This window comes from Tursiops truncatus, chromosome X, assembly GCF_011762595.2.
Source record: "Tursiops truncatus isolate mTurTru1 chromosome X, mTurTru1.mat.Y, whole genome shotgun sequence".
Lineage (NCBI taxonomy): Eukaryota > Metazoa > Chordata > Mammalia > Artiodactyla > Delphinidae > Tursiops > Tursiops truncatus.
Window position 1 is genome coordinate 115,858,108 of NC_047055.1, and position 288,358 is coordinate 116,146,465.

Genomic DNA, 288,358 nt, shown 5'->3' on the forward strand with positions numbered 1-288,358 from the left:
TATTAACATTGCATTAACCCATGAAAAGTGGAGGCACAGAGGGGCTCAGATTGTTGCTAGTAGTTGCTCAGCTATTCAGGAGTGGAATATAATATGAGCCAAAGAGGGAGGGTTTATTTCTAGCAGGAATGGTGAGAGAAAGCTTTTATGGAGGAGGGAGATGTCTGCTATGCAAAAAATGGCAAAGAGCTGGGACATACTTCACTACTTCCTCTTTCTGTGGCGATCGTCAACTCCACTAATCAGTCACGGCACCTTTTCCCATTATGCTTGGACATGGTTTCAGAAACCTTCTCAGCATATACTCCAGGCAGCCACCAGCAACCAGTTGGAGTTTGTACTTGAGAGAAACCGTATTTTCCACTTACAGCAAGCATTTGTTACTGTTTTTGATCGCCCAGCGTCCATCTCATCTGTCTGGTATCATTTGGATTTCTTTTGGGGGAGTTAGGTTTTTGCATAGTGTAGTCTTGGTGGGAGAGCAATTCTAAATGCCAACAAATTTTTACAGAAGCCAAGAGGACCTGGCAGGATAAAAGTATATCACCTAAGGGACTTCCCTGGTGGTGCAGGGGTTAAGAATCTGCCTGCCAATGCAGGGGACACGGGTTCGATCCCTGGTCCAGGAAGATCCCACATGCCACGGAGCAACTAAGCCTGTGCTCCACAACTACTGAGCCTGCGCTCTGGAGCCCGCGAGCCACAACTACCGAAGCCCGTGAGCCTAGAGCCCGTGCTCTGCAGCAAGAGAAGCCACTGCAATGAGAAACCTGCGTACCACAACAAAGAGTAGCTCCCGCTCACCGCAATTAGAGAAAGCCCACGCACAGCAACGAGGACCCAACCCAGCCAAAATAAAAAGTACATCACCTAAGCTTGGCCAACTGGAAGTTCTCTTCTGGGACTTTAACTCAGGGGCAGGAAGGAATGGTGTGCTAAACAGACTTTGTCTGATCTAAGACTGTGGCTGGGGTTTCTGCTTCCTAATCCTCTGGGATTCTTTTGGTTCTTGTCCATTCCCAAGACCCATCATTTCTGTAAGCATCTATAGTCCTCCAGTAAGTTGCCTTATGTTCAAGTCAGCCAGACTTGGTTTCTGTTCCTTGCAAGTATGGAATCCTGATGGATAATACCATCCTGGATGGTTCATTGTCACTGCTGACCGTGGGTAACTCTGTGGTATCATCACCTGAAATTATCAAAAACAAAACAAAACTCTCTTCTCTGGAAGCACCCTGTCCATTTGAGTTGAATTCACACTGTCAATTTGAGTCTTATACCCTTAAGATAATTGCTGGGACAATCTCAGCTTGGAGAGTTAACCTGTACTTTCCAGCTTTTTCCATTTTCATGCTTTTATTTTTATGCCTCTACTTACAGACCCAGGCTTTGAAACTCACTGTGCTTATTAATTCACTCAGGTAGGCTGAGCTATCCTTTTCCAAACCATCAACGTTATCAATATAAATGAATCTTTCCTAAATGTCCCATTATTGGTTTCAGGATGCAAGTACCCTACAGGAACAAGCTGTCCCTTTGATTGGGAAGTTCATCTGGGCATTCTCGTCAGGAGGCTTCCATACTGCTCTGCCTCAGTTATGGAGAACTGAGTTTCCTTTTTCCTACGAGTGCATATTGATGTCTATTCCTCTACTTCAGGTTTATTCCTTTTTATCTCCTTTTTCTTCTCCTGGCCCTCAGTATCCTAGGGACTCAATGCTCAAAGTGTGGTGCACGGGTCAGAAGCATTGGCATCACTTGGGAAAGGCAGAATCTCGGGCCTCACCCCAGACCTGCTCATTCAGAATCTACAGTTGAACAAAGTTCCCAGGTAACTTATAGGCACATTGAATTTGAGGAGCACTGCTCTAAAGGAGCACCTCAGTGGCTTGGCAGATACTGCGTTCCAGCCGACTTACATTCCAACCTGTGTATTCTAAGCTCTGCATCAACTATTCCAGCCTTATGGTCTAACTCTGGAGACTGGAAAGCTAAGAACTCATATGTCCAGCCTCCTTTCCAGCTAATATTGGACCCATGCGTTAGTCTTGACCAAATGAGGTATATGCAGAATCTGCTGTGCTGTTTCGCCTCCTCCTTCCCGCTTGGAACACCTCTGATGCTAAGAGGTGTCAGCCCTGTTGCTAAGAATGGGAGAGACTGAAGGAGCCTGTTTTCTCCTGCCATCTATGAGCTGCTGAACCAGCCCTGGCTACCTACTCCCAGACTTCTTGGAGCCTGAAATAAACACATCCCTATTTGGGTGAACTATAATCAACGGCTTCCCAGACATGGCTAACTAAAACACTGGCTTCCCCAGCTTGTCTGGTTAAGCACCAAACATGTTTAAATTTTGATTTCTTAACTCAGATACACAGGGCTGGCTTTCAACCTTGAGGCTCCAAGCCATTTCCAAGGAAACAGTGGAATTTAGTGGTGAGACACAAACCTGTGTAGTTGTACAGGCTCCCGTGCTCGGGAGCGCTTTATGTTTGGTTTAATGCTCTGCTGTTGGGATCTTGAAATTCTTAATTTTTGAACAAGGGGCCCATTTTCATTTTCACTGGGCCCTACAAATGATATAGCTGATCTGGGTAACAAACTGATACCAATCAGGTTCCAATTTATCTTATGAACTGAGCTGGGAGAGAATTAATTTAGTAGCAGAACTTAGATTTCTTAGTCTTTGGCTCAACATTACCCAAGTTATAGTTGGATTGTAGAAACCTTTTTTTTTTTAAACTAACAATGTTTCAAAAGTTACCTCACTCTCAAACCTTAGATAAAAGCATAGAAAGGGTATGAATTTACCAGAAATTTGAGATTCAAGGAAAAACTTTATTCTGAGATTGTTGCTGCTGAGGCTAAATATGCTTAATATAAAATATAAATATATTACATATGTAAATACAGAAGTATTTTGGTAAATATATATAAAAATAAATATATTCATAACAGCTCCAAGGACTTGGAGTCAAAGTTCCTCACCCACGACAAAGGAAGCGGAACTCTTTGAAGCCCCGATGACAGTGCTGAGGAACATGACGCAGGTGCTGGGAGAGGAGGGTGTTAGAGAGGACCAACGCCATCCCAGCCAGAGAGCATCTTGACACCTGACGACAGCAGGAAGGCCTGATGCCAGAAAAAACATCAGCGTAACATGAATTCCCGTAGGTATTTGTGGCTCTGCTGCCGAATTGATTTTACAGTACTGACAACAGAAATTGAACAAGGGGCTCATTTATAGACTAATTGGGCTTTATAGACCAATTTCCAATGTCCGCACCTCTGAAATCCTCCATCCTGCACCCAGTTTCTAGATGGATACTATAGCAATTTGTTGGACTAATCAGGACCTTGGGTCTTGATGGACATGTTCACATCCACTGAAATACAGTATGCACGATGTTGTGTTGGTTTTTCAGAGCCTAGGCAATGGCAGGCTTTGCCAAAGTAACTCTTTCAAAAAATTTTTGAGTTAAGGGGTTACCCTAAAGAGGGAGGAGAGAACAATGAGATTAAAAGTAAAATGAGGGGGGCTTCCCTGGTGGCGCAGTGGTTGAGAGTCCGCCTGCCGATGCAGGGGACGTGGGTTCGTGCCCCGGTCCGGGAAGATCCCACATGCCGCGGAGCGGCTGGGCCCGTGAGCCATGGCCACTGAGCCTGCGCGTCCGGAGCCTGTGCTCCGCAAGGGGAGAGGCCACAACAGTGAGAGGCCCGCGTACCGCCAAAAAAAAAAAAAAAAAAAGTAAAATGAGGGGATTACATGCTTTAATATTTGAAAGGAAGGATATGATTTTTGTCAATTAGTCAAGCACTCTTGCTCTGAGCCAGGTTCTGTATGCTGAGTGGTGGAGGGAAGCACATCACCCGAAGTCTCCCGGGTACCTTGGCTTCAGGCTGCTGGGTGTGGGTGCCTGATGTGCAGGGGAGATGGATGATTCCCGTGGATGGGTCAAGGATGATTCTAGTTGAAGTGCTAAAGCAGATCCCTAAGAAAAGGAAAAAAAAGATTCCTGCATGGAGGAAAGGCCCTCCAGACTGGCTAGGGGAGTTGATGTGTGTGTGAGAGGAGATAAGAGGATACAAAATAGGAATCCCCTTCTCTCCTCACCAGAGAAGGTAAGACAGCTGCAGCAGTGATGGATACAGATGCAGGGGTGGTGGGAAAGCTCACCGACCAGGGTTAGCAGAGGGGACTGAGGCTGGTGGGCAGACTTGGGGATTCCTCTGAGCTGTGTGGCAGGTGGGCTTTGATGCTGATGTGATCCAGTTAGGAGGAATTGGGGATTAAACAGAAAAGGATGTTGCTCCAGAAGCCAAGTAGCAGAGGGTGGACAAGAGCCACACAGAAATCACTTCGCCTTGGATGCGCAGGGGAAAGGTAGGCGGTACGGGGAACTGTCATCCGGTGACAAGGAGTGGACTTGAAAGGTTTAGACCTCTGAGCAAAGGGACATAGTGGTTGGTACTTATCCACTTGTGTCCAGACTTTGGCCCAAATGTTTTTAAAAATTAATTTACTTCTGTATATGTTTTATTATAATGTAGTTTGACTCACAAGAAATTGCAAAAATAGTACAGAGTTTCCATGTACCGTTCGCCCAGTTTCCGCTTATGATAGCATCTTTTAAAAAAACTTTTCTTCCTGTGATAACATCTTTTTTAAAATTGAAGTATAGTTGATTTACAGTGTTGTGTTAGTTTCATGTGTGCAGCAAAGTGATTCAGTTATATATGTATTGGGTTGGCCAAAAAGTTTGTTCGGTTTTAAGTAAAAATAAAAGACACATTAAACAAAAATTTTTTTTGTTTATTTTTTGGCTGCGTTGGGTCTTCGTTACTGCATGCGGTCTTTCTCTAGTTGCGGTGAGCGGGGGCTACTCTTCCTTGCGGTGCGCAGGCTTCTCATTGCGGTGGCTTCTCTTGTTGCGGAGCAAGGGCTCTAGGTGCACGGGCTTCAGTAGATGCAGCACGTGGGCTCAGTAGTTGTGTGTGGGCTTAGTCGTGGCTCGCAGACTATAGAGCGCAGGCTCAGTAGTTGTGGCGCACGGGCTTAGTTGCTCCGCAGCATGTGGGATCTTCCTGGACCATGGCTCGAACCCATGTCCCCTGCATTGGCAGGCGGATTCTTAACCACTGTGCCACCAGGGAAGTCCCAAAAGACACATTTTTCATTTTCACCAAGAACTTTTTTGGGTAGCATATTCATTAACACACATAGGTATTCTTTTTCAGATTCTTTTCTCATATAGGTTATTACAAAATTTTGCGTACAGTTCCCTGTGCTATACAGTAGGTCCTTGTTATTTATGTATTTTATATATAGTAGGGTGTATATGTTAATCTTAAACTCCTAATTTATCCCCCTTCCCCGCTATCCCCTTTGGTAACCATAAGTTTGTTTTCTATGTCTGTGAGTCTGTTTCTGTTTTGGAAAGAAGTTCATTTGTATCATATTTTAGATTCCACATATAAGTGATATCATATGGTATTTGTCTTTCTCTGTCTGACTTCATTTAGTATGATAATCTCACAAGAAACTGCAAAAATAGTACAGAGTTTCCATGTACCATTCAGCCAGTTTTCCCTTACGATGTCATCATGGGAAGAAAAGTCTTTTTAAAAGATGTTATCGTGCATAACCACAGTACATGTCTTCGTCCTTTCAGCCTGCTATAACAAAGGACCGTAGACTGCGTGGCCTAGAAACAACAGAAATTTATTTCTCATAGTTCTGGGGGATGGAAGTCTGAGATCAGGTGCCAGCCTGCTCAGGTTTGGTGAAGGCCCTCCTGCAGGTTTCAGCTGCTTTGTTAGCTTCCTTGATGTCTTCTTGCTTATCCATCCGTCTATCCATCCATCTGCTGCCAGAATAAGTGTCCTAAAACACCGCATATATTATGCTCTTCCTCTGCTCAAAAAGCTGTAATAGCTTTCTGTTTTTTCAACAAATAAGTCAAGACTACCAGTGTTAGGGTAGGTGATCTCTGCAAGGGTACATTTGATCTAAAGGGCAAATTCAAGCAAGCAGTCTCTAAAAGGACACGCTCACCTTAACTGATAGCCTCTTGAAACTCTGTGCCACGTTCAACTCAGTATTTTGTTTTCTTAATTTGGGTTCCCCAGCAAGTAGACCTGCAGACAAGGATTGAGTGCTAGGAGTTAATGTGCAAGGCGGTCCCAGGAAACACCGGTAGGAGCATGGGGAAGGTAAGGAATTCATTGCAGGGTATGGTATCAAGACATTAAATTAAGGGCAATTTGAGCTTAATCCCAGTCTGGGGAATTCTGGTGGACAGTGTAGATTATGGAAGTTGGAGTCATCCCACCCAAGGGGTGAGAGGGCTGGAGTCTTGCCCACCAACTCATGTCAGCCAGTGGTTGAAGGCTGCTCCTGTATCTGTAGCCTGCTCTGTACTTTGAGCCTAAGCATGGGCAGCACAAGCTTTGGCAGCCAGAGAAAGTCCCCTGACAAAATGTTGCAGGCATTCACAGTTGGAAGTTGAGGCTATGTGCACTGAAAAGTAAGAGCCAAGGGGCTGTGGGCACAGCACCAACGGCACTTATTACGTGTAAGTTCCTTTATCCCACATGCCCTGGGCAGTGACTATGGGGAAGACTCCAGGAATTCAAAGATGTTTGTGATCATTTCTTTGTCCTACCTCATACCCTGGACAGGAAGATGGCAATAGAGTGTGGCCATGGCTGGAGTTGATGTATACACTGTTAAGAGAACAAAGGAAAGTAGAATCAACTCTGCTTGGGATCATTAAGGACCATCTCAATAAAGGAAGAGACATACGCACTGGTTCTTAATGAGATCCAGATAAGTAAGATTTTGCCAGGATGCCAGGGGAATAGTGGGGAAGGTAGGGGAGGCATTCTAGGTGGAGGGAATAAAACATGACAAAATTAGATGGAGAGTAATGACCTGTTCCAGAAAGAATGGCTATTCGTTAATAATTAGAGCCTAGAAAGCATGGCAGCAGCAGGGTGTGATGGGAATTAATGTTGAAAGATATGTTGGAACCAGGTTATAAAAGCCTTCTTTTCCATGCCTTTGGTATTGCAACTTCAGAATCACATTGTTTTTGCAAACAGATTTCCAAGAAAAAATTTAAGGAATTCCAATTTCCAGTGACAGGCAAGAGTGATTTCCTTTTATAAAAGAGAAATGACTATACATTAAACTTTATTTTATTTATTTATTATTTATTTATTTTTGGCTGCGTTGGGTCCTCATTGCTGCGTGTGGTCTTTCTTTAGTTGAGATGAGCGGGGGCTACTCGTTGTTGCGGTGTGCGGGCTTCTCATTGCAGTGGCTTCTCTTGTTGCGGAGCAGGGACTCTAGGCGTGCGGGCTTCAGTAGTTGTGGCACGCAGGCTCAGTAGTTGTGACTTGTGGGCTCTAGAGCACAGGCTCAGTAGTTGTGGCGCACGGGCTTAGTTGCTCCACGGCACGTGGGATCTTCCTGGACCAGGGCTCGAACCCATGTCCCCTGCATTGGCAGGTGGATTCTTAACCACTGCGCCACCACGGAAGGCCGCACATTAAACTTTAAAATATTATTAGACTTAGAGTCTATGTTTAGCCTTATATAGAGAAACATACATTTTTTTCCTTAAAAGAATTTTCTTGTTTAGAATAGAATTTTTACCTGATAGCTTATCTTACCTAAGCAAATAGCAGGAATGTCTTTCTGTCCTAGTTAGTATGACATATTTGGTACCATTGCCTTTAAAATATTGCAGCTCAAACTCCAGCTAGGATAATTTCCATGTTAACACTGATTTTTAATTCAGGATTTAAATTCCTTAATCTTATTTATTAGTGTACTGTACCAAAGGTCATCAACTGTCTTTCTGAGATCCAGATAAATTGCCTCTGGTGGCACTGCTAGCATCTGTTATCCTTTTCTACCACTATAAAAAGCAATGTGATTTTTTTTTAAAGATTTATCCCTTAAACATATCTGTTAACAGCCACTTCATTTGCTACACTCTTCAACTTACATTCATCTCATTCTTTAGTAAAAGTAAACAGAAGTGGTGTGTGGTTTATAGAAAGGCAGCCACAAAGAAACCTCTTTATTCATGACGGTTCATCCGTTTTAAGGTGTTATTCAACACGGATAAGTCATCAGCAGCGGAGACTCAGCTGCCTAAGGAAGGACTACTTTGTTTTTCCAACCACTTGCCCGTTTTAGAATTGATGCCAGGCTCCATTTAGACCATTCTTCAATCTTCATGTGAAATGCAGTGGTTTAGATTATTCTGATCAATGTCAGTAACGAGACGATTATATTTTTAGTCAAAAGATGGTATTTTTGAACAACGTCTCCTTTGCTGCTGCTGCAGCACCTCTTAGTTGTGCTTATCTGGAGGAATATATTATGGCCTCAGGAAGGAGCTTCCAAAAACTGAGGAGGGATATTGCATTTCTTGGCTCTATACTTAAGGAAACCAAGTACATTCTTCTCTCCCTTTCCCCCAAGGATGTCTTAGTTAGAAATAAATGTGATTCATTTTTGGTAAAAGTGGGACTGGAAGATGGCCTTGGGTGTAACAACGTCAAAGCACGTGATAAATGAAGAACACAAAGCCAGAGAAAAATACATTTAGGAAGCCATTTTGGACTTGATTGGTTAAAAACTGACAAGTTCTTCCCCTAGTGATTTGTTTTGAACCATGAGGGAAATATAAAAAGCAAGAGGGAGAAAGTTACTTAGCCAAACCCAGAAGGGAATTCGCTAAATTTGTGTGTTGGGTAAAGGTCCTTCCCCAAATGCCTGAGATTTTGTTAGCACATTCTGTCATGTAGCTTGAGGCTTTGCTCAGCAGTGCATCTGGGAAAGCATGACACTGTGACAGGCCAATACTTTCAAAGGGGAAGTCCTTTTTTTTTTTTTTTTGGCTGCGTTGAGTCTTCGTTGCTGTGTGCAGGCTTTCTCTAGTTGTGGCGAGCAGGGGCTACTTTTCACTGCGATGCGCGGGCTTCTCATTGTGGTGGCTTGTCTTGTTGCGGAGCATGGGCTCCAGGCATGCGGGCTTCAGTAGTTGTGACACGCGGGCTCAGTAGTTGTGGCGAGTGGGCTCTAGAGTGCAGGCCCATTAGTTTTGGTGCACGGGCTTAGTTGCTCCACCCATGTGGGATCTTCCCCACCCCGTGCCCCCTGCATCGGCAGGCAGATTCTTAACCACTGTACCACCAGGGAAGTCCCTGGGGAGGTGCTTTTAAAATGCAGGCACCCAGTGTGCAAATGATGGGGCAGGAGCTCTGCCCCTTGTTTGGAAATGTTTAAGCCTGTGCCCCTTTGCTGCTCTGATCCATGCAGAGATTAACAGAGGGGTTTTGAAAGGCAGCTTGTTGCCCCCTGAACCCATTCTCCTCTTCTCCCAGGTGGTAGAATCTACACTCCGAGATCCCCTTGGAATTAGGTGTGTCCATGGGACCAAGTTCTCCTCAGTGCCATTTGAAAATGTGCAGCTTCCAGTTCCTTTGCTCGGTCCCTCTTCGTGCTAGCCACAGTGCCAGACTTACCCGCAGCCTGGCCTTGACCATGGAGATGAGAACTATGCCCTGGGGGTCTTGGAGTCACATATTGAGGGACCCACAAGTCCTGAAGGACTTCATTCCCAGGAACATTGGAGTCCTGGGATAATGAAAGGAGGACAAGGACCAATTCCATGGGAGGATTAGGACCCTCACGCAACCAGTGGGCTGCATAGGACCCACATAATAATTGAATCCTGTCTCCAGGGTGTGAGTCCTTTATGGAGGCTTAGTGAGTGCTCGAGAATCTTCTAAAGCAGCCTACCATTAAGCTTCTTCACAGTGCATAACAGTGGGGCTGGAGGAACCCTGTAGGGGCTGTGATAAGCCACCTGATGCTGCAAATGGTGATTCAACTCATCTCCCATCTTTGGGCGCTCTTGGCATCTCATGATCTTCAGCATATGAAGAATCTGGACTATTTTAGATATATTGGGCCTTGGGGTCATCCACCATGTCCATAATCAGTAGATAAGCAGGCAAATATTCAGATGTACATAAATATTAAATTTCAACTAGTTGAGAAGGGAAAAAAGTTGATGGAAGTAATCACCAGGTAACTCTATTCTAGAAGAAGTACGGACTGAAGAGCAGTAGCCTTGCTTGAGACAGGATGGGACACATGAACATGCGTCCTGATTCTGGAACACCTGTGTTCTTCCAAAGTGCAGGATATTCCTCTAATCTCATTGATGCTGTCATAGGCCAAATCTTTCTCTTTTTCACCTTACTTGCAATTACAAGGATGGTTAGAGTAAAAGATCGGATCATAACACACATTTTTGAGACAATTCCATTTTTTAATTTTAAAATATTTTTGATTGGAATTGCATTATATGTAAATCATTTTAGGAAGAATTGACAATGACATTCTGTCAGTGACAGCCAGGAGTATGGCACAATTCTATACATTTAACTCCGTCTTTATATGTCTTAATAAAATTTTATATTTTTTATAACTTTTATTTATTTTTAATATATTTATTTATTTATTTTTGGCTGTGTTGGGTCTTTGTTGCTGCGCACAGGCTTTCTCTAGTTGCAGCAAGCGGGGGGCTATTCTTCGTTGCTGTACGTGGGCTTCTCATTGTGGTGGCTTCTCCTGTTGCGGAGCACGGGCTCTAGGTGCGTGGGCTTCAGTAGTTGTGTCTCGCAGGCTCTAGAGCACAGGCTCAGTAGTTGTGGTGCACGGGCTTAGTTGCTCTGCAGCATGTGGTATCTTCCTGGACCAAGGTTTGAATCCGTGTCCCCTGCATTGGCAGGTGGATTCTTAACCACTGTGCCACCAGGGAAGTCCCAGATTTCATAGTTTTTAATCACTGGGGTTCTGCATATTAAATAAATGGGTAGTTCATGTTTTTGTTGCTCTTGTGGGTATGATCTGTTTTTCAAGTATTTATTCTATTTGGCTACTTTGAGGAAGGAAAACTATTAATTTCTGTATATTTACCTTGTGTGTAGCTACTTTACTGAATTTTCTTATCAATGTAAATAATTCTAAGTGGGCTTTATTTTTTATATTTTTTATTGAAGTATAGTTGATTTACAATGTTGTGTTAATTTCCGCTGTATATCAAAGTGATTCAGTTATATATACATTCTTTTTTTAATATTCTTTTCCATTATGGTTTATCATAGGATATGAATACAGTTCTCTATACTCTACAGTAGGACCTTGTTGTTTATCCATTCCATATACAATAGCTTACATCTCCTAACCCCAACCTCCCACTCCACCCCACCCTCCCTTGGCAACCAGAAGTCTGTCCTCTATGTCGTTGAGTCTGTTTCTGTTTCATAGATAGGTTCATTTGTGTCATATTTTAGATTCTACATATAAGTGATATCATATGGTATTTGTCTTTCTCTTTCTGACTTACTTCCCTTAGTATGATAATCTCTAGGTGCATCCATGTTGCTGCAAATGGTATTCTTTCTTTCTTTTTTATGTCTGAGTAGTATTCCATTGTACATAGGTACCATATCTTCTTTATCCATTCCTCTGTCGATGGACATTTAGGTTGCTTCCATGTCTTGGCTAGTATAAATAGTGCTGCTATGAACATAGGGGTGCATGTGTCTTTCTGGATTAGAGTTTTGTCTGGATGTATGCCCAGGAGTGGGATTGCTGGATCATATGGTAGCTCTAGTTTTAGTTTTCTGAGGAACCTCCATACTATTTTCCATAGTGGCTGTACCAATTTACATTCCCTTCAACAGTATAGGAGGGTTCCCTTTTCTCCACATCCTCTACAGCATTTGTTATTTGTAGCGTTTTTAATGATGGCCATTCTGACCAGTGTGAGGTGGTACCTCACTGTAATTCTGATTTGCATTTCCCTATAATTAGCAATGTTGAGCATCTTTTCATGTGCCTATTGGCCACTTGTATTTCTCCTTTGGAGAAATGTCTTTTATGGTCTTCTGACCATTTTCCTATTGGGTTGTTTGTTTTTTTGTTGTTAAGTTGCATGAACTGTTCATATGTTTTGAAAATTAAGCCCTTATCGGGCACATTGTTTGCAAATATTTTCTCCCATTCTGTAGGTTGTCTTTTTTTTTTTATGGTTTACTTTGCTGTGCAAAAGCTTGTAAATTTGATTAGGTCCCATTTGTTTATTTTTGTTTTTATTTCTATTGCGTTGGGAGACTGACCTAAGAAAACATTGCTATGATTTATGTCAGAGAATGTTTTGCCTATGATCTCTTCTAGGAGTTTTATAGTGTCATGTTGTATGTTTAAGTCTTTAAGCCATTTTGAGTTTATTTTTGTGTATGGTGAGAGGGTGTGTTCTAACTTCATTGATTTACATGTGGCTGTCCAGCTTTCCCAGCAACACTTGCTGAAGAAACTGTCATCTCTCCATTGTATATTCTTGCCTCCTCTGTTGAAGATTAATTGACTGTAGGTGTGTGGGTTTACTTCTGGGCTCTCTATTCTGTTCCATTGATCCATATGTCTGTTTTTGTGCCAATACCATGCTGTTTTGATTACTGTAGCTTTGTAGTATTGTCTCAAGTCTGGGAGGGTTATGTCTCCTGCTTTGTTCTTTTCTTCAGGAGTCCTTTGGCAAATCTGGGTCTCTTATTGTTCCATATAAATTTTAGGATTATGTGTTCTAGTTCTGTGAAAAATGTCATGGGTAATTTGATAGGGATTGCATGAAATCTGTAGATTGCTTTGGGTAGTATTGACATTTTAGCAATATTAATTCTTCCAATCCAAGAGCATGGGATATCTTTCCATTTCTTTGAATCATCTTCAATTTCCTTTATTAATGTTTTATAGTTCTCAGAGTATAAGTCTTTCACGTCCTTGGTCAGGTTTATTCCTAAGTATTTTATTTTGGGGGGTGTGATTTTGAAAGGTATTTTTTTTTACATTCCCTTTCTGATATTTCATTTTTAGTGTAAAGAAATGCAACAGATTTCTGTATGTTAATCTTGTATCCTGCTACGTTGCTGAATTCGTTGATCAGTTCTAGTAGTTCTTGTGTGGAGTCCTTAGGGTTTTCTATATATAGAATCATGTCATCTGCATATAATGACAATTTTACCTCTTCCCTTCCAATTTGGATACCTTTTATTTGCTTTTCTTGTCTGATTACTGTGGCTAGGACTTCCAATCTATGTTGAACAGAAGAGGTGAGAGTGGGCATCCTTGTCTTGTTGCAGCTTTTAGTGGGAAGGCTTTCAGCTTTTCACCATTGAGTATTACATTGGCTGTGGATTTGTCACATATAGCTTTTATTATGTTGGGATATGTTCCCTCTATACCCACTTTGATAAGCGTTTTTATCATGAATGGATGTTGAATTTTGTCAAATGCTTTTTCTGCATCTATTGTGATGATCATGTGGTTTTTGTCTTTTGTTTATGTGGTGTTATCACATTGATTTGTGTATGTAGAACTATCCTCGTTAATTGGGGATGAATTCCACTTGGTGGTGGTATATGATCTTTTTAATGTGTTGTTGGATTTGGTTTGCTACTGTTTTGTTGAGAATTTTTGAAAATTCTATATTCATCAAAGATACTGGTCTGTAATTTGTTTTGGTGGTATCTTTGTCTGGCTTTGGTATTAGGGTGATGGTGGCTTCATAGAATGTCTTTGGGAGTGTTCCCTCCTCAAGTTTTTGGAAAAGTTTGAGAAGGATCAGTATAAGTATTTCTTTATATGTTTGGTAGAATTCACCTGTGAAGCCATCTGGTCGTGGACTTTTGTTTGTAGGGAGTTTTTCTTTTTTTTTTTTTTAAATTACAGATTCTCTCTCACCTCTAGTGATGAGTCAGTTCAAATTATCTATTTCTTCTTGATTCAGTTTTGGTGGGCTGTATTTGTCTAGAAAGTTGTCCATTTCTTCTAGGTTGTTGAATTTGTTGGCATATAATTGTTCATAGTAATCCCTTATGGTTTTTTGTATTCTGTGGTATCAGTTGTTGTGTCTCCTTTTTCATTTTATATTTTGTTTATTTGGGTTCTCTCTCTTTTCTTGGTGAGCCTTGCCAGAGGTTTGTCAGTCTTGTTTATCCTTTCAAAGAACCAACTCTTGGTTTTATTGATTTTTTCTATTTTTTCAGTCTCTGTTTTATTTATTTCCTCCCTGATCTTTATTATTTCCTTCCTTCTGCTGACTTTAGGTTTTGTTTGTTCTTCTTTCTCTAATTCTTTTAAGTTGTAAGTTATGTTGTTTTATTTGAGATTTTTCTTGTTTTTTTGAAGAAGGCCTGTATCACTATGAACTTCCTTCTAAGAACTGCTTTTACTGCATCCCATAGATTTTGTTATGGTTGTGTTTTCATTGTCATTTGTCTCAAGGTATTTTCAAATTTCCTCTTTGATTTCATCATTGACCCATTGGTTTTTTAATAGCATATTATTTAGTCTCCATGTAATCTCTTTTTTTGTTCCTTCATTTCTTTTTCTGTGGTTGATGTCTAGTGTCATGCTGTTGTGGTCAGAAAAGACGCTTGAGATAATTCTATACTCTTAAATTTGTTGAGGCTTGTTTTGTGCCCTAGTATGTGGTCAGTCCTAGAGAATGTTCCATGTACACTTGAAAAGAATGTGTATTCTGGTTTTTAATTTTTTTTGGATGTAATGTCCTGGAAATATCAATTAAGTCTTACTGTTTGATTGTATCATTTAGGATCTCTGTTTCCTTATTGATCTTCTGTCTAGAAGATCTGTCCATTGATGTGAGTGGGGTGTTAAATTCTCCTACTATTATTGTATTCTTATCAGTTTCTCCCTTTATGTCTGTTAGTATTTGTTTTATGTATTTGGGTGCTCCTATATTAGGTGCATATATGTTGATGACTGTAAAATCCTCTTCTTGTGTTGATCCTTTTATCGTCATATAGTGTCCTTTTTTATCTTTGTTTATGACCTTTGTTTCAAAGTCTATTTTGTCTGATAGGAGTATTGCGACCCCCGCTTTCTTTTCATTTCTGTTTCCATGAAATATCTTCTTCTATCCCCTCACTTTCAATCTATGTGTGTCCTTTGCCCTAAAGTGGGTCTCTTGTAGGCAGCATATTATAGGCTCTTGTTTTTTATCCAATCCACCACTCTGTGTCTTTTGATTGGAGCATTTAGTCCATTGACATTTAAGGTAATTATTGATAGATATGTATTTATTGCCATTTTAACCTTGTTTCCCCCTGGATTTTATATTTCTTCTTTGTCCCTTTTTCTTTTTCCTTTTGTGGTGTGATGATTTTATTTTATATTATATTTATGTTCTCTTCTTGTTGGTTTTTGTGAATCTATTCTATGTTTTTGATTTGTGGTTACCCTGTTTTTCAAGTATGTTAACCCCATCCTATATCTACTTCCCTTCAACTGGTAGTCATTTATGCTCAAACACATTCTAGGAAATGAAAAAACAAACAACAACAACTACGTTTTCTTATGCTTCTCCCCCACATTTTATGATTTTGATGTCCTCTTTTACATCTTCACGTTCATCCTTTTGCTGTTCATGGTGGTTATCATCACTTTCACAGAAATTTTTTGATTTTTTAAAATCTGGGTACTGGCTTATTTAGGTGATGTGCTTTCCAATTGTGATTCTCTCTTTCCTATATATTCTTACTTCTTTTCTATTTAGAGAAGACCTTTCAACATTTCGTTTAGGATAGGCTTAGTATTGCTGTATTCTTTTAGTTTTTCACTTGTCTGAGAAATTCTTTCTCTCTCCTTCTATTCTAAATGATAATCTTGCTGGGTAGAGTATCCTAGGTTGCAGATTTTTCCCTTTCAGGACTTTGAATGTCTCTTGCCACTCCCTTCTGGCCTGCAACATTTCTGTAGAGAAATCAACTGATAGCTTTATATGGGGGTTCCCTTGTAATTAGCTCTTTTTTTTCTTGCTGCTTTTAGCATCCTCTCTTTAACTTTTGCCATTTTTATTGTAATATGTCTTTGCGTAGGTCTGTTTGGGTTTACCTTGTTTGGGATGCTCTGTGCTCCCTGCACCTGGATGTCTGTTTCCTTATTTAGGTTTGGAAAGTTTTCAGCTGTAATTTCTTCAAATACATTTTCGATCCCCTTTTCTCTTTCTTCCCCTTCTGGAATCCCTATTATGCATAGGTTGACATGCTTTATATTATCCCATACGTCTCTTATGTTTTATTTCTTTTTCATTTGGCTTTCTATCTGCTGTCCTGATTGGCTGATTTCCATTATTCTATCTTCCAGGTCACTTATTTGTTCTTCTGCATTATTTATTTTGTTTTGGGTTTTTTTGGCCACGCCACACAGCTGTGGGGGTCTTAGTTCCCTGACCAGGGATTGAACCCATGCCCTTGGCAGTGAAGTTGCGGGGTCCTCACCACTGGACCACCAGGGAATTCTCCCTTCTTCTGCATTATTTATTCTGCTATTCATTGCCTTTAGTTCACTTTTTGTCTCAGCAGATGAGTTTTCTGATTTTTCTTGGTTCCTCTTTATAGTTTCTAGTTCCTTTTTATGGTACTCTGAATTACTGTCAATAGCCTTTCTTAATTCCTTCAATATTTTCATTATCTCCTTTTAATTTTTTATTTTATTTTATTTTTGCGGTACACAGGCCTCTCACTGTTGTGGCCTCTTCGTTGCGGAGCACAGGCTCCGGACGCGCAGGCTCAGCAGCCATGGCTCACAGGCCCAACTGCTCTGCGGCATGTGGGATCTTCCCAGACCGGGGCACAAACCCGTGTCCCCTGCATTGGCAGGTGGACTCTCAACCACTGTGCCACCAGGGAAGCCCTCATTATCTCCTTTTTGAAATTGGTGTCTATTAGACTGAAGAGGTATGTTTCATTGTTTGTTCTTTCAGGGGAATTCTCTTGGTCTTTTAACTGGGAGTGATTCCTCTGCTTCTTCATTTTACTTCTATTTCTCTTATTCTGTGAGTTTAGGAGACACAGTTATCTACTGGGGTCTTGGAGGGCTATTTATATGTGGGAGTGTCCCTGTGTAGCTTGTGTGAGTTTAATATTTTTGGTGCATGGGCTCTTTTTAGTATGGATGCCTGTTGCCTCTTTCCTCAGTGTGTGCTGGCTGTTATCCCCTTGATATGGGGTGTGCAGATGCAGCGACTGGTGCCCAGTCATGAGGTTCTTGGTGGTGTGTTGGCTCACGCGTACCCCTGAAGCACATGATGGGAATAGAGGCAGCTTGAGACTGCTCCTGAAGATGAGGGGGTGGTGGTGGTGGTGGCTTACAACCACTCCTGGAGCTCGTGTAAGTGGTGTCCTGTTGACTGAGAGCTCACACAGGGAAAAAGGGTGTAATGGCAGGTCCCACCCCTCTCTGCATGCATTGCCCCCACAATGGCACCTGGCCTCTAAGGCGGCCCAGGCTTCCTCCACGTAAACCCTCAGGTTCGGCTGCACCAGACTCCAGCCCCTTCTGTCTGTTTCTGTGCAGCCCACCCATTCCTCTCCCCAGGTCTGATCTCCGAAGCCCGAGCTTCCACACCCAGCCCCTGCTTGCACTGGCGGATACACGTCTCAGGCTGGGGAGTGCAGAGCGGTGGCACTCACAGTCTCTGCAGGTCTCTCTCCATCCTAGCTGCTGCAAACCGGTTGCTGCACTCTTCTCTGAGGCTCCAAAGCTCCCCCTCTGTCCCAGCTGATCTCTCCTCCGGTGATGGGACTTCCTGGGGTGCAGGAAACTTTCCTCTTTCACAGCTCCCTCCCAGGGGTGTATGTACTGTCCCGATTCCTTTCTCACTTTTTTTCTCTCTTTTTTCTTCTGTCCTACCTGGTTACGTGGAGATTTTCTTGCCCTTTCAGAAGTCTGAGGTCTTCTTCCAGCATTCAGTAGATATTCTGTGAGAATCATTCCACATGTAGATGTATTTTGATGTATTTGTGGGAGAAGGTGAGCTTCATGTCCTACGACTGCCATCTTGATTGCTCCTCTAAGTGGATTTTATTTTGTTTTGTATGTTTTCTTGATATTCTGTTTGATTTCTCATTGTTAGTGTACAGAAATACAATTTATTTTTGAGTGTTGATTTTGCCTCCTGCAACTTTGTTTATTAGTTGTAACAGTTCTTTTGGTAGAGTCTATACAATTTTATATATTTCAGATCATGTCATCTGCAGACAGAGACAGTTTTACTTCTTCCTTTCCTGTTTGGATGCCTTCCATTTCTTTTTCTTGTCTAATGGCTCTGGCTAGGACTTTAAGTACTATGTTGCATAAAAGTGGAGAGAGTGGGCATCCTAGTCTTGTTCCTGATCTTAGAAGAAAAGCTTTCAGCTTTTCACCATTCAGTATGATGTTAACTGTGGGCTTGTCATATATGACCTTTATTATGTTGAGGTACAATTCATTCTGTACCTAATTTATTGAGAATTTTTATTATGAAAGGATGTTGAATTTTGCCAAATGATTTTTCTGCATCTACTGAGACAATAATAAGATTTTTTCCCTTCATTTTGTTAATGTGGTGTATCACATTTATTGATTTGTGTATGTTGAACCATTCTTGCATCCCACGGATAAATCCCACTTGATCATGGTATATGATCCTTTGAATGTACTGTTGAGTTTGGTTTGCTAATATTTTGTTGAGGATCTTTTCATCTGTGTTCATCAGAGATATTGGTCTGTAATTTTCTCTTCTTGTAATGTCACATGAGTCCTTATTAAGAGGGATTCTGGAGGAGTCAGAGTGAGAGCAGGAGGCAGTGTGATAATGGAAGCAGAGATTGGGTGATGCATTTTGAAGATTCAGGAAGAGGCCAGAAGCCAAGGAATACTGACGTCCACTAGAAGGCTGGATGAAGAAAAGGAATGGATTCTCCCTGGAGCCTCCAGAAGGAATCGGCCCCGTGGCACCTTGACGTTAGCCCAGTGAAACTTATTTTGAACTTCTTGCCTCCAGAACTGTAAGAGAATAAGTTTGTGTGTTTTTTTTAACTTTATTTATTTATCTACATATATTTATATTTATTTATTTTTGGCTGTGTTGGGTCCTTGTTGCTGCGCACGGGCTTCCTCCAGTTGTGGCGAGTGGGGGCTACTCCTCATTGTGGTTCACGGGCCTCATTGAGGTGTCCTCTCTCTGTTGGGGAGCCATGGGTTCTAGGCATGCGGGCCTCAGTAGCTGTGGCACACGGACTCAGTAGTTGTGGCTCGTGGGCTCTAGAGCGCAGGTGCAGTTGTGGTGCATGGGCCCAGCTGCTCCATGGCTTGTGTGATCCTCCTGGACCAGGGCTCAATCCCACGTCCCCTGCCCTGGCAGGCGGATTCCCAACCACTGCGCCACCAGGGAAGTCCAAGTTTGTGTTTTTTTAAGCCATCACATTTGTTACAACAGCAATAGAAAACTAATACACTTCCTTGCTCCCCTACAGATTTTTACCTCTTACAAAACTACTTGCATTCAAACTGTCCTCTCAAGGTGTGCTTCTGGGGGAACCCAAACTATTAACACTCACCATCTTTGCTCTACTCACCATCCCCTTCTTACCACCCCAGGCCAAGTCCACATTGTCTTTTCCTGGAAAGTTGCTGGAGTCTCTACCAGCAACTATTGAAATATTAAACCCACTACCAAATATTACACCCACTACCAATATTAAACTCATGCAGCCATATTTATTGATTTAATTAGAGGTTATGCTTTCAGTATTCTCTTCATTTGCTTATTTCTCTATACCTATACTATTTTACTTGCTATGACAGTGTGACAGGAGATATTTGTTGACATGAAATTGTCACTCCTGGAAGTTCAAAGTGATTTGGCATTCATTAATTTCATTTGAATAACACTTTTATTTTCTTCACAATGATTTTGAAGATTTTTTTGTGCCTTTTTAAAATTTTTATTTATAAGTTGGAGTATAATTGCTTTACAATGTTGTGTTAGTTTCTGCTGTACAATGAAGTGAATCAGCTGTATGTATACATACATCCCCTCCCTCTTGGACCTCCCTCCCATCCCCACCCCCCATCCCGCCCATCCAGGTCGTCACAGAGCACCGAGCTGAGCTCCCTGTGCTATACAGCAGGTTCCCACTGGTTAGCTATTTTACACATGGTAGTGTGTTTATGTCAAACCCAATCTCCCAATTCATCCCACCCTCCCCTTCCCTCGCTGTGTCCACACATCCATTGATTTTGAAGATTTTTAAGGCACTTACTCATCAAGCATATATATTATTACTGTATTAAGGCAGGGAAGTAAATATCTATTATATTTGGAAATTAGTTACAGAGATAGAATCAATTATAGCTGGGTTGAGTGGAAAGGGAATAATAATGGGTATAAAGTAGCAATATAGTTGGAAGGGCTGAGGAGAGGTAGACTGCCAGAACCCACTTTGAAAGCAAACCGCAGAACTGAGTCTCCAGGGGCACTGCTCCTCCTGCCATAAACCGAAAGGTGTTTTTTGAGTGGACCACTACCACTAAAGTGCTGATGTGGGAGCCACTGCCTCTGCTGTGATAGGGAAGCCACTTCTGCTAAGTCAGGAAACTACAGCCTCAGCTGCTGGCATTGGAACCAGGCCACCTCAGTTATGATCTGCATCCACAAGAATGAATTCCTTGCACCTGGCCTCTGTTGCTACAGCACTTGGTTCCAAATCCAAGCATTGGATGCATGCATCTGTTATGCAGAATCTGAATCTCATCCACAATTTTAGTTGTAAGAGATCTGGAAAATAGACCTTGTGGCTTTCAAGTCTCTGTGAGCCAGGAAGGCCCAGAATGGAATTGGAGCAGAATGGAGCAAGCCAGTGCACAAAACCCAGTACCACCATGTGCTAGCAACAATATTGGAACCATAAAAAGGAAAAAATGTTTTGGTTAATGTTCCCTGGAATAGAAAACTGCATTAGGTACAGCAGCCTATTCCTGTTCATTGTGATTAGTAGTCTATTATTACTATACTTGTTCTGTAGCAATATTGGTTCTCCTTTGCTTATGCCAATATTTTGGTAAGCTTTAGTGAGCCCATGTTTAAAATAACTGCCTCAGGTCACAGATTGCAAGTTCTCTCTTTTATTTTTCCATGTGTCAGCCGCAGTGTTTGAGAGCCTAGGGGCACTGGATAATAGTTACTGGCTGATGATCTTGAGCCTTCATTCCATAACCAAAGGGGAAAGTTCTTGAATTCATGTAGAAATTATTTTGTTGAATTAGATCCTGGGGCTAAAAACTTTTGAATTCTGCCCTAACCACATAACCACAGTAATTTTTCTGGGCTGTTGCTATGCTGTGATGTTTTGAACATCCAGCATCCACGCTCAGAGGAAAGGAGAAGGAAGTGGTGTGCTGTGCAAAGACTTACGCGTGAAGTCCTGTTTGAATGAAGCTGAGGAACTTTGATGGGGGCGGTCACAATTCTTCCTTCTTTCTTGTTTCATAGTGTTTAATTTGCTAAGACTTCTAGTTCCATCGGACGCTATAATAGGGGAAAAGCCACACCAACTGCTCTTCAATTGACAGTTGTTTTGCTCCCCACGGAAAACACTGGAAGCCATCTGATAAATTTAGCTTTGTGAAAATAGCATTTTAAAGGCAGATGATCGTTGGCTGTTATAATTTTACTCCTGGATTTTCATGCATGCCTCTTCAAAGATTTTTGGATTGTAAAGAGAAACCAAAACATAACTTTAGGAAGATGGTTTATCCATCAAAGGTTGTGAAAATAAATGCTCAAATATGAATTGTGATACTGGGCTCTTTGAAAGAGCTCTGAGAGCAAGATGCTTCTTTTCAGAGAGCATCATCAAAGTTTGTGTATTGCAGTCATTTGAATAATGATAGGGGATCTTGGCAAACCAGCAGCAAAATATAAAATGACAAACATCTGGGAAGTTGGCAGCTGTGAGTTGGAAGGCTATCTCGTGGTGTCACAGGTGTGCAAAGTAAATGCTCGGGGATCAGGTGGAAGCAGTTATTGTAGGTAGTAGGACTAGAGGCTGCAACATGAGAGATTGAGGTTTTCTGTCTTTATTTGTTCCCCAAACAGATGACCAGGAAACTAGCCATTAATTTATGCACGTATTGCATATTGTACACATCTTTCTAGAAATATTTTGCATTTTTATCAAACAAATCCAACACTGAGCGTTCTTTTAAAATAAATTTTTTTTTATTGTAGTTGATTTATAATGTTGGGTTAGTTTCTGGTGTACAGCAAAGTGATTCGGCTATATACTTTTCTTTTCTAATATGGTTTATTACAGGATATTGAATATAGTTCCCTGTGCTATACAGTAGGACGTTGTTTATTTTATATATAGTAGTGTATATCTGCTAATCCAAAACTCCTAATTTATCTCTTCCTCACCCCTTTCCCCTTTGGTAACCATAACTTTGTTTTCTATGTCTGTGAGTCTGTTTCTGTTTCGTAGATAAGTTCATTTGTGTCTTTTTTTTAATTTTTATTTTTTTGGCTGCGCTGCGCGGCATGCAGGATCTTAGTTCCCCAACCAGAGATCAAACCTGTGACCCCTGCAGTGGAATTGCATAGTCCTAACCACTGCACTGCCAGGGAATTCCCTCTTCTTTTTTTAAATATTGGCTATATTCCTTATAGCTTATTTTATTATTATTATTGTTATTATTGTTTTACTTTTTGGCCGCACCACACGGCATGTGGGAGGCATGCAGGATCTTAGTTCCCTGACCAGGGATCAAACCCATGCCCCGTGCAGTGGAACTGTGGAGTCTTAACCACTGGACTGCCAGGGAAGTCCCTGTGTCATATTTTAGATTCCACATATAAGTGATATCATATAACATTTGTCTTTGTCTGACTTACTTCACTTAGTATAATCTCTAGGTCCATCCAGGACTTACTTCACTTAGTATAATCTCTAGGTCCATCCATGTTGCTGCAAATGGCATTTTTTCATTCTTATTTATGGCTGAGTAGTATTCCATTGTATATATTTACCGCATCTTCTTTATCCATTCATCTGTCAATGGACATTTAGGTTGCTTCCACATCTTGGCTATTGTAAATAGTGCCGCTATGAACATTGAGGTGCACGTATCTTTTAAAATTAGTTTTCTCTGGATATATGCCCAGGAGCGGGATTGCTGGATCATATGGCAACTCTATTTTTAGCTTTGTAAGGAACCTCCATACTGTTTTCCATAGGGGCTGCACCGATTTATTTTCCCACCAACAGTATGGGGGGGGTTCCCTTTTCCCCACACCCTTTACAGTATTTGTTATTTGTCGACTTTTTAATGATGGCCGTTGTGAGTGGTGTGTGGTGATACCTCATTGTAGTTTTGATTTGCATTTCTCTAATAATTAGCAATGCTGAGCATCTTTTCGTGTGCTATTGGCTATTCACATGTCTTCTTTGGAGAAATATCTTTAGGTCTTCTGCCCATTTTTTGATTGGGTTGCCTGTTATTGAGTTGTATGAGCTGTTTGTATATTTTTGAAATTAAGCCCTTATCGGTTGCATCGTGTGCAAATATTTTCTCCCATTCTGTAAGTTGTCATTTCGTTTTGTTTACGGTTTCCTTTGCTTTCCAAAAGCTTATGTTTGATTAGGTCCCATTTCTTTATTTTGCTTTTATTTTTATTGCCTTGGGAGACTGACCTAAGAAAACATTGCTACAATTTATGTCAGACAATGTTTTGCCTATGCTCTCTTCTAGGAGTTTTATGGTGTCATGTCTTTAAGCCATTTTGAGTTTATTTTTGTGTATGGTGTGAGGGAGTGTTTTAACTTCCATTGATTTACATGAGGCTGTCCAGCTTTCCCAACATCACTTGCTGAAGAGACTCTGTTCTCCATTGTATATTCTTGCCTCCTTTGTCAAAGATTGACTGTAGGCATATAGGTTTATTTCTGGGCTGTCTATTCTGTTCCATTTATCCATATGTCTGTTTTTGTGCCAATACTGTGCTGTTTTGATTACTGTAGCTTTGTAGTATTGTTTGAAGTCTGGGAGGGTTATGCCTCCTGCTTTGTTCTTTTTCTTCAGGATTCCTTTGGCAATTCTGGGTCTTTTATGGTTCCATATGAATTTTAGGATTCTTTGTTCTAGTTCTGTGAAAAATGTCATGGGTAATTTGATAGGGATCGGATTAAATCTGTACAGTAAGTCCCCTATATACGAACCTTCAAGTTGCGAACTTTCAAAGATGCGAATGTACGTTCACACGTCCAATCTCATAAGTTAGTTCATGTGTCTGGAGTACATTGTCACGTGTGTGCATCCTCTACAAGTGGTTGTGCTTTTGTGTACTTTACAGTACTGTATAGAGCACAGTAGTACAGTATCTTTATTTCAGGCCCAGGATGTCTGGAAGAAAGCATGAAAGCAGTGATGATGTAGCTGGTACTGCTAAGAAGTGCCAGCTGTTGTACTGTACTACTGTACTTTTCAAGCTACTGTACTGTAAGATTAAAAATGTTTTATTTTTTGTTTTTTATGTATCATTTGTGTGAAAAGTATTATAAACCTATTACAGTACAGTACTATATAGCCAATTGTGTTAGTTGGGTACCTAGGCTTTGTTGGACTTATGAACAAATTAGACTTATGAATGTGCTCTTGGAATGGAACTCGTTCATATGTAGGGGACTAACTGTAGATTGCTTTGGGCAGTATGGCCATTTTAACAACTTTCTTCCAATCTAAGAGTGTGGGATATCTTTCCATTTCTTTATATCATCTTCAATTTCCTTTATCAATGTTTTTTTTTTTTCTTTTTTTTTTTTTGCGGTACGTGGGCCTCTCACTGTTGTGGCCTCTCCCGTTGCGGAGCCCAGGCTCCGGACGTGCAGGCCCAGCCGCTCCGCGGCATGTGGGATCTTCCTGGATCGGGGCACGAACCCGTGTACCCTGCATCGGCAGGCGGACTCTCAACCACTGCGCCACCAGGGAAGCCCTATCAATGTTTTATAGTTCTCAATATATAAGTCTTTTACCTCCTTGGTCAGGTTTATCCCTAAGTATTTTATTTTTCTGATGTGATTTTAAAAGGGATTTTTTTTTTCTTTTTTTTTTTACTTTCCCTTTCTGATACTTCAATGTTAGTGTAAAGAAATGCCACTGGGGCTTCCCTGGTGGTGCAGTGGTTGAGAGTCCGCCTGCCAATGCAGGGGACATGGGTTCGTGCCCCGGTCCGGGAAGATCCCACATGCTGCGGAGTGGCTGGGCCCGTGAGCCATGGCTGCTGAGCCTTTGCGTCCAGAGCCTGTGCTCCATAATGGGAGAGGCCATGGCAGTGAGAGGCCTGTGTACTGCAAAAAAAAAAAAAAAAAAAAAAAAATGCAAGTGATTTCTGTATGTTAATCTTGTATCCTGCTACCTTGCTGAATTTGTTGATTAGTTCTAGTAGCTTTTGTGTGGAGTCCTCAGAGTTTTCTGTATATAGTATCATGTCATCAGTGTATAATGACAATTTTACCTCTTCCTTTCCAATTTGGATACCTTTTATTTCTTGTCTGATTGCTGTGGCTAGAACTACCATTACTATGTTGAAAGGAAGTGGTGAAAGTGGGGATCCTTGTCTTGTTTCAGATTTTATCAGGAAGGTTTTCAGCTTTTCACTATCGAGTTTTATGTTGGCTGTGGGTCTCATAAATAGCTTTTATTATGTTGAGATATGTTCCCTCTATACCTACTTTGGTGAGAGTTTTTATCATGAATGGATGTTGAATTTTGTCAGATGCTTTTTCTGCATCTATTGAGATGATCGTGTGGTTCTTGTCTTTTCTTTAGTTGATGTGGTATATCACATTGATTTGTGTATGTTGAACCATCCTTGTGACCCTGGGAGGAATCCAACTTGGTCATGATCTTTTTTATGTGTTGTTGGATTCGGTTTGCTAATATTTTGTTGAGAATATTTGTATTTATATTCATCAAAGATATTGGCCTGTAATTTTCTTTTTTGGTAGCCACACTTGGCATTCTTAATGCTGTGTTGGATTCTTCCTTTCCCTTGGATTTATTGGGCCTCAAGTAAATTAATGAATATTTTAATAAAACCAATATTATTTGTCAAATAAAATGATCATGTTAAAAAGCCTCTACCATGGATTTAAAACTTTGCTGTAATTATAAATTCTCCACATTTAAATCAGCCTTCATTTTAATTAAGTTTTCTTTTTTCCTTAGATCAGTGTTTCTCAAAAGTATGGTCACCAGACTAACAGCATCAGATTCACATGGGAACTTGTTAGAAATGCAGATTCTCAGGCCTGGCCAAGACCCATGGAATCAGAACTCTGGTGGTGGAGTCTAGCAGTCTGTGTTTAAACAAGCCATTCAGGAGAGCCAGATGTGAGAACCACTGCTAGTCTAGGGTCAGAGACATTAGACAGTAGGCTCTGGTCATCTCAACTCAAACCTCTAATGAAATTGTGTTTCTTTCCATTTCAGAGGGTAACCTTCTGTGCAGGTAATTTAGATTGGAAGACAGTACTACTGGAACTATATGTTGCTGAGGTCATCCCCATCAGAGCTGGGAAAATTCCCTTCAGGTGATTAACCACAATGTAGGACTAGGAGGAAATGATCTCTTGCTCATTTATACCTAGTTCTTTATTACTTGACAATAATTATATTATTTTTTAATTTATGTATTTTTGAAAAATTTTTAAAGATTCAGAAATGATTACAGATTATGTGACAGATAGTAGCCACTTTGAACCAATAAACATTAACATTTATTAATTAAATATTAACATATTTTCTTCTAGTGTTACTTTTTACCACTTGAAATTGAAATGTTCTGTTATCTCTGTCCCAAACCTATTCTCCTTCCTGTCTTTACCTCCCTTCCTTCCCAGAAGCAACCTCCACCATGGATTTGGCACTATCTACTGTATGTGTTTTCATCACATACATATGTATTCACAAGTGATATTAGTACTGTTTTTGGTAGTTTTTCCTACATTGACATCAACGGTGTTACATGAGGCACATAATATAAACTTGCACATCACCTTCTTCTGCCCTGAACCAGGTGACCATGAAATGAAAAATTGTTTTTTCCTTCAGTTTATGGATGGATAGGTGTTCATTGGGACTAAATTATAGTATCTGCTTATGGGAAGGTATTACAGGTTGAATTGTGCCCGCCCCCCCCCCCCCAAGATATGTTGAAGTTCTAATCCCCCATTACCTCAGAATGTGACCTTATTTGGAAATAGGGTAATTGCAGATAAAGCAGTTAGGTAAAGATAAGGTCATACTGGACTAGGGTGGGTACTTAATCCAGTATGGCTGGTGTCCTTACAAGAAGAGGAGACACAGACAAGAGACACACTGCATGAGACAAGAGGCAGAGACTAGAGTGATGGGTCTATAAGCCCAGGAATGTGGAGGGTTGCTGGCAACCACCAGAGGCTAGAAGAGGCAAGGAAGGACCGTTTCCTAGAGCCCTCAGAAGGAGGATGACCCTGCTGACATCTTGATTTTGGAATTCTAGACTCCAGAATTGTGAGAGAATAAATGTCTGTTGTTTGAAGCCACCCAATTTGTGGTACTATGTTGCAGCAGCCCTAGGAAACTAATACAAATGGAAATGAAGAGTCAGTTTAGCTCAACTCAATATGCCGTAGAGAGCGCCCATAACATGTGAGTAAACTGATTATTTCAGAAATGTTGGGGAATTAGTCTAGTTAACTGAATTTTCTGGTTTGGGCATTAACCAGCTTACTCTGTATTTAATTTCTACCAACAGTATTACATGTTTAAACATCTGGGTTGTTCAGTTATAAAGAAACTAAAAAAGCCACATGGCCACCAAATTCACTGTAGATCCTATAATATTACCATGTTCTAATAAAGAAATTAAAGTACTGGGAAAAACTTGTAGATGAAACAGTTATATTTAACTGAACCAAATTCCAAGATTAAGAAGACAATGTGATATAATTAAAACTAAAGCTATATTGCCCTTAATTTACTCCTTCTTTGATAATGCATAAAGCACTTTTAATGTTGCAAATATATGCTCATTATCAAACTAGTTATGGTTGTTACTCCAGTATTGTAGAACAACTCAGTTTATTCATTTCTTCTTCCTCTCTTACCACCTCTGCTGCCGCCGCCACCACCATCAGCTCCACTGCCTCCAGCACCTCCTCCTTCTCCACCAGCACCTCCTCCACAATTGCTCCAGCACCACCACCACCACTTCATGCTTCAGGCAGCCTTTGTGTTGCTGGGTTGACTGAGAGTTACTCATCAAACGTCTCCTGGAAACAAGACTTGAGGAAAAAAGACAGATGACTCAGTCTATGTATGTAGCAAGGTGGGGGACATAAAAACTTATATGGACATCCTTAATATAAGGCAAAACAGGAAAACAGAGATTCTAAAGATGCAAAAATAAACTGTTACATTAGTCCAGATCTGGATGACTACTTTTAGCCATGGATGTCTTCAGCCATGATGATAATGAATTTGGGGTAGATCTTCTATTAGGTAAGTCATTAACTAGCCAATCATTAAAAAACACTCCAGTCATAAAATCATTTTGAGTGATTTCTACCGACCAGGTTTTAGAGCTTTTACCTGAAGAAACAGTGTCTCATTCTTTTGGTTTTCCCATGTGTAGGATAGGCATGGATGATATTTAGATACTCAGTAAGTATTTGATGATTTAATTCCTATTGTGATTCTGACACTAGAAGCTACAAATATACTTATTTTTTTGTTAATTATTTTTTTTGGAAAAGGTAATACAAATTTGGCCATACCTACCAAACTTGCAGATTGATTGCTTTATTTATGTATTTATGTTGAAGTATAGTTGCTGTACAACATTTTATAAGTTACGGGTGTATAACAGCGATTCATAATTTTTAAAGGTTATACTCCATTTAGTTAATATAAAATATTGGCTGTATTCCCTGTGCTGTACCATACATCCTAATAGCTTATTTCATACATCATAATTCGTACCAGATGTATTTCTTCTCTGCCCCAGTAATTCCACCTCTTAACATTGCTCCTGAAGATACATATGTACATAAAAGAAAGGCCGTGTGTAGAAGGTTACTCATGGCAGCGTTGCTCACAACCTAGAATCCAGCACTAGGACACTAGGTTGTGAGGAACGCCTGTTATATTGGAACACAGCCATGCCCAATCATTTACATATGGTCAAAGGCTGTTTCTGTGCCACAGGGAGGAGTTCAGTGGTTCTGACAGAGACTATATGGCCCACAAAAACCTAAAATAGTTACTATGTGACGCTTAAAAAAGAAAAAGCTTATGGACCTCAGCTCTAAGTGCTTCAGTTTAACAAAATCTTACCTATGCTTTTATAGTACATGCAAATACAAGTACAAAACAGTTAGAGTACAAAATAGTTAAAAAGGAAACCCAAACGATGAGCTTCACTCTTGAGAATGCACAGGAGGGATGGTGTTCTTTTTCAGTTTGACAATCCTTACCCTCAAGAGAAAAAAAGTGGAAGGCAAGATTGCTTCATCTTTAATTTATGTGACAAAGATTCGTTGGGTGTATACTCAGGGGAAGGTACTCCAGGGACTGCAGGATGCAGAGACAAAGAAAGCACGATCCTTCTTCTTCGGGGCTCACAGTCTAGCAAGGGACTCAGACATGTTAAGCAATTAGATGCAAAATGATGAATGCTGTAAGAAAGAGAAGAAAAAAGTGCCGTGAGAGCATGAACAGCCACAGAAGATGTGTGAATCTGCCCAAGGCCTTTTAAAAAAATCATGAGAGGGGCTTTTTACAAAAGGGTGTCAAGGTGAAATAAAAATTGCCAATGAGACAGGTTTTACTCTTTCTGAGCAAAAGAGGGTAGTGAAAGAGTATCTGTCTAAACCCTAAACAAAATGTTTAAGCCCAAGAGCATTACTGTATCCTTTTTGTTTTTCAGGGCCCTAACTTCATGCAGCTAGATTTGTTGTTTGAATTCTGACCTGTTCAAGCTTTTACAGTGGATCATTTGATGCTTCATGAAAGTAAAATCTGCATCTTATTGTTGTAGGCATTTTTCACAAGAGCAAAATTTATTTTCCTCGTTTGGTTTCCCATAGGTTTAGCATGTAAGAGAAGCGTATCAGTCTGTCAGTGTGTTTCAAAAAGAAGAGAGATGAGAAACCACGGGCTTCACTTCCCATGTGCTGAATTTTCTTTTTCACTTTAGATTAGGTCACACAGCTTGTTTTGGACACTGTTCTACCCAAGGTGACCTTAGTATTGCTCAGATATGGAACAAAAGGCAAAGTTGTATGACAGAAGTTGATCCATAAACTTCAGGTTCACATTGTTTCCTTGATCACCTCCTTTTGCTTCTGCAGACCAACTCTCCACCCTTTCTACTCTCCTTTCTGGACCCAAAGGCTGACCTGCATGGATTCCATCAGTATGCTTCCTGGCCTCTGGCTTCTGGCTGGGTTCAGCCAACGAGAAGACATGGCTGACAGCAGGAAGGGAAGAGAGTGAAGTTCTAGGTATTTGTTTCCCCACTTTGTCCTGTAGGATCATCATAAGCTGCATCCCTCTGCTGCAGGAAGGACTGGGGCCAATTTCACTCAACTCTCACTGTGTACAGGTTCCAGTAACTGCTTCCTGTTGGCTCTTCTGTGCCCTGTTGTTACTGGCCTTGGGGTACTTCATTGTGCCTGGTGATTTTCCCCATCGCCTCCCACACGTTTGTTAGCAATTTCTTTATGAAACTCTCCTCACATTAGCCCAGCTGACTGTGCTGTGCCAGGGATTTGAGGGATGCAGTATATATTCCTGTAAGGTTTCACAAATCAAAAGTTTTATTCGGTTCCACGGTACTGATTTCCACCACTCTGTCTTCCAGCACACTGATCCGTTCTTCTGCCTCATTTATTCTGCTATTGATTCCTTCTAGTGTAATTTTCATTTCAGTTATTGTATTCTTTAGTTCTGTTTGGTTGTTCTTTACATTTCCTACTCTTTGTTAAAAACTAAACTTCTCAGTCTCTGCATCCATTCTTTTCCCGAGTTCTTGGATCATCTTTATGATCATTATTCTGAATTCTTTCTTTCTTGAAGTGGAGATTTCCTATCTCTACTTCACTTAGTAGTTCTTCTGGGGTTTTATCTTGTTCCTTTACGGGGAACATATTCCATTGCCATCTCATTTTGTTTAAATTTCTATTTGTATTTTTATGAATGTGGTAGGTTAGTTACACTTCTTGACCTTGCAGATGTAGCCCTCTGTGTCCCAGCAGTACATGCCCCTCTTGTCACCCAAGGGCCAGCTGGTCCAGGGTAGGTTCTGACATGTGTTGGCAGACTAAGTTCCACAGGCTGTAGGACTGTTCTGTTCTTGTGTCTGCCCCCTGGTGGGTGAGGCTGGGTCTTTGCCCTCTGGTGGGCAGGTCCATGTCAAGAGGTGGCTGGGGGCAGCTTCTCTGCTGATGGGTGGGGCTGTGTTCCTCACCTGTTGGGTTTTTGGCCTGAGGTGTGCCAGCACTGCAGCCTACATGCTGTTGGGTAGGGCCAGGTTTTGGTGCTAATGACCCAGGCAAGATGTCCACCTCCAGCAAGAGTTCATATAGATGAACACTCACTGGGTATCTCTGCCACCAGCATCCATGTCTCCAGGGCGAGCCACAGCCACCCCTTGCTTCCCCAGGAAACCCTATGAGACCAGCAGGTAGGTCTGGCCCAGGCTCCTCTGAAGTCACTGCTTTTGCCCTGGGTCCCAGTGTGCGTGAGACCTTGTGTACGCCCTCCAAGAGTAGAGTCTGTTTCCCCAGTCCTGTGCAGCTCCTGCACTCAAGCCTTGCTGGCCTTCAAAGCCAAGTGCTCTGGGGGTTCCTACTCCCAAGGCCAGACCCCTGTGCTGGGGAGCCTGATGTGGGGCCCAGAGCTTTTACTCCTGTGGGAGAACATATAAAACATAATTGTTCTCCAGTTTGTGGGTCACCCACCCGGCTAATATGGGATTTAATTATATTGCAAGTGTGCCCCTCTTACCATCTCACTGTGGTTTCTTCTTTAGGTCTTTGGATATAGAATATCTTTCTTTGGTAGGTTCCAGTCTTTTTTTTTATCAGTGGCTCTTCAACAGTTCGTTGTGACTTTGGTGTGCTCATGAGAGGAGGTTACTTCAAGGTCCTTCTAGTCCACATCTTGTCTCCAATCCAGTTCAGTTTTTGTGAGTCAGAAATCCAGATATGGCTTAGCTGAATGCCTCTGATTCAGATTCTTTCATGAATGAGGTTGCAGTGGAGTTGTCTGTCTGCTGAGGCTGCATTCACCTTGAAACTCAAATGGAAAAGACAGAGCAGTGGAAATCACTGTCGCAGAACAGAATAAAGAAGAATGAATGAAAAGAAATGAGGACAGTCTCAGAGACCTCTGGGACAACATTAAATTCACCAACGTTTTGCATTATAGGGGTCCCACAAGGAGAAGAGAGAGAGAAAGGGCCTGAGAGAAAATTTGAAGAGATAATATTGAAAACTTCCCTAGCATGGGAAAGGAAACAGCCACCCAAGTCCAGGGAGCTCAGAGAGTCCCATACAGGACTGACCCAAGGAGGAACACACGGATTCACACAGTAATGAAATTGACAAAAATTAATTACAGGTAAAGAAAATATTAAAAGCAACAAGGGAAAAGCACCAAATAGCATACAAGGGAATCCACATAAGGCCATCAACTGATTTTTCAGCAGAAACTCTGCAGGCAAGAAGGAAGTAGCATGATATATTTAAAGTAATGAAAGGGAAAAACCTACAACCAAGAATACTCTACCCAGAAAGGCTCTTGTTCAGATGCTATGGCGGAATCAAAAGCTTTACAGACAAGCAAAAGCTAAAAGAATTCAGCACCGACAAAGCAGCTTCACAACAAATGGAAGTTTTACAACACGTTCCTAGGAACTTCTCTAGGAAGAAAAAGGCCACAACTAGAAACAAAATTATGAAATGGGAAAGCTCACCAGAAAAGGCAAACATGCAGTAAAGGTAGGAAATCATCCACATAAATATGCTATCAAAACCAGCAACTGTGAGAAGAGGAGAGTACAGATACAGGATATTGGAAATGCATTTGAAATTAAGAGACCAGCAATTTAAAACAATCTTCTTAATATATATAGACTGCTATATCAAAACGTCATGACAACTGCAAACAAAAAATCTACAATAGATAAACACACACATACACAAAGGCAATCCAGACACAGTACTAAAGATAGTCATCAAAGCACGAGAGAACAAAAGAGGAAGGGAAAAACAAAAACCTACAAAAACAAATCCAAAATCCAAAACAATTCACAAGATGGCCATAAGAACATACACCTCAGTAATTACCTTAAATGTAAATGGACTCAATGCCCCAACCAAAAGACACAAACTGGCTGAATGGATACAAACACAAGACCCATATATAAGCTGTCTACAAGAGACCCACTTCTGATCTAAGGACACATACAGACTGAAAGTAAGGGGGTGGAAAAATGTATTCCATGTAAATGGAAATCAAAAGAAAGCTGGAGTAGCAAAACTCATATCAGACAAAATAGACTTTAAAATAAAGACTGTTACAAGAGACAAAGAAAGAAGATATAATGATTGTAAATATATATGCACACAGCACCTCAATACATAAGGCAAATGTTAACAGATATAAAAGGAGAAATGGACAGTAACACAATGATAGTGGAGGATTTTAACACCTCACTTACATCAATGGACAGATTATCCAGACAGAATATCAATAAGGAAACACAGGTCTTAAATGACACATTAGACTAGATGGACTTTATTGATATTTATCGAACATTCCATCTGAAAGCAGCAGAATACACATTCTTCTCAAGTGCACATGGAAAATTCTCCAGGATAGTTCACATGCTGGGCCACAAAGCAACCCCCGGTAAATTTAAGAAAACTGAAATCATATCAAGCATCTTCTCTGACCACAGCACTATGAGATTAGAAATCAACTATAAGAAAAAAAACTGTAAAAAACAAACACATGGAGGCTAAACAATATGTTTACTAAACAACCAGTGGATTACTAAACAACCAGTGGATCACTGTGGAAACCAAAAAGGAAATAAAAAAATACCTAAAGACAAATGAAAACAAAAACATGATGATTCAAAACCTATGGGGTGCATCAAAAGCAGTTCTAAGAGCGAAGTTTACTGCAATACAAGCTCTCCTCAGGAAACAAGAAAAATATCAACCTAATGTTACACTTAAAGTAGCTATAAAAAGAAGAACAAAGCAAACCCCAAATTAGAAGTAATCATAAAAATCAGAGCAGAAATAAATGAACTAGAGACTAAAATAACAATAGAAAAGATAAATGAAACTAAAAGCTGGTTCAGATAAACAAAATTGATAAAGTTTTAGCCAGACTCATCAAGAAAAAAAGGGAGAGGGCCCAAATCAAAATTAGAAATGAAAAAGGAGAAGTTACAACCAACTTAAGAGACTACCACAAGCAACTACATACCATTAAACAGACAACATAGAAGAAATTGTACCTTTCTGAGAATTTGTCCACCTTCTAAGACTGAACCAGGAAGAAATAGAAAATATGAACAGACCAATTACAAGTACTGAAAATGAACCTGTAATTAAAAAACTCCCAACAAGCCAGATGGCTTCACAGGCGAATCCTACCAAACATTTAGAGAGGAGTTAACACCTATCCTTCTGAGACTATTTCAAAAAATTGCAGAGAGAGGAAGGAACACCCCTGAACTCATTCTATGAGGCCACTATCACCCAGATACCAAAACCAAAGATACCACCCAAAAAAATTTACAAGGCAATATCACTGATAAACATAGACACAAAAATCCTCAACAAAATACTAGCAATCTATGGGCTTCCCTGGTGGCCCAGTGGTTGGGGGTCCACCTGCCGATGCAGAGGACATGGGTTCTTGCCCTGGTCCAGGAAGATCTCACATGCCGTGGAGCGGCTGGGCCCGTAAGCCATGGCCGCTGAGCCTGCGCGTCCAGAGCCTGTGCTCCGCAACCGGAGAGGCCACAACAGTGAGAGGCCCGTGTACCACAAAAAATAATAATAATAAAACAATACTAGCAATCTAAATCCAACAATACATTAAAAGCATCGTACACCATGATCAAGTGGGAATTATCCCAGGGATGCAAGGATTTTTCAATATCCATAAATCAGTGTGATACACAAATTAACAAGCTGAAGAACAAAAACCTTATGATCATCTCAATAGATGCAGAACAATTTTTTGATAAAATTCAACATCCACTTATGAGAACTCTCCAGAAAGTGGGCATAGAGGAAACATACCTCAACATATAATAAAGGCTGTAATTGACAAACCTACAGCTAATGTCATACTCAATGGTGAAAAGCTGAAAGCATTTCCTCTAAGATCAGGAACAAGACAAGGAATGCCCACTGTCACCACTTTTATTCAACATAGTTTTGGAACTTCTAGCCATGGGAATCAGAGCAGCAAAAGAAATAAAAGGAAGACAAACTGGAAAAGAAGAAGTCACAATGTCACTCTTTGCAGATGACATGATTCTATACTTAGAGAATCCTAAAGATGCCACCATAAAACTAGTAGAGCTAATCCATGGATTTGGAAACATTGCAGGACAAAAAATGAACGCACAGACATCCCTTGCATTCCTATACATTAATGAAGAAAAAAAGAAAGAGAAATTAAGGAAGGACTCCCATTTACCCCTGCAAGTAAAGGAGTAAAATACCTAGGAATAAACCTACCTAGGGCGACAGAAAACCTGTATACAGAAAAGTATAAGACACTGATGAATGAAACTGAGGATCATACAAACAGATGAAGAGATATACCATGTTCTTGGATTGGAAGAATCAATATTGTGAAAATGACTATACTACCCAAAGCAATCAACATATTCAGTGCAATCCCTCTCAAATTACCAATGGCATTTTTTACAGAACTAGAACAAAAAATCTTAAAATTTGTATGGAGACACAAAAATCCCCGAGTAGCCAAAGCAGTTTGATGGAAAAAAAAAGGAGCTGGAGGAATCAGGCTCTGTGACTTCACACTGTACTACAAAGCTACAGTAATCAAGACAGCATGGGACTGGCACAAAAACAGAAATACAGACCAATGCAACAGGATAGAAAGCCCAGAGATAAAGCCACACACCTATGGTCAACTAATCTATGACAAAGGAGGCAAGGATACACAATGGAGAAAAAACAGTCTCTTCAATACGTGGTGCTGGGGAAACTGGACAGAGACATGTAAAACAATAAAATTAGAACACTCCCAAACACCGTACACAAAAATAAAGTCAAAATGGAACAGAGACCTAAACTTAAGGCTGGACACTATAAAACTCGTAGAGGAAAACATAAGAAGAACATCGTTGGACATAAAACACAAGAAGATCTTTTGTAATCCTCCTGCTAGAGTCATGGAAATGAAAACAGAAATATACAAGTGGGACCTAAGAAAACTTAAAAGATTTTGCTAAGCACAGGAAACTACGAAAACACAACCCTCAGAATGGGAAAAATATTTACATACAAATCAGCGGTCTGAGGATCAATCTCAAAAATATGTAAACAGCTCATGCTGCTTGGTATTAAAAAAACCAACAACCCAATCTAAAAATGGGCAGAAGTCCTAAACAGACTATTCTCCACAGAAGACATACAGGTGGCCAACAAGCAGATAAAAACCTGCTCAACATCACTAATTATTAGAGAGATGCACATCAAAACTACACTGAGGTATCACCTCACACCATTTAGAACGGGCATCATCAGAAAATCAACAAAAAACAACTGCTGGACACGGTGTGGAGAAAAGAGAACGCTCTTGCACTGTTGGTGGGAGTGCAAATTGATAGAGCCACTAGGGAGAAGAGTAAGGAGATTGCTTAAAAAACTAAAAATAGAAATACCATATGACCCAGCGATCCCACTACAGAGCATAAACCCAGAGAAGAGCATAATTCTAAAAGACACATGCACCCCAATGTTCATTGCAGCACTATTTACAATAGCCAGGTCATGGAAACAACCTAAATGGCCACCCAAAGACAAATGGATAAAGAAGATGTGGTACCTATATACCATGGAATGTTATACAGCCATGAAAAGGAACTATGTTGGTTCATTTGTACAGGCGTGGATAGATCTAGACACTGTCATACAGAGCGAAGTCGGTCAGAAAGAGAAAAACAGATATCGTATATAAATGCACATGTATGCAACCTAGAAAAATGGTACAGCTGAACCAGTGTGCAGGATAGAATTGATACACAGATGTGGAGAAGCAATGTATGGCCACCAAGGGGGGAAAGTGGAGGGGTTGGTGGTGGTTGTGTGATGAATTCGGAGATTGGGATTGACATATATACAGTAATATGTATAAGATGGATAACTAATAAGAACCTGCTGTATAAACAAATGAAGTAACATTCAAAAGCTCAAAAGACAATAAGATAAAAGGAAGAAGTTGTGTTCATTTGAACTGATCATTTACTATGTAGACAACAAACTCTGAAGGTAGTTGGGACTGTCAATAAAAAGGTAGAAAAAAAAGAAATAACTGAAATAGCAACAAAGAAAACAATATCGAAGATCAAAAAAACAAAAAGCTGGTTCTTTGAGAAGATAAACCATATCGATAAATCTTGAGCCAGACTCATCAAGATAAAGAGGGAGAGGACTGAAATCAATAAAATTAGAAAGGTAAAAGAAGTTACAACAGACAACACAGAAATACAAAACGTTGTAAGAGACTACTGCAATCAACTCTATGCTAATAAAATGGACAATCTGGAAGAAATGGACAAATTCTTAGGAAGGTACAACCTTCCAAGACTGAAGCAGGAAAAAATAGAAAATATGAACAGACCCAGTACGAGTAATGAACTTCAAACTCCGATTACAAATCGTCCAACAAACAAAAGCCCAGGACCAGATGGCTTCACAGGTTACTTCTATCCAACATGTAGAAAAGAACTAACACCCACCCTTCTCAAACTCTTCCAAACTATTGGCATAGAAGGAACACTCTGAAACTCTTTCTATGAGGCCACCGTCACCCTGTTACAAAAACCAGACAAAGACAGTAGGAAAAAAAGTTACACCCCGATATCACTGATGAACTTAGATGCAAAGCGGCTCAACAAAATAGTAGCCAACAGAATCCAATACCACATTAAAAGTATCATACCTCATGATCAAGTGGGATTTATCCCAGGGATGCAAGGATTCTTCAATACACGCAAATCAATGTGATTCCCCCTATTGACAAATTGAAGAGGAAAAACCATATGATCAAGTCAATCGATGCAGAAAAGCTTGTGACAAATGTCAACACACATTTGTGATATAAAGCCTCCAGGACGTGGGCTTAGAGGGAACCTCACTCAACTTAACCAAGGACGTATACAACAAACCCGCAGCAAACATTTTCAGTGGTGAAGAACTGAAAGCATGTCCTCTAAGATCAGGAACAAGACAAGGATGACCACTCTCACCACTATTATTCAACATAGTTTTGGAACTTCTAGCCACGGGAATCAGAGCAGCAAAAGAAAGAAAACGAAGACAAATTGGAAAAGAAGTAAAACTGTCACTGTTTGCAGATTACATGATACTATACATAGAAAATCCTAAAGATGCTACCAGAAAACTACTAGACCTCATCAATGAATTTGGTAAAGTTGCAGGATACAAAATTAATACACACAAATCCCTTGCATTTCCATACACTAACAATGAAAGATCAGAAAGAAACAATCCCATTTACCATCCCATCAAAAAGAATAAAATACCTAGGAATAAACCTATTTAAGAAGACAAAAGACCTGTACTTCAAAAACTATAAGACGCTGATAAAAGAAATTGAAGATGACACAAACAGATGGAAAGATATACTGTGTTCTTGGACAGGAAGAATCAGTATTGTAAAAAGACCATACTACCCAAGGCAATCTAGGGATTGCATTGCATCTATATCAAATTACCAATGGCATTTTTCACAGAACTAGAACAAAAAATTTTCAAATTTGTATAGAAACATAAAAGACCCTAAACAGCTAAAGCAATCTTGAGAAAGAAAAATGGAGCTGGAGAGATCAGGCTCCCTGACTTCAGACTGTACTACAAAGAGCTACAGTTATCCTAACAGTAACGCATCAATACTTGCACAAAAACAGATATACAAATCAACAAAACAGGATAGAAAGTGCAGAAATAAACCCACATACTTATGGTCAATTAATTTACAACAAAGGAGGCAATAATATACAGTGGAGAAGACAGTCTCTTCAATAAGTGGTGCTGAGAAAACTGGACAGCTACATGCAAAAGAATGAAATTAGAACATTCTCTAACATCATATTCAAAACTAAAAGACCTAAATGTAAGATCAGTTACTATAAAGTTCCTTCAGGAAAACATAGTTGGAACACTCTTTGATGTAAATCTCAGCAACATCTTTTTGGGTTCGTCTCCTAGAGTAATGGAAATAAAAACAAAAATAAACAAATGGGATCCAATTAAACTTAAAAGCTTTTGCACAGTAAAGGAAACCATAAACAAAACAAAAAGACAACCTATGGATCAGGAGAAAATATTTGCAAACAATGCAACAGACAAGGGCTTAATTTACAAAATACACAAACAGTGCATATAGCTCAATATAAAAAAAAATCAAAAAATGGGCATAAGTTCTAAATAGACATTTTTCCAAAGAAGATATACAGATAGCCAAGAGGCACATGAAAAGATGCTCAACATTGCTAATTATTAGAGAAATGCAAATCAAAACTATAAGGAGGTTATCACCTCACACCAGTCAGAATGGCCATCATCGAAATGTGTAATAAATGCTAGAGTGGGTGTAGAGAAAAAGGAACCCTCCTACACTTGGTGGGAATGTAAATTGGTATAGCCACTATGGAGAACAGCATGAAAGTTCCTTCAAAAACTAAAAACAGAGTTGCCATAAGATCCTGCAATCCCACTCCTGGGCCTACATCCAGAGAAAACTATAACTCAAAAAGACATGCACCCCAATATTCATAGCAGAACTATACAATAGTGAAGGAGTGGTGGAGTGGTGTATATATACAATGGAATATTACTCAGCCATAAAAAAGAATGAAATAATGCCATTTGCAGCAACATGGTTGGACCCAGAGAGTGTCATACTAAGTGAAGTAAGTCAGACAAATATCATATGATATCACTTATATGTGGAATCTAAAATATGATACAAATGAACTTACAAAACAGAAATAGACCCACAGACATGGAATACAAACTTATGGTTACCAAATGGGATGGGGGTGAGGGATAAATTAGGATTTTGGGATCAACAGATACATACTACTATATATAAAATAAATAACCAATAAGGACCTAGTGTATAGCACAGGAACTATACTCAATATTCTGTAATAACCTATAAGGGAAAAGAATCTGAAAAAGAATAGATATCTATGTATAGCTGAATCACTGTGCCTGTATACCTGAAACTAACAACACTGTAAATCAACTACATTTCAAAAGATAAAAATCTTAAATGCATAAAGTAACTTACTGTTAAGAGGACACTGAGGTGGATCATTTTTATAGAGGGAAGAATTTCTCTGTAAATCCAAATGGGCATCCCTTAATTAATTTTTTTTTTTTTTTTTTTTTTTTTTTTTTTTTGGTACGCGGGCCTCTCACTGTTGTGGCCTCTCCCGTTGCGGAGCACAGGCTCCGGACGCGCAGGCCCAGTGGCCGTGGCTCACAGGCCCAGCCGCTCTGCCGCATGTGGGATCTTCCTGGACCCGGGTACGAACCCGTGTCCCCTGCATCGGCAGGCGGACTCTCAACCACTGCGCCACCAGGGAAGCCCCCTTAATTAATTTTTAAACAAATCTAGATGTGTATACATCATGTTTATATGGAGTGATTCTTTTTCTTTTTAATGCAGTTTCAATTTGTGGATTTTCAGATCCCTTTCAAAATACATTTTATTCCTCTTCCTCATGACAGTCCCCCAAATATTTGAGGATATTTACTATTTTGTCCGTCTGAGGTTCCTCTTCATTATGGTGGGCCACTCCCCTCCCACTCAAATATTCCTTATAGATTTAAATTTAAAATTTGTTCATCATTCTAATTTATCTAATTTATCTCCTCTGAATACACTTTGTTGGAAGCATCCAGATTGCCTGACTCAGATGCAGTCTACCGGAAAATTATAAGCAAAAATAATAATTTTAACTACATTCAGTAGCACCCATGGAACACTAAAGTATAATCAAATTCCTATAAGGTACTGGAGGAGCTATGTTGAAGAAACATGAGTCTGACTGTGAACTGAGGGCTGCCAGCTGTGGTCTGACTAGGGCAGAAAGACTTCAATCTGACCATCACTGCCCTCATTCTACATGGTACCCTTGTAGAACTGCATCCATTTCCCCAGCCTCCCTTCCCCCTCCCCACAGTTTTAGCTCACTGAGTTATATTCATCTTCCCATCAACCTAAAACCTTCAAGTCTTTTCTGTATTTGTGCAGCCATTAGGTTTTTCTTTTGACAGAAGGTCATTCTGTGACATTTACCCCTGCTCCCCTGCTTATATACTAGGCAATCTCACCTTGAACCTTGTGAAGACTAAGAAACCATAACAAAGAAAGAGACCCTCCATACAATGGCTTATATATCATGTAACAGCTATGAAGTGAGCAATCCAAGTCATCAGAGGAGCTTTGCTCCACATGGTCATCCAGGGACTCAGGCCCTCTCCATCTTGTAGTTCAGCTACTGTCCCAGGGCACTGTCTTCATTGGCATCCTTGATGCTGGGGCTGGGCCACTGTCAAGTCTATTCCAGTTCCATCCGGTGGGAAAAGGAAGGAGAATATATAAGCGACACCCCAACATCTTAAGACAGACCTGGAAGTAGCGCTCATCATGTGTGCCAAGATTTCATAAGTGAAAACTCACTCATGACCAAACCTAACTGCAAGGGAAGCTGGGAAATATAGCCTAGTTGAGCAATCATGTGCCCAGCCACAACTCCATTCCTGTGTAAGATGGGGAGGACAAATCTTGGTGGTCAACTAGCAGTTTACACTACTAATCTCATCTTAGATACTTTCTATCATTTGTTCATTCACTCATTCATTCATTTTCTCATTCATAAAACTTTCATTGAGAACTTACTGTCAGGAACTAAGCTGCATGTTAGAGGAATTCAAAAGCTAAGGAGACAGGTACCACACAATGAAACAACTGAAAATCTAGTTTGTTGAAACTTCTTTGGATTAGCATTATGCCACCCAATGTATCACTTAACATATCCAGCTTCCTGTAATTCCTATGTATACCAGCAATTTTCTCTTTCAAATCTGTGATCAGTACGTTAAATGGTCAGAGGTGAGAATAAAGCCTTTTGGCAGCCACTGAGAACTTTCCCCTATGTTGACTTGACCCAGCAGTGAGATGCTATGAGGTAAGGATATTTAAGCATTAAAAATGTACCCAACTCTCATTCAGCCTGTCCCCAAGTATATCTTGACAGACTTTGTCAATGACCTTGCTAGTCTTCAGATTCTCTCTGGCTACCACATTCTTTGGTCTACCATTCAGATGTTCCCATTACAAATGAGATTCAAATGACCAGATGTTACTGGTCCTGAGAGAATCTTTCCCCCCTCATGAGTTCCACATCCACCTTTCAGTCTTCATAAATAGTCCTTTCAATAAGATAGTCTATAATTTTGTTTTACAAATTGCTCATTAGCCTATAGCTACAGAATTCTTTGCCCTTTTAAAAATTAAGCCTACTTGATCTGTTCATGCTTTTAGTATCTCTCACATACCTCATGATTCTTCAAAGTTATTAAATATAATGTCATCATTCTTCAAAGTTATTAAATATAATGTCACATCCCAGTTTTTTCCGGAGTCCTGGGATGTAACTGGTTCAAGCCAAAGAACTTAAAAAGACTTATTACCCTCTTAAGTCTTCTGACCCATCTTTGTCTCCAATTCACTCTTCACTGTTTGATTTATACCGTCCAATCCAAAGATCATTCTTCTTAATAGAGAAGAATAGAAAATGGCTTCGGGTTGAGTACGGTTGCTTTCTCTATCATCTATTAACATTACATTATCTGCCCCAAGTAAACATATTTTTTCCATCTTAACTTGTCTTTTTTCTACTACACATTTTAAAAGTGGGAGCTCCTGTCTTCTTGGTGCTGCCTTAGCTAAGCTCACTATATTTGACGCTGCCTCCCTTAAGCTTTGGGATCTGCTGGGTCCTCTCCAGCCTATCTACTCTCCCAAATCAAAGATATCAACCTCTTACCCTCTCTCCCTCATATCCCCACTCAATAATTTATCCTCTTTTTCTCCCATTTTGGAGTGGTGTAATCTCTTGGGTTCATATTTTGCCAGTGTCTCCTGGTTCCTTGCCCTCTTCCCTGGCCAGATCTTTGAGAATTAGGGTTAAACTACGCATGGTAAGTGTATGTGTGTGTGTGAGATAGAGTCTGTGTGATGAACCTCTCACACTTACTTGCTTAGTTATTTCTCATTTGACACTGAAATATCCATGAAAGAGAGATGCTGTCTTGTTCACCACTGTATCCCCAGCATCTAGCACAGTGCTTGATGTTAACATGCCCATAAAAGGTTATTGAATAAATGACCTCTTTCTCATGTAAAGGCCTTGTGAGCAGCATTTTCTTGAATCAAGCTCTCAGATGACTCATGGTCAAACTAAGGAAGAAATAAGCAGTGTGTTTCCATGACTTACTAAAAAGCTAGTGCCCACAGAAGATGGACTCTTTTTCTCCAATAGAATAGATAAAATAGTAGACATAAAAGGAAGACGAGGTATGTTGGTCTTCAGCAATCCCCTAGAATTTCATTTCTCCTTCAGCCAATAGCATCCCTTTATACCTACTGATCTCATGGATTTTTCCTTCTGTTAACTAAAACAGACATTGTGGAAAAATATTTATCAAGTGCTTGATATTTGTCAGTCCCTGTGATAAGACTCTCACTTGCATTTCTTCATGTATCCATGACAACATTTCCATGAAATAGGTGTGATTATTCCCATTTTCCAGATGAGAAAGTGAGGCACAGGAGGTTATTAGTGTCAGTGTCAGTTTCTGGCTCATGGTTAAGTGCTCAATAAGTAGTAGCTACTTTTATTGTTATCATTGTTTTTTTTTTTTTTTTTTTAATTGTGGAAGTGTCCTGCACGAGGTATGGAGAAAGTGCTTTTGTAGTTCAGAGAATATGGTGATGAACTGCCATGTGCAGTCACTGTGCTAGAGATTGGGGAGGGGGTCTGAAAAAGTGAGCAAGACGTCTTCATTCTCAGAGAATTAATGTGTCTGTGTGTCTGTTTGAGATGAAGTAAGGCAAAATGTCCTAAAAATGATCATAAGGGGCACTAAGGAAGCACAGAGGAAGATTACCACCAGCCCTGTGAAGGAGGTAACATTCGAAATAAACTTGCAAGGAGAGTTAGGATCTCCTACGCAGGCAAAGGCAGGGAGGTGGAAGAGTACAGGGCACAACTGGGGAATGATGGACTGTCTGGTGGCTGTGCTTTCCTGTTCCTTCCATCCTTTGATCCTAGTTTTAAGCTCTGGTCCCTCCCAGCTTTTGGTCTGTTAATATAACCTCCCCCCACCCAACTTCCCCAACACATACCATCTAGGGCCCTCTTCACTTATTCTCCAGTTGCTGTCATTTTGGCCCATTTGCCTTAATCCAAACTCTCAGTTCTGTAATCTTATTTTACAGAACAAATCCTGCCTGTGGTCATTTGGACTCTGTTTGTTCTTAGCAATAATGACAACATGGTGGCTGCTTTTTCCCTGGATCTTGGCTCATCCCTGTCCTCTGTTCATTAGGAACCCCTCTCTGATTCTAGTTCTTATTTACTTAACCCTTTCTCTCCTTCCTTGGCCCACTTCTCATGTCCTCCTCCCCACACATACAGTCTATTTAGATGGACACAGGGGAGCAAAAGAGAATAGACCAGTATTACCTCTATTTTTGATTTTGAAATGATCCAAAGACAGTTCTCCCACTCCCCCTATTTTCCAAGCCAAAGATCTTCAGTCATCAGATTCCCCCTCACATGATTTGCATCTACATTGTAATCAGCTTCTGGATGACCCTAGTTTCTCTCCACCCTCTACCCTGCAAACCTGAAGCTTCCAATTATAGGGAGAATTAAAATCCCCATGTATGAGTCACTTAAGTAACTACCAGAAAAAAAAAAACCAACCTAAAAATTAATGGAATTTTGAGAAGGCCGAAATCAATATTTCAAATACGGCAGGGAATGTATCCTAACCATCTTCATCTTTGGATGCCTGTTTATTGGCACGGTGACTTGAAATTTTGGGAATCATATTAAAGAAGTTATTTCTTAGTCAGGAAACCCTTGAGTCATTACCAGGGGATTATGGGAGGTATCATGAATATTTACTGAGCTTAACATATTGCTTTAATGGAAATCTTTGGTTACTTCATTTGGTTTTCAGACTCTCTTTCTCCTGCTTTTAGTCATTGCAAGTTACTTTCTGCAGGAACCAATTTCTAGATCTCAGTAGTGCATCGCAAGAGTATGGAATTTTTTGTCTTGCACTTTCCATCATTTTTCCTTAGGAGGAAACACTGTTGCTGCTCCTTCCATATCCCCTTGACATTCACACTTGGCCTCAGTCTTGGTCCAGCAGCAGAGCAAGCAGGAAGCTCCAGAGAGTTAATGTTCCTAGAACAGCCCTCACCCAACTATAGACTTCCTCACTTCTTAGTTGGGGCAAGTGAGGCATACTGAGGCATACTCTGCACTATTTTACAGAATTCAGAGGGGTTAGCTCCAGGTGCCCAAAGTGGTACTGGCTTGATAACACACTTTATTTACTTCCTCCCTTTCTCTTTGTCACTTATCCATTCCACTACTGGTATTTCCTCGGCTCATCTCCCTAATAAACTCTTTATGCTTGAATCCTTGATTGGGGTCTGCTTCTGGGGGACAACCCAAACTAAGACAACATTTTATATAGATTTTCCACATCTCACAAAGATAGAATATTATGTGTGGGTTTAGTTCATTCCTTCCTTGGTGCTTTACACATATTTAAAAGCGTAGTGGCAATGTTATCTATACTAAACCTCTTTTGTTTTATTAATCTGTAGAAATTAGAAATGAATAATGTTACCCCAAAATTATAATTATCAAAGTATTTAGTTGATATAACAATAAATTCCCCCAAACTAGGGCTTTAGGGCACACTCAAAATTAAACATGGTGCATGTCCCTCAAGGGACTTTCAGGCCAACTAGGTTGGGACATCTGCCAGCAATAAAAGCATTGCTCTTAACCCAGAGCCATTTGGTAGGATAGCACAGCAATTTAACAATCGAGTAAAATATTGGGGGAATGTTTTCCCATTCTAGTTCATCATGCATCGTTTTGAGAGCTTCCTTCCAAACAGCTGAATACACATGTTCCATCCCCCTTGATCATGATCTCAATTTCAAAAACCAATGTATTTTTGATTGAAATAAAGATCAATTGAATAGATTGAAAATAAATTGAAATAAAGATCAGTGTAAAGGAAAAGCTAGTCCATTTTATGATGAGTTCCCACAGTTGAAAGAGAAGATCAGGTTAAGCCATCAGAATAATCAAAATTCTAAAAGATTGTAAAGGAAAACTTTAGACCATTTAAACTTAACACACGGGGCATTTTGTTTTGAGCAGAAAGCAAACAAACAAGGCTTAGGACTTGTAAACGAATAAACAACTTTCATTGTAGGCATGGACCAGGAAGTAACTGTTTGGCAGTACGTTTTTTAGAAACCAACTTCGGGACTGACAGCTGCATTATTCAGTATGAAAACAATTTTCGCGGGGAGCAAACACTCATCCTTTTTCCCGCATTTGAAAACCTCTTCCTTAGTGAAACAGCTCATTTACATTTCCCTAGAGAAAAGCCTGCTATGAAAACTTCGAGTCAGGCTTGCATTTCACAATTCTTAAAAACATGCCCAAATGATGAAGAAGATTAATCACCCTCGTTCAGTGAATACCAAGACAATGGTGAGGCCAAGAAGAAAGCTGGAGGGGGACCCCAGGGAAATCAAAGGCACATTGACGCTTACATCATATGCCCTTCCCCATCTCATTTTACAGCGTTGCCTTTCCCTACCACCTCCTGCTCCCCTAGACATCCCCCAAAGCTTTCCAGCCCAAATACAGATCCATAAGCAGCAGGAGTAACATGAAAGACCCAAACCTCACCCTTAGAAATGCAAGACTTTCAGTTCCCTGTTCATGTCATGAGAAAGGTAGTTATCAAGCCTCCTATACAAAGGGTTGAACCTGAAAGAACTGAGTCCCCTGGGATCTCTGAGGGAAAGGATGGAGCTAATGTGTGTGGCAAACAAATATTCATGAGGGGTATTTGGGCAGGTTGATGGTCAAAGCTAATTGCAGCTAACTAATAGGGGTAGGAAGATGCTCAGGACTGCCAAGTTCTTGAGCAGGTGGATTAACACTCAAAAGAGAAAACATAAGCAAAGTGGAGGCATCTATGATCAAAACTGTCAAGACTGATGCCAAGGCCACACACCAAAAGTTCCTCCAAATGGATCAAAGATCTAAATTGTTTTTTTAAAAAATGAACAATTGAAGAAAACAATGGTGAATTCCTTTATAATCGGGGAGTGATGAAAGCCTTTCTAATTATGACTCAAAACCCAAAAGCCAAAAAAGAAGAGATTAGTTTTTGTATTAAATTGCTTTTAAAAAGAAAATTTTTGCCTGGCTAAAACTACAATAAGAAAAGGCATAAGAGATGGCAGAGGAGAAGGACTTGAGCTCACCTCCTCTCATGAAAACACCAGAATCACAACTAACTGCTGAACAACCATCAACAAAAAAGACTCAAAACTACCAAAACAAAAAAAAAGATATTCTATATCCGAAGATATAGAATATTCTATATCCAAAGAAAAAGATATTCTATATCCAAAGAAAAAGCAGCAGCCACAACGAGACGGTAGGAAGGGCACTGTTGCAATACAATGAAATCCCATACCCTCCAGGTGGGTGACCCACAGACTGGAAAATAATTATATCGCAGAGGATCTCTCACAGGAGTGACAGTTCTGAGCCCCACGTCAGGCTCCCCAGCCTGGGGATCTGGCAATGAGAGGAGGAGCCCCCAGCGCATTTGGCTTTGAAGGCCAGTGGGGCTTTAGTGCAGGATCTGCACAGGACTGCTGGAAACAGAGACACCGCTTGGAGGGTGCACACAAGGTTTCATCTGCACTGGGGCCCATGGCAAAGCAGTCACTCCACAGGAGCCAGGGCCAGACCTACCTGTGGGTCTTGGAGGGTCTCCTGGGGAAGAGGGAGTCAGCTGTGGCTCCCTGTGGGGGCAAGGACACTGGTGGATGGCCCAAGGAAGACCCCCTGGCGTGAGCTCTCCTGGAGGTTACCGTATTGGCACCGAGACTTGGCCCCCCCAACAGCCTGTAGGCTCCAGTGCTGTGACGCCTTAGGCAAAACAACCAACAGGGTGGGAACACAGCCCCACCCATCAGCAGACAGGCTGTCTAAAGTCGTCCTGAGCCAAGAGCTGCCTATAAACACACCTCTGGACATGGCCCTGCCCACCAGAGGGACAAGACCTAGCTCCATCCACCAGTTGGCAGGTACCAGTCCCTCCCGCCAGGAAGCCTGCACAAGCCCCTGGACCAACCTCACCCACCAGGGGGCAGACACCAGAACCAAGAAAAATCACAATCCTGCAGCCTGCGGAAGAGAGGCCACAAACACAGAAAGTTCGACAAAATCATACGGCAGAGAAATGTGTTCCAGGTAAAGGAACAAGATAAAACCCCAGAAAAACATGTAAGTGAAGTGGAGATAGACAATCCACCTGTGAAAGAATTCAGAGTAATGATGGTAAAGATGATTTAAGATCTCAGAAATAGAATTGAGGCACAGACCAAAAGGACACAAGAAATGTTTAGTAAAGAACTAGAAGCTTTAAAGAACAAACAGAGGGCTTCCCTGGTGGTGCAGTGGTTGAGAGTCCACCTGCCGATGCAGGGGACACAGGTTCGTGCCCCGGTCCGGGAGGATCCCACATGCCGTGGAGCGGCTGGGCCCATGAGCCATGGCCACTGGGCCTGTGCATCCAGAGGCTGTACTCCACAATGGGAGAGGCCACAGCAGTGAGAGGCCCACGTACCGCCAAAAAAAAAAAAGAAAAAGTACAAACAGAGATGAACAATACATTAACTGAAATGAAAATACACTAGAAGGAATCAATAGCAGAATGAATGAGGCATAAGAATGAATAAGTAAGCTGGATGACATATTGGTGGCAATCACTGCCATGGAACAGAATGAAGAAAAAAGAATGAGAAGAAAAGAGGACAGTCTCAGAGACCTCTGGGACAACATTAAACACAAGAACATTCACATTATAGGGGTCTCAGAAGGAGAAGAGAGAAAAGGCCTCAGAAAATATTTGAAGAGAGAATAGCCAAAAACTTTGCTAACATGAGAAAGAAAACACTCAAGTAGAGGAAGCGCAGAGAGTCCCATAGAGGATAAACCCAAAGAGGAACACACAGAGACACATATCAATCAAACTGACAAAAATTAAAGACAAAGAGAAAATATCAAAAGCAGCAAGGGAAAAGCAACAAATAACAAAGGAATCACCATAAGGTTATCAGCTGATTTTTCAGCAGAAACTCTGCAGGCCAGAAGGAAGTGGCATGATATACTGAAAGTAATAAAAGGGAAAAACCTACAACCAAGAATACTCTACACAGCAAGGCTTTTGTTCAGATTTGATGGAGAAATCAAAAGCTTTACAGACAAGCAAAAGCTAAAACAATTCAGCACCAACAAACCAGCTTTACAATAAATGCAAAAGGAACTTCTCTAGATGAAAAAGAAAAGGCCACAATTAGAAACAAGAAAATTACAAACAGGAAAGCTCAGCAGAAAAGGCAAACATACAGTAAAGGTAGGAAATGACCCACACAAATATGATATCAAAACCAGCAACTTTGAGAAGAGGAGAGTACAAATGTAGATTATTGGAAATGCATTGGAAATTAAGAGACCAGCAATTTAAAACAATCTTGTGTATATATACACTGCTATATCAAAACCTCATGACAACTGCAAACCAAAAATCTACAGTAGATATAGACATGCACACACACACACACACGTGATCCAAACACAATACTAAAGATAGTTCATCAAATCATGAGAGGAGAGAACAAAAGAGGAAGGGAACAACAAAGACCTACAAAACCAAATCCAAGGGGGGACCTTGAAGATGGCGGAAGAGTAAGACGCAGAGATTACCTTCCTCCCCACAGATACACCAGAAATACATCTACACGTGAAACAACTCCTACAGAACACCTACTGAACGCTGGCAGAAGACCTCAGACCTCCCAAAAGGTTCCACCAGGAAATCCACATCTGTCCACCTAAAAATCTCCAAATAAATATAATCACTCAGTAAAAAAAAAAAAAAAAAAAAAAAAAAAAACCAAAACAATTCACAAGATGGCAATAAGAACATACATCTCAGTAATTACCTTAAATGTAAATGGATTCAGTGCTCCAACCAAAAGACACAAACTGGCTGAATAGATACAAACACAAGACCCATACATATGCTGTCTACAACAGACCCACTTCTGATCTACGGACACATACAGACTGAAAGTGAGGGGGTGGAAAAATGTATTCCATGTAAATGGAAATCAAAAGAAAGCTGGAGTAGCAAAACTCATATCAGACAAAATAGACTTTAAAATAAAGACTGTTACAAGAGACAAAGAAAGAAGATATAACGATTGTAAATATATATGCACCCAACATAGGAGCACCTCAATACATAAGGCAAATGTTAACAGATATAAAAGGAGAAATGGACAGTAACACAATGATAGTGGAGGATTTTAACACCTCACTTACATCAATGGACAGATTATCCAGACAGAATATCAATAAGGAAACACAGGCCTTAAATGACACATTAGACTAGATGAACTTTATTGATATTTATCGAACATTCCATCTGAAAGCAGCAGAATACACATTCTTCTCAAGTGCACGTGGAAAATTCTCCAGGATAGTTCACATGCTGGGCCACAAAGCAACCCTCGGTAAATTTAAGAAAACTGAAATCATATCAAGCATCTTCTCCAACCACAGCACTATGAGATTAGAAATCAAGTATAAGAAAAAAAACTGTAAAAAACACAAACACGTGGAGGCTAAACAATACATTACTAAACAACCAATGGATCACTGAAGGAATCAAAGAGGAAATAAAAAAAATATCTAGACACAAATGAAAAAAAACCACACTGATCCAAAATCTAAGAGACGCAGCAAAAGTGGTTCTAAGAGGGAAGTGTATAGCAATACAATCTTACTTCAGGCAACAAGATAAATCTCAAATAAACATCCTAACTTACACATACAGCACGTTTAGAAATTAGAACAAAGCAAACCCAAAGGTAGTAGAAGGAAAGAAATCATAAAGCTCAAAGCAGAAATCAATTAAATAGAGATGAAGAAAACAACAGAAAAGATCAATGAAACTAAAAGCTGGTTCTTTGAAAAGATAAAACTGATAAACCTTTCACCAGACTCATCGAGGAAACAAGGGAGAGGGCTCAAATTAATAAAATTAGAAATGAAAAAGGAGAAGGTACAACTGACACCACAAAAATACAAAGGATCATAAGAGACTACTACAACTATATGCCAATAAAATGGACAATCTAGAAGAAATGGACAAATTCTTAGAAAGGTACAATCTCCCAAGATTGAACCAGGAAGAAATAGAAAATATGAACAGACCAATCACAAGGACTGAAATTGAAACTATGATTAAAAAACTCCCAACAAACAAAAGTTCAGGACAGATGGCTTCACAGGCAAATTCTACCAAACATTTAGAGAAGAGTTAACACCTGTCCTTCTAAAACTATTCCAAAAAATTGCAGAGGAAAGAACAGTTTCAAATTCATTCTATGAGGCCACTATCACCCTGATACCAAAACCAGACAAAGATGCCACACACACACAAACAAAAATTATAGACCAATATCACTGATGACCATAGACACAAAATTCCTCAACAAAATACTAGCAAACCTAATCCAACAATACATTAAAAGGATTGTATAACACAACACTGTAAAGCAATTATACTCTAATAAAGATGCTAAATTAAAAAAAGGATTATACACCACGATCAAGTGGGATTTATCCCAGGGATGCAAGGATTCTTCAATATACGTAAATCAATCAGTGTGATATACCACATCAACAAACTGAAGAATAAAAACCATATGATCATCTCAATAGATGGAGAAATAGTTTTTGATAAAATTCAACATCCATTTATGATAACTCTCCAGAAAGTGGGAATAGAGGAAAGCTACCTCAGTATAATAAAGGCCATATATGACAAACTAACAGCTAACATCATACTCAGTGGTGAAAAGCTGAAAGCATTTCCTGTAAGATCAGGAACAAGACAAGAGTACCCACTCTTGCCACTTTTATTCAACATAGTTTTGGAACTCATAGCCACAGCAGTCAAAGAAAAATAAATAAAAGGAATCCAAATTGGAAAGGAAGAAGTAAAACTGTTACTGTTTGCAAATAACATGATACTATACAAAGAAAATCCTAAAGATGTTACCAGAAAACTACTAGAGCTCATCAATGAATTTGGTAAAGTTGCAGCATACAAAATTAATACACAGAAATCTCTTGCATTCCTACACACTAAGAACAAAAGATCAGAAAGAGAAATTAAAGAAACAATCCCATTTACCACTGCATCAAAAAGAATAAAATACCTTTGAATAAAGAGGCAAAAAACCTATACTCAGAAAACTGTAAGATACTGATGAAAGAAATCAAAGATAACACAAACAGATGGAGAGATATACCATGTTCTTGGATTGGAAGAATCAGTATTGTCAAAATGACTATACTACCCAAAGCAATCTACAGATTCAATGCAATCCCTATCAAATTACCAATAGCATTTTTCACAGAATTAGAACAAAAAATTTTACAATTTGTATGGAAACACAAAAGACCCCAAATAGTCAAAGCAATCTTGAGAAAGGAAAATGGAGCTGGAGGAAATCAGGCTCCCTAACTTCAGACTATACTACAAAGCTACAGTCATCAAAACAGTATGGTACTGGCAGAAAAACAGAAATATAAATCAATGGAACAGGACAGAAAGCCCACTAATAAACCCACACACCTATGGTCACCTAATCTGTAATAAAGGAGGCAAGAATATACAATGGAGAAAAGACAGTCTCTTCAATAAATGGTGCTGGGAAAACTGGACAGCTTCATGTAAAAGAATGAATGTAGAACACCATACACAAAAATAAACTCAAAATGGATTAAAGATATAAATGTAAGGCCAGAGACTATAAAACTCTTAGAGGAGAACGTAGGAAGAACACTCTCTGACATAAATCGCAGCAAGATCTTTTTTGATCCACCTCCCAGACTAATGAAAATAAAAACAAAAATAAACACATGGGACCTAGTGAAACTTAAAAGCTTTTGAACAGTAAAGGAAACCATTAACAAAACAAAAAGACAATCCACAGAATGGGAGAACATATCTGCAAATGAAGCAACCAACAAGGGATTAATCCCCCAAATATACAAACAGCTCTTACAGCTTAATATCAAAAAAAGAAACAACCCAATCAAAAAATGGGCAGAAGATCTAAATAGACATTTATCTGAATATGACATACAGATGGCCAAGAGGAACATGTAAAGATGCTCAATATCCCTAATTATTAGAGAAATGCAAATTGAAACTACAATGAGGTATCACCTCACACCAGTCAGAATGACCATTGTGAAAAAATCTACAAACAATAAATGCTGGAGAGGGTGTGGAGAAAAGGGAACCCTCCTATACTGTTGGTGGGAATGTAAATTGGTACAGCCACTGTGGAGAACAGTATGGAGGTTCCTTAAAAAACTAAAAATAGAGCTACCATATGATCCAGCAATCCCACTCCTGGGCATATATCAGGAGAAAACCATAATTCAAAAGGATACATGCACCCCAATATTCATTGCACCACTATTTACAACAGCCAAGACATGGAAGCAACCTACGTGTCCATCGACAGAGGAATGGATAAGGAAGATGTGGTACATCTATACAATGGAATATTACTCAGCCATAAAAAATAAAGAAGTAATGCAGTTTGTATCAACATGGATGGACCTAGAGATCATCATACTAAGTGAAGTCAGAGAAAGACAAATTTCATATGATATCACTTATATGTGGAATCTTAAACAAAATGATATAAATTAACTTATTTACAAATCAGAAACAGACTCACAGGCATTGAAAACTAATTTATGGTTACCAAAGGGGAAGGCTGGGGGAAGGGATAAATTGGGAGATTGGGATTGGCATATACACACTACTATATATAAAATAGATGATCAACAAGGACCTACTGTATAGCACAGGGAACTCTACTCAATATTCCGTAATAACCTATATGGGAAAAGAGTGAAAAAGAATGGATATATGTATACATATAAGTGAATCACTTTGCTGTACACCTGAAACTAACACAACATTGTAAATCAAATATAAAATAAAAAACTAAAAAAAGCATAAGAGAAATGACAAACTAAGAAAAGCTTTTGTAACTTATGTCACAAAATAAAGGTTAATATGTATCCTAAAACCTATATGAAAAAGACCAAAAGCAAAATAGAAAAATGAGCAATATAGCAAAAGAGATGTAAATAGGGCTTTACACATCTAAAAAGATGGCCAAGCTCACCAATAACAGCAGAAATACAGATTAAAATACACTGAGTGACCATTTCTATTTCAAAGTTTGACAGCACACTCTGTAGGCAAGGCTACAGAAACAGGCACTCATAAAACATTGCTGGTGGGAAAGCAAACTATAACTTCCACAAAAGGGAGTTTCATAATGTCTAATGAAATTACAGATGCATTTATTCTTGACCCAGGAACCCCTCTTCTATGAATCTATCTTCAAGATATTCCTGCACATTTATGAAATGACAGATGACAAGGTTACTGATTGCAGTATTATTAGAATAGCAAAATATTGGAAACAACCCAAACGTGCATGATATAGGACTAGTGAAAATAAACTTTGTCATGTTCATACCATGGACTTCTATGTCGCCATAAACGTACTGAGAAAGACACTGGTATGGTGTGGTCTCTAGGCTATTTTGTTCAGTGACAAAGCACAAGATGCTGAACTGTGTATGCAGTAAGGTGCAGTAAGGTGCATCTTGTGCAATAAAGGGGTGGGAGATGAGACTACATCTACATATTTGCTTCTATTTGCAGAGAGAAATGCTGGAAGAATAAACAAACAGCGTATTAAAATGGTTGCCTCTAGGGTGTGGGAGGTGGGAGGGATGAGAATGGAGGGAGGAAGCAAGATTTATTGAGTTGACCTTTTTACATACTTTATACTCTGTAACACATCAATGTTTTACATATTCAAAAAAAAATTAATTCAGAATGTCAACAAATGCCTAACTTGAAAATAAATGGAAATCCATGCTCTAACTCAGTATCAAATTGATAACATGGCCGCATGGAGAAGAAACATGTTTCAAGCGACTTTAGAGCACAGAATTTGGACTGTGCCTTCTCAGTGTACACTCCCTATAATGTTGAAAGGCAAGGACAGCACCAAGAGAGTGAACTGTTATTATCAGGATGAGAATATTTTATGAGAGGCAGGGTCCTGCTCACATTTGTGGGGCCTGAGGCAAGAAGACAAAGAATGTCTACACACCGTATATCTAAATGATTAAAAGGTGTCAGTCAAGCTAACAAACTTAAATATGTTCCTTCCCACTACCTTGACAGATACACCTTGTCATGACTGGAAGGCCAGGTTGGAATGTAGCCTTCTTGGACTCCAGGCTCCACACCACATTGCGGCAGCATAGATGCTTGCCCCCTTTCCCCTCCTTCTTTAGGGTCTGTCCCTCACCAAGAGAGGACCCCACGCACACATGTGGATACCCCAGGCCACACATTAAAGCACCACCCACCCCTTCCCAACAAAGAGCAATTCTTTGGCCATCCTTCGAGCCTGGCACAGTACACACTAGCTGGGGAATCTTAGGGAAGATGCTTGCTCAGGCCCTAGAAGTAGGCTTGAGGCCTTTTGGGTAGGAAATTCCAAGAGCTGGGTTCTCCAAAGTATGGTCTAGAACTGGTCTGGTCCCCAACCGCCAGGCCACAGACCAGTACTGGTCCGCAGCCTATTAGGAACCGGGCCGCACAGCAGGAGGTGAGCAGGAGGTGAGCAGCAGGTGAGCGAGCGAAGCTTCATCTGCTGCTCCCCATCGCTCACGTTACCGCCTCAACCATCCCCCCATCCCCCATCGCTTGCATTACAACCTATGAAACCGGTCCCTGTTGCCAAAAAGGCTGGGGACTGCTGGTCTAGAAAGGGGAAGAATAGTGAGCACATCTGCCTGACCCCTGTGAGTCGGCTTGCCCGGATCTACATTGACATTGAGGAAGAATAGAGCAAGATGATTTATTATAGTATGAATTTTTACTTATTCTCTCCTTATTACCCATTTCCTTTATTTCCAACAAGACCTAGTATTTCCTTGCTTCAGAAAACTTTTTCAGGGCAGAAAATTTCAAATTGCTCATGTGAGGGAAGGCGGTAGGGCTGGGGAGAAGTGGTTTTGAGAACAGCAAGGGCCTGGGGGGGAGGGATTTGTTTTGAACTGGAAAATGGTTGGAAATTATACACCCTGTAGGAGGCGGGGGTCTCAGGAAGAAAAGGAGATAGACGTGTCCCCAGGTCACCATCTTGAACCCTCTGGTGATAATTCTCAAGACTTAGAAGGCTGATGGAATATGGTTTTGGATTTGGAACATTTGATAACAGAACCCACATTAATAAGTAGCAGCTTGGAGGCTTGGTTCTAAAGAGGAAAAATGTACAAGCCTGTGATAAGGTTTAGGCTTTCGATGTGCCAAAATTTTGTTTATTTTAATTAGTATTACTTATGAAATTTGATCATCAGCTCACCATATAGGCAGTGCTAATACGACACACATATGACTTGGTAAATACAAGAGAAGATTCTCTATTTTTCACTGAAAGTTATCTCCAATGTAGATGGTCTTACCTACTAAACAAATGACTCTTGTTTTCCTTGGCGTTATCCCGTCCTTCCCAGGTTTTACTTGAGGGTTAATGTCTAGTAAAGTAGGCATATAAACGTATGTCTGGTTACATAATAGCTTAGAGTAGTGCTATTCAGAGTGTGGTCTGAAAGCAAGCTGTGGGTTGATGCTGGCCCACAAACTGCAATTTAACGCTCCCAGCAAGTAAGTAGAGAAATTGGGAGCAAGAGCCAGAAGAAGCACTCAGAAAGCTACAACGTGGATGAACCTTGAAAATATGCTAAATGACATAAGACAGACACAAAAGGACAAATATTGTATAATTCCACTCATATGAGGCACTTAGAACAGGCAAATTCATACAGACAGAAAGTAGAATGGTGCTTACCTGACAGAGGGATGAATGGGGAGTTAGTGTTATGGGTAAATAGTTTCCATTTGGGAAGATGAAAAAGTTCTGGAAATGGATAGTGATGATGGTTGTCCAATATTGTGAATGTACTTAATGCCAGTGAATTGTACACTTAAAAATGGGTAAAATGATAAATGTTATGTTATGTATATTTTACAATAAAAAGTATTTTACAGAATAATTTTATATTTATTGGAACTAGTAAAAGAAAAATCAGGTCTTATATCTTGCATGTGTAGGTTTTTTCCCTATTTCCCTTTATTCTAGAGATTCATTTCTATTGAATTCGTATAAAAGGATTCGGGGAATTCCCTAGTGGTGCAGCGGTTAAGAATCTGCCTGCCAGTGCAGGGGGCACGGGTTCGAGCCCTGGTCCGGGAAGATCCCACATGCCATGGAGCAACTAAACCCATGCGCCACAACTACTGAGCCAGCGTGCCACAACTACTGAAGTCTGCATGCCTAGAAACCATGCTCCACAACAAGAAAAGCCACCACAATGAGAAGCCAGCACACCACAACGAAGAGTAGTCTGCGCTCGCTGCAACTAGAGAAAGCCTGTGTGCAGCAACAAAGACCCAACGCAGCCAAAAATAAATAAATTAATTAATTTTTAAAAAAGGATTGGTCGGCTTCCCTGGTGGCGCAGTGGTTGAGAGTCCGCCTGCCAATGAAGGGGACATGGCTTCATGCCCCGGTCTGGGAAGATCCCACATGCCGCGGAAAGGCTGGGCCCATGAGCCATGGCCGCTGAGCCTGCACGTCCGGAGCCTGTGCTCCGCAGCAGGAGAGGCCACACCAGTGAGAGGCCTGCGTACCGCAAAAAAAAAAAAAAAAAAAAAAAAGGATTGGTCCAAGAGATTAAACTTAAAACAAAAACAAAACCAACCTGGTGCTTCGGGAAAGATACTTTGAGACACACTGTGCAATGGAATGCATTGTGTCTCCCCAAATTCACATGGTGAAGCCCTAACCCACCGTATGGCTATATTTGGATAAGAAAGTCACTAAGGTTAAACCAGGTCATAAGGGTGGTGCCCTGATCCAGTAGGATTAGCATTCAGAGAGCTGGCTCTCTCTCTCTCCCTGCCACATGAAGACACAGTAAGAAGGTAGCCATCTACAAGCCAGAAAGAGGGCTCTCACCAGGAACTGAATTGATTGGCACCTTGATCTTGGACTTCCCAGCCTCTAGAACTGAACTCCCAACAAGCAGAAGTCCAGGACCAGATGGCTTCACAGGCGAATTCTATCAAACATTTTGAGAAGAGTTAACACCTATCCTTCTAAAACTTTTCCAAAAAATTGCACATGAAGGAATACTCCCAAGTTCATTCTATGAGGCCACCATCACCCTGATACCAAAACCAGACAAAGATACCATAAAAGAGAGAAAACTACAGGCCAATATCACTGATGAACATAGACACAAAAATCCTCAAAAAAATACTAGCGGGACTTCCCTGGTGGTCCAGCGATTAAGACTCCACGTTCCCAATGCAGGGGGCCTGGGTTCGATCCCTGGTCAGGGAACTAGATCCCGCATGCCACAACAAAAAGATACTGCATGCCACAACTAAAGATCCCACATGCCGCAACTAAAGATCCCACATGTGGCAATGAAGATCCTGCAAGCTGCAACTAAGACCCAGAGCAGCCAAATTAAAAAAAATACTAGCAATCCAAATCCAACAATACATTAAAAGGATCATACATCATGATCAAGTGGGATTTATCCCAGGGGTTCAAGAAGTTTTCAATATCCGCAAATCAATCAGTATGATACGCCACATCAACAAATTGAAGAATAAAAACCATATGATCATCTCAATAGATGCAGAAAAAACTTTTGACAGAATTCAACATCAATTTATGATAAAAACTCTCCAGAAAGTGGGAATAGAGGGAACCTATCTCAACATAATAAAGGCCATATATTACAAGCCTACAGCTAACTTCATACTCAATAGTGAAAAGCTGAAAGCATTTCTTCTAAGATCAGGAAGAAGACAAGGGTGTCTACTCTCGCCACTTTTATTCAACATAGTTTTGGAAGTCCTAGCCATGGCAATCAGAGAAGAAAAAAAAAATAAAAGAAATCCAAATTGGAAAAGAAGTAAAACCATCAGTTTGCAGATGACATGATACTATACATAGAAAATCCTAAAGATGCTATGAGAAAACTACCAGAGCTCATCAATGAACTTGGTAAAGTTGCAGGATACAAAATTAATAGATAGAAATCTGTTGAACTTCTATACACTAACAATGAAAGATCAGAAAGAGAAATTAAAGAAAGAATTCCATTTACCATCGCATCAAAAAAATAAAATACCTAGGAATAAACCTACCTAAGGAGACAAAAGACCTGTACTCCAAAAACAATAAGATGCTGATAAAAGAAATTGAAGATGATACAGATGGAAAGATATACTGTGTTCCTGGATTAGAAGAATATTGTCAAAATGATTATACTACCCAAGACAATCTACAGATTCAGTGCAATCTCTATCAAATTACCAATGGCATTTTTCACAGAACTAGAACAAAAAAGTCTTAAAATTTGTATGGAAACACAAAAGATCCCAAACAGCCAAAGCAATCTTGAGAAAGAAAAATGGAGCTGGAGGAATCAGGCTCCCTGACTTCAGAATATACTACAAAGCTACACTCATCAAAACAGTATGGTACTGGCAGAAAAACAGAACTATAGATCAATGGAACATAATAGAAAGCCCAGTAATAAACCCACACACCTATGGCCAATCTATGACAAAGGAGGCAGGACTATACAATGGAGGAAAGACAGTCTCTTCAATAAATGGTGCTGGGAAAACTGGACAGCTACATGTAAAAACAAAAATGAAGAGCTTCCCTGGTGGCGCAGTGGTTAATAATCCACCTGCCAATGCAGGGGACATGAGTTCGAGCCCTGGTCCGGGAAGATCCCACATGCTGCAGAGCAACTAAGCCTGTGTGCCACAACTACTGAGCCCATGCTCTAGAGCCCACATGCCACAACTACTGAAGCATGCTCACCTACAGCCCATGCTCTACAACAAGAGAACCCATGGCGATGAGAAGTCCTCACACTGCAAAACAGTAGACCCCGCTCGCTGCAACTAGAAAAAGCCTGCGTGCAGCAACGAAGACCCAACACAGCCAAAAATTTAAAAAAATTAAAAAATAATAAAATTAACATGAAATTAGAACATTCTTTAACACCATACACAAAAATAAACTCAAAATGAATTAAAGGCCTAAATGTAAGATTGGATACTAGAAAACTCTTAGAGGAAAACAAAACATAGGCAGAACACTCTCTGACATAAATTTCAGCAATATCTTTTTCAAGCTGTCTCCTAGAGTAATGGAAATAAAACCAAAAATAAATAACTGGGACCTAATTAAACTCAAAAGCCTTGCACAGCAAAGGAAATCATAGACAAAATGAAAAGACAACCCATACAATGGGAGAAAATATTCACAAACGATGCAACTGACAAGGGATTAGTCTCCAAAATGTACCAACAGCTAGTGCAGCTCAATATCAAAAAAACAAAAACAACTCAATCAAATAATGGGCAGAAGACCTAAATAGGCATTTCTCCAAAGAAGATATACAGATGGCCAAGAGGCACATGTAAAGATGCTCAAGGTCGCTAATTATTAGAGAAATGCAAATCAAAACTACAATGAGGTATCACCTCACACCAGTCAGAATGGCCATCATCATAAAATCTACAAACAATAAATGCTGGAGAGGGTGTGGAGAAAAGGGAACCGTCCTGTACTGTTGGTGGGAGTGTAGATTGGTACAGCCACTATGGAGAACAGTATGGAGGTTCCTTAAAAAACTAAAAACAGAGCTACCATATGATCCAGCAATTCCACTCCAGGGCATATATCCAGCGAAAACCATAATTTGAAAAGAGACATGCACCGCAGTGTTCACGGCACTGCTGTTTACAGTAGCCAAGACATGGAAGCAACCTAAATGTCCACTGACAGATGAATGGGTAAGGAAGATGTGGTACATATTATACAATGGAATATTACTCAGCCATTAAAAAGAATGAAATAATGGCATTTGCAGCAACATGGATGGACCTGGAGAATAATCATACTACGTGAAGTAAGCCAGACAGAGAAAGACAAGTATCATATGATATAGCTTATATGTGGAATGTACACAAAAATGATACAAATGAACTTATTTACAAAACAGAAACAGCCTCACAGACTTAGAGAACGAACTATGGTTACCAGGGGAGAAGGGTTGGGGGAGGGATAGATTGGGAGTTTGGGAGTGACTTGTACACACTGCTATGTTTAAAACAGATAACCAACAAGTACCTACTGTATAGCACAGGGAACTCTGCTCAATATTCTGTAATAACCTAAATGGGAAAAGAATTTGAAAAAGAATAGACACATGTATATGTAAATAAATAACAAAAATAAAAAATAAATAATATTTTAAAATAAAAAATAATGAAAATTAAAAATTTTATTTTATATATATATATATATATATATATATATATATATATATATAAAAATTCTTAAAACTCGATAATAAGAAAACAGACAATCTAAGTAAAAAATGGGCCAAAGACCTGAACAGGCACTCACCAAATTAGATATAGAGATGGCAAGTAAGTATATGAAAAGATGCTCAACATCATATGTCATTAGGGAAGTGCAAATTAAAACAATTGCTACACATCTGTTGGAAGCACTAAAACCCAAAACACTAACACCACCAAATGCTGACAAGGATGTGGAGCAACAAGAACTCTCATTCATTGTTGGTGGGAATGCAAATGGTATAGTCACTTTGGAAGACAGTTTGGCAGTTTCTTTCAAAACTCAACATAATCTTACCATACAACCCAGCAATTGCACTTCTTTGTATTTACCCAAAGGAGTTGAAAACTTATGTCCACAGAAAAATATGCACATGGATGTTTACAGCAGCTTTATTCATAATTGCCAAAATCTGGATACAACCAAGATGTTCTTCAGTAAGTGAATGATAAATAAACTGGTACATTCAGACAATAGGATATTATTCAGCAGTAAAAGGAAATGAGCTATCAAGCTATGAAAAGATATGGAGGAACCTTAAACACATATTACTAAATGAAAGAAGCCAGTCTGAAGATGCTACAACTGTGTGATTTCAACTGTACGACATTCTGGAAAGGTAAAACTAAGGAGACAGTAAAAAGATCAGCCAGGGGTTACTGGGGAGAGAAAATGAATAGGTAGAGCATAGAGGATTTTTAGGGCAGTGAAACTACTTTGTTTGATACTATAATGGTTGATACATGTAATTTTACATTTGCCCAAACCCATAGAATGTACATCAAGAGAGAACCCTCAATAAACTATAGACTTCGGGTGAAAAAAAAAAAGGAATTTCTGTTCTTTAAGTCGCCCAGTTTGTGGTACTTTGTTATGGCAGCCCAAGTTGACTAATACACACTAGCCAAGAGGATCAGTGTGAAGTCCCTGCTGCCAGCCTGTGGTCTGCCTTCAACTCAAGGAAGCCATGTTGGAGGCTGAGTGTGGGAGGATAAAAGGGCAGCTCAGTTCTGTGCGCCTGAAAAAGAAGTGTCTCTGAACTGTTTTGATAACATCCTGGGTCTTAACTTCAGCTTTCAGGGGGAGAAATATACTAGGATAAATTGAGAATATTCACAATGTTTTACATAGGGAGAAGTGTGCTGTTGAATAATAATGTCAATGTTAACTAGAAGATGTTAACAAATCCTAGTCTTTTAGAAGCCTTTTGACCCTCATTTGAACCAGTGTTCACAGAGGTTGAAACAGTGAGCTTTTATTTAGGCTGAATGGAAAGCAAAATTATTATTGAAAATCTGGCTGCAATTCTAAGATAAGATACCGCTAATCTATCACAATGAAAAAAGAGAAGAACCGCTTCTATTTTGATCAAAAGACAGAGGGCACTAAGAAGCAATTTAATCTAACTCCATACTTTGTGCATTTGATGTAAAACTGAATGTGAAAGTTTCTTCTTTTGGAGTCATTTTGTAGTGACACATTCAAGCTGTACAGAAGTGAGACCCAGGGAAATAAAAATGTGCAGTCTTTTGTCTGTGAGGGTGTCCTCAGAGTGTGCTTCCTGAATAGGGCCAGGGTTTGGAGTTCTGTAGATCCGTTTCTCCTTCTAGTCTGACCCTCCCTGTGGCCTGTCACAAGCATTCATAAGATACTCTCTAGGATCGGGGTAGAGTCTGCAGACAGGAGATAGAGCATTCATTTTACCGCTGAATAGCATTCCATTGTATGTGTGTATATATTAAGATTTATGTATCCAATCTACTATTGATGGATGTGTGGACTGATTTATTTATTGTTATTGCAAACATGATTCTATTTAGATGATCATAAATGTTTCCTAGTACACATATAAAAGAGTGTTCCAGAAATAGAATAAATTGCTGGTGGTACATTATGTGCATATTTACTTTTAGTAGCATTATCTTCTATAGAGGATGGTCGAGTGACTACTGCTGAGCTTTGGATTAGTTTTAAATTTATAGATTGATTTGGAAGAAAATTGAGATCTGAACAATACTGAGACTTCCATATGCCATACATTGTGTATGTTCTACTTGTACTTTAAATTTCTGGTAAAACAAACAAGTCCAGTCTATTTTCCTTCAACTGTGGCAAAGATGTTCATGTTATATGAGTCTATCTGATTCTGAGGGCCAACAAAGCACCAATGCTGGACTTCCTCTTCCACTCTCTACCATAAGTCATTGTGTTGGCAGCTTAGAACTAAGAAAGGATCAGAGTTAAGGATTTATACCTACACTGCATGCTGGCTTAGATTTCCTTTCAACAGACTTTCGAGATTCAGTTAAAATAACTTTGACTGTCAAAAAGAAGTCCCTTAGCACTAACCTTACCCAGAAATATTCATTATGTCCCTTATGTAAAATAAAGCTATAAAATACCCACGGTCAGTGAAGCAGGTGGTAAGAGATGTGCAGTGTCTGCACGGATATGTTTTTCGTGTTTTAAGATGCAGAGCACAGGAACTTGGATAGAATTTGATCAAACATCTAAACAAATTTTATAAGTCATCTACCACGGGGAACATATTGATCTCCCACTCAGTAGCACAGGTTACCTTCAACCTTTAAGATACCAATTAATTTTTTTTGTTTCCCAAGAGAAGTGCCTGATTGAATAATGCTGAAGTGTCAATAGGAGCACAGCTCAGCAATCATTCATTTATGTTATTGCCTTTATCTCCTCTTACTAACATTGGCACAACAGCTGCTGATTTACTTTCTGCCCTTGTTCTTTACCTAAATCCAACAAGCCTAAGTCTCTAACTTTGCTCCAAGTAGAAACTGTTCAAGGACAGTGACATCAGCAAGATGGTAGAAGAGATTTCAGCCACCATCCCTCCACAGAACATCAATTTTGACAACCACCCGTGGATGGAGTCCTAGAAGGAGAAGAGAGAGAAAGGGGCAGAAGGCTTACTTAAATAAATACTGGCTGAAAATGTCCCATATCTGGGAAGAGATATAGACATCCAGGTACATAACGCTCATAGGTCCCCAATCAGATTCAATCCAAGGAGAACTTCACTAAGACATATTATGATAAAACTGTCAAAAATCAAAGACAGAATTTTGAAAGCAGCAAGAGAAAAGAAACTCATTACCTACAAAGGAACATCCATAGGAGTATCAGCAGATTTCTCAGTAGAAACCTTGAAGGTTAGGAGAGAGTACGATGATATATTTAAGGTGCTGAAAGAAAACAACTGCCAACCAAGAATACTTTACCTGGCAAAGCTGTCCTTCAGAAATGAATGATAGATAAAGACTTTTCCAGATAAACAAAAGCTGAGGGACTTAATCACCACAAATCTGCCTTACAAGAGATGCTAAAGGGAGTCCAGGTTGAAATGACTGAAATTCAGTTGTTATCAGCTTAAGATAGACTATTATAACTATAAGATGTTTTACATAAGCTTCATGGTAACCACAAAACAAAAAACTATAGTACATACACAAAAGATAAAGAGAAAGGAATCAAAGCATACCACTACAGGAAATCATTAATTCACAAAATAAGACAACAAGAGAGAAAGAAAGGAACAAAGGAACTACGAAATAGCCAGAAAACAATTAACAAGATGGCAATAGTAGAGGGCAGACAGCAGAAGCAAGAAGAACTACAGTCCTGCAGCCTGTGGAACAAAAACCACATTCACAGAAAGATAGACAAGCCAAAAAGGCAGAGGGCTATGTACCAGATGAAGGAACAAGATAAAGCCCCAGAAAAACTAAATGAAATGGAAATAGGCAACCTTCCAGAAAAAGAATTCAGAATAATGATAGTGAAGATGATCCAGGAAAAAGAATGGAGGCAAACATCGAGAAGATGCAAGAAAAGTTTAACAAAGACCTAGAAGAATTAAAGAACAAACAAACAAACAAAGATAAACAATACAGTAACTGAAATGAAAACTACACTAGAAGGAATCAAAGCAGAATAACTGAGGCAGAAGAACGGATAAGTGACGTGGAAGACAGAATGGTGGAATTCACTGCTGTGGAACAGAATAAAGAAAAAAGAATGAAAAGAAATGAAGACAGCCTAAGAGACCTCTGGGACAACATCAAACGCAACAACATTCGCATTATAGGGGTCCCAGAAGGGGAAGGGAGAGAGAAAGGACCCGAGAAAATATTTGAAGAGATTATAGTCGAAAACTTCACTAATATGGGAAAGGAAATAGCCACTCAAGTCCAGGAAGCAGGGAGTCCAATACAGGATAAACCCAAGGAGAAACACACCGAGACACATAGTAATCAAACTGACAAAAATTAAAGATGAAGAAAAATTATTGAAAGCAGCAAGGGAAAAACGACAAATAACATACAAGGGAACTTTCATAAGGTTAACAGCTGATTTCTCAGCAGAAACTCTACAAGCCAGAGGGGAGTGGCATGATATACTTAAAGTGATGAAAGGGAAGAACCTACAACCAAGATTACTCTACCCGGCAAGGATCGCATTCACATTCGATGGAGAAATCAAAAGCTTTAGAGACAAGCAAAAGCTAAGAGAATTCAGCTCCACCAAACGAGCTCTACAACAAATGCTAAAGGAACTTCTCTAAGTGGGAAACACAAGAGAAGAAAAGGACCTACAAAAACAAACCTAAAACAATTAAGAAAATGGTTATAGGAACATACATATCCATAATTACCTTAAACGTGAATGGATTAAAGGCTCCAACCAAAAGACACAGGCTTGCTGAATGGATACAAAAACAAGACCCATCTATATGCTGTCTACAAGAGACCCACTTCAGACCTAGGGACACATACAGACTGAAAGTGAGGGGATGGAAAAAGATATTCCATGCAAATGGAAATCAAAAGAAAGCTGGAGTAGCACTACTCATATCACATAAAATAGACTTTAAAATAAAGAATGTTACAAGAGACAAGGACGGACACTACATAATGATCAAGGCATCAATCCAAGAAGAAGATATAACAATTATAAATATATATGCACCCAACATAGGAGCACCTCAATACATAAGGCAACTGTTAACAGCTATAAAAGAGGAAATTGACAGTAACACAATAATACTGGGGGACTTTAACACTTCACTTACACCAATGGACAGGTCATCCAAAATGAAAATAAACAAGGAAACAGAAGCTTTAAATGACACAGTAGACCAGATAGATTTAATTGCTATTTATAGGACATTCCATCCAAAAATAGCAGATTTCACTTTCTTCTCAAGTGGGCATGGAACATTCTCCAGGATAGATCACATCTTGGGTCACAAATTAAGCCTCAGTAAATTTAAGAAAACTTAAATCATATCAAGCATCTTCTCTGACCACAACACTATGAGATTAGAAATGAATTACAGGGAAAAAAACGTAAAAAACACAAACACATGGAGGCTAAATAAGACGTTACTAAATAACCAAGAGATCACTGAAGAAATCAAAGAGGAAATCAAAAAATACCTGGAGACAAATGACAATGAAAACACGACGATCCAAAACCTATGGGATGCAGCAAAAGCAGTTCTAAGAGGGACGTTTATAGCTATACAAGCCTACCTCAAGAAACAAGAAACATCTCAAATAAACAATTGAACCTTACACCTAAAGGAACTAGAGAAAGAAGAACAAACAAAACCCAAAGTTAGCAGAAGAAAAGAAATCATAAAGTTCAGAGCAGAAATAAATAGAAAAAAAGAAAACAACAGCAAACATAAATAAAACTAAACCTGGTTCTTTGAGAAGATAAAATTGATAAACCATTAGCCAGACTCATCAAGAAAAAAAGGGGGAAGACTCAAATAAATAAAATTAGAAATGAAAAAGGAGAAGTTACAGCAGAAAACGCAGAAATACAAAGCATCCTAAGAGACTACTACAAGCAACTCTATGCCAATAAAATGGACAACCTGGAAGAAATGGACAAATTCTTAGAAAGGGATAACCTTCCAAGACTGAACCAGAAAGAAATAGAAAATATGAACAGACCAATCACAAGTAATGAAATTGAAACTATGGTTAAAAATCTTCCAACAAACAGAAGTCCAGGACCAGATGGCTTCACAGGTGAATTCTCTCAAACATTTAGAGAAGAGCTAACACCCATCCTTCTTAAACTCTTCCAAAAAATTGCAGAGGAAGGAACACTCCCAAACTCATCCTATGAGGCCACCATCACCCCAATACCAAAACCAGACAAAGATACTACAATAAAAGAAAATTACAGACCACTATCACTGATGAATATGGATGCAAAAATCCACAAAATACTACCAAACAGAATCCAGCAACACATTAAAAGGATCATACACCATGATCAAGTGGGATTTATCCCACGGATGCAAGGATTCTTCAACAGACGCAAATCAATCAATGTGATACACCATATTAGCAAACTGAAGAATAAAAACCATATGATCATCTCAATAGATGGAGAAAAAGCTTTTGACAAAATTCAACACCCATTTATGATAAAAATGCTCCAGAAAGTGGGCATAGAGGGAACCTACCGCAACATAATAAAGGCCATATACGACAAACCCACAGCAAACATCATTCTCAATGGTGAAAAACTGAAAGCATTTCCTCTAAGATCAGGAACAAGACAAGGATGTCCACTCTCACCATTATTATTCAACATAGTTTTGGAAGTCCTAGCCACGGCAATCACAGAAAAAAAGAAATAAAAGGAATACAAATTGGAAAAGAAGAAGTAAAACTGTCACTGTTTGCAGATGACATGATACTATACATAGAGAATCCTAAAGATGCCACCAGAAGACTACTAGAGCTAATCAATGAATTTGGTAAAGTTGCAGGATACAAAATTAATGCACAGAAATCTCTTTCATTCGTATACACTAATGATGAAAAATATGAAAGAGAAATTTAGAAAACACTCCCATTTACCACTGCAACAAAAAGAATAAAATACCTAGGAATAAACCTACCTAGGGAGACAAAAGACTTGTATGTAGAAAACTATAAGACACTAATGAAAGAAATTAAAGATGATAGCAACATATGGAGAGATATACCATGTTCTTGGATTGGAAGAATCAATATTGTGAAAATGACCATATTACTCAAAGCAATCTACAGACTCAGTGCAATCCCTATCAAATTACCAATGGCGTTTTTTACGGAACTAAAACAAAAAACCTTAAAATTTGTATGGAGACACAAAAGACCCCGAATAGCCAAAACAGTCTTGAGGGAAAAAAAACGGAGCTGGAGGAATCAGACTCCCTGACTTCAGACTATACTACAAAGCTACAGTAATCAAGACAATATGGTACTGGCACAAAAACAGAAACATAGATCAATGAAACATGATAGAAAGCCCAGAGATAAACCCACGCACCTATGGTCAACTAATCTATGACAAAGGAGGCAAGGATATATAATGGAGAAAAGACAGTCTCTTCAATAAGAGGTGCTGGGAAAACTGGACCGCTACATGTAAAAGAATGAAATTAGAACACTCCCTAACACCATACACAAAAATAAACTCAAAATGGATTAGAGACCTAAATGTAAGACCGGACACTATAAAACTCTTAGAGGAAAACATAGGAAGAACACTCTTTGACATAAATCACAGCAAGATCTTTTTTGATCCACCTCCTACAGTAATGGAAATAAAAACAAAAATAAACAAATGGGACCTAATGAAACTTCCAAGCTTTTGCACAGCAAAGGAAACCATAAACAAGACAAAAAGACAACCCTCAGAGTGGGAGAAAATATTCACAAACGATGCAGTGGACAAAGGATTAATCTCCAAAATATATAAACAGCTCATGCCGCTCAATATTAAAAAGACAAACAACCCAATCCAAAAAAGGGCAGAAGACCTAAATAGACATTTCTCCAAAGAAGACATACAGATGGCCAAGAAGCACATGAAAAGCTGCTCAACATCACTAATTATAAGAAAAATGCAAATCAAAACTACAATGAGGTATCACCTCACACCAGTTAGAATGGGCATCATCAGAAAATCTACTAACAACAAATGCTGGAGAGGGTATGGAGAAAAGGGAACCCTCTTGCACTGTTGGTGGGAATGTAAATTGATATAGCCACTATGGAGAACAGTATGGAGTTTCCTTAAAAATCTAAAAATAGAATTACCATATGATCCAGCAATCCCACTACTGGGCATATACCCAGAGTAAACCATAATTCAAAAAGACACATGCACCCCAATGTTCACTGCAGCACTATTTATAATAGCCAGGTCATGAAAGCAACCTAAATGCCCATCAACAGACGAATGGATAAAGAAGATGTGTATATTTCATATATACAATGGAATATTACTCAGCCATAAAAAGGAACAAAATTGGGTCATTTGTTGAGACGTGGATGGATCTAGAGACTGTCACACAGAGTGAAGTAAGTCAGAAAGAGAAAAACAAGTATCATATATTAACGCATATATATGGAACCTAGAAAAATAGTACAGATGAACCGGTTTGTAGGGCAGAAGTTGAGACACAGATGTAGAGAACAAACATATGGACACCAAGCGGGGAAAGCTGTGGGGGGGTGGGGATGGTGGTGTGATGAATTGGGCGATTGGGATTGACATGTATACACTGATGTGTATAAAATTGATGACTAGTAAGAACCTGCTGTATAAAAAAATAAATAAAATTCAAAAATTCAAAAAAAAAAAAGAACCTAGAGGCAGGACAGGAATAAAGACGCAGATGTAGAGAATGGACTTGAGGACACGGGCAAGGGAAAGGGTAAGCTGGGACGAAGTGAGAGAGTGGCATATACATATATACACTCCCAAATGTAAAACAGATTGCTAGTGGGAAGCAGCCGCATAGCACAGGGAGATCAGCTCGGTGCTTTGTGTCCACCTAGAGGCGTGGGATAGGGAGGGTGGGAGGGAGATGCAAGAGGGAGGGGATATGGGGATATATGTATATGTATAGTTGATTCACTTTGTTATAAAGCAGAAACTAGCACACCATTGTAAAGCAATTATACTCCAATAACGATGTGAAAAAAATAAAATTGTTGAAATGTAAAAAAAAAAAGATGGCAATAGTAAGTTCTTACCTGTCAATAATTATTTTGACTGTAAATGGATTAAGTTCTCCAATCCAAAGATAGAGTGGCTGAATGGATAAAGGAAACAAGACCCAACTATATGCTGCCTACTAGATAATTCAGCTTTAAGGACACACATAGGCTGAAAATAAAGGGATGTATAAAGATATTCACTACAAAGGGTAACCAAAAGAGAGCAGGGGTAACTATACTCATGTAAGACAAAATAGACTTTAAGTCAAAACTTGCAACAGCGGACAAATAACGTCGTTATGTAATGATAAAGGGATAAATTCATCAGGAATATATAACAATTGTAAATATATACACGTCCAACATGGAAGCACCTAAATATATTAAGCAAATACTAACATATCTGAAGGGAGGGATAGACAGCAATGCAATAGTATTAGGGGACTTTGATACTTCATTTTCAACAAACGGTAGATCATCCAGACAGAAAATCAATAAGGAAATGGTGGATTTGAACTATGCTTTAGAACTATGTGAGGTGATGGATATGTTACTTAGCTTGACTATAGTAATCATTTCACAATGTATATGTATAGGCAATTTTTATTTGTCAATATCACCTCAATAAAACTGGGGGGAAGAAAAGAAAAGAAATTGTTCAAGTAGCAAAGATTCAAACCATGCTTCACAGTGGGGTGGATTTTTAATCTGGAGCTATTTTCTCATAAATAAGAACAAGGCTTTTGTATAACAGAGAGGAAAGGAGCTATTTGATCGATTGGACTAAAAGTTGTGAAACTACAGAGAAAGCATGAAATGCATAAAGGACCAAATATATTTGAGACTCTCTATGTGCCTGCAATTGTGCTAGGTGCTGGCGATACGCAAGTGAATGAGACAGACATGACCTTCTCATTGTCACAAAGCTTACAGCTCCCAGGAAGATAGACAATGAACAAATGTGAGGAAGGCTGAAAGGGAACATGGGGGCACTTTACTGTAGACCTCACAGGAAGTCAGTTTCTTCTAGCTTTGGGCAGCCCAATTGCCACCTACATCTCTCCCATTAGTAAATGTTTAACTTTGAGTTACAGTAGGTAACTCATTGGGCTATCAGAAGCAAGTCACTTAAGTTCTCCCAGCCTCAGCCTTCTCCTCTCTAAAATAATACAAGGGAAAATACTTTTTGATCTATGAAACATCTATGCTAATGTTAGATGATATTATTTCTTCTGTCAGAGTTATAACACATTGAAGATCAAGGGGTGTATGTTTCTCTCAGTGTGAAGTTTTGACATGAAAGCTATCTGTTACGGGGTAGGAAGAAATTCTGAACCTTTGGGTGTATGAATGTAGCTTGAAGTATCTCACCTCTGGCTTTACTATAGGATAATTAGGGGAGCCTTTTAAAAACAAAAAAAGTTCTGATACCCAGGTACAGAACCTATAGAGCTGGGTCCCAGGCAATAATATTTTTCAAAATATATCTGATTCCTGCCAGAGTTGAAAAATCTGTGCCATTTATTAATAGAGTCCCTCATCTGTGACCCAGGGGTTTCACATCTTCTGCCAGCATCCAGGAAACCGTGGCTGGCTCAACTGTCAGTCTGCAGTCACGGTGAAATGTCAGACCCTGAACAGTTCTTGACAAGATGCTAAAGGGGAGGCTTTTGTTTATTCCTGGTGTTTCCTTTCAGTAGCTAGAGCCCCTTTAAAATGATACTCTGGTCTCTCTCTCCGCCTTTATTGGATACACCCCAAGGGAGGTGGAGAAGGTCATCTGACCGGCACATTGGAGGATGGGGCCTGCCCATGGTCCAGCTCCGTCCCTGTTTCTCTCTTGGGGGCGTGTTTTGCGTGGGGAGGGGAATTCTGTCTCCTGCAGTGTCTTATTTTCCCCATCATGCCTACAATAGGTGGAAAAATATATCTACTTCTTGAGTTCATTTAGCCCCTACAACAAACTACCTGTTTCACACTGGCCTCTGTCTATAACAAAGGTGACATTTGGGCTTCTAATTATTCTTTCTTTATTACTCACAGCACAGCAAGCAGAATGGGCTTCGGGTTTGTGTTGGTTCCCCTTGCCCTCCCAGTCCCATGGAGGCAACATAGAACAGAACAGCCTAAGTGGATACTGTGTATGCAGTGGGTTTGTGTCACAGCTGAAAACCACCAAGTTTGAAAACCTCCATTTTTAAAATAATGGGCTGCAAGCAAACTTGCCTGGCCTTTGCCCCAGAGACATTATCTTTATTATGCTAGTTAAGAAACGAATCCACCATCTCCTCTGGAGTTAAATACTATTTCTGTTTTCCAAGGCTGTTGAGTATACAATTGTCCTTGAAAAGACAGCATGGAATAAAGGCTGTCATGGGTTTCTGCACACGAGACATGTGGAAATGTTAGAGAGCCCTGGAGAATTATCTCCCCAAACATCCGTGGATGGTTATATTCATCCTGATTTAAAACTAACCCTGCGAGGTAAAACTTGAGGTAAGTCTATGACCGTTACGGTAGCTTTTAAAATAAATGTGATTTTACACACATTGGATAAGCTCAGTGTCTGGCAGCCTCTAGCCCAAGATATATATCTTATAACTGTCAAAGGTCGAGTTGCCTGGGAAGCAGACTCTAACATAGAGCTTAGGGTGCAGGATGCTTTTTAAGGGGTGCCCTTGGGATCACTGCCTGTGGAAGGAAAGGGAAGAAAAGGGAAGGAAGCAGAATTGCACAAGGGGGAAGCTGAACTGCCATGCAGAACCAACCAGAGCCTTGGCTGACCCAACCAGGAGCTCTAGAGCCAAAATGACCCTTCAGAGTTGTCCCCAGTTGTGTTAAGGTGGCCAGACCCTTCTACTCATGTGTGGATGTGTTACTGGCTGTGTGCTGTCCTGCAGAGGACATGACCTTGGGAGAGGGCACTCTCTGTAACCAAGGCAATTCTTGAAGGGGCTGACAGCCGAAAGGGCTGCTGGCCTCCAGAGGCTGGGGCAAGGTCTTCTTTGAAGGGGAATCGGGGCTGCACATCCCAGTGTCCGCCATGATAGCAAAGGCTGGAAAACAGCACTGGGCTCACCGATTAATAGCAGTCATTTCTCTAAAAAAGGACCTTTTCTAAATTTCTGGACAGTTGGGTAGGCATTCCATTACACAGCTATGAATGCCTTGTTAGTCTGCCTAAATCCGGAAGAAAACCAATGAGCTGTGTGGCAGATGATGGCACAGGGCACTGTTGTGCCCAGAGGCCTCTGCTTTGCTGCTTAGAGCCTGGGTGGATGGTAGGACTGTGCCTAACATCGGAGGGCTCATCATCTCACGGATTTTAGATGCCATACCTAATTTAATCTAGAACAGTGACCAAACCGCTGGCTAATACTGAAGGCAACCATTGCTCAGGCTAGAATTGGGGCATTCAGTTTTCCTTTTGATAGTTCCTGCCTCTTAAAGTGAAAAACTATCTGGAGTGATGATGGTGGGAGTTGTTCCCTGGCAATCCACATGATTATTATTTTTATCCCATTTAGCCTCCCCATTCTTCCCATGGATTTATAGCACTGTTTTTTGCATGTCTGGGTGGTTGATGTGCAACCAGTATATATTGAGTGTATGAATTAGAATGAGTCTCTCATTTTGTCTTCATGCAGGAAGACTCTGCTCTGGCTCCACTGTCAGCATTAAGTATGTCTATGTAAGTAGAAAGCAGTTCAGCAAAGAGAGTTTCCAATGATTCTAAATAATGCCCAGGGAGTTTTTTATTTTTGGACTAATATTATTAGGCATTTAACATGTAGCTGTGCATCAGTTACTTTCATGTTGTATCTCAACTCTTTACAACAGTTCTGCAAAGTAAATAACACTGCTGTCATTTTCCAAATGAGGTTGTTACCTGTCTGTGGTCACGTTACTTGAGTAGGGATGGTATATTCTAATTGAAAACTGAGGTATATACAAAATACAACTTTCGTTTTCTTACTGACAGCTTTATTTCTATCATGAGCTTCATATCTATTTGGTGGTGGAAAATGTTAGCTACTTTGGAGGTCCTCCCTTTTCTCACTGATGTTGTGTCTTATTCTAGTGGGGTAAGGGGATTACATGGTGGTCAAGATGCTGGTAGGGAAAGGGAATGTGATCCCCCATGTTACCATCTATCCCTGCTGGCATCTGCTGAGATATGCTCTTGTCCCCTTGGTCTTCAGTCATTGGTCCATATAGGCTGCTGCACACACGATGCCCCATCTCTACTTCAGTGCCTTTCCAGGGGCCCCAGCTCTCAATGCCATGTTTAAACTGCTCTTGATTGCAAAGAGAACATTCTATTGCTCTTGCAGCATCTGCCCAGACATCCCATACCATCCCTTTTTTTTTTTTTTAAAAAACTCTGAAAAAAAAAAAAAAAAAAAAAAAACTCTGGGGTCTTGCCACTTTACATGGTTCTACCTGGGAGAGCAGGGCAGAGGTACATTTGCTCTCAGATTCCCCAAGGCTATCTTGTGGTTTCTGTCCTTCCCTTTCGTCAAACTGTCCCTCAAGAAAAGGCAGGCACAGGACTTAGATAGGGACTTTCCCCCCTTCCAGAGAACACATCTATCCCTAGTACTTAAGCTGTATTTGCTTCCCCACTGATTCTTTTTTTAGTCATGTCCCAAGGAATCTTTCATTAAAAAATTTTTTGTTGAGATATAATTTACATACACTAAAGTGCACATATCATAAGTATACAGTTCAATAAGATTTGGCCAGTGTTTACAATTGTGTAACTCACACCTGTATTAAGATATAGAACATTTCAATCACCCCTGGAGAGTTCCCTCATGCCCCTTTCCAAGCAATCCCCACCCTAATCACTTTCCTGATTTTTAGGATGTATTAGTTTTAGCCTCATTTGGAATAACACATCAACGGAATCATACAGTATATACTCTTGTGTCTGGCCTTTTTTTCACTCAATATCAGGTCTTTGAGATCTCAGGAGTATTTTTAATTTCACCCTTAAATCATCATGCTTTATCTATTCCTTGAGATCCTTCAAAGCCTAGGACTCTGTAGCCACAAAGGCTGAACTTTTGAAATTCAAAAGCTTTTTCTATGCTCTTTTGCTGTATCATATCTTCGCTTTAACAAAAATTCATCTATTTAAGCAGGGAAAGGTCAAGAAGTACCAGAAAATGTAGAGGGAATCTGCCAATAGCTCCAAGCATTACCCCATCACAGAATCAAGAGCAGAGCCAGGATTTCAATCCAGGGCTCTCTGACCCTGCAACATCCGCTCTTAACAACTATCCCTCAAGTTTTCCTGGAAGATTTAAAGAATTGGTTGCTGAGAAGAAGGAAAATGGAGGGTTATTTTGAAATATGAGTTGCTGTTTACTAGAGACAAGTAGCCAAAAAAGAAAAAAAAGCATTCCAGAGTAAAGCCTTAGGCAGATGAGCTAGCATTGGTGCAACTCAATGAGCACTAAATAAAGAAATTTAAGAATCAGTAGTAAAGATTCTCACAGGTGAGATCAAGCCTTCTGAAAAGTATCCTTGATTAAAAAGAAACAGCTGAATTTAGAAGAAGCATGGCAGAATGAAATAAGCACCTTTCCCTGCTAAGTGCCTTTCCCTCGTGGTTTGTAGGATTAGTTGAGTTGGACTCTGCCACTAACTAGCTGTGTAGCTTTGGGTAATTCTCATCACTTTTCTGAGGCTCAGTCCCTGCGGTGGTAAAATGAGAGGATTACAGTAAATGGTCACTATGCTTCCTTCTAACTCAAAATCACAATAAATCAACATTTGTAGTGCTCAGTAAATGAGCAAAACAGTGCTTGTATAATCCAAATTTCCTTGTCAAAGATGCAAGATGTACTGAGTCAACCACACAGAGGGTTATAGTTGTGTTTTCTGTTTCCATAAGGAATGGCATATTCTATTCACTCTTTGGATCCACCATATAAGCATGAAACAAAAAGAAATGAAAATGGCTTCAACATGTTTTTATGTGTTTATTAGGTAGTACTAGCTATGGAGTCAAAGAACTGGAGCTATGGTCCTCTTGTCTGGAAGCACAAAAATGTGACTTTTAAAATAAATTCAAATTTGGTGACAGAAAAAGAAAAAGGTGGTTTGCAGTGTCTTGGAATGGTTCAATTCTTCCAAAGCACATGGGTGTAACCTAGAGTTTATATAAATGAGAATATCATGGCTTTCAGAGCTGTAATACTAAGAAGTCAATTTGTACCCAGAACTTCTGCACTGTATTTTAGAACATTTCACATATACCATATTATCATATTACAATAAATCTTAAAAGGTAAGGTTGGGGTCTTATTGTCCCCAGTGAAGATAAGTAACTCACGCAAGGTCAGAAACTAATTAGTGGAAAGTTTCAGCTATTACACATGGGCGTTTACTTGGATGTCATTTCAGGATTCATTTTTATGTGCCTTACTGCTTCTGTTAAGCTTACAATTTTTGTCTGTTTTGTTTGTCCAATTGTAAGATTTTGTTTGACAGAACTGTTTGTTCTACTGCTAATTTGTTTTAAACTGTCACAGTTTAAAAATCTTCCATAAAAAGAATTACGGTGAAGGTACAGAAATGGTTCTGCTTTATGGAGTCTCAGTGAAACAATGGCTGGAGTGCCAGGCAAGGGCTTCTGCACACGGCCCGTTGGGCTGAGGTGCTCTGGTCTGAAGGAGCGGAGACAAGGCCCTTGTACCCTACAAGCAAGTGAAACTAGACTAAGCACAAAGGAAAAGAAAAAAAAGGGGGAACACTTCCCAAGAGTGACCGCGATTGCAGAGTAGAGAGACCTTGGGCTCACCTCCTCTCACGAGCACACCAAAACTGTTGCCCAAGCTGTTCCAGGTCTTTGCTCAAAACCTGCCAACCCCCTCCCCCCACCTTTAGCAGGAGTTAACATAAATCTAAGTTGAAGTGTCCAGAGATAAGAAAGGAAACTACAAACAAACAAACAACCAAAAACCAGATGGAACCAGCTGGGACTAAGATGGCAGGGAACCTGACCTCCAACAGACCCTGAGTCTCATTATACACTGATTTTACTACATTAGCATATTAAATAACACACCTACCAGCAGTCATGACCAAATATTAAGGACCAAAAAAGGATAAAAAGGAGGTGGCACCCCACTCCCTCGGAAAAAGCCCTGCCCCTTTTCCTGTAAGATAATGCATGTGCCTCCCATCATTAGCCTCACTCCTCCTCCCTTTGTCTTCACTCTTTAAAATCAAGTCCCTCTCACCAGGTGGGTGAGAAGTTGATCCTCCGGTCTTTGACCACTGAATGAAGTGCTGGGTTGATCTCAGCTTCAGTTTCATTATCTGCCTACTCGAACCCGAACAAGAAAAAGAGCCCTCCCCCGCCGAGGCAGGGTCCATAGGACTCAATTCGGAAACAAAAATCACAACTATCTGGAGAACCATCATCGATGAAAAAGACTGGAACCTACCAAAAAAGATCTTCTACAACTGAAGACATAATGAAGGAAGGGCAGACTTGAGATATAATCAAATCCCATACCCACCACCCCCATGGGCGACCCACAAACTGGAGAATAATGGTCGTGTAGAGGTTCTCCCACAGGAGAGTTCTGAGCCCCCCATCAGGCTCCCCAGCCCAGGGGTCCTGCACCAGGAAGATGAGCCCTGTAAGAATCTGGCTTATTAGGCCAGCAGGGCTTAACTGCAGGAGTCCCATAGGACTGGGGGAAATAGAGACTTCACTTTTAAAGGGTCACACAAAATCTCACATGCTCTGGGACCCTGGGCAAAAGCAGTAATTTGATAGGAGCCTGGGCCAGACCTACCTGCTGATCTTGAAGAGTCTCCCAAAGAGGTGGGGGTGTGTGTAGCTGTGGCTCACCCCGGGTACGTGGACACAGGCAGCAGCTATATTTGGAAGCAACAATCTACAGACGCCAGTGCTGGGATGCCTCAGGCCAAACAACTAGCTGCGCGGGGACACAGCCCTACCAATCAGAGGACAAGCTGCCTAAAGGCTAAAGAGCCCACAGCTGCCCCTGGACACGCCCCTAGACACGGCCAAGCCCACCAGAGGGCCAGGACCCAGCTCTGCCCACTAGTGGGCAAACACTGGCCCCTCCCTCCAGGAAGCCTGCACAAACCTCTAGACCAGCCTCACCCACCAGGGAGCAGGCATCAGAAGCAAGAAAACTACATCCCCCAGTGCAGGCCAGACCCTACCCTGGGACCAGCTGGGCTCTGGCCCTGCCCACTAGCAGGCCAACGCAACTTATGGGAGACCACAGACCACATACCCAACTCTGTCAGGAACCAGCACCCGCCTTCCCCCCCCCACCCCGGCAACGATCTGACAGCGGGATCCCTGCAGCCAGACTGGGACCCAGCTCTGCCTGCCAGTAGTCCGGCACTAACCCCGGGACCTCGCTTCAGCTGCCAGGTGTTGGGCAACAGCCCTGGAGTCTTCGGGATCCTGACTCCACCCACCAGTGAGCCAGCACTAGCTCAGGGCCCCCTGGGGTTCTGCAATCAGCCATCTTTAACCACCTCCACTAAACAGCAGCCAGCGGCATCCACACGAGGCAGGGCCTGGCAACCAACAGGACTAGGGGCCGACCAGGCCCACCAGACCACCCACATAGTCAGCCCACCACAACAGAAGGACCCACGCAGCCCTCTTAGGGAGAACCCCTAGAGCATATAGCTTGGGTGACGACAGGGGGGTGATGATAGGGGAGCGAACGGCGGGGACTCATAGGACACCTTCTACAGTCGGCCACTTCTCCAAAGTCAAGAAACATAACTAAGCTACCACATACATAAAAATACCAATAGCAACTCAGACAAAATGAGGCTGCATAGGAACATGTTCCAGACGAATGAATAAGCTAAAAACCCGGGCTTCCCTGGTGGCGCAGTGGTTGAGAGTCCGCCTGCCGATGCAGGGGACACGGGTTCGTGCCCCGGTCCGGAAAGATCCCACATGCCGCGGAGCGGCTGGGCCCGTGAGCCATGGCCGTTGAGCCTGCGCGTCCGGAGCCTGTGCTCCGCAGCGGGAGAGGCCGCAGCGGTGAGAGGCTTGCGTACCGCAAAACAAACAAACAAACAAAAAGGTAAAACCCCAGAAGAACTAAATGAAGTGGAGATGGGCATTCCACCTGAAAAAGAGTTGAGAGTAATGATCGTAAAGACGATCAAAGAACTCGGGAGGAGAAACGATGCACAGAAAAAAATGGCTGAATCAATTTTTCCTGAAAGCCTACCCTTGGCATCCTGAAGGAGAACACGAGTAATAGACGGCAATGGTTACAAGTTAATGATTCCCTGAGATTCTACAGGGATGAAGGAAGGGCATGTACTGAGATAGTCTTCGAAGTTTCCGTATTTTCATCATTACTTTACCTGTTCTATGCATTCTCAGGATGTTCTTCAATTGTGAAGTGTTTTTTCTCCAGACAGAGATCTCCAAAAGTCAGTGAGGCACACAGCATGCGGGAATCTTCATCAGAAAGAACTCTCTACCAGCGTCCTTTAGTCTGACACTCCAGGCAGCTAGGAGCAGACAGACCTTAGCTCAAGGCAATCTCTTCCCAGCAAATTTCAATCCTCAGCTTTCAAAATAAAGGTCAAGTCAGGGGCACCTGACACAATTCCCTCCTCCCCTTAACGTGAGCCCACAGGTGAGACTTCTCTGAAATAAGATCCAAACCTGAACAGAGCAACTCATCTAAAATGGTTCGCAGTAATAAAATAGCACCCAAGAGCCTTATGGAAACATCTGAAGTTCCAGAACACACCTTATTCTAGGTCTGTGTGGCTAACTTCGGGGAAGACTGCACTAGTTATTGAGATAACGTGGGACCAACTGTTTTGCATTTGGGAGTGCAGGCTTCCTAAAGAGACTGATCAGCAGAATAATTGGGGGTTCTTGTCCAGAAACTTTAAGGCTTTCCAACTTCAGGATTGTTCTTATTATGCCTCCCCAAGGTGGGGACCAAACTACTTCTCAGCATCAAACAGGTGTATGACAAGTCAGTCAATCCAGAAGAGAGAAAAAGTCTACAGCCATACCACCCTGAATGCGCCTGATCTCCTCAGAAGAGAGAAAAAATCATGGATTGATATGGTCAGGGAGAATGCTTTCCAGTCTACTTCAAAACCAATATATCTAAAGGATTTTATGAGACAAAAAGTTTTCTGTAAAATATTATTTGGTGGGTCTTGTTTGTTATAATCTTGGTATAGTACAGAATAAATGCTTTCACTATGATCTGCCTGGGGAAATAGTGAATGGAGAGTGAGAAGGAATGTTAATATTTATTAGCCATTTGGTATCATGGAAAAAGCACTGAACTTAGAAGAGCTGGGCTTGTTACAAGTTAATTGTGAGACCTTGGATAATAAGTCACTTAGCCCAGTGGAGCTCAAACTTTAGTGATTCTTAAAAGAATCACATGGAAAGCTTGTTAAAACACATTCCTGGATCCTAGGGGGATTCTGATTCACTAGGCCTGGGGTGAGTCTGCATTTCTAATAAGCTCCCAGGTGATACTCATGCTGCTGGTCTAGGGGCCACATTTTGAGGAGCAAGGAAGTTTCTGACTAGATTCTCCTTATTTTCAAAAGAAGTCTACTGTGTTAGAGGATTACTCACGTCTCTTCTAGCTCCATAAAATTCTCTGAGGTTTGATTTTGTTCAAATTGCCCTGCTGAAAGTGTCTGCAATTTTTCTTTCTAATGGAGATGGCTAATGGTAGGACATAAATTAAATCACCGAGGGAGCAGCTGTCTTAGGGAAAATTTGTTGCTATAAAGGTATTAGCCATTAGCAACAGGTGCCTACTTAAATATTTTACATTCAATTTTATGTTTGAGTCTCCTAAGAGAAATGAAAAAATTCCTCTGGAAGGCTTAAGTTTGAGTCTTAACTCTGCCACTCAGTAGCCCCGTGACTCTAAGCTTTCTTAGTTTCCTCATTTGTAAAATGGCGAAACCAATTGCAAGTCCTTCGTATATTCACTGATTTCTGAGAATAAATCCATAAATATCAGTTGGGAAACTCTGACACTGCACATGTTTCTTGTTCCTGCTTTAAGACACACCTGGGAAAAATGGTAAAGCAACAGGCACCATTTGTTCTCAGCACCTTCTCACTTCCCTTCTGTGTCCAGTTCCCACATTCTGCCACTCCTTTTCTTATCCTTCAAATGTCCTTTGTGCTCTTTTGATCACTTAAAAAAAAAAACCCTTTATTAAGTATGATTGACATACAAAAAGCTGTAGATATTTAATATATACAACTTGATGAGTCTGGAGATATGTATACACTCATGAAACCATCATCACAATCTATGCCATAAACATATCCTCCTGTCCTCATTATTCATTACTATTTTTTTGTGATAAGAACACATGAGATTTACCCTCTTAGTACATTTTTAAGTATACCATACAGTACTGTTAGCTATGGGCACTGTGCTGTACAGTACATCTCTAGGATTTATTCATCTTGTGTAACCATAACTTGGAGCTCTTTCACTAATACCTCCCTTTTCCCCCTTCCCTTCAGCTCCTGACAATTGCCATTTTGCTTTCTGCTTCTATGAGTTTGATTAGCTTCCTCATAGCAGTGGTATCGTGTAGCATTTTTCCTTTTATGTCTAGCTAATTTCACTTAGCATAAAGTCCTCCAAGTTCATTCATGTTGCAGCAAATGGCAGAATTTCCTTCTCTTTTAAAGCTGAATAATAGTCCATTGTCTGTATATAGCATATTTTTAAGCCCATTCATCCATCAGTGGACATTTAGGTTGTTTCCACATCTTGGCTATTGTGAATAATGCTATAATGAACACAGGAGTGCAGATATCTCTTTGGCATAGTGACTTTACTTCCTTTAGATAAATACCAGAAGTGGGACTGCTGGATCATATGGTAGCTCTATTTTCAATTTTTTGAGGAAACTCCATACTGTTTTTCATAGTGGCTGTACCAATTTACATTTCCAACAACATTGTACAAGGGTTCCCTTTTCTGCACACCCTCACCACACTTGTTATATATAATAATTTTGATAATAGCCATCCTAAACAGGTGGGAGGTGATATCTCATTGTGGTTTTGATTTGTATTTTCCTGATGATTAGTGATGTTGAGCACTTTTTCATATACCTGGCCGTTTGTATGTCTTTAAATAAATGTCTATTCAGTTTCTTTCCTCATTTTTAAATTGAATTTTTTTTAAAAATTATTTTTATTTATTTATTTTTGGCTGTGTTGGGTCTTTGTTGCTGCACGTGGGCTTTCTTTAGTTGTGGTGAGCGGGGGCTACTCTTCACTGCGGTGTGTGGGCTTCTCATTGCAGTCGCTTCCCTTGTTGCGGAGCACGGGCTGTAGGTGCTTGGGCTTCAGTAGTTGTGGCTCGCAGGCTCTACAGTGCAGGCTCAGTAGTTGTGGCACATGGGCTTAGTTGCTCTGCAGCATGTGGGATCTTCCTGGACCAGGGCTCGAACCCGTGTCCCCTGCATTGGCAGGCAGATTCTTAACCACTGTGCCACCAGGGAAGTCCCTGAGTATTTTTTATTAAAAAAATTTTTTTGCTATTGAGTTGTAGGCATTCTTTATATATTTTGAAAACTAACCATTCTTCAGATATATGGTTTGCAAAAGTTTTTCCCATTCTGTAGGTTGCCTTTTCATTTTGGTGTTGGTTTTTTGCTGTGCAGAAGCTGTTTAGTTTGACACAATCTCATTTCTTTATTTTTGCTTTTGTTACCTGTGCTTTTAGGTATCTGAGATATTGTGATTTAGGAGAAATATACATTCATTCAGATGACCAAAATATATTTCTCGTATATATTTGGTCTTCATCCACAGCTCACAGCTTCCACAACCCTTGAAATTTCTTAAATGATGAGAGCAACAAAGGTCTTTTGTTATGTTAGTGAGGTGGGGACTGGTTGGAGCCAACCATGTGATTAGAGGGTTGGAACTCTCAGTACCACCCCCTTGACCCTGGGGGTGGGGAGAGGGACTGGAGGTTGAATCAATCGACAATGGCTAATGATTTAATCAATCATGGTTATGTAATGAAGCCTCCATAAAAACCAAAAAAAGGATGAGGCTCTGAGAGGTTCCATTTTGGTGAACACGTGGAGGTGTTGGAGGAGTGGCACCTGGAGAGGACATGGAAGTTCCATGCTCATCCCTGCATACCTTGCTCTATACATCTCTTCCATCTGGCTGTTCTGCAGTTATATCCTTTTGTAATAAAATGGTGATCTAGTAAGTAAAATGTTCCTCTGAGTTTTATGAGTCACTCTAGCAAATTAGTTGAATCTGAGGAGGGGTCATGGAAGCCTGTGATTTATAGCCAGTTGGTTAGTAGTGCAACCTGGACTTGCCATTGGCATCCTGAGTTGGAGGGGGTCATTGAAACCTCTAATCTATAGCCAGTTGGTCAGAAGTACAGAAGTGAGTGAATGCAGAAACAAAGGAAAAGTAGTCAAGCAATGAAAGTAACAATAGTTCAATGGTAAAACAGAGCTCTAGTTCTTCCTCAAGGAATATACATATATCATTGAGTTGTTCTGCAGAAATTAAGACCTGCCTCCCCAGGTGGCAGATGGTGACTACATGCTGACCACAAGCACGCAAACCCCAAACTAGTTAGAACCAGAAGGTTGTTACCTCACCACCAACCAATAAGAAGAAAGTCCATGAGCTGCAACCTGCACCCTAAATGTTGCCTTAAAAAACCCTTCCCTAGAGGGGCAAGGTAGGGGTAGGGGATTAAGAAGTACAAACTACTATGTATAAAATAAGCTACAAGGATATATTGTAGAACACAAGGAATATAGCCAATATTTTATAACAACTATAAATGGAGTCAAACCCTTAAAAATTGTGAACCACTATGTTGTACACCTGAAACTTATATAATATTGTAAATCAACTATATCTTAAAAATAAACACATACATACATACAAACCCTTCCCTAGAAGCCATCGGGAAGTTTCGGTATTTTGAGCACCAGCTGCCTGTTCTCCTTCTTGGCACCCTGCAATAAATGCTGTACTTTCCCTCACCACAACCTGGTGTCATTAGATTGGCTTTGCTGCGTGGTGGGCGAGCAGACCCAAGTGCAGTTCAGTAACACCACCTAGGTGAAGATGGATAAAATTAAAACATTTAGCAGGTTCTTTGTAGTTGCTGAGCAATGAGAGAAGTGCTTTTCTTAGAATCAGCCATAATTCAAAATGGAGCAATTACATAATGTGTTTTCAAGAAAATGGTGCTATATAGGTGATCTTGTCATTACCAGACTTTATGACTCACATTATATAAACATGGGAAACAACAGTGAGCAAAGGGGCAAATGTGAATTTAGAAGAAGGTGTTTTTGCTTTCATAATTAGGCCCTTTCCTCCTGATGGAATTTAATGCAAGTAGATCTCTCTGATTGAAAAAAATGCAGACCCATTGCTCCTCTGTCATTCATTCAGTGATGACTCAAAGTAATCCTTGACAACTTGATTTTTCAAAATAAGTGGTGACCATAGAACTGCAGTCCGTGGGCCTTTTCGTGTATTTCATTTTATAAGTTTCAATTAGAAGAAGAATCCAGAGACAGTGATTTTTTATTTATTTATTTTTTGCGGTATGCGGGCCTCTCACTGCTGTGGCCTCTCCCGCCGCAGAGCACAGGCTCCGGATACGCAGGCCCAGCAGCCATGGCTCACGGGCCCAGCCGCTCCGCGGCATGCGGGATCTTCCTGGACCAGGGCATGAACCCACGTCCCCTGCATCAGCAGGCGGACTCTCAACCACTGCGCCACCAGGGAAGCCCAGAGACAGTGATTTTTAAGATTCAGGAACAATCACATCTTTACCTACGTGCTTTATAATCTTGTTGTGAATTATTCTTTTCTTCAGTGATGTGACATTCTTCTTCTTATTATTATTTTAGTACTTATCGATACTTCCAAGAGTTATTACAGAACTTATGGAAACTTCTTTTTACTTCCTTCCATAGAAAAGGATAAAGTGAAGAGACTAGGGAGCCAGATATATTTTTTATTTCTCTTTTATTCTTGGAATTGTATCATATGAAGGTAGTTGACTGTACTGAACTCAAAAAAAAAATTAAATATAATTTCTGCCAACTGTGTACAGGATAGAGTTATGGAATTTGGGGGAGCTTCACAGAAATATAGACAGTATGTCCTCTGGTCTAAGCTATTTATAATGACTGTTAGATCAGAAATCCATAAAACAGGATACTAAAATACCAATTTTTCCTCTTGAAAAAATATGCTTTACTCGTTTAATTTTAAAATAGCTTTGTGAGGTAGGGTTATTATGATTTCCATTTTATAGATGAGAAGCTGAGGCCAAGAGAGGTTTAGCTAGGTAATGGCAGAGCAGGGATTCATACCCAGGCAGTGTTCTCTATTGTCCAAGCTTTTAACCACTCCGCAGCACTGCCTCCCTAAAAAAGGCAAAATCTAAAACAATGACAACAACAAACAGAGAAGACAATAACTGACAAGTAATCAATATCTTGTCCTGGGATGGGCTGGGAATCAGAACAATCTCAACTGAATCTCGCATCCTTTAGAATGTTAATGCAAGGAGAAACAAAAACATCATCTAGTACAATTCTCTGACTACCGGGTGAGAAGCTCAACTTGAAAGCAAATTTGGAGTATTAACTTCTACAAGTAAATGGACGTGTATAGTATTAGATTGAGACTGCTTGTATTTCCCGAGAGCAACCTGAAAATTCATGGAGTTATTTTCACACAGGGGCATATTTAAGGGGTGAATAAAGTGTTTCTCAATTTCGGCACTACTGACATTCTGACCAAGTCACTCTTTGTTGTGGGCACTGTCCTGTGCACTGTGTGATCATTAGCAGCATCCTGGTCTCTGCCCACTGGATGTCTGTAGCACCCCCTCCAGTTGTGAACCAAAAATGTCTCCAGACATTATCAACTGTTCTCTGGGGGGCAAAATTCACTCTGCTGAGAACTACTGGGCTAATGGGAGACAAAACTAATTGCCTCAGGATTATATGCTTGGCTTGTTACACCCGTTAAAATGGCCTGTAAAAGCCCTCTCTTCTCTGCCTCCTTGGCTCCTGCTAAGATGCTCAGCCCCTCTCTTTTAAGGCTCTTTTCATCTCTTTGTTTTTCCCACTCCCAGGCACCCTACCACCTCCTGCTAGGGGAGTGCACAGAAACTCAGATTTTCTCTTACTTTATTATGCAGAATAATTCAACTCTCTGTCTCTTAGGAGTCCAGGAAGTGGGGTGTGTGTGTGTGTGTGTGTGTGTGTGTGTGTGTGTGTGTGTGTGTGTGTGATGTGGGGATATGGGATGTGAGGGTTCTCTTTAATTCAAAGTAACTCATCAAAATTATCTTCTCCAAACAAAGAGCCTTATCTAATGGAAAGCAATCATGCCAATCCTCAAGCAGGAGCCACTGCAAATGTTAGAAGTTTTAACTAGGAAATGCTCCCTAAAGGGGAGCTGAATTTGTCATCCCAAAATATGCCACTTTGGCATGAGGATTACGTTGAACTAAAGGCAATAAAAACCCAGCAGGTTCAGGAAAAGCTCTGTACCTCCCCCTCAACTGCCTAAATTTACATTGGAAAGGGGACCTGGGTCTGGGGATACAAGGGAAGGAAGGCCATTCACAGGCAGGCAGAGATGTTTGAAAAACAAACGTTGCCTTGTTAAGCAGGCAAGTTTCTTAGTAAAAAGGTAACTTTTGGGCTTATACCTCCCGAAAGCTTAGGATGTTACAGAAGTCTCAACTACCTGACTGCCGTTTCGGTCTCCTATTTTTATGGGGCTCGCATAGGTACAAAAAAACATTTTTTTCTCTCCTGTTAATCTGTCTGATACCAATTTAATGATTAGATCAGCCAAAGAACCTAGAAGGGAAGAAGGCCCCTACATCCTCCAGTACTCTTTTTCTCCCCCCTACATATGGGGATTATGGACAATGGGAGGGTAAATTCCAGAGCTGAGGTCCAATGTTCTGTTTTTAGAGGAGCTGTCTATAAATGCTGTATTTAATCAATTAAAACTTTCAACTCTTACTGATAAAATATGTATATCAATCAGACATGAAGGGATGCAAACTTTCCAAAGTACAAATAAATGGATTAAAAGTAGTCAAATAAAATACTAAATATACTATTTTATGCTGATATACAGTATACAGTTTTTTATGATCCTACCTTATTTTGATTTCTGCCAATAAGAAGAAAAAGAAGAAGATCTTACAAGTATGTGGCATTAAAAATGACAAGCTTGGGCTTCCCTGGTAGCGCAGTGGTTGAGAGTCCGCCTGCCGATGCAGGGGACATGGGTTCGTGCCCCGGTCCGGGAAGATCCCACATGCCGTGGAGGGGCTGGGGCCGTGAGCCATGGCCGCTGAGCCTGCGTGTCCGGAGCCTGTGCTCCGCAACGGGAGAGGTCACAGCAGTGAGGGACCCGCGTACCGCAAAAAAAAAAAAAAAAAGCTTTTTTTTTTTGGTCACGCCGTGCGGCATGCAGGATCTTAGTTCCCTGATCAAGGATTGAACCCGTGTCCCCTGCATTGGGAGTATGGAGTCTTAACAACTGGACCGCCAGGGAAGTCCCAAAAAATGACAAGCATTTTTGAGGAAGGCTTTTTTTTCTTAACCATTTTTTCGAGAAATTATTGAGAGATGTTGATTCTAGCTGCCCTCTTTGTTTCATTAGAAATTTCTCTATCAGTAGCGTAAGCATTGTAGGAAAAATATCTTGGGTCTAAAAACCAGGAAAACATTGTTTCTTAAGCTTCCGTCTAAATAATATTAGTCATTTCGTCTCACATTCTGATGAGTCACACTTGCCTTTAAAATGTACAAACTATCCTCTGTATTTTTCATCCTTTAATTCTTCTTTTCATCCTTTAAGGTAGAACCTAAAAGAAATGGCTTTCAAATTCCAGGCTGGTATACTGTGCTGAACTTTACTTTGAATATCTTTAATAAAAAGTCTTTCCATTTTAATCACACAACCTGTCCCTTTTAACAGTGGATTTCAACCATCAAAAGAATGCTGTTTATTTTTTTCCTGCCTACCCGTTTTAAGGGATTTTTTTGGTAGCTGAATTGAATGGTTAGCCATAAGGCAAAAAACTCATTGCTGTGTGTCTATGTAAATATCTATGCGTGTGTGTATATGTGTGTGTGTTGTTATTTTGTAACTAGTCAGCTTCCTTTTTACTTTGCCAGTTGAAGTGCAAACAAGAGTGTAATAATTGGGCTTATACCTCCCAAGAAGTCTAATCGATCCCTTTATCCCCACTCCCAAATTCATCAGAGATAAAATTTAAAATTTCTATCCATCAAAAGACATCTTAAATAAAGTGTAAAAGACAAAATTGAAATTGGTTAGATAACTGCCACACATATAATGGATAAAGGATTAGTATCCAGTATATATGAAGAGCTTTTACAAATCAATTTTAAAAAGACAAATGACCCAGTGGAAAAATTGGTTAATAATGCAAATGGTATTTTGCAAAAAAGAAACATGTATGGTCAATAAACATATAAAGAGATGTTCAACCTCATTAATAATCAGACAGATGAAAATCCAGGCTAGTTTTCATTACTTTGAACTTTATATATCACAAATATATGTGATAAAATGACATAACTACACACACATTTATGACAAGAAAAAGATAAACACAGTATTTCAAATTATGTTTATTTGGAGAGGAGGCTGAATTATGGAACTGGGGAAGGATCCATAGTTAGATGTAAGTAATGTTTCAGGTATTTGATTTGTTGGTGGGTTTACTGTACTCATTATGTTGTTTAAAAAAAAAATAGATGATAGCCAGCTACATAGGTAGATAGAAAGCTATATTTGGACTGAAAATGTTGGTGAATTATAAGCCAAGGATAATGATTCCAATTCTGTGCGACTGTGGTCCTTAAAAAAGTGACTTGGGGTGGGTAGTAAAACCTTTATTAAAGAAATTTCAAAAGCTTGAAGTGGTAGAAGGGTTGCAGCTACAGGAATTTATATTAGTCAGGATGGGGAAGGCTATGCTACAATAACAAATAAACCCCAAATCTCAGTGATCTACTACAACAAAGGATTATTCCTCCCTTACACAATATGCCCATTGTACATCTATACTCAGGGGCCCAAGTTGGTGGAGGCTCCACCATCTTATACCTGTACTATATAAAATACTCTGACTCCTTGATTGTCCCAATAAGGGGAGAAAGTGCTAGAAAGTCTCAAACGTGCAATTGAATGTTTCAGTTTGATAGTGACCCATTTGATTTATGCTCCCGGCCCATAATTACAGTTAGTCTTACAACCTTGACTAACTGTACCCAGAGGGAGAGAAGAACTAAATTTATGTAAGTACTAGAAGTCTTTACTACAGAGTTGTTTTCAGTAGAGACACAATGGCAATGCTTTCATGTTTTTTTTTTTTGGCCGCGTCGGGTCTTTGTTGCTGCGTGCGGGCTTTCTCTAGTTGCAGCAAGCAGGAGTTACTCTTCATTGAGGTACATGGGCTTCTCTTTGTGGTGGCTTTTCTTGTTGAGAAGCACATGCTCTAGGCACACGGGCTTCAGTAGTTGCAGAATGCAAGCTCAGTAGTTGTGGCACATGGGCCCTAGAGCGCACAGGCTTCAGTAGTTGCAGCGTGTGGGCTCAGAAGTTGCAGTGTCTGGGCTCTAGGGTGCCTGGGCTTCAGTAGTTATGGTGCACGGGCTCAGTAGTTGTAGCTCTCAGGCTCTAGAGCACAGGCTCAGTAGTTGTGGCACATGGGCTTAGCTGCTCCATGGCATGTGGGATCTTCCAGGACCAGGGATCGAACTCGTGTCCCCTGCATTGGCAGGTGGATTCTCAACCACTGCATGACCAGGGAAGTCCCTGCTTTCGTGTCTTGATGACCAAGTATGGCAGACTGCAGTAGGGAGCATGTTCTCTACTACTGTATAGAATGGCTTCCATGCATTGAGGGCCCCTGGGAACCTAGCTTAGCTGTGCGTTCTGGAAAGTTTTAAACTTTGGATGTTTATGCAACATACCTCCACGGATTCCCAGGAAACTTGGGCTAGGCATTGAAATCAAGACGATGGAGGTCGTACATTGGCCTCTTGAAGCAAGAATCAGAGAGAATTGAGGATTATTATTTATGTGCACACATTCGCATCACAAGCAAGTAAAACTCATGCAAACACCTGTTACGTTCAGAACAGTGCACTAAGTGTTCTTTCCTTTGGCTCAGGTTTCTCTCATTTTGTCCATGGAACAAATGTAAAATCAGAGCTACCTTTGAAGTCAGCAGAGTATATGTGCAGTCCTTGAAACTTTTAGAGGGCTAATTTGAAGGGATGCTGGGAATTCAGTGTGAAATCGGGACTCCTTTATTTTGTTCATTTTCTTTTTTTCAAGAATCCTCTGACATTTTAGCAATTGTGACACACTTTCCTTTAAGCATTCTTAGAGTTGGACATAACTTATAAGTGTATTTTGGCACCAGGCTGCCACCATCAAAACCTCCTGTGAGAAATATTTATTTGGCTGCTCTCTGGGTATACTGCTGTAAAAGTCTTATTCATCAGTTCTCTCCCGGCCTCTTTGGCAACTGGCTCCTGGGCAGAGTATAAGCTATGCTCACATGCGAGCCAACTCAGAACATATATGCGGAATTTTAAAAAATGATACAAATGAACTTATTTACAAAACAGAAACAGACTCACATACATAGAAAACAAAGTTATGTTTACCAAAGGGGAAAGGCGGGGAGGGATAAATTAGGAGTTTGGGATTAACAGATACACACTACTATATAAAAAATAGATAAACAACAAGGACCTACTGTATAGCACAGGGAACTATATTCAATATCTTATGATAGCCTATAATGGAAAAGAATCTGAAAAAGAGTACATATATGTTATATATATATATATATATCTGAGTCACTTTGCTGTACACCTTAAATATTGTAAATCAACCATGCTACAATTAAAAAAAAACATAGTACAATAGATTCCTCAGTATTGATGACCTCATGGGAATCTTAACCCCCTAGAGTCATCCCAATATAGGCCAGTCCCTCTTTCTGTCTCCCTTCCTGCAGACTCTGGCATTCCTTTTTATTGCTGCCACATCATATTCTACATTGAGAAAAAGTCTGTAGGGTGAGATGCTGTTTCCCAGATCTCTTCCAGGAAAACATGATAACGTAGCTACCTCCTAAAGTATATATAGCAAATCATTTCGGGAAAAGAGACCGTGGATAAAGAAACTAGGAAATATTGGGAAGTTTCAAGAATTGATGTTATATCAGTCAGTTTTCATTCAGAGAAGCAGAACCAGTAAGAGATTTTATATACATATATACACACATATACGTATATGTATGTGTGTGTGTGTGTGTGTTATATATATATATTATATATATATTTAAGAGATTTATTACAGAGGTTTGACTTGATACAATCATAGGAGCTAATAAAGCAGTCCCCATAAGGCTGCTGTTTTTACCTCTGATGCCGAAGCTTGAAGTCTGCAGGGCAAGCATTCAGGAATGGATGTAAGTTTAGGGAGATCACAAGCAAGCTGGAACTCCACGAGGACAGATTAAAAGCATGAGGTGGAATCCCACAAGGACAGACGGAAACCCGTGTCAATTCTGGTTGCCCCTGACCTTGGTGGTGTGGGTATCCTGCAGAAGCGAGGGCCCTTCTCAATGGAGCTAAACACACACACCTGGCCCAGAAGTCAGAGGTGCTGAAAGAGGATCTAGGGGAAGGGGAGCGGCTGCAGCCAATGAAGTGAGTTAGCTGGTGTGTGAGCTAAAGGATGGCTAGTGCCTCTCTTCTGTCCTCCAACTCTCCCCAAGAGTTTCTCTCATGGCCCACCTTAACCAGAAACACGCAGGGAAGGGAACTCTGGAAATGTAGTTCAGCCTAGCCAGGCTGATGTATTACAATGCCACCACAAATGTATTCCCATATGAAAACTCTGGCTTTATTGCTGAAAGGCACCAGTAGTAACCATGCCCTGGGGGGCTCTCTTCAATTCTCCCTGGAAGATCTCAGAAAACATACTTGAGCTTCTGGATCACCTAGGCTTTTTCCTTTGTAAGACTGTACTCTTGAGCCTGAAAGGATGGTTACAACTGCACAACAGGGTGTTCTGCTTAGTGCTGGTGACTCACTTCTAGGTGACCCCCTACGCACATAAGCAAGAACACCTTTAGTTCTGATTAGTTCAACTAACATCCATCGAGCTCGATTGTGTGCCAGGCACTGTGCTGGCTGCCATGGGAGAAGATGAGGAACCAGGGCCTGAGGAACTTACTGTCTAGTGGGGGCGATACTCATATAAATAGAAACAGTCCTGCAATGGGGTCAATGCTCAGGTAAAGGAATGAAGGGTGTACAATGGAGGTGTGGAGAAGGGGCACTCCAGGGCTTGAGATGTGGGTTTTAAAGGATGACTAGGAGTTATCTAGGCAATGCAAAGTGCAAACTGCATAGCAGGCCAAGAGATACTGTAGGGGAGTGAACTCTACCACCCCATAATGTGTCTCTTTGGCATGAGGATTATTTTAGGCTGGTTATCTTTAAGAAACAGAAGACTCAGGAAGTTTTTCTTTTTACCTCCCCCGAACTGCCTAAAAAATTTAGACAGACGGGAGAGAGGGCCAGGTCTAGGAAGAGAGCTACCAGTAGAGATAACTACAAAGAGTATGGGCTAGGTGTGGTGAGCTGGGGTGGGGGGAACTCAATATTATAAGAGCATAAAGTGGGGAACAGGGAGTGGTAGAACATAAAGCCACGTCATGGGAACTGCATCTGCTATACTAAGGAGTGTGAACTTTACTCTTTGGAGTGTGAATGAAAAACATTGCCTGCCATATCAGTAAACAAAGGATGTTGCAGCCATCAAGCCATCTCATTACAGCAGCCCAGGTGGTGAGCCCTGAGGAAACTCAGGATAGAAACATAATGCCCGCCATCAAATCATCAGACAGTGTGGCCACACCCCCATGCCCCCCACCCCTGACAGTGCACCCTGAGGAAACTCGGGAGGGGAAAGCACAGGATCCTGGCCCCAGATAGCTGAGGTGCTATCAAAGGAAGGATTTCAGTCAGCCCAGACTCTTGCATCTTCCCATGCATAGAAAAGCCCTAAATTCCTTAACGTGAGATATCCGGTTTTCTTTAATTAACAGTAATCTTTTGATGTTCCGACTACCTGGTCTTTGTTGTAAAAACTCCTATATATCCTGGCTCCCCACCTTGCCTCTTCGGAGCAGTCTTTCAGAGTTATCTGAGATGCTGTCTTCCGGGCTTAAGTCCTCAGTTTTGTCCGCCGAATAGAACATAACTCTCAACTTCTAGGTTGTGAATTTTTTTCAGTCGACAGGAGACACTAAAGGGTTATACCTATATCAGTTAGTGATAAGTTCAACAGAAAATCCTACTATAATAGCTTAAACAGAAAAGAAGTTTATTGGTTTTCTGTAACAAAAAGTGTGGAGGTGGGAAACTTTTGTTTGGTATGGCAGCAAAACCATGTTTCCACGATTTGGGCTCTTTTCTATTTCCCTGCTCTGAAATCCCGAGTGTCATTTTCATTGTCTGAAGGCTTACCTGCATCCTCTTTCTCTTGCTGCACCATACTTTCACCTTGAAGTAAAAGCCTTATGTGGCTGCTCTGTGGAGCCTGGTGAGTCCTTTCAAGTATCTGAAGTTGGGGAATATTTGCACAATCTGAAGTCGTTCGCATGGCTCAGAAAGCCTTCATGATCCGGCCACCTGCTACCTCTCTGACTCCATCTCCTTCTACTTCATCTCCCTTTCTCATTCTGCTCTGGTCACCTCAGCACCCTTATTGTACTGAAACATACCCAGCATGCTCCAAACTCATGTCATGGCATTTTCTGTTTCGTCTATCTAGAACTCTCTCCCTTAGATATCTATGGGGCTTCACTCTACCCTTCTGGAAAATCAGAAAGACCTTTCCAGACTGCACCTTCTAAAATGTAACCTTGCTCTGTTGCTTTTGGTTTCTTTGCTTTTTTCCCTGTTTCCCCAGACTAGAATATAAGCTGCACAAGAGATTTTGCTTGCACCTAGAGCAGTGCCTGGCACATAATAGATGCTCAGTAAATGACTGTCAAGGGATAACCAAATACATCAAGAGGAACGTGCAGGTTCAGCTGGGGAAAGAGGGGCAAACAGCCTTTTTGTTACCTGGTAAAGACATGAAGAAAAAAGCAGGCTGTCAGGAGCTACCAGAGCTGGGTGAAAAGGAAAGGTGGCATGAGCCAGGAAGGGGAGGAGATGGTTCAAAACTATGAGGTACTGAACATCCCCCCAGGAGAAAGCCCAGATAAATAAACAAAACTTTATGTTGAAGGTAAACTGAGAGGTTGAATCAACTCATAATTGGGATTTTCTTGGATTTATCAAACACCTCAGTGTATCTTTAATTAGTCTGAAATGTTGCTAATGATGTGTATATGTGTGTGTTCCATTGGTTTTTCTTAGATCAAACATTAGATTTAATTATGGACTTGGTCTTTTTTTTTTAATTTTTAATTTTTTCTTTTTTGCGGTACGCGGGCCTCTCACTGTTGTGGCCTCTCCCATTGCGGAGCACAGGCTCCGGACGCGCAGGCTCAGCGGCCATGGCTCACGGGCCTAGCCGCTCCGCGGCATGTGGGATCTTCCCGGACCAGGACACGAACCCGTGTCCCCTGCATCGGCAGGCGGACTCTCAACCACTGCGCCACCAGGGAAGCCCTTCTTTAAAAATTTTTTATTTTTAAAATTTATTTTACTTTATTTTTTATTTTTGACCGCATTGGGTCTTCATTGCTGTGCGTGGGCTTTCTCTAGTTGTGGCAAGCCGGGGCTACTCTTCGTTGCAGTGCGCGGGCTTCTCATTGCAGTGGCTTCTCTTGTCGCGGAGCACGGGCTCTAGACGCGCGGGCTTCAGCAGCTGTGGCACGCAGGCTCAGTAGTTGTGGCACACGGGCTTAGCTGCTCTGCGGCATGTGGGATCTTTCCAGACCAGGGATCGAACCTGTGTCCCCTGCATTGGCAAGTGGATATTTTTTTAAAATTAATTAATTAATTTTTGGCTACGTTGGATTTTCATTGCTGCGCACAGGCTTTCTCTAGTTGCGGTGAGTGGGGGCTACTCTTCATTGCGGTGCGCGGGCTTCTCATTGCAGTGGCTTCTTTTGTTGTGGAGCACAGGCTCTAGGCATGCGAGCTTCAGTAGTTGTAGCTTGTGGGCTCCAGAGCGCAGGTTCAGTAGTTGTGATGTACGGGCTTAGTTGCTCCGTGGCATGTGGGATCTTCCCAGACCAGGGCTCAAACCTGTTTCCCCTGCTTTGGCAGGCAGATTCTTAACCACTGCACAACCAGGGAAGTCCCTGCAAGCGGATTCTTAAGCACTGCGCTACCAAGGAAGCCTTGGTCTTTCCTTTAAAATAACCCCTATTCATGTAGCCTGAAAATTGATTTTGTAATGGAAGTCTGTGCTGAAAACATGGATGGAGAAACTTAGGTGAACACAGATTGCTGTGTTTCCTGTTATTCACAATGGGGCCCTTTCTCATGTTATGCTAGGAGGGAAGTGTGTGTGTACTTAAGCTCATGGCGAGAAAAAACAGAGAGGAGGAGTATGTTGAGAATTAAGAGAATAAAATATATAAAAGCAGATAAAATCTACAACTTTATAAAAAGGAGGGTTTTTCCCCGCTATAAAATATCAGATATATTTCAACAGGACAGAATCCATGCAAGATTGTAAGCTTACTTCCGTTTTCCCAGAGCTCTTAAGGTGAGCTGATAAGGTCAGACAGGGAATCAAGGAGTTAATAAAATAATTTCCACCAAATGTTAGGCATCTCTTGGGATGTTTTGTTCTGTTGATGTTTTGTTCTGTTTTGCTTGGGAAGAAATATTTTTGTTTTGCTTTGCTTGCTCATTTACACATATGTCTTTAAATTGATAACATATGCACATGACGGAAAATTCAAAATGTACAAAATAGTGGAATGAAAAAGCAGACTCCTCCTTACCACAATCCCCCACTGCCACATACACAGTTCTCTCTGGAGACAACTCTCATTACCCCATATACATGCATTGCTGAACCTTGCTTTTTTCAATTAATTTATTTGGAGATAATTCTACATCAGAACATATAAAGAATTGTGTCTTTTTTTTTATTAAGGATTGCATAGTGTGATTATGAAGTTTTTTTATAAATTTATTTTTATTTTTTGGCTGCATTGGGTCTTTGTTGCTGTGCACGGGCTTTTCTCTGGTTGCGGTGAGCGGGGGTTACTCTTCGTTGCGGTACATGGGCTTCTTATTGTGGTGGCTTCTCGTTGTGGAGCACGAGCTCTAGGCACACGGGCTTCAGTAGTTGTGGCATGTGGGTTTCAGCAGTTGTGGCTGGCGGGCTCTAGAGCGCAGGCTCAGTAGTTGGGGTGCACGGGCTTAGCTGCTTCACGGTATGTGGGATCTTCCCTGACCCAGGGCTCGAACCTGTATCCCCTGCATTGGCAGGCGGATACTTAACCACTGCGCCACCAGGGAAGCCCGATTATGAATTTTAATAGGAAAGTTTTTTCTTTCCTCACCTCAGAAAGAAATCCATGCTTAGCTTAATGAAGAAGGAACCACCAATAGGAGGAATTAAGGTCTCACAGGGAAAGATGTTTATGTGAATCTCTTGGGAGCCTTCCATACTCCTTCTAGAAATAGGGTTGCCAGATAAAATACAGGACACACAATGAAATTTGAATTTCAGATAAACAATGAATATTTTTTAGTACAAGTATGTGCCATGCAATATTTGGGAAATATATAAAAAATTATTTATCTGAAATTCAGTGGGTTATACTTATACTAAGCAATGATTCATTATTTATCTGAAATTTAAATTTCACTGGGCATCATATATATATATATATATTTTTTTAAAATTTATTTATTTATCCATTCTTGGCTGCATTGGGTCTTCGCTGCTGCGTGTGGGCTTTCTCTGGTTGCAGTGAGTGGGGGCTATTCTTCACTGCGGTGCGCGGTCCTCCCATTGTGGTGGCCTCTCCCACTGAGGATCACGGGTTCCAGGCGCGTGGGCCCCAGCAGTTGTGGCATGCGGGCTCAGCAGCTGCGGCCCACAGACTCCAGAGCACAGGCTCAGCAGTTGTGGTGCACAGGCCCAGTTGCTCTGCGGCATGTGGGATCCTCCTGGACCAGGGCTCGAACCCGTGTCCCCTGCATTGGCAGGTGGACTCTCAAGCACTGCGCCATCAGGGAAGCCCATGGGCATCGTATGTTTTAATTTGCTAAATCTAGCAAACCTATCTAGAAAGCACTCATCTATGCATTTGTGAATAGAGCTGATTTTAACTTGAAACTCCACAATGATAAATTGGTGTCTGTTAGAGCAGAAAAATATTGCTTATTAAATATCATGGTTACATAGACAACCTCAAACTTCAGGCTTCAATATTTCTTTTAATTGCGTCTCATAATCTGCAAGAAACACAATGCTTTCCTCAAGTGTTTGACATAACACTTTGAACTAAGACGGTTTAGCACATTGTCTTCAGTATTAAAAAACTGTAATGTAGTTAAGGTGTATCTCAAATATTATAATCATACACTTGAACCTTGAGCTAAATTAAATTTCAGGGGAATTTTACTTGTATTGCTAACATGACATTTTTTCAAAATGCAGCACTGCTGTCAAAAAAATTAAATCAGATTGCAATTAAGCCAAGTTAAATGTCTTATTGAAAATTAAACATACACCTTATAAAATTCATACTTTGCTTTCTTAAGAAGTCTTTCGGGGAACTAAAAATCAGTGTATTGTGATTCAGAATGGACCACACTTAATTTGTTTTCCTCAGACACAAATAGATGCACGATCTTCCCTAGTGTCACCCGTTCTGGCTTCTCACTTTATTGATGCTTCTGAGTTTTCTCCCAAGGCATCCTCTACACTAGTCCACTGTCCCTTCTCACTGAAACCCAATAACACCCCAGTGATTTCCATCCAACTTGGAAGCAGTGACTGTTCTGCAGCCCAGAAAGTACCTTGTGAAATGAATCTGGAGCTTACAGGTATATGCTTGCCCTTGGTTCGTGTGCTGCTGATGGGAATTTATTCCTCTTCATCTTAATAGATACAGGTTCCCAAGGATCTTGGCAGCTATCGTCGAACTTTGGAAAGCACCACATTTTGAAGAAAAGTAGCCTTTAAAGATTTTTTTTTTTTTTTTTTTTTTTTTGCGGTACGCGGGCCTCTCACTGTTGTGGCCTCTCCCGTTGCGGAGCACAGGCTCCGGACGCGCAGGCTCAGCGGCCATGGCTCACGGGCCCAGCCGCTCCGCGGCATGTGGGATCTTCGCGGACCAGGGCATGAACCCTTGTCCCCTGCATCAGCAGGCGGACTCTCAACCACTGCGCCACCAGGGAAGCCCTAAAGATTTTTTATTTATGGTTTTAAACAAAAGTAGTGTGCACCACTTGGCCAGTGACAAAGGGACTTGGCCAGTGACAAAGGGAGGAATGCCCCTGTTCTCTCCATGTCAATGTTTCCTTTTAGCATTAAAAGTAGAGGAGTGAATTAATGGCGAGCATGCTTAAGTATTGGGGGGAAATGTAGTGGTGTCTGCAATTTCCTCTGAAATGAATTGAAAAAGAAAATAAGATGGATCAATGGATGGACAGGTCTGTACTAAAGCAAACAGAGCATAATATTAATGGTAGAATCTAGGTGGTGGGTATACAGTTCTTCACTGTAATATTCTTTCAACTTTTTTGTATGTTTGAAATTTTTCATAATAAAATGTTAAGGAAAGAATTCAAGGAGTGTGAGCTAAAACACTAGAGAGACAGGTACACTTGGATGTGTACTTGTACTACAGGGGAGGAAAAATCATTTCCCTCTTCCCTTCTAGGTTCTTGACTGAAACCCCTCTAAAATAAAATATGGATGAATAGGAGGAAAACAAACAGAAATTTAATAACACGGACACCTTCTGTGTACATGGGAGAGAGCCAGGAAAACTGAGTAACTCCCTGAAATGGCCCAAGCCACCACCTTCAATACTCTCTCCAGCTAAAGACAAAAGAAGACTTGGGGAACGTGTGGGTTATGGGAGGTGACCAGGAAAAGCACACTAAACAAAGGTGAAGTTGTTATGTGGATTTAAGTCCATACCTTCTCCATTGAGAAGAGTTTCTAGAGGTTTAGTCATCCTCTTCCTGGTACAGAGAGGGAGACATCCTTAGAAATGGAGATTTCCCTTATAAATATGAATGTCTCTTACAAAAAGGGTAACTTCTACTCGGTTTTCAGCGCTTTTCCTATGTCTGTTGTTTCCTAAAAAAATCAGCCTAATAATCGTTATGCCAAAGAGGCATATTTTGAGGAGACAAACTCTGCTCCCCTTCAACACAGAGCCACCTTGGGCCAGCTCCTCTACTTCTTTGTGCCTTGCTTCTTCATCTGTAAAAGCCTACTGCATAGGCTCACAGATTTCAGGAGATAATCTCCACAAAACACTCACCACAGTGCCCAGTTCATGATGTTCAGTAAATATTAGCTGCGATGATGATGATGATGATGATGATGATGATGATGATGACGGGAAGGCTGATCTATGAGATGCATCAAAGCCTAAAAGGAAGATGAAAATGCATCAGGGAAGGCTTTACAAATAAGGAGACTTGACTTGCTCTCGAAAGATGTGCTAGAAATGCATTAATGGAGAGAGGTTCAGCATAAGCAGTAAATGAAAAAACAAGGCAATGAAAATACAAGAATGAAGGACAGAACACAGAAGCAAGATGTGCACGGATTCATGGAGGAGGCTGGCCTGGCTAGTGTTTTGGAAAGTAGGACTAGACTCCATTAACTCATTTGAAACTAAAAGTGTTCTGTCATATTCCTTGTAACATTAGACTCAAAGCCTCAAACTAGCTAAGAAGAAAAAAAAGGCCCCAAATGTAACTGGGAAACCGCCTTGGTTTTTGAAGCCAAGATATGGGACTTGAATGAGTTCTTCCTTTGTCACTAGTCCTAAGATAAGAAGAAAGAAAATAAAAATTAAGATAACAGAAGAAGAGACATATACCGGGTGGAAATCAGTTTCATGATATACAACCAGTCTGAGTACCCAGATTTCCCCATATTTTTATAAGCTCCCCTTAAAAAATTGTTACTTTCATTTCTCTGTACCCTGTTCACCAGCATGTTCCCTCCCCCTCCAACTTTTAGTTACTAGGTTCTAAAACAAGGCGTCCCTTCTTGTCTAGGTCAGAAGGCCCTTTCCTTCTGCAGAGAAGAGTTTTTTGGTTTTTTTTTTCAAATCTCTGTGATGTCTTGAAATCAACTGGAAGTGGGAAGGGCTGATGGAGATGCCCTTGAGTGCATGACTAATTGGCAGAGAAGCCAAGTAATGCCTTGAAGCTCCATCCTCCCTCTTCCCCGAATAGCTGCCGGCTGGGAATGGCAGGAAATGGCATTGCTGGTCGTGCTGCACCAACTCCATGCTGCCTAGTTAACCATTCACCATTTAAATCACAATAAACAATTTGGAAATGTAATTTCCATTTGAGGCTAATCCTCTAGAATCCAAATATTGTAATAGATTCTGAAAACAAGATTCCTTTGCTATTAAAAAAATATACAAATTGACTTTCTTGGAACCTTTGGCAACTCAGCATACCTGACTAGATTACTGTATTTGCTGGCCTGTTATTACAATGGGAGACTCATCGGCGTTTCTTTTGTGGCCTCTCTAGCAAGGTGCTTATTTACCTTGTAAATATGGAGAACATGACTCTCCTGGGTCTTTGAATACTCAGTTTTATAATGAAGTGCAAAGCTTTATTATTTTTTTTCTTTGAGGGTTGGTAAACATAACCTTGGGCTTCTTACACAATAGGCCTAAGCAAAAAGAAAAGTATAAATAAATAAATGCTTTCTTCTAGCATATTTAGAGGGCTGTTCTGTATATATGTACATATTTTTTTGGCCTGGATTAACACTAAGATCTAGATAGATCCAGAGAAGGAACAAAGGTTACTATTGTTCCAGAAAATTGAAAAAGAGCTTGGTGCTATAGTCAAAATCCTTTCCAGCAACTGTATCTTTCAAAAAGTCTACACTGCATTACTAAACAGAGGATAAATGGTGGGAACTTACTACATTTTTCCAAGACCATACTGGGACTGAACGGCCCATAGTGATTTGACTCACTAAGGGGCAGTCTTAGGTTCTAAGGGGGAGCAAAATATGCCACCCCCAAACATCCCTCTTTGACATAAGGATTATCTTGAGCTGGTTATATTTAAGAAAAAGCAGACATAGGAAAAGCTCTGAAAACTGATGCTCTCATGTGATTTCTTTTGTGTTATGATTCCTACTCATCCTGTGTGAAACAGAATTTAAGCTACATTAAGCTATGCTAAGTAGTTCAAAATGGAGTCATAGTGGCCAATGTAAACTTTCATATTAGTTGTTTTGAAACGTCCACTGTAGGACTGTGGGTGTCTTTGATAAACTAAGAGTGGCAACTTTAGATGAGAAATTTATTTGGCAACGTACATCACTGGAACAGAGGGAGCAACTGAAAGAGCCAAGACTCCCTCCCCTGGGGTAACTGTTACTCCTTAAAAAGAAACCACTGAGCCCAGTGACTTGAAGGCTCTTCGCTGGAGGACCTGACTCCACACCTGTGACAGTGTTTCAGATGGACACTGCTGGAGGCCCTGTGGGAGCAGAGGGCGACTTCCCACGCTGTTGCCAGATGCCTTCTTCCCAGACTTCTCCTTGGAATTGTTCGTTACCCACTTTTCTACTTTCCCTACTTTCACTAACCTGTGCTGTGTGCTGACTGTGTGCAATAAACCGCGTGATTTGTGAATTCAATATTGGCCACATTTTGTATATCTCCAATGCTGTAATTCTTCCCTGGCCTTACCGCTGGGCCCTGCGACACACAACTGAGTAGAAGTTACCCTTCTGTTGTGGATACTTACATTTATGAGGGAAACCTCCATTTATAACAGTGTCTCCCTCTCCATACCTGTTGGGCTGCACCCCACAGGCCTGCAAGGCCTGTGCTTGCCCAGCTTCAAGACCAAAGAAAGGGCCCGGAGTCAGAGACAGCAACATCAATGGTTTAATGGATGGGGGAGCTTACACGTTTGAAGCAAGGTCCCGGAGCGACACCCCACTGTGTGCGGTGGCTGGATGGCGGGCAGGACGCGGTGGCAGGCTTCCTCCCGGGGCAGGGGGAGGTTACCAGTTATAGGGGGAAATCACGTCAGGTGGGCTCATCAGTTTCCAGGGAAACCAGCAGAGGGGCACACTCCTCACGGCCCCTTTGATAAGCTATTAGGTGGAGATGTTTGACCTAAAGATTAGAATAATTACTAGCTGGGGCCAGGCAAGTACATAGGAAGGTCAGTCATGTGAGTGGGGTGTAGGTGAAGCAGGCACTGGTGCAGCAAAGGATGTACAGAGAACAAGAGAACAGCCATCTTGAGCAGCCTGACCATACAGTCATGACTAAATCTGATTTAGTCATGAGTTTCTAGAGATTTAGTCACGACTAAATCTCTCGAAACTCTTATCAATGGAGAAGGTTCTGCTCTATGTGCAACCCAGGCCAAGACACTTGGCAGGGGCCCCTGGTGACCTAAACTTTGGGAGTCCTCATTTGGCATTTCTTTCCAAAGCATTACATGTCCTTACTGGCTTGTCTTGCTTTGTCCATTTTAGAGCTAACTGGGGTTATGTAATTCAATATATTTTTCTATATTGAAAATAAGGAGAGCTAGTTTAAGCATAAGGTAATCACCAAAAGACAAACTTGAACATTTTTTCAGTAAACTCTATAGCCGAGCTGGAAGAAATGAACTAATTGTGATTTGTACACAGGCATAAAGCCCCTGATTTGCATACACACATGAGTATGTAATTATACACATACATACATGGCTGTGAATTCAAAGGGTAACATGTATCACAATGTTAGAATATAGTCACTGCAGGCAGTCAAAGGATAATAAAGTAGCGTGAAGAACCAGAAACCAGAGAGACAGGTAAATAAAAAATGCATTCATATTCATTTTAAAGAGGCTACTTGTGTGAATGGGGATAATATATTGAGAGAAGCTTAATTAACTAAGGCTTTGAAGTAGCAGAGATATTTAATGAACGTTTTGGCATACTCAGAGTTGATTGAGGAAACCTCCTCTCCTGAAAATTCCTTGGGAAATCATAGTGTATCCTTAACTATAAATGAAATACCAATGAAAAGAATCATGTAGTGATAGAGATTCTCAGTGCAGTTTATTGAGTAACACCCATGTGGGAGCTCTGGAAGAACTATGATCTCTTTTTGACAAAACATATATTTTGTCATTTCCAAAAAACTCTGAAAATGGGGGTTCTTGCCCTCAGTCTACTTCAACCTTAATGGAAGAGATGAGATGGGTAAATAGTCAACCAAAATAATGCAGCAATGATTACATTTAATTTGAAATCATTTACGTTAATTACAAAAGTGGGTTTGAGACAGTAACTAAGAAAAAAACTGGTTAGATGATAAGAGTGTTGGTAAATTCCTATGTGAATGATACTGAGCTTGAGTAACATTAGGGGAAAGATTCCTGGAAAACAAAGTAGATGTGATGTGTTTTTGAATTTTATATCTTCTTACATAGATTGGTAAATAAGAGCAAGACCTTTTGTTTTCTTAACAACCAGAGGAAAAAAACAGAACTACATGCCCAATAATATTGGGTCCTTTCATGAAGACCCAATAGTCATCATTGTTTAAATATTTCTCCCAGTTTGAAATCCTATAGTGGTTCTGCATTACATTCAGGATGAAATGTGGATATCTGGCATGACATACAATGCCATGGGTGATGGGACCCTGCCTATCCTTCCTTCATTTCCTCCCTTAACATTTAATGTTCCCCAAGGGCACCATGTTGTCGCACTAGTTTATCTCACTTGCTTTGACATGGCTTGTCCTCCTGCCTGGAATCTTTTGTGCTCTTTCTTCTCTTCATGAACTCTTTTTCATCTTTCAAGAGTCATCTCACCCTTTAGATTTTGATGATTTTGGTTTTGAATTTTCTACTGAACTGTATATTTTTCTTTCGATCCTTTTTTTAAAATGAATTATTTTTCATTTCCAAGGGGTTGGATGCTTTTGATTTATTTGTTTTTTTTTTGTTTTTTGTTTTTGTTTTTTTTTTGCGATACGTGGGCCTCTCACTGTTGTGGCCTCTCCCGTTACGGAGCACAGGCTCCGGACGCGCAGGCTCAGCGGCCATGACTCACGGGCCCAGCCACTCCGCGGCATGTGGGATCTTCGCGGACCGGGGCACAAACCCGTGTCCCCTGCATCAGCAGGCGGACTCTCAACCACTGTGCCACCAGGGAAGCCCCTTTTGATTTATTTGAACTTACACTATTGATTTCTGGTTGTCAAACTTATATTCAGACAAAGATGACCTTCTTGTGATTAGTCTTGTTATTTCTTTTTAATTTTGAAACTGCCTACATAATGAGAATACCTTAAAAAGAACTGTCATAAATTATGCACTTACTAAAGTTGTAATTTAGAGCAATATTCTCAAGCCCAAAAATCTTCGAGTCATTCCTGACTCTTCTTTTTTTCCCTTGTACCCTGCATAACTGAAACCTCTGGAATCCTGTTGTTTTGACTTTCAAGATATATCCAGAATTCAACTACTTCTGTCACCTCTACCTGTGTCTAATCCTACATCACGCCTTACCTAGATCCTGTGGTAGCCTCCCAACCAGGCTTTCTGTTCTCGGTGTTGCCCCCTGCATAAAGTCAGTCTCTTCCTCAAGCACTATCTGTGAATTAGTTAGATGGTAAGCCATCCCTGGACCCCACGTCTCCCATCTCATACACCATCAAAGCCCAAGCCCTTAAAACTCCTCTCCCCCAAACCCCCTTCAGTGGCACCCCTTCCCACTCTGTCAGCTCTCGTGGCCCCTGAAACACTAGAGATGGGCTCCTGCCCAATTCTCTTGGTCTGGAAGGATTTCCCTGATATCCTTAAGAATAGCTCCTTCACCTCCTTCAGGTCTTTGCTCAAATGCTACCTTCTCACTAAAGACTTTTCTGACCTCTTTTTAATGCAGATGCAGTCCCTCAAACACACACCAAACTGCTCTCTCAACCCTTTTCTGTCTTATTTTTCTCCATTTTTCTTATCACTGTCTTACATGCAAAATATAGTACTTATTCATTTGCTTATTGCTGGTTGTCCCACCTTGGAACATATGCCCCATCCGGGCAGAGGATTCTGTCCCTTCTGGTCACTGCTGTATCTCCTGCCATGAGAATAGTGCCTGGTATGTCAGAGGTACTCAAAAATACTTGTTGAATAATGGAGTGAAAAACAAACACATGAAAGAATAAATAACTCCAGCGACATGACGACACTTCCACAATACAAAGTTAATTCAAAAATTGGGCTTTAAAATTTTATTTTTTAAAAAATATTATTTCGAAATTTGTAGTATAAGCCCAATTTTGTTTACTGCATATGCATGGAAAAAGGCTAGAAGGAAAAAAGTTAATAGTCATTATCTCAAAGTGGGGCATTCTTTTGAGTATTTTCAGAATTTCCTACAATGAGTAACCTCACAGTCAAGAAAAAAAATCAAATCCTATTTAAAGGGCTTCCCTGGTGGTGCAGTGGTTGAGAGTCCGCCTGCCGATGCAGGGGACACGGGTTCGTGCCCCAGTCCGGGAAGATCCCACATGCCGCAGAGCGGCTGGGCCCGTGAGCCATGGCCGCTGAGCCTGCAGGTCTGGAGCCTGTGCTCCGCAACGGAAGAGGCCACAACAGTGAGAGGCCCACATACCGCAAAAAAAAAAAAAAAAAATGCTATTTAAAAAAAATTGATGATAGCAAAAAGTAGCTGCCAAACAATTTCTTCTTACCTTCATGATACCGAATGATGGACTGGGCTGTCTTAACAGCCCTGTCTCTTCTCCATTCCTCCCTCCTTCACTCTGTCCAGTAGTTTGGCCAAAAAACTCCAATCATTGGTCATTTTGATGCTACAGAGTCCATGTACTAAGGGAGTCATTTGTCTAGTTTTGAGAGAATCCTGTTGAAAAAACAGTTTGAATGATTCTTTTGAAGGTCAGTTTTACTCCCACTGTATATTATGAATTTACATTCGTTTTTAGGCTGTAAAACAGTATTAGATGCCTACTTGGCTCATTCTTGAGAAATTTAGTGCAAATTTGGAGGTTGGTTCTTAGAATTACAATATTTTGTAGGAGAGGAAAGATAATTTTTCCTCTACTCTTCCAGGTTCTTGGCTGAGAGCCCCTGTAATAAAAGACAGGTTAATAGGAGAAAAACAAACAGAAGTTTAATAACATGTATACCTCTTGTATACGGGGGAGAGACCCAGGAAGACTAACTCCCCGAAATGGCCCAAGCCACCACCTTAAATACTATTTCCAGCTAAAGACAAAAGAAGACTTTGTGGGGGTGGGGGCAGTTGTGGGAGGTGACCAGGAGAAGCACAGTAAACAAGGATAGGGTTGTCTTCAAATTTAATTCCCTGCCTTCTCCATTGAGAAGAGTTTCTAGAGATTTAGAACCATCCTTCTCTTCCTGGTACAGAGAGGGAGACACCCTTATAAATGGAGATTTTTCTTATAACTGTAAATGTAAATGTCTCTTCAAAAAGGGTAACTTCTACTACTCATTTTTCAGAGCTTTTCCTAAGTCTGCTGTTTCTTAAAAAAATAACCAGCTCAAAATAATCCTTATGCCAAAGAGGCATATCTTGGAGTAGCAAATCCTTCTCTACTTCAATTATTTTCTTTTGCATTTGTATTCTCCTAACGTGGACTAAATGTACACATGCAAGAAATGTGGATATGTTAGGTGCTCAACACGGGACATAACCTTTTTCTCTTTCTACCTGATTCTTTTCCTCGAGTAACAGAAAAAGACAAACAAGCAAACCAAAAACAAAAAGAGAAACCTGGCATTTGGCCTTTTTATTAAAAAAAAAAAATCCCATAAATCACTTTGATTGGCAGGTTCTTTGTTTTTGTTTCGTTTTTGTTTTTGTGTGTGCTGTTGTTGATATAGCATAGGCTGTCAGTTAGGAAGACCTTTAATTTTAGATCACTGATTCTCAACTGTGGATTATTTGGCCCCTAAGGGACATTAGGCAACCTCTGGAGATATTTTTGACTTTGATAACTAGGGGCCAGGATTGCTATTGGCGTCTAGTGAGTAGAGATATCTAAACATCCTACAGAGCTCAGGCCAGCACCTACAACAAAGAATTATCTGGCCCCAAATATCAGTAGTGCCAACGTTGAAAAACTTACAATCTAGAGAATGGATTAAAGCAAACACAGAAAGCATTGGCCACTCAAGACATGTCCTATTCTTTTTTTAAATAAATGTATTTATTTATTTATTTTTGGCTGCGTTGGCTCTTTGTTGCTGCGCGTGGGCTTTCTACAGTTGTGGCGTGTGGGCTTCTCATTGCAGTGGCTTCTCTTGCTGTGGAGCACGGGCTCTAGGCGTGCGGGCTTCAGTAGTTGTGGCACGCAGGCTCAGTAGTTGTGGCTTGCAGGCTCTAGAGCACAGGCTCAGTAGCTGTGACGCACGGGCTTAGTTGCTCTGCGGCATGTGGGATCTTCGCGGACCAGGGATTGAACCCGTGTCCCCTGCATTGGCAGGCGGATTCTTAACTACTGTGCCACCAGGAAAGTCCCGAGATGTCCTATTCTTTAAGCCATTTTCTGAGCCAGCAATCTCGTCCTTGTTTTAGCTTGTTTACTTTCTTGCTTAGTGGTTTAAAGTTTTTGATCACCTCCCAGCTGGGTGTTATAGCTTTGGTACAAAGAGGAAACTCTCAGCTCTAACCCCTGGGCTCAGTTCCATCCAGCAAGAGAAGCTGAATAAACACTTTGTTAACCGAGGGGTTCAGTTTGGCTGGTGGAATTACTTATCACGCTGCAATATCATCTCACACATGGATAACTCTTGAGCGTCTGAGCTGTACTGTGTGTTTGGGTAGGAGAGTATGGGGAGAAAGGAATAGGGAAAGTTATCCCTTCTTTATCTCTCCACTGACTTTTCCTCTACTCTTCCAGGGCTCACTGTATCATAACACCTTAGCAAAAAAAAAAAAGGAAAAATAAGTACCATCCCCAAAGCATATTAACTCATAGAAAGAGATACTTTGCAGCCAAGCATCAATCGTCTAAATATTCTTGCTAATAGGACAGGCACACTACAAAACTCCTAGACGCACAGTTTACACTGCAGTTTACGCAAATGGCATCCTATTCTATATATATATATTCCTAGAATTCAAGCTTAGGATGCTCTTCCCTCTGCTTGGAACACTCCTCTACCCCATCCTCACCCATCACCCCACCAGGTGCTGGGCTAACTTTCCCTGAGAAGTCTTCCTTGATTCTTTATCATTGGGTTGGGAACCTCTCCTGTGGTTCCAAAGCATCCTGGAGGAAAACTTTTGGTAGTGCCATTGACACTAATTTGTAATTAGTTTCTTTCCTTTCTGAATTCCAAATAGATTCCAAGTTTCCTGAGAGCAGGGGCATCAAGTATCATTCACTGCTGTCTGCCCAGCTCTAGCCTGGTGTTGGAAGCATATGAGTCACTCAATAAATATTTGTTGTTTGATGACTTAAATAATGGATTGGCCAGCTATCCAAACCTATTTTTATACTTAATGCTGAATTGCCAACTGAAAATGGAGCTCCTTAATTCTGTTTTCCTTATCAAGTGGATATTTGAGAAATGTATCAGATGAACAGGGGTGTAGAAAGATGTCTTTTAGTTTGCCTTGTATCAGTAGGACACGGTCCTCAAGCCTGCTTTATTCAAAACAACACATGCTTAAATTGAATCACTCTCTTGATCTTGAACCTACAAATAAATGGCAACTGTGCTCAAGTTATGTGTATAACAATATGAGCATGTATTTGAATTTTTTGTTAACCCTAGAGCTCATATCAAGAGATACTTCAGGGCTTCCCTGGTGGTGCAATGGTTAAGAATCCGCCTGCCAATGCAGGGGACATGGGTTCGAGCCCTGATCCGGGAAGAGCCCACATGCAGTGGAGCAACTAAGTCCATGCACCACAACTACTGAGCCTGCGCTCTAGAGCCCATGAGCCACAACTACTGAGCCCGCATGCCACAACTACTGAAGTCCACGTGCCTAGAGCCCATGCTCCACAACACGAGAAGCCACTGCAACGAGAAACCCGCGTACTGCTTCAAAGAGTAGCTCCCGCTCGCCACAACTAGAGAAAGCCCGTGCGCAGCAACGAAGACCCAACACAGCCAAAAATAAATAAATAAATAAATAAATTTATAAAAAAGAAAAAAGAGAGACACTTGAAGTCTCTTATGAATAGAAAACATGTTAATAAGAGTATACTTACTAAAATTTTCTCTTTCCATTTTATCAAGTATATACCTGAATTATGACCAATTTAATCTCTTGTGGTAAGTAAATGAATCATTTTGGCTGTGACAGAGCACTAATAGTTTTACCATCTTGGCTAATTTTTGGTATTCTGGCTTCTTAATTGTATAATAAAATCATCATTGCACTGCGACTCAACCATTTAAATTGAAAAAAATTAAACCAACGTTCTTAGGGTAATGCTGTTTAAAAATGAAAGATGGCTTGACATTAATTAAAGGAAAAAATCTGACTTTAAGGAACCAAGAGAGAAAAAGAAATTCTTTTAAAATTCAATTCGTTACTCTCAGAAACAAAATGGATTTCCTTTTAATGTGTTGGAATAAAAATGGAGTTTTTTCTAAAATCGTGACAAGTTTTATCTATGGGTATGAAATTTCAAATAGAAAGAGTGATAGCAAGAGAAAGGTCTTTAACCAGTAATGTGGAGATAAATGATTTCCTAAGGCTATGGGGACATAGAAAATGAATCATTTTTGAACATGCTTAGGTTTGAAACTCAGGAAGCCTGAGGACAGTAGTTCCCAGAATTTTTGTCATAGAGGGTATTTTTTAATAGTAAAAATTTCATGGATTCTTTAATACTTATATTTCTAATGCTTGTTGCTTAAATAAACCACAATAAAAAAGTTAGGATGATGTCAAAAATTACTTGAAAATCATGTGTATTTAATTAATAACAAAGCACCTTTAATGCATTTGAAAAACAGTGGTTTAAAAATGTTTTGAGATATTATTTAGCCATTCTACATAAAATGTTTCATGTGCACATGGGTTCACGGGCCCGCTGCAATAATTCCTAACTCTTGGGGTCTGTGATTGCAGACTGGGAACCACAGTTGGGAGTTATAAAAAGTTATCGCACTTTGATGAAAATCGCTTCTACTGTGCTTGACAGGACACTTTTGTCATCTCTCAAGTCTTCCTTTCCATTGCACAATATATGAGATTGTTTACGATCACCTTTAACTTCTTCTCTAGTGTTTCAGAAGTTTTAGTTGTTCACTTTCATTGAACTTTAAATGAGGTATGTAAATGTCCATATGCGTGATCCACTGAAGACACATCTTGGCTAGACTGCAGACTCCCTGGCATGGTTAGAGAGTCCATAGGCAGGAATAACTTACCTCAGGTTTTTAAACTCATCACGCTGCATTGTAATTGTTTCTTGAGTCACTGAATTTAAGATGCCTTTAATTGTGGGAAATTATTTCATATAACACCAAAAAGAAAAAAATGTTGCCAATTAAACTCTGATATGATGCTTTCAATATTATTTAGTTTTTAATTTTAAGCTTATTGAAAGAGCTGTTTTATACTTATTGAGACATGGGGTTTAATCATATATTATTATTTTGCATTCATAAAATGAAAAATATACATGAAATAAATTGGTCAAGATATTCCTAAAACCTTTTCCCATTCAGGGTCTAAATTTTCTAAATCATTTGCTATTCAGAAGCATTGATGTTCACCTTTCCCCACATAGTATTGTCCCAGCAACAGCTTTGATGCTATACTACCCAAAGCAATCCACAGATTTAACGCAATCCCTATCAAATTACCCAGGACATTTTTCACAGAACTAGAACAAATAATCCCAGTTTATACAGAACCATAAAAGACCCAGAAATGCCAAACCAATCCTGAGGAAAAAGAACAAAGCTGAAGGCACAACCCTCCCAGACTTCACACAATACTACAAAGCTACAGTAATCAAAACAGCACGGTATTGGCACAAAAACAGACTTATGGATCAATGGAACAGAACAGAGAGAATAGAGAGCCCAGAAATAAACCCACACACCTACAGTCAATTAATCTTCAACAAAGGAAGCAAGAATATACAATGGAGAAGACAGTCTCTTTAGCAAGTGGTATTGGGAAAGTTGGACAGCTGCATGTAAATCAACAAAGTTAAAACACACCCTCATGCCATACACAAAAATAAACTCAAAATGGCTTAAAGACTTAAATATAAGACATGACACCTAAAACTCCTAGAAGAGAACATACGCAGAACAGCATTGTTGCTGAAGCATTTCTTTAAAGTGTGCTCTACCAGTTATCTCTGAATTTTCTCCCAAGCCCCTGACATCCATTCTGCTACCAAAAGGTGCTAATAAACCATTTTCAGAAAACTAGGATTCATCTTCCTTCCTCATATTGTCCTTAAAAATGGTTTGTGGACTGAAATGTCAAGGGATTGCTGTGGCCAGTCATACCCCTAGGAATAAACTAAATTCCATAATCACAGGCAATGTGGCAGACAACTTCTAAAATGGCTCCCAGAACACCTCCTGGTATTCACACCCTTGTATAGTCTCCTCCCACTGAGTATGGGCTGGACCTAGTGACTTGCTTCTCATGAACAGAATTCAGCAAAGCGTTGGGATGACACTTGTGAAATTAGGTTACAAAAGACCAACTTCTTTCTGGCTATCTGACTCTGTCTCTCCCTCTCTCCCTCTTGCTTTCTCACTCTAGTAAAGCCATCTGTCATGTCATGGGCTGCCCAATCTGGAGACCACTAGGCAAGGAACCAAGGGAAGTCTCTGGCCAATGGCTCATGAGGAACCAAGACCTCACTTGAATAGCCCATGGGAAACTAAATCCAGTCAACAATCACCTGAGTCAGCTTGAAAGCAGATCCACCCCCTGTTGAGCCTTAAGACAGTTATAGCCCCAGAAGATACCTTGATTGCAGCTTCTGAGAGTTCTGGAGTCAGAGGACTCAGCTGAGCCATGCCTGATCTCCTGATCTACAAAATATTTCATGTAATAAACACTGCTGTTTTCAGCCACTAAGTTTTGGGGTAATTTGTTATGCAGATAACTAAGATGCATATGCAGGCAATACATCATGAATACACAATGGCAACCACATCATGAATGTCACCTGGCTGATAGGAGTTATAAATTGCTGTTGACTGAAAGATGCATTTCGATTTTAGAGATGATAAATGTGAGTAAATAATCAACATTTTAGAATAAATGGAGAAGTAGTTTACTTGTTTGTCTTCACCATTAGCATGACAAGTATTTCAGTGAAAGAACTGTGTTTTATTCAGCTCTGGGCATCCATGGTGCTTAACATGTAAGAAATATTTTATAGATGTTTGCTGAACTGAATTATCCAGATAATTTTACAATTGGACAAAAAGGCCTAGTTTGAGGGAAATCTTGAGAAAAAGAATTTGCTCATTACCAGGGCTTGGAGAGGTATGACTCACACCCAAAATGCTTCTTTAAAAAAATTCAGTCTATGTTCTTTTTAATTTAGCAATGCCACTTATTTCATTTGTTCTTGTAGTACTGACGTTTTACAATCCTTTTGGATGCTGAGGATAAAAATGGAGGTTGGACTTTAATAATAATATTTCTTATTTAAGAATTACATGATATCTTTTCATAATTTTATAAGAGCATATAGAAGATTGTTGGCAAAGCAGCATTATCTATCTGAATTTTTTTAAGGGAAAGGAAAAATAATCATCTTTTAACTCATAGACTGAGCAGATTAAATTCCATACTCAGAAAATCAGATTGTTCATACTAATCCAAGACAACACTACACCTGATTTCTATGTGTAGACAGAACTGACATTTTATTGTGTGGCAAAATATCATCTAGTAAATAAAAGAGTAGTTTATAAACTTAGAGCCTTGGGTTGACTCATTTATGGACAAACACAGATGGTGTGCTTTTCGTTCCACTATGTGATAATCACATACATGCTTATTTCTCTCTTTAAATCCTAGGCTCTCAGGGAGCCAGGGACCATGTAATACCAATCATTACAATGGCAACAAGAAGCATTTTTGAGCATTTAAGATGTGTCAGTCACTGTGTTAATCCCTTTACATATGTGACTTCATTTATTTCTTAAAACCATCCCAGGAGGCAAGTGATACTTTTAGTTTTACAGATGAGATAGATAAGTGAGGCTTAGAGAGGTAAGATAACTTGCCAATATTATTCAGTTACCAAGTGATAGACTCAGGATTTGAACTCAGGGCCATATTTCCAAAGTCCATCCTGTCAGCCACTGAGCTTTACTGGCCCTTCTCTTAGTTCCCATTGTATTCTCCAGCACTGAGTGAATCGCCCTACACATAGGGTATGCACAATAGATACTTGCAGAATCAAAGTCATTAACACGTATCTCCTGGGTTCCCACCATGTACCTACTAGCTGTTGAATTAGCTAATTGTCTAAGTGGAAAAGTTTTTAAAAAGATTTTAAGATGGAAGTATTAGTGCTTAACTTACATCCTACATACAGCTAGCTCACACAGGGAAGTAAACAAGACCATTCAAAATTTGATAAGTGTATATGAGAAATAAAATATGCTTATGGCTATTTTGCTATAGTACCTTGAAATTACCAGGCCAACTGTGAATTTCTTTTTCTTAAATATGTTTTCCCCTTGTTTTTCAAATGAGCTAATCTAAGTTGTATTGCCATTTCTAGTTTTGGTTTTGAGATACAGGTTTACTATTGAATTACCCAAAGGGAATTATAGCAACGAAATTCATCTGAGAATATTATCAACGAACTGATAGCCCATTTCTATGGTGGATGGTTATCATTATGCAATATTTTCAGATCTTGATTATAAGACTTTGTGACAAATGATCCTTTGGGGGCCTTATTATCCAATTTAATTAGAGATGAATTGGATAATTCATCTATTTCTATTTAAAATTTTTAATAAAAGTAGAGAGTAAAATTCACGAGTGATATTTTTCTTTGTAAAATAAATAGCTTTGTTGAATTACTTGGAAATGTTGCTCAAAAGGAAGTAGAAACTGAAACTATGTGGTAATATTCTTTCTATTTCTCAAAAAAGTTGTACTAAATAAAGAGGACCCCCAGCTTTTTTGCAAGACAAGTTCTGGAGTTTCTTTTGATACAGGGATCCCAGGGGACCCTTTTACGATCCAGAGGGAGGAGACAAAGGGCAGTGATCCTGTGGTAGTAGAAAAGATCGACTTTCACTAGAAAGAAGACAATAATATTAATTCTTCCACTTTGTTCTTCTCTCTCATTGTTTCCTTCTTCCAGGATTGGAGGGATGCGAGTAGGGGTGAAGAAAGGGACACTGGGCTCAATTACAAGAGACTAGATTTTCCTGAACCAGACATCTGAAGACTGAAGGCTGTTTTCTTCCTTCCATCTTTCTGTTATTCTATTCATTGTCATTCATTTATTGAAACAATATTCACTGAATACCAAACTTGTGCCAGATACTGCGATAGGAGAACTGGATATAGTTTTGAGCAATACAAAACATGTGCCACCATGAGCTAATTATTTCTTGAAATACTTCTATGGGATAACTTGGCTTGCAAAGTGTCTCTTACTTGATGAAGTATGTGCCTTGAAGGAGCTCACATTCTGTGAAAAAACTAGAAAGCAGAAAATAAAACAAATAAAGATCGTTCCAATTTTCAATTATTTGTATGTAGAAAACAAACAGAGTAGTATATCAAGAATAACCATGTGGTGTGGCAGGAGCCAACTATTATAGAGTGAAGAAAGTCAGGGAAACTTCTCTGTGGTCAGGTTTGAGCTAAGACTTGAACAATGAGAACACCCTAACCATGTAGAAGTCTAGGAAGAAGTATTCTAGGAAAAGAGAGCGCACAGTGCAAGTACCTTGAATGGGGAACAGATTGACATGTTTGAGGCTAATGTGTCTGGAACGATTCTGCAGAGCAATTGTGAAATGAGACGAGGTTGGAGTGGAGGCAGGAGTAAGACCACGGAGGCCATGTTAGGGAAGGAGCTCAGACTCTAAGTGCTCTGGGGAGTCACTGTAGAATGTGATCGAAGGAGGTGATTTGACCTGGTGTACATTTTTGAAGAAGCCTCTCACTATTCTGTGAATACAGTGTTGGAAGGGGGCCAGGGAGGAAGAGGGCAGGCCACTCAGGAGACTACTGCAGTAGTCCAGGTGGCAGACAACAGCATGGTCATATTATAGAGGTAGAACCAATAGGAAATGCCAGTGGATTAGATGTCTGTGTCTTGAGCATCTGGGTGGATGGTGGGGCCATTAACTGAAACGGGAAAGACCAGGAGGGAGACAGAGTGAAGGAGAAAGCCATTGGTTCTATTTTGAATGTGTTAAGTTTGAAATGCTTTTCAGTTTATTCATTGTGAAGATATCTGGTGGGCATCTCGAATAGGAGTTAGGATTTGAAGGTGAGACTCTGGGACTGGACACATATTTTGGGAGGCATTGGCTTATAGATGGTATATAAAGCCAGGGTTCTGGATGAGCCTAACTAGGAAAAAAGTAGAAGAAGTAACAAAACCTAAGACTGAATGAACCATGAGATATTCAGTATTTAGGTTAGAGGAGGAACTAGCAAAGGACACGGAGAAGGGGAAGCCAGTAAAGTAGGAGGAAAACCAGAAGAGTGTGTGCCACGGACGTCAAGAGAAAATTATGGATCAATAACTTAAAAACGGCACCCTACCAAAAATGTCTAAAAGCACTGCAGAGAAATAGTTTCCCATCACCTAGTGGTCACCACTGGGGCTCTGAGCAAAATGCCAGATTTGTTCCTTAGTCTCCACCTCCTCCCATCTCCCTTTGAACTCTACCCTCAGATTCAAAGTGGCTGCATGGGGCTGCAAAGCAGGTTGCAAAATTTCTTCTTCCTTTTACCCAAGCTCAAGCTCCTGTTTGGTGGAGACTATTTTAGCTGGGTGTGGGTCCAATGAAAGCACCATGGTGTGAATGGCCAATAGGTTCAAATTTCTTAAACGGTATTTCCAATCCTGTAAAATAGGACCTTAGAAAGCTAAGAACATTGCTGAAACAGGCCAATGTGAGCTAGCACTACAGTGTTCAAGCCAAAAATACTGAATATCTTTGCATGTGTATTTATTTTACCAAACTATAAAATTTTCTATTAATTTTATACTTCTTTGTATATTTTGCAAGAAGGAAATCTGAATCTTAATTTTACTTATGTGTTCAAGGAATAGGTTCTGTTTAACTAAATTAATTGAAGGTTATTTAATTATCTTTTGTATGTCTTTTTTTAAAATTAAATTAATTTTTTTTAATACAGCAGGTCCTTATTAGTCATCAGTTTTATACACATCAGTGTATACATGTCAATCCCAATCGCCCAATTCATCACACCACCACCACCACCACCCCACTACTTTCCCCCCTTGGTGTCCACACATTTGTTTTCTACATCTGTGCCTCAATTTCTGCCCTGCAAACCGGTTCATCTGTACCATTATTCTAGTTTCCACATACATGCGTTAATATACGATACTTGTTTTTCTCTTTCTGACTTACTTCACTCTGTGTAACAGTCTCTAGATCCATCCACATCTCAACAAATGACCCAATTTTGTTCCTTTTTATGGCTGATATTCCATTATATATGTGGAATATACACATCTTCTTTACCCATTCGTCTGTCGATGGGCTTAGGTTGCTTCCATGACCTGGCTATTATAAATAGTGCTGCAATGAACATTGGGGTGCATGTGTCTTTTTGAATTATGGTTTTCTCTGGGTATATGCCTAGTAGTGGGATTGCTGGATCATATGGTAATTCTATTTTTAGTTTTTTAAGGAACCTCCATACTGTTCTCCATAGTGGCTGTATCAATTTACATTCCCACCAACAGTGCAAGAGGGTTCCCTTTTCTCCACACCCGCTCCAGCATTTGTTGTTTGTAGATTTTCTGATGATGCCCATTCTAACTGGTGTGAGGTGATACCTCATTGTAGTTGTGATTTGCATTTCTCTAATAATTAGTGATGTTGAACAGCTTTTCATGTGCCTGTTGGTCATCTGTATGTCTTCTTTGGAGAAATGTCTATTTAGGTCTTCTGCCCATTTTTTGATTGGGTTGTTTGTTTTTTTAATATTGAGCGGCATGAGCTGTTTATATATTTTGGAGATTAATCCTTTGTCTGTTGCATCGTTTCTGAATATTTTCTCCCATTCTGAGGGTTGTCTTTTCGTCTTGTTAATGGTTTCCTTTGCTGTGCAAAACTTCGAAGTTTCATTAGGCCCCATTTGTTTATTTTTGTTTTTATTTCCATTACTCTAGGAGGTGGATCAAAACAGATCTTGCTGTGATTTATGTCAAAGGGTGTTCTTCCTATGTTTTCCTCTAAGAGTTTTATAGTGTACGGTCTTACATTTAGGTCTCTAATCCATTTTGAGTTTATTTTTGTGTATGGTGTTACGGAGTGTTCTAATTTCATTCTTTTACATGTAGCTGTCCAGTTTTCCCAGCACCGCTTATTGAAGAGACTGTCTTTTCTCCATTGTATATCCTTGCCTCCTTTGTCATAGATTAGTTGACCATAGGTGCGTGGGTTTATCTCTGGGCTTTCTATAGTGTTTCATTGATCTATGTTTCTGTTTTGTGCCAGTACCATATTGTCTTGATTACTGTAGCTTTGTAGTATAGTCTGAAGTCAGGGAGTCTGATTCCTCCAGCTCCATTTTTTTCACTCAAGACTGCTTTGGCTATTCGGGGTCTTTTGTGTCTCCATACAAATTTTAAGATTTTTTGTTCTAGTTCTGTAAAAAATGCCATTGGTAATTTGAGAGGGATTGCATTGAATCTGTAGATTGCTTTGGGTAGTATGGTCATTTTCACAATGTTGATTCTTCCAATCCAAGAACGTGGTATATCTCTCCTTCTGTTTGCGTCATCTTTAATTTCTTTCATCAGTGTCTTATAGTTTTCTGCATACAGGTCTTTTGTCTCCCTGGGTAGTTTTATTCCTAGGTATTTTATTCTTTTTGTTGCAATGGTAAATGGGAGTGTTTCTTAATTTCTCTTTCATATTTTTCATCACTAGTGTATCAAATGCGAGAGATTTCTGTGCATTAATTTTGTATCCTGCAACTTTACCACATTCATTGATTAGCTCTAGTAGTTTTCTGGTGGCATCTTTAGGATTCTCTATGTATAGTATCATGTCATCTACAAACAGTGACAGTTTTACTTCTTCTTTTCCAATTTGGATTCCTTTAATTTCTTTCTTCTCTGATTGCCGTGGCTAGGACTTCCAAAACTATATTGAGTAATAGTGGGGAGAGTGGACATCCTTGTCTTGTTCCTGATCTTAGAGGAAATGCTTTCAGTTTTTCACCATTGAGAATGATGTTTGTTGTGGGTTTGTCATATATGGCCTTTATTATGTTGAGGTAGGTTCCCTCTATGCCCACTTTCTGGAGGGTTTTTATCATAAATCGGTGTTGAATTTTGTCAAAAGCTTCTTCTCCATCTATTGAGATGATCATATGGTTTTTATTCTTCGATTTGTTAATATGGTTTATCACATTGAGTGATTTACGTATATTGAAGAATCCTTGCATCTCTGGGATAAATCCCACTTGATCACGGTGTATGATCCTTTTAATGTGTTGTTGGATTCTGTTTGCTAGTATTTTGTTGAGGATTTTTGCATCTATATTCATCAGTGATATTGGTCTATAATTTTCTTTCTCTGTAGTATCTTTGTCTGGTTTTGGCATCAGGGTGAAGGTGGCCTCATAGGATGAGTTTGGGAGTGTTCCTTCCTCTGCAATTTTTTGGAAGAGTTTAAGAAGGATGGATGTTAGCTCCTCTCTAAATGTTTGATAGAATTCACCTGTGAAGCCATCTGGTCTTGGGCTTCTGTTTGTTGGAAGATTTTTCATCACAGTTTCAACTTCATTACTTGTGATTGGTCTGTTCCTATTTTCTGTTTCTTCCTGGTTCAGTCTTGGAAGGTTATCCCTTTCTAAGATTTTGTCCATTTCTTCCAGGTTGTCCATTTTATTGGCATAGAGTTGCCTGTAGTAGTCTCTTAGGATGCTTTGTATTTCTGCGTTGTCTGCTGTAACTTCTCCTTTTTCATTTCTAATTTTATTGATTTGAGTCTTCTCCCTTTTTTTCTTGATGAGCCTGGCTAATGGTTTATCAATTTTGTTTATCTTCTCAAAGAATCAGTTTTTAGTTTTATTGATCTTTGCTATTATTGTCTTTGTTTCTATTTCATTTATTTCTGCTCTGATCTTTATGATTTCTTCCCTTCTGCTAACTTTGGGTTTTGTTTGTTCTTCTTTCTCTAGTTCCTTTAGGTGTAAGGTTAGATTGTTTATTTGAGATGTTTCTTGTTTCTTGAGGTAGCCTTGTATAGCTATAAACTTCCCTCTTAGAACTGCTTTTGCTGCATCCCATAGGTTTTGGATCATCGTGTTTTCATTGTCATTTGTCTCTATGTATTTTTTGATTTCCTCTTTGATTTCTTCAGTGATCTTTTGGTTATTTAGTAACGTCTTGTTTAGCCTCCATGTGTCTGTGTTTTCTACGTTTTTTTCCCCTGTAATTCACTTCTAATCTCATAGCGTTGTGGTCAGAAAAGATGCTTGATATGATTTCAATTTTCCTAAATTTACTGTGGCTTGATTGGTGACCCAAGATGTGATCTATCCTGGAGAATGTTCCGTGTGCACTTGAGAAGAAAGTGTAATCTGCTGTTTTTGGATGGAATGTCCTATAAATATCAATTAAATCTACCTGGTCTGTTGTGTCATTTAAAGCTTCTGTTTCCTTATTTATTTTCACTTTGGATGATCTGTCCATTGGTGTAAGTGAGGTGTTTAAGTCCCCCACTATTACTGTGTTACTGTCGATATCCTCTTTTATAGCTGTTAGCAGTAGCCTTATGTATTGAGGTGCTCCTATGTTGGGTGCATATATATTTATAATTGTTACATCTTCTTCTTGGATTGATTCCTTGATCATTATGTAGTGCCCTTCCTTGTCTCTTGTAACATTCTTTCTTTCTTTCTTTTTATTTATTTATTTATTTTTGGCTGCATTGTGTCTTCGGTGCTGCGCTCGGGCTCTCTCTAATTTTGGCAGGCAGGGGCTACAGTTCATTGCGGTGCCTGCGGGCTTCTCATTGCGGTGGCTTCTCTTGTTGCAGAGCACGGGTTCTAGGCGCATGGGCTTCAGTAGTTGTGGCATGTGGGCTCAGTAGTTGTGGCTCGTGGGCTCTAGAGCACAGGGTCAGTAGTTGTGGCACGTGGGCTTAGTTGCTCCACGGCATGTGGGATCTTCCTGGACCAGGGCTTGAACCCATGTCCCCTGCATTGGCAGGCGGATTCTTAAGCACTGAGCCACGAGGGAAGCCCCACATTCTTTATTTTAAAGTCCATTTTACGTGATATGAGTATTGCTACTCCAGCTTTCTTTTGATTTCCATTTGCATGGAATATCTTTTTCCATCCCCTCACTTTCAGTCTGAATGTGTCCCTAGGTCTGAAGTGGGTCTCTTGTAGACAGCATATAGATGGGTCTTGTTTTTGTATCCATTCAGCAAGCCTGTGTCTTTTGGTTGGAGCATTTAATCCATTCACGTTTAAGGTAATTATGGATATGTATGTTCCTATGACCATTTTCTTAATTGTTTTGGGTTTGTTTTTGTAGGTCCTTTTCTTCTCTTGTGTTTCCCACTTAGAGAAGTTGCTTTAGCATTTGTTGTAGAGCTGGTTTGGTGGAGCTGAATTCTCTTAGCTTTTGCTTGTCTCTAAAGCTTTTGATTTCTCAGTTGAATCTGAATGAGATCCTTGCTGGGTAGAGTAATCTTCGTTGTAGGTTCTTCCTTTTCATCACTTTAAGTATATCATGCCACTCCCTTCTAGCTTGTAGAGTTTCTGCTGAGAAATCAGCTGTTAACCTTATGGGAGTTCCCTTGTATGTTATTTGTTGTTTTTCCCTTGTTGCTTTCAACAATTTTTCTTCATCTTTAATTTTTGTCAGTTTGATTACTATGTGTCTCGGTGTGTTTCTCCTTGGGTTTATCCTGCCTGGGACTCTCTGTGCTTCCTGGACTTGGGTGGCTATTTCCTTTCCCATGTTAGGGATGTTTTCGACTATAATCTCTTCAAATATTTTCTCGGGTCCTTTCTCTCTCTCTTCTCCTTTTGGACCCCTATAATGTGAATGTTGTTGCGTTTAATGTTGTCCCAGAGGTCTCTTAGGCTGTCTTCATTTCTTTTCATTCTTTTTTCTTTATTCTGTTCTGTGGCAGTGAATTCCACCATTCTGTCTTCCAGGTCACTTATCCATTCTTCTGCCTCAGTTATTCTGCTATTGATTCCTTCTAGTGTAGTTTTCATTTCAGGTATTGTATTCATCTCTGTTTGTTTGTTCTTTAATTCTTCTAGGTCTTTTTTAAACATTTGTTGCATCTTCTCGATCTTTGCCTCCATTCTTTTTCCGAGGTCCTGGATCATCTTCACTATCATTATTCTGAATTCTTTTTCTGGAAGGGTGCCTATCTCCACTTCATTTAGTTGTTTTCCTGGGGCTTTATTTTTTTCCTTCATCTGGTACATAGCCCTCTGCCTTTTCATCTTGTCTATCTTTCTGTGAATGTGTCATCTTTTCTATTTCATTTAAGCAAAAGGAGAGATGTATTTTCCCCTCACAACTGTGATAATCCAGTAAGCTTTCTTTGTGTTTTAAAAATAATATTTAAATTCTCACGTTAGAACATTTCCTTCATTCCTTCACTGTTATGAAACTATGAGGCCAAAGTACCAATAATACTTTACATATATATATATATATATTTATTTATTTATTTATTTTAAAGATCTCACCTTTCCTTACAGTCCCTGATAGTACTACCTTAATTGTTCTACAAATTGTTCAACAAAAAAGAGTCTTTGTTTTGACATTTTATTTCTTAAAAATCATCTGTGGAATACAGTAGAAGGACGTAAATTCACCAAAGGAAGAGATGACAGGATAATGAAAAATAAGAGGAAGCAGAACGATGCCGTTCCATTCATTGCTACATACATTGCTTGCAAAACTCCTCATCCTTCTCTCCATCAGGTATAAAATAAGCATCAGACCAAATAAAATAAAACATGTAAAGGGCCACGATAGATCATTTTTTCATAGTATTCCATTGGCTGGATGGCTACTGACTTGTGCTGAGCAAAACGACTCATTCAGTTTTCAAACTGCAGTAATGTCTTATTTAACTAGAATCAATGAGCCAGTATTCTCATCCTATCCAGTTTCACTCTATATCGAGGAGAAAAAGTCAAAGATTAAAAGAAAACACTCGACAAGTTCACATGGAAGAGTTCAAGTTCTACTTTAGAACTATTAATTTCCGTGTCTTTTTTAAAAGAAAATAACAGAGCTACGTGAAAATTTAAAGCCCTTTACTTGTTCAAAAGCATTAATTTTACTATGCTTTTCAGAATCTATTACCAGGAACCAGGTTGGCTGAAGCAAACAATTCTAGGTAATACATCATAGAAATCCTGTTCTCACCTTTAGTTTTTGATCCTGAACTTTCTCTTAAAATCCACAATAACTTTAAGCAATAGCTTTGTTCCAGAAGACAAAGTGGCTCTTGAGTATTTGCAGATTTGGGGGGGAGTCACAAAAATAATGGCAATTGGAATTCCACAAGGGCTGCATGAGGATTACTAACTGCAGATTAAGGTATTTCTTTACTGGTTAATTCAATTCAGCATTTAACGGTAATTGTTTTTCGTGATAGGACAATTTCTTCCTTCAGGGAAAAGTTACTTTCTCTTTAGGTGTCCCATTCAAAAAGCTTTGATTTTTTAAAAATAGTCATAATGCATTTGTTAGTTTTGGAAGCTGCCTCAGCATCTTTAGGCTATAATTATTAAAACACTTGTCAAAACCAAGAGGTTGATTATCTTGAAACAGTAGATATGGCACAAAGCTAGATTTCTGAGCTTTATCTTGCTCTAGTAAAATGCATGGCATATTTAAAATTTTATGAAAATAGAGTGGTATATAAAATATTCAGTTATACTCATTTAAAACCTTTTTATTGATTATTTGCCACATGCAGGAAAAACTGTGCTAGGTATCATGGTGGGGGGTGGCGGGGGGAGAAACACAAAGGTAGGTGATAAAGAAGTCTTCCTCTTACAAAGAATTTAACATTATCAGTGGAATTGAGACTCTAGTCTAGTTCTGCAAACTGTCATCCAGATAACCCTCACCTTGCACCTGGCTTTTAAGCTTATAGCCCTTCTTGAAATGTTCAGAGAAAGATGCCTAGCCAAGTCTCTCATAGTTGCCCTGTCTGCCAGGGAGAGGTGAGCTCATCTTTAGGTCATCAGGAACATACTGCGCTGTGTAGTGCTTGGCATATAGTATGCATTCAACAGATATTTTTGGATGAATGAATGCTGCAAAAACTAAGTGACTTAAAGTGGCTTCTAACTAATCCTGAGTAGGGCAAGAGAGAAATCCAAATGTCTTCCTATCTTTTACACACACTCTGAAGACAGGAATAAAAGTGTTTGCAGCCCTGCTGGCAAGTTTGTTCCTGGTGTGACAGGAAATAGAATCATGGTGAGTCTGGGCAGGTGATGCCCCAGCGGCCTCAGAGGGAGGTGCCATCATTGTGCCCCAGTGGAGTGATAATGGAGCAAAATAATCCCCATGTCCTAAACAATGGGCCACAAGCAGCCGATCTGCTGATGAGAAAAATTCAGGACAGAGGAACTTCAGGATCAGATTTTTCCCATTTTCATCTCCTTGGTGATATTTAAGAACCTTCGGTCTTAAAAATGTGCTTTGGAGGAAACCCCTGAATTGACTGAGATTAGATTTGTGTCACTCCCACTGAAAGGGGAGTGGAAAAGAAACCAGATTCCTAGAGACAATGAACAGCTATTCTAGGTAAAATTAAGATAATAGCTCTAATGACGAAACTCTTGAATGGGAACTAGAAATAATAGGCATGCATCTGAATATAGCCTCTTAATATCAGCTCTCTTTACTAGAGAGATCAATGCAGACAAAATGAGACATTAACATATTATTGCATACTGCCTAAGGTTGATTAAATTGGGGCTTGAAATTGCAGAAAATGAAGTTGAAAATAGAGGTGGGCCATGTTGAAGGATCTCTAAAGAGGGATGGTGTTCTTTTCTACTGCTCAGAGAGGGATGGTGTTGTTTCCTACTGCCTACATTCAGGGAGATTTTATTCATTTTACCTTGGCGATCATCAGAAGTGAGTAATTTATATTAAATAAGCATTATTCTCAAGCAGGGAGAGTGCGGATTACTTAGTGGATTAAAGGAAATAGTTTACATTTATTCAAGGTAACCCCAGATGTCCCTACTGAAGTTCAAAATGTTTTCTCTCACAGCTTTAAAATATGCAGGAGAAGCCGACTAGCTGTGAGCACCCTCTGTCCCGTGGGCCAGTCAGTCTGACCTGGAGGGTCAGACACGCTAGAGAGGAGTCAGGGGAAAAAGCATCTCTAATATGCCCATCACTCTGTTCACAACATTCAGGTTGTCTACCTCTGAAGAATCAGTTATATTGGCTCCCAAGCTTGTTTATGCCACTTAACTTGTTTTCCTAATTCTTTGATTCAACTAAAATATTACATGAACGAAAGGAGTTAGTGTAAAAAGAACATTGTTGTTATGAAAACTTAAATCCCTTTGGAAAAACTCAATAAATGCAAATTGCTTTAAAAATTGCTGCCAAATTAGACATGGATGGAAAAAAAGTAAAAGATGGAGTTAGTGGAGCAAAACAATTTCACAGTGTGCCTTACTGAGTTTGCATCCCTGGAGTCTAAGTTCTCACTTAAGGAAAAAAACCCACCACTGGAAATAATAGGCTATGCATTATGGGAGTAGATTATTCAATTATTCAAGTTTTTTAAGTGAAAATTTCAATATGTTGGGTACAAATGTGAAGAAGTTTTCACTTTGGAGTTACTGCCACCAACTGTGCTCTGGCCACTCCTTTGGGAGTCTCGTTTTTATAGTAAAACTTCTTAATCACTTTTGGTCCTTAAAACTATCTCATTCCAGTTTTTAAAGCAGTCTTGTTACAACTTCAATTTTTTATCTGTTTTAAAGCTTTCCTCTTTATTCTCTGTGGCTCTCCAATTTCCCTGCCTTTCTCCCCATTTACCCCTCTGGTGAGAGGATGGGGAAAAGGGAGAGGAAAAATAGACATTGTCTCTTTCCCCAGCAAGATGTGCTTCTCAGCTAGGTTGGTCATCATTACTGATGTAACTAAGTCTTTAAAGGCTGAACATGGACAGATGGATGAGGGTCTCAACAGATCTTGCTAAGTAGGGTCTCAAACCAAAACAGCTCCTTTGGGGACAGCCAAAATCCATCTTCCACGTACACGGGGAATTCCAAGAGGGTGGCCCTTATCATTACTCCTTAATGCTCCTTCCCCCACCTGGGTATCAGCAGGGCAGGTCAGTAAACTGAGCAGATGTCCAACCCGGGAATGTGAGGTCAGCCTTCTTTCCTGAAAATGTTCCCCAATTATTCGGGATATTGCCTCCCCTCACAGGGAGAAGAGGGGAGTCACCTCTCTTCCTGAGCACTACTCTTCCCCCAAAGTTAACCTCTCTCCTCTTTCCAGCCTTCTATTTGCATGGAGCAGGGTCTAGCAAGGAGTGGATAGAAGCTAGCTCTACTGGCTCTTTTCCACAGTCCTGAGGCAAATGGTCAGCTAGAGTCATGGCCACTTTTGTAAACTGAAGGTGTGGCCCACTTAATCCCTTTTGCTTTCAGCTATGGGACTTAATTTTCAAGATTTAGAAAAAAAGCTGGAGAAAATCCCGCTCAACACCTAACACCGGGAATTCCCTGGTGGTCCAATGGTTAGGGTTCTGCTTCCACTGCAGGGGGCACGGGTTCAGTTCCTGGTCGGGGAACTGATGTCACACACCGTGTGGCATGGCCAAAAAAAAAAAAATTATAAAAAACAAAAAATTTATTTAAAAAAACAAACAAACACCTAATACCGTCTCTTGACATCAGTAGGACAACTTGGAATTCCAATCAGACCTACACTGGAGGAAGAAGCCATGACCCCTACAGCAAAGGATTGGCAAGTGAATGTCAAGTTTATGATATGTACATTTTATGATTCCTAACATTGAGTTGTTCAGTTTACAGATCTGTTCCGATCACTTTATAAGAGGATTTCGGTAATGTAAACACCCAAATGTGGGATATCTTCAAAGCTATCCAGTTTCTCCTCAAATATCCTCTCCTCTCTTTCATTATAAACAGTTAATCATCTGCAACATCCTGGATATAAAACAAACAAACGGCACTCCTCTTTTGCTTCTTGAGGTTCTGAGGTTGCCATTCAACTTGCTACTGTCATCTTTTTAAAAAAATATTTATTTATGTGTTTATTTTATTTGGCTGCACCGGGTCTTAGTTGTGGCATGCATGATCTTCATTGCGGCATGCAGACTCTTAGCTGCAGCATGCATGGAGGATCTAGTTCCCTGACCAGGGATCGAACCTGGGCCCCCTGCATTGGGAGAGAGGACTCTGACCCACCAGGGAAGTCCCGCTACTGTCATCTTTTAAAAACAACTATTCCTGAACAACCTTCTTAGAATCTGCCTTTGTGTAATTTGCCTCAACATAGTTACTGCATTTCTTTTTTTTTCTTTTTTTTTTTTACATCTTTATTGGAGTATAATTGCTTTACAATGGTGTTAGTTTCTGCTTTACAACAAAATGAATCAGTTATATATATACATATGTTCCCGTATCTCTTCCCTCTTGTGTGTCCCTCCCTCCCATCCTCCCTATCCCACCCCTCCAGGCCGTCACAAAGCACCGAGCTGATCTCCCTGTGCTATGCAGCTGCTTCCCACTAGCTATCTAGTTACTTCATTTCTTAGCACCTGTCCTGTAAAACTGTCAATACAGGGGCTTCCCTGGTGGCGCAGTGGTTAAGAATCCACCTGCCAATGCAGGGGACACGGGTTCGAGCCGTGATCCGGGAAGATCCCACATGCCGCGGAACAACTAAGCCCGTGCGCCACAACTACTGAGCCTGCACTCTAGAGCCTGCGAGCCACAACTACTGAGCCCATGAGCCACAACTACTGAAGCCCGCGCACCTAGAGCCCGAGCTCCGCAACAAGAGAAGCCACTGCAATGAGAAGCCCACGCACTGCAATGAAGGGTAGCCCCCGCTCGCTGCAACTAGAGAAAGCCTGCGCAAAGCAACGAAGACCCAACCCAGCCAAAAATAAATAAATAAAATAAATAAATTTATTTAAAAAATAAAACAGTCAATACAAAAACGTTTTTTAAACTGTGGAAGATTCTGGAACAGAGATGATAAATAGTTTCTCATGCCAATCTTGCCCATTCTTTCAAAATGCTCTAACCTGTTACCGTCACTGTCTGTGTTGTGTCAAATAAAACAGATCCCTTTCAGTGCAAAAGATCCCTTTCAATACAAATCACCAGTCAAGTGGTTTTCTGATTTTTCATCAAGTGCTAAACTTACTTGAAAAATGCACTTACAAGTATAGGTACGTGATATATTAACAAGCGAGAACCTTCAAGCTTGGTTTTGCTTTCAAGACAACTGGTATCACAGCAATGCAACAAAATCTCTCTGAGAAAAAACTGTCCTTGAATAAATCTTCTACTGTATTTTTTCTTTATCTGGTCCTATGTTTTAGCCTCTTTTCACATACACACTTGCCTAAACGTTTAAAGACTCCCTTCATCCTTATTGATCTAGTAACAGTAAATCATATGCTAACTCAGTTACTATAACTAGAATAGCCATTATAACTGACCTATTGATTCCAGCCTCTCTTAAATGTTATTAATCACTGTTTGTTCATCTTGTGTTATCTCACATACTGCAGTAGCCCTGCTTAACACAGCTGATAACTGCAAAGCCGCATTGCATAATTCTGACCTGTGCTTTTGAAATCTTAATTTCTATTTTCAAAATTATTCTTAAGCCAAGAGTATGTATTTTTTAATTTAGAAAGTTTTGTTTCCAAACACTTTGGTGAAATCCTAAAGGTCACCGTGCCCATCAGTACTCAATAATAGTGTCTCTTAAAATGTGATCTACAAGCACCTGCATCAGAATCATCTGGAAGGCTTCCTTACAGTCTAGGCTTCTGAACAAAAATCTTGGAGGATGAGGATCTGCATAAATGTTCTTTTAAGCCACCAAGTTGGTGGTAAGTTCTTATAGTAGCTATAGGAAACTAATACAATCTCCAACATGGGATCCAGATTTGGTCTTAAAAAATTACTGAGGGCTTCCCTGGTGGCGCAGTGGTTGAGAGTCCGCCTGCCGATGCAGGGGACGCGGGTTCGTGCCCCGGTCGGGGAAGATCCCACATGCCGTGGAGCGGCTGGGCCCGTGAGCCATGCCCGCTGAGCCTGCGCGTCTGGAGCCTGTGCTCCGCAACGGGAGAGGCCACAACAGTGAGAGGCCCGCGTACCGCAAAAAAAAAAAAAAAAATCCTTGAAAGTGAGAGTTTGGATCATGCCAGGGCTCCATCCAAAGATGTTTTTGTTTTCAGGCACGTCCCTCGGTCTTCCTATGTGATGTGCCCTCACTCACACTCTGTAGCTGATGGGATACCCTACTACTTTGGCTGCCTTCTTGCCAGTTCTCTGCTAGAAATTTCCAGAAGCTGTACACACCTCACCCTGAAACTTGATCCTCAACAACTGTGAGATGTGGCATGGTCTGTCACCTTGGCATCTAACATGCTTGGTCGGTACCCATTTGGCATTGTAAATTGGCTTACAGTCTTGGCTATCCTTTCTGAATATGATTCCCTAGTACCTCTGCCTCCCTTAACCTCATGAGTTGCTAATACCTTGTTTTCATCTGTGTGATTAGTCCCTAGGATTCTTCACTGGATATCATGGTAGGGAAGCGCATGGAAATCAAACAGTTCCCTTCCTCTGGACATCTAAACTGCTCATCTAAGAATGACACTTACTTTTCACTTTCCCTAAACAACCTTTTCTTTTATTACATTCTCCCTTAATTGCATTTCTGTTATTAACTTTGCCCCAAGTGCATCTAACTATTGACTTTCATTTCTTATTCATCTTGGGCAGCTCCTGGGCTGTATTGTTAATTTGCACTTCCACATAGTTCTAGAGATTGTCATTTCCAATTTCATGTGATTTTTCTTATAGCTGTAGAACTTCATGTTCCAGGTCTGTAAGATATTTAGTGAAATCTGTAAAGCTGGTAGCAGAGAACAAGGTGGCCTGTGCTTCTTTGTCAATTAACACTTTCATGTTCTGGTCTTCTGAAAAAGCCTTCCATTATTTAAATAAAAATTTGTGAAGAGATTTTTGTGGCTTCAGTGATACTGAAAACACAAGGACTTTTAAATAGCACTGTTTTCACCAATTAATTCTTGTTTATTGTCACAGATAAGTAGATAATTGGTAGTTTTGTTTGTTTTTTGTGTTTTGCAGTACGCGGGCCTCTCACTGTTGTGGCCTCTCGCGTTGCGGAGCACAGGCTCCGGACGCGCAGGCTCAGCGGCCATGGTTCACGGGCCCAGCCGCTCCGCGGTACGTGGGATCCTCCCGGACCGGGGCACGAACCCGGGGCACAAACCCTGCATCGGCAGGCGGACTCTCAACCACTGCGCCACCACGGAAGCCCGATAATTGGTAGTTTTGATACTTAAATTACTCAAAGAATCCGTCATTAAATTGATGGCATTGTTTTCGTCAATTTAATGCACGCCGCATGGTTTCTGTTGCTGCTTGCATGTCTAACTTAGTGGAAAGACTATTTGGCTAAGATACACTCTTGGAAAAATGGATTCACAAGGCTGTTTCTTTGAGAAGCCACTACTATCTCTTTTCTCACTCTTAGCTGATTGTTTTGCCTTCTAATTCATTGTAAGATGGAAGGAACTGAGTGTTCTGGTAAGATAAAGGATGGAAAGTGTCCATTGGATTTGGTAATGAGGAGGTCCCCAGTCACTTTATATAACACAGTTTGGTAGAGACAGAAGCCAGACTGCTGTGGGTTGAGACATGAATGGAAAGTGAGGAAGTGGAACTAGCAGTGGGAAAGATGAAAAGCATAGGTGAGAGACTGGATGGTAAATATCCCGTCAGCCAAAAAGTTTGTTCGGGTTTTGCCGTAAGATGAACTTTTTGGCCAACCCAATACAAGGGACAAATGTTCAAAGAGGGATTTCAAGAAGAGAGAGCCTCTAGGATGTTAACTGGCTGGGGAGAAAGAGCCAGCAGCAAGACAAAGCCTTTCAAGAGAAGGTATGACTGAGGGAGTAGGACCCTGGGGTAAAGGAGGAGATGGAGGGCATGTGGATGGCGGCCAAAGTGGAAGGGCTGGTTGGTTGGTAATAAGAGGAGGGGAGCAGCACTTTCTGAGCCTGGAGGACAGAAGTTAAGTGTGGGCATGTCTGAAGATGTGCTCGTGGGGAGGCTGGGCTGAAAGTTGAAGGAAATCATGCCTGAGGGCCTCAACCACTCTCCACCAAGGAAGAAGCTTTGTCATCTGCTGAAAGTGTGGGGCTTATGGATTGAATAATGGCTTGAGGAGCATGGTGGCAATTTTTGATGTTCACTGAGAAGATGTGAGAGGAATACGAGAAAGAACAAGAGAAATGATCAAGGGATGGTATTGTGGCCCTGAGACTGAATCCTTGAGTAGGCAGTAGCGTCCAGCTTTGTGGTTGTATGGTTTCTACCAACAGTGTTCAACCTCTGGGTATATAAGCAGAAGGTACAAATTGTGGCCTTAACCCAGAGGCTTTAAAAAAAATCTGTATGAAAATAATCATAGGATGGGGATATGAGGGAATTTGAAGTACTGGTCCAAGTTGGGTAGGGAAGGTAGGGAGGCCAGGAGTGGGACGACAGACTGGGAGATAATGGAAGGACAAAGAACATCCCCATCTGAGGCTCACAACAATCCTTCAGATAAACAGTTTAATCAGCCTAACTTTGAAGATGAGGAACCTGAGGCTCTGAGATGTGAGGTGACATGTTTGGTGAGGTACTTAGAGAAGTAACCGAGATGAGCCACACCTTTCCTTCTCCACTGTCTCTAACCCTTCCAGACCCCACAGTCCCAGCTCTGTTCCTCTTTCTGAACTCCAGCGTGTGTAAGGGAATATCTTTGCATACTTATATTTAACTCAAATAACCTTTGGCCTCGCCAATCTGTGCCCACACAAATGAAGTCACAGCAATGGAAATTTTATTTGCTCATTGCTTCCACCTTTGTAATACAGCACTTCTCTTTCAGGCAAAGCCTCCCTGTTCCAAGTATATTTTGGAATTCCCAGGGGTGTGTCACAAGTCCACTCCCATTGGGTCCTCTGCTGCATTGCTGGGTGACAGTCGAGGCCAGTGCCCGTAAGAGCCCTCATGGGACCAAGCAGTGGTCCGTGACTTAGAAAGTTCCTTACAGATAAGAAAACTGAGGCACAAAGACATTAGTCACTTATCTATGATAACAAAACTACACAGTAGCAGAGCTGAAATTCACACTCAGGAAGTCTGATCACACTGCAATCTTTTTCAGGTTTTTGGTGCCAATGTTATACTTTCTTCATAAAAACCATCTGGAAAATGTTGTGTTTCTAAGCTTTGGATTAGTACAAACATCACTGGAATAGTCTGTTCTTCCAAGGTTTTGTAGAATTCCCCTGTGAAAGTAATTGACACCTTGTGTTGGTCTACGAAAATCAATCAGTTTAAGCTTCCTCTCTCTTCTGAAGGCAGTTTTTGGTAAATTAAATTTTTGTATAATATTAGTCTTTTTTTTTTATTTTTGGTTTCCGATTTTATTTGCAAGGTATTTGGCAAAGCCATCTCTTAATTTCTTTCTTTTTCCCTAATCCTTTGTCACTGTGGCTATTTTATTTATTTATTTTTGGCTGTGTTGGGTCTTCGTTGCTGTGTGTGGGCTTTCTCTAGTTGCGGCAAATAGGGGCTACTCTTTGTTGCAGTGTGCAGGCTTCTCATTGCGGTGGCTTCTCTTGTTGCGGAGCACGGGCTCTAGGCGCACGGGCTTCAATAGTTGTGGCACACAGGCTCAGTAGTTGTGGTGCACGGGCTTAGTTGCTCTGCGGCATGTGGGATCTTCCTGAACCAGGGATTGAACCCATGTCCCCTGCACTGGCAGGCAGATTCTCAACTGCTGTGCCACCAGCAAAGTCCCTCTGTGGCTATTTCTAATTTGTCATTTCTTATTTTGTGGATTTGTGATTTCTTCCCAATTTTTCTTAATTAGGTTAGCTTGTTATTTACCCATTTAATTCTACTTTTTAACACAAACATTTTTTGGTGATTTATTTATTAATAATACTGGTTTTATTTTGGTTCTGACTATTTTCAAATTTTTCTTTATTAATTCCGTCATTTCTTTAGTTGGATACTTAATTAAACTTTATTATTTTTATATAATTATTTATGAATTTTTCTCTGAGCACTGATTTAGCTCTAGCCTATAGGTACTGATATGTAGTGTGTTCTTTATCACTTTTTTGCTAGTTAATTCTTTAAAATTTATTTTTATGAGTTTTTTAAAAATTTCTAAGTGAAAGGCCTTAAAATTTTTTTAAATTTTTAAATTAACTTCAAGTTTTATTGCAATATGTTCAGAAAATATTTCCTGTACCAATTCTGTCTTTCAGAAGATATTGAATTTTTCTGGTGACATCATATGTAGTCAGTTTCTCTTGGATACTCAAAAGAAGAATAAATTCTCTATTTTCAGTGTGTACAATTGAATATATTTCCATATGTAGCATATTATATAGTTTGGGTCTTCTGTAACATTTGGTGCTACTGCATGAATGTTCATGTTCCTCCAAAATTCATATACTGAAACCCTAACCCCCAATGTGATGGTATTAGAAGGTGGGACCTTTGCTAGGTGATTAGGCTATGAGGTTGAATCCCTCATTAACGGGATTAGTGCCCTTGCAAATGAGAACCCAGTGAGCTCCCTCTGCTCTCCATCACGTGAGGATAAAACAAGAAGTCTGCAGTCTGCAACCTGGAAAAAGATTCTCATTAGAATCCAACCATGCTGGTACTCTTATCTTGAACTTCCAGCCTCCAGAACTGTGAAAAATAAATTTCTTTTGTTTATAAGCCTCCCAGTCTATGGTATTTTTGTTATAGCAGCCTGATCTAAGACAGTTGGTTTTGGTTTTGGTCATCTTGCTCTGTCTTGGGTTATCTTAAATAGAGCATAGGGTTGTCACCCAATCTGAGGATCTGTCTGTTTTTAATGTGAGTTAAGCCCAGTTACATGTATTTATATGACGGATACATTTGTTCTTGGTTTTCCTATTTTGGTGTTATATTGATCGACATAACTTTTACATCATTTTCTTTGCTTTCTATCATAGTTCTTTTGATATTTAGCAAGGTCAGTATTTTTGTTTTCTTGGTTATATTTGTTATTATAACTTTAAATAATATTCTTTAAAAATATATATTATTATGGCTACCAAGAAAGAGCAACAATAAAACTGTTTTGCATCTCCTTCCCCTCATATCCCTCTTCTCAATATTGATATTTTTAATTCTTCCTCTGCCACTATAAAGCATGTTTCTGAGAAAGTATCATGTGGGGAAGTGAGTAAAATGTGATTCAAAACCACTAAACAATTAATAGATTAAAATATATGATCACCTTTTGCGTGCCAAGCAAATGATGCTGCTGGTGATATCCATAAATGAACAGGCTCAGGTCTTCACCCTCAGGAAACTCACGAGGCAGATCACCAGGTGGATAACTGAGAACTGGATAAAGATACCTGTTAATTATACTCCTCAGTAAGAATTCCACATTTCTTATCATTTTAGTGTCTTTACTTGAATATTTCAAGACATTCTGGGAAATAATCTGCCTAGTGACTTAAATGCCTGACATAAGGAGCTCTGTTAGGACATTTTCATAACAGGGCACTATTACCATAATCAGTGAACTGCTGTTGAAATTTATCTGAGACAAAAGCATACTAATTCTTATTTTTCTCTGGCCCAATCCTTTTTGGATTGAATTGGGCCAGCTAGTTGGAAAAAAAGCTGATATTCAAACACTTCTATAAGGCAATAGATTATTTTTTTATTGGAAAGATGGCTTTGTTTTAGACCCTTCTGCTGTATTTTATAACATACTTAATGGCTATTTATCTTAGGGAAAGTCATGTTAGTGAATGTTTTACAGATATGAAATTCACTGTAGTGACAGCCTTGACAGATGGGTTCGGAGTGACACTCTTTACATTGGTAGCTTGTAGTAGAACTACGTAGCCCGGGCTGAGAGTTAAAATGCTCAAGATCTTCCTAGTCCTCAGTCTAGAATTTACTAGTTGTAATCTTGGGTGACCACTCCTCTGCATCTGTAAAACGGGGACAATATTCCAACTTTAGTATATGTGGTGCTGAAGCGAGCACGGGGACAATATTCCAATGACCACTGTGGGGATTGAATGAAATCAGTATGTGGAAGTCTTTGTAACCTGAAAAACCTTACACGTGAGATGGGATGAGGGGTGTATTAGTTACTGATTGCTGTATAACAAATTCTCCTCTCCCCACTCAAAACATAGCAGCTTCAAACAACAAACATTTATCTCACAGTTTTTGAAGGTCAGGAACTTGAGGGCAGCTTAGCTGGGTGGTGCTGACACAAGGCTGCAGACAAGGAGGCAGCTAAGGACATAGTCATCTCAAGCCTCAACTGGGGGGGAAATCTGCTTTCAAGCTCACTCACATGACTGTTGGCAGGATTCAGATTGTTGCTGACTGTTAGACAGAGGCATCTATCTATTCCATGCCGTGTAGGCCTCTCCATAGGGCAGATCAAAACACAGCAACTGGTTTCCCTCAGAGGGAGTAGGTGAGAGGGCAAGAGAAGGTACCTAAGATGAGAGCCCAGTCTCTTTGTAACCTAACCTAATATCATCTTAAAATTATAATAAAACTGTTGCTAACCTTGCAGAGCCCCTAAGATCTGTCTTAAAGTGTCACGTTGTTCTAGACTATGAAGGAGCTAATGAGGGACAAAACTTAGAAAGTAAATTTTATTTGCCCTGAAAAAAAGTTATAACGTGTTAAAATCTTGACAAAGTGTACTTAATTTTAATGGCTGTATTTCCTTGGCTTATTGCTTACTGCCTTTGCCTACAACATGAAGGGTTTTTTTTTTCCTAGATAGCAGAGATTGTGTGTGACCAGAATAATTTCCTGCACTTTATGTTGACTTTATTTACTCAACTATTTAAGGAAAAAAGAGAATAAAGGTTTCTTGTTCTTTACTTATGAAAGAACTAAGATTCTTTACAATTGTGTTACTTTCTTTTTTATTTTAAAATATTTATTGCCACTTTGATTAAATATAGAACCAGATGTTGTTTCCCAGGTACCCATAATCCTACCTTGATCAAGTGTCCCAGGCTCTTGTGGCAACTTCTTTGACTTTTGCCTTCTCCAAATCAGATCCTTAATACAAAAAAAGATAAACAAAACTTTCAGAATATATTTTACACCTAAAACTATCTTTGTGATTTCTTGGAGGGCTTCTGGAAAAATCACAAAGGTTTGTTCTCTTACCTTCCAAAAAGAGAGATGCTGGAAATATTAGGTTTCTTTATTAGTTACCATTGGTGAGTTACATGGGAAGAGTAGTCAAATAAGAAGAGATACTCAACCTTCCCTAGGTTAAATGTGCTTAAGTAAATGTCATGAATGTAAGTATTTTTAGAAATTGAATGCTTTGGGGGATTTCCCTGGCGGTCCAATTGTTAAGACTCCGTGTCCAATTGTTAAGACTCCGTGCTTCCACTGCAGGGGGTATGGGTTCGATCCCTGGTCAGGAACTAATTTCCCACATGGCACGAGGCACAGCCAAAAAAAAAATAAAGTCAACTAGACCACAGCCTTGTTTCTTTAGTTTGAATCTAGCATCTTCTAGGACAGTGGATTTCAACTGGGGATATATATCAGATTTACCCATGGGATTTTATAAAAATATAGATATCAAAAAACTGTTCCAGACTCACTGAATCTCTTTAACTTGATATTCTTGGTATATTCTTAGTATATGCTTACAATAGTCTTAGTATATTATATACATTGTGTTTCAGGATTATTGTGTTTCAGGATTATTACATATCTCAAGATTTCTTTCCTTCTGAATAATTATGTTCATCCATTTTTTGGTGTTCATCCATTTGTACACATCAAATGTAACATTCATTAACTTTGTTGAAAATAGGCATAATCATTATGCTTAAAGACATTTGTATACATTTTTAGAATGAAATGTAAAGTTATTATCTTTGCTTTTCATGGTCTGGAAATAATCTAATTTCCTAGTCAGTTGCATTATGCTTATTATGAATTCTCATCAGACCTTTCACATATGAAAATTTTCAGTAAACATTAGTCTTCAGTGACAGTCTTTTTGCTCTGCAGATAGTTTTTATTTTACTCGAATTTCTTGCTTGAAAACTCTGCTGTAAGCTACAGGTCATGTTTGAGTCTACAACAAAAAAGGACCATCTCAGAGCCTTGTGAAAAAGGACTATAACAGGTAATTCAAATTACTGACACTTTGAAAAGAAAGACTGTCAGGTACAGGCTTCTGATGGCATTGCTTAGATAACTTTAAGATCATACCAGTGCACTGGATCAGGATTTCCAGAACTCTTTTTAGTCAAGAAGCAGATGGTCTCATGACACTATTGACCCAAGATCCATCAGAACAAGAACTAATTACACCAGAGTGAATGAACTGATGAGAAAATTTTTATTGTGGTTACTTGTTTGAAATAAAGTTGATATTTATAAATATTTTCCCCTTAAGATTATATAAGAAAGACCTTTCCCTTTCTACTTAAGCTGTCTGTAACGTATAACATTTCTGACAGTTTTATTGGGATGTAATTCACACACCACACAATTCATTCATTTAAAGTATACAATTCAATGGTTTTTAGTATATTCACACAGTGAACTTTGCCACCACCACAGTCAATTTTAGAACACGTATCATCCTAAAAATAAACCCCGCACCCCTTAGCAGTCACTCACTGTCCATTACCCCCATCACTCCAGCCTCTAGAAACCACTCATCTACTTTCTGGCCCTATGGATTGGCCTATTCTGCACATTTCATACAAATTGAATCATATGTGTGGTCTGCCGTGACTGGCTTCTTTCACTTAGCACACGCTTTCAAGGTTCACGCATGCAGTAGCACCTATCAGCACTTCATTCTTTTTGATTGCTGAATAACATTTCATTGTATAGGTTTGCCACATTTTTTTTTTTTTTTTTTTTTTTTTTTTTGCGGTACGCGGGCCTCTTACTGTTGTGGCCTCTCCCGTTGCGGAGCACAGGCTCCGGAAGCGCAGGCTCAGCGGCCATGGCTCACGGGCCCAGCCGCTCTGCGGCATGTGGGATCTTCCCGGACTGGGGCACGAACCTGTGTTCCCTGCATCGGCAGGCGGACTCTCAACCACTGCACCACCAGGGAAGCCCTGCCACATTTTATTCTTTCACCAGTTGATGGATGTTTTTGTAACCCATAACATTTAAAATAATACTTGATTCTAACTGATACCTTTCCTTTCTCTGCCACTGCCCCCAAATCCCAAAACTTCAACTAAGTTTCCTTATTTTTTATGGCATAGTTTCATTAAGAACCTGTTCTCCTTATTACTAGAATTAATTGGAAGACACAATTAGATGACCAAGATATTCTCTGGAGTATCATACTTGAGAATTATGCTCATTGAATCAGGTATGGCCAGACACTTTTATGGAACTCAAATTGATTTTATTTCCGGAACTAATACCTACAAAACCCTCCCAGGAAAATGCTCACAGTACTTAGAGCGTCCAGCCTTACATGAGATCAAGAACGTTACTTCCTGCAGGCCAGGGCACTTGGTACATTTGGGGGACCTTGAGGAGAATTTATAGATAGTGCAAGTGAAATCTGATACAGAGTTTCTTCAGCTTGGTTTCCTAGCTTCAAGGTAGCAAATAATAGAGGCTTTTAAAAGTCCAATCTGAGTTTCCTTATGAAAACTTCCAGCAAAGTTAACTTAGGAAGGCCTATATAGTAAATTAATACTTGTGATATCTGTGTAAATAGTCAGGCCAAACCTTCTGAGACGAGCCTTATTTTGTGACCATGAATAACCATTCTTAGAGATTAGTCTGATCTCTAGGAGGCAGAGAGAGAGAGAGTATAAGGAAAAGTGTAAGACTTTGGAATGCGCAAAAGAAATTATTGAGTATCCTTTCAATGGAATGCTGGAGTCTCAGGATTCTCTCATCCTACCAGTGCATAGGCCTTTGCCTTTGACAAGGCTAAGACTCTGAAGAGATAGAAATTAACTAGCAGAAAACTTATGACAACATAAATAATTCTTGTCCACAGAAGTACAAACTAGCTCTGTGCAGTGGAATGCAATTTATTATTGTCCAATGATTAGACCAGTTTTTGCAAATTCATTTCAACGTTCCTTTACTGTATAGAATTTTGTGGTTCTTTGCCTTCTTTGTAACGTCTTTTCCAGTTCTCTGTCAATTAATGAGTTCAATAAAAAATATGTGCCACTTTTTCATTTTCCATTTGTATGAGAGTCATGATTTTGCTTTTTTTGAACATTATCCTTTAACATCCTTAATAAACCAAATCATCCCTGCCCCAGCTTTGTAAATGAGCAGCCTGAACTGCAGGGTGGGGCTGGCTGAGCTAAAGGTAAAGAGCAGCTATGCAGCAAGGGATGAGCTGGAGTGGCCCTCAGTGCTGGTGGCTCGCGGTTCTCTTTTGATTATTTCTAAGAATGGGATAGAGGCAGGGAATACATGAAAGAACCCTTTAGTGAAACAGTTTATAGTAGGAGAAGGGAACTACAAAGTAAACACACACACACACACACACACACAAGAAAGTAAATACAATAGAAAGACTGCCAGGACATCTGGGTTCAAGACTCAACTCTGGGGACTTCCCTGGTGGTCCAGTGGTGAAGACTCCACACTCCCAATGCAGGGGGCCTGGGTTCGATCCCTGGCCAGGGAACTAGATCCTGCATGCTGCAACTAATAGCCCACATGCCGCAACTAAAAGATCCTGCATGTGGCAACTAAAGATCGCACACGTGGCAACAAAGATCCCACATACTGCAACTAAGACCCAGCATAGCCAAAATAAATAAATAAATATTAAAAAAAAAAAAAAGACTCAACTCTGACACTCATTAACTGTGTGACCTAGGGTAACTTTCTTAACCTCTCTAGTTTCCTCAAATAATAATACTATCTCCTACGGTTGTTATGAGGGTTACAATGAAATGAAACTGTCATATAAGGTGATCAGCACAGTGGCCTGCAAGGAGTATGTACAAAATAAATGTCGACTGCTGTCAGAAGAAGGAGGCTGGCTTAGATCAGTGTTACTCAAACTTCAATGTGCTTGCTCTTGCGAAGCTTGCTTAAAAGGCATTCCTAAACCCCTCCCCCAAGGATTCTCCTTAGGAGGTCTGAATGGAGTACAGAAAGTAGCTTTGTAACAGGCACCCAGGTGATTCTGATGCAACTGAATTTGAAGATTTTGCATTGAGAAGGACTCCACTAGAGGATTTAAAATGTGTCTTTAAGTATGAGCATCGCTGTGTGTTCCTTCCACATTAAATCCTCTTAACAGGACTATCAGATTAAATACTTCCCTAAGTGGTAATAGAACCTTCATTATTGAGATCCTGAGAGAAAGGGTAGAAAATTTTAGGAAAAAAAAATGGGTGGATCACTTTGTAAAGCTGTATCAAGGAGGATAATTGTAAATAGCATTGGATAAAAGGCACATAATTTTAAACAGTGGCCTTGAATTGACTATTTAGTGATTGTATCATTTGAAACAGGAAAGAAATCTGAAAGCAGAGACCCCAATCCCAGAGTATTCAACACCTACAAGCTGAGCACGCAAAGTGTGGTCCCTGGACCTGCAGCATCAGCACCACCTGGGAGCTCATTAGCAACGCATAATCTGAAGCCCACGTAGATCTGCTGAATCAGAATCCTCATTTTAACAAGATAGTTAGGTGACGCACATGCAGTTTAAAGGTTGAGAAGTCGTGATATAGAACACAGGCCAAGCTACATAAATTAGCCAGGCAACAATTAATTATTAATCATGTAATGCGTATTAATTAATGGTTCCCAGTTGATGGGTGCTGGGACACATTAAAATCACCTGGAGAATTTCAAAATGCAGACCAACTCCAGAGACTGAATTTCAAGTGGGGCCCAGAAAAAAATTTTATTTTGAAGGAGACCCCCGGGTAATTAGGGTTCACAGCCAGGTTGGGGAGCTACTGCAGAGTATAAGAAATGGGAGTTCAGGAAAAGGATGGAAAGCAGAAGAGTAGGTCTTGAACTGACCCTTAAAATAGGGTTCAAGTTTTGCAGAATGAGGAGCGTGCGTGCGTGCGTGCGTGCGTGTGTGTGTGTGTGTGGAAAAAAGACTAAGACAATGTTATTGTAACTTTCTTCTAGGGAGAGAATGGAAAACACAAAGTGAAGGAAATATTGTTCTCTGGGGAGTTTTAGCAGGATTTTAAAACAATAACGTTTCTCTGTTAGAAAGGGTGACATGATGCTGCACATATCTTGGGAGCCAATGTCACATTTGATTAACATTTAGAAGCAATTTGAATGGATAGAATATTATTCTTCTCAATTCCCACATGGGGTTAATATGTACATTCTTTTTCTCACATAAAAGACAGTTTTAAAATCTTGTTCTACTTTGAGTAGAAATGATCTAAGCTTGGATTCATTTCAAGAAAATGGAAAATATTTCTATTGGCACGACAGTCTGACTTCACTGGATTCATTAAACATCAGATGAGATAATGGATATGATTGTAATTTGAAATGTGGGACACGCTATATAAATGTCAGGTCATGGTCTGGATCCCTTCTGCCGCTCCCAGTCCTGCCTTCTGCACTCTAACTCTGCACAAACTTGCTATTCCCCATGGCTCTTCCTGACTCCTGATCAGATCAGATGTCCTCCCTCCAAAGCGTTCTTGATTTCTTTTTCTCTTTTGGTCAGCCTTATACCTTGACTATATGTCCAATGTTGCACTTCATAATCTTGTGTTATAAGTTATTTGTTTATCTGTAGGCTTACTCTATTAGACTTAAGCTCTTTGAGACAAGTGACTTTTTAAATTCATATCTGAATATCTAGTGCTGAAGTTTCATTTCTCATATGTTGGCATAAACTCCTAACAGACGCCATCTCTTGTGGATAACAACCATAAATTCTGGACAAATTACAAAAATCAACTAGATGAAAGCTCTGCATAAGAAAGCAAGATAGGCAGATTTTGCAAGGACATTCAAATTTGGAAGGAATGACTGACACATTGCGAGTTCCCAATTTTTGCAGATGGCAAAATGACAGGCTGTAATCACAGTGTGGTGCTGTCTTTACCTGCTTTCTTTCTGACCTGGGCAACCAAAGGACAGAATTCAGGGAGGCCATGGCTGTTGGAAAGTCCAGGAAGGCCTAGAAAAAAGAAAGCCAGAGTAGGTAAACTTCAAATTCTACATTTAAACCCCACTCACAATCTGACTCTGCATCACACGCATGGTGAAGACCCAAGCTTGCAGCTGAGGCTAAAGAAGCTGAACTGAGATATGAACTGCTATGATGCTACAGATTACATTCTCCCCCAGTGTTCTATATTCTCCTTTCATAGCTCTTATTTTCCCAGGAATTTCTTAATATCTTCCTTCCCCAATAAGCTCCATTAAGCAGGTTCCAAATGGCACGTTGGATTATTGTTTCTAATCCCTTGGTAACTCCCTGTAATAGAATTACACACCCATGCCTGTGGCCACGCAACCTTGCAGTAGCTCCCACTGAAGTAAGTGGAGACCATATCCCTGCCTCATTAACTTGCGTTTGGCCGTATGATTTGATTTGACCAATGAAATGTGGACAGAAATGATAACGTACCAGTTCTGAACTGAAGCATTAAAAAGCACAGTATGTCAGTCTGGATCCAATCAGGAAAAATAATGATTTGAATAGGGAAAGTTTAGTATAATGAATTATTAAACCATGATAGACATCATAGACATAATGGGAACTCTAAATGATACCCCAGGGATAAGAAAGAGTACCTCAAGGAAGGACAAACTTGGAATAAGGCTGCTTCCCAAGGAGAGGTTTAGATCTCAGTGGAGAGGGTATGGCTGCAGCCCTTTGGATGGTGGAGATGTTTGCTGGGTTGCCCTGGCCAGAGCTGGGCCACAATCACCAGGTATCAGGAAACAACTCTCTGGGGCACAGGTGAGCTGAGAGTGATGGGCAGGAGCACAGAGTGAGTCAGCGTATCTGGAGCCCACTCACTAGCAAGGTGGTACAAAGCCAGTGATACGTGGTGTCTGTGTTGAGAAGGCTGAAGGAAACACCCTCAGGGGTACAAGTGAGCCAAGGCTCACAAGTGGGTATGCAGAGAGAGCTGGGGCACCACTGCCAGCATGAGGCCTAGAGTATACGAGTGTCCACATTAGGAGAGTCATGCCATGTAGGTCCCTGTGCCAGGTTGTGTAATCACTGAGTGATGGTGCACTCTGAGCACAGAGCTGGGACAGAGCCCTACTAGATGTTTCTACACACATGTACTATGCAAGAAAAAGTAAAAGCACACTGGATGCAGGAAAAGAAGCCCCCTTCCTCCTGAAAGTCTCCCTCCACTGACAAAGCTTACTGTACAGGACAAATGACGAAAGAGTCTGGTCTACTACTGCAAAGCAGGTACTGAAGGGTGAAGTTGGAGTTGAGAGCAATAAATCAGTAATTGGCTCTTTGAGTTGCTACCCTCCATGAGAAGAGCACGGCCCAGAGAGTCATTGCTTTCTCAGACTGAATCCTACAATGTGGAGCAGACAGGAGCACTGTGTGGAGTCCGGCCTACCTGAGCCGTGATCACTGAAATGACAGCCAACTTTGAAACCCACGAGTATAAAACAAGTGTTCATTGTGGCAAGCTGTTGAGATTTTTGAAGCGATTTATTATATTAAAAAAATTACTAACACATCTTGTTTTCTTCCATGTCCCTTGTGTCTGTGCCTAGATTATAAGGGGAGCTCGATATATACTTTTAAATGATTGTTATTCAAACTTTGGGGCCATTTTCTGATCGTTCTGAAGGTTTAGCTCAGGTGTTGTCTAATGGGCTACAGACTGAGTCACCATTTTAGGTACATAGCAGAATAGAAATAACATCATGAAGAATCTTACTGGATTTTGAATCTGATCTCTAAAAGAAAAAAACCTAAACCCAGGATTGCTTTTCTTAGCTTTTGGAATCCATGTAGCTCCTTCAGTGTGAAGCTATTAGGCCATTAGGCCTGGCTTCCTCATCTAACTTGGTACCTTTTTGATGTAGCTTTGGGGGAACAAAGTAAAAACTAATCAGAAGAAGATTGTCTTGTATGTGAACTGGCTATAGCTCAAAGAGTGAATTTATGGGTGAAGAGAGAAAATATAATCAAAACATAGCCTCTGCTTGTAGGGCTGTAACTATCATAAGTTAATTTTATGTTCCAATCTTCTTCTCCTGTTTGGGGTCAGAGCACACATCACACCCTCATATATAACTGACTAACAGTGAAGAACTCTGTCCTTTCTTGCATTTATTGTTGTGTTGATATTACTTTCATTACACCACAAAGAACCATCAGCAGGCATTAACATTCTTTGGTCAACTGAAATTATTTTACAAATATTCTTTTATATTTATTTATTATTTTATAAATACTTTATAAATAGCTTTACTATAGAGATACGAATCCCTTTCAAGGATACCTGGTAGAAATTTGAGTATGGTATTTCTTTCTTTTTTTTTTTTTAATGGGACTTTTTTAAAAAAAATTATTTATTTTTGGCTGCGTTGGGTCTTCATTGCTGCATGTGGGCTTTCTCTAGTTGCCGCGAGCAGGGGCTACTCTTTGTTGCGGTGCACGGGCTTCTCATTGCAGTGGCTTCTCTTGTTGCGCAGCACAGGCTCTAGGCACGCAGGCTTCAGTAGTTGTGGCACATGGGCTCAGTAGTTGTGGCACGTGGGCTCTAGAGTGCAGGCTCAGTAGTTGTGGCACACGGGCTTAGCTGCTCTGCGGCATGTGGGCTCTTCCCGAACCAGGGCTCGAACCCATGTCCCCTGCACTGGCAGGCGGATTCTTAACCACTGCACCACCAGGGAAGTCCCAGAGCATGGTATTTCGAAAGTGATCACTGATTTCACCACAGCTGCTGGCCATCGCTATCAGAGGACTGAAGAGTTTGGCCAGGCTTCTCACAGTGCCCTTAGTAGTAGAGCTGCCCCCTAACTTGTAACTGGAGCTATGTTAGAAGATCTTATTATCATTTCTATGTCTGCCCTGAAACCTCACCCTCAAAGTCAGCTGCTCTGCATCTGCTATCACTTTGGACTTTGTACTGCTGCTGCTACTTCTTCTCCCAAGTCATCGCCATTCTGCCATACAGGGGGTTTTGAGTTAGTTTTTCAGTGGGTTTTATCTTTTTTTTTTTTTTTTAAGCACACTGTTAACCCTCCCTTCGACTAATACTATAGTTATTTATTTTCCTTCCAAGGACATTCATTAAAATGCTTTCACAGGGACTTCCCTGGTGGTGCAGTCCAAGGGACTGACCCTGGTGAGACTACTCACTGAGGGCACTTGTAGCTCATACCCTCATGCTTGTTAGGCAGCTGGACCATCCTCATGAGCAGGCAGAAGGATGAGGTGTGCTAGAAAATCTCTCCCAACAAAAACATCACCGCATACATATCCGTTTTGAGAAATTAATTCTTCTGGGTACTGAAAGCTTCATTCTCACTTTTGGAATTCCCTATTAAAATGCACATAATCCTAAAGAATCGTTTTGAGTCATTTCAGATGTTATTAAGTAATATTTCAAGGGTTTTCTCTGCAAGAAGGGTTCCCTTGATGTGCTTTTGTAATAAAGGAAGGGAACCAGGAGAAAACAGTTCTGAAGTGAGATGTTTCTCTTCAAATCAAGCCCCCTAAACCACACTTAGGACTGAGTTGGATTTAAATCCTTGCTGACAGAGGCAGCAGTTCTTAGCAAACACAAGCACATTGAATAGTTTTATCTAAATTATGCAAAATGTAGGTAGAATCCCTAGATTTTTCTCTTCATTCTCATTTTGCAATCATTAGAGACCCTACATAGAGGGAATGGTAAACACTGGAGCTGAGGCTTCAATGAAATAATCTAAACACATTCTTGATTTTATTTGCAATCTACATATTTCATCAATTCCGATGCACTCCCACCTCCCCATTTTAACATTTTTGCAGTTGAGGTGTTTCTAATGGTTGGTTGTATCTTACAAGTATTGGCAGCCAGGTAGGTGGTCATTGTCATGTTATTTATGGCACCAGCTCCATCACTGTGTTTATGTTGTTGTCATTTCAGTTGACTTATATACACTGTTATTACCACACATGTTAAATTTAACTGGCATTTAAAGTATCTTCCATAGATTATTCTATGATTTCGTATTGAGACATTAAGATACTGTGAATGCAGATTGACCAAGAAACAGCACCAGGGTGTAAGTTTGATATCAGGGAAACAAATAGCTGTCATTGAAAGAGTGATGACAATTTCACATTTTCTTTCAATGCAATGGCCATGTGCTTTATGGGATATAGGAAAGGAAGATAATCATAGGTAGATGAAATTCTGTTACGTTTTGTTATTCACATTTATGCAGAAAGCTTTACCTATATCTCCCAAGCAAGACTGTACCAACATCTGCATTTGCAGAATTTTCTTCCAAACTGGCAGCTTGAAAGAAAATGTCGAGGATAATAGTGAAGTATCATCTTAAGAAATGCTGTATTACTAAAGCTCTCAATGGCACGTAAGACAAGATCATATGTATTCTATGGTATAACACAGATATAAAAACAAAACATAGACATGGAAATGCTGTGTTGAAAATTAACTCAAAAGAGTTCAACAAAAGAGACATGCACCCCAATGTTCATAGCAGCACTATTTACAATAGCCAGGACATGGAAGCAACCTAAATGTCCATCGACAGAGGAATGGATAAAGAAGATGTGGCACATATATATACAATGGAATATTACTCAGCCATAAAAAAGAATGAAATAATACCACTTACAGCAACATGGATGGACCTAGAGATTATCATACTAAGGGAAGTAAGTCAGACAGAGAAAGACAAATATCATATGATATCACTCATGTGGAGTCTAAAAAAATGATACAAATGAACTCATTTACAAAACAGAAATAGACTCAAAGACATTGAAAACAAACTTATGGTTACCAAAGGGAAAGAGGGGGGAGGGAGGGATAAATTAGGAGTTTGGGATTAACAGATACACACTACTATATATAAAATAGATAAACAACAAGGATCTACTGTGTAGCACAGGGAATTATAATCAATATCTTGTAATAAACCATAATGGAAAAGACTATGAAAAAGTATATCCATGGGACTTCCCTGGTGGAGCAGTGGTTAAGAATCCGCCTGCCAATGCAGGGGACACGGGTTCAAGCCCTGGTCCAGGAAGATCCCACATGCCGTGGAGCAACTAAGCCCGTGTGCCACAACTACTGAGCCTGCACTCTGGAGTCCATGAGCCACAACTACTGAGCCCGTGTGCCACAACTACTGAAGCCCGCACGTCTAGAGCCCGTGCTCTGCAACAAGAGAAGCCACCACAGTGAGAAGCCCGCGCGCCACAACAAAGAGTAGCCCCCGCTCGCTGCAACTAGAGAAAGCCTGCGCACAGCAGCGAAGACCCAACGCAGCCAAAAAAAAAAACAGTATATGTATGTATAACTGAATCACTTTGCTGTATACCTGAAACTAACACAACATTGTAAATCAACTGTATTTCAATTAAAAAAAAAGTTTGGCAATAAATTTGAAAAATCCCTAGGAATTAAATCAGTTCATTTCGTTCATACGTCCCTTTTGATGTATGCAAAAGAGCAAAGCATTCTTAAAATCTATATTTAAAATCTAAGTCTAAAAATTTCTTTCAAAAATTATACAATAAAATTTCAAAGTAATTAGGAAGCACTATGTCATAACTTAATTTGAACCATTTTTTCTTTCTTAGTGTTAAATAAATAATGGTGCAACTTATAATTGATGAGATTTTGGATTCATTGGCAAAGCCTGGAAAACTGCAGGTCCTCTAACTGTCAAATACTTTGCACTATGTGCATTTATAGAATGCACCCAGTAAAGAGAAGAGAGCTGATGAAGAAGAAAGAAGAGGAGGAACAATAACTGTTACAAAATGTGTCTGGGGTAATTCTTAGGTAATAGCAGTATCTATCACGGAAGGAAGCTGTCCCTTGAGTCTATTTTCAAGTTACTTTGACATTTGCAACTCAAAACTGATCACTTTTTACCTGGTGTCTGAACTTCCTATGAAAAATTATCTTAGGCATGAACTTGAATTATCTTGATTTGCTGGATGGGATGATTACCTATGATGATTTTTTAATCATACCTGTGAAGACTCTATAGGAGGCCAAATATAGTTACGGAGTTAACCTTTTAATTGATTTGGTTGTTATTGAGCAGTAGGTAACAGATAAAGTGTGGAGGGCAAGGTCAAATTCACCTCAGTCATCACAATGCAGATGTGGCCCCCTCCCCCACGGATGGCTGCCAAGATCTGAAGATTTGTGTCCTCTTACATTACATCCTAGAGGTAGTGATGTAGCACCTATGTGATCATAAATGGGGAAGATAATGTACAGGCTTCTGGCACATAAATGACTGGTCAGTTAAGACTTTTCACCATAATGGCCTTTCTTTAGTTACACCACCATTCAGACAATTTCTTTCTTTTCTTTTCTTTTTCAGAATTATGATTTTTCAAAAACCAAAACACCAATAAATGAAAACTCCATTCGAAGTAAATTTTCAGCATTACAATTTCAGACAAAACTGTACCCACTGATTTTATTTGGCATTATAGTGTTTATAGTGAGAAAATGTCATTGAGAACAGATATGAATAAATCTTCATTTTATAATATATTACATACAAATTGCATAGTTTTACTTTCAAATTGTTTTTGTTATATAAAGTTGTTTTTGTTATTGAATTGACATATATTTCCATTTGTGAAATTGTGTTTGGGTATCTTGGATTGGGATGGAAGGCATTATAATTCTCATTAAAATTAAAAGAAGTGGGACTTCCCTGGTAGCACAGTGGTTAAGAATCCGCCTGCCAGTGCAGGGGACACGGGTTCCAGCCCTGGTCTGGGAAGATCCCACATGCCACGAAGCAACTAAGCCTGTACGCCACAACTACTGAGCCTGCACTCTAGAACTCACAAGCCACAACTACTAAGCCCGCGTGCCACAACTACTGAAGCCCGCGCACCTAGAGCCTGTGCTCTACAATAGGAGAAGCCACCGCAGTAAGAAACCCACGTACTGCAACGAAGAGTAGCCCCGGCTAGCCGCAACTAGAGAAAGCTCGCACAGCAACAAAGACCTAACACAGCCAAAAATAAAAAATTTAAAAATAAATAAATACTTTTTTAAAAAAATTAAAAGAATTAAAGATTTTAAAATTTTAATGGCTTTTCACTTAGCAGCAGGGATTTTCAGGGAATTAATTAATGAAGGAATAGATATACTTAAAAGTCCTGGATTTAAAGAAGAAATAACCTTGCTAATGAGTATATGATCCAAAGAGGTTTCCAGCTTCTTACAAGTTTTGAAGTTTCTTGAGATTCCATCAAGACAACCATTAAAGACCAGTTCCCCAGGCTTGGTCTTGCCTTGAAGCCCACTGCCTAATACCAAAAGGCTCAAGTGTGGAAGGAAGGGTGTGCCAGGTTCATTGGGACGCTCTTCTAGGCCATTTGTTTTCTCCTTTGCCACGTTTTACACCGAACTCAGCGGTCTGTCTTCTCATCTTTGTATCCCCACTACCTATCTTAGGGTCTTATACAGAGTCCACATTAAATAAGTGTTCACAGATTTTTTTAAATGCCAAATTTTCCTTAAGTTTTTAAATTATACTTTTTATGTGTAGAGTTAGTAACTCCCAAGTTTTCTGAAGAAGAAAACTGCCAGCATTTGACATGAGAATTTTAAATCTTCACCTTTAAAAAAATTATGTTCATATTGAAGGGGAGCAGAATATAACACCTTTAAATATGGCTCTTTGGTTTAAGGATTATCTTGAGCTGGATGTTTTTAAGAAATTGCAGACACAGGAGAAGCTCTAAAAACCAAGTGAAAGTTACTCTTTTGTGAGAGACATTTACATCTCCCCAGGAAGACATTTACATCTCCCCAGGAGTATGACTAAATCTCTAGAAACTTACCAATGGAGAAGGCACTGACTTAAGTCTGCATAACAACCATAACCTTGTTTACTGTGCTTTTCCTGGTCACCTTCCATAACTGCCGCTCTCCCCGCCCCCCAACATCTTTCTTTGGTCTTTAGCTGACAAAAGAAAGGTATTGAAGGTGGTGGTGGTTTGGGCCATTGCAGGAGTTACTCAGTTTCCCTGGGTCTCTCCCATGTAATACAGGAGGCATATATGTTATTAAAGTTCTGTTTGTTTTTTCTCGTTAATCTGTCTTTTATTACAGAAGGCCTCGGCCAAGAAGCTAGAAGGGTAGAAGGAAAATTATTTTTCCTCCCTATAATATAAACAAAGGGGAATTGAATTAGCTTTATTTGGTCATTTTTGCCTTCCTCCAGTCCCATGCCCCCTTCTAACTGGATGTAACTGGGCTCCTACAAAGTCAAGATTGAGAACTTCCAGAATAGAGGTATTCAAGGAAAAGAAAAGTTATCAATGACATAGGTTAAATCAAAACAGAAAGAAAATTAGTAGTGAAGACTCGGGAGCATATCTCTGAAGATAAATCTCCGTATTAGATCGGTGAATAGCACATTAACGCATTAGAATATTTGGAAGTTTGCCACCAAGAAAAGATCAATTTTCATAAAGCAAAAGGAGACAGATATCACAAGGGCACATGCATTTACAGGCATTAAGAGTTTCTGGTGCAGTACGCTGAGCAAGCTGAGGTTGGCGTGGGAAGTTTTGAGTAGACTGAGACAGCCGTGCAGCTTTGGTCTAACGCTTCATAATTTTTACATACCTGAGGTCACAACCAACTCTAAACTTGCTTAAAGATTTATTTATTCTATAAAATCTGGACCTTCCTATATTAACAATACCACAAAAGGGTAATATTGATATATTTGAAATGAGATCCCAAGAGCTAAGAGCTTTTTTTTTTTCATTTAAAAAAATTTTATTTTATTGAAGTATAGTTGATTTTCAATGTTGTGTTACTTTCTGGTGTACAGCAAAAGAGCTCTTTTTTCTTGTAAGTTTATTCTGTGAAATGTTTAAATACTTGGGATGTCAGTTGATTTTTCCTTGGCCCCAAGAACTCTAGTTCAGTGATTCTTAACGGGGGCGTGGTTTTGACCTTCAGGGGACACTTGGCAATGTGTGAAGACATTTTTGGTTATCTCAACTGTGGGAGTGAGGAGAGGGTTGCTACTGGCATCCAGTGAAAAGAGACCAGGGAATTTATCTTATTCATAGTTTGATCTCCTGGACCTTTGAATATTGCCTGATACATAGTAGATGCATAATAAGTATTTGTTGAATAAGCAAGGGAATAACTGAATGAATAGATGGATGAATAAAGAATGATACAATTATTCTCCCTGAGCAATTTTCATTCAGTTAATTTATACTGTGGTGCTGTTAGCTATCAAAGTCTCTGCAAATGCAATTCAAATCTTAGTTTTCCATAACTCTCTCTACTGCACAAGAAAGATGTGCATATTCCCCATACCACATGCACACATGTTTGCCCACCTTGACAAAGAACATGGATAATTCATTCTATTGGAGGGAAAAATCAATCAAGTGTTTGTTTTCACTGTGAACATCACCAGGAACAAGATTGTTGCTATGCATTTACTGATGAAATGTTTAAGGGGCAGCTGTAGATAATTTGAGTCTGTGCCTCCAGATCACAGAAATCTGCAGTCACTTTAGAAACAGCAACTCTATTTTGTTTCTGTTTGTTTTAATCTCACACCTGAGCTTTACCTGATGCACTGTCATTTTAATATTGTTTCCATGCCACGGTCAGCAGTGAAATCACTTGGTGTTAGGATCATAGATTAATCACAGGCATAGCTTTCATTCAGCTGGAGGCAAGCATGGCTACTGTTGACTCTGCAGGCATCAGCAAAAAGCACTGATCTGGGCACTGGGGTGTATTAACTATCTAGTGCTGCCTAACAAATTACCCCGAAACTAAGCAGCTTCATAAAACAAATATTTGTTACCCCATAATTTCTGTGAGTCAGGAATACAGGCATGGCTTAGCTGGGTCTTCTGGCTCAGAATCTCTCACAAGGTCAAAAACAAAGTACTGGCTGAGAGTGAAGTCATCTCAAGGCTTGCTGGCTTCTAAATTCACTCACAGTTGTGGGTAGGATTCAGTTCTTGGTGGGCTGTTGGACTGAGGGCCTCAGCTCCTGCATGGCCCTTGACCAGAGGCAGCCCTCATTTCCTTGCCATGCAGGCCTCTCCATAGGGCAGTTCACAACATGACCACTGGCTTCATCAAAGTGAGCGAGCAAGAAGAGCCAGGGAGAGAGTAAAAGCTAGATGGAAGTCACAGTCCTTTATAACCTAATCACTGCAGTGACACTGCATCACTTTTGCCGCATTCTATTCACTAGGAGCAAGTCACTAAGTCTAGCTCACACTCAAGAAGGGAATCACACAACGGCATGAATACCAGGGGGTGAGGATCCCTGGGAGTCATTTTAGAAGCTGCCATCATAGGAGACTTAGATTTCCGCCGGGTGACAGTAACCAGCACTATGGCACTGCCTACATTGTTTTGCTGTTTGGCCCTCATTATTCTGATTTGTAAAATGAGGTGATTGGACTGAGCTGCCATCAGAGTTCAAAAGATGTTACTAAGTATATCCTACTTCCAGGATTTATTTGTTGAATATAAGTAAGGGCATTTAATATTTTTACTGTGTTGATTAAGGCTTTTTGGTTTCAAGGAGTAGGGTCTTGCAGGGAAAGTGGTCATCTGTAGTTAGGACCCAGGTGGTCTGAACTGAAATGGGAGGTGACAGGTGATTCTGGGAACTTATTCCTTTTAGACTGAGGAGCCTTAGTCATGGCATTTTTGCATTGCTCTGAGAGTCTGCTCCGTTCTCCTCTGCCTTCTGTCTTCCCCTCCGCACACCTTTTATTACACAGTTTCTACTTTCTCACTATTTGAATTTGCCGTGGTCCCTCATGATCCGGATCCTACCTTCTGACATTCCCTGTATGCATTCTTCTGTCAGCTACGAATTGGCACTTGCCATCTGCCTCTACAAGGATTAAATCATGCGCTGCTTGTTGCAGCCGCTGACTTCCAACACCCCTTGAAAGGAGTTCAGGGTGGAGAGCAGAAATGAAGCACTCTGTGCTCTGGGAAAAACTGGCAGAACAAGTCTTCAGATAGTTAGATATTTTCAGGAACCGATTTTATGAGCCCAATTCTTATATCTCCTCATATCTAGAAAAGCAGTAAAACCCTTCATTGTGACGTCTGCTTCACGAGACTAGAAGAAACCTTCTGCAAAAAATGTGTGCTTGATTGCATGTACTCTCCCTTCACCAAAATCACATATATTCTGACCTTCCCCCCTGTCTCTCTGGAGCAGTTTCTCAGAGCTGAGTTGCTGCCTCCTGGGCTATAGTCCTCCTTTTGCCCCAAATAAAACTTAACTCACAACTCTCATGTTGTGCATTTTTTTTTTAAGTCAACGTTGCAAACAACTGATGCATTCCATATCTCCCAGTGTAAATTCCTGAGAAAGACAATCTTATTGTTTCTGATCATCTTTTTATGACAAGCTTCCTGGAAGGTGTGGAGGGTAAAGACAGGCTCACCATAAGTGATTGCACACCGATCCTCTAGTGTTTCTAACACCTTACATATGGAGGACAAGATCCAAGGATCAACTCTGATAGGTTCAGAGTGCTTCCACTCCCTTCTTAGCCTTTGTCTTTCTTCTCATTGATAAAAAACAGTGCACAATGAGATAAAAATCTAGGGAGGAGTACAAATACACAGTCTGTGTCCTTAGGCTCTACAGTAAAATAGGAATCTGAACGATAAGAAAAATGAGCTCAAATATTTATTCTATTGATGGATTTTTCAAACTATGGCATTCTGACCCGGCCCCTCCCCCCCAAAAGGTATATTGAGCAGAGAACTATCTAAATTACACTCTGTGAGAAGGTTTTAATTGATTTCAGTAACTAAGACTTACGATTGATTTTAAACTTTCCAACTGATTTTAGCTAAATTGAAACTTTTGCTAAGTCCCTGTTGACTTCTAGCTTGGAGCGGAAGTCACAGCAGAAAATTCACATCACTGAGAACATATTTACTCTGGAGCGATAATGGAGAGTGCCTCACCCACACAGTCTCCTCTCCAGTTAGGAAGCAACATGTTTTTACGTTTCCTTACTTTTGCTGAAAATACAAGTTCTGGCTTACAATGTAATTTCATTAATGTGTTACCCTTATTATTAAATGAAGATTCATTAATTCTTTTTCCATCTTTGCTCGCTGATATTTTTCTTTTTAAAATCCCTTCAGGCTTCATTTCTTTCTTTTTTTTATAACAGGATTTCTTTTATTTTCAAAAAAATATTGATTGATTGATTTGGTTGCACTGGGTCTCAGTTGTGGCAGGTGGGCTCTTTAGTTGTGGACCACCGGCTATTAGTTGTGGAGCACCGGCTATTAGTTGTGGAGCCCCGGCTCGTTAGTTGTGGCATGTGAACTCTTAGTTGCAGCATTCACGAGGGACCCAGTTCTCCGACCAGGGATTGAACCCGGGCCCCCTGCATTGGGAGCACAGAGTCTCATCCACTGCGCCACCAGTGAAGTCCCCAGGCTTCATTTCTTCCAGAAAATCTTTTGCAACTTGATTCCTTAGGTTGAATGATAATTAATTATATGCTTTTGGAGCTCAAAGAGAATTGAGTATTTTAAAATCCAGTCTCCTCATTTTCTGATTGAGAAAACTGATGCCAAGAAAAGCTATGTGACTTGCCTAACATCACACAGCTAGTTAGTGGCAAAGCTGCGAATGGAGTCCATGTTTCCTCACTCTAGCTTTAAAGACCTTTATACCTTAATCAATCAATTAACGAGGTATTATTGAGTATCTTTTCAATTTTGGGGTAGGACCTGTAACGGAGCTAAGATATAGCAAGAGAAATGATTTTCTTTTTTTTTTTTACCAAATGTTTTTTCTCCTCTCTCCTTTCCACCTACCAAAGACATCTGTGGTCCAGATCCTTTGTTTCCTCATAGTGTTCTCCATCTACTGTAGTCTGCAAGTGACCGCCTTTTGCTTGGCTCTCCCCTAACAAGCAGAATGTTCCTTTTCTCTTTGCCTCATACTGCTCTCTAATGTGTGTGGATATAAGCCCTGTCTCTAACTAGACAAGAGGCTCCTTGGGGGCAACAATGAGGTTGCTTCTTTTGTGATCCTCACAACTCCTGGCACAAAATGCTGAATTTGGTAATAATTAGAAGACTTCTATAAGGTTTAGATTAAGGTCACAGAACAGCAGAGATGACAGAGTGAACTTGCCCTGTGGTACAAGACAGACTAACTAGGAAATGGGGCCTATGAAACATTATTCACTTCTTCATACAGTCATTCATTTTCAGGTATATTCAGAGCTTCAGAAAAGCAGAAGGAAGACAGATTCTTCTCCCTCCTGGACTAGAAATTAATTTCCCTGGGGTTGGGAAATGGGATGAGAAAGAATCCAAGGATCTCGGAATATCTTGGATCTACAAACTACTTCCTGGCTTTCCTGTTGGTTGGCAAGACCCCAAAGGTGACTGGCTCAACGGTGCATCTTACAGATGAAAGTAGAATATGATGTCCCTGTCCCAATGGTAATACTCTCAGAGGTAGGGGCTGACTGAGGGAGCCTTCAAGGACCATGACTGAAGATCAGATGGTCATTCTAAACCCTCCTCACCCCCTGCCTCCAGTCAATATTATGTCCCAAGAAATAAAAAGCCTGATAACATTATGGAGAAGATGGGGAAGTGCAGACTTAGTAATCCATTAGCCTGTTGTAATGGGAATTTGGAGTCAGAAGTTTAGTTGAAATACAAAAAGTGTATATGTAAAGAAGTGATAGTTCATGTACCTTTGAGACTGTGGACCGAAGTATAAGTCTGCTTCAAACTTTAGTGTCACGTTCCCATTTGACGAAACATTCCCTTTAGACAGCCAGATGGTTAATATGAATCCCCCTGCACCCCGCACTTATAAGCTTAACACTGCATAGCAGAAATAAGTTTTATTAAAAACTTTTAAAAGCCATTCACTGGGAGGGTTTTTTCGGTGTTGTTTTTGTTTTCTGGTGGTTTTTTTGGCTCGTGGGATCTTAGTTCCCCGACCAGGGACTGAACGCTCAGGGCCGCGACACTGAAAGCGCCGAGTGCTATCCACTGGACTGCCAGGGAACTCCCGGCCATTCACTGTTTGACATTGTGTAACAGGTGTTACTTTACCCCAATACCCCAAAAGGTCCTCAAATGAAACTTTCTTCAAACATCTCTTGAAAACCCACCATCAAAACAACAAAGGCTATGAATTAAAATAATTTTAAAATCTACTGAAAGCAAACATATTATAAAATCAGACTTACTCATTTCACAGTAAGTGGTGATGACCAGTCTAGGGAGAAGCCCTCAATTACTTGACATATTCCTTTTGTGACTTTGAGGGATGTCTTGGGGGGTACTGTGATACAGTGTTTTTTCCTACAAAATCCTCCACCTTTGGACATTTTTGCAAAAAAATGTTTAGTCCAAGTGTTTAAGGTCAGCAGCTGACAAAGTCCATTTTTCTCTCCTGCTGAGCGGCAGCCTTGCTTCTATGCATTAGATTGGCTATAAGAGGGCTCACTCATTGTGTCCACGGGAGAGTCAGCAGAATTGAGACCTCAATGACTGGCTATTCCATTTGGAAAGCCTAGGATATGGATGTGATTCCCACAGGAGACAATTCACTTTTGAATTTTTGCCCCCCAGACAATGATACACCAATACTGTGTTCTCCAGTCAGACATCTCAAGGAAAAAAGTGCCACGAGTCAACTGTCAGAAGTCAAAGTAGAAGATATTTCTCAAGTTTGTCCCCAGCTAATGAATATTTCATCATTAGACCTTACATTATTCTGCACAAATACCTGAGCTTATCAGTTATGTATAGAAACTGATTTGCTTAGTGTCACATTTACTCCAAAGGAAGGATTCACATGGTAAACCTGAGTGAACACTCTAAGAGCAGAATTAGCTGCCCTAGTGACAAGAAAATTTACATTTAAAAAATCTATTTTGAAATTTCATTATACATGCGGAATTTATCTTGCTTTTAGCCTTTCCTCTATGGAACACTGCAACTTATACACAGTCTCATGTTGACACTATGGTTGAGTGTCTAAATATGAGTATTACTGTAATTTATAAGTCATAATCCCTTGTCGGCATTTTAGTCTCTCCAAAGGGCTTCTTGCTACTCCAATAAGATTTTGTTCCATGGGACTTCCCTAGTGGCACAGTGGTTAAGAATCCACCTGCCAATGCAGGGGACACGGGTTCGAGCCCTGGTCCAGGAAGATCCCACATGCCGCAGGGCAACAAAGCCCGTGCGCCACAACTACTGAGCCTGAGCTCTAGAGCCTGCAAGTCACAACTACTGAGCCGGGGCGCCCTAGAGCCTGTGCTCCGCAACAAAGAGGAGACACCGCAATGAGAAGTTTTTTAAAGATATTGAAGTATAACATACATTCAATAAAGTGCACTAATCATAAGTGTACAGCTTGATGAATTTTTATGACCCTGGTCAAGATATAGAACATTTCCAGCATCATGGAAGGCTGTCTTAAACACCTTCCCAGTCAATACCTCTCCCCAGAGACAACAAGTATTCTGACAGCTATCAGTAGTAATGATCTTTGCCTATGCATGGAATTCATACAAAAGAAATTATATAGAATGTACTATTTTGGGTCTGGCTTCTTTCACTCATCATTAAGTCTGTGAGAGCCATCTGTATCATTGTGTGCTGTCATAGTTCCATCTCTTTTTGAATATAACACAATTTATATATCTTTCTCCTACTGATAGCCATTCAAGTTGTCTCTGTTTGGACTTTTATGAATAAGGATACTATGATCAAATGTGCACATGTCTTTGGAAGACACATGTACTCATTTTTCTTGGTTCTATACCTAGGTGTTGACTTGCTGGCTCATACAATACATGCATGTTTAGCTTAAGTAGATACTGTCAGTGTTTCAAAATGACTTTGCCAATTTACACTCCCACCAAAAACGCATATGAAAGTTCAATTGCTCCACATCCTTGCCACCACTTGGTATTATCAATCTTATTAATTTTGGGTATTCTACTCATTGTTTAGTAATATCTTATTGTGGTCTAAGTTTGCCTAAAGAAATTGTGCATGTTTTCATGTGCTAATGGACTATTTGAATATTCTCTGTGTAAAATGCCTGTTGAAATCTCTTGCCCATTTCTAAATTTAGTCACTTGTCTTTTTTGTATTGATTTGTAGGAGTTCTTTATATATTCTGGATATGAGTCATCTTTTGTATACATAAAATGTCTTCCTATCTTGCCTTTTTATTATCTTAAAGGTGTCTTTTGATAAATAGAAGTTCTTAATTTTACTGAAGTCCAGTTTATCAATCTTTTCTTTTATGGTTAGTATTTTTTGTACAATTTTAAAGAAAAAAGTTGTACCTTTTCTAATTTCACTCATAAAACGTAAGAATTGAAAAACATAAAAATATAAGCAAAACACAGGTAAAAATTGAATCCAGCATTCTTATTGATGTGGACAATCAGAAAACTTTAAAGTGCTATAAAACCCACTAGAAGGGCTAAAAGTTCAACAACTAACAACAAAAAATGTTGGTGAGGATGTGAAGCAACGAGAAGTCTCACTGCTGGTTGGAGTGTAAAATAGTACAATCATTTTGGAAATCTATTTGTCAGTTTCTTATAAATTTAAACATTTACCCACCCTATGACCCAAAATCTCGGCTTCTAGGTATTTACTTAAGAAAAATGAAAACATATATCCATAAAAAAAGCCGTGTACAAGAATGCTTGTAACAACTTTAACTATAATAGCCTTCAATTAGAAATAACTCAAATACCCATCAACAAATGAGATAAGCAAATTGTGGTATATTCATACAAGAGAATACCACTCAGCAAAAAAAAAAAAAAAATTACTACCAGCAATAACGTGGATGAGTCTCACAAATATTATAAGTGAAAGCAGACGCAAAGAACACATACTGCATTGCATCATTTCATTTATATGAAGTTGTAGAACTTGCAAATCAATATGGGGTAACAGAAATCAGAACAAGCTAACAAGTCTCAACTCTAGCAAATATTTTTAATGCAGGGAAAACTCTACAGAGGATATGAACAGTGCAGGGAGAAAAATTGTATTGTCGGAAACACAAACACAAATCCCACTGGCAAACAGCTTCAGTATCTATTTGAGAGTATCAAGATAGCAACTGTTATTATTAGCAGCCCAGGGAACATAAATCAAGAGTGGCTGGGTCAGACACTTTATTCTCCAGCACAGAAGGGCATCTGGAAGCTTTTGGCTCAAAGGAAACCAGTCTGCGTGGCTATAGGGGGGATAAAGTTAAGAGAAGGAGGAGGGTTCCCTCTACTATCCAAGGGAGAGGCAAGTCATAAAGGGCTTCCAAAGCCAGAATGCAAACTCTGAGAACTGTCGTAAGCAGTCTTCTGCATTCTCCCCAACCACTTAGCTACAATCACTGCTATGACACAGATTAATCTGAGCTTTCCTTACCGATTATTGTTAGTACGTGCCATCGTGTGACCGTTAAACTGTTGCATTTCAACTTTTAGCTTACATTGATCCTTACTTCTCATTCCTTAATCTATTTTAATTAGACCACAGGCCTTGGCACATCATCTCCTGGTCTGTTCTAGGTATGGCTCCAGATGGAATTATTTCTATGTTATGAGGAAATGGAAAACTAAGGAAAGGAAAACATGGTATCAGTATTTTCTGCTGCAATGTGGAAAGATCTTTTGGAAGGCCTAAGGCCCATTGTTAGCATCTTTGTGGTATTTTGTCTTTCCCTATGAGGTCTACATACAGGAGAGGTGAGTTCATCCAAAAGATGAGACTCAGAAATACCAGCTTAAGGATAAGAAAACTGAGAAAGAGTAAGGCGCCCCTACTGGCAGAAGTTGGCCCAGAACTGTCAGCTAAGCCTTGGCGTTGCTCGTAGCCGGGCCCCAGCGCTCCCCTGGTGAACATAAGCCGTCTCACAGACACCAGCATCACATAAGCCCATGATGGATCAAGATAAAAACAAGACCACCCTGCAATCATGTCTGAAAACAGACGAAAGCGTGAACAGTGTTCAAACAACAAAAATGATCAAACATCCCCTTATCTTGGCTCATATAAGTGATTGCCACTGCTTCACCAGCTACAGCTAAAGGCTCACCCTAGTCTCCCCTCCTTTAGATAAGATTTATTGGGACTTCCCTGGTGGTCCAGCGGTTAAGACTCCATGCTCCCAATGCAGGGGGCCCAGGTTCGATCCCTGGTCAGGGAACTAGATCCTGCATGCCGCAGCTAAAAGATCCCGCACACCGCAACGAAGATCCCAAGTGCTGCAACTAAGACCCAGCACGGTCAAATAAATTAAAAAAAAAAAAAAGAATTATTAAAGTACCCAGTTATAGAATTATCCCCATTTCTTGACAGCACCTAACCCAGAATAAAGCCCTATTTCCTGAACTTTGCCCCAAGTCACCTACTACAAGTCCAAACACTATAATAAATCCTTTTGAACTCCCTCTTATTGAGATGCTCTATGGTTCCCCAATGTGTACATTCACTCTCATTGTAATAAATCAATAAAACCAACTTTGACTCTAGGTGTGTTTCTGATGGTCTTTAGCTAGAGGACGTTAACAGAAGTATAAAGAAATTGAGTGGAATTGCTAAGACAACATGAAGACCAAGAAGAATTGCACCTTGTGTATAATCTGCATAAAGGTCAGTACCAAAAGTCAGTTACATACCACTTAATGAGACTTCTTGCATCTCAATCATTTTTAACCTGAGCTCTTTGCTAGTAGAGGCAGAAACAAACAAATAAAACTTGTCTACCTCACAGAGAAACCTTGTATAGACTATGTGTCTGTTCTAGACAAATATGCCCAGGGGAGAAGTATGAGGTACCAATCTTTAGCGGGTCTGAGCGCATAGACATCCTTGCCAGAAGCTAAAGCTCACGGAAGCTGGAGGACAGTTAGATGAGCCCTGGCGTGATCACCTTAACAGAAAAAAAGTATAGGAGAAAGGCAGAGTGAGATTGACTCCTGGAATGCCCCCTAGCGTTTACACAAGGAGAAAATGTTATCTGTCCCCTAACCTTTGCCCCAGCCTATACGTACAAATGTCAATTTCCTGCAGACTCTTGAACAGTTACAGGCCCAAGGCTCTAGGCAGTTTTGCCAAGACCTTGTCCTTTTGACAGGCTTTCTATACTTTATTTATTTATTTTATTTTTTGGCTGTGTCGGGTCTTAGTTGTGGCACACAGGATCTTCGTTGAGGCATGTGGGATCTTTTGTTGCAGCACGCGGGCTTCTCTCTAGTTGTGGCGTGTGGGTTTTCTCTCTCTAGTTGTGGCGCGCAGGCTTCAGAGTGCGTGGGCTCTGTAGTTTGCAGCATGCGGGCTCTCTCGTTGAGGTGCTCAGGCTTAGTTGCTCCATGGCATGTGGGATCTTAGTTCCCCCACCAGGGATCGAACCTGCGTCCCCTGCATTGGAAGGCGGATTCTTTATCACTGGACCACCAGGGAAGTCCCAACAGGCTATTTATACTTAAAGCTACCATGTGGTAGTTAAAAATCAGGTTCTGGAGTCAGAAATACCCGATTTTAAATCTTAGCTCCATCACTTACAAATTGATCTTGGGAAAGTTCCTTAACACTTTGTGCTTTAGTTTCTTTATCTGAATAACAGAGACAATAATAACTGAACCTACTTTGTGGGCTTTTGTGGATTTAAAGGGCTTCCATAGTGCTTGGCCCACGGTAAGCTTTCAACAAATGGTAGTGACTCCCTATACTCTTAGTCTGTATTTGGAAACAGAATGATGTTGACTATTCCTAATATTTCAATTTTTATTTTTGGAGAGTTTTACATAGATGTCATGTATACTTACGTAGTTACATGGGTACATCATATACACTCAAATACATATGTGTCTGTATCATACATGGGGTTTTTCATGGATACTGGTACTTGAATGGGCAAATATTATCAAATTACAGGGCCCATGTTAGCTCAGGGATGAATAAAAACCTGTCAGGTGCTACAAGTGGCTTCGTAAATTTCCAAATCTTAGTGATGATAAATTGTATTTGGATTTTCCCAAAGTGTTTCCCTAAGCTTAGTAGTTTGCTTCCTTAAAGAATCAGACAGCTCCTCTCGTCACTTTACATTTACCACTAGTTCTTGAACCAGAAGTAGTCGTGACTATCAAAACCAGCCCTCCCCAAAAGTGCTCTGGTTCACAGGGACACCAAAGAGCCACAGTGAATAATTATTTAACTATCGCTAATCATTACCTCTCCCATGGGGGCCTGTTTTAAAGCAGTCCCAATAGACCATAACTCCAAAGTCCAAACAGTGATGATGTTTTTCATTAAAACTAGTTTAGAATGACTGTTGATTAGTTTACTGTGCTTTTTCGAAGGGGAGGATCAGAGAAACCACCTAATACACGGGAAGTGTGAGAGAAGATTCCAGAGCGGAAAAAGATAGTGACCTTGACCAACTGTGGTTAAAACAGCTTGCGTGTGTGAATTTGATAAAAACATATGACCATAGGAATCATTGCTACACTGCCTGTAGATGAGCCTATGTTATAAAACTTCAGAAATGGGCAGCTTTTCTCTGAGGAGCTTAGGAAGCCTCTAAGTGTCCACGAAGGCTTTGGGCAAGTGTTGTAGGAGCCCCGCACATCCCTCAGGCCTTACCACCTAGTCTACTCCAGCTACCTTCCACCTGCCAGTGCCAACATCGCCTTAGGTGGAAGGCCACTCTGCTCATACATAGGACAGGATGGAATTTCCTGGACAGAATGCCATCCAGTAGTAGCCAATGGCTGACAAGAGTTAGCGTATAAATACCCTAGCTGGGTCTCCCTGGTGGCGCAGTGGTTAAGAATCCGCCTGCCAGTGCGGGGGACACGGGTTTGAGCCCTGGTCTGGGACAGCCCTGGTCTGGGAAGATCCCACATGCCATGGAGCAACTAAGCCCGTGTGCCGCAACTACTGAGCCCGTGTGCCAACTACCGAAGCCCGCGCACCTAGAGCCTGTACTCCGCAACAAGAGAAGCCACCGCAATGAGAAGCCCACGCAACACAACAAAGAGTAGCCCCTGCTCGCCACAACTAGAGAAAGCCCACGCGCAGCAACGAAGACCCAACGCAGCCAAAAAAAAAAAAAAAACCCCAGCTCTCGTGCCCCTTCAGTTAAGTAACCTGGGGCATGGGTTTTATACCATTTCTCCGAGTTTTCCTGTAGGATTAAGCTCTAGTTGTCCACAGTGGAAGCTGGCTTGATAATGCATGCTTTGTCAGCTGCCTTCTCTCCCTTTTCACATTTCCCCACTCTCCTACCAGTGCTATCTGCACCTCCCAAATAAACTACTTGCTCTCATATGCTTTGCTCAGATTCTGCTTCTGGGGAAACCCAAGCAAAGACAGGTTTGGATAAATGGAAGCACTCCTGGAGAAAAGCAAATATTTGGCCTCATGCTGATAGCTGACCCTGGGGTTTCAAAGGAAGATCAGTCACTGGGATGGGGTTAATCTCTTGCGGTTCATTCTATTAACCCAACTACTAGTTTGCTGATGAGGGCTCACTTTCCCTGCAGTCACTGGTCCTGGAATCACCCCACCTGCCATGCGGGGAGGGGTGTGTGCGTCAGCCAAGACCTATGTGGCTGCTGCTGAAGCGGAAAACAGTGCAATGTCATCAATCAATGCCTCACACATGCTCTCAGCCGGAGGGCAATTAATGTTACTCAGGACGAAAACTAATAAGGCTGCGGATGAATGTGTTATTGAAGAGACCATCAGATCAGCCTGGCTGTAAGAAGTGACCAGAGGCAGTGGGAGTGCTCCTTGGCTGTGCCTGGCAACAGCTAGTGGAGAGCAGCCTTCTGTCTCAGGCTTGGAGGGGGTCTTGACGGGAAGATCAGTCATCTTCACTACTTCTGCTCTTCTGGGTTATCCCCTCAACAGACTCAGCAAATAGGGTACATTTCCTCCTATGGTTGTGGCTATGTTTTCTTTTTTAAAAGCAAGAAAATGGAATCCCTTCAACGTATTCAGGATATTTTTTGCTAGCCGTTTCCTTTTCTGTCTGCCTTTGGCTCTCTTACACTGCCTGTATCTCTCTCTTCCTCTTCCCTTTGACTCTTTCTCCCCGCAACCCTGCCTCATCTATCTCTGCCTCTGTCTCTTCCCTTCCTCTCCTCCTGTCCCTGTCTCTCTACCTTGCTTTTCTTTCTGCTTCCTTTTTTCCATCTCCTAGATTCTCTTTCTCTCTCTGTGCCCCCTTCCTCTGCTCTGGTTCCTTCGTTTGGTCCTTGGAATATTTTCTCATGTTCCAACATTCTTTAAAGTAGGTTCATTTACCGAGTCCTTGATATATCCCCCAAAGAAAAGCAGTTATGGTTAAAATCTCTCCATGTCATCTGTAGCCAAATAACCCAACATAAAACCAGTTAGATTCATTTTTAAGTAAAATTCCTTCTTGGGCTTTAAAAGCGTGACTCCTAAAGTTCTCTATCTGGATAGACTGTCTGCTTCTCTGTCGAAGCCCCGCTGTACATGCTGAACATTACTCAGGCAGTGGGGTAGCACAAAGTTCAGCCACCTTTTTGAAATAGGATTCAAGTGTTGTCTCCTCCTGTTTGCCTAGAGAGGCCGAAGGAAAAGATAGTAAAGGGTGAAGGCAGCTGTAAAGACCTGCTGTTCACCGCCACCTGGGGCTGTGGTTTAGCAGCAGCAGTTCATAGGTGGGCCTGTGAGGGAAGAGAGGACGCAGGCAGCCTTCATACCAGAATGGAGCCAAGATGCCCACAGGCTAATTCTGACTGGATTTGAGATGCCCCTGATATTGTCCGTCACAAGACTGAGACCGCCCCCAACCCCGGAACCTCCAAATAACTCCTAGTTCTATATCATCAGCCCAAAGGCAGAAGGACTAAAAACCTGCTGGAAAGCATCAAGAGGAGAGAAAGAATTTCCTCTCAAAGTCTCAAAACGATCTTGGAAACTAAAATTCCAAAGAAAGTGAATAAACCGTATGCTATGAGAGACAGTTGACAAAACCATCGATCAAAACACAAATTCACTCAAAATGAAACTGAAATAAGAAAACAGCTTAAAAAAGATTTGCTCATAAGTATGCCTAAGATGACAGGTTAAAAAATAAATTTTCATAAACTAAACAGGAAATTATGAAACAAAGCAGACTTAAAAAAGAGTCAGTACATATGAAAGGAACCGTAGAGAAAACTTAGAATGAAAAATATAGTTACTGGAATTAAAAATAGGATAGGATAGTTCCTCAAAAGATACGATAAACTGAAATCTAGACACATTTGAATAGAGACTTTGTGAACTAGAAAACAGTCTTGAATAATTCATCCAGAATCTAGCACACAGATCCTGATACCAAATATAAAAGATAAGTTATAACGTAGAAGGATTGAGAAATACATAAGCATAATGCAAGTGCCATGAGAAAAAGAAAAAATAAGAGAGGGAAGTTGAAGAAGCAATATTTAAGGAAATATTGATGAAAACTTGCCATAACTGAAGAAAGACTTGAATCTTCAGAACAAAGTTCATTTTGAAACCGAGCAGGACAAATAAAATTATACCACCTTTAGGTACACTGTAGTGGAAATGAACAGCAAGGATAAAGAGAAAATATCTTAAAAGCTACCAAATAGAAATAGATACAATTAGAAAGAGAGTAGGCTTCTCATTAACAATACTTGCAAGAATACAATGGAGTAATATATTCAAGCTAGAAATTTATGTGCATATAAATTCGTATTTAAGAGTGAGGGAAAAATAAAAATATTTTCAGATTTACATAGGCTGAATTTATGACTCACAGACCCTTCCTGAAAGAAATATTAAAGTATATACTTTGGCAAGAAGAGAAGTGAGTGCAGAGGGAATGCTTAAGATGTGTGAAATAACAGTGAACAAATAAGTTGATAAAATATGTCAGTAAGTTTAATTAATGACTTAAAAAGTGTCAGTGAGTTTAATTAATGACTTAAAAAGTAATCATTTTTTATAAACATGAGTGAAACTAAATCTCAAAACAACAATAAAATGGTGGGGGCTGTTCAAGGCATAGTTACAGCATGTTAAAATCTTTGCCTTAGGAAGGAGGATAAGTAAAACTGAATAACTTTTGCTTACAAAAATTTATACTTAAATATGTTTTTAAAAGTTGATGGGGGGCTTCCCTGGTGGCGCAGTGGTTGAGAGTCCGCCTGCCGGTGCAGGGGACACGGGTTCGTGTCCCGGTCAGGGAGGATCCCACATGCCGCAGAGCAGCTGGGCCCGTGAGCCATGGCCACTGAGCCTGCGCATCCAGAGCCTGTGCTCTACAATGGGAGAGGCCACAACAGTGAGAGGCCTGCATACCGCAAAAAAAAAAAAAAGTTGATGGGTGACCTCCAAAAAATAAAAAAGAAATGTCCAAATACAAAATAATAAAAATAAATTTAAATGAGTTAAATTCACCCAATAAAAGACATAGACTATCACACTGGATTAAAAGCAAAACCCAAATCTGCTATCTTTAATTTATAAAATAAACTCCTAAAATCAAATCACACATAAAGGTTTAAAATAAGGATCTAAGAGAAATTAACCAGATTAATAGTAATCAAATTAAAATTTGGGTAGTGATAGCAATATGTAAAGTGGAATTTAATTTAAAAAGCATTGTTAGAAATAAAGAGAAATATAATATTATAGTAACAGTAGAAATCCACCACAAAACATAGAAGGGAAAGAAAAAGGGGGACTTCCCTGGTGGCGCAATGGTTAAGAATCTGCCTGCCAATGCAGGGGACACAGACTCGATCCCTGGTCCAGGAAGATCCCACACGCCGCAGAGCAACTAAGCCCATGTGCCACAACTACTGAGCCCATGCACAACTACTGAGCCCACGCACCGCAACTACTGAAGCCCGCATGCTCTAGGGCCCTCGTGCCGCAACTACTCAGCCCGCGTGCTGCAACTACTGAAGTCCACACACCTAGAGCCTGCGCACTGCAAAGAAGAGTAGTCCCCCACTTGCCGCAAATAGAGAAAGCCCATGCACAGCAACGAAGACCCAACGCAGCCAAAAAGAAAAAAAAGAAAAGAAAAAGGAACCCCTTAATCTGATAAAGATCTATTAAAAACCTACCAAAAATCACATCTACTAATTTCTATTATTGTGTAATACGAGTCATAAACATTGTGTATAAAATTTATATACAAAATATGGGTTTCCCTGGTGCCGCAGTGGTTGAGAGTCCGCCTGCCGATGCAGGGGACACGGGTTCGTGCCCCGGTCCGGGAGGATCCCACATGCCGCGGAGCGGCTGGGCCCGTGAGCCATGGCCGCTGAGCCTGCGCGTCAGGAGCCTGTGCTCCGCAACGGGAGAGGCCACAACAGTGAGAGGCCCGCGTACCGAAAAAAAAAAAAATTTATATACAAAATAAATGTATCTACAAATCAAAGAATAGATTTTTTTAAACAGCTTAACATGATTCTTAAATAGACTTCTGCTCTTTGTCAAAGCCAATACGACGGAAATTTGGGTATTTTACTCACTGTGCTTTAGAGTAGTGTTTGTATCCAGACAAGGTGTTTGATTTTCACAAAAACCTGAAGGTAGTTCAAAATTAGTTCAAGGAAACATGTGCTGAACTTCTTCACTTTGCAATCTCAACATCATACACTTTCTACATGATTTTCTCCTGGTAAAAGGATTTTTCCAATTATATAAAAAATTAATTATTGTCCAGTTGAGAGATGTTACTACTTGTTTACATCAACACTAAAGACCTTTTTAGAATGAAAGAGATCACATGTAAAATTAATACGAGTGGCTCAGTGGGAGATTTTTGCAACATCAAAAACTAGAGTCAAAGGATTAATATCTACAATATACAGGGAAATAATGCAAATCAACAAAAAAAAGGCAGGGGAGATAGGAAAATGGATGAATTATATGAAAATACAAGTCACCGAAACAGAATTGTAACTGGCCAAACAAGAACAAGAAGAGATGCACAACCTCTCTGGTAATCAGAAAAATGCAAAGTAAAATAGCGATACACCTTGTCGTCATTTTATTGTCATAAAATATCAAGTGTTTGTGAAGACATGAGGACTCATGGACTACCAGCAGGGATTTAGATGGGTGCAGCTATTGTGGACAAAAATTGTGGTGTTCTAAGTGAAATTACACATATTCCCTACGAAATGGAACTCCCATTCCTTTGTATAGAATGTAGATGTACTCTTGCGCAGATCCATGATGGTAACTGAATAAGCTTGCTCACTGGAGCTTTGTTTGGGAAAACAAGGAGTTGGAGCAACCTAGCTGTTCATCAGTGGTGAAATGGATAAATAAAATGCATGCTATTCTGGAATTAAAAGCAATTGCACTGTGGAAAGATCTTAAAAACACATTCTCAAGTAAGAAAAAGAAATAGATGAGATCTAGGGACTTCCCTGGTGGTCCAGTGGCTAAGACTCTGCACTCCCAATGCAGGGGGCCCGGGTTCGGTCCCTGGTCAGGGAACTAGATCCCACATGCCGCAACTAAGAGTTCGCATGCTGCAATTAAAGATCCTGCATGACGCAACTAATAGATCCCGCGTGCCGCAACGAAGATCCTGCATGCAGCAACTAAGACCCAGAGCAGCCAAATAAACAAATATTAAAAGAAAAAGAAATAGATGAGATCTGTAAGACAATACCATTGTATAAATTTAAAGATACATGGTTTTTAGCTTGCAAAGATGCATATACATCAAAGGAGAGAGAACAAATACACTCAAGTGGGTTTCTGAGAGGAGATGGAGCCACGGGACTAGTGATTGGTAATGAAGAAAAATAAAACAAGAAAGTGACCATGTACCATCCCATGGTGATAGTATTCTGTGGTCTAGGAAATGAAAGAACTCAGATTTCTGTATCTGGAATTAAAAGAAAAGTGATTGTATTTTGTCTGTTTTTGTTATCACCCTTCATTCCCATTGAACCCTTTTATTAGTACTTTTAATTATACATTGTTTTGTCTTAACATTTTAAGCGAACATTCATGTTAATTGAGGTTAACTTTCATTTTGTCACCTCTTTTCATATATAACTTACTTTTCCTGTCTTACTAAATTGCCTTACACTTGCATGATGTTTTATTTTAAAACATTTACATCCTGAGGGAATAAAAATTCCATGCCAAAGAACTCTCTTTTGTGCTCACGGTAAATTCCATTATCACAGGCTCCACAGGGGATGACAGAGTTTTAATTTATAACCTACTATAAGCACGTTAAAACAATGACACACAGTTCATGCTGTTTGTGTGTATTAAATGAGTCTCTGGATCCTCACTAATAGAGTTGCAGAATATTTGAGATTGAAGATATTGTTTGACTGACCTACCTTATCCATTCATTTCACAGAGAAGGAAGCTGAGGTCCAGAGAGGGTAAGAGACCTGCCTGACACACAGCTGTAGTTGTAGAGCTAAGACCAGACCCATGCAATCCTCTTTACATTTATCCTCCTTGATCAGGCAGAAGTACATTTACCATGAAGCCAGTGAAGCTTAAGCTTCAGGGCCCTAACTTGCAGAAGCTTCTTCCACATCGCTAGTAGTGCCTGAGAAATGTGTTGACAGGGTCATAGGTAAAATTTGCAAAAGCAAGATGTTTGAAATAGAATTAGTTAAGACCACTGTCTCTTTCCATTCTGACTTCCTCTCTGTCACACCTCCCCCTCACGTTAGGGAAGACTGAAGTGGCCAAGAACATTGGATATTTGTAAGTCCGTATTATTTTTCTTAAAGAGTACTCCCACAATACCTGGATCCACCCCAACCTTCATTTATAATGCCAATAATACCTGTTACTGAGTGTTTGTGACCGTCCACGGACATTCTACCCAACCCAGGAATCTGAGAATCACCAACAACTTACTTCTACCCTGTGTTCTGCCCCTATCCCATCCTGCCTCTCTCTCAGAGGGAGTCACTGTATTAATTTTGTGTTTATTGTTCCCTTGTCATTTTGTTTTGTTTTGTTTCATCACATATAGTTATATGCTTTACAATATACAATTGTTTTGACTTGCAATGAACTTTGTGACAGGATCTTGTATTTTACGTAGTCTTCACCCAATGTATTGTTGCAAGCAGCTATGGTTCAATTATTTTCACTTCTGTTTAATGTTCCATTGTACAAATGTATCAAAATTAGTTTACCCATTCTCTTGTCAATGGCATTTGGGTTGTTTCACATTTTTTGCTATTTTGAACAGTGCTATTAAACATTTTTGTACATATTTGTGGATAACCACTTGTAAGTTTCCTTGGGGTATACATCTAGCGGTAGAATTTCTAGTTCATAGAATTTAAGAATATTTAACTTTACAATATAATGTTTTATCATTTTCCAAAGTATTTGGACCAATATATAATGTATGAGAGATGTGTTATATAAGAGATCCATCATTCCACCTCCTTCTCAACACTTGGTATAGCCAGGCTTCCTATTTTTCACAATCATATGTGTATAAAATGGAATCTCCTTGCAGTCTTGTCTTCCCATTTCTTGATTACTAGTTAAGTTGTGCATCTCTTCATGTCATTTTCAAATCTTACAACAACTTGTAAGTTAGGGATTATCATCACGATGTCATAGATAGAGAAAATGTGACACAGAGGCTAAGTAACGCATCCAAGGTCATCCAGCTACTAAGTGATGGTTCAAGGATTCAAACCCAGGTCTGCCTAATCAAAACCCTCACACTTATCAATCCTGTTATATTAACCACTCTATTTCTTTCCTACAGATTGTGAGGAATAAGAATCTTGGAGAAGTTGCTGTTCTAGGTCTTGTAAGATTGAGAACCCAATCACTGAGAAGGCTTTCTTTCTCAAAGTCTGAATTAGTAGCCATTGACCCAAGAAAGCTAATGTCTGTGCACTTTGGGTATTTGCATTTAACAGAACAAGTCTTTGCAGGCGTGGAATGACCTGCTCTATCTAGCCCTCTGGGTTTGTGAAGCAGGTATATTATTCTGTTTGCTTGGTGATGAACTTTTAGACTAATACTTAATCATTTCATAAACACAGAGTGAGGCTTAGGAACCAGGAAACGCAGAGCTGCGAAAAAGTTGGCTTTTAATTTTTGCTCTCTGAACCATTACTCTGGCAGGAAAGAGGGGATATCTTATTTTATAGAGTTGCCAATTACAAAGATGTCTGGAATATGCAATTAATCTACCATAGTTTTTTTGTTTTTGTTTTTTTAATCAGAGCCTCTTTTGCCCTGGGCTCCAGTAACCTCACACAGAATGTCAATGGTGCTAAGACTGAGAAACCTTGCTCACAGATTAAATCTAATTTGTTGCGATCAAAACGGAGGAAATATTCAAATTATATTACTATAAGCACCATGCATATTTTAAGCGCCTTGATTTTGTTTCATGGAGGAAAGGCCCTCAGAGACATGAGCTAGAAGTACATTTTTAAAGTTAACAGGTAATGAACTTGAAATTCAGGATATATCACTGACATCAACATAAGAGATTAGCATAAGATAAATAGCATTAATGGAAATCGGCCTTTGATAGGAAGTAATTAGTTATTTCACACAGAGATTAATCATGGAGAGGTAGCATTTCCTTAAGGGCTGAAAGGAATTAGAAAATTGATCAGATACTTTTTCTCTGCAAAGTGGTAAATACTTAGAATAGCTTTAATAAAGAAATTTTGTTTTAGGTTTCATAGACTTTGTAAAGATATTTAGGATTTTATATTTTTTGTCTAATAGGTGGCTCTCATCTTCTAGAATCCATTGGTATATATGCTCCATGAGGGCAAAGATTGTTTTGTTTTGTATTGCATTGGGTGTTTTGTTTTCTAGTGTTTTCTCGTGATCTAGAATAGGAGTCAGCAAACCTTTTCTATAAAGGGTCAGATAAGAGATATTTTCACCTTTGCAGCATATACAGTTCACATCACAACTGCTCAAGTAGGGTCTTCAGTATAACTTGTAACTGGTTATTGTTTATTTGTATGAAAGCTATTGTTTTCTGTATTTGATTTTATCACCAGAAATGTACTAAAATTCCTTATCATTTGTAACAGTTTTTTAGTTTATTCTGTTGGGTTTTCTAGCAATAATATATATATTATTATATATACTATATAATAATATATAAAATTATACATATAATTTTATCCATGAGTAATGTTAAGTTTACCTCCTCCTTCCCAATTTTTATGCCTCTTGATTTATCCTCTAGTCTAATTGTTTTGGTTAAAAATTTTAAAATAATATTAAGAATGGTAATAAAAACTATCCTTGTCTTGTCCTAGTTTTAACGGGAAAAGCTTCTACCATTTTCCCATAAATCGTAATACTGAGTTTTTGGTTAAATTCTATCATGATAAGAAAGTAAATTAATCAATTCCTATTTTATTAATAGTTCATTTAAAATCATGAATAGAGGGAGACGCAAGAGGGAGGAGATATGAGGATATATGTATATGTATAGCTGATTCACTTTGTTATAAAGCAGAAACTAACACACCATTGTAAAGCAATTATACCCCAATAAAGATGTTAAAAAAATAAAATAAAATCATGAATATATGCTGAATTTATCAAATGCCTTCTCTGAGTCTATAAAAAGTATTATGTGTCATTTTCTTTTGATTTGTTAACCTTCCAATCTCCAGCTTACTTAGTCTTTCAAACATGTTTTTACACTCCCACATTTATACGGTAGAGTCAAACGTCATAGTGTCTAAGGAAATAGCTTCCAGCTCCCACTGATGCCTAGTTCCAATCTCAGTTCTAGCTGCCAGCTTAAACAAGATGCCCATGGCCTCTTCCACAGTTCACATCCTCTTGGATAGAGAGTTCCCTGAGAAAGACTCCCAGTGTCATTTTGTCTTTATTTGTCATCCTCTGGGATTATATTCTCTAACATCCACATTCCCAAGGCTACTGCCAGCCTCTCATACTGTCATCCACTAATTTTATGGTGGGAAATGCTTAGCCACAAGTATTTGCTCCTCCTTTGGAAAGCAGGGTATTTGTGGTGTCTTTGTATTGTGCTTCCCATGATTTCTTTCCCTGTACGCTTCCAGGTTGAGCTTGGCCACAGCAGAAAGTTGCATGAGATTGAGAAGTTCAGAAGTTAAGCAGCAGCTAGGCTTTAGCAGCTATATTTACAACCCTGCTGTAGAGTACCAGGAGAGTCGCCACCGATCTGCCGGCTCGTCTTGTCAGCCGGGGGCAGCACCTGGACACACAGCTCATCTAGCTCCTGACAGCTTCCCGCCTTAGCTCCTCTGGGACAAGCGCATGTGCAGTGCCATGGCAAAGCCAGCTTGCCCTGAAGCTTACCCACGGCACTGAGGCTGGAGGTTGAGAAAGACAGATGCAGCTTCCGGTTTGTCTTGGCTCTCATGTATGCCCAGCTCACCTCCAATTGCTGGTCTGGCTGAACTTCTGGCTCAACACTAGATGCAGAGAAAATAGCCTTCCATGAACTGCTCCACCATCCCCACAATAAACCCTATAATAAACCCGTTACTCTATGTCACGCATCATGTTTTGGCTTCTCTGTTGAACTGTGATTGATTCAGATTTTCTCCTAGAAATTATTTCACCCCTTCTCATTAATGACTTCAGCAAGTCTGCTGATACAATATTATTTGGTACAGAATCACTGAAATTTTATATACTTTATGTCCTAAGTTACACATCAATATTAAAATGTAATTGAATCAGCTTGAAGAAAATCTCTTTGTTTCTCAAGTGCTAGAGAATTATTTTTTTCTGAGGGAAAATGGTCTCCTGAATGGAAGCCACTGAAATTGCTGGTGATGTATACTGACTCAGCAACTCTAATAATCAGATTTCAGTCAAATTACTACATGGCTGTCCTGGAAGACCCTTGATCAAATTCCCTTGTGTGGAAGTTTCAATGGTCCTGGATTGCCCTGACTTAACACTCAATATCTCAATATACAATTAGTGATTTTTTCCACTCTTATGGGAAACAGATAGGACTGGAAATTGGGATTTTTTCTTTTGTACTTAACTAAGTAACACTGTGTGCATGTCCCTAAAGACCGTTTCATGCACTGCAACGAAAGAAACATGTACTGCTTAAATATCTCTGTGAAAGGTTTCTCTCAGCCCAGAGGTGGTGCTAGCCTGCTATAATGTCATAGTTTTACATTAGAGAGGGACCTAACAATCAGATGTTCCTCTCATGAGGCAATAGAATTGCATTTGGCTGATGATGTAGCCCATATTTTCTGCCACCTGCACTCTTTAAGGAATTCATCCTCTCACGGGCAAAACTCTCTGGGTTCATCAATTCCCAGCATGTCTCAAGCTCAGCACTACACACATTTGGAGCCAGATAATTCTTGGGGGGGCTGTTTATAACATCCTGGCCTCTACCCACTAGACTCCAGTAGCACCCACCACCCCCGAGTTGTGAAAACCAAAACTGTCTTCAGACTTTGTGCCGTGTGCTCTGGGGGGAAAAATCACTCTGTCTGAGAACCACTGAGCATTTCGATTCAGACACACTCGGACATGGGTGAGGGAGAGAAGAAATCTCATAAGTGGAAGCCTTAAGGCATGGCAGGCACAATATGAATACATTCATCCCTCTGTGTCCTAGGGGGATTGGTTCCAGGACCCCCCGAAGATACCAAAATCCATGGATGCTCAATCCCTCATATGAAATAGCGTAGTATTTGCATATGAGCTACACACATCCTCCCATATACTTTAAATCATCTCTAGACTACTCATAATACCTGAAACTACGTAAATACTATGTAAATAGTTGCTGGTGTATGGCTAATTCAAGTTTTACTTTTCTGGAATTGTTTTTTTTTTTCGTTTGTTTGTTTTTAATATTTTCGATCTGCAGTTAGTTGAATCTGCAAATGCAGGACCCAGGGATCCAAAGGGCTGACTGTACCGCTTAACATTGTTTGGGGAAGAGACTAAAGAGGCAGTAAGGATTCTATTGGACCCCTATGACAAGTCAATGCTGTGATCTTCGTTACTGCCAAATGATGGGGCAGGATGGAGCGCGATACTATCCGTCTTAAGTAGCAGAATATACGTGATTCTCTCTGTGCCTCTGTCTCAGCTTCCCTGGGGAAATACATAAGTTTGAGCCTGAGGGTTGCTAATTATATTCACTGACTTCATGATAGGTGTCACAGTAGAAAAGTAACCAGTTATAAAGTAATCATGCAAAAAATATTGCATCTGGACTTCAGTTTCCAGTAATAGAGTAGGCAAAGATTTCAGACTGACCCTCTTGCTGAAAACAATTTAGAATACTGGATTAATAAAATTATTAAAATAGCTGATGGCAGGCAAGAAAGAAAGGAAAACGTAGGTAATAAACTGATTAAAGATGGAAACCTGGAGAGGTAAGTACTGCACCAAAGCAGTCTTTGACATTGAGAGTGGTGGCCAAACTGATGTGAACTTGAACTTCAGTGTCACACTCCTGTGTGGAACGGATATAGAAGAAACCAAGGGCCTGCCTAAAAGGAAGAGTCTAACAGAAGGCCCAGTCATAACACTGGGAACCCAAAGGGCTATTGTCTCAAGGGACTGCAATGAAAATTGCTCTCTAAATCTTTGCACTGAGAAGAGAGGGAAGAGATGCCCTCAGGAAAATGCAATCATAAGCTGCCCCTTTAGAGCCTAGGCAGCCCAAATTCATATTTCTTATAACACATATGGGTGTTCAACAAAACCTGAAACCAATCAAGTGGTTTAAGACAGGCTTGATAAGTGCCCACAACTGGCAGATGAAAGTAAAAGCCAAGCTGAATCACTTCGCTGTACAGCAAAAGCTAACACAACATTGTGAAGCAATTATACTCCAATAGAAAAAAAAGCAAAAGCCAATTCTCCCTATACTAGGAAGTGTATTCCAAATCTCCAAGGATTCCAGCAAATACAATTTTTAAGGAATACAAGCAAGAGACAAAAGAAATCATAAAAAAAGTCAAGAAAGTATGGTACCACGAGTGAGAAATAGCAGAAAAAAATAACAACAAGGAGTAACAGACTTACAAAGATTTCACACATTAGTCACAGAATATGAAAAAGCTAACGGTTACTATACTTAAATAAATAATGAGTAATTTAAAAAATACATTCAGGGGACAAGAGATTGTGAAAAATGGCCATGCAGATTTGAAATGGAACTTCTAGAAGTTATAAATAAACAACTCAAAAGAGGACCTTAACAGAAATCAGACCCAGTTGCAGAAAAAAACTAATAAACTGGAAGATTTATCTGAAGAAATTAACCAGAATGCATAAGAGAAAGACAAACACGAGGAAAATGTGGAAGAGAGGTTAAAAGATATGGAGAACAGCATAAGAAAACTAATATACAGCTAATCAGGATTATAGATGGCAAAGAGAAAGCAAATAGGCACTGGTAATATTTGAACAAACAGTATAATAAAGTGGAGTCACAGCACATAATTCATTCAACATGAATTCATAATTCACTTTCACAGGACGTGTTCATTCCAGAACATAAATACAAAATATTAAATAAGAAATGTTGAGTTTAATCCAGAAACACAAGACTGTTTTAGTACTCAGAAATCAATCATTAACAAGAAAACGTGAAAATATATGTTAACTCAGTAGATGCAGAAAAAGCATTTGAAAAACCAGCACCATTTATAATATCAACATAAAAAATTATCCCAAACCTTTAGAAAACATCAGAATAGGAGGGAACTACTTTAACCTGGTAAGAGCAACTATTATGTTAAAATATATGAAATCACTGTTTTTGTAAATCAAAAATGGTCAAATGTCACTGATTTTTATATTTTTCAATCTAATACAAAAAGCTATAGCAAATATCATAGTCAATGACGACATTTTAAAAGCCTTCCCGCTGATGTTCAGATACAAGGTGAGGGGTTCACTCATCATTTCCATTAAACATTGTGCTGATGTCCTAGTCAGTGCAGTAGGGCATGAAAAACAAACATAAGGTAAATTGGAAAAGAAGAAACAAAATATCATTATTTACAGGGGATGTGATTTATGTTTATAAAAAAGTCTAAACTATGCACATATAAATGAAAATCAATTAAGAGACTTTAATAAGATTACTTAACTATGTATGATATATACATACATATATATCTCTCACATTTCTTTTTATCTATTAAAAAAATTGGGAGGGAATGAGATTCCCATGTATAATATTGATACCATCAAAAATATATGTGCCTCTAAATCAAACAATGTGGAGTAAATTATAAAGCCTCAATGAAAATTATGAAAGGCAAATCATTAGAGAAATATAGCACATTCACGGATTAGAAGACTCAGTATTGTCAGGGTACAAAGTCTCAAACTGATCTATAGTTAAATTCATAGCAATCAAAACTCCAACAATCGGGCTTCCCTGGTGGCACAGTGGTTGAGAGTCCGCCTGCCAATGCAGGGGACACGGGTTCGTGCCCCGGTCCGCGAAGATCCCACGTGCGGCGGAGCGGCTGGGCCCATGAGCCATGGCCGCTGAGGCTGCGCGTCCGGAGCCTGTGCTCCGCAACGGGAGAGGCCACAACAGTGAGAGGCCCGCGTACCGCAAAAAAAAACCCAAAAAAACTCCAACAATCTTGGATATTGGCAAGCTGATTCTAAAATTTACGTGGAAGGTCCTGCTTAAAGTGATTCAAAACACCAACAGGATGGGACGCCGGCTTGTAAATCAAGACGCCAGTATCTTGATACCAATGCCCCTGTGTTGTACTACAATCTCTTGGACCACTTTTGGCCTCCGTTTCCTGTTAAAAGAAACAAAAGCAGTGGAACATAGAACATTCAAGAAAATCTTATTAAGGAGATTCCAGTCCAAGACAGTGACATACACACCGCACCTCCAGCTACATATGCAACAACTTTCTCTCGAAAACAACCTGAAAACGGGCTGAGCAGCGCCTACGCCTCAGGTGAAGGAGAGAAGGAGACACGGAGGGGGTAGGAGAGGCTGGACACAGATCGCCATAAACGCCACCCCTGAGCAGCAACTCGCAGTCAGGAGGGAACTCAAACCCCGAGCTTCTCCCTGTGAAGGCTCTGAACTCCCCATGGGGCACCCCCAGCTTTTAAGGCCTGCACCTGAGACATGAGCCCCCCCAAATATCTAACTTTGAAAAACAACAGGGCTCACTTCAGGAGACCCACACTACAGCCATCCGAGAAGCTAACAGTTCTGTAAGGATTGCGCTCAGACTCACCGGCCCAGGGCCCAGTGCCGAAGCTGCCTCCGGACGGTGTGGGAGAGGCTCTGTTTGCTGGTCCTGAAGCATCGGCCTGAGGGGCAGGCGTCTGATTGGACACATTCGGGAGCCTGCTGGGGTTCTCTACGAAGGAGACAGGCGGGCGGCATCTCTGTGCCTTCCTTCCAGGGCCAGGCGCTCCCAGGAGGGAGTTTTCACACATGTCAGATACCCGGTTTTACGTCAGGAGCCCGGTTTTACCTCTGGTGCCCCAGTATACGTCAGGTCCACGGTTTGACATAGGTGCTCGGTTTTATGTCTGGTCCCCCAGCTTTACATCTGGTGCCCCGTTATTACACCAGGTGCCCCTGCTTTACATCAGGTGCCCTGGACTTTTGTCAAGTGCCCCAGTTTTAGACTGCTGCCGAGTTTTATGCCACGTACCCGGCTTTACTTCAGGCGCCCGATTTTACGTCAGGTGCCGGCATTACGTCAGGCGCCAGGTTTACGGCAGTCGCCCGGTTTCGCGTCAGGCGCCGGGATTACGTCCGGAGTTGGTTTTGCGTCGATTGCGTGGCTTTACGTCACGTGCCAGCTTTACGTCTGGCGCCCTGTTTTACGTCAGTGCCCGCTTTACGTCAGGCTTCCGGTTTTACGTCAGGCGCCCAGTTTTACGTCAGGTGCTGACTTTACGTCAGGCGCCAGGTTTATGGCAGTCGCCCAGTTTCACATCAGGCGCCGGGGTTACGTCCGGAGTCGGTTTTGCGTCGATCGCGTGGCTTTACGTCACGTGCCAGCTTTACGTCTGGCGCCCGGTTTTACGTCAGTGCCAGCTTTACGTCAGGCTTCCGTTTTTACGTCAGTCGCCCTGATTTAGGTCAGGTACCCGGTTTTTGGTTAGGTGCCGGGTTTTACGTCAGGTTCCCCAGGACTTACATCAAGTGCCCCAGTTTTATGTCAGGTCCCAGGTTTACGTCAGGTGTCACGGTTTTACATCCGATACCCGGTTTTAGGTCAGGTGCCAAGTCAGGCGCCGGCTTTACGTCAGTCGTCTGGCTTTACGGCAGGTGCCGGGTTTACGGCAGTCTCCCAGGTTTATGGCAGTCGCTCAGTTTCACGTCAGGCGCCGGGGTTACGTCAGGAGTCGGTTTTGCGTCAATTGCGTGGCTTTACATCACGTGCCAGTTTTACGTCTGGCGCCCGGTTTTACGTCAGGTGCCCCAGCTTTACGTCAGGCTTCCGGTTTTAGGTCAGGTGCCCCAGCTTTACGTCATGTACCCGATTTTAGGTCAGCTGCTGGGTTTTCCGTTAGGTGCCCCGGGGTTTACATCAAATGCCCCAGTTTTATGTCAGGTCCTAGGTTTACGTCAGGTACCCGGTAATACATCAGGTGTCACGGTTTACATCCGGTACCCGGTTTTAGGTCAGGTGCAAAGTTAGGCGCCGGCTTTACGTCAGTCTCCCGACTTTACGGCAGGTGCCGGCTTTACGGCAGTCTCCCAGGTTTACGGCAGTCGCCCGGTTTTACGTCAGTGCCAGCTTTACGTCAGGCTTCCGATTTTACGTCAGGCACTAGCTTTACGTCAAGGTCTCTGGTTTTAGGTCAGGTGCCCCAGCTTTACGTCAGGTACCCGATTTTAGGTCAGGTGCTGGGTTTTCGTTAAGTGCCCTGGGGTTTACATCAAGTGCCCCAGTTTTATGTCAGGTCCCAGGTTTACGTCAGGTACCCAGTAATACATCAGATGTCATGCTTTTACATTGGTGCCCAGTTTTACGTCAGGAACCTGGCTTTATGTCAGGGGCCGGGTGTACGTCAGGCGCCGGTTTTACGTCAGTAGTCTGGCTTTACGTCAGTCTCTGGCTTTACGTCAGGCCCTGGGTCTACGGCAGTTGCCCGGTTTTACGTCTGGTGCCCCAGCTTTACACCAGGTACCCGGTTTTCGGTCAGGTGCCCCAGGGTTTACATCAAGTGCCCCAGTTTTATGTCAGGTCCCAGGTAATACGTCAGATGTTACGGTTTTACATCCGGTACCCGGTTTTAGGTCAGGTGCCAGGTCAGGTTCCGGCTTTATGTCAGTCGCCCGGCTTTACGGCAGGCACTGGGTTTACGGCAGTCACCCAGTTTTACTTCAGGCGCCTGGCTTTACGTCAGGCACCGGGGTTACGTCAGGCGCCGGTTTTACGTCAGTCACCTGGTTTTACGTCAGGTGCCCCAGATTTAGGTCAGGTACCCGGTTTCAGGTTAGGTGCCGGGTTTTACGTCACGTTCCCCAGAGTTTACATCAAGTGCTCCAGTTTTATGTCAGGTCCCAGGTTTACGTCAGGTACCTGGTAATACGTCAGGTGTCACGGTTTTACATCCGGTACCCAGTTTTAGGTCAGGTGCCAGCTTTATGTCAGGCGCCGGCTTTACGTCAGTCGCCTGGCTTTACCTCAGGTGCTGAGTTTCTGTCAGGCGCAGGGTTTACGGCAGTCGCCTGGTTTTACATCAGGCACCCGGTTTTACGTCAGGCACCGGGGTTACGTCAGGTGCCAGTTTTATGTCAGTCGCCCGGTTTTACGTCAGGTGCCCCAGCTTTAATGTCTGGTGCCCCGTTTTTTTGCTTTTTGTTTGTTTTGTTTTTAAGGAAAGTAAAACTTTTATTATTTGCAGTTTATGAGAATATTTAGATTAAAAAAATAGTCAAAAGAATCTACATACAAACCGATAGAACTAGTAAATTATTTTAGCTAGGTAGGTCTCTGGATAGATCAATCAACAAAAATCGTATTTTCATATACCAACAACGAAAAATTTGCAATTCCATTATAGAGTATGAAAAAATATTAAATACCTAAGGAAATAAGTAGATCCCCCTTACCTGTGGGGGATATGTTCTAAGACCTCCAGTGGATGCCTGAAATTGAGGATAGAGCTAAACTCTATGTATAAAGTTTTTCATGTACATACGTACCTGTGATAAAGTTTAACTTATAAATTAGCCACGGTAAGAGATTAACAGCAATAACAATAAAACAGAACAGTTATAACAGAATACTGTAATAAAAGTTATATAAATGTGGTCTCTCTCTCTCTCTAAATATTGTGCAAATTTAATGCCTTTTCCATCTCTTAACTAAGCACTTATCACACACTGTGGCCGTATCTTTTGCAGTTTGAGCTGTGACGGCAAAACTAGCACAAATTTCCTTTTTCCTTCTTCACAACTGCATACACAGAACATTTGTTCTTACTATATCTTAGCAACCTCAGCATATGTTTGTATTTTTTTTCCTTTATTAAGTCAAGAGCTTTCACCTTTTCACTTAAAGGAAGAACTTTATTGCTTCTCTTTGGCAACTCCGAATTGCCAGCATCACCACTCTTGCACTTTCGGGCCATTATTAAGTAAAATAAGGGTTTCTTGAACACAAGCACTTCGATGCTCTTGTAACCAAGCAGGACCTATGGGGCCTTCCCAGGCCAGACCCCTCCCCCCAAGTCCTCTGCTGTGGCTCCTCTCGGAAGTACCTAGATAACAGTATGTGATGCAGATTTCCTGAGTTGTTTTACAGATGCTGAAGCCACCACCAAATGGAAGAGGTTAACTACTTGATGACCATAAACACGTACCCCCCAGACTTACTGGAGCCTCGGGATTGATAAAGTTAACTAACCCCTGTGACACCGCCCTCTTACCTCACCATCAGCCTATCACAGAATTGTGCACGAGCTGATCACATACCCTGGGACTCCCCTCCCTCACCTTGCCTTTAAAAATGCCTCCCTGAAACCCGTTGGGGAGCTCAGGTGTTTTTGAACATTAGCTGTCCTGGACTCATTGTCTGGTGCCTTACAATAAATGCAGCACTTTCCTTCACCAAAAATATAAATTAAGTAAAAATAAAATTTATGTGGAAGAGTATAAAGGGCCAAGAAGAAAAAAGAAACTTTTGAAGAAGAAGAGTGATATCGAAACCGATATGGGTCATTTCGGGGGACCCCGAGGAGCCCAGTTCTTTATGTCTCAGTGCAAAAGAATTCAGTGAGAGGCAAAGTGATAGCTAAGAAGTGATTTCTTAGAATAGGACGCTCGTGAGGCTTACAAGCAGGCAGGCGGGTGAGAGGGTGCCGTGCCGCCAGAACTTAGGGGGCTACAGTTTTATAATCCAAGGAAAAGTGGGGGTGGGGGGTGTGAAAGACCACTTTCTTCTTCACTCTTGAGTAGACGTCATGCTTCCATCATCAGCTCCTCCTCCACGTTGGGCAGGGGAGTTTTTTTGTCCCTACATGGTCAAGCCAGGTCTGTAAAAATTATTTCAGGTCTCTGTACAATGAGCACCTTTCCATAAATTACCGTTTTTTATGTGTACAGAGAGCATGTCCTAGGGATCATTAACTTAGCTCACTGGGCAGGATATAGGTCTCATGCCACCATTGTTTTATTGTTTGGGGGCATGTTTCGTGCTTCTGTCACATGGTTTTGTTGCTAAGCAAGCCTGCTCGGTTTTGTGGTTAAGTAAACCTGTTTTCTTGAGTGATCATTAACTTACAGGGGTCTCCCATACTTTTTTCTTTACTTACAGTACCCTCGTGGGATTAACTATTTAATTACCTAATTTGTCTCTTTACTCTGTCGCTATCAAGATGGAGGGATTCACCCTCCCAGATAGCAAGGCTTACTATAAAGCTATAATGATTAAAACAATGTAGTGTTGGCTCAGGGATAAACAAATAAACCAATTAAAAAACACAGAGCCCTCAAATACACTAATGTGTGGACTCTCAGTGCATGACGGGAGGCACATATCATTGGGGAGAGGATGAATTTTTCAGTAATCGATATTGAATATGGATAAAATAGAAATGTAATACACTTCTCACAACTTTTCCAAAGATTCATGCCAGTTGAATTAAAGAAATAATATGAAAGGCAAAATAACAAAGCTTCAGAAGAATATATGAAAGAATATTTTATCATCTTAAAGTAGGGCAGGATTTCGTAAACAAGAAATAAAAACCACAAAATTGGGCTTCCCTGGTGGCGCAGTGGTTGAGAATCTGCCTGCTAATGCAGGGGACACGGGTTCGAGCCCTGGTCTGGGAGGATCCCACATGCCGTGCAGAAACTAGGCCCGTGAGCCACAACTACTGAGCCTGCGCGTCTGGAGCCTGTGCTCCGCAACAAGAGAGGCCGCGATAGTGAGAGGCCAGCGCACCACGATGAAGAGTGGCTCCCGCTTGCCACAACTAGAGAAAGCCCTCGCACAGAAACGAAGACGCAACACAGCAAAAATAAATTAATTAATTAAAAAAAAAACCCACAAAATTTTAAGGAAGGCATTGATAAATTTGAGAGAAATTCTTAAAATTAAAGACTTCTTTAAAACTCACCATAAAAATTATGAAAAAAACGAAAGTCATGTAGTATGAGATGATATTTACAAAACATATTAACTGTGTGAGGATTATATCCAGAATATGTAAAGAACTCATATAAAAGTCAATAAGGAAATCACCCACCTGAAAAATGAGTACAGAATTTAAACAGATGTTTCACAAGAGAATATCCAAATGGGCAATGAACATCTGGAAAGGCCACCAACCTCATTAGTAAACAGAAATGCAAACTAAAACCCCAATGAGACATCACTACACATCAAATGAACAAAAATTAAAAAGTGGAAAGATACCAAACATTGGTGAAAAATATAGATCAACACATTCTCTCCTACTGTGGTGAAAATGAGTACCACCACTTTGGAAAGAGTTAGGCATCACCTACTGAAGTTAAACTTATGCATGCCCTACGGCCCAGTACTCCACTACTAAATAGGAAACTTAGAAAAACTCTTGTGCAGGTGAACCAGAGGATATCTACAAAAATATTCACAGCAGCATTAAACAACTCAAATATTAACCAAAGTAAAGTGGATAAATACATTATGGTATATTTAGACACGGGAACATGCAGTGTAAGCCCTGACAGTTGGCTTTTGTTTTTGTAATGCAAGGACCTGACTGAAGCTTTGACAGCCCACTTCAAAGAGGGCTATCTTGAATAAACACATCACCAGCCAGAAGACTAGATAAAGAGCCCAGCTGACCACCGACCCCGCCCCCCTCAAGTTTCCTTTGTTTTAGAGATCTTGGTTGATTTCAATAACTGACCACTTGGGCTGCTTTTTGTTTTCTCTTCCTGTGCTTTAAATCCCCCCACTTATGTTTTAAATTCACCAATAAAGAGTGAGCCCTCAAAACCCTAGTGCCCCGACCCCAACAAAAGCAGAACCCCAGTCCTGTGTTCTCTCTCTCTCACCCTCTCTCTCTCTCTCTCCCTCTCTCTCCCTCTCTCTCTCCCCCTCCCTCTACCTATGACCTCGTTGTGTGGCCCCAGGTGTGCTGTGTAATTTCCAGGTCCTGTAAGTAATAAACCTTTATTTTTTCAGTTTCCTGATGGTTATTGCTGAAGGGCATCTTGTCATCATAATAAAAACTAGAAGGGCGAGTCCAACCACAACATTGGTTATTGATAGGCTGAGACTGGCACAAAACAGAATGCTATACAGCAATGAGGATGAACAAACTAGAAGCACATGCTTCAACACAGGTGACTATCACAAACATAATAGAGAGGAAAGAAAGCGAGTCACAGATGATTACCTACAATGTAGTTCCACTCAAAGTTCAAAAGCAGGTAAAACTGGACAAAGGATTCAATTGTTCAGGAACACATTCAAAGTTGGGAAAAAGAAAAGTAAGAAAACAAGTAACACAAGATTCAAAATAGTGGTTACCTCTGGGGTAGTGTCTTAGCTCCGGCTGCTATAACAAATTACCATAGGCTGGGGCGCTTAAACAACAAACATCTATCTCACAATTCTGGAGGCTGCGAGGTCCAAGATCAAGGTGCAAGCAGATTTGGTTCTTCGCTGGGACTCTCTTTCTGGCTTGTTGATGGCTGTCTTCTTGTCATGTCCTCACAAGGTGGAGAGAGGGCTAGCTCTCTTCCTCTTCTTTTAAGGCTACTAATCCCATCATGAGGACTCCACCCTCAAGACCTAATTACTTCCCCAAAGGCTCCACCTCCAAATACCATGACATTCGGGCTTCAACATACGAATTTTGGGGGGCATAATCATTCAATCCATACCAGGTAGGAAGGGATATGCCATTGGGAAAGGACCACTGGGGGTTGCTGAGGTATTGGCAATGTTTTATTTCTTAATGTACAAGTGGGTACATAGGTGTTCACGTAATTATTCTTTAAACTCTACATGCATATTTTCTATGCTTTTCTATATGCACTATAGAGTTCAGAGTTAAAAAAAAAAGTGATATCAAATCCCTCAATGCACCGATGTCTTGAAATTTCTGACTTTGTTTATTAATCTTAACCCAGAAAAGAAAAGGCGCTCCTGTTTTTCCCTGCTAGTGTTGTGATTAAGGGTTCTCAATCCTTGGAGAGCCTAAAGGCCAAAGAATACTAAGATATTTTATCTACCCTCCACTTTCCTGAGTCTGTGTCCAGCAGACCACGGTCCCCCACCTTTCGGATTCCCCAAGGAGAAAGGGTGAACCACATCCATTCAAGGCTGTGCAGGGCCTCTGAGGGCCCACAGCAGGGGCAGGTCTGTTTGGGACCCCACTGATACGTATCGGGACTCCTCCCTCTGCAGCCTCCAACCAAGGTCCTCACTGCAATGAGTCCTTAGGACATTGGCCGTGGCACATCTGGTTACCCCTGCCTCAGGTCTCCTAAGACCAAGAACAGGGCTGGGACTCTGACAGGCCCCCTGTTTTGGGGAGAAGCCCTTTAGTACTCAGGGCCGTAACTGGGGTACCAATTGGGGCTAAAGCTCCTCCCTCTGCAAAACTGGGGCCCCCCCTTATCCCAAGGCCCTCCAATCCCTGTGACTCTCCAGGCAAAAATGAAGGGCTCCTGAGCTGAGCGCTCTGCCGTGGGCGGTCCAGGGATAAGAACAACTGGGACTCTGTGTGAACCTCTCTGCTCGTTGGGGGGGATCCCCTCACAGTGCTCAGACCGCTAACCTTTATTCTTGTTGAACCGCTATAGAACTGCAGCCACCCCACTAAACCAAAGCCCTCCTCTCCCTGTGACCCTCCAGGCCCAAATGAGGATTCTTCCCTGGGCTTCCCCCGGTGCTCAGCTGAGGCGGGAGGGGAGAGACTCGCGGGGCCTCCTGTGTCCTGGGGGGTGGCTCCCTCACTCCTCATTCACCATCCTCACCTTGCCCCCGAGCGCTGTGGTGTCAGGCCCGCTCTTGGGATGCCACCCTCAGCTGACCTGGGGCTGCTCGCTTCGGATCAAGACCCTCACCTTTCTGGAACCTCTGAGCTGGCAGTCAGGGTGACCCAGATCCAGCCACGGCTGTTCCAGACCTCCATGGGCGACAGCCAGGGCAGGGCTCTACGGGACCCCGCTGCTCTGAGTCCTTTCCTCATTCTTCATTCCGGGTCCTCACCTCGATGTCTGTCAGAGGCTCACACTCCGCTCTCTGCTGACCTGAGGGCGCCCTCCTTAGACCGAGGCCCTCCCGGTCCTGCGGGTCCTAAGGGCAAGTGAGGGAATGCTCAGCCTGTCAGGCCTGCCTGGACCCTGTAGGTCTCGGAGCAGCCGTAGGCTGGGCTCTGTGGGTTGTCTATGTTCTGCGGGGTTGGTCTCTCCAGTTCTCCTACATGGGGGTCCTCATTTTGGCTCCTGTCTCTTTGATTAAAGGCTTCCTGGGAAATGCCACATCCCTGCAAACTCTTAAGCAGTTTCCCTTTCTGTAAATCTGACAGATAATGGTTCCTTGTCCTGGAGTGATGAGCGATGAGGCAGCTGGCCCTCAAGGCAAGAGGCCCAGGTCAGGTGGCACGCTGTGGGAGAAACAGCTAGCTGACCCCTCCCCTCTCTTCACCAGCCAGACTTAGCCTCTTAGGTTACTTCAGTTCGAATATATGAACTTTCTACAGTTAAGGGGCAGCGCCTCAAGATGTTATGAGCCTCTGTCCTTTCAAGGTGATCTGACATTGCATATATAGATGATCATGTGGTCACTATATATTATCTTTTTTCTTTATTCATATTTTTCATTTACTTTGGTATTCTTATTGCTCCGTCTGTGTATTCCAGTCCAGTAGTTTGTACACAGTCTTTCTTCTTACTGCCTGAGATACATTTTGAAGTAGAGAGAAGAAAGGGGAATTAAGAGATACAAGGCTGGGATGACTGGGATAGTGGGAGAGTGGTTTTATTTCAAATAAGCCACTCTCTGGGAGTGTGCGTGAGAAGGTTTACTTTTGTCTTTGCACCTCTTTCACCAGCATATTTCCTAATGGAAATGAACCCCTATGTCTTTGTCCTCACACCCCGCCGCCACCCAAATTCATATGTTGAAATCCTAGCCTCCAAGGTGATGATATTACGAACGGTGGCCTTTGGGACAGGACTAGGTCATGAGAGTAGAGTCCTCGTGAACAGGATTAGTGCCCTTATAGAAAGCCACCTGAGGAAGCTCTCTTACCCCTTCCACTGTGTGAGGACACAGCTAGAAAGCCCCATCTCTGAACCAGGAAGTGGGCTCTTACCAGACACCAAATCCCCAGCACCTTGATCTTGGACTTTCCAGCCTCCGGAGCTGTAAGAAATGAATTTCTGTTGTTTATAAGCTACGCAGTCAATGGTATTTTTGTTACAGTAGCCCGAATGGATTAAGACACCTTATAACAACTTGACAGAAGCCTCACCTGTCTGTGGTTACAGGCCAGGGAGCCCTGGTTCCTTTCACTCATGTCTGGAGCAGGCATAGTTTTTTTAATAAGGGTGGATTAGGTCAATGTCAGTTGGTTCTGCTAATCAGAGTGCTTTCCTCCAGTCTGGGTTTGTAAACTGGACAGCTGCCTCTGACTTCTACTCAGATGCCTGCACCTTACTAACCTTCTCAAGGTGCTCTCCAGCCTACAGCACGGTAGAGCGGAGTCCACGTACTGCTGGAAATTAGTCCTGGCATAGGAAATGCATTCTCACTGTTGGTGAGTGATTCTGTGCACTGCAGATGGAATCATTTGACAGTTCTATAGGGAGTAAGTTAGGTAAATATTAATATTTGCCTAAAAGGCAGAATTGATGAACGCTGACTCTTCCTACTTCACTTTGCCTGCTCGTGCTGGAGGCTGTGGTTGTGAGAGACTGGCCACATAGAGCTCCGCAAAGGGGTTTTTGGATTTTTTTGAGGAGGAGGGGGAGAGGGGAGGGGAAGGGAAGGAAGGGAGGGAGGGAGGGAGGGAGGAGAAAAGATTGCTGCCCCTAAAGTACTATGTTAGTCTCATGCAGGGGTCAGCAATGACAGCTCTCAGGCCAAAATCTAGCCCACCACCTGTTTTTGCAAATACAGATTACTTAAAACACAGCCACATTCATCCATTACGTATTATCTGTGGCTACTTTTTTTTTTTTTTTTTTTTTTTTTTGCGGTACACGGGCCTCTCACTGCTGTGGCCTCTCCCGTGGCGGAGCACAGGCTCCGGACGTGCAGGCTCAGCGGCCATGGCTCACGGGCCCAGCTGCTCCGCGGCATGTGGGATCTTCCCGGACCGGGGAACGAACCCGTGTCCCCTGCATTGGCAGGCGGACTCTCAACCACTGCGCCACCAGGGAAGCCCTCTGTGGCTACTTTTATGCTACAAGGGCACAGTTGAGTAGTCTTGACAGAGACTGTACGTCCCACAGTGCCTAAAATATTTACTCTCTGGCCCTTTATAGAAAATGACTGTCAGTCCCTGATCTACCAGGAGAGATCAGCATTCACACAAGTAAATATAATTCAAGGCAGGGTATGATAAAAGCTGGGACCCACAGAGGAAGTGCTGTGTGAGCAGAGGAGAGCAGGAGGGCTTCTCGGAGGGAGAACACGGGAGCTGAGCTTTGAGGGATGGGGTGGATTCAGGCCGGCTGAGATCCAAGAGGGCATTGCAGGTGAGGTGGTCCTCAACCTTGCCTGCTCATTGCGATCACTTGGGGAGCTTGGAATAGGGATGCCTGGTTCTTCCCCCAACCCAGAGATTCTGACTCAGTTGTTCTGGGGCAGGGCCTGGGCATCAGGCTTTGTTAAAGCTCCCCGGATGATTCTAAGGGTGGCCCAGGTTGAGAAGCAGTGGGCTATAGAGGTGTCGGGGACCACTCAGGAGCAAAGTGTGGATGGAAGAACTCTCCAGGTGCAGGGGGAAGGGTAGCACGTGGGACACAAGCTTGGGGAGTAGGGAGTTGACATCCAGGCCAGAAACATTGGATTTCGTCTCAGGAAAAGGGACAGTAACAGAATGTGGGCATGAGAACAACATGATTAGAGGTATACATAAGGAAGCATAATCTAGAAGAAACATGAAGAATAGATAGAAAATAAGAGCCAGTTAGGGACTATTTGCAAGGGTTTAAGCAAAACAAGGAGCATATCTTATCTAGGGCAGTGACATGTGGCTGGGCAGATTCAGGGGTGAGGGTCAAAATTGTAACAAGTTGGGCGTGACATGGGTGCCAAGCCATCAGAATGGCCTCCACTATCCAGCCTCAGAGACCCCTGCTCTGGGGACTTACTCCCTTAGCTTGTGGATCATGGAGAAGTGTGGGGCCCTGGAGCAGAAGAAGTATTTTTGAACTGGAAGAACATAGCCTTTGGGAAACGGCTGCTACCCGAGACGTTTTGGATGGTCATTTGCAGGCGTTGGGGGCTAGTTGGATGTGGGTGGTGGTGAATGGATGGAGCCAGAGACGATGGTGAGGTTTTGAACTTAAGTGATTGGGGGAGTTTTGACGGCCCTTAGAAGGCAAAGGGGCCACAAAAAGAGGTGAAGGATCTTGAGAGACAGTGATTTTGGTCGTGAATATAAATAACCAGTTGGCATCAAAGGAGGACTGGCTTTCATTATTAGGCACCTGCACAATTTGGAGTGATCGCTTTTCTGTGTTCTCTTAAAATGTGCAACAAGGCAGAAACTTCAAGAGACCTAGAGACCAGTAAGGGGGTGATGCCCCTTCATCCTTGCCATGACATTCAGATAGGACCCAACTGGTTTTAGCCCTTGGCTCGTGAGATGTTTTTCTTTTTCATTTGTTCAAGCAGAACTGCACCCCCTGCTTTAAAGGAACAGCAAAGAAGCTTTTGCTCAGGATTCCACTTCTGAAAAAGCAGGTACACTGGACTTAGAACAACCTCTTTTGACCTAGGTAAAATTGGAAAAGCAACATCTAATCAGGAAAGCAGTACCTTCTTTGAGGTGGGTTTAATGGGCAGATAGCTCTCAGTTCTTTAAAAGAAACATTAAGCAACAAGCAGATACAACTTTTTGTTGTTGCTGTTGTTGTTTTACAAAGGTTTCTCATGGGAACGTGGGAAGCATGACATGTCCCATTAGTTGCTATCAGGTAAAATTAGTCTTTCTGAGTAAGGCATGACTTGAGTACAACAGACAACGGCCACTGTTGGTTGACCTCATTTGCGTACCACCCAGAAAGGAAAAACAATCAATTGTGTGGTGAGTTCTAAGATGACTCTAGGTCGATAAGGGCGAGCAGTCCTGCAAGGCTGATGTCCTCAACTCGTATACTCCCAGCTCTTAGAGAGCAGGGATGGGACGCTGGGGGACCTTGCCACTCTGTATGGACAGAGTTTAGGTCCAAATGACTAAGGTGTTGAATTGAACTCAGGCCATATAAGGAAAGGGATTCCAAGGCTCTCCACCCAGGTGCTTTGGGGAAATGTGTAGACATCACCAGATGGCACAGAAAAAAATATCAAGCCCAGTGTGGACTTCTTCACAGTAAATGATGTCCTCTGCCAGTGACCACAAATTGAATATGCATGGGATTCACTTGGGCATCTGTTAGAATTCTGATGCAATAGGTGTGGGGCCGGGCACAAGAGTCTGCATTTTCAACTAGCTACCAGGTGATGGCGACACTGCTGGTCCACTGACCATACTTTTGCAATATCCTGGGAAACTCCTCAAGCGTGGACACACCAACATAGAGTGTTCTAGCAAACAGCACCCTAGCGAGTCAGAGCTAGTCTAGTCCCTCTGAGAGGCACTGAGGTGGGAGGGACACACTGGGTAACACACTGGGTAGGTGTCAAAGTTGACAAGTGATAGGAAGCAAAATGCTTGACCTCCTTAATCTCAGCTCTGGGAAGGGGGCTGTGCTTTTATAAATTCATTTCTGTAATACTGAGCACAGTTCAGTCCATATTTAAGGGGAAGGACTCCTGCTTTTGTGTCGTTCTCTTGACAACATATTATCCCATTTCTCTTGTTTCTCAATATTGACCCCAGTGAACAGGAAGGTTCTCTGCCTGGTGTGTGATAGGACAGTCCTGCATGATTCACCTTCCCTCTAGCAGAAGGGCCTGATGACCTCTCCTCATCCAAGTCATCTCCAAGCCAATTAGTTTTCATTTTCCCAAAGCCTGATGACGTGTGGAAACACAAATCATGACACTTTCCTTTAACTTCCTCATTTGTGAGATGTAGGGTTGGGTCTGGGCATTCTCTGGGGTGTCTTCCAACTCCAATAATCCATGACTCTAAGAGAATATTAAATTCTCAAACTACAATCTGTGCATTAATAAAGCTTTCTTTTCTGACATGGTAGGCAGCATGCTTCAGAGTTTCTAATAGGAAAAATCACCTGTGCTTTGGGTGGAGCTCTGAGCAATTAACATGGATCAATCTTAAATGTCAATTTGGGTTTTTATGCCCTGGGTGCCTCAAAGATTTTAGTCTTCCCATGTAATCCAGAAGAACTAGAGATAGAGTCTACTTCAGGCACAAATATGAATCATCACTTTTAGCTATTTAAAGCGTTGACACTTTCAGAGAGCATTTACAATTTAACCAGGGGGTGTACGTGCTATACTTCACAAGGGTGGGGTGTGTGGCAGGGGAGGTGGTGATATACCTGAGAATAGAGAGCCTTCTCCCAAGATGACCCCATGGTGGTGGTTATACACACCTCCACACGCTGGAGCCCCTGGGCCTGGCTGGCAGTGTGCCCCTCCCGGAATTGGCTGACCGCATCTGATGGGCATGCCTGGTTACCCCTTCTCACCTAGGGCGCAGGGAGCATGGACAGCCCCCATTTGCGGCCAGCTGTTGTGTCGTTTCTTTGCGGCTTTCCTGCTCTCTGATGATTAGGATTATCCCGGAAAGCAGAGGCTCTCAAACTTTGGTATTCAAGCCCTAAAGAGAAAAATTTGGAATAACTGTCAAAAATATTAAGATACATGGTCTTTGGTTCCACAGTTCCACATTTAGGATTTCTTTTTCCAACACTTGCTCATGCATGAAATTATATATGTGATTCACTGCAACAGTGTTCGTAATAGCAAAATATTGGAAACAACCTAAATGTTCATCAATGGCAGACTGGATAAATAAATTAGGAGATACTCTGTAGGTGTAAGAAAGAATGAGGGGACTTCCCTGGTGGCGCAGTGGTTAGGACTCTGCGCTCCCAACGCAGGGGGCCTGGGTTTGATCCCTGGTCAGGGAACTAGATCCCACACGTGTGCCACAACTAAGAGTTTGCACGCCACAGTTAAGGAGCCCGCGTGCTGCAACTAAGACCCGGTACAACCAAATAAATAAATAAATTTTTTTTAAAAAAAAAGGAAAGAAAGAATGAGGAAGAACTTTATATAATGATATGGAAAGATCGCCAAGATACAGTGTGTAGTGAAGCAAGCAAGAGGCAAAACAATGCATATAATATGCTACCATTTCTGTAAAATGTAAAACGGTGGTGGGATACAGGAAAACACGTATTTGCATTTATTTGCATATGCACAAATAATGTTCAGGGGTATACACATGTAAGGAACTAATAACAATGGCCACCCTTTGGAGGAAGGTGGTGACGGATGCCGAGAACTGTGAGGACAGGGGACTGCAGTAGCCTAGTGTCTTTTCACTGAATACCTTTCTGTGTTTTCAATTTTGAATCATGAGAATGGCTTACTTATTCAAAAGTTAAATACGTATTTTAAAAGTTTAATGAAACAAAACTCTCACGTTCTAAGGAACCCCCTAGGGTGCTTTAAAATGCAGATTTTTAGGCCACGCTCTCAGATGTTCCAGAGTCAACAGGGATCGAATTGGGGAATCTGCCTTTTGCAACAAGCAGCCTGGGTGCTTCTGGTGTATTGATAGATGGTTCTGGAACCAAGGAACTATGGGGCATATAGCCACAGACTACATTCATGCAACAGCTATATTTTTATTGAACATTGCATACATGCATCTGTCCATTTCATAAATTATGCTTTATTATATTAAGAAATAAAACACATGTCTTATCTTCTGTGACTTGAATATTCAGCTTACTACGCTGGATTTGACTTAATGTCATACAGACCAGGTACAATGGGATAGCACTGGGAACATTTCTTGAAAAATAAGAGTACAATCAATGAGCACGATTCACAGACAAAATTTTACATGGTCACACAGTTAAGTTTGTACATTTAAAAGGATCTGAATCATCCACATTATTATTGTGAATTTCTTATAAATAATTCATTACTCTAAGGAGTCTGGGCAAATCCAAGCCATGACATTATTTATACTAAGTACCACACCTGGAACTTGTTCCGAGTTATTTAATACAGAACACATTTTTAATGTAATAAATATTTACAGTTAATAGTAACAAGTACAATTATAATTTACAAAATATGAGTATAATATTTAAAACAAAATGGAAAATGACATTAAAGAAGTTTGTGCCAGGTATTTGTACAACTCACTAAATTGACCATTTCAACAAACTTTATTACCCAAACCCCTGCTGACTCGGATGCAAAAAGGTCATGTTTGAATCAGTTAAACCCAAATTAAAGGAAAAAACATTTTTAAAGAAAATCAGTTTAACTTTCTTAGTGTTGTACATGGTCAATATTGATATATCAACATCAGTAGCTAAAATTGAAGCAAAGTGATGAAAAATTTAGATTCACAACAGGCCCAAATTATATAATGTACTTTGAACACTGAACTCCTGGATTATACCAAAATTTTCAAGCTTGTCTGGGAATTTATGAGGTGTTCAGTGTGTGAGGTTTTACTATCCATTAAAATGATCCTTTTAAAAGACCATAAAATTACGTGAGTCCTTCCATGGCATTATATAGCTCTGGGAATGAAATTTAAATTTGGGTAAAAAAAGGAAAATAATCTTATTTTCTAGAACGTGAGCTCAGAGAGAGCAGAGAGACAGTGATGTCTGGGATTGTAACAGGGCACTTAGGGCTGGACACTCAGATAGCTATAGGTCCATACCTGAGCCCATGACTTGGCCCCTTAGTCCAGGAGATCGTTTTCTATTCAAGGCTATTCACGTAGCCTGCGTCTCCAGACTCCAGGAAACCATCCACTGTCATCTCTTACTCTTTTGAGGGGGAAGTGGGTGGTTCCACCTCTTCCTGACACCTCTTCGCCAGCTAATCCTGATTTGAAGGAGGGCGCCTGGACTGATGCCTCTCGCTGGGCTCCTCTCTCTGAACACGGCACTTCACCAAGGCTTTTTTCTCCTCAGTTACTCACATAACCAGGTGGGAAATTCTTCCCAGGGCCTTCGATTGCAACTGAATTGTGTCTCTGGGGCTAACTGAACTAAGGGACCTCCTTGCCCACCTACTTTGTGCTGCATTTCAGCCTCTGCCTGCAGTGAGTCCTTAACTTATATGCTTAGAAACATCTTCGATGCCCTTTGTGCATATTCTTTGACTTTATCACTAGTTCAGGCCTTTGGACAAGATCTAGAGCAGGGAACAGGACGGTCTATTATGTTCCATGGACTGAGTTTCTCACGTGGGCTGGATTTGGGAAGCAACGCTGAGCGGTGGACTGGACGAGGACGTAAGAGAGATGCAGGCCCAGGTTAATGCTCTGTCATTCAGCTGAGCCATGTGGCCTTGGCATCGTGGAGCGATCTCCGTGAGCCTTGGCTTCATCTTCTGAATGCTCTCCAAGGTGCTGGTTAGGATGAACAGCAACGTGCTCAGCACTGCATGTGGCACGTCCTCGGGGCTTGGGGAAGTTGGGCCCCTTCCTTCCAGCACTTCTAGAGCCACAGGACTCCATTCAGACGCGGAATGCCATTCCCAATAGTATGCCTCTCCTGAGGCAACCATCGACAACTCCATTCACTCCCTCGTGCCAAGTTAAACAGAGTCACTTGCAGGGGCAACAGACTATCCTGTAAACTGGGGTGGTGGCGATCAGCACTGTTCTTCAATAGCACAGAATGGACCATGAGAATGAATGAGATCAGGTTACGCTGAACCATATGAAATCATCTTTTTTAACGTCAATCTGGTCCCATACCCACACTTTCATGCTTCGGCCTCATAGTTCCCTGGGCCTTTTAATCTAATAGTGAATGGTCACTAGTCAATGTCATTTACAAATTTCCACAGTAAAGGATGTAAAGCAGCTCTCTGGTCAGCAGCGAAGGCTTGGATTAGATGAGGCAAGGTAGACCATGAACACTAGGTCAATGCAAAGTATATTTTGAATTAATTGTGACTATGTAATATTTTAACCGAGGGGCTCTTCAACTTTTTAAAAATTTAGATAAATTCCACCAAATGCATTTCTAATGTGAACTTTCACGTGAGAAAAACTTGTTCTCAGTGTGCGGTTTTTTGATTGCTCCTAAAAAAGGGTGTCTCTGAAGGCCAAATATCATGGTAAGAGATTGCTTGATATTACAGTGTTTGTGTTTGTGTTGGGCGTGTATGTGTGTCGGGGGCGGGGGGCGGAGTTGTCGAGGTTGGGGCTGAGAGAAGTGACCATCCCGATACAGAATGAAGTAGAGCTTGTTAGGGGTCGGTTTCATTGACTAGCTCACACAAAGCCTGGTCCCAGGAGAGTGACTAATTCCTTTGTTTTCAGCTGTTAATCCATTTTATGAAAATTCAGCCAAGTATTAGACAAATGTTTCAAATGTGCTCCATTCCTCTCAGCAACCCAGGGTTAATTCTAAGCTACTCTTTAATGGGAGCTCCTTCCTGGTGTGGGTGTGAAGGGCACAAATGGCAAGAAAGTTTGCACCTCCCCGTCTCATCACAACACCGTATGTACAATTATTCCACTCTCATACAGTCAGGTTCCCGGGGCCATCGTTTCTATCTGGCTCCTGGGAAAAGTGACTTAGCCACCTTGCAGTCCACAGACTGAGGGTGTCATTCAACTTGTAGTCCCCAAACAAAGCTAATCACTATTACCAGAAGCTACTTGGCACGTGAGTAGACTCCGAAACCAGTAACCAATGGCTACTTGGGCACAAGTGAAGACTTTATAACTTAAGTGTGCCCATGTCTTGTGGACAAGTTTATTTATTTCTATTTAACGTATATTTTCATAACAAGCTGAACTTGGTCTGTGTGAAGTAGCCTCTAAACTGTTTTATCTAAGGGCTCTCCATCCTTCAAGATGAACCCAAGTTGTTTGTGGGGCAAAGCAGGGAAATCCAGGGCTTATTAATGAGGCGGAAGGCCAGGTTCAGTGGGGGAGTGAGGGCAGCCAGAAGAACAGGGTTCAGCCATCTGCACTTATGGGGAATCATCACGTCAACAACATGGCGGGGCCAGGATCTCTCGCTGTGGAAAATCCCTCCGAGCAGCAGCCGTTGGTGGGAAGACTGCTTTGTTTATTGCTTAATCTGTCACTGTTGAGCTGCCTGCCTCAGGGAGGCTCAATTTAAGATAGATTGAAAGGTAGTGTCTGAATAAACTGAATAAACACAGATGGTTTTCCACAGCCAAAATTGATTTTTTTTTTCCCTCACCAAAGACATTAGCTCTAAACATGATTATCTTTGGAGGCGAGGAGTGAAATGTCTTAGCTCCAGCCGCTGCCACACTCAGCCCTAACAGAGAGGTGATACCACGTGGGGGCTTGGGTCTCCCTCACCGTGATTTTAGGTTCCGGAGGTGAAATAAAAATTTGACTTCCCTAGAGAAGGGCCCGGCTGAGTTCACCCCAGTGAGAAAGTTGGAGTCAATCCATCAGTTGATTCACAAAATAATTTGATCAGTCCTCTAGGTCACTGGCTGGCAAAGGCCTCCTCCAACCTTTTCACTGAAGAGTCTCAAAGAGATGATAAGATTTGCCTAAGGACACACAGCTAGACCCAGACATCGATCTCCTGTTTATCTAGAAGCTAGAAAGGAGGCCAGACACAGTCTATGCCATGATGTTAAATGAAGGAGGCATTAAGATAAGTCCTACTCCCAAAATATCTTCGGAAGCAGGGAGATCAGAGATGCTCGAACAAGTCATGCTAGGAACCCAGAATGCTATGCACTTTAGCAACTAGCTAGGTATGGAGTCACTTATACTCAAGAGTTTTGAAGAAAGCCAAGGGTAAAACTGTGGTGCAGCAGTTCAAGATAACAGGTGCGTGGAGGTTGAAGAAGTGTGAATAGGAAAGGTACTCTTTGTACAAGGAGGAGATTGAGCAAGGTGTTTTCTTCTATCTCTTTCAGCTCTAATTACAAAACATAACAAGCTAACGGGATGTCATTCATACAAATTATTTGGAGCAATGGAATTGTCTGTCTCCTTCCATTCCACTATTGGGAACATGAGTGTAGAATGGTGGTTGAAGGATTTCTCAAGAGGAGTTGCTGCAAAGGTGGCAGAAGTGGGACAACTGTGAGCAGGTGGCTACATAAATGCTTAAGAGACAGAAATCGAAACAATGATGGGGCTCAGAGGATCTCAGCAATAGAAGGGACTGTCCTCTCATTCTAGAGAGTTAAAAAAATGCTAGCCATATATATATATATATATATATATATACACACACATATATGACAGAGTTGGGATGTCAAGCTAAAAATCTTGGTTCTTTCAGCTATACTACCTGTCTGCTTTTCAAACTGTCCCATGTAATTATGGAGCACCAGGAAAGCAGGTGTGTACAGTATGTAACTGCATGTAGCAAACAGAAGTGCAGAGGTTCACTCCAGCTAATACAATTATAAATACAGATTTTTACAACAGTCTTGGTCCCAACTGCTAAAGCTCTGTAGACAGTGAGCACTTCCTTGTATCAAGACACAAAAATCTTATAAAAATCTCATGTGGAAAAGAGAGCTGACTGTTCTATCTCACCCGGATAGAGAAAACCGGAACTAAAACTGTCTTAGTGTGCGAGGGCTACACATGAGGGCACATTTGCAGAATTTGGATTTATCTGAAAGTGGGGTAACACATTTGCAATCTGTCAGAATTGGCCTGTCCTTGAGTCAAGAAAAACTTGATTCAGGGTATCTAAAGAAAGAGAGTCAAATCCTTTTACTCACTTAGAAAACAAAAAAGATTTAAGTCCAGTATTTTTCTGCACATGGGCTGTTTCATAAATACTCTTCATAAGTAGAAACTTAATGTATCTGTAGCTGTCTTTCAATCAGTTCTTAAAGCTGAGACCTCCCCCTGCAACTTTCTTACACATACTGAGACAGAAACACATATTACTGACATTGAATTCATTTCCTGCCACAGACTTTAGGTAAAGCAGATATTAAATGTAAACATGTTTCTATTTCCGCTCAGATATGATCCCTTTCTTCTCATGTGAAACTACTTCTTCACTGTAGCAGACAAGGACAGCCAAACAGAAGTAAATACATTTGTCTGAAAACCTATATGCCTAAAATAAATACTGTACTTTATGCACTTCTATACATGTTTGATGAATGGATAGTATGATCAATTTTCCCCGCGAAGGATTTCTCTGATATGGTGGAACCACACCATGGATGATTGCAATTGGGCAACAGCAAAAAGGACCTGCATTGAGTTAGAATTCGGAGTGTGAGCTATCACTCCCCAGCTACACCTGGACCTCAATATATGTGTCAGTGTGTTTGGTTGTGTTTTTGCCTTAAAATGATGTGGTGAGTGTTTCTCCTATGTCCTCAGCAATGTCTTTTAAAAACAATCGACACTCAGGGATTTGTTTTAAATTGGCTTCCAGTGTCATCAGTTTGGGGACTATCCCTTATACATGGGACTCGCCTAGGGTTGACTTTTCATATTACAAGTGTAAAAAACAGTTCCTTGGTTTGTGATTATAAGTATTCCTGAAAAACGACTCAAATCGTATTCTTAAAGCACTGACTCGTGCTTAAAGAAACGACAAGGTGAAGTCTTTCACAAAGTGGACATTCAGTGTACAATTTCTCTGCTATATAAATCTGGTTGTTCGTATAGTTTCTATGACTTAGTTGAGCACATCTGTATGTCAGGGTTTAATGCTTAAAATAATGATTTCCTATTTGTTCCCTTTTCTAAAAAAGGGAAAGTTTGCTCTGCGTCAGAAGCAGCATTCACAAGTTGAAATGGAAAACACACTCCTTGATGGGCCTTTCCAACATAATGGTGACCCATTTGGGCCTCCCCCCAACCCGCCCACATCGCTCATGAGCCTGCCAAAGGGTCTTTGGAGGGTACAGAGACAACAACAGAGGCGAGGGTTCCTTACCAGCCATACGGCAAAGCCAGGAGTCCCTAGGGGGCAGGGTCAAGGGTCAGTCTAGACGTACCCCTCGTGACAGATGTTTCCGTTGATGAGGCTGAAGGCGGCCGCGGAGGGTGTGGTGCTCTTGAAGGAGGTCATGCAGGTGGTGCTTCTGCCGGAGCTGTGAGACCGGGTCATCAGGCTGGGCCGGCAACAGAGGAGCTGGGTGTTGAACTGTTTCCTGAAACTCTTGCTCAGCAGGTAGAGGGCAAAGGGGTTCACGCAGGAGTTGGTGAAGGCCAGGAGGCGGGCGCAGATGCTGGTGACGAAGTGGAGCACGGAGGTGTCCACCTCGGAGTAGTGGTAGGAGCGGTACAGGTAGATGACATGGTTGGGGAGCCAGCAGAAGGCAAAGAGACCCACAAACACCAGCACTGTCTTGGCCAGGCGCTTCCGGGATTCGATCTGAGGACAGAGTGACACAGAGGCAAAGATGTGGGCAGAGCAAAAGATGGGGAAAATGAATTAGGGAAATGGACGGGCTCACAAGGCCACAGAAAACAAGTTCAATAGTTCCAATGTGCCTCTGAGCTCTTTAAACAAAGTTGATTACATGCTCGAGTGGACTGCACGATGAAATTCTAGTAAGTGCCCCCTCTGTCCTCAGGAGGGCATTGGTGCAGTTACCAGCCATATGACTTCATGTCTTTCTCGGCTCCACAGTTAATAATTTCTTCTTCCCTCTGATGCCTGAAAAAGCAGCCAGCTTTGTTCTTCCTCATTCGCCAAACCAAGATAACTGCCTATTATTATTTTTTTTACTCTCAAGTTTTTTCTGGCCTATATAACACAGGAAGGGTCTCAGAGAAAAGCGGGCTGAGCATCTCCTTTTTTTCCCAACTCCCTCTGCTACGGCAAGGGGAAACATTGTTCTCTTTAAAGAATCTGGGGTACAATGGATGTTCACCATTGAGAGGTCTTTCAAGCAGGGAGACAGTTTCACTGAGAACTGCCATTTTCCCCCCATAATTGATGAGGGAAAAAAAGAATTTTAGAGGGTGAAGCCTCCAACTGAGTCAGCTACACGTTTTAAATGGAGGGAGTCTTTCTGCTTTTCCATCATAAATACCACACGATCTACATTTGGACTAGAAGACAAAAACTGATGAAGACGACAAAGCCAGAGCCCCTGGTTTCTACCATTTATACCACAGGATGAAATTACGGGGGTGACAGGGGGATTGGAGAAGGGAGCCTAACACATAAGGAGGGCATCCTGCACTCTGGGCCATCTGGGGGTACATGTGTCTCTCTTGTGATCCTCCAACAGCCTTACAATATATGGGTTACTACCCTCATCATGGATAAAAAACTGACTCTCAGAAAGGGTAAGTAAGTCAGGAAGCCTGGATTTGAACTCAAATCAACGTGAACCCATCTTAATCAAACTACTGCTTTTTCTTCAACCAGCCTCGTTTTCCTGCCCTTTCTGCTTTATCACATGTGGTAACTGTCTTCCCACCAAACAATGTGATTGGAGCTTAAAGAAGTCACATCCCTAGGGGCCTCAACATTTTATTTTTTAAAAAACAACAACAGATTTTTCTCAGAAAGAAACCCATACTCCAAAGCTTTCAGGTTCTCCACGCCTCGCTTGCCTAGGTTTCTTTAATGAGAGAACCAGATTCTTAAAGAACACCTGCATGCCAAGTCTTCTGAAGCTAGGAGTTCCTGTTTACCATCTGGCCACAGATCACTCACCACTTCTACTGCAGAATCAGGCAACGTGACCACCCAGATACTGAACTTGTCAGTGGAGTCCTAAAGAAACGCAAGGAATCAAATCCCCAAGGAGGAAATGAATCACTTCTAAGCACCTACCTGCTTCTTGACGTGTATATTCCCTTCCACGGGTAGACTGTAAGCACTCTGGAGCAAATTTTTGGCGATGAAGTAGTAGTAAACAGAGATGATCGACAGCGGGATGATGTAGAAGACCAGGAAGGAAGCCATGGAGTGGATTCTGGGGTGCAGCTCATTAGAGTGTGGGTACGGGGCACAGCTAATGAAGGTCTGGTTGGTGCTTTCCTCGTGGAAGGGATGTAGGTCAGAAAATACAGCCTCTGGGATGGCCAGAAACATGGAGATGATCCAGATCAGTGCGGCTTTGAGGCAGATCTTCATCAGGGCGTGAGAGGCCTGGATATCCATTGGCCGGACGATGGCTTTGTACCTGGGGCAGGGAAGAGGGAAGTTATCTATTACTATTATGGGTGCCTGGGCCGGGACTAGGGTGAGGCCAGTGAGGCCCCTGAGGTGCAATACTTAAGGAGGCGTTGACTGTCAGGTTCATGCAAGCGCTGACTCTGAACTCACAGCGAGCGCCTCCTTAAATGCTGCACCCCAAGTACCTGGCTCACTTCATCCTAGTCCTGGCCCTGAAGGGTGCTGCTCCCTTCCCCCTGCAGTAATATTCTGCCCACATTCTTTCTTGATTTTAAGAATACTTCTCAGAAAAGCTGAAGCTCTATTTATTTTTCTTCTTAAATCACAGAAATGAATAACAACGCGTGTTTAACAAAGGATGCTGGAACAAGAAGGTTGGCTTTTTTTTTTTTTTTTTTTTGGCAAAGCCTTCATTTTGAGTATTCAAATGCAGTTTAGGAAACCTTTTGTCACTGAGTATTTACATAAGCCTCTTTTCTTTTTCAAAGGTTGCAGAACAAATAGTCCGCTGAAAAAGTCACACACAGAAGCATCCCTGTAATTAACAAATGAATCTCCCCGCCCCGCCCCCTCTCTTTCAGCCTCATCTTCTCTTGCAATATTTAGGTCCTTCCTGGTTTCTGTGCTACCTGTGCCCCTGTCGTGGGTCGAGTGCTCTGGGAATGAGACATTGAGATGTAGTCAGGAGGACACAGAGTTTATTGTTGATGAACACCTGTGGGGAAACGGAAGGAGGCAGGACTGCGCAGAGGGAGCTGTCAGACCCTGATGCAGATCTGACAAGGTCTACGCCAGCCAAGGTGACCAACCATCCTAGTTTGCCTGGGCATTTCCCAGTTTTAGCACTGAAAGTCCTATGCCCTGGGAAACTTCTCAGTCCCAGTGACGGTGACAGCTGGTCGCCCTACACCAGCCCAATGGGAAGCTCAGGAGCAAAGATTGCCCAATGAAGGGGTCCTGTCTTGGTGGAAATGGCCAAGCCCTTGTATCACCACCTGGCTTGGTCACTAGCTGGGGCCACCCAAAAAGAAGGTGACCTCAGTTGCTACCTGGTTCTGTCACTAGGCAGGAGCTGCCCAAGAAGAGCATGACCATAGCTTGAAACGTGAAGTGGGCCCAGAAGGAGCTGAGAGCTGAACAGCAAGTCTTTCCTTCAAGGGAGGTCTGAGCAGAGCATCTCCATGCCTGCTACAACTCCCCACACAATGCCTAGCACAGTGGGCCACACACTTATTTTGGGTCCACCTGTTGAGAACCCACTAGAGGATGAGCCTTTGGGGGGCAAAGACTGGGTCTTTTTCTATCTTGGTATCTGCCAGCACTGCAATTTGCACACACGGCACAAACATTTGTTCTACTGCACATGAGCTGCTATAGTGTAGAAGGTGGTATGCGTTGGGACCACCTAAATGTGAGGGTGTTCATTGTTGAAAACGCTGTGCTGACACTGGGTTCTGCCTGTGATGCTCTTTTATATAGTGGACTTCAGTGAGAAAGGAACAGTTATTTCCACTTATTTCCATGTTGATCAAACCTCCATTGAGTTACCACTCTTGGCTGCACTCTGACTTCTCGCTCACTTTCTGCGACCCTCCAGGGAAGGGGGAGTGAGTTTTGAGTGGTGAGTTTGGGAAAAAGAACCCAGCATGTGCACTGGGCTTAGAGAGGCCTGTGCTTCTCTAAGTGTCCCTGACAAGGGGAGTGGCATATGTAATTTAGAAGATCAGAGTGTCTGCAAGTTCATTATTGCTGGGCACCTAGGTCACATTCTCCAAACAGCTTTATGAGATATAGAAGTAATTATTTTTATTGTCATCTGTCTTATTTCTATATCTAGTTCTCTGTTCCCACTTCAGGTAGGGGAGAAAAGGTGAGTATTTATCAGATATCCCCAACACTCCAGAACAACACTGTAGTCCTGCTTCTGTGTACCCGGGTTTGCTTTTCCGTCCATAATTTGTATTAGTGCATTTAAAACAATTACAGGGACTTCCCCGGCGGTCCAGTGATTAAGACTCCGCGCTTCCAATGCAGGGGAGGGGGGCGGGTTCAATCCCTGGTCTGGGAACTAAGATCCCACATGCCACACGGCATGGCGAAAAAAACAAAACAAAAAAAAACACTTATTAAAAAAAAAATTTCAAAGGAGGTTCTACTGTCCTGTGGTGCTTTCTCTAGTCACTAGTCATTTCAAACATTTTAATTCCTAGTTTAGAATGTAGTCAAGGAATTGATTTTTTTTTTTTTTTTTTTTTTTTTTTTCGGTACGCGGGCCTCTCACTGTTGCGGCCTCTCCCGTTGCGGAGCACAGGCTCCGGACGCACAGGCTCAGCAGCCATGGCTCACGGGCCCAGCCGCTCCGCGGCATGTGGGATCTTCCCGGACCGGGGCACGATCCCGTGTACCCTGCATCGGCAGGTGGACTCTCAACCACTGCGCCACCAGGGAAGCCCGGAATTGATATTTTTAATGAAAGATATGTGAATATCCTCAGCCAGAGATGTATATGACTAAAGATATCTCTGATAAATCCATCAGAGATAAACTGGTAGTTATGACTTCCATGTGCATTTTCTGGCAGATAGCAGTCACAAGTACCATTAACTCTCCAAGGGAAGGTGATTCCCTCAGGCATGAAGCAGAAACCAGAGCGAATGGCTTACCTCCTTCTCTCTTGGGAGTCTTGTATTCCTAAGTGCAAAATGCCATGGGAACTATTGAGCTACTATTTCAAATTCACAACTTTTAAAACATAGATAGTATAAAATATTTCTTTTATAGTTTTGCCAGAGAAATAATTTGAATCTAAATCTAAATAAGCCTCTAGATCTATGTACCAGTTTTCAAGGAATGTGGGGATAGAAGAACCTGCTAGATGACGCAGTCAGTCAAATCCTGAACTGGAAAATTCTACAGGAATAATGACCCCATTTTTTCAACAAATATATGGCATAGAAGAGCAGAGAAAATGGTTTATAGACTGACTGATATCAGTGCAATATGTAGACTCCTTTTGGATTTTGATCCAAACCAAACAACCATAAAAAGATATTTTTGAGACTATTGAAGAAAATCAAATATAGATTTAGTACTGGTGATATCAAGGAATTATCTTTAATGTATTAGGTATAATAGTGGTATTGTGGTTCTGTGCTTTTAAAAAATCTTTATTTATTAAAAACACACCCTAGGAGCTCCCTGGTGGCGCAGTGGTTAAGAATCCGCCTGCCAACGCAGGGGACACGGGTTTGAGCTCTGGTCCGGGAAGATCCCACATGCTGCGGAGCAACTATGCCCATGTGCCGCAACTACTGAGCCTGCGCTCTAGAGCCCGTGCTCCACAACGAGAGAAGCTACTGCGATGAGAAGCCAGCGCACCGCAACGAAGACCCAACGCAGCCCCAAAAAACCCCCCAAAACAAAAACACACCCTAAAATATTTATCAGTGAAATAATATAATGTGTAGGGTTTGCTTTAAAATATTCATATATCATTTTTACAATTAAAAAATAAGTAAAAATGCACTGCCAACAGTTTTCTATTATGAAATATTCATAAAATAGCAAAGAAATTACAGAAATCCCGTTTACTAAGCTCTTGCCTTGTGCCAAGCAGAGAATAGCATTGAAATGATCTCATTTATGTTCCAGACAACTCCAACAGGTAGGTGCTATTATCCCCACTCTACAGGCAACAAATTGAAGCTCAGATGGTTTCAGAGGTGGTGAAGTCAATATTCAATTTGGGACCAGCTCTTTTCAGGATAGTACAGCTCTTTAAGAAGAAAGCTCTGGGAAAATCCTTCCTAGAGATAGAAAAATAGACCAGCCATTTCCCAAATGTGTACGGAACATACCAACTGTTCCCTGGAAGTCTAATGGTTCTATAGAGCTTGGAACATAGCAGTCTATATCTTCTGGTTTGGGCTGCTCTGCCTGGAGCTCCCAATGAAGGGAGACCCCACTGGGCGGTTCTCGTTTAAGAGTGATGACTGGTTGGACTAGGATGGATACCAGCCAATAATAATCGAAACCAGCCGATAAACTGCCTGGCCAACTACCAAAGAGTCTCTCTTTCTCTTAAGCATTTAAACTGAAAAATTGAGAGGATGTAGTTAGTCAATCGTAGATGATGGCAATAAAATATTATGATGCTGAGGAAGGGATCAGTGCAAGATGAATAAGCAAAGTAGGTAGAGTGAGACAAAGAGAATGAGGCAGATATAAAAGCAGAAGAAGCTGAGATGATGTGGCTCTAAGTCGTACAGAGGGTCCTTGGTTCCTGGCCCACAAATTACTTTTGAATGTCCAAGAGGTGTTCTGTTATAATCTTACAATTCTCCCGTTCCCTTTTCACTTGAGTTAGTTTAAGTGGCAACCATTCTTTGTCAACAAAAGAGCCTTATTTAGAACAATTAGACATGGTGGTCATTTAAAGCCATCATCAGATTTTATTTCCAGGATCATTTCGCATAGATTATCCCCCACTTCCGGTCCTTTGAAAGAAAGAGCTGTCAACTTTCGATTGTACTCAAGAGAGAGACTAGTCTGTGTCCTATTCTTAAATTCGCCATCACTTTCTTGCCTCTGCCCTTTCGTCATGCCTGATTCCAGAGTCTCCATTCATCTGAAGGCTGTCCTTCCAAATTCCAGCTTATAAGTATCATCTTGAAGCTTTTGCTGATCAATCTAGGCCTCGATAATTCCCGTTGCTTCTCCCAACCTGTCTAATTTTACTCTTCTCGTGTTAGGCTTACTCTGCACTACCTTGAATTGCTTGCTAGCTTTCCATGGGCATGTCTTTTCTACCTGACTTTCTCGTAAGTTCCTGAGGTCAGAAGCTTATATCTTCTCCTCTTCTCTTCTTTCTGTATCACTGAAAATGCTCCAGGTCCCCTGTTCCTCTTACCACTTATTGCAAAGTAGAGGCTCAGCAAATACTTGCTAATCAATTAAGATTAATAATATGGGACTTGCAGATGTGTCTTTTATTTTCAACTTCTCATAAATAAGCGACAGCAGATTCACTTTCGCACACCTAGTAAGAGTCATTCTTCCACAGAATGACCAATTCACTCCTCTGACAATATGGGGCCAAAGACAATTGCTTCCCACTTCTGAAAACATCCGTGCTTCATTTTTCTTATGCAAACACCGGAAAGGTCCAAAACATTCTCTCTGCAAGATTAACGTGTCAAAGGGATTCTTGGCAAGTAGAAGTAGCTGGTTTCCACACCCAGGGTTGGCAACCTTTGCCCACAGAAAGGTATGTCTTTTATTCAAACACGGGCAGTTTGTTTAGTTTTAAGGATCCAGCATTTCAGCCCCTATTTGTTCACAATTACCTACCGAAGTCTGTAGGAATTGTTGAACAACAATATTTTAAAACCTCGATTACAATCCTAATGCACGCTACCTGGAGAGGCCTGAGGTGAAGAGAAAACGAAATGAACTAAATGTTCTCTAGGGTAATTGACACATTGTCAGCATTTAAATTAGAATCCTAATACCTAATAAGATTTGACAAGACTATTAAACATTGGCTTTATCTCCTCCTGAGAATAATGCCAAGAACTTTTCTGAAGAAATGTGAGGCAATTATTAGCTGGTTTGTAAAATGACTGTGGTCCAGAGCAATGGAGTCTTACCTCCTTTGAGCTATTACATTGCAAATGGAGAGTTTGCTGGTCCTTGGTACCCATCAACTGTTATCTTTAGTTATGTAACAGATTATAGTCATCCTTTTCTGTTCTTCTCTCTGGGCCAAATAACTCCAATGCTCTTTTTCACTCCTTCTTAATATACTCCAGTTTCCTTGGGGCTCTAATGTGAATTTGGGAGCAGAGACACCTAGTTCCTAATGGTGATTCTACCCACTAGCTTTGTGATCTTGGACAAATCACAGACTCCTTGCACCTCAGTATTCTCATCCCTGAACAGGACATAATTCCTGCAACCTTCAATGTAATAACTGATTCAAGCAAAAATAGTAAAACCACTGAGGGAGAGGTTTTCGGGGAACAAGGTATACACATAGTCTCAAAGAGTTTCCCCACAGATTACTATTTAATTACAAAAGGAAAATGGACCTTTATGTTGGGGAGGTCCAGAGGTCACCTCTCTAATCAAGGGGTCAAACCCAGGGCGAACTTCTCCATTAGGCAGGCACGGGTCTGGGGCCCATGATAACTTTAGAGGCTCGGGAAAATGTTTTAATTTCTTTTAAAATCAGGAAAAAAATAAACATAATCCACCTTGGATTATATTTATCTTTGTGCCAATACAACTATAAAATATACTTTTTTATATGTTTTATGGCGAAAGGATGCCATGAAGGTAAAAGTGCAAAGGGCCCAGGAAATTCATAATGTGGCCCTGATCAAACTTAGCATCACTGATAGCAGGACAATCTGCGATCCTGTGCCTCCTATGCAATGCAATGGGAAGGACATAACATTGCCTATGCAGTGTTCTTGTCTCCAATTTTTAACCTGAATCTACTTTGAAGAAACAATCAGACAAATCCACTTCTGGCACATTCTACAAGATAACTGGCTTGGATTCATCAAAACAGTCAACATCATCGTTTTAGACGAATGTAGGGGAGCTACTATTCTACCTTAAAGGAGATTAAAGAGATATAACAAGTAATCTTTTTCACAATATGTCCTATGTCAAAATATTATGTTATACACCTTAAACTTATACAATGTTATGTGTCAATTATGTCATAATAAAGCCAGAAAAAAAGAGATATAATAACCAAATGCAATGCATATGCCTTGATTTGGTCCTGGATTTAGGGGGCAAAAAAAGCTATAAAAGACATTTTGGGGACAATGGAGGAAATTTGATCATGGATTACACATTACTTGCTATTAAGGAATTATTGTTAATTTCATTGGGTATGATAGCAGCATTGGGGTTATGTAGAAGAGTGTCCTTGTTCTTAGGAAATACACAAACGTACTTAGAAGTGAAAGGTCAGGATGTTTGTACCTTACTTTCCAGAGTTCAGTAAAATAAAACAAAACAAACAGACAAATATATATACTAGAGAGACATATAATTATTATATACTTTACATATATATGTGCTACAAAGAGAGTAAGAACAAAATCTAGGAAATGTTCATTGTGGAATGTGGGTGGGTATTACACAAGAGTTCATAAACAGGTTGGGGAGAAAACTTACTCTAAAATATAGAATTTTTAAAAGACGAGCAAGTAGTAAAATAATAATCTTAAAATAATGTGGTATATATTTTATTAACAGTAAATGCTGTTGTCATGGGGAAAACTTTATTATAATTATAATTTCAATGGGATTGAATGTGTCATAGCTGATTAGCGACTCTACCAGGAATGAGGGAAGTGTCTTCTCTGCTATGTTCATATTGTTCTCTTGGAGTTGCAATTTTAGTATCATCTACAATCTGTGGGGTTTTGTTTTGCTCTGTTTTGTTTTGGCAGGAATATTTTGAAGCTAATGTTCATTTAGGGAGGTTAATTAAAACTAGATTATGCACAAGCAGATGTCAGTCTGTAATGCCTCTCTATTAGCTGAAAGTGCAGGGAAGAGTAAGGTCATTGTTGAGACTTGTACATGGCGGGAACCCCACTCCTGCTGCCTGAGCTGCACATGACAAGGGACCCTCTGACGTGGACTCAGTGACAGGTTGAGCCTCAATTTGGATACTACACAGTATTAACTTTTAATTCATCCTTATTTTTAAATAAAAATCAAAATAAGTAGAAGTGAACTCCACTTTGGGGTCCATTGTCCCAGAACACACTTTCCAAAAAATTTAGCTAAGGTTTCAGGGGGCTTTCTAAGGGTCTGCAGTGAAGACCTTCTTGTATCCGGAAGAGGGGAGCTTAAAACTCAGACCAAGACAGAGGATCAAGATCCACATTACAAAGTGTACTCATATTTTTTCTTATTTTCTTCAGAGAGATCCAGATACAGATCGTGGATCCACGCAGGACCACCTCTGAGTAAAATCCTGAAGTTACACCTTTGTGAATCAAAATTTCCCCTCCATTGTGTTCTCCCCCTGGAGGAGCCCACTGTCTCCCTGCTTTGAGGAAGGGAGTGTGTATCAGTCATTTGCTCTTTAGTATGGATTCACGTCAATGAGATGACCTTCCTGTATGTAGAGTTCTACCTCTGATTATGTAAGGAAGGCTCTGTTTCCCAATCAAAGTATTTTTGTTTATTCCTCCATCCAGCAGATGGAAGAGACATTTGGGGTACAATGGATGCAGGCAGTTAGACTTCTAAATATTTACTTTCTTCAAAGGCTTACTCTGTAAGTGTCATGTGGGGATTCTTTCTTGTAACAGATTGTGGAGGAACAGGACAATTTTGTACCTGGGTTTCAATTAGATTGATTCTGTTAAAAACAACAACAATGATAATGGCTAAAACTTATTGGAGACTTCCTGTGGATCAGGTAACTAAGCTATGAATTTTGTTTAAAATGTTGCTTTTTATCCTCACAACAGTTCTAGTAGTAATAATATGTGGCAGGTACTAGTATTATTGCTCTTTTACAGATGAGGGAAGTGATGCGAAGTATGCTTTCCACGGCCATCAGTGCTAAGCAGTGGAAACAAGATTTGAGCCCATGCAGGCTCTCCCCTAAGCCTCTACCACCAGGCCCTACTGCTTCCTATAATGATGGTCCTGTGGTTGACCAGGCAACCTGGGCTTTCTAGTGTAGGGGAAGAAAAATCATTTTCCCTCTACCCTTCTAGGTTCTTGACTAAGACCCCATACAATAAAAGGCAGCTTAACAGGAGAAAAACAAACAGAAGTTTAATAACATGTATACCTCCTTGACAACATGGGAGAGACCCAGGAAAACTGAGGAACTCCCTGAAAAGACCCGAGCCATCACCTTAAATACCATCTTCAGCTAAAGACCAAAGAAGTGGGTGAGGGCTTCCCTGGTGGCGCAGTGGTTGAGAGTCCGCCTGCCGATGCGGGGAACACGGGTTCGTGCCCTGGTCTGGGAGGATCCCGTATGCCGCGGAGCGGCTGGGCCCGTGAGCCATGGCCACTGGGCCTGCGCGTCCGGAGCCTGTGCTCCGCAACGGGAGAGGCCACAGCAGTGAGAGGCCCGCGTACCGCAAAAAAAAAAAAAAAAAAAAAAAAAAAAAAAAGAAGTGGGTGGGGGAGCCAGTCCTAGGAGGTTACCAGGCAAAGAACAGTAAAGTACAAGCTCATTCTACAGATTTCAGTCCACGCCTTCTACATTGATAAGTTTCTAGAGATTTAGAGTCATCCTCTTTTTCCTGGTACCAAAAGGGAGACACCCTTACAAATGGAGATTTCCCTTATAAATGTAAATGTTTCCTATAACAGGGTAACTTCTACTCAGTTTTTAAAGCTTCTCCTATATGTGCTATTTTCTTTTTAAAAATTTATTTATTTATTTATTTTTGGCTGTGTTGGGTCTTCATTGCTGCACGCAGGCTTTCTCTAGTTGAGGCGAGCAGGGGCTACTCTTTGTTGCGGTGCGTGGGCTTCTCATTGCAGTGGCTTCTCTTGTAGCGGAACATGCATGGGCTCTAGGCGCATGGGCTTCAGTAGCTGTGGCACGTGGGCTCAGTAGTTGTGGCTCGCGGGCTCTAGAGCGCAGGCTCAGTAGTTGTGGCACCCGGGCTTAGTTGCTCCGTGGCATGTGGGATCTTCCCGGACCAGGGCTCGAACCCGTGTCCCCTGCATTGGCAGGCGGATTCTCAACCATTGCGCCACCAGGGAAGTCCCTGTGCTATTTTCTTAAAGAATAAAAAAAAAAAAGTCGAAAATTATCCTTATGCCAATGAGGCACATTTTGGGGCAAATTCTGCTCCCCTTTACTGGTATTGGAACTAAGGAAGAAAACCAAAGAAAGGATCAGAGTGTCTCTTCCCTGCCTGCTGCAGCCATGGGGAAAGTAGTGTCTTTCTAGACAGACACAAAATTTTTATTCTTCCTCCTTGAGTCTGTTATACCTAATCTCCTGCATTTTCACCCCCATATATACACCCTGAAGTTCTCTGTGGCCTGAGGCCAAGAGTGAGGTCTGGACTCTTTCATATATTCAGAACTCTCAGGGCTTAAAGAGGCCATCTCAGTGAGACACTGGAGCAGAGGTAAAAAGGCATCAGGGAAAGACTAAAAACCAAAGGCTGGAAGGAGGCTAGAGAAAGAGCCAACGACATGGGGAAGGTTTCAGAAGTGTAGGGCTCTGAGGGATGTAGAAGCTGAGGTATAGAATGGGAAGACAAACACAGGCAACTGTTGGACATCTGATGGTGCTTTGGCAGAAAGAGTTGAGCAACTATTAACCCTTGGGCCCAAATTGGGTTTCAGCAGGATGATCTAATTCCAAAGCTCAGTGCTAATCCTGTAAGGAGCCCATCAGAAGGGGTATAAACAGGATGAAATATTACAGTTGCCAGAGGGTATGTTTAAAACGACAAAGGAAAGCAGTAACCCAGTTAAATTTCAGTAGGTGTGCAAACATCCTGGCACAAGTTGTTCGAAGGCCATTCCTCAAAAATGTTACGGAGAGAGGAACATATATTTATAGCTTGTTAGAATTTTTCAGCAATTTATTTATTTATTTATTTTTTCTTTTCCTGCGGTACGCGGGCCTCCCACTGCCGCGGCCTCTCCCGTCGTGGAGCACAGGCTCCGGACGCACAGGCTCAGCGGCCATGGCTCACGGGCCCAGCCGCTCCGCGGCATGTGGGATCTTCCCGAACTGGGGCACAAACCCACGTCCCCCGCACCGGCAGGCGGACTCCCAACCACTGCACCACCAGGGAAGCCCTCAGCAATTTATGAGCCAAAAAATTTGAAGAACGTTCATAAATCCCATCTCAAATGATAGTTACACAGCCTGCATTTACTCTACTGCGTGGCATAGAAGATACACAGAGAATCGGGAAAAAAATCACAAAGACAGAAAAAAAAAATCACCCATGCTCTAGCGTGGAGGGTATAGTAGACTCTGGGTAATTAATTGTCTATATAAATTGTCATTCACCCCCAAACAGACCCTGAGACAAGGATTTAGGTGCATGTAGTTTATTTGGGAGGGGCTCTCCGGAAGCACAGGGAGGGAGTGGGGAAGTGGCACAGGGAGGGGATGAAAGGCAATATAGGGTACCACACAGGGCAACTGGAGTACAGGCCAGCTGGGGACCCCCTGAGAGACTGTGGTGAGCACATTCCAGAACTTGCCACCAAGGGCCGAGGAGGCTGGTGTGTCTACCCACCGACTCCCATCCCTCTTTGGTCGAGAATTGTCCTGCAGTATTAATTCAGGGCACTCCGGCCTGCCGCACACCTTCCCTTGGCCAGGATCACCCTCGGTCAGAGAAACACAGGAAGCCCAGGTCTGTAAGTGACCTCTGGGGTCCACCAACCGCATCCAGTATGTCAGTTCTTCCCCTGGTCCAGTTAAGTTATCAAATATATACAGAAAATGAGACAATTTCAGTTTTTAAATATACTTCAAATTATTGGGGATAAAAATAGAATTTCTGGGCTTCCCTGGTGGCGCAGTGGTTGAGAGTCCGCCTGCCGATGCAGGGGACACGGGTTCGTGCCCCGGTCCGGGAAGATCCCACATGCCGTGGAGCGGCTGGGCCCGTGAGCCATGGCCGCTGAGTCTGCGCGTCCGGAGCCTGTGCTCCGCAACGGGAGAGGCCACAACGGTGAGAGGCCCGCGTACGGAAAAAAAAAAAAAAAAAAAGAATTTCTAAGTTTCTAAATTATCTCAGTAAAATACTATCTTTTTTTTATTTCAAAATAAGAATCATTAAAGCTCAAAAATACCATCATGGCATATGAGTCATTGTGGCTAATTATAAAAATTTAAGAGCACTATATCTAAATAACCTTTTGTGAGAGGTTTTATACGTGGAGATATGATGACCCAACTTTGTAGCTTATTAGGTCTCCTGGCCCAGAAGGCTGATCCTGCCAGCATCACGGAGGTAAACGCTAGTGGTGAAGGAGCCCAAGACAGGGAGAGAGAGGAACTGGAGGGAGACTGGGAGCCCCGTGTTCTACTCCCACTTCCATAATTAGCTATTTCTGTATAAGCAGGCTGTCTCAGTTTCGTTTTCTTTTTCAATTTTTATTTAACCAAAACTTATTAGCACTTATTGTGTGCCTGGTACAGCTCCCAACACTTTTCAAGTGACTGTCCACTAGAACATAAAGCAGGTGAGATTTCAACCACACTCTCTTAGCTCCCTTATGAACAGAAACAACAATCATGCTAATGGTACACTCATTTTTTTGACTGGGAATTCTAACATTTCATAAAGAAGTCAACACATTATTTCATTTCACCATGACAAAAATTACAACAGTCCTGTGAAATATGAAAAGTAAATACCCTTATCCCTTTTTACAGATCAGAAAACTGAGGCTTATAATTTGCCCAAAGTCACACAGTTGACAATTAGAAGAATCAGAGCTCAAACTCAGACATCTCTTCAACAAAATCCAATGCTTTTGAATTTATCCTTACTATGAATAGTGCTCTATTAAATGTGAACCTCCAAAACATAATAGAATGAAGGAAGGAAGGAAGGAAGGAAGGAAGGAAGGAAGGAAGAGGGAGGGAAGGAAGAAAGGAAAGAAGGAAGAGGGAGGGAGGGAGGGAGGGAAAAAGTTTGTAAGTCTGTCACCATGAAATTTTGGGGGTATCTTAAGAACCAATTGGAAAAGTTTGCTTTGATTCAGCAAAGACAATGTCAAGGAAGGTGGTCTAGAGGCAGTTAGTTCATTTGAACAACTTTTTTCAGTTAAAAAATTTAATATAAAAGTGTTAACCAAAAAAAAAGTGTTAACAGTTCATTGTAGAAATTTAGACAGAGAATTCTTAAAAAAAAAAAAAAAAAGAAGAAAATCATCCATAAGTCTTACATGTGATGTTTTGATATATTTCTTTCCAACTTTCCTTCGTCTTTTGGACAGAATCCAGAGCATACAATTTGAGATCTTTTTTAGAGTCTATAGCCTAAGCATTTCTGCCTCAAGATGCCCATGACTCCTCTAGCCAGTAGGCGGCGCTCTGCAGATACCAGCTGGCCTCTCTGGGCACCATGTCCATTTAGCTCTGAGGAGCCCTGGTGGTCACTAGAGGACAACGCCCCTGCCTTCACAGATCCCTCCTAGGATTAGCTCCAGTGCAACACGTCCCGTCTAAATGAAGCGAAGCATCCCCACTCCTCAAAAACTAGCACTTTTAATAATCAAAAGCATATCTTCAGCACCTACTTTTGCACGGTCCTGTACTAGGTACAGAAGAGGTCAAGAGAAGCATAAGCCCTGGACACTCAGTGACATTTTCTCTTATTCCATCCTGGAAATTAAAAAGGCTCATGCACCCTGGGTCACAGGACTCTGAGTTTCTTAAGTGTTGGGTCTATGTCTTGTTCATTTTATGCCTATTTTGCTTATTGAACAAATATATAATTAAAATTAAAAATCTAGAACTGTGCACCCAATTTGTCTGGCCTGTATTGTCTTACTTGCAGGTAAGGAAATGGGTTCACAATGCTCAAAATAACCCACTCCTCCGCTGCCACGCTCCTAGCCAAATCCTCCTCTCAAGTCCACTTACCCCAGATCAGTCTGGACACCATCTTATTAGGCTTTTCCCAAGAGATCTCCTGTGACCCAAACACATCCTATTTCTCTAACCATTTCAAGTCCAGAAGAATCCCTGGGGGTACTGAAGAAATGATTCTCCTTGAGCACAATTTCCCTTTTTAGCAATTTTAAGGTGACTTGCTTACATGAGCGCATAATGAAAAGATACTCCCTCCTATGGGAGCTGGAACCCAGCTAAGTCTGGGTTTAAAACTCTCATTTTCTTCATTTAAACAACTGTTAGTGTCACAGAGGACCCAGGCATGCTGGAAAAGACACGTGGCTTAAAAACGTTGGCCTGACTCTCAATTTTTTGATGATCCAAAAGCTAATGTGCCTGATATGATGGTGCCTCATACCGTAAAGCATCACACAGCTGTATGATCTGTCTTTATGATCTTCCCTAGGAAGTCTGTCCTGGCTAAGTGGACAGGGGTCATGGATCCCCTTAGGTCCCACTCCATCTAAATAGGAAACTCTCTCTGCTAAATGACCACCTCAGCAAGTGTGTACACGCCTGTATATCAGGGACACCAACCTAAAGCCAGCTGGCCAAACCTGGCCTTCTGCCTGTTTTCATATGGCCCACAAGCTGAGTGGTTTTGACATTTTTTATGGCTGGGGGAAAAAAATCAAAAGAAGAAGAATACTTCACAACATGTGAAAATTACACGAAATTCCCATTTCAGTGTCCATAAATAAGGTTTTACTGAAATTCAGCCGTGACCGTTTGCTGACATCATGTCTATGGCTGCTTTTGCGCTATAACGGCAGAGTTGAGTGGTTGCAACAGGGACCTCATGGCCCACAAAACCAAAAATATCCACTATACGGCCCTTTACGGAAAAGGTTCCCCGGTCCCTGGCCTATGTGCACTGAATGTGTGACCAGGGCTCACGTTTCTGTTGCTCTCTGCCTGTCCACACTGGAGCTGGTGGTTCCTTCTTTAGACAGAGGAAAGCCCGTCTTGCATTTCACACTGAACCGCCCATTAGGCTTATTAATTCGTGATAGTGAAGACTACAGGCCACTAACCTCTGGCACTGGTCTTCCAGTATTAAACACTCATGGCTCAGGATACTTAGTCAATCTGTCAGCACATTTAAATACTAATTTAGTATCTCAGGCTCTCCTTGGCACTATGGATATAAAAGTCCCTGGCCACTAAGGATTTAAAATCTGGTCGAGGGACTGAGATACATCCAGGTAAAGTCCTTAAAGAACAAGAGAATGATACTCACACATGTATATTCTCCTTCGTGGAAGACTCAGAACAGATGATGCTAGGTCGGTATATGCCCTGCTGTCATCATGGTACAGACATATGAGAATATGTTTGATTATAAACCTGCTTTATATATAACTATGGAATATAAAACTTAGGCATCCTCAAGTCCCATTTCCTTAACTTAAAGAAGAGGAAACTGGTGCCCACAGAGTTCCCACAGCCGGTTAGCTGAAAACCAAGAGTAGAACCTCCGTCTCTGGATCCCCAAGTCACTTATATTTGTCTACAGCACTTCGGATTTGCAGGCTTCTTAAAGCACAAGTGAAGAATGCTTAAAACTAAATACTGACCACATTTATCTTCATCTTGTAGTATATATATGTATTCCTGAAGCCATCATTTTAACCTTCAATTTCACCTCTGTTGACAATCTAGGAAAGAAAAGATGCCAAATTCTGATTTTTCTGCTCTTCTGTGATGTTTCCAATCATTTAAAGTGGAGAGGGAAAAGATAATGAAATTCTTAACAATCTGTTTTGTCCGCCATTTATGTTAAAATAAATAAGCATTTCCCATATGTTCTCACGGATAAACTACTGTAATTTTGTTTTTACATAATTTTATATTGTTTTAAAATTATGTTTAAAGTATTTCTCATAACAGAGGCCTGACCCTGGTATTAAATTGCCTGACAATAAAAACAAGCACCACCAAAGAGAATAAAGAAACCCTGAAAAGCTTGAAGTTGACCTGTAGTTATTCTATTTATATGTAGACAGCATAGAAATAAGTGAGTCACATGGACCTATTATCTATTGTCAAAGTAAATTCTTCTCACACTGGAAATAGATTTCTTTATGTGCCGCATTTCACGTTTTCCCCCTATTTCTTTCCTATGTAACCTTTAGCTGTCACCACTGGCCAATTAGTCTGGGTACAATACAAAAAAAGAAAAAGTAATAAAGAACTGAAGTTTAAAGAAGCGTATCTTAGCAACATTTTGGCGCTGTCCTTCCCACAAAATTGCAGCTTTTATCAATCACTGCATAACTAAATGTCAGCTCTAGCTCCTGCTTATTGGGGCTAAGAGACCTGGCCTAGTTGAAAGATCCCAGAGGCTTTGACGTACCTATAATACTTGGCAGTGTCCACTGCCGCAGGCCTCAGCTGAGATTCCTGACTTACTCACTTTGAGGTTAGCCAGAGCTCATTTCTCTGCATCTAAATTGCTGATTTAATTTGAGCAATTAAATGCTGATGCTGATCTCTCTGAATGCTGATCTCAAAGGTCTGACTAGGTAGTTCTGGACTCCTCTTTAGAGGAACTGGGATGTGGATAGCTCGGTGGGCAGCAGATCAGGTCTTTAAGAGAGGTGGTACAGGATTTTCCACTTCTGATAATGGCAACCCAGCTTGTTGCTGACCAACTCTCCAGAAATGAAAAGCTAGAAAATCCCTTTGAAAACATCAGAGAAATAACAAGGCAGTAAGGATTTGAGGGGCCAAAATCCTGGAGAGAAAGGAAGTGCAAAGAGATGAAGCTGTTACTCAGCATCATTTTCCCCTTAAGGCATTTACCAAATTTCAAGCAGCACCAAGAGAAACTGAGAGCTGAGAAGAGCTTCTAGCAGTTTCAGGATGAAGGGGAATAATAAATTATTCAGGGCCCACAAAGGAGAGAAGCCAGGGTAAACACTCCAGGCTTACAGTTGAGATGCCCAAAGAGGTACATCCTAGTAGTAGCACTGAACCAGAAATAGACCAGTTCTCACAAAGACCAAGCCCAGCCTCCAATCTATTCAATCCCTGACAAGGTCAGATACACCGCCACCTCCTACCTGCCCACAAGAAGCAAAAGCTAATCTTTTCTGGAAGATAATACTATCCAGAGCCCCAAATTATCTACACTTCTTCATATACAAAATCAAGTTGTCAAACAAAAATTGCCTCATATACTGGGAGAGAAAACAAAATGGTCGAAAAACAAGAGAAGAAATATATAATAGAAACAGATTTATAGACGTTCCACAAGTTAGAGTTACCAAAGAGGGATTTTACAATATACTGGGACTAATTCAAGAAATTAGGCGACAAGATGGAATCAAATGGAAATTCTAGAATTGCAATATACAGTAACTGAAATTAAGAATTAAATGGAAGCTTCAGAAGCAAACTAGACACAACTGGAGAGAATTTTTGAGCTGAAAATGGCCAGAGTGAAGTACGGTGAGACAGAAGGATGGAAAACACAGAAAAGGTAATAGAAATGTATGGGCAAAATGGTGAACTGAAATTGTGTTTAAAATAGTTCCCAGTCACAGAGGCCTGACTGCAGTATGAAATCGCCTGCAGCAATAAAAGCAAAAACAACCAAAAGGGGAAAAAAACTTGAAAAGCTTTAAGTTAACCTGCAGTTATTCTATTTACATGTAGACAGCATAAAGAAGGAGAGCAAAAAGAGAATGGGGCAGAAACGATCTTTGAAGTTGTTATGGTTGAGAACTTTCCAAATGTGGCTAAAATCATCAAGCCACAGGTTGAAAAAAAAAGCTATGAATCTCAAGTAGGAAAAATACAAAGAAAACCACACCTAAGTGCAACATAGTAATGCTGTTGAAAACCAAAGATAAAGAGAAACATCTTAAAATGAGTCAAAGAGAAAAAAATCAATAATTTTAGAGGAGCTACAATGAAACTGACATCTGACTTCATAGCAGAAGTCAGAGGACAATGAATAGCAACTTCAAAGTGGGGAAGACAAGAACAGCCAGCCTAGAATTCTATCCTCTCCAAATGACATTAAATAAAGACAATTTCAGACAAATGAAACCATAAAATGTATCCCCATTAGACTTACACTAAGTGAAATACTTAAGGACGTTCTTTGGGCAGAAGTGAAATAATCTCAGATGATGTCACAGAGATGCAGGAAGGAGTGGAGAGCGAGAAAAGGTGAATACAGGAATAAATCTAAAGGTAAATATGTGAGTAAATGTAAGTATGTAAAAGCAATTAACATAATGTCTTGTGGGGTTTAAATGGATAGAGTTGAAATATAGAACAACAATAACCAAAAAAAAAGGCAGGAGGAAATTAGAATGAAGTTAAAGTGTCCTATTACCCTTGTCTGGGAAGTAGGAAAGTTCTAATTTATAGTAAATTTTAATAAGTCAAGGATACATGTTGTAAAGACTAGAGTAGCCCCTAAAAGAATATTGAGTTTGTATAATTAACAAATTCATGCCAGGAGGTGGGGGGAGGATAGAATAATTTAAATGTTTAATTAATTGAAAAGAAAGCAAGAAGGGAGGGAAAAAGGATTATGAAACAGGTGAGACCAACAAAAACCGAATAATAAAATGGTAGATTTAAACCCAAATATAGGGACTTCCCTGGTGGCACAGTGGTTAAGTATCTGCCTGCCAATGCAGGAGACATGGGTTCCATCCCTGGTCCGAGAAGATCGCACTTGCCATGGAGCAACTAAGCCCATGTGCCACAACTACTGAGCCTGCGCTCTAGAGCCTGTGAGCCACAACTACTGAGCCTGCGTGCCACAACTACTGAAGCCCATGCACCTAGAGCCCATGCTCTGCAACAAGAGAAGCCACCACAGTGAGAAGCCCGTGCACCACAACGAAGAGTAGCCCCCGCTCGCCGCAACTGGAGAAAGCCCACGCGCAGCAACGAAGACGCAATGAAGCAAAAAAAAATTAATTAATTAATTAATTTTTTAAAAAACCCAAATATATCAGCAAAATTGAGGTTATCAGAGTGTCTGTGTTTATAGGGCAGAAACCTATAGCCAAGTTACAAATAGCAAATACATTTGTGTGAAGTCACTCATGTCATGCATACCCACAAAATACCAACATTGATGCAGGTAACTTAAAATTCATAATGCAAAGACATCCATGGCAAATTGGTTAATGGGCGTCATCAATTAAATGAGTATTTAAGATTACTCAAGGCACAAGAAAACGTGAAATGCTGTGAAATTTTACAGCCCGTATAGGAAAGAAACTTGATAGTGTCTTTCTCAGATGATCTTAAACATTTGATAATAACCTTAAACACTTATATGACATTACCAATAATGAGTTATGAAGCTGAAAGAAACTTTTCTAACCTCTCATTAATAATAAGTCAATTTGAATCAACCATGCGAGAAGACTGAGGTATCTTTCTAATTTCTCTATAGAAAAACATATCACCCAACAGGCACATGAAAAGGTGCTCAACATCCTTAAGCATTAGGGAAATGCAAATCAAAACCATAATGAGATATCACCTCACATCTGTCAGAAGGACTGTCATCAAAAAGAACACAAATAACAAATACTGGCGAGGGTGTGGAGGAAAGGGAACCCTCCTGCACTGTTGGTGGGAATGTAAATTGGTGCAGCCACTGTGGAGAACAGTATGGAGGTTTCTCAAAAAACTAAAAATAGAACTACCATATGACCTATTAATTCCACTCCTGAGCATATATCCAAAAAAACCAAAAAACTAATTTGAAAAGAAACATGCACCCCAATTTTCACAGCAGCATTATTTATAATTGCTAAGATATGAAAGCAACCCAAGTGTCCATCAATGGATGGATAAAGAAGATGTGGTATATATATACACACACACACACAATGGAATACTACTCAGCCATAAAAAAGTAAGATTTTGCCATTTGCAGCAACACGGATAGTAGAACCTACCAGAATTCATTCATTCTTTTATTCCTTCCTTCATGTATCCATCTATTCATGTGTTCAATACACACTTATCAAGCACCTACTACAGGTTAGGGACTGTCCTAGTGTCAGTGAATATGCTAATGAATGTCATAGCCTCTCTCTTTTTTTTTTTTTTTTTGAGCTTATATTCTAGTGGTAGGAGACAGAAAGCAAGTAAACAAACAAATGAACAAAATAATTCTCAAAAAGATTATAGTGGATGATATTTATCCAAGAGAAATGGAGACATACATCCATACAAAAACTGTATGTGAATGTTTATGACAGCTTGATTCATCATCATCCAAAACTGAAAACAACCCCAATAGCCATTAACTGAAGAATGCATACACAAACTGTGGCCTAGCCATGCAATGGACTCAGCAATAGAAAGGAAGGGACTACTGATACATGCAAAAACATAAGTTGAAAGAAGCCAGACTCAAACAACTACACACTGTATGATGTCATTCATATATTTTGGAAAAGATCAGTGGCTGCCAGGAGATTTTTTCTTTCTTTCTTTCTTTCTTTTCTTTTACTTTTTCTAGGAGCTTTATTTTCTGTAAGAACAACTTAGTGTGTAATGGAGGTTATAAACTAAAGAAAGTTTGGATGTGGAAAAAAAAATTCCCTCCTGGGTGGAGGAAGAGGATAGACTACAGAGGGACATGAGAGAATTGGGGGGGCTGATGGAATGTTCTATATCTTGATTGTGCTGGTGGTGGTTACATGACTGTGGAAGATTGTCAAAATTCATAGAAATGCACGACTAAAAGTTTACTGTGTAAGTTACACCTCAATCAACCTGAAAGAAGAAACTGGATGATAGAAGAGCGTTGGTCATTACTTTAGTCTCAGTGGCCAACAAAGACCTCCTACAGAAGGTGACATTTAATGTGTAAAATGAACCTGCAGCCTCTTAGGGGCTCCTAGGGAAATCAAATCATTTCATGTAGCAGCAAATATCAGATACTAATCCAATACTTAATAACCAGAATTTCAAAGATGACTGTAATAAAAAAGATCCCTTGATCTATTACAGGGAAGTAGAAAAAGGAATGAAGAAAAAATTTTTTCTTTTATTCTGTAAAACATGTGTTTTAATTAAGAGAGAATTTATGCAAACCCCACACACTAGGAGGACTTACAAGTGCAAAAATGCAAATTTAGTCTATTTTCAAAGGATGGTATTGAGAAGCACAGTTCAAAAACACCTCACCAGGGAGCCCTTTCAGTCTATGCTCTATGTTTCATGATTAAGCATGTGACCTGTCTCGCCTCCATGCATTTTAAGTCGCCAAAAATGATAATTAATCACATAAAAGTCTACCACTTTAAAAGACAATGTGTGAGAGACAAGGTCAGACTTCTTTGCTGCCCTTATCTCCATAGCACTCCAACTCAAAGAGTCTTGCTGGGAACCCCCCCTCCCACTGCGCCTGCCCTCTGAGCACTCCCAGAGCCGGCCAGCAGCTGTGACAGATCCCTCCCCATGGGGAGACAGGAGTTGAGCTTCCTTCTGGAGAGGCAGCGTATGCTTCAGAAAAATCATACCCTAGAGAAGTTATGGACTGGTGATTCATGTAAACTCCTTCAACAGATAGACTTCCTGGGAAAGTTGCTTTACGAGACATTAAATTGTCCTCCCTTGTGAGAAATGGCCAGTCTCCTTGGGATCAGTGAAGCTGGGCTCTAGAACAGTAGAGGAGCTTTGGAATGACTGGGGTGATCCCCTCAGAAGAGGGCTAACTTGGAATCACTCAGGGTATCTTTCCACAGAACAGAAGAGTTCAGGATCAGTAGCTCCCACTGCCCAGAGAAGGGAAATGGAATCAGACTTTGTTTTGATGGTTTCTGAAGAAAAGTTTTCAGTTTCCCTGAAGGAATTGGGACTTGGAATGAGGAAACCAGGGTTCTAATGTGACTCTACTCTGAATTTGTTGTGACGAGGCCAAATTCCATCACCTCTTTTGGTCTCTGTGTCAAACAAGGTGAGATATTGTGATTTATAAGAAATATATATTTGGTCATTCAGATGACCAAATACATATTTCTCATATACATTTGGTCTTGTCCAGTCCCTGGCTCACACTCTTAAAACCCTTGGAATTTCCTAAGTGTGTTGAGAGTGATAAAGGTGTCTTTTGTTATGTTAATGACTTGGGGAAAGCAGTTAAGGATGGGGGCTGGTCACCAAGTGATTCAACTCGTGATTCAACAGACCTCTGAGGAGGGGGATGTGGCTGGAGGTTGAATCAGTTGTCAGTGGCCAGTGGTTTAATCAATCATGACTTCGTAAGGAAGCCTCCCTAAAAATCCAAAAGGACAAGGTTCAGAGAGCTTCTGGGTTGGTGAACACATGGAGATGCAGGGAGAGTGGCACCTGGAGAGGGCCAGGAAGCTCCCTTTCCTTGTATCTTGCCCTATGCATCTCTTCCACCTGGCTGTTCCTGAGGATAAAAGTATTGTACCCTTTTACAATAAACCAGTGATTTAATAAGCAACATGCTTTCCTGAGTTCTGTGAGTCACTCTAGCAAATTAATGGAACCTGAGGACAGGGGGTCATGGGGACCTCTGATTTTTAGCCAGATGGTCAGAAGCACAGGTTTGTGACTGGCATCTGAAGTGGGAGTGGCGGGTGGTGCAAGTCTCGTAGGACTGAGCCCTCAACCTGTGAAATGCGACACTACCTCTGGGTTAATAGTGTCAGAATTGAGTTGAATTCTCAGACACCTAGCTGGTGTTCTGAGAATTGCTTGTTGGATGTGTGGGGAACTCCTTCCCCCAATGTTGGAAATTGAGTCTCAGAACACCATGTATAAGGGTATGAACTTGAGAATGACTTCTACTTGTAGCTGCTACACTTTATCATCTTGTCGCTGCTTAAACATCAACCACGCTGTAGTTATTGTCCTCTTACTAGATGTAAGGTGGGCCTGGGCGTTGTAGCAGGCACAGACCCCATGGAGCGTCTCATATAATGAAGGAAGTAGAAAACACATCTATAAAAAGGACCTAGTAATACAAGGTAGGATAAATTTGATATTTAAAGAACAGTACAGGCAAAAGCATCTTAGGAAAGGGGAAAATATCAATGAAAGCCAAAGGGTCGGGGAATCTTCATGGAAGAGAAGGGCTTGAACTGTGCCTTGAAAGATTGGTAGCATTTGGATAGATGGAGGGAACAGCTCAGTCATCAGGGAGGGGGAAGTGAAGTAAAAGAGGGGAGAAGTCAGGCAGCATGTATGGGAGGCGATAAGAGTTTACCTAGAGCAGTGTTTGCTCTGGTGAATTTTGAGATAAGAAGGTAAAAAGATAGACTGGCAGATGGAAGAGGGCCTGGCAAAAGAGAATGGAAGGATCAGACAGAAGTTCATAGCGCAGACTGGAAAGTGAACCCCATAGGTATTCTTCAGAAAGTCTCAAAACTTCATCAGTGGGATGCCTAAATTCCCCAAGCCTGTGACTGGTGATTGCATTGGTTGCCTGTATTCTTCTCTCTTCATCTTTGAGCATCTTCCAATAGAAGATATTTTACAGACAGGAAGAGCCCATGCAGCTGGGAGGCATTCGTTATTTGCCTGAGGGATTCCTGATACCCTCAATGAACGAAAGCAGCTAACATGGATCCTGGGAAAGAGATTTGGACGCCAAGGCACAGAACAAACTTTCTTCTGCGTTGTCCAACAGAACTTTCTGCAATTATGGAAATGTTCTGTATCTGTGCTGTCCAGTAGAATCACATGTGGCACTGAGCACTTGACATGTGGCTGGTTTGACTAAGGAACTGAATTTTTAGTTTTATTTAAATTAAATCTTGGGAGTTCCCTGGTGGCCTAGTGGTTAGGATTCCGGGCTTTCACTGCTGTGGCCCAGGTTCAATCCCTGGTCAGGGAACTGAGATCCCACAAGCTGTGTGGCGTAGCCAAAATAATAATAATAATAATAATAAATTAAATCTAAATTTAAATAACCACATGTAGTTAGTGGCTCCCATGTTGGACCATACAGCTCTAGATGTCAGGAAAGGCTGATAACTACATTATCTCATAAATTCCTTGCAGTGAATTCAAAGAATCTGTACTTCAGGAAGGTTGCATTAATGTAATACTTTCCTGTTTCTTTACACATTCCAAATCACAAGGGAGGGGAAAACTTAGGAAAAGTCTTTTCTATGGAATCAAAGAAGGATCACTTTACAGTGGAGCACATCTGGCCATAGGATTTATTCTGTCAGCCCCATTCTAGCAGAAATAAAACTGAGTAATAATACTGCAGCAGACACAAGATAACTTGGGCATGTAATATAAATGCTATTAACATTAAATCCACCTTTATTCTTTGCTTTTATACTGGAAAAGAAAACGCAAACTCTCCTTACCCTTTTCCTGTTAGGTCTTAAATTCCACTTATATAATACTGAGGCACCTAGTATAGAGATGGGCATCTAGTAGCAAAGACCAGTATGTAAAAAAAAAATCCATCCATCCCAAACATTCACTATCTCTCCATCCATCTGCCCATCCACTCATCCAACCACCCATCCTCCTATCCATCCACCTCTTTCCATCTATCCATCCATCAACCCATCTCATCCCCCAAATCTATTTACTGACTCACAAAGAATAGATTTTCTCTCATTTGCCCAAATAATGAGAGCTTAATAGAGAGGAACAGAGAAGAAGCAGGTGACTGTGTGATATATTTTTTAAGAGTATGCTTTCAGATGATTAACCATACTTTTAATTAGTCAATATTTATTTATTTATTTTTAACTTTATTTTAAAAATTTTTTAAATTTTATTTTTGGCTGCGTTGGGTCTTCATTGCTACGCACAGGCTTTCTCCAGTTGCGGCGAGCGGGGGCTACTCTTCGTTGTGGTGTGTGGGCTTCTCACTGCGGTGGCTTCTCTTGATGTGGAGCACAGGCTCTACAGCGCAGGCTTCAGTAGTTGCAGCACGCGGGCTCAGTAGTTGTGGTGCATGGGCTTAGTTACTCCACGGCATGTGGGATCTTCCCAGACCAGGGATCGAACTCGTGTCCCCTGCATTGGCAGGAGGATTCTTAACCACTGTGCCACCAGGGAAGCCCCAATCTATATATATATATATATATATATATATATATATATATATATATTTTTTTTTTTTTAATAAATTTATTTATTTTATTTATTTAGTTTTGGCTGCTTTGGGTCCTCGTTGCTGCGCGCGGGCTCTCTCTAGTTGTGGCGAGCAGGTTCTAGAGCGCAGGCTCAGTAGTTGTGGTGCACAGTCTTAGTTGCTCCACGGCATGTGGGATCTTCCCGGACCAGGCCTCAAACCCATGTCCCCTGCATTAGCAGGCAGATTCTTAACCACTGCACCCCCACGGAAGCCCTAATCAATAGTTTTTGATTACCCATTAGGTACAAGAAACCATCTGAGGCACTGTAAGATATAATATATACGCAATCTCTGCCTTCTACATTCTTAATAATCTACTTGAAAAGTCAAAGCAATGAATATACGAGAGACTAAAATAAGACAAATGAATGAAATACTTCAAAACAGCAAGATGAAAGATGTCACGAGATAATTCATGTATTAGATAATAAGCCTCATGTTTAGAAGAGGGCCAGAAAATCTGGACTAGAATGGTCCAACTTAAGGCTTTAAGGAGGAGGCTTGAGCCAGAATCTGAGTGATGGGCAAGATGACAGATAAAAATCATGAGTTTAAAATTCGGAAGGACCTTAGAAATAATCTAGCTCAAGTCTATTATTTTACAGATGACTTAACTAAGGTCAGAGAGGTAAGAGACTTGGTCTGACTCCCTTATATGGGTAGTAATGGCAGAATAAAAGAAGCCTAAAATGCAGGGCTGTTGATATCCATTCCACTTCCATACATCACATGGGTTGGGGAGAAGAGTCTTCTATTTAGGAAAGAAGAAAGGATTCTGGAGAGTGGATGTGACTCAGCATGAGCAAGGAAGCAGAGCCAGGAACTTGTTGGTGTAACAACTGTGTATGAGGATCTCAATGTGTGTAAGGAGGGGAAGATAGCATGGGGTGAGGGGGAGGCTGGGACCAATAGTGAAGGGGTTTGAATGCAAATCTGCAATTGGTCAGTTTCGTGAAACACAGAATTCTGGTTTCTGGGACTGCCTTGAAGTCTCCCTTCAGTGCCCCAGTATAAACTTTTCTAGAAAAATGTTATTCTTTTCATATTAACAAAGACTCAAGTCCACCTGGGGGAGAGAAAGCTGCAGAAGGGAGGCTGGGATGAGTACTCGCATTGCTGGTCAATCTATAGGGGTCGGGGATGGATGGGGGCTAAGAATTTGCATATTTTTAAGCTCCCCAATGATTGCGATGATCATCCAGTTTTGAGGGTCTTCTGGTTCACCCTTTGACCAATCCATCAGATAAAGACTACCACTTTGGAAAACTCTTTGACAATATTTACTAAATACCTGCCCCTATGATCCAGCAATTCCTCTCCCAGGCATATACCCAAGAGAAACACTTTTGTTCCCCCAACAGGCATGAATAAGAATACCCAGAGCAGGTTATGATCAACCCCAAACTGGAAAAAATCCAATGTCCATCAGTATTAAAATGGATAAATAAACTGAGGTATATTCATACAATGGAACACTACACAACAATTAAAAAGAATAAGCCATTGCTATGTGCACCAACGTGGATGACTCTCCCAGACACAAGGATAGGCATAAGAAGTATGATTCCATGTATATGAGATTAAAGAACTGGCAAAAATAATACATGGTAATTGAACTCAGAATAGTGATTGCCTCTCTGTGGGGTTGGGTATTAACTGGAAAGGGACATAAAGGAAAATCCTGGAGTGCTGGAACTGTTCTTTATCTCTATCTGGGTGGTGGTTATGTTGTTATACAGAATATGTGAAAATATATTGAGCTGTACACTTGTTCAGTTTACTGTATATAATTATACCTTGTTGAGAAGAAAAAAATACAGATATTGTGTGTGTGTGTGTGTGTGTGTGTGCGTGCGTGTGTGTATTTGCCCTGCCAACCTCATGAGGTTGTTATAAAACTCCAATACCTTTCAAAGATGAGACGTACAGTCTTATATATTTTAACTAGCTCAATACCTATTCTTGTTGAAATTGGTTAGAGGCACTACTTGTGATTCAGGTAATTGGTCAGCTTTTTTAAGCCTTAGCAAAACACAGAAAGTTAGTTATATGGAAGCTTACAGTAATTTCTGAACTTGGGAAAGATGTGCGGTAACTGTAAACTTACTGAGAACACACCAGAGCTGCCAAATGGTGCAGCCTGGCTTTTGAGAGAGCCTTTCTGCTGATGGGGAATTTCGTCTGCTTTGAAACCCCGGAGAAGAGTTCCCTGCAGCTGTATCTTTCCATTGCACTCCCTCACTTTCCTCTCCCTCACTCCCCCTCCCCCGCTCCCCACCCCATCCCAGGAAGACAGGAAAGGCCATCTGTACCACTGCACTCACCAACCCGGAAACCAAAATCTCATCATCCCATCAAGAAAATGACTGTCATCCTGAGGTGCCCTTGGCCACTGGTAACCAGCCACAAACTTGCTGCCAGCTCCACAGTTTGCCTGCCCTGGCTCAACAGTGAGACTGCCTGTGGTCATCAGGCCTTGGTGGGCATATGTTCAGGGTTAGAGCGAGCTGAGAGTGAGTGGCAGGAACCGAGAAACCCTGCCTAGTGGGCGCCATGTGCAAACCTCGTTCCTGGGCTATTATTTTTCAGTCTGAAAAAGTTGTGTGTGCTGAGCAGTGTACTTCAGGCAGCTAAGTATAAACACATGTCTACAAATACTGATAACACTCTCTTTATTTGTCCATTACTCCACAAACCCCGATCACCTGGGGACTGTTTGTTCCTCTACAAAGTGAGAATCCAGCACCTTATGTATTAAAATGTGGGACATTTTCTTCAGAGTATAAATTTTCAAGAGCTGCTTCTATGCCTTCCTCAGTACACTCTCAAATCCCTTTGTATCTTTAACACCATAACATACAGTTGATTTTAAAATGAAAATTGATAGTCTCTGTTTCCTTGCACCAGTTTTTCTTAATTTGACCATATGGTCGACAATGTGTCTGAAGCCTATTCATTACTGTGTCCAGTTCTAGAGCCCAGAAGTACATAAGACATGCTCAGCAATTTATGTGAACAATCTGCAGGTATTTCCTGACTGGTTATTTCAAGCAAGTGTTTTTTACGTGATAGACACCTGATAAATGCTCAAAGAATGAATATGAATGTTTAAGAATGAATAAATGTGAATTTTTAAGCAATATGTTCACACAAGAAATGCAGTTCACAAATATGTATATTTCCCAGAATAAAACACTGTACTGGACTCCCTCCCCCCGCCCAAAAAACAAAAACCCTAAAAGTATTGTATATGGAAGTACATCAATAAAGATACTAAAATTTGAAATCAACCTTGAATGGAGCTTTCTCAAGGAAAGAAAAAAATCCAAATAATGCTTGGTTTCACCTAAGAGATACTTAGAAAAACCAGCACACAAACTGTTCAGTTCCAGAGAACCAAATACAACATCAGCTGTGAGAAAAGTTAAACTGTCTGAAGAGAATGGATTTCAAGGAAATGCTGCTTATTTTCTCCTCTTGGTTATTTCTGAAAGAACATTTGAAGAAGAAATGCAGTGGGACTTTTCTGTTCTCTGAAGATTTTGAATTGCTTCCAAGAGACATTTACCTGGGGTTTAAACTCTATTAGGTGTGATTTTTTTTTTTTTTCCTCACCAGTCAATTAATTTTGCAGGGAGTGAGAAGTTAGGAAGAAGCAAGGCTAAATCAGCTGTCTCCAGAAAATGCACCTCAATCTTATACTCAGAGATTACCCCCACCGCTATCCACTGACTTTTCTTTCTGAAACCAATATGTCAAACTCAAGAAGTAGTCCCTAGAACAGAAACATGCCTGGAAGGGAATGGGAGTTTGAGTGAAACTTCCCTGCACACAAACAACCCTATTTGTCCCGATGTGGTAGCTCATTTACCGAAGCACCTACCACCCTCAGAGAGAAGGTCGCTGTCCTCCAGGACTTACCTGTCTGCTGAGAGAGCTGTGAGTGTGAAGACAGACACCCCTACCGAGGTAAGCTGGATAAAAGGGATCAGTTTGCAGCCAATCCTGCCAAACAGCCATCTGTCGGCCAGGTACCTGCTGGCATCTACAGGCGCACAGGTTACCAGGAGCAGCAGGTCTCCCACAGCCAGGCTGGAGATGAATACGTTCGGTACATTTCGCATGGACTTCACGGTACAGAAGATCTTGATCAGGGTGATGTTGCCAACGAGGCCTATCAGAATGATGACCCCATAAATTGCAGGGATGACATACAGGACCCCCGGGTGGAACCAGTCGTCGTTCGTGGGGAGATCCACACTGTGATTAGAGATGTTGCAGCGTACGAAATGGTCCACGTCCAAGTTTAGAAGCAAACAGTCATTCAGAGCCATCCTCTAGGTTCTTTCCCACCTAAAAAGTGCCCTTAGATGCTGTTGCTTAACTTTTGACTTTGCAGTTTGGTGAAGATGATGATAAAATCTATGCTGGGCTCTTTATCTTCTTTAATAAAAATACTCTGAGTACATAGAGACTATGGCATTCAAAATTGTCACTATTCTGACGCTGGCGCTGCTCTGGTCTTTACGTGACCAATGTAATACATCTCTAAATTCAGTAAGTTAACAACAAAACACCCACAAAAACTCAGCTCCCAAAGGGCTTAGAATCAAACCCACTCTGTACCAACTCCTTCTACCTCCATTCTAGTCTGAGTCTCCCTGGCTGCAGTTTACTAAGAACTTTTGGCCTGCTATTTTCACACGGCATTTCCCGTCTTTCCTGATATTTAGAACCTGAAGGTTTAAAGAGGGTAGAAAAACACTGTACCGAGAAAGCCTGAAATGCTATAGGCAGGAACGCTTTGCACGTCACCGGCTTCACCGGCTTCACCAGCAAACGGCAGCTCTGCTGAGCTGAGGCTCTGAAGAGGAACCGGGCTACTTATAGGCAGAGAGTGCCAGCCCCCTGCTGGACACTTCAGTCACTGCCCGGCCGCCTGCTCTGCCCAGATGAGACTCGCCCAACCATCTGCGGGTCCTAGCAGATAATTTGGGCTTCTCTTTTTCAGATGCAGCACTCCGCAAAGCACTGGAAATCTTTCTGATACTAGGCTCCAAATCCAGACTCACATCCCATTTTCTCATCTTTTCCAATACATTAGGATGACACGTTAAGGTTGCTATAAAATGAGGTCTGTCCCTGAATTAAATTGCACACAGATGAGCAAAGCGTCCACATGTGAGTGGTCCCACTCGGCCTTCCCACTGCCTATTTGAACAGGGACTGCTACTGAGGGCAAATAGGCACACGACTCCTGCCTTAAACCTTCAGCACCTGACATCTGGGAAGAGCAGAAAGCAGAACGCACACACGCTCTGTCCTGTAGATCTGCCAGGCCATTCTTTTTCCCTTTACCAGAGAGAAATAAAATCAGAAGCCAGCTGTGTTCTAACTCTCACAGATAAGTAGTCTTTTCCAGGAGAATTTTCTCATTGGATCTAAAAGGTACATGAATTGGCATTCTGGTGCAGCTATTTGCAATTTTAAGTTAATGTTTGCTGCGTTTTATAGCAAATTTCCTCGTAAGCTCTGAGTGAGAAATGAACTGTAAAGGAGTTACAGATAGAATACTGAGGAATTGGGGAGTGGAAAGAATAACAGAGTTGACAGGTGCCAGGAAAGGCTTTACTGAGGAGGTACTATTAGATTTAAGCTTAGACCTTTAGCAAAAATGCATAATTACATTACAAGCGTGAATCTTCAAGACTTATGTGAAGCTCTTCAAGCTCTTCCAGATACATCACAGGAAGCCAGTTACTAGCAGGCGCTGCCACTGAAAGTTTGGTTTTTCAGGATTCATAAGGAATAAAGAAGCTTGCACTCATCACCATGCCAGGGCCCACCAAGTGTGCTGTCATGGAAATTTCCAACGGCAGCTTACAACACTGAGGCGGCTGCCATGCTTCTTCCGTAAACCCAAGGGCTTGTGCTCCTCTCAGCCAGCAGTAGAGTCTAATGTTACACGCCCAGAGGGCGAAGAGCTTCTCAGTGGTGATCAGTAGCACCATTAATGAGTCAGTAACCACAAGCCTAGTGGTGTTGATGAGTTACTGGCAGTAGAGCTTAATAATGCTGTACATGGACTCCCTGCTTAAGTCCTGGCTCCCTCATTCATTACCTTGGCAAGTTACTTGATGTCTTAAGCCTCAAGCTCCTCATCTGTAAAGCGGGGATAATTCGTGAAGTTAAATGAAATTACCCGTGTTAAGACTTCATAGTATTTGGCACATAGTAAGTGCTCAAGTAATAATCAGCTGTTATTATTAAACCTATTATTATTGTTGTGATTGAAAGAGACTATTTTTGTGATTTTATTTTGGAAAAGCCCAGTAAAGTCAGAAGAGAGACTGACCTCAGATCAATAGGCTAAAAGTTCTATCATAGCAGCCAGTCCTCCATTTACTTGAAAGTCATTTATCAAACACCTGCCAGTTTCCAGGCACTGTGTAAGAGCCTGAGAAAAATAACATGAAGATACATGTTATGATAAGACCCGTCATGATCCCAACTACTCAAGCGTAAAGTCAGAGGACCTGGTTTCAAAGAATAATGCCAAGAAGGGTTTTCAAGAAGATTCTGCAAGTGCTTCTGTTCGTTCTCTACCGTATTCATAATTCTGCTTCTTGAAATTGCTGTGGTGGCTTTCTTCTCTGATCATTTACCTTTCTTCCTCTCAATGAGAATCATTGCTTCTGGCGTTGTTTTTGTTGTCATTACCAGAGGGACAGCCTTGTAGGAATTATGCCAAAACTCAGAGAAATTCACCATTCTTGGACTAGAAGAATTAGTGAGGCATTGAACTGCCCAGGGTAGTCCTGAGCATTTCGAAACAGAGGTAGCAAAAGCCAGAACCTGGCTATATTATTATATGAAACCCGGGCATCTTTGGGCCTTTTAACCTTCTGAAAGTTCCTTGAGTATTGTTTAAATAGAAATAAACTCTGGCTTCTTTTAAAAAAAAAAGTCGCAGCATTTACACCCCATCCCCTCCCTTTTCTCCAGAGAAGGTGACATTTGATCTTTTTTTCAAGATTTATTTATTTATTTAATTTATTTTTGGCTGCATCAGGTCTTAGTTGCTGCATGCGGGATCTTCGTTGAGGCGCGCGAGCTTCTCTCTAGTTGTGGTGAGTGGGTTTTCTCTTCTCTAGTTGTGGCGTGCAGGCTCCAGAGCACGTGGGCTCTGTAGTCTGTGGCACGTGGGCTCTGTAGTCTGTGGCGCGCGGGCTCTAGTTGAGGCGTGCGAACTCAGCAGCCGCAGCACACAGGCCCAGTTGCCCCGCGGCATGTGGGATCCCAGTTCCCTGACCAGGGACCGAACTCACGTTCCCTGAATTGCAAGGTGGACTCTTCACCACTGGACCACCAGGGAAGTCCCGACATTTGACCTTAAAGGCTATTTGGCAGAACCCTTTGAACAGAGAAAATAGTATGCACCTAGGATGGAGGCTTAAAGGAAAGAGCATGGCATTGAGCAGCAGACAGCTTCAAGCCCGGAAAGGGCATCCAGACTGGAAGAGAGGGGGCAGGGAAAGAGCAGTGTGAAATGAAGCCTGAGGCAGGTTTGGGTGAAATTGTGATGGATCTTGTATTCTTGTTAAGAAGTTTGGTCTGAAGGGCATGTTTTTGGTTCACAAAGAGGACTCCCAGATGTTGTTTCCCTTTATTTCTTTAGACACACCCGTGTGCTGAGTCAACCACACCTCTTAAATCCAACTGGGCTGTTAGTGTTTCTTCCCGTGTAAGTTACACTGATGCTGAGAGTTAGCAGTGATTCCTCATGGCTGTTGTTGGTGTTAGGTGTCCCACAACACGATAGACTGTTCTGATGGTATTTTAGGAGTGAGGATATATTGAGGTTCAACACTTAATATTTTCTGGGAGCAAGGATGTTTTAGAAAGCTAATTAGAGAATTTTGATGTCATTTCAACTAATTAGCTATAATGACTCTTTCCATCCCTACCACTTTGTGTCACCTTCGAGCAGATCACCAAACATACTTAGACATTTGCTTAGCTTTTTATTTAATGGTGAGCATGAGATGCCTTTGACTTATGAAAATGACATAGAACAAACATAATACAAAGTCCCCGTCCTCAGGGACTCCAGTTTCTGAATGGAATTGGAGTGTGACTCAGCATCCTTTCTTACGTGTTGGGGCAGGAGCATCATTTCTATTTCAGTCAAGAGAGTCACATTTTCCACTCTTCCAGACAATTGCATTTTGTTTTTTAATATGGGGGTGGGACACAGTCATTTGGTAGAATTTGGGAGGATGGGTGGACTCAACAGGACCAAAGAGAGTAAAGACAAAGTCTCTGCCCACCAGCTATGTGCATGGCACTGTGTCTTCCAGCAGCTGGCATTCTTGGTAGACTGACAATGAACATACACAGAAAAGACAAATGAATTATAGAGTGGGTAGAATTTGTAGGTGGAACCAGAGTAAAGAGAAGGGGATGCTTTGGGTCTGTCTGTGAGATAGTCTTGAACAAAGCTGTAGAGGGGAGTAATAAATGAGAAAAAGGAGACTGGATCTGCTGGGGAAGACTTTACATTTAAGGTTTCTGGTTGGACTTCAGTCTATAGAACACTGGTTCTTCAAAAAAACTCAAGATTGCCTGGAGTGCTTCTTAAAAATACAGATTCTGAGGCCATACCCCAGACCTATTGAATGAGATCTCCAGGGATGGAACCCAAGAATCACTATTTTTCATGAGGTCCTGAAGGGATTCCAGCCCTCTGCTATGCTGGGGACCAATGATGCAGGCAGTGTGTGACCCCGAGATCACGGCAACATTACAGTCCTTGTGCCTGCCCTCTGTGGAGGGAGAGGGTGAGCAAGGAAGCACATTTAGGAGATAGTTGCTATGGGCCCTTGATACCCAAAGTGTGGTCCTTGAACCAGCAGCTTGGGTATCACCGTAGAGCTTGTGAGAAATGCAGAAACTCAGGCACCACCCCAGATCTCCTTAATCATAATTTGCATTTTAACAAGCTCCCCAGGGATTCAGGTGCATGTTAAAGTTTGAAAAGTACTGCTCTAGGCATTAGGGAGCTCTGGCAGAAAAGGTTAAGAAACCAGGGCAGGAACTGGGAACAGATAGGAAACTGGAATCTCAAGCTCAGAATGAAACCAGCAACTGGACCAACTGGAAGCTGACTGAAGAATCCCTCATTTGGGGTTTTTGATATCCCCCTGATAATGGCTGGGAGTTGTCCCGGACTGCATGGCAGGCAAGCTGTTTTTGCCACAAGACAGGGGCCAGAATCCCATTACAAATGTAGGGAATCTAGGCAATGGAAAAGCCCAAGATGGTGAAATTTTTTAAGCTTGTGACTCAGTATAAACAGCAAGAACAAGAGAGAAGCCACTCTGGAGGGAAATGCTGAATCTGGTTTTAGGCATATCGAGTTCACTATATGAACAAGGGAAAGGAAGGAAGTCAACGAAAATGACAGCTGAAGTCTGGAGGCAGAGAGGTAAATAATTAAGAGGACTGGCTGGGAACCAGGATGATGAATGACAGTAGTTTAACTGTACAGAGAAATCACCAAGAATCAAGTGAAGTTAGGCTCTGAGGAAAAGGTCATGTGCTGAAAATCAGTGGGTACCAAACATGATTGCAATATTACATATGTGGCAGCACCATGGAGAAGCTGCTGAAAAGATTGCAGCAACTCTTGCTTGAGAAGAATCAGAGATGTCAAATTTTAGTGCTGCAGCAGGAACAAAAGAGATGGATGACTGTATCCAGATCCTGTAATGCCGGGATCACTTCAAGTTCCCTTCTTTTCTCTTAACATTCTGTGGCTTTTCATGGTGCTTGGAAACTCAGGAGAGATGGGGGGAGTCTTCTGAAAGAAAGAGTCAGGTTTCATTTTGTGCCACACAAAGCTGCAGAAGGGCAGGTCGATGCCCAGACAAGGCCTGGAGTGGAGCACCGGACTCTCAGTCAGACCCAAGGCTGACAGAACACCTCGCATGGCGGCTTGAACATATTCCACCAGTTCTTGGTACTCTTTCCTTCAAGAGGTGGAGATAAATTTTCCTCCCCTTGGATATGAGCTGCACTCAGTGACTGGCTTCCAACAAACAGAATGCAGCATCAGTGATAGTGTGTAACTTCCAAGATTAGATGACAAAGGACATTGCAGCTCCCTCCGTGCACTGTCTCTTAGATTACTTGCTCTGAAGGAAGTCAGCCCCCATATTGTGAGGACACTCAAGTGACCCTACGGACAGATCCCCAGGCTGAGGAACTGAGGCCTCCCGTCCACAGCTCTGTGAGTAAGTGATCTTGGAAATGGATCCTCCAGCCCCAGTCAAGCCTTCAGATGACTGCAGCCCCAGCCAACATCTTGACCACGACCTCAAGAGATACTCTAAGCCAGAACCACCCAGTCAAAACACTCTCGAATTTCTCACCCACAGAGACTGTGAGTTAATAAATGTTTTTGGTTTTAATCCACTGCTTTATGGTAATTTGTTATGCAGTGATAGATGTGGAACACCTGGTAAGTAGAATGGATGAAGGGCGGGGGGAACCACCAAAAAGACAAAATAAAACAGAAAAGAAATACCAGAAAAGGCAAGTGCTATAAACCAGGTTGAACCTTGAGTGGTTAGAGTGTGAAGGAAAGTATGGTCAAATCTAGAAGAGTTATGGAGACTGAAATCCATTTGTTATTCAGTACCACCAGAATTTTTATCTGGATAAAATATGTGTATTTTTAAAAAATTATAAATGAGGTGAACTTTCTTGCCTGGCCACCATGTACCTGAAAATTAGACTATTTATATCCCATTTCCCCATCTGCTCAGTGAGCTTGGGCAAGTCAGTTCAGTGAACATTATTTGCCACTGAACTGTTCTGTGCCATGGATTCCCCATCCATAAAATACAGAGCATTTTCCCTTGGCCTATGCTTCAGGACAACTTGAGGCATTAGTATCACCCAGTGGCACCTAAGGCAACATAAAGTGGCACCTTCCCCTCTGCCCTCAGCCATCTCTCTTTCCAGCTCTTCTTCTCTCCTGGAAGAATCTGATCAGTGAGACCCCGGGCCCCTCTGAAACGCATCCCTTGTATTATGTCTATACCTCTACTAATAGATGTCTGACAAGACAACATGTTGCTGGGATGAATTCCTTTTTAAACATTTTATTTTAAAATAACTTTAGGTTTATAGAAAAGTTGCCACGATAGTACAAAGAGTTCCCATATACCCTTCTCCCAGCTTCCTCTATTGTTAGCATCTATAAAACTAAGAAATTAGCATGGGCACAAGACTATCATCTAAACTATGGACTTTATTCAGATTTCACCAGGTTTTCTACCATTTTCTGTTCCACTATCCAATCCAAGATACCACACTGCATTTACGCATCATGATTCCTTAGTCTCCTCTTATCTGTGACAGTTTCTCAGACATTCCTGTTTTTCGTGACCTTGACACTTTTGAACAGTACTGGTCGGGAATTTTGTAGAATATCCCTCCATTTGGGTTTGTCTGATATTTTTCATTGTGAGACTGGAGATGTGAATTTGGGGTAGAAAAACCATAGAGGTGAGGTGCTCTTCTCATCACATCATATCAGGGAGTATGTATTAGTTGCTACTATAATAAATTACTATGAATTTAGTGGCTTAAAACAGAAATTTATTCTTTTACAATCTGAAGGATGAAAGTCTGAAATAAGTTTTACAGGCTAAAATCAAGCTGCTGGCAGGCCTGGTTCCTTCTGAAGGCTCTAGAGGCCTCCATCATTCCTTGGCTGGTGGCCACATCACTCCAGTCTCTGCTTATGTCATCACATTGCCTTCTCTTCCTCCATAGGCAAATCTTCCTTTGCCTCCCTCTTATAAGGACTCTTGTGATTACACTGAGCCCACCCAGATAGCCTAGAATAATCTCCCCATCTTGACTGCATCTGCAAAGTGCACTTTGCCACATAAGGTTTTTTGTTTGTTTGTTTTTAAAAGTAATTTTATTATTTTAAAATAAATTTATTTATTTTTGGCTGCCTTGGGTCTTTGTTGCTGCATGAAGGCTTTCTCTAGTTGCAGAGAGCGGGGGCTACTCTTTGTTGTGGTACGCGGGCTTCTAACTGCGGTGGCTTCTCTTGTTGCGGAGCATGGGCTTTAGGTGCACGGGCTTCAGTAGTTGGCACATGGGCTCAGTAGTTGTGGCTCGTGGGCTTAGTTGCTCCGCAGTACTTGGGATCTTCCCAGACCAGGGATTGAACCCGTATCCCCTGCATTGGCAAGCAGATTCTTAACCACTGCGCCACCAGGGAAGTCCCACCACATAAGGTTTGCCATATAAAATAGTCACAGGTTCCAGGGAACAGGACCTGGATATCACTGGGGGCTATTGCTCAGCCAACACAGAGTACATGATACCCATATGATTTATCAGTGGCCATGTTAATCTTCAACACTTTGTTAAGGCTGTGTAGGCCAGGATTCTCCACTGTAAAGTTATTGTTTAGGGGGCACAGATTCCTTTTAATTACCAGAAATATGACTGTATTCATACCCAAAGTAATGATGTTGACATTATGTAACCATTCAAAATTACTTATATTAAGTGTCATTCCCTACCAGACCCAGTTCTAGACCCTGGAAATACAAAAATTAACAAGCAATGGTCCATACCCTCAAGGAAATAATTGCCTAACTAGGACAACATTTGCAATTTGTTTAAAGAAAGCAAGTTTAGGCTCAAAGTTTGCGGCCGCCCTTGCGCCCACCCGATGTATGGGTGATATACTGCAGCGGGTGTCAGGGTGAGGGACGGCCATATTTGCCGGTGCAGCCCGAGCCGTTAACAACAAAAAGTGTGCAGGAGCTTGGCGCGCGCATGGACGCATGCACAGACGCGCGGGCCGCCTCGCTGTCGCCCGGCCTCGCCGCCTTCGCCGCCACCCTCCCGGGCTGGGCCCCGCTGCGCCCCGGTGCGCCCCGCCGCTCGGGGGAATGTCTTACAAACCGAACTTTACCGCGCACATGCCCGCCACCTCCCTCAACGCCGCTGGGAGTGTCCACCCGCCCTCCACCAGTATGGTGACGTCTTCACAGGACCGCCAGCTGCTGACTACGGGCCGCCATCTCTAGGCTACACCCAGGGAACTGGGAACAGCCAGGTGCCCCAGAGCAAATACGCTGAGCTGTTGGCCATCATCGAAGAGCTGGGGAAAGAGATCAGACCCACCTACGCGGGCAGCAAGAGCGCGATGGAGAGACTAAAACGAGGCATCATCCACGCTCGAGGATTGGTGCGGGAGTGCTTGGCTGAAAAGGAACGGAATGCCAGGTCCTAGCTGCCTTGTGAGCCTGGACGGTTTTCCATCTTCGGAGAGAAGTTACAGTTCATCTCCCCTGTTCAGACGAAACTTTTGTTTTCAAAATGGTAACAGTTTGGTTTCTCCTCCCCCTGCCCCTCCCATGGTTCACTAGGCTCCGAATCTACAGTCTGTAAGATTGAGGAAAGATTTTGCAGTTGATTGGGAGTCACATTTTAAATAGTTAGGAACTACCCAGGTGTTTGTTGTTGTTTTTTAAAGCATTGATTCAAAAGATGCACGTAAAAATTACCTATCTTACAGCAAACTAGTTTGCCTCCAAGATACCAGTGTCTCGCTCTCCTCTTTTGAATACATTTATGTTACCCGAATTGTTCTTTGATCCTTTTCATAAGCTGATACAACTTGAAGGGTTTTTTTTGTAGTGCGGACTTGACAGCACACTTAACTAGTAGCTGGTCCCCTCGTTTCCCATACACTATAGATTCTGCTTATCGTAAATTCTTTTTTGCTTAAGCATTTGCATGACTATTAGTGCTCTGAAGTCGATTTTTAAAATACACAAGTTATACATACAGAAGAAAGAGCAACCTCCCAAACAAACCCAAAAAGGATCCCCGAAATTTTTCCCGAGACTGTATGTAGATTTCAGTTCTGCCTTTCCTGTAAGTTGATCCAAAGATCTGGAAGAAAATGGAACTGTTTGCATCTTTGTATTTATTACTCGATGTAATAAAGCTTATTTTCATTAAAAAAAAAAAGCAAGTTTATAAACATAAGCAAGCTTTCTGTTTAAAGAACCTGGACACTGTTTTGGTGATGACCTTTAATTGTATAGAGAGTTTTAGGTCATGTGAAAATGGAAACTAATTTTCTTATACTTTCTGAAGTCCGATTGGACTTTCTGTGACCATTTCCCACTTTTTGTTTTGTTTTGTTTTGTTTGCGGTGCGCGGGCCTCTCACTGTTGTGGCCTCTCCCGTTGCGGAGCACAGGCTCCGGACGCGCAGGCTCAGCGGCCATGGCTCACGGGCCCAGCCGCTCCGCGGCATGTGGGATCTTCCCGGACCGGGGCACGAACCCGTGTCCCCTGCATCGGCAGGCGGACTCTCAACCACTGCGCCACCAGGGAAGCCCCTGTAATTATGTTTTTAAAAGTCCTTATCTTTTAGAGCAGGGGCAGCCAACTTTTTCTAAAAGGCCAAATAGTAAATATTTTAGGCTTTGTGGACTATAGGGTCTCTGGGAAAGCAGCCAATAGAAAATAGGTTAAGGAATGGGCGTGGCTGTGACCCAATAAACTTTATTTGTAAAACAGGAGGTTGATCCATGGGCCAGAGTTTGCCAACCTTGTTTCAGAGAAACTTACTGAAATAGTTATGGGTGAAATGATGTGACAGCCAGGATTTCCAAACCATGGAAAGTGGAGAAGTGAGTAGGGGCAAAAATGAAACAGGATTGGCCAAGTAGGTAATTGTTGAAGAAAGGTGAGGGAATGTGGGGATTCATGTAATGCATCTATTTTGTATATGTTTTAAATTCTCCACTAAATTAAATAGTATCAAAAAGGTAATTTATTATTAACATGATAAATAATGCCAAACAAGTAACTACACATGTATCTTTGAGAACTTGGCATAGAGTGGAGCTTCCTAGAAGGTTTGCAGCATCACTCTGGCGATTCAGATATGCATTTCCTCTATTCCACATCAATCTGGAGACCCAAGATTGAAGTGGCATGGAGCACACATGATTTGGGATGGGACTGATTTCAGAGTGGCTGTTGGATTGTCAGCTTAGGAAAATGCCTCTTAGATGCAGTGGGGAAATAGACTGATTTACATTTTTTTTACTACCCCGTCCCTCTCTCTCTCACACATCCTTTCTCGTTCCTCTCCATGGCCACATTAGTGCATTTTAAATTCTGCTTGTGTCCTACAGAACTCAAAAATGTGAGACCAATTTTTAGACCAAATTCCTTTTCAAGACTAGGTGTCCTAACCCAGGCTCTTTATCAAGGAGTCCAAAAAACTAGAAGTGGCTTTGCCTATATCCCTATTTTCCCGTATGAGTTGTATAGGCTCAAATGATTGTTTTGGACCCTTATGCTAAAATTCTAGAAAGGGCCTTCTTATACTTCAACAACAACTAAACACTCCATTTTCCCCCTGCTTGAAATCTACTACCAGCATTTACCTTTCTATTTCTCTTAGCAAGTTTTCTCATCCTTTTCTTGTAAATTGCCAGATAATGAATAGTACAGGATCTATGGGAAGGGGAGAGGACAAAGGATAAAATAATAGAAAGAACTAACATTGATTCCAGATATTATATACATGTTCCTTCATGGAGTCCTTACAGCCACCCTATATACAGGACTATTAACATCCCTTATACAGATGAGGAAATGAGGTATAGGGAGGGGAAGCAACTGGCCTAAATTTACACAGTTAATAAGTGTGTTCTGGTAACTGGGTGCTTAACCACTAGACCACATGCCTCTCAGGGGACAAAGGGTAGCAGCAGAGAGACAGTCATGCCTCATAGTTCTCCTGGGAGGTGAAACAGACAAGTAGGAAAGAGGGGAAACACTGAAACACAAGGAAGTAGAAATTAGGGAAAATTAGGGAGCTGAAAAACTAGTGGAAGAAAACCACAGAGAGTCCAGCAGCTGTGGTTTCTATTTCTTCCTCGGCAATGGTGTCCTGTGATTTTTGTTTTTCTGTTTTTTTGGGATGTCTACAGTCACATTTCTTTAATATCAAAGTAATTTAAGATGTAGAATAGAGAGAAGAAGAAACTCACTGGTTTCTAATGGTGATAGGACCTCAACTGTGCTTCTTCTTTCAGTAAACAAGATGAAACATCCTCATGGAAACATGAGCAAATTATGCATCATTTTGCTGAAAACAGTGGCTTCAGAGTGACTCTTAACCACAGTGAACACGCCTCCGTTTCTGATCTCCTGGCAAAGAGGCTACTCATGGGCTCAGAACAAGGCTTGATGCGTCGTTTTCCATTCCACTCTCACATATCCTACCCCTCTAATAGTCCTAATTCCACTTCTGCATCGCTTTGCCAACAGTAAGGACACCACCTTTCAAAACGAACAGCTTCAACTGCACTGCTGGGATGAGAAAGACCTCACTGCAGTCATTTAACAACGTGCACTCCTCTTCCCTCATGTGTAACCTCTCTTTTTGATGACTATGATTGACAAGAGTCTTGCTCTTTGGGTTTTGTACTATTGGAATCAATTCCCCAAGCACATTCTCTTGCTTTAATCAAAGGTCTGAAAGTGTGGGAACCCTGCCTTTGAGAAGAGATTGACCCGACCTCCCCTGCCACCACCAACCTCCCGGCTGCAAAGCTGACTTAAGAGGGATGTCTCATTATGTCTACAGCAAAGACAGCCCGGTTGCCAAGCATCCAAAAAATAAAAGAATAGACAGTTAGTAACTTTGAGCAGGTTAGACCAAACGATGATGTTTACGGGCTTCTGAAGTATTTTGTTTGAGATGCAGTGACTTCAAATGGTCAGGGGAGCAGAATTCAGTTAATAATTTTTTAAAATCTTCAATTAAAAAAAAATTGTTGAGTTGAAAACAATCAGACCAGAAAAAGAGTGAGGAGAAGCTTTTGTTACTAGGCAATCCAGAAGCATCACAAACTGTGCTCTGGAAGAAAAGCACTTTTTGCCCTTTCTCAGAATCAAGGAGATACAAAAGCAGGGCTAAAGTTTTTCCTTAGACTTAGCTGCTGCTGGGCCTAACCTGGACCCATTGGCCCCTTAAGTTCTCACTCTAAGGTCGGGTCCTTTCAAGAACATGTATAGGCAGGGAATGGGAGTTACAACTAGTATTTGCTGAGGATTCATTCACCATGTGCCAGGCACTATTCTAAACACTCTCTTCTCTTTGGATTTTCAACCCTATTAGGTAGGTACTAGGATTAGTCCCATTTTAAAGATGAGGAAACCAAGGTCCAGAGAGATTTTATAATTCACCCAAGATTACACAATTAGTCACGGCTAAAGCCAGCTTTCAAATTCAGGCAATCCATGTTCTTAATACCATTCTCATTCCATGGGATTTCTGAATAAGAATTCTTGCTATCTAGAATCAAATATATTCTAGATTTCAACCAGAATCCCCACACCTTCCTAGCTGAGAAAATTGAGACCCCCCCCCAAAATTAACAGACTGTCACAGTAAACTAATGTTGAGGGGGGGTCAGAAACTAGGTCTTCTGGGAGCTTACTGACTTCTCTTCTTCCACCTCCCATCCACGGTGCTCTCTTAGGAGACACCTCATCAGAGGAACAATGCATATACAGAGATGCGTTTCTCAGATCTTCCTTGTTCAGATACAAGGAATACAGTTAGCTAAGAAATTCCAGTTGATAAATGGCTTCAAGATCCACCTTAACTTTTGAGCTGAGGCCATGCTCTTCTCAGCAGCCCCCAGCCAAAGACCCCAGCATGGCGGGAACACTAAGACCTGGTCATTTCTGCCCAGTGAGGGACTCTTTTAATGGGCAATCTTTGTCCCAGAGCTTCCCACTGGGTTGGTGAAGACTTTTTTGGAGCTGCATCCTGGTCTGAGGCTCTCCCCTTGTATCTTTCCTTCCCCTTGTATCTTTCACAGGTGTTACCTCCCCAGCACATCTCTTCCTCACCTAATGCTGTTTCATTGCCTGCTTTATGGGGAGGACCCACTGGGAACAGGAACCAAGTCGACTTCTTTGATACTTCCAACATTGTAAGTGACAGAAAACAATCAAATTTAGGAGTCAGTGTTCTGAATACTGCCTTTGCTCCTCTCTCTTGTCTTTATTACATGTAAGATCTCTCAGTGCTAAGATACAACATTGTGCTTTCAACAGTCTCTTCCATGAAGGTGATCCTTAATGTAACATTCCCCCTTAAGAAATTCCTATACAATTAAGAATGTAATGAATTTATCCCACAGAAGTGCTTGTTCTTCTCTAGGTAGGCTCTTTTGCTGCCCTATAATTTTTCAAACATGCTGCTTGAAATGCCCTAAATCCCCTTCATTCTCTCCTCCAGAATGTCACTCCTATAAGAACTTCCTGGAGTTCCCCAGGCAGAACTGTCCCACAGCATCATCACCACTACCACCACTACCATACATCATCACTGTTGACATCTATTGAATACTACTCATTACCAGAACTACATCTGAATTACCTATTTCACCCTTACAACCACACAATGAGGTAGGTAATAGTATTGTACCCATTTTACAGATGAGAAGTCAGAGGCACAGAGACGTTAAAGTCACATATCTGGAAAGGAATGGGGCTAGGACTCAAGCTCCAGATATTGAAGGACTATGCTATGAAATAGCAGGCCCTGTTCTTGTCTTTTCCTAGACATCTCTTCTTAAGAAGTGAACAACTTGCAATTAAATCTGATTAATACTTAAGAGGCCTGGTGGGAGAAAGAGAGGGAAAGACTCTCTGCTTCTGCTGCTGATAAAGTTAATTCTGCAGATTTCCCAGGGCCCTCTTGTCTTTTATTCCCTTTATTTTCCTCTCTCCTCAGTCTCTTCTCCTTTCTACTCCTTGATTCCCTGAAATATGAAGTAGAAAACTGGAATTGCTGTTATAAGGGTCTGCAGACTGGGGAGTGGAGGACAAACCTATGCCACTTTTTCTCTGTTTACAGTTTTGGTATAAGAACAACGTGATTTCTTCTTAGTTCTTATTGCTGGGCGCCCATGTACGCATCCCACTGAGATGAGGAGCAAAGAGCATGGGTCGGAGACACGTTAAATTGGTAGTAATAGTGCAACTCTCAATACAACCTCCCCCACGTATGAGACATGTGACCTTGGGCAAGATTCGCAACCTCCATGTATTTCTATTTTATCATTTATAAAATAGGAATAATAATCTCTAACCCACAAGGTAGTTGTGAGCATTAAATGACACATAGCAATGCTCAATAAACACTGGTTCCCTTTTGCGATATCACTGACTAACTTTGTGCTTGATATTCACAGTCAGCTCTAGTATAGTCCTCTGAACCACATTGTATACAATTAACTAATTCCTATCTTTTATGGGAAGACTTGATTTTTACCCATAAGCACACTGCCTTTATGTGATTATGTAATATAAATATATATAATAAAAATACATCATAATCACTATAGTTGTTTTTGGACACACAAATCAAATGATTTGATAAGGAAGCTGATGTGTACATTTGACTGTAAAAAGTAAATCTTATTGGTGAATAGGAGAAATTTTGTTCTAATTTATGATATGATGAAAAGGGATGTTATAGTTCTAATAAGGCATGGAATGGCAAAAGGATTGTTAATTGAATGTAACCCCTGGGTAATTTATGACTATAAGGGACTAAAATATTAGGAAAAATGGGTTTTTAAACTGCTGTAACATTTATTCACACATCTACTCACTCATCCATGTACTACTTCATCTACCCATCCATCTATTATTCATCCATCCTCCATCCATGCATCCATCTTTCTAACCATCCATTAATTTATTATCCAGCCATTCATGTACCCATGCATCCATCCTTCTATTCACCCATCCATTCCACTAATCCACTCAAGGGAGTAACACTGCAGTGCATATAGACACATATAAGAAATGGTCCTTGCCATATGAGAACCTTCCATTTAATAGGGGAGAAAAGAAAATAAGAGAAAATATGAGATAAATGCTCCCGGGAGTTGTATGTCTACAGATTTCCAAAGCATGAGAACTCACATCTGACAGAAGAGAAAGACAAACTTCTTCAATGAAAGAGACAGAATTTACTTTGGACTTTGAAGATTCTTAAAGAATTGGTACGATACCATAAACAGAAGAGAGAGTACATTTTTGGGAAAGAGGTTGGTAGAGAGGGCAAATCGGAGCTCTGAGAATGGTGAATATTTTTAGCCAGATGATGGTGATAGAAGGTTAAACCTAAAAGGTACGTTGGGGGGACTTCCCTGGTGGTGCAGTGGTTAAGAATCCACCTGCCAATGCAAGGGACACGGGTTCGAGCCCTGGTCCAGGAAGATCCCACATGCCGCGGAGCAACTAAGCCCGTGCACCACAACTACTGATTCTGCACTCTAGAGCCCGTGAGCCACAACTACTGAACCTGCGTGCCATAACTATCGAAGTCTGTGCGCCTAGAGCCCGTGCTCCACAACAAGAGAAGCCACCTCAATGAGCAGTACGCGCACCACAACGAAGAGTAGCCCCCACTCGCCGCAAGTAGAGAGAGCCGGCGCACAGCAATGAAGACCCAATGCAGCCAAAAGTAAATAAATAAAATAAATAAAATTTTTCATTAAAAAAAAATAAAATGTTTAAAAAATAATAATAAAATAAAAGGTATGTTGGGGGGAAGATCATGAAAGGTCTGCAATAATGGTCTGGGAAATTTGGTGTTTTCTTTGGTAGGCATGCAAAGACACTGAGATTTTTAAGTAGTAGGCTGATACAAAGTTCTATGTGCCAAATATTTTTAATCAATTTCAATTTTCAATTAGCTATTTAATAGACAAAATATAATAAACCCAAGGTTCCAAAACTTTCTCAGTTTACAACACTCTGTGTCTCTGTAATTTTTTCATGGGACCCCTGGGCCAAAAGGAACACCTAACAACTCCATTTATTAAGTAGTTAAGTCCAAATGACTTATTGAATATTTGTATCCTAACAACTAAGTAGCTATCTGAAAAAAAATAATGCATGGAAATAAAAAACATATATTATAGAATTTCATTCTTGAATGACCACAATTACTTCCCAATGGGATGGGTGTACCTGTTGGACACTGTACAGTTTCTCAAACCTTGCAGTAAGATTGGCCACCACCACCCTCATTTTCTGTTCTACACTGATTTTCACTTGGTATTTTCTTTTTACCACAGCAACTGCTGAACTCCCACTTTCACAAAGACATCATGCTATCAAAAGTAATGTCACCAGATCTAATGTTGACACTGTGAACTACATCAAGCAATTAGCTTGCATAGCCCCGGGTTTCTCTCAAAAATTTAAAACATCCTGCTGACCCCACTCCTGGGTATATCCAAAGGAAAGGAAATCAGTATCTCGAAGAGACAGCTGTGCTCCCATGTTCATTGCAGCATTATTCACAAGAGTCAAGCCATGGAAACAATATTAATGTCCTTTGATGGATGAATGGATGAAGAAAATGTTTTACACACACACACACACACACACAAACACACACACACATATATATATATATAATGAAATATTATTCAGCCATAAAACAGAAGGGAACACAACGTCACTTGGGCAACTCAAGGGTTCCCAGTTCTGGGGCACCTGGGACATCAGCGCTCTCCCAGAGGGGCTGGTGTAGCAGTGAACAGCACCAGTAGCAGATATTCTTGAGGTGTTCAAGGGGAAGAAGATGAGAAGGTCTCTCATGAGCCGCCAGAAAGGGATTTTGCAAAGCCAGTGAAATCTGGACTTTTCTTTTTAATATGAGCAGTTTAGTACCCATGGGCTGGAGAAACTTGGGTTGACACTGAATGAAAACAGTACCACGTTTAACATGTATCAATGTGTCATATGCCTCTGTGGATAATAATTATAGAAATCTATGAATGGCTTTTAATTATGTGGATGGAAAAGAGAAAAATCTAGATCAAATAAATGTAACCACTTGTGCAGTGTGGTAGAATTCTAGTCTCCTAATTGAGGCATTATGTAGCTTTTTGACCTTAGGCAAATTTTGTATGGATGATTAAATGACTGGCCCTAATTCTTCATCCCATCCTAAATCCATACCCTTGGCAGGGCCTCATTGTGGGCAGAGAGTATTTCCCTGCCCTTTAACTTTGAGCTTGGCCATGTAACTTACTTTGGCCAATGACATTTGGGTAGAAATAACAGTGTTTCAGTTCCAAATCTAGACCTTAAAATGCCTTGTGCACATCCACTTGCTCTCTTGTGCCTTCACCATTACCAGGAGAAAAACCTACGCCAGTTAGCCCACTGGTACAAGGAAGGTGAGAGTCACCTGGAGCAAACCCAAGGACCTAAAATGTGAAACAAAACTACCCTAGGCACAAAAATCTAGATCAGCCAAACTCCAAATCAGCAAATGCCCAGAGGTGCATGCTAAATATATGCTTGTTCTAAGCTTCTAAGAGTCTGCAGTTGTTTGTTATGCAGCAATAGCTGACTGACACATCTTGTTATCTTTCTGGGCCTCAGTTCAGTTTCCTCATCAGTAAATGGAGTAAGTTTACTAAATAACTTCAGATCTCTTCTAGCTTTAACATTTTTATTTCTAAAATGAACTCCTCTTCATTTCTATGTAGCTGAATATTTTTCTTTATCATTTCTTGTACTTCTAAAGCACACTGATTTCAGAAGTGCTGCTCCTGTGGCTAGATATGTCAGTTCTATATTTAATAACACTCACTGAACAACAGAAAGTCTTTCAACCATAGCTAAAGAGCGACATGAAAAGTGCAGAATTGATCCTCAGATAAATAGTATACATTTAATTTCTGACTTTCAAAGTAAAAGTTTCAGAAAGAACTCCTTGTTTCTTTACTGACTAAAAATAAGTATGTCTCCTGGACAGACAGATGTGAGGGGAAGAAGGGTCAGCATCTTCTAGACTCCTGCGAAGCATTTATATTTTGGCTTATGGAATTCTAGCCAAAAGGGTTGAATCAAGGCTTACCTTTGGGGACCAACGATCATTAGCCTCTTCCCTGGTAAGATATCTCTGTACTCGTTTTTTTATAACAACTTCTCGACTATACCATGTAATTTCTTCACATAGCAAAATAACACTATTTAACTTTTTTTCAGTATGGAAAGTTAATTTTCTCCTTTGTTTTTCTTCCTTTTCTTTGCTGCATTAGAAGAATATACAAAAACCTACTCCACCACCAGCACTGCCACTACAGCTGGAGTGCATACACAGAGCTGAGCCCGCCAGGCTAATGAAGGCTAACGATTTGGTTCATTCAGCTCTATCAAGAAAGAAAAGGAGAAGAGATGGAGAGAGAAAGAGGTAGGGGTGTGTGTGTGTGTGTGTGTCTGTGTGTGTGTGTGTGTGTGTATAAATAGGGTGTAGGGCTGAACCTTGGAAGGAATAGGGGTGGAACAAGATACTGGGTGTGGTAGGCTGAAAAATACCACCTCCCCAAATATATCAGGTCCTAATCTCTGGAACCTTGTAAATATTACCTTATATGGAAACAAGATCTTTGCAGATGTGATTAAAATAAGGATCTTGAGATGAAGAGATTATCCAGGATTGTCAGGGTGGACACTAAATGCAATCATATGCACAGGGAGGTAGAGGGAGATTTGACAGATGAAAGAAGAGAAGGTAATGTGACCACAGAAGCCTAGATAGCAGTGATACAGCCACAAACCAGGGAAGCCAGCAGCCACCAGAAGCTGTAAGAGACGAGGAATGGACCATCCCTAGAGTCTCACCCTGCTGACACCTTGATTTCAGCCCAGTGATACTGTCAAGATCCTTAGCTCAATCACATCTTCAATGATCCTGTTTCCTTATAAGGTAACACCTCTCTCTCCCCCTCCACCTCTTTCTCTCTCCCTCTCCACCCCCATCCCCACCCCTGCTGATGCCAAACTGGGGAATGAGATAATAATTTCTTCTCATTGTACATTCCCCAATCTCTAAGAATTACTTTATTCCTCCCCTCCCAATGCTTCACATGGCTTCCCATGTGGAAAAGAAAAAAATCATTTTATATATATATATATATATATATATATATATATATATATACATACATATATATATAGAGAGAGAGAGAGAGAGGGAATATATGTATTGTATATGTTATAGTTATTTATGAAATCATGTAAGTTTAAGAATATAGGCACATATATTCATCAAGTAGTAGAACTTACAATGCAAAGATACATTAACGTTTTTCCTTTTTTAAAGAACCATTACCCATGTGCTAGCTTAGAGACACTTAGGGGATCTGGTGTAATGTGACTTTTTCCCATTGTCCCAGTGGCTCTGAACATTGCCCAGAAGCCAGTTCAGTTCTTCATGGTTTGTTCAAGGAAGATTAGAGCTCAGGCTGATCTTCTTTATCTCCCTAATTGTTGCAAACAGTCCTGAGGCTGTCCCAAATCTGGCAGTCTGCTTAATAATCACTCCTCCTCAGCTTCTAAGGAAGGAGGAGATCAGTCTCTGACAGAAAAAGCTACTGTGTTGTGAATGTATTATCTTAGCCCCTTTTAAGCACTCAAACAAACCTTGGATGCAAAGAAGACTTGTCAAGAGTTATAGAAAAAGCTCTATAAGCTCTAAGTTGTCAATAAAACTACTGAATTCACTTTCTTATTCTTCTTCTGCTTGTCTTTAAAATCCCCAGTTGACTATCTCAGGATTCACAGTGTCACCCAGCTAGGGCTGTTTCTAGCTGTTGGCAGGGAGTTCTCAAGTGAAATAGCAATTATTTGGTGTTGTTTTGTGCAAATTCAGCAAGTATATCACACAATAGGGAAAGCTCTCCCTCGACTCCAGCTCTTCTGGGGAGGGGTGTGTGTGTGTGTGTTTCTTGGCCAAATTCATTTCTCCTGCTCACTCCCTTTTGGTTGTGCACCTATAATAACTCAATTTTGCTTAATCTGATTATACCTGACTGAAAACGAAAAGCAGTGTTTATATGATACATTGAAGGATTTGTAAGGGGAAAGTGTTTAAAATTTTAACAGACTGTAATAGTTTAAATAGTTTAAATGCCGCGTTTCTTTGCCTTACCACCATTGACATTTTGTGCTGAATAATTGTTGGGGGGAGAATGTCCTTTGCATTCATAGGATGTTTAGCAGCACCCCTGGCTTCTACTCACTAGATGCCAGGAGACCAAAAATGTCTCCGGACATTGCTGAATGTCCCCAGGAAGGGGGGTTGAGAACCACGAGTTTAAACTGTAAATCCATTTTGAGAAGATGCTTGGAAGAGTCTGAGAGAGACTGCATTGAAAATGTATACTAGAGGGCTTCCCTGGTGGCGCAGTGGTTAAGAATCCGCCTGCCAATGCAGGGGACACGGGTTTGAGCCATGGTCCGGGAAGATCCCATATGCCGCGGAGCAACTAAGCCTGTGCGCCACAACTACTGAGGCTGCGTGCCTACAGCCCGTACTCCACAACAAGAGAAGCCGCTGCAATGAGAAGCCCGTGCACCGCAACAAAGAGTAGCCCCCGCTCACCGTGACTTGAGAAAGCCCACACATAGCGACAAAGACCCAACGCAGCCAAAAATAAACAAATAAAATAAATAAATTTATTTTTTAAAAAAGAAAATGGGGCTTCCCTGGTGGCACAGTGGTTGAGAGTCTGCCTGCCGATGCAGGGGACACCGGTTCGTGCCCCGGTCTGGGAGGATCCCACATGCCACGGAGCGGCTGGGCCCGTGAGCCGTGGCCGCTGAGCCTGCGCATCCGGAGCCTGTGCTCCGCAACAGGAGAGGCCACAACAGTGAGAGGCCCGCATACCGCAAAAAAAAAAAAAAAAAAAGTATATTAGAAATTGTGGTAGCCAGCCTGTAAGAGGGCTCCCCACGATCCTGCTTCCTGGTATTCACACCCTTGTGTAGTCCTCTCCCACACTTAACAGATCTGACTTGTGTAACCAATAGGATATTGTGGAACTGAGAGAGTGTGATTTTTCAAATTAGGTCATAAGAGACATTGCTTTTCGAGATTTCTTGCTCTGGGAAAACTAGTTGCCGTGTCATGAGAACACTCAGCAACCCAATGGGCAAGGTCCACATGGAAAGAGCCTTGAGTAAGCCACCTTGGAAGTGGATCCTCCAGCCCCTGTGAAGCCATTCCTGGAAGTACATTCCTGGATGACATCTTGACTGCAACCACATGAGAGACCCTGAGCCAGAATCACCCAGCAAACCACTCCTGAATCCCTAATGCATTGAGATTGCTTACTGTTTACTGTTGTTTTAAGCCTCTAAGTTTTAGGGTAATTTGTTACACAGTAATAGATAACTAATAGAATTTAGAACAAATATTACTTTCAAGCAAAGAAAACATTGCTCTGTTCAATAGTTTGTTTCCGTTTGTTTTATAAGAGAGGTTTTCTTTGATCTAGTTAAACAAAAATTTAAAGAGTAGGTATTATTGATCACAGCATAACTAACAGAAGAAGGACAGAAGCAGACCGAAAGAATAAAGCTAAAGTTTTGGTGAGGAAAAAACAGAACGCCTACTTTAACTGGCTAAATTTAGGGAGATGCCTAATTCCTGAAGTAATGGGATTAAGCAAATAAATACTTAATTTATTGCATAAAAATATGTCTTTGTAAATGTTGGCTTTTTATTTGTTAATAAATTGGGTTTCACTTAGAATGTCATTATAGGTCATTAAAACACTAATATTTGTTTCAAAAATTAAAATAACTATAGTTTATTTTGTGAGATTATGCTATCTGGGTTGTGTATTAGTTAGCTATTGTCACACTAACACTGCATAACAACGCCCCTCAAAAACCCAGTGATGTACAGTAACAAATATTTACTTCTTACTCATGCATCCTGGGGTCAGTTAGATATTGGCTGGGCTTGGCTCTAGGCTATGGGTTCAGTTCATCTCTGCTCCATACATCTCTCATCCTCGTTAGACCAGCACCTTACTCGAGGTATGCTCTTCTCATGGTGATGACAGAAAGGTAAGAGTGTAGAGCAGAAACACCTGATACCTCTTTAAGGCCTAGACTATGGCGGTCACTTCTGCCCACAACCCATTGACCATAGCAAGTCACATGGCCAAGTCTAACATCAATGTGGAAGGGAAATACACTTCTCCCATGGAGTTTTGGGGAAGTAGGGTGGGAAGGAATGAATATATCATGAACAACAGTCTAATCTACAGGTTGATTTCTTCTTTTTGTCTGTTTCTATACAGTTACCATTCTTATACTGCCGTAGACAAATAGAAACTTATGTTTCACAATTTGCAACATGACTTATGCTTCACAATTTACAAAGCTGATTACATGTATTACAAGGCTTCACTTTCTATCATTTTTTTGACAGGTACAATACTTTTTTCCTTTGGTTAGTCAGGCTGTTATATTAAAACATTATGGGGGAAGGTGAGGCTTATCCCATGGAGGGGATGTCAGTTGGGAATGCATTCAACAATAAATAACGTGAAACTCAACTTACGGTTGCTGAAACAAATAGGAGTTCATTTTTCTCATGTGACGAGCAGTTCAAAGGCAGGCAATCTGAGACAGATGATATCACCAAAGACCCAGCTCTTTATCTCTTTCTGCTCCATGATTGTTAGTGCACAGGCTTTTGTCTTTGTGGTTGTAAGATGGCTGGTGTAGCTTCATATGTCGAGTCTATATTCCTGGCAGGGAGAAAGGAGAGAGGACCATGGTAGCTGACAGTCTCTTCTTATGTTCAGAAAGCAAAACTTTCCCAGAGCCACCCTAAGTAGATATCCACTTATATCTCATTAGAAAATAAGGTTTCAAGCTCTATATCCTTTATAACAAAAGAAGGCAAGGGTGAAAGCTATTGGAAAGGGTTGTCGAGACAATCGACGATATCTACCACATAAGGGACATGTGATCCCTGTACTCAACCACCCCTACCTCTAAGCAATCTTTACCTTCAGGTACCCACTTGTAATAATTACACAATACACATCCCATGGATACCCCTAACTAAACAATAACCTTGTCCCTGGGCCTCTGTTCCACTTAGGAACTTGCCCATCTGAGCGTTTCATCAGGTGACATAGAAATTAATCCTGAGTTTTCTGTATTGATTTAGAAGTTTTGATATTCTCAAGCAATGTTATAACTTTTACTGATTTGAAAAATACCAGGCAAAGCTATTATTTTAAGATTGGTCCTTGGGAAAGTTAGTTAACTGCTCTGTGCTTACTTAAGGAAAAAAAAAAACTATCTTGCAGGGTTGCTATAAAGATAAAAACTATATTTGAAAAGGGTTTCACACTTTGCCTGGTATTTAGAAGGTGAATTTTGTTACGTGCAGCCAAATGCATTCCTAATTGGCGTACTCACTATGCTTTCAGCCTCTCCATGTATCACAATGTTTCAGTGTAATACTCTGAGGAACCAAAGGGGTAAAAGGTACTTATCAGAAAAGGAATACACAGTGAAGTCTTATAATCTGCAGCTGATATTATTATCATTATTGTTCTAGGATACGTCAACTCATTCTGATTGGACAGTTCATCCTCCCTTAAATATCTGGTAGCTTTGCAAACAGTTTCAGAGCATGATAAGGCTACCAATAATATGTCCAGAACCTGTACCTAGTATTGCTTTAGCAGGCTTCTAAGTCCGCATCATCATTATGTATCTGGCTTCTAGAATGGTCACATGGTAAGAGGATGGGTGGGTAGGACTTTTTAAAATATGAAGGGGAAATGCAGGGTAATACACAAATATCTTTCCTGAAACATAATCTCTAGGCCAGGTAGAAACTGTCTTCCTCCTTCCCTTCCTGTCCCCTCATCACCAAAGCTCCTCTCTGCTTCTCCTTAGAGTGGAGGTGGAGCAATGGGAGAGAGTAAGACAACTTCTGCCTGTGCCACACTTTTCTAGAGATAAAAGCATTTGCTTTTTTTCTTTCTTTCTTATTCTTCAAATTCACTGGTCACAACACTTACACATATGTTATTTTCTACTCACTGCTCTAATTGGGATTCAGATCCAACCATTAAGCTAAAAGTTAACTAGATCAAGAACCAATTAGACTAGTCAGTCATTAACTGCACATGACATTAACCCAGAGGAACAGACACATGATCTGTTACAAACTCATTGGTAGGTTGAGTGTTCATGTTGAATTTCCCTCAACTTCACACACTAGAAGTAATCGTAGGTTCTTTCCCTTTCTTATCAAAGATTAACCCCAGTAATTTGGGGGTGAAGAGAAAACAACCATCAAAATTTTAAAAAGGAAGTATTTCTTCCTATTGTTAATACCTAGTGATTACTTTGAATGTGAGAGGCCTTAACTTTAATAATAGTCCTTAAGTCAAGATGTCATTTAAAATTTTTCATTCTGCACATACTTCCATATTTAGATTAATTTTCACAATCCCAGTAAGTAGGAGGGTGGATACATGTTTTGCTCTCTTGCCAACTGATAGGTATGAATAAAGTGGTGATGGTGCTGGTGGTGGGGTCTTCTAAGTGTTATTAGCATCTAAACAAGAGAGAGGACAATCCTGACACTTCAGCAAGGTTTACCCAGACCCTGGATTTGCTTAAATCATCATAAGAGATCAGGACTTGAAGGTGCCTTAACAATCACACCCTCACTACACAGGTGGCTGTTTGTTTGGTGCTTGTGTGTATGTGTATCATAGAGCAGAGACCCCTTGATGTGTGTGTAACAACTACACCAACAGGTCCAGTGCAGTAAGGATTCCTATATAGAGGAGATTTGCCTAAATCAGTCCTAAAAAGTCGACATACACACTGTGTCCCATTTCCTAAGCAGGGATATGTCCCAATGCCAATTACCCTAGAAAAGGTAAGACATTGCCTTAATGCCACGCTAATGTTTGATATAAAATTCTTCCTTAAGAGCAATGTTTGGTAGAGGAGGGTCAAGGGAGCATGACAATGCTGGGTGCATGAAGTGAAATGGGAAATGAAAAGAGGAAGGAAAGGGGCAAAGACAGGGAGGGGAGACTTGAGGAAGATGAAGCCAAAGAAGCCAGGTTACCACCCTGCCTGGGTGCTCCTGAATGCTAATGAAGCCTAAATATCCTTGAGATAAAACCAATGGTTCTCAAAGTGTGGTCTCCAGACCAGCAATATCAGCATCACTGAAGAACTTGTCTGGGCCCCACTCCAGACCTAGTGAATCAGAAACAACCCCTTCAGGTGATACTGATGTACACTCAAGTCTGAGAAACACCATGCACTAAATGTTATCATTGAAGTCCACCTGGGCATGAATGAGTTCCCATTAGACATTGAGCATCTCAAGGGCAGTGACTAGGGATCACCAATGCATCTCCAGCACTGGAGCAGGCTGGCATGGAGCCACTTAGTATGTATTGCTTGAATCAATAAACTATTCTTGAGAACAGGTTAAGTCTTTTTCATTACGGTAAAATTTAGTATAATAATTCCAAGTTGGAGAGAATACAGGAGAAGGAGTGAAAGTGGGGTGTATGAGAAGAATACCAATTTCACAGTTTGGGGCAGCATTGTCTCTTCCTGTTTATTAAAAAAATACTCAGAAATATCACTTTAAAAGTAGGTTCCAAGTACTATAGAAATAATTTTACTATCCTCTCTCCTTTCTGTTTTCCACTTGGGCAACAGGTTAAAATAGCAATCCATATGATTTTTAACCTGTTGCACAGTTGTGCACCAACATTTCAGATTCTATACCCTTTGCGTAGGAGGATATTCTGTTCACAGAAAATATTAATTTACCTGGAAAACAATAATTCTGTTTGAGGGCTTTTTGAAATAAATATCTTCCCATTAAAGCATTTGCTTTAAATAGTTTCCTTGAGGTTGTCATATGAACAGTTCAAAAAAAAAAAAAAAGAAGCAAATAAAAGTATCCTTGGTAGGTTATATTTTAGAGTTTTGTGACAACCTGGTAAAGTCTGCCTGACCACTGTCGAGGTCACTGTCTAGGGCAGATGTTCTCAACCAGGGTGATTATGCCTCCCAGGGGACATTTGGCAATGTCTGGAGGCAGTTTTAATGTCACAGCTGGGAGGGAAGCTGCTACTGGCCTTGAGTGGGATGCTACTAAGCATCCTTCAATGAGCAGGACACAGTCCGGCGAACAATGAAGAGTTATCCAGTGCCAAAGGTCAATAGTGCCACAGTGGAGAAATACTGGTCAGAGTCAAGAAACCCTGCTCCCTACAGTAGAGGAACCATATCATTTATCATACTAACCAGGACACTCTTGAGATCAAAAGGGGATGCTATTAGTAGCTATTCCAGGACAATAGGCATAAACAAGGACAGTCCCAGGCAAAGCCCACGTTTCCACACCTAAAGGCTATGTGAACCCAGGCGAACAGCATCCTCATCTGTAAAGTGAGGTGGTAAGATTATCCCCAGGTCCCTTCCTGGTCCAGCGTTTTAGTTCTAGGGATGTAAACCTTTAGTGTCTCAAGCACACATTATTCTTTCTGTGTCACCTCTGTCAGTCCATGAACTCTTCCAGAGTAGGCCTCTATCCTATCCATTTTTCTGTCTCCTTTACTCTCTTAACACAAGCCCTGCAGAAGCAATGTTTGCTGGACCTTATTATTTCCAGCAGATTTACAACTTCCCACACCAGTAAAATGTTAACATGAAAGATTTTAATAACAAACATATTTTGGTCATACTTCTCCATGAGGAATGCAGATGGGGCTTGACTTTAGCTTCTTGAGTTACTACCATGGCCACATAATTTGCCTTCTAACTTAGGACATTTTGAAAGCAAAAGGGTGTGCTCTTAATAACTACACAGGATAATAGGCATGAACTGGGGGGCAGGATTGCCCGAGCCAGGTTAAACGCCATTAGGATTCAAATTGCCACTAAACAGATGTGTGAGGCTGGCAGACATATCATGCCCACCCCTTATAACTGCTGACCCCAATTACATGGCCTCTTTGAAGATAAAACACAGTTAGTTCCTTTCATCCACCTTGGACAGTATTTGAATCTTTCCTTCATTCTTGCCCAAAGCTCATCTTTCCCCACACGTATTCCACATTAAACTTGCTGACCTTTTAAAGCAAATGGAAAAAGTCCAGGAACCCAGCTCACATTAATTCCACTGAGTTTTACCCCATTCCTCGGCTTATACGTTTGGACAGCACATCATTTAGAGAATGCTGAGACCCTTCTCGATTCACTTGAGTGGGTGAGGAAACGGAAGGCTCTGAGCTTGTGTTCTCCCTCCTTCTGATGAAAATGGCAAAAGCATTTAACTCAGGGCTGGGAGGTTGTAAGGTGAAAACAGGCTCTCTCCATTTATATGCATTTACTTACTGATCTGCTTCCCTCTTCCAAAGTGTCACTGTGGGTATGATTTACCTCTCTATTCCAAGATCTTGCACAAAGTGAGCGTTTAATATATGTTTATTAAATGAATGGACAGATGGATGAACCACAAAGAAATTCCACTTGTCCCCAGTATGGATAGAAATCGATGACCCTATGCTGCACTCATAACAGTCTTATGAGTAAAGAATACTTTAGCTGGAAAGTCCTTTTCTCTCCTTCCTGCCCCAGTCCTTACCTCCTTCACCAAATTGTTGACCCTTGCACAAGCCATGTAGCATTGTTTGAGGCAGAGAAATCAACTTGATGAAAGCCCATAGCCAATGGGAACCAAAATATATAAAGGAAATGTAAATAGAACTATCACACGATCCAGTAGTTCCACTTCTGGGTTATTTATCTGAAGAAAACCAAAACACTAACTCAAAAAGATATCTGCACCTCTGTGTTCATTGCAGCATTATTTACAATAACCAAGATGTGGAAGCAATCTAAGTGTCCATTGATGGATGAATGGATAAAGCTGTGGTATATAAACACAACGGAAAATTATTCAGCCATATAAAAGGGAAACCTTGCCGTTTTCCACCACAGATGGGCCTTGAGGGCATTATGCTAAGTGAAATAGGTCAGACAGAGAAGGACAAATAACGGTATGATCTCACTTAAAGGTAGAATCTAAAAAAACCAAACCCATAGATACAGAGAACAGATTGGTGGTTGCCAAAGGTGGAGGTGGGCAAAATAGGTGAAGGGGGTCAATACGTATGTACAAACTTCCAGTTATAATATAAATAAGCCCTGGGGATGTAATGTACAGCACAGTGACTATAGTTAATAATACTGTATTGTATATTTGAAAGTTGCTAAAAGAATATATCTTAAAAATTCTCACCACAGCGCTTCCCTGGTGGCGCAGTGGTTGGGAGTCCGCCTGCCGATGCAGGGGACACGGGTTTGTGCCCCGGTCCGGGAAGAACGCACATGCCGCGGAGCAGCTGGGCCCGTGAGCCATGGCCGCTGAGCCTGCGCGTCCGGAGGCTGTGCTCCGTAACGGGAGAGGCCACAACAGTGAGAGGCCCGCGTACCGCAAAAAAAAAAAAAAAAAAAAATTCTCACCACAAGAAAAAAATTCTGTCAACTATGGATGGTGATGGATGTTAACTAGACTTATTGTGGTGATCATTTCAAATATATACAAGTATCAAATCATTATATTGTACACCTGAAACTAATATAATGTTCTATGTCAATTAAATCTCAAAATTAAAAAAAAAAAGAAAGGAGAGGCCATACTCCCCCATCCAGGATAATAATGAACTGATCTCTATAGAGGGTTTCTCAGCTGTAAACTACCATGATCACAACAATTATCATCATTAAAATTATTTCAGTCGGGCTTCCCTGGTGGCGCAGTGGTTGAGAGTCCGCCTGCCAATGCAGGGGACGCGGGTTCGTGCCCCAGTCCGGGAAGATCCCACATGCCGCGGAGCGGCTGGGCCCGTGAGCCATGGCCGCTAAGCCTGCGCGTCCGGAGCCTGTGCTCTGCAACCGGAGAGGCCACAACAGTGAGAGGCCCGCGTACCGCAAAAAAAAAAAAAAAAAAAAAAAAAATTATTTCAGTCTACTGGCATCAGGTAACCCTTTTAGAACGCTATTTTCTGAGCAGAGGAAATGAAGCTGGAAGGCTGGATAGTTCTGTGCACTGGTCCTGATGAAGTCTTCTCTGCAGCCCTGCGCCTTTTGTGCACAGCCTCTCACAATGCATCACTGTCCTTGCATCTTCATTCCCCAGATGCAGATTGAGAATTTTGTATATTCTGGGTACTGTATTAAGTGCAAGGATTAAAAAGTGACTAAGTAGTCAGGACCCCTACCCTTCACAAGTCATGATGTTCAAAATTTAACTACCATGTTGCTTAAAAGAAGTTTGAAAACCATGTAACTTCCTCACCCATTTTTAAGTTGACATCTCACATTTTTCATCATAAATTTAAATATTTATAAAGGTTAGAATTACCAAAGCATTCTAAATATGGACATTTTAAATTAAAGCAGATATGTCATTTATTTAAATATATCCAACATCCATCAACAGATGAATGGATAAAGAAGATGTGGCACATATATACAATGGAATATTACTCAGCCATAAAAAGGAATGAAACTGAGTTATTTGTAGTGAGGTGGATGGACCTAGAGACTGTCATACAGAGTGAAGTAAGTCAGAAAGAGAAAAATAAATACCACATGCTAACACACATATATATATATATGGAATCTAAAAAAAAATGGTCATGAAGAACCTAGGGGCAAGATGGGAATAAACATGCACACCTACTAGAGAATGGACTTGAGGATAAGGGGAGGGGGAAGGGTAAGCTGGGACAAAGTGAGAGAGTGGCATGGACATATATACACTATCAAACGTAAGGTAGATAGCTAGTGGGAAGCAGCCGTATAGCACGGGGAGATCAGCTCGGTGCTCTGTGACCACCTAGAGGGGTGCGATAGGGAGGGTGGGAGGGAGGGAGATGCAAGAGGGAAGAGATATGGGGATATATGTATATGTATAGCTGATTCACTTTGTTATAAAGCAGAAACTAACACACCATTGTAAAGCCATTATACTCCAATAAAGATGTTAAAAAATATATATATGTATCCAACAGAATCTAAATACCATGTGATACCTATCATCATTCTTTTTTTAATATACAAAGAAATTTTACAATATTTCTTTTCCTCCTTAATCTCATATTTCCATTCCATGTCTCCCATGGAATTTTATCCTAGTGATATTTATTTTTATGTTGGAAAGACTCTGGTCATCCTATAACACACACACACACACACACACACACACACACCACACACACACACGTACTTTTTTCCATGTGACCATCCAGTTCAACTTTCTTACCAAAGTATAGCTCAGCCATGGCACTGTTAGGTTCAAATAGTAGAGCCATTACACAGCTCTACTATGTAATAGTTGTGTCTTTGGGTAAGTTATTTAACCTCTATGAACTTCACTTTTCTCTTCCATAATACTGGGAAATTAATGTCTATTTTGTAAGGTTGTTGCAAAAATTAAAAGAATATATGAAAATACTTAGTCCAGTGCCCGGCGTACAGTGACCATTTAGTAAATGATAGCACATTATTAATCTACCACGCAAAATACTTCTTTACTCACAAGAGAGCTGCCCTACAACAAAAGCAAAAATAAACAAATAGGACCTAGTCAAACTAAAAAACTTTGGCACAGTAAAAAAAAAAAGGAAACCATCAACAAAATAGAAAGGCAACCTACTGAATGGGAGAAGATATTTGCAAATAATATGTCAGATAAGGGGTTAATATCCAAAATATATAGAGAACTCATAGAACTCAATATCAAGAAACCAAACAACCAGATTAAAAACTGGGCAGAGGGGGGACTTCCCTGGTGGTGCAGTGGTTAAGAATCCGCCTGCCAATGCAGGGGACATGGGTTCGAGCCCTGGTCTGGGAAGATCCCACATGCCTCGGAGCAACTAAGCCCTTGAGCCACGACTACTGAGCCTGCGCTCTAGAGCCTGTGAGCTACAACTACTAAGCCCATGTGCCACAACTACTGAAGCCCACAAGCCTAAAGCCCATGCCCCACAACAAGAGAAGCCACCGCAATGAGACGCCTGCACACCACACGAAGAGTAGCCCCCGCTCACTGCAACTAGAGAGAGCCCGCACTCAGCAACGAAGACTCAACACAGCCAAAAATAAATAAATTTATTAAAAAACAAAACAAAACAAAAAACTGGGCAGAGGACCTGAAGAGGCATTTTTCCAAAGAAAACATACAGAAGGCCAGCACAAGAAAAAACGCTCAATAACAACATCCCTAATAATCAAAAAAATGCAAATCAAAATCACAATGAGATCTCACCTAAAACCTGTCAGAATGGCTATCGTGAAAGATACAAGAAATAACAAGTGTTGGCGAGGATGTGGATAAAAGGGAACCCTTGTGTGCTATGTGTTTTCACTAATATGTGGAATCTAAAAAACAAAACAAACAGACAAATATAACAAAACAGAAACAGGCTCACAGACACAGAGAAGAAACTAGTGATTACCACAGGGAAGATGGGTGGGAGAGGGGCAAAAAGGTGAAGGGGATTAAGAGGTACCAACTGCCACCCTATAAAATAAATAAATCATAGGGATGTAATGTACAGCACAGGGAGTATAGTCAATATTTTAAAGCAACTTTGCATGGTTTGTAATCTATAAAAATACTGAATCACTATGATCACTATGTTGTACACCTGAAACTAATGTTGTAAGTCAACAATACTTCAATAAATTAAGAAAAAAAGAAAAAAGAGAGCCACCTTACCCAACATTTTCTTCCATATATACTAGATCCATGATATTTTGTCCAACCCTGCTTTTTCATTCCTAGAGCCCCTAACACCAACCACCATTTTTCCAGGGATTCCTTTTCCAAAAGTACCTCAAAATTTGATGGATGAGCAAATTACTGCTTTCCTCCTGATAAGAGGACAAACTGTCCTGTCCTGACAGGACAACTGTCAAAGTTCTTAATATAAAAACACCAGAAAGGAGAGCTTTCTGGCCATATAAGGAGCTATGAGGAAATGACAAACTAACAAGCATGTTTCCCCCAGCCATGATTATTTGTAAATCACATGATTTATTCTAATCCTTAATCAAAAGTCAAGTCCAATGTGATCAATGCATGCTGTTTTCTGGTTTTTCCTATTAGCTTAGGCTAACTTTCAAGTGAACCTTTGCTAGTAACAGTGATCATCTCTATGGTTTCCTTAGGAACACACCCAAGGGAAATGAACGCCTATGATGAAAAGAAAAACAGAGTGGCCAGATTGTGGTGCACTTGGAACTCTCAATACATGGCTGCTGGCAGCGTTAAATGGTACAATTACTTTGGAAAACTTTTTGGCAGCTCCTTATAAAGTGAAAATCCATCTATCCTATGATCGAGCAGTTCCATTCCTAGGTATTTACTCTAAAGGAACAAAACCATATGTCCACCGAAAGATCTGTACAAGAATATTTATTCTGCTTTATTCGAAGTAGCCAACAACTCAAACGTCCATCAACAGGAGACTGAATAAACAAATTGTGGTATATGCACATGATGGAATACAACTCAGCAATAAAACAGGATGAACCACTGATACACACAACATGGATGGATCTCAAAAACATTATGTTATGTGAAACAAGCCAGATATAAATGAGTGCATACTATATGGTTCCCTTTGTATGAAGTTCTAGAATCTGTGTTAATAGAAATCAGAATGGTGATTACCTACAGAGAGGGGACATTGACTGTAGAGGAGTACAAAGAACTTTATGGGGTAATGGAAGTACTCTATGTCTTGAATCGGGAGGGAGTAACATGGGTGTATATCTTTAACAAAACTCATCAACACTATGAAACACTTAATATCTGTATGTTTCATTAGAGGTAAATTATACTTTAAAAAAATTGAGAAAAAGAAACTAAAGCAGCATCCAAACTTACAGTTGTAAGGCATCTTCAAGATCATTTCACCTTTATCTCCTCTATTTCAATGCCGGAAAATTCCATACAACAGCCCAAGTGGACGACTGCTAAGCTTCAACTAGAGGAAACACAAAATCATAGACCGGGTCTGTTCCATCTTCAGGCGCCCCCAGCTGGATCACACTGCTGGCTCATGTTGGGCTGGCAGTTAAGTAAACTCCTTGCCCCAACCAGCTAGGACTTCTCACCTGAATTCTTGTCAGCCCTCAATGCTCTCATCCAGTTGTTCATCTTACCACAGTTAACCTTTACACTAAGCACCAACACTTCCTCCAGCATCTTTAGAATTCCTCCACTATATGCCACCCATGGCCCCTGGAGTTGTCATTATAAGTAGATTGTCTTAGACAACTTTAGGAAATTTGGGGTGAAATCATGCAGAGACCCTGGAAAGATTAGTCTCATATAAACATATTCTATGAAGAACACACCAGTAAAGAACTTCATTACAAGACAAGAGACACACATCAGAAGGAGAAAGCAGGCAGAGGATCTTGGTTGCCTACGTAACTCGTATAGGAAGCCTTATAATTAGGCTGTCATACTTGATGAAACCAGGGATAGGAACACAGCTCAAATCATGACTGACGTGGATGTTTCTTTCCTGTCTCATGGAATGTTACGGCGTTAGGTTACACCCAGACTGCCGCTGTAGGAATGAAGGGAGAGCCGTGACCTCCTCCCCATGACTGGACTTAAAGGTGCAGAAAAAGTCAAATAATCCAATGCGGTGCACTGAGGGAGCATTGTTGTCCGCAAGGGAAAAAAATACGAATATACTCCTGGGAAATAATGCAATTTAATCAATCCTCTCCTTCAGAAATAGGAAATATTTAACTTTTCTGATTTTCATTTTTTTTGTTTTGCTTTCCAATAAAATAGGAAAAAAACTTTATTGGATACACACAAATTAATATTAAAATCCTATTAATTTCTCACTACAGTGCTACTGGGTAAGAAGGAGAAAGAGAGGAAATGGTTAGAGATACCCGAAATGTGAACCACGTACAAATGGGAAACATCTGCACATTTCCATGTTCCCTACCTTCAAAATAATAATAGCTCCCACTAATTGAATGCTTACTGTTTGCCAGCCACTATGCCGAGCACCTCAGAAGGACTCTGTTTGGTAAGTCCTCTTATTGTCCCCATTTCACACGTGAGGAAACTGAGGCTTAGCGAGGTTAAATAATTGGAGTATATCTAGGGAATAGTAGGGCTGGGATTTGAACCTAGACACTATACACAGCGAGCCTGAACTTTCCACCACCACATTATACTGGTCCTAGGCCCCAAACTCCAACATATCTCAATTATGGGGAACACTAATGTTTCTTCCAAAGGCTTGCCAGGAAAGATACGACCGAAAACTGTCAAATCTCTCAAAGCAAAAGAAAGTAGTATCTCAAAGTAAGTTTTTGGCCTTTACGTATGCCTGTGGATACATGGCAAACAATGAAAGGAATCAAGAGAATTGCTGAAAATTACCAGTTGTACTGAAAGCAAAATAAAAGAGCTACAGCATTTTCATCTTAATCCATTTTCCTGGGTTTCTTTTAGGTTAGAGGAATTGTCAAGTAATAGTTTATTTTAAATTCAAAACTGACACAGACTTTAAAGTTAAATGAACCCAAACTAAGGGTTGGCGGGGAGGGGCGGGCATCTGGCTGGCAAATCACTCAGTTCAGCTCTTTGTCATGTAATATCTCAGTCTTAGTACATCTTTCTGATGATCACATTTGCATGATTCAGAACAGCACTGTCTGGACCTATTCTCTATCATTAGTGACTAGGTGCTCCGGCTCTTTAATTCTTCCAAACTTGCTAAAAGAAGAAAAAGACTTTCATATTAAGTTTTATTTTTAAAATTCTTTCTCAAAGGCCTCACTACTTCTCCATAAAAATTTCAACTTTCAAATGAGGGTTTATCAAAGTATAATATTTTAAATGTTAAAAACGTGACTCTCATATAAAGTGAGCACATATCACAGACTTATTTCTCTCATTAATCAGAAAATAAAGCTGGTTCAAAGGATAATGTGAGAGACGGAGTATACACAGGAACTGAAAGAAGGAATGCAGGAATAAGATTATGAAACTTGATATAAAAGTATTGTGTCCTACAGAGCAACAAAAATGTAAACTTTGGGGTTACCTATTTTACCGGACAGAAATTATTTACATCTCAATCAGACCCCCCAAAAAAGTTTGAAGTTATCATATAACCTCTCAGAGGCTGGGCTCTAATCAAGAGCAAACAGTAAATCAAACAAAGGTATGTTTCCCTCTAGAGTTAAATAATCCTTGGATGGGCCTGTGAGGAGAAGCTCCTGTATGTCACTGAAAGGACACACAGTCATCCTTTTGCCTTATTTCCAAGTTTTAGATAATTTTTCTGAACAAATTTTGTATCTAAAAAGTATTTGATTGGCAATAGGCAATGGAATTTCAGTTTCACAGTCTTCAAAATTCCCATGAGCAAAAGTATTCTTTGTAGAACCTACTGTGATTTATGATTCTGGACTTCTGGACTAATCCCTGGCAATCAATTTATTCTAGATGGTAAATGTACTCCCATCCTGTGACTCCATCATCAAATTTGCTACTAGAACTAAATCCCAGTCTACTTCTAAGCTCCCTCCCCTCTCTTCCCTGGCACTGATTCTAAAGACTGAAGGACACTGAAAAACTATAGTCAAGAGTCTTCAGGGCAAGGACACAATCTATTTTTGAGTCAATCTGCTTTAAGTTCCTCTGGGTTCACTGTTGATGTCTTGTCATCTGTTCTTTCTGGAAGGACAATTGAACTTGGGGGCTCTGGAAGGTTGTACAATCGGTTCCTGCTTACACAGTGCCTCCTCTCAATTCACCTTCATCCCTAAGCAGGCTTGTGTGGCTCAGAAATGCTTCAGGGAGAGCATGTGTAGGAGCTGGAAGCGTGGAAAGAAGAACTGAGGGCATTCCACGCAGGAATATTAAGGTGAGCAAAGGCATAGGGTGAGAACAAGAATGCAGTGACTGTGGCTTGACTAGAACCAAGGATTGGGGATGTGAGAAATAAGAGTGACAAGCAGGGGGTGTGGGTTATACGACATAAGTAGAAGGTAATATTTGTTGAGTACCTACTGTGTGTCAGGCATTTTTGAGACTCATTTTGCAATGCCAATTTCAAATATTATTACTTATTCCCCAACTCAACATGGTAGAGGGAGACCTTTCACAATTAAAATATAGAAGCAGAGTAGTCTTTCTCCTAAGATCATATGTCTTCCATTTCCCTTATCAATAAACCACCATCAGATGCCAACTTTTTCTAGAAAATTTGGTCTGAGTGTGGCCTCAGCTGAAAACTAAACATGACCTATTCTCTGATGCTTGGATCTTATGTAACAAATCGTGCCTAAAATTGATACAGCCATCACAATAATCACTATCCTAGCTAATGTTTACTGAACAATTATTATGTGCCAGGATTGTCCCCTGCAATCCCCATGACAACCCTACAGAGTAAGCACTACAATCAATTTCCAATTTGTAGAAAAGGAGTCTGTAAAATGAAGACATAAGCAATAAAGGCAAGGTCCCAGAGTCAGTAAGTGGGGGCACGAGGATTTGAATCCAGGCCTCTGACTCCACACTGAAGAGAAATCTGCTGTAATTGTTACATGGTGACCGTGGCTCTTCCAGGCCTTCCAACTTAATGTGCTCCTGTCTCGCCACAATCTCACATCTCACCTCCACCCTCCCAGTCTGCCCAAAAGCCAAGAGACAACATGCTGATGAAATTGCTCTAGCTGAAATAATAAAGGTAGAACATCTCAATCAAGCGTGGTGATGAAAGAGAGACAGGAAAGGAATGAAGAGACAAGCAAAGGGCAGTGGACAGTGGTCAGGCTTGGATTCTGGAGCTAGACTTCCTGAGTTCAAATCCCAGCTTCATGATTTACTAATTGTGTGACCTTGAGCGAGTTACTTAACTTTTCTGTGCTTTAGTTTCCCCATCTGTAAAATGGGGATAATGATACACCCCACCTGAAGGTCCTTATAAGGATTAAATGGCGAATATTTGTAAAGCATGTAGAACAGGGCCTGAGATGTTTAAAAACAGGATATAAAATAGAGAAACAAATGCAAGACTAGATTAGCAGCTCCTTTCAGGCAAGGAGATAGGGTTTCAAAAGGCCATCAGTCAAAAACATTGCTCACAAATCTAAAGCAAAACTACATCAAGGGTAGTAACTGACATGTGTTGGGGGAAGGCATAATTAATTTGCTTTGGTTCTAGCCCAGCAGCAGTGGCATGTATGATAGCGTGTGTCTTTAGAGTTCAAGAACACAAAAGCTTCTGAGTGCAAGTGTTCTGTAAAGAGGGCTATCTCCCTACAGTAATTCAGTTTTCCTGGTGGGAGATCCATTCATTGCACTGACTGAAAATGGCCAGTCAGCCACATGAGATACTATTTCCCAGGAATGGGAATTATCCCTATTTGGATAACATCCCACCAAAACTATGTAGTGGAAATCATAAAATTGCCAGATTGTATATATCTCATTAAGTAACTCAACAGGGACGAGATTGGTGGGCTGAGTCTGGCCACCTTAGCCAGATCCTCCTATTTTTACCTCCTGCAGATTTCTGCCTTCTATACCAGCTAGATTTTGTCGTTTCCCTTTTAGGGCCCTTTTTTTCATAAACGTCACTGTGGCATCATTTTACCAAGCAACAGACTTAATGACACATAATGGCTTGCAGAGCTGGATGCTCCTGTGAGTCCCTTAACTGTGTATTATAAAAGCAAGTGTCCTCAGACACCCTGCATAGTTGTTCTGTTGCTCTGCTGCTACTATTTATCTTTTATTTCCTTTTCAGTGGTTACTTCAACTGCTTTTCTTCATCAATTCCTTTTTTCCCAGATCACCGCTAAAAGCCAACATTTCCACCTCATGCAGTGAAATAGGTTCTAACAGGTGTAGCTGTTACAAAATATTGGGGAAAGTAGGTTGATAGAAAGCAAAATAATTCTCAGTTCCACGAACTTTGTCTAGATAAAATTTAACATTTAATTGCTGTGTCAAACAAGCAAAATATTCTAGCAAAATGGGAAGCTTATAGAAATATTAGCTACATTTTATCAAGTGTTTCTTTTTTTCCTAAAACACAGATTTTGCTGTTAAAAAAAGTTTTCTACACCTTTCAATGTGATATTCTTACCTTAGGGCCAAAATCTTCAGGTACCTTAATTTTAAAATGTATCAATCAGCAAATTAAGGGAGATTCATTCTTCAGACTTGTAACCTATTAGAAATGCATCTAACTCTGTGGAACCAGAGAGTTGGCACTGCACGCAACACCTTTGCCATGTGGCCGACAGGGTCTTGGTGCTCTGGGTGGGTGTCAGGCCTGAGCTTCTAAGGTGGGAGAGCTGAGTTCAGGACTTTGGTCCACCAGAGACCTCCCAGCTCCATATAATATCAAACAGCGAATGCTCTCCCAGAGACCTCCATCTCAACGCTAAGACCCAGCTCCACTCAACAACCAGCAAGCTACAGTGCTGGACACCCTCTGCCAAACAACTAGCAAGACAGGAACACAACCCCACCCATTAGCAGAGAGGCTGCCTAAAATCATAATAAGGTCACAGACACCCCAATACACACCACCAGACGTGGTCTCGCCCACCAGAAAGACAAGATCCAGCCTCATCCACCAGAACACAGGCACCAGTCCCCTCCACCAGGAAGCCTACAAAACCCACTGAACAAAAGTTACCCACTGGGGGCAGACACCAAAAATAACAGGAACTAAGAACCTGCAGCCTGCAAAAAGGAGTCCCCAAACACAGTAAGTTAAGCAAAATGAGAAGACAGAGAAATACACAGCAGATGAAGGAGCAAGGTAAAAGCCCAGCAGACTAAACAAATGAAGAGGAAATAGGCAGTCTATCTGAAAAATAATTCAGAGTAATGATAGTGAAGATGATTCAAAATCTTGGAAATAGAATGGAAAAATACAAGAAACATTTAACAAAGACCTAGAAGAACTAAAGAGCAAACAAACAGAGATGAACAACACAATAAATGAAAATAAAAATTCTCTACAAGGAATCAATAGCAGAATAACTGAGGCAGAAGAACGGATAAGTGACCTGGAAGATAAAATAGTGGAAATAACTACCACAGAGCAGAATAAAGAAAAAAGAATGAAAAGTATTGCGGACAGTCTCAGAGACCTCTGGGACAACATTAAATGCACCAACATTCAAATTATAGGGGTCCCAGAAGAAGAATAGAAAAAGAAAGGGACTGAAAAAATATTTGAAGAGATTATAGTTGAAAACTTCCCTAATAAGGGAAAGGAAATAGCCAAAAAAGTCTAGGAAGCGCAGAGAGTCCCTGACAAGATAAATCCAAGGAGAAACATGCCAAGACACATATTAATCAAACTATCAAAAATTAAATACAAAGAAAAAATATTAAAAGCAGCAAGGGAAAAGCAACAAAAAACATACAATGGAATCCCCATAAGGTTAACAGCTGATCTTTCAGCAGAAACTATGCAAGCCAGAAGGGATTGGCAGGACATATTTAAAGTGATGAAAAAGAAAAACCTACAGCCAAGATTGCTCTACCCAGCAAGGATCTAATTCAGATTTGACAGAGGAATTAAAACCTTTACAGACAAGCAAAAGCTAAGAGAATTCAGCACCACCAAACCAGCTTTACAACAAACGCTAAAGGAACTTCTCTAGGCAGGAAACACAAGAGAAGGAAAAGACCTACAATAACAAACCCAAAACAATTAAGAAAATGGGAATAGGAACATACATATCAATAACTACCTTAAATGTAAACGGATTAAATGCTCCAACCAAAAGACATAGACTGGCTGAATGGATACAAAAACAAGACCTGTATATATGCTATCTACAGGAGACCCACTTCAGACCTAGGGACACATACAGACTGAAGGTGAGGGGATGTAAAAAGATATTCCATGCAAATGGAAATCAAAAGAAAGCTGGAGTAGCAATTCTCATCTCAGACAAAATGGACTTTAAAATAAAGGTTATTACAAGAGACAAAGAAGGACACTACATAATGATCAAGGGATCAATCCAAGAAGCAAATATTACAATTGTAAATATTTATGCACCCAACATAGGAGCACCTCAATACATAACGCAAATGCTAACAGCCATAAAAGGGGAAATCGACAGTAACAAAATAGTAGGGGATTTTAACACCCCACTTTCACCAATGGACAGATCATCCAAAATGAAAATAAAAAAGAAACACAAGCTTTAAATGATACATTAGATCAGATGGACTTCATTGATATTTATAGGACATTCCATCCAAAAACAACAGAATGCACTTTCTTCTCAAGTGCTCACGGAATATTCTCCAGGATAGATCATATCTTGGGTCACAAATCAAGCCTTGGTAAATTTAACAAAATTGAAATTGTATCAAGTATCTTTTCCGAAAACAACGCTATGAGACTAGATAACAATTACAGGAAAAAAATCTGTAAAAAATACAAACACATGGAGGCTAAACAATACACTACTAAATAACCAAGAGATCACTGGAGAAATCAAAGAGGAAATCAAATAATACCTAGAAACAAATGACAATGAGAACATGATGACCCAAAACCTATGGGATGCAGCAAAAGCAGTTCTAAGAGGGAAGTTTAGAGCAATACAATCTTACCTCAGGAAACAAGGAACATCTCAATTAAACAACCTAATGTTACAACTAAAGCAATTAGAGAAAGAAGAACAATAAAACCCCAAAGTTAGCAGAAGGAAAGAAATCATAAAGATCAGAACAGAAATAAATGGAAAAGAAATGAAGGAAACAATAGCAAAGATATAAAACTAAAAACTGGTTCTTTGGGAAGATAAACAAAATTGATAAACCATTAGCCAGACTCATCAAGAAAAAAAGGGAGAAGACTCAAATCAATAGAATTAGAAATGAAAAAGGAGAAGCAACAACTGACACTGCAGAAATACAAAGGATCATGAGAGACTACTACAAGCAACTATATGCCAATTAAATGGACAACCTGGAAGAAATGGACAAATTCTTAGAAAAACACAACCTTCCAAGACTGAACAAGGAAGAATTAGAAAATATAAACAGACTAATCACAAGCACTGAAATTGAGATTGTGATTAAAAATCTTCCAACAAAAAAAAGCCCAGGACCAGATGGCTTCACAAGTGAATTCTATCAAAAATTTACACAAGAGCTAACACCTATCCTTCTCAAGCTCTTCCAAAATATAAAAGAGGGAGGAACACTCCCAAATTCATTCTGTGAGGCCACCATTACCCTGATACCAAAACCAGACAAAGACGTCACAAAGAATGAAAACTACAAGCCAATATCACTGATGAACATGGGTGCAAAAATTCTCAACAAAATACTAGCAGACAGAATCCAATAGCACATTAAAAGGATCATACACCATGATCAAGTGGGGTTTATTCCAGGAATGCAAGGATTCTTCAGTATATGCAAATCAATCAATGTGATAAACCATATTAACAAATTCAAGGAGAAAAACCATATGATCATCTCAATGGATGCAGATAAAGCTTTTGACAAAATTCAACACCCACTTATGATAAAAACCCTCCAGAAAGTAGGTACAGAGGGAACTTTCCTCAACATAATAAAGGCCATTATGACAAACCCACAGCCAACATCGTTCTCAATGGTGAAAAACTGAAACCATTTCCACTAAGATCAAGAACAAGACAAGGTTGCCCACTCTCACTACTATTATTCAACATAGTTTTGGAAGTTTTAGCCAGAGCAATCAGAGAAGAAAAAGAAATAAAAGGAAACCAAATTGGAAAAGAAGAAGTAAAATTGTTACTGTTTGCAGATGACATGATACTATATATAGAGAATCCTAAAGATGCTACCAGAAAACTACTAGAGCTAGTCAATGAATCTGGTGAAGTAGCAGGATACAAAATTAATGCACAGAAATCTCTTTCACTCCTATGCAGTAATGGTTAAAATTCTGAAAGAGAAGTTAAGGAAACACTCCTATTTACCACTGCAACAAAAAGAATAAAATACCTAGGAATAAACTTACTTTAGGAGACAAAAGACCTGTATACAGAATAGTATAAGACACTGATGAAAGAAATTAAAGATGATACAAATAGATGGAGAGATATACCATGTTCTTGGATTGGAAGAATCAACATTGTGAAAATTACTATACTTCCCAAAGCAATCTACAGGTTCAATGCAATCCCTATCAAACTACCACTGCATTTTTCACAGAACTAGAACAAAAGAATCTCACAATTTGTATGGAAACAAAAAACACCCCGAATAGCCAAAGCAACCTTGAGAAAGAAAAACGGAGCTGGAGGAATCAGGCCTCCTGACTTCAGACTATACTACAAACCTACAGTAATCAAGACAGTATGGTACTAGCACAAAAATGGAAATATAGATCAATGGAACAGGATAGAAAGCCCAGAGATAAACCCACGCACATATGGTCACCTTATCTTTGATAAAGGAGGCAAGAATATACAATGGAGAAAAGACAGCCTCTTCAATAAGTGGTGCTGGGAAAACTGGACAGCTACATGTAAAAGAATGAAATTAGAACACTCCCTAACACCATACACAAAAATAAACTCAAAATGGATTAAAGACCTAAATGTAAGGCCAGACACTATCAAACTCTTAGAGGAAAACAAAGGCAGAACACTCTCTGACATAAATCACAGCAAGATCCTTTCTGAGCCACCTCCTAGAGAAATGGAAATAAAAATAAACAAATGTGACCTAATGAAACTTCAAAGCTTTTGCACAGAAAAGGAAACCATAAACAAGACAAAAAGACAAACCTCCGAATGGGAGAAAATATTTGCAAATGAAGCAACTGACAAAGAATTAATCTCCAAAATTTACAAGCAGCTCATGCAGCTCAATATGAAAAAAAAATTAACCCAATCCAAAAATGGGCAGAAGACTTAAATAGTCATTTCTCCAAAGAAGATATACAGATTGCCAACAAACACATGAAAGGATGCTTAACATCACTACTCATTAGAGACATGCAAATCAAAACTACAATGAGGTATCACCTCACACTGTTCAGAATGGCCATCATCAAAAAATCTAGAAACAATAAATGCTGGAGAGGGTGTGGAGAAAAGGGAACCCTCTCGCACTGTTGGTGGGAAGGTAAATTGATACAGCCACTATGGAGAACAGTACGGAGGTTCCTTAAAAAACTAAAAATAGAACTACCATACGACCCAGCAATCCCACTACTGGGCATATACCCTGAGAAAACCATAATTCAAAAAGAGTCATGTACCACAATGTTCATTGCAGCTCTATTTACAATAGCCAGGACATGGAAGCAACCTAAGTGTCCATCAACAGATGAATGGATAATGAAGATGTGGCACGTATATACAATGGAATATTACTTAGCCATAAAAAGAACGAAATTGAGTTTTTGTAGTGAGGTGGATGGACCTAGAGTCTGTCATACAGAGTGAAGTAAGTCAGAAAGAGAAAAACAAATACCGTATGCTAACACCTATATATGGAATCAAAAAAAAAAAAGGTTATGAAGAACATAGGGGCAGGACAGGAATGAAGCTGCAGATGTAGAGAATGGACTTGAGGACACGGGGAGGGGGAAGGGTAAGCTGGGACGAAGTAAGAGAGTGGTATGGATATATATACACTACCAAATGTAAAATAGATAGCTGGTCGGAAGCAGCCACATAGCACAGGGAGATCAGCTCAGTGCTTTGTAACAACCTAGAGCAATGGGATTGGGAGGGTGGGAGGGAGATGCAAGAGAGAGGAGATATGGGGATATATGTGTATGTATAGCTGATTCACTTTCCTATAAAGCAGAAACTAACACACCATTGTAAAGCAACTATACTCCAATAACGATGTTTAAAAAAAAAAAAGAAAAGAAATGCATCTACTTCTTCCTTAGGTTCTGTTTTTCTCTAGCTTTCTTTCCCCTATCCCTTTACATTTGGGCTATTTCCGTAGACCCTCCTTCTTGCCAAGGACCCTCAGTTCCCATCAACACACATAAAACACAAAGGTTCTAAAGAGAACATTTAATTTGATTATAAGCAAATAATCCCAACAGAAAACTATGTATAATTTCATGTTACTACTGATAAACAGCAGGTGTTGCTTGTCTTTTTTTAAGGGATTATTTGTACCTCATGTTTTACCAAAATTACCCTATGTGACGTTTTGTTGCTAAGTCCCTTCTTAATATTATACCACAAATATCCAAGACAACTAACTTTAGCCTCTACAAAAGATGCAATTCTTTGTTTTTGACTATCTCGCTGCTGATTCATCATCAACACACATATTGGTATTGTCCTGTTACTTGGACCTGATTCATCATCAACACACATACTGGTATTGTCCTGTTACTTGGTCCCATTTGTGACAGAGACATACAGATGTGCCTATTAGCTGACTGACATCAGAGGAACAGACTGTGTCCATTTGCTGTTTTCAAGGAAGGCCAAATGATCTATAAAACTTTCTAATAGAACCTCTGCTTTATCTAATAAGCAGACTTAATGATTCTTAGTTCTGAGTTTTCGAATCTCTATATTTCTCCAACTGCCTCAAGGTACGTCATGAAAGTGTTCAGGAAATTAGCAAATGAAATTAACTTTAGTTCAACCTAAACTTGGTTGGATGTCTTCACTTTGAAGGTAGTAAATCCATTAAATTAAATAAAAATATGGTGGAAAAATTAAAAGATAGGAAAAAATTCTATCTTTTATCCTAGTTTTCCTCTGTAAAATCCTACTTTTCCTCTGTAGTAGAAACATATACTGATTTACTAAAGCTTAGTGGACTGTAAAATAAACAAAACAAAAGTAAAAATAATTAAAAAAAAACCTTGATATATCTATAATTGGGTGTTGAAAGTTCTAACCCTATTCCCCCTCTGTGGACTATAATCCCTAAAACTGAGCCATGCTGCTGTAATGACTTTGACTAACTGGAGGAAATGAGCCTACAATGAGATTGCAGAAAATTGCAAAAAATAATGAGGAATAGAAATGTTTTTTAATATTAAATAATATTCCAAATGTTAAATATCAGAACAACAGGCAGGCATCGTAGATCTCCCCTGGTCTCCCAGGTTCTGATGTAAACAGGGACTTGCTTAGTTACAAGTGATGTTTGCTTTACCCAGAGATGTACAAAATGTCCAAATTAAACAGTCCCTTTTATCTTGATTGTATATGATATAAAATACTCCTAAGGCTTACCAACAGACCTAAGGTATATATTGAGATAACTCATAGATGAAACAGACTTATCATAGCATCCCATGGTACCCCTGGGTTAAAATACATATATTTTAACTGAGAAGAACCTGGTTCGTGCTGAATGTTGCTTTTTGCAGGATTTTATCACAATAATTCTTCAATCAACACTTCTATTTAAATAGTTATTTTCTAGCCTTCTTCCAGTGAATATTTTGGTGTACTGGGTGAGGAAAAAAACAACAACAGTTTTTGCAAGATAAAAACATTGGCATTTTCACCCAAATAAAAGGTGATATAACTTTCATACTTATTATTTTTTAAATGCTTGATATTTGTGTGAACTTATATTTGTGTGAACTTATATCCGTTGGCTGTGTAAGTATCTTATTCTGCCTTAAGATCCTCGGGAGGATCTTAAGGCAGAATAAGATACTTACACAGCCAACGGATATAAACTAAGCAGTTTTCATCAGGGACTCACGATGGCTCCAGAAATGTGATTCAGGCCTCATATGTCCAAAGAATAACTGATAGATGATATGTCAAATTTAAAGTGGACACACATTCTTTCCTATCTAGAAAGAGAGTCTATTTTGCCACCCCCTGGATCTGGGCTGGGTTGAAACTGCTTTACCAACAGAATAACAGAATACAGCAAAAATGATGCCTTTAAGAGGCCTGGCAGCTCTTGCTTTTTCTCTTGGAAGCCAGCTGCCATTTAAGAAGTCTGCCCACCCTGAGCCCACCATGCTCTGATAATGAGCATGAGACACTACATGGAGAAAGAGTCCAATGAAACCAAAGGCGCCAGATATGTGTGTGAAGAAGCTCTCCTGGAAGTGGACTAGCTACCCTCCTGCCCCCTTCCCCATCCCCTCCTCCTTTCCTGCCTCAGCCTAGGACACAAGGAGCAGAAAGGAGCTGTCCAGCTAAGCCCTTTCTGAATTCCTGACCCATAAAATCGTCATCAAAATATAATGGTTGAAAAATATATATATATATATAATGGCTGTTTTAAACCTCTAATTTTTAGGGTGGTTTGCTAAAACAAATGGATAAACTAAGAGATGATTCATTTTGCATTATTTAAAGGTTAGCTTTATAATAACTTTTAAAGCAAGGAGGTATTAAGAGCAAATTGGATATTTTTTTCCCTGTAGACTAGTATATGAATACCAGGAGAATAATTACCTTTTTAGCTAAATTTGACTTCACTTCTCCTAATCTAGTCTAATCTACTAAATGAAGACACTAGATTTTAGGTTGAGCTGCATGAGCTGTTTATATATTTTGGAGATTAATCCTTTGTCAGTTGATTCGTTCGTAAATATTTTCTCCCATTCTGAGGGTTGTCTTTTAGTCTTGTTTCTAGTTTCCTTTGCTGTGCAAGAGCTTTTAAATTTCATTAGCTCCCATTTGTTTATTTTTGTTTTTATTTCCATTACTCTAGGAGGTGGATCAAAAAAGATCTTGCTGTGATTTATGTCAAAGAGTGTTCTGCCTATGTTTTCCTCTAAGAGTTTTACAGTGTCTGGTCTTACATTTAGGTCTTTAATCCATTTTGAGTTTATTTTTGTGTATGGTGTTAGGGAGTGTTCTAATTTCATTCTTTTACATGTAGCTGTCCAGTTTTCCCAGAATCACTTATTGAAGAGGCTGTCTTTTCTCCATTGTATGTCCTTGCCTCCTTTATCAAATATAGGGTGACCATATGTGCATGGGTTTTTTCTCTGGGCTTTCTATCCTGTTCCATTGATCAATATTTCTGTTTTTGTGTCACTACCATACTGTCTTGATGACTGTAGCCCTGTAGTATAGTCTGAAGTCAGGGAGTCTGATTCCTCCAGCTCCGTTTTTTTCCCTCAAGATTGCTTTGGCTATTCGGGGTGTTTTGCGTTTCCATACAAATTGTGAGATTTTTTTGGTTCCAGTTCTGTAAAAAATGCCACTGGTAATTTGAGAGGGATTGCATTGAATCTGTAGATTTCTTTGGGTAGTATAGTCATTTTCACAATATTGATTCTTCCAATCCAAGAACACAGTATATCTCTCCATCTGTTTATGTCATCTTTGATTTCTTTCATCAGTGTCTTATAGTTTTCTAAGTACAGGTCTTTTACCTCCTTAGGTAGGTTTATTCCTAGGTATTTTATTCTTTTTGTTGCAATGGTGAATGGGATTGTTTCTTAATTTCTCTTTCTGATCTTTCGTTGTTAGTGTATAGGAATGCAAGAGATTTCTGTGCATTAATTTTATATCCTGCAACTTTACCAAATTCATTTATTAGCTCTAGTAGTTTTCTGGTGGCATCTTTAGGATTCTCTATGTATAGTATCCTGTCATCTGCGAACAGTGACAGTTTTACTTATTCTTTTCCAATTTGTATCCCTTTTATTTCCTTTTTTCTCTGATTGCCGTGGCTAGGACTTCCAAAACTATGTTGAATAATAGTGGTGAGAGTGGACATCCTTGTCTTGTTTCTGATCTTAGAGGAAATGCTTTCAGTTTTTCACCATTGAGAATGATGTTTGCTGTGGGTTTGTCGTATATGGTCTTTATTATGTTGAGGTAGGTTCCCTCTATGCCTACTTTCTGGAGGGTTTTTTATCATAAGTGGGTGTTGAATTTTGTCAAAAGCTTTTTCTGCATCTATTGAGAAGATCATGTGGTTTTTATTCTTCAATTTGTTAATATGGTGTATCACATTGATTGATTTGCGTATATTGAAGAATCCTTGCATCCCTGGGAAAAATCCCACTTGATCATGGTATATGATCCTTTTAATGTGTTGTTGGATTCTGTTTGCTAGTATTTTGTTGAGGATTTTTGCATCTATATTCATCAGTGATATTGGTCTGTAATTTTCTCTTTTTTTGTAGTATCTCTGTCTGGTTTTGGTATCAGGGTGATGGTGGCCTTGTAGAATGAGTTTGGGAGTGTTCCTTCCTCTGCAATTTTTTGGAAGAGTTTAAGAAACATGGGTGTTAGCTCTTCTCTAAATGTTTGATAGAATTCACCTGTGAAGCCATGTGGTCTTGGACTTTTGTTTGTTGGAAGATTTTTAATCACAGTTTCAACTTCATTACTTGTGATTGGTCTGTTCCTGTTTTCTATTTCTTCCTGGTTCAGTCTTGGAAGGTTATACCTTTCTAAGAATTTGTCCATTTCTTCCAGGTTGTCCACTTTTTTGGCATAGAGTTGCCTGTGGTAATCTCTTAGGATGCTTTGTATTTCTGCGATGTCCATTGTAACTTCTCCTTTTTCATTTCTAATTTTATTGATTTGAGTCCTCTCCCTCTTTTTCTTGATGAGTCTGGATAAAGGTTTATCAATTTTATTTATCTTCTCAAAGAACCAGCTTTTAGTTTTATTGATCTTTGCTATTGTTTCCTTTGTTTCTATTTCATTTATTTCTGCTCTGATCTTTACGATTTCTTTCCTTCTACTAACTTTGCATTTTGTTTGTTCTTTCTCTAGTTCCTTTAGGCGTAAGGTTAGATTGTTTATTTGAGATTTTTCTTGTTTCTTGAGGTAGGATTGTATTGCTATAAACTTTCCTCTTAGAACTGCTTTGCTGCATCTCATAGGTTTTAGATCATCGTGTTTTCGTTGTAATTTGTCTCTAGGTAATTTTTGATTTCCTGTTTGATTTCTTCAGTGATCTCTTGGTTATTTAGTAACAGCCTCCATATGTTTGTGTTTTTTACATTTTTTTCCCTGTAATTGATTTCTAATCTCATAGCATTGTGGTCGGAAAACATGCTTCATACAATTTCAATTTTCTTAAGTTTACCAAGGCTTGATTTGTGACCCAAGATGTGATCTATCCTGGAGAATGTTCCATGTGCACTTGAGAAGAAAGTGTAATCTGCTGTTTTTGGATGGAATATCCCATAAATATCTATTAAATCTACCTGGTCTATTGTTTCATTTAAAGCTTGTGTTTCCTTATTAATTTTCTGTCTGGATGATCTGTCCATTGGTGTAAATGAGGTGTTAAAGTCCCCCACTATTATTGTGTTACTGTTGATTTCCTCTTTTATAGCTGTTAGCAGTTGCCTTACGTATTGAGGTGCTCCTGTGTTGGGTGCATATATATTTATAATTGGTCTATCTCCTTCTTGGATTGATCCCTTGATCATTATGTAGCATCCTCCCTTGTCTCTTGTAACATTCTTTATTTTAAAGTCAATTTTGTCTGATATGACTATTGCTACTCCAGCTTTCTTTTGATTTCCATTTGCATGGAATATCTTTTCCATCCCCTCGCTTTCAGTCTGTATGTGTCCCTAGGTCTGAAGTGGGTCTCTTGTAGACAGCATATATATGGGTCTTGTATTTGTATCCATTCAGCGAGCCTGTGTCTTTTGGTTGGAGCATTTAATCCATTCACGTTTAAGGTAAGTATCAATATGTATGTTCTTATGACCGTTTTCTTAATTGTTTTGGGTTTGTTTTTGTAGGTCCTTTTCTTCTCTTGTGTTTCCCACTTAGAGAGGTTCCTTTAGCATTTGTTGTAGAGCTGGTTTGGTGGAGCTGAATTCTCTTAGCTTTTGCTTGTCTGTAAAGCTTTTGATTTCTCCATCAAATCTGAATGAGATCCTTGCCGGGTAGAGTAATCTTCGTTGTAGGTTCTTCCCTTTCATCACTTTCAATATGTCATACCACTCCCTTCTAGCTTGTAGAGTTTCTGCTGAGAAATCAGCTGTTAACCTTATGGGAGTTTCCTTGTATGTTATTTGTCTTTTTTCCCTTGTTGCTTTCAATAATTTGTCTTTGGCTTTAATTTTTGTCAGTTTGATTACTATGTGTCTCAGCATGTTTCTCCTTGGGTTTATCCTGCCTGGGACTCTCTGTGCTTCCTGGACTTGCGTGGCTATTTCTCTTCCCATTTTAGGGAAGTTTTCGACTATAATCTCTTCAAATATTTTCTCGGGTCCTTTCTCTCTCTCTTCTCCTTCTGGGACCCCTATAATGCGAATGTTGTTGCCTTTAATGTTGTCCCAGAGGTCTCTTAGGCTGTCTTCATTTCTTTTCATTCTTTTTTCTTTATTCTGTTCCATGGCAGTGAATTCTATCATTCTGTCTTCCAGGTCACTTATCCGTTCTTCTGCCTCAGTTATTCTGCTATTGATTCCTTCTAGTGTAGTTTTCATTTCAGTTATTGTATTGTTCATCTCTGTTTGTTTGTTCTTTAATTCTTCTAGGTGTTTGTTATTTAATTCTTCTAGGTCTTTGTTAAACATTTCTTGCATCTTCTCGATCTTTGCCTCCATTCTTTTTCCAAGGTCGTGGATCATCTTCACTATCATTATTCTGAATTCTTTTTCTGGAAGGTTGCCTATGTCCACTTCATTCAGTTGTTTTTCTGGGGTTTATCTTGTTCCTTCGTCTGGTACATAGTCTTCTGCCTTTTCATTTTGTCTATCTTTCTGTGAATGTCTCTCTCAGAGTTCCTGAGGCCACAAGTCCAAAACCAAGGTGCCGGCAGGGCCACACCCACTCCATAGGCTTTAGGAAGGAATCCTTCCATGCTTCTTCCAGCTCCTGGGGGTTCCTTGTCGACACAGCACTCCAATCTCTGCCTCTTTCTTCTATCAGCTTTACCTCTGTGATTCTGTGTCCTCTCCTCTTCTTGTAAGCACACCAGTCATTAGACTTAAGGTCCATTTCAAATCTAGTATGATATCACTGCATGATCCTTAACCCTATTTCCAAATAAGGTCATGTTCTGAGGCTACCAATAGACACGAATTTTAGGGGGAGACTATTCAATTCACTATGGGGTATAAATTGAAAATGAAAACTGAAACTGGAGATAGGAGGAAAAATTAGAAAACCATGAAATAATAAAGTTCAGAAATGAGGAAAGTCAGAGCTAAGGTATTGCCTGTGGGGATTCCATTGTATTTTATAAGTAGATATATACATCATGGTTGCTATTACAGGCAGTAAGTTAATGATTGAGGTATGTTCAGGAAGCAGCAGGAGGCCAAAGGAGACCCTAGAGCCAGCTGGAGGAAGAGGTTGGTTAGAGAAGGTTTCTAAGAGATCATGAAGCATTGATAGGCAAAGGAGAGGGAGGAGGCTTCACTCCAGAGAACAGGTGGAATAAAGACATAGAAGTAAAATTCAGTGCAATGGCATGTGGAGAAAACTATAAACAATTTGATGTTGTTGGGGTACAAAATGTAAGGCATAGATGAGCAGTAATGTCCTACTGTATAGCATGGAGAAGTATCTTCACTATCCTGCAATAAACCATAATGGAAACGAATATATAGGTATATGTATGGCTGAATCACTTTGCTGTACAGTAGAAATTAACACAATTGTAATTGTGTGCCAGCCCCCAGATCTCCTACCTGACACTGACTTACTACTTGAAACTTTATTTATTGCACCATGTTGGTGTGGTGGGCAGGGTGGGGCCTGCCCTAGATATAGGGGCCCTGCTGAGCGGTTCCCCACCCCAGGTGCCGGGTGCCTGACCAGATTCCCCCCAGTGCTGCTGCTATCCCGATGCTACCCAGGCCTCCACCTCCCGAGGGAGCCTCCAAGAGCCTTGCTGTTTACATGGAGCCATTTAAGGCTTTGAGCAGGGGAGTGGCATGGTCCCAATTTCCTCTTAGAATGATTCATCTGGCAAGCAGAATAAAGGTTAGATTGGAGAAGGGAGGTTAATTAGGATGCATTTGTAATCCAGGCAAAAGATGATCAGGGCCTGATTAGGGCAGCCATCACAGATTTAGAGAGGAAAATGTGGAATCAAGAAATAAAAACAGCAGGATGTGGTGATTCATGGTGTGGGGGAGCAAAACTTGCCACTCCAAAATGTCTCTTTGGCAAGCATATTATTTCAAGTTGAAAACAATCATAGCCCAAAAGACTCAAGGAGAAACTTTGACCTTCCCACTAACTGCCCAAGAAATTTAGACAGAGAGCCTGTTACAGGAATAGAGCTATCAGCAGACATATCTGCGAAGAATATGGACTAGGTGTGGTGGGGGAAACTCAGAGATCAGAGTCCACTCTGTGTCCCATTGTCTCCGCAGGGCCCAGCAAACATTTACTTACAAAACATTTGCTTTCCCATCTCCATGTGAATTGCCTTCCTCCCCTTGGAAGTCCCACACCCTCACCACCAACATCCTCTTTTGTCTTCAGCTGAAGATGGTACTTAAAGTAAAGGTTTTGGCCATTTGGGCGAGTGACTCGGTTTTCCTGGGTCTCTCCCATGTACACATGTTATTAAACTCTGTTTGATTTTCTCCTGTTAATCTGTCTCACGTCAAGTTAATTCTTAGACCAGTCAGAAGAACCTAGAGAGTAGAGGAAATTTTCTTCCTCCCCAACAATGGGATGTTGGGGATCAGGACAAGGGAAGAATCAAGGCTGTCAACCGGAATGGGTGATGGGTGATGGTGACGCCACCCACTGAAACAGAGAATACAGAAGCAGGTTTGCAGTACAGATGATAATGAGTTTATTTTATAATACTTTGAGTTTGTGGTACCTGTAGGGGAGATAGCCAGAAGCAGGGTATATACACAAGTTTCAAACTTGAAGGAAGGATCAAGGTTAGAGATACAAATGTACAAGGCATCAGGATACTAAAGGGGGCAGGGGCAAAGTTAAGATTTCTAAGGTAGAAATTTCATAATGAGAAGGAAAATGGGCTAAGAATGGAACTTCATATTCCACAGAGGCATATGTATAAAGACAATATACCATAAAGATGGTACCACATGTAAATGGGAAAAGAAAAGTTGTTTAATAGATGACATTGGGGGGGAAATGGCTCACGAATGAAGAAGATAAAGCTGTACTAATGCACACACTAATACACAAATATGAAATGTTAAACTACAAACTTAATAGATGAAAAAGCAAGAGGATATCTTTGCAAATTAGGAGTGGAGAGCTCCTTAAATAAAACTTCACAAGCATAAACCGTAAGACAAAGCAGTGTGATTAATTGGATTTAAGGGAATCTGTGCAATGAAGAACAGCATGAACAACATCAATGAACGAATGACAAACTGGAAGAAGATATGTGCAATGCCTAAAACTGACAAGGAAGGAATAGCCAACATTTTCAAGAAACTCCTAAAAATGAATTAGAAAAAGGCAGCAAGCTTAATGGTACATAGGCAATTTACAGAAATCAAAAGCCAAAGGGCCAACAAATAACATGAAGAGATATGTAAATCCATTTAGATATGTAAATCCATGAAGAGAAATGCAAATCAACACAACAATGCTCTATGGCTGGACAATCACTGGCAACAATAAAGCAGCTGGATAACGCCAGGGGAAGGCAGGATGCAGAGACGCAGGGATCCTCGTGCACTGCTGGTGGGGCAACCTGGTGAACCTGTTCTCTATGGCCATCTGGCAGAACTGTGCCAAACTGTACAATTTTGTCAACTTGTACAAGACTACTCAACATTGATAAAGCGCATGCTATTTGACACATACATTCCTCTTCAGGAATCATCCTGCAGGGGGATTAAGAACCTAACAAGTGTTAAAAGTTGCTGTTTAACTCCAAGCTCAGGCTTCTCAACTCAGCAAGATTACCATCCTCTCTTTGCGTTCTCTGTTCCCAGACTGTCCTGGAAACTGACTCCAGCCAGTTATCTGGACCAATCATAAGGCTCACCTCTTTTGTTTTCTGTCTCTCAGAGTTCACATTCTTGTACTGCCTAAATAGAATGTCTGAAAACAGTTGTTTTATATGTTTTATCTTATTTTTTAGTTGTTTACAGTGGGAGGACAATTCCTATAAAAGTGAATCCTTCATGTTTTTTTGTTGTTGTTGTTCTATAAATACTTATTGGGGGAAGGGTGGGGGAATTCTTTATGATTTGAAAGAAAACTTTAACCTAAATATTGTTGAATAAATGATTGAATTTTTAAAAAAGCTGCTGTTTAAGAATAGTTACTATAGCATCATTTACAATTTAAAAAATTGGTAAAGACTTAAATGTCCATCAATAGGCACCTGCTAATTATAAAGTACTCATACTTAGAAACAAAAAGTATATTCAGCTTGAATGCAAAAGCACAACTTTTGGGATAAAGAAGCAATTTTCCCAGTTCAGAAACCCACGTTTTAGTTATGGTATAGTTCTCTAAGACAGCAGTTGGCAAACTTTTTCTGTAAAGGGACAGAAAATACATATTTTAGGCTTTGTGGGCACATGGTTTCTATCACAGCTACTCAAATCTGTCATTGTAATGTGAAAGCAGCCACAGATAATACTTAGCTAAATGAGCACAACTGTGTTTCAATAAAACTATATTTATAAAAACAGGCAGCAGGCTAGATCTGGTACACAGCTATAGTTTGTCTACCCCTGCTCTATAGAATAAGGAGATCTTTATGAGTCCTGGTTCTGCAAGCAGTTAGTTACTCTTGGGCAACTTATTTCTTCTTTCCTATTTCACCTCGTTGTAAGAATTAAATAGCATATATGAATACAAATGAACTACGAAATGATATAAAAATATAGCCTGCGGGACTTCCCTGGTGGCACAGTGGTTAAGAATCCACCTGCCTGTGCAGGGGACACAGGTTCAATCCCTGGTCTGGGAAGATCCCACATGCCGGAGAGCAACTAAACCCGTGCACCATAACTACTGAGCTGGCACTCTAGAGCCTGCGAGCCTCAACTACTGAGCCCGTGCACCACAACTACTGAAGCCCACGCGCCTAGAGTCCGTGGGCCACAACAAGA

General features: G+C 40.8%; 1 protein-coding gene, 1 long non-coding RNA gene, 1 other non-coding gene and 1 pseudogene across 4 annotated transcripts; 2 read left to right on the plus strand and 2 right to left on the minus strand.

Moving 5' to 3' along the window:
- Window positions 1-26,587: 26,587 nt before the first annotated feature.
- LOC141277670 (uncharacterized) lies at window positions 26,588-34,705 on the minus strand. The gene is made up of 3 exons (XR_012329431.1): window positions 31,985-34,705; window positions 29,452-29,652; window positions 26,588-28,260 (listed from the first exon to the last, which is right to left on the minus strand). It is a non-coding gene; the product is annotated as an uncharacterized lncRNA (long non-coding RNA).
- Window positions 34,706-85,328: 50,623 nt separating this feature from the next.
- Window positions 85,329-233,139, minus strand: GRPR (gastrin releasing peptide receptor). Of its 2 annotated transcripts, XM_073799646.1 has the most exons (10): window positions 232,219-233,139; window positions 203,159-203,510; window positions 201,363-201,742; window positions 193,859-193,989; window positions 143,355-143,429; window positions 137,275-137,338; window positions 135,525-135,634; window positions 107,418-107,587; window positions 100,980-101,089; window positions 85,329-85,497 (listed from the first exon to the last, which is right to left on the minus strand). In XM_073799646.1, the coding sequence occupies exons 1-4, from the start codon at window positions 232,629-232,631 to the stop codon at window positions 193,983-193,985; spliced, it is 1,152 nt and encodes a 383-aa protein (XP_073655747.1). In that variant the 5' UTR covers window positions 232,632-233,139; the 3' UTR covers window positions 85,329-85,497; window positions 100,980-101,089; window positions 107,418-107,587; window positions 135,525-135,634; window positions 137,275-137,338; window positions 143,355-143,429; window positions 193,859-193,982. The 2 variants fall into 2 exon arrangements, with proteins under 2 accessions (XP_073655747.1, XP_004319933.1); XM_004319885.4 differs by lacking the exons at window positions 85,329-85,497; window positions 100,980-101,089; window positions 107,418-107,587; ... (2 more) ...; window positions 143,355-143,429; window positions 193,859-193,989 and having other exon boundaries at window positions 195,053-201,742.
- On the plus strand, window positions 161,653-161,725 carry TRNAW-CCA (transfer RNA tryptophan (anticodon CCA)). The gene has a single exon. It is a non-coding gene; the product is annotated as a tRNA-Trp (tRNA).
- Window positions 233,140-241,216: 8,077 nt separating the features above from the next.
- On the plus strand, window positions 241,217-242,166 carry LOC101331939 (cyclin-dependent kinase 2-associated protein 1 pseudogene; annotated as a pseudogene).
- Window positions 242,167-288,358: the final 46,192 nt, after the last annotated feature.

Excerpts from the sequence above, each read along its gene's own strand:
- GRPR (XM_004319885.4), bottom strand. The coding sequence starts at position 232,631 with ATGGCTCTGAATGACTGTTTGCTTCTAAACTTGGACGTGGACCATTTC. Across the intron at positions 203,511-232,218 it reads ACAGCTCTCTCAGCAGACAG|GTACAAAGCCATCGTCCGGC; the intron begins GTAAGTCCTGGA and ends TCCCTGCCCCAG. Across the intron at positions 201,743-203,158 it reads ATATACACGTCAAGAAGCAG|ATCGAATCCCGGAAGCGCCT; the intron begins GTAGGTGCTTAG and ends CTCTGTCCTCAG.